This window comes from Haliotis cracherodii, unplaced genomic scaffold (assembly GCF_022045235.1).
Source record: "Haliotis cracherodii isolate W230 unplaced genomic scaffold, xgHalCrac1.p SCAF_5, whole genome shotgun sequence".
NCBI classification, from domain to species: domain Eukaryota; kingdom Metazoa; phylum Mollusca; class Gastropoda; order Lepetellida; family Haliotidae; genus Haliotis; species Haliotis cracherodii.
Genome location: NW_027266308.1, coordinates 8467235 through 8755592, shown reverse-complemented (window position 1 = coordinate 8755592; position 288358 = coordinate 8467235). Strand labels below are relative to the sequence as shown.

General features: G+C 42.0%; 6 protein-coding genes across 7 annotated transcripts in view; 3 read left to right on the top strand and 3 right to left on the bottom strand.

Moving 5' to 3' along the window:
- Positions 1-11449, bottom strand: part of LOC139443442 (cytochrome P450 4A4-like) — a 13605-nt gene extending 2156 nt beyond the window's left edge. The window contains exons 1-9 of the mRNA XM_071224430.1: positions 11285-11449; positions 8825-8969; positions 8234-8278; positions 7246-7373; positions 6329-6444; positions 5487-5597; positions 4443-4578; positions 1460-1650; positions 93-226 (exon numbers count right to left, since the gene is read on the bottom strand). Coding sequence (XP_071080531.1) covers positions 93-226; positions 1460-1650; positions 4443-4578; positions 5487-5597; positions 6329-6444; positions 7246-7373; positions 8234-8278; positions 8825-8969; positions 11285-11449 — 1171 coding nt within the window. The remainder of the gene's footprint in view (positions 1-92; positions 227-1459; positions 1651-4442; positions 4579-5486; positions 5598-6328; positions 6445-7245; positions 7374-8233; positions 8279-8824; positions 8970-11284) is intronic.
- Positions 11450-65433: 53984 nt separating this feature from the next.
- Positions 65434-243157, top strand: LOC139442386 (papilin-like). Its single transcript, XM_071223189.1, has 42 exons — positions 65434-65618; positions 94878-95023; positions 100974-101071; positions 103275-103335; positions 103789-103900; positions 105310-105446; positions 106686-106809; positions 107351-107431; positions 108190-108356; positions 108861-108999; positions 109809-109953; positions 110828-111041; positions 111866-112051; positions 146834-146954; positions 154745-154921; positions 188428-188556; positions 189631-189762; positions 196642-196782; positions 196892-197032; positions 197142-197282; positions 197538-197678; positions 200204-200335; positions 202338-202472; positions 202930-203052; positions 207267-207575; positions 217280-217456; positions 218615-218800; positions 219690-219802; positions 220928-220973; positions 222366-222527; positions 223881-224333; positions 224948-225238; positions 225974-226072; positions 227610-227777; positions 228757-229176; positions 231071-231268; positions 235388-235513; positions 236095-236224; positions 237287-237441; positions 238127-238399; positions 238759-239031; positions 240732-243157. The coding sequence occupies exons 2-42, from the start codon at positions 94949-94951 to the stop codon at positions 240860-240862; spliced, it is 6762 nt and encodes a 2253-aa protein (XP_071079290.1). The 5' UTR covers positions 65434-65618; positions 94878-94948; the 3' UTR covers positions 240863-243157.
- Positions 82653-83483, bottom strand: LOC139442387 (proline-rich protein HaeIII subfamily 1-like). The gene has a single exon (XM_071223190.1). It carries the CDS (start codon positions 83481-83483, stop codon positions 82653-82655), a length of 831 nt encoding a protein of 276 aa, XP_071079291.1.
- On the top strand, positions 192851-195801 carry LOC139442639 (low-density lipoprotein receptor-related protein 4-like). The gene is made up of 8 exons (XM_071223498.1): positions 192851-192933; positions 193102-193242; positions 193422-193562; positions 193815-193955; positions 194397-194537; positions 195082-195222; positions 195332-195472; positions 195582-195801. The coding sequence occupies exons 1-8, from the start codon at positions 192912-192914 to the stop codon at positions 195725-195727; spliced, it is 1014 nt and encodes a 337-aa protein (XP_071079599.1). The 5' UTR covers positions 192851-192911; the 3' UTR covers positions 195728-195801.
- Positions 243158-246676: 3519 nt separating the features above from the next.
- On the bottom strand, positions 246677-275540 carry LOC139442787 (transcriptional adapter 2-beta-like). Of its 2 annotated transcripts, XM_071223678.1 has the most exons (17): positions 275318-275540; positions 275121-275180; positions 271495-271595; positions 270817-270857; positions 267718-267768; positions 266401-266457; positions 264752-264855; positions 263856-263928; positions 263419-263581; positions 262208-262287; positions 261960-262031; positions 260418-260482; positions 257548-257597; positions 255350-255390; positions 254839-254924; positions 250495-250557; positions 246677-249898 (listed from the first exon to the last, which is right to left on the bottom strand). In XM_071223678.1, the coding sequence occupies exons 1-17, from the start codon at positions 275408-275410 to the stop codon at positions 249776-249778; spliced, it is 1323 nt and encodes a 440-aa protein (XP_071079779.1). In that variant the 5' UTR covers positions 275411-275540; the 3' UTR covers positions 246677-249775. The 2 variants fall into 2 exon arrangements, 1 of the variants encoding a protein (XP_071079779.1); XR_011651702.1 differs by lacking the exon at positions 246677-249898 and having other exon boundaries at positions 250548-250557; positions 260375-260482.
- LOC139442149 (uncharacterized) lies at positions 252456-253320 on the top strand. Its single transcript, XM_071222953.1, has 3 exons — positions 252456-252543; positions 252868-253094; positions 253267-253320. Exons 1-3 carry the CDS (start codon positions 252456-252458, stop codon positions 253318-253320), a joined length of 369 nt encoding a protein of 122 aa, XP_071079054.1.
- Positions 275541-288358: the final 12818 nt, after the last annotated feature.

Below are 288358 nucleotides of genomic sequence, written 5' to 3'. Positions count from 1 at the left end.
CTCACTCAATCACTTGAAGAAGATCTGCTTGCAACACCCCGACTCACGATAACTGCTGTATTTAATACTATGACTTCGGAAGGGTACATTACCTTTGGGTACAACTCGGCCATCTGGTAGAGTTATCTCCCTTTGTGTGTAGCGCGAGATGCTGGGCACAGGTGGCAGCAGACGCATACTCTCTCTCACACACATGGTGAGAAACTCCAGCTTGCTGACGTCATCCCTGGGGACACATGACACTTACAGAACACTGGGTGTATTTTCAAGCTTATTTTGTTGATACAGAGCATATTTTATTCGTGTTCATGTCAGACTATGTTTACGACACGAGTGTCTAAATTCCGGTATTTCCCGAGTGAGAGCGAGGGAAATACCATAAGAGAGTTAACTGACTTTAAAAGTCCAGTTTCCACCCTTGCCGCACTAGGCTGGAATTACTGGACTGGATCGTAGCGCCACCAGTGCCTATTACCAGTTATGTCCCATCTAAGCCTCTCCTATGGACCAATCAGATTCCACCGCTCGTATCCCTTGCGTTTGCTTTATCCAAAATGGTGGCGCCCATTCAGGACGATCTGATCCATAATCAAGATCTATACTGTGATAAAACGGGTCGCGAAATGCATCAAATCACGTGAACACCCTGATTAAAAACATGAAAGATTTGGAAAGTAGCTGCTCACAACAAGTTGGCGGTGCACAATTTACGAACCGGATTTCAATTTCGGTGCGCGATTTGGATTGGACTATGCCAAAACGTAACTCCATAATACCAGCCTAGTTCGGCAAGGGTGGAAACTGGACTTTTAAAGTCAGTTAACTATCTTCCCTCGGGAAGATTGGGAAATACCGGAATTTAGGCACGAGTATACTCTCAGGGCAAACGCTCTATACACAACACCACAGAGACGGCCACACTACAGAAAGATTCCCGTCATGTTCTCACTCGACTTGGACTTGCAACAAAATCCGCATTAGTGAACAACCGTTTGACTGTTAGGGGTTGGGGGGTTCTAAAAGAATCAAGGCCCGGTTTTACTTAGCCTGGTTCCCTTGGTATGCTGCACTGGCGCTCAGTGTATCGCCAGCGCAGCATATCCAGAGACCCAGGCTGGGTTTTTACTGAAAAACTTAATTCATATGCCTCGCATTTTAGGCAAAAAATAATGTGCTTTTCCATTGTAGGAAAATGTTTAAAACATAAATAATTGAACTCGAACTCGCTTAACAGTTCTAGGACGCTATTTCGGTGGTTATTGTTCCTCTATCATAAATCAATTACAGATTTCGTCACACCTGAATATAACACAATGTACCCGCCATGTTTATATCGGCGTCAATTATTCACCTCTCTCTTCAATAACGTTTTAAGAGAACCCTCAGTTTATTACGATCTCTTAAACGTATTGGGGATAACATATTCATTAATACGTGGACTCCTAGCATTGATACAAACCACGTGATGTCCTCCCTGTCCCCCATGACGTGATCAACCTCCGCCCTGCACGTGTCCTGATGTTGTGTGTGTTTGGCGAGGTGCCAGAGTGACCAGGTCAAAGCGCTGGACGTCGAGTCATGACCAGCGAACATGAAGGTGTCCACCTCGTCAAGGATCTCCTGCCGGCTGAGAGTCTGCCCGTCGCTGTCCTGAAAATAAAAGCGGTAAAACCCTTTGCATATTCATAAGAAACCGCATCTTCCAGAGGCAAAGGCGTTAACTGACCATAAAAGTCCACTTTCCACCCTTGCCGAAACTGGGCTGGAATTTCTTGGCTCGATCGTAGCGCCACGAGTAGCTATTAAGAGTTATGTCCCTTCCATGTCCTGTTGACCAATAAGATTCCATCTCTCATTTCGCTTGCATTTGCTTCAAACAAAATGGCGGCGATAATCAATATCTATTTTGAAATGAAACGTGTCCTATCTCGCGAAATTCATCACATCACTTGAGAACCTTGAGTAAAAAATGAAAAGATTTGCAAAATGGCTGTCGCCGCCCAGTTGGCGGTACACCATCTTCCCGAGGCAAGAGAGTTAACTGACTTTAAAAGTCTATATTCCACCCTTGCCGAACTAGGCTGGAATTACTGGGCTCGATCGTAGCGCCACCAGTGGCTATTACCAGTTATGTACCTTCTAAGCCTCTCCTATGGACCAATCAGATTCCACTTCAAGTGTCACGTGTGTTTGCTTCACACAAAATGGTGGCGCCCAGTCAGGTCGATCTGATCGATAATCAAGATCTATATTGTGATAAAATGGGTCTGACATCGCGAAATGCATCAAATCACATGAGCATCTTGATTAAAAACATGAAAAGATTTGGAAAATATCTGCTGACAACGAGTTGGCGGTGCACATGCTTTGCAAATCCTGCAATCGACAGCAATCTGCACGACAGTTTACGAACCGGATTTCGAATTCGGTGCGCGATTTTGATTGGACTATGCATAGATTCGTTAGCCCAGCCAAAATGTAACTCCATAATACCAGCCTAGTTCGGCAAGGGTGGAAACTGAACTTTTTAAGTCAGTTAACTCCCTTGCCTCGGGAAGATGGCGGTAAACATGCTTTACAAAATCTGCAGTCGACTGAAATCTTCACTTTGAAACCCTAGCTGTTTACGAACGGTAACCTAGTTCGTTACGCGTTTCTGATTGGACTACGCAGTTAAAATGTAAATTTTATTGTCAGTTAACGCCCTTGTCTTGGGAGGATGAAGACACCGCTGCCAACAGAAGACTCGATTTACGATTCCGACAATACCATTGGCAGGTGTTTATTAGCGTATCCTCACCGGTGGCACCCGTCACAACACATGCAAAGGCATGTCAATTGTTCACCTGAAAAAAAACATGTGGTTACGAATCAAAATAGGGAATTGCATCGGACATCATTCTTGCCACTGATGTGTCTGCCATAAAACGTTTTGAAAGCTTTAATTAGGCCTTGCATGTTGTAACCTTAGGAGCAAGAGGCATGTTACGTTCTTTGAAATCTTGGTGGAAAGTGCATGCTCGATGGTACCTCAAAAGTTGTGGCATGTAGAGACCAAGGGCTGGAGCTGCAGGAATATTGCTCGACATAAACGTTGTAAAGTTGAATGTTGGAAAGTAAGAGTCATTTCTCTTGTCATACAATCTTGTGGAGAGTGTTTTGTCACTCTGAATCTTCTTGTATAGATCTAAATACGAAATAGATGAGGCGGTCTCACTGGTCTCCTTTCTTTCTATTCCAGGTGGGTAAATCAGTGGAAGAGAATTGGCTATCTGATGGTTATTGAACGAAATCAGATCACCGATATACCTGAAGCTTAAGTTAAACTTCTTGGCCAAATTACTTTGTTTTAACTTTGCAAATCCGAGTTGAAATTTCGGTTCATATGCACCCAGCAATATATTTGATTTTCGTGCGTTTTTTTTAACGGAGCTTGGGAATTCAGTACAAAAGAGGAATGGACGTGTCTTCCGGTTTTAGAGTCAAGCTAAGAGTTGACAGTACTGATTTCTGGTTTTCACAGAATTCTTCCTCAGTTAAAATACTGGCCTTAAGTGTGGCATTATTTGATGCCACTTATACCCAGTTCTTTTATCAAGCAATAAATGTGGTAATGCTTACATATAATTGTTATGTTATTTGAGGCCTTGTCAGTGGGAGCAACTACAAACTTTTCATGTAGGTACTTGATATGTACAGTACATTAAATAATATTAATTTGCATGGCTTGTATACTCCCCGTGGAGCTGAGAATGAAACGTGCCGATTGATCCAATGACCAGGTCAATAACAATGTAGCGCTTTGAGCACGGCTCTGTGGTGTGGAAATATAGTGCAATGTTAATGTTATTATTTCTGTATTTATTTATTTATTTATTTATGTATCATTGTCTAATTGGCCGCCATTACCGCTGTCAGATGTTGCTTTGCGAACGGCCACGTGCCGTAATAGTAGTAGAGCGTCCGCCAGTAGAGCGGAAGGTCCGGGGTTCGATCCCCGGCAGCGACATACCAAAAGACGTTTAAAGATGGTACTTGTTGTTACCCTGTCTGGCGCTCGGCATTAAGGGGTTAAAACATGGACTGGTCGGCTCGGAGTCAGTATACTGTGTCTGAGTGGAGTATTCATGTTAAACTGCGGCATGGTATCTCAGTGGGCTGGTACTATAAATCGGCATCAGTCCGGACTAGTACAAGCAGCCACACACACACACACGTGCATGTACGTCGCTATGTAAGTGCAATAATCTTGATCGCGACGTTAAACCTCATTTCACCTCACCTCACCTCACCTCACCTCATGTTGTCTTGCAGTGGAAGTACAGTCAGTATATAGCCAGTTGCTGCTTCATGGGCTAACCTGGCAGAACTACTTACACAGGAACGGTCTAGATGTATCGATGTATCATTAATTCAAGAGAGATTATAGGCACTGAGGCAACCTTTGACGTCATCAGGATATCGAGGAAATCCATCGGCCTGCATCCGGGGTCTTCTGTCTCTAACAACTTCCGGCGATGTCTAACGATCCTCCGGGAATGCTCATGGATTGATTCACATGCGGCCTTGAACCTTTTGCTGGCGACAGACAGACATGGGTGTCGCATGTTATATGTCATAACCAATCATCGACAATTCCAATGCTCCGTTGGTTTTAGACTTAAAAATTTAGTCTGTATCTATTTACGAAAACAAGATTAATAAAAAAAGTTGATAGAAAACAAGTAATTATTGTAATGATAACGACATTACATTTTAAGTATTTAAAATGTCTCCTTTGAATACCTCTGTTTATACTCTCATTATACTGAATGTGAAAATGCCAACTGCTGGACACCAAGCGGAACAGCATTGTCAGTGCGTCGCACATTCGTGACCAACTCGTGTTATTCCGGGACAAGCCGAATAGCGACTCGTGCCCCTCTCATGGCTATTTTTGTGACCGGGTTCCGTCTTAGCGCGAACGGGCATACCTAAAACAATTTGTCAACTCGTTGCGTAATGGTTCACATATTATTTCCCCATGTGTTATATATAATTCAGATGCAATTTAAAGCACATTGGGACGTGCGGGATTATACAGTATGAATGAGCACATTTAACTGTGTCTTGGGTATATTTTTAGATGCAAGACACGTAAAATCAAAAATTATTTCTGAGGGATTCTTTGACGAAGAACTTGAAATCATACGCGCATTCTGATTGGTTTTTCGTATTTTCGCACATAACAATCATCGATAGGGGGGACGAGTCTTCTTTCAGGTTACGGAAAGGGGCGAGTGGTGACGAATGTGCGTCGCATTGGGAAAGGGGGGGTCACTCCAAATGCAATCTGGAGCTAATCTCCGTTGTTTTCGTACTTGCGAAAAATGGCATTTCAGTCGCGCTGCATGTTGTGGTTGTGAAAGAATTAATCACGATCCAATACCAAAGGTAAATAGAATTCTCAATTTTAACATTTGAGTATATTTTCGAAATTCTCTTACCCGTCTTGTGACAAGCTGTAGATGATGTCGTTGTGGTGTAATGGCGTCATGATCCGCTTGACAATGAGCTCTGATACGTCATATACGCCCTGAATGTAAGGGTGGCGCCCCCTGTCGGCCAGACAACACGCAACACAGTCATATTTATGGACTCCTTAATTTAATGGTTGGGTCAAAGAAAATTTCGACCAACCGATCTCTGTTGGCTAGTGTTATGTGTCGAAATGTCAGAAAGCGAATGGTGAACATTGCACAAAATAGTAAACGTACCACACTAGAAATTGATCAGTTAACAATACAGAGGCAGTGATTGATAGGTAAACCCGTTCTTTTCTTAACTTCTTTACATTTACTTCGAATCCTTGAAGACCCGGGTTAGAATTGGTCTTCAGCAACCCATGCATGTAAGATGCGACTGATGGAATCGGGTGGTCAGACTCGCTTGACTTGGTTGATGCATGTCATCGTATCCCAATTGCGCAGTTCGATGTCAATCACTGGATTGTCTGGTCAAGATTCGATCACTTATAGGTCTCCCCGTGAACATCCATGCTTGCTGTCAAAAGCGACTATGCTTGCATGAGGCGACTAACGGGATCGGGTGGTCAGGCTCGCTTGACTTGGTTGATGCATGTCATAGTATCCCAATTGCGTGGATCGTTGCTCATGATGTCAATCACTGGATGGTCTGGTCCTGACGCGATAATTTACAGACCGCCGGCATATAGCTGGACTATAGCTGGAATATTGCTGAATGCGGCTTAAAACAACAAGCAAACAAACAAACTTATTAGTCATGTTTCATAATTGTAAACGTGTTACATGTCTTTAAGTTGCTTTACCTGTCAAGCTGACAATTAGTTTCGTATCCAAACAGACATCTCATCATGGAGTCCATAGTAAGGAGGCTGGTGTGGTGGAACATCTCCTGGGGCCCCTCGCTGGCACGGAGCTTCCTCTGCAGCACATCCAACATGGTCGCGAACAGGAACATGTCTTATTGCTGGTTTTGTTTTGGCATTAAGTTCCGAAAAAAAAATTCCTTATAAGACACCTTAAGCTACACCACTGGATATGTAAAACTGGGGAAAGTTCAAATGTTGATCCCATTTAAAACGAAACTGGTTATTTGAAAAAAGAAATTTGTTTACAGACTGTCGTCGCTGTGGGGTACTGCTGTGTGGCGCCACGCGACTACTTATTTTTTATGTAAATTGTGTGAATATCGGGTTCTACCAGTAGGGCAGGACATACTTACTCTTTTCGCGAACACCTGGTGTTCTCACTGGTCCATGCATATAGTTTTTCTCTTTCTCTTTACGCCAAATGGAATATATTTCGGCAGACAAGCTGGACTGGTTATTTTTTTGCATTGACAATTTATATCATTAAAATTTGTAATTTCCCTCATATAAAACTTATGAACGAAGCATGAGCAATTTCTCAAATTGTGAATATGTAATACACATACATATCATTCGATATGTGGTATTGTCATTTTTTTTATTCCATATGAGTTAGCATAATTATTAATACTTGTCAACTCCGCTTATTTCGAATTCGAAGCCCACAATGCTCCAGTCATTGTCACGGTCTAACAGTAAAGATTATATACAAGTGTCTGACGTAAAATTCTATTATTAGATATGTTAAGTCATAATTTTCAATTCTAGGTATCTTCTTTGGGCTGACTTTGGACCGTAGGGCCGCTCTGGACACCTGTTTCGAACTCCTAACCTGTTTCTCCCGACATACTCACCACCAGGATGTTGGTGCAGTCACGGAATATGTCCGTGCTGTGTTTCAGCAGGTTCGTGTGGAAGGCTGGCGTGACAAGTGCACGGGTTCGAGCCCATTTCTCGCCTTTACTCAGCAGCAAACCATCGCCTGTAAGAGAAACGGGGCATCGTTCCACAAAGCGATCTTAGGGCTACGACTGTCATAAGCCAGTGTTAAAGTATGGGAGTTACTGTTAAGTTAGCGCTAAGATGGCTTTGTGGAACGGGGCCCAGGGCCCGAGAGAGGGTCCGAACGTCAATACCTCCGTCGCCTCTGTACCCATCTTTCTTGCAAGGTAAAATCTGAGACTTTCTTAGAGTATTATATTCGAGAATGTTATCCTGTCTCAGAGCTCCAGATAAGCTGCGTATCTGCGTAAAATACGCATCAGAAATACGCAGTAAAACAAAATCCAAGCGTATCAAATACGCAACGAACATTACAGATACGCTACAAAAATAAAACTTGTGCGTATCATCAAAATATTGTGAAGTAACTCTGCGTATCGATTAGCAAATCAACAACTTATTTTGAAATTATAAACCGGCATTCCGTCAACCTTGCCAAACTCCATGATGAGAGTTACATCATGATCATTTGCCATCACACTTTCTTGTGGAAGTATCGTGGTATTTTTGAGTCCTATAAAGCTCTCGAACCCACACAACACCAGTTTGCAGGGACTAGATGAATAGTGTTTTTAAATATTGAACTTAAATTCCCACATGTGTAAAAACTAGTGGGTAACAGAAATTTGAATACCCAGATAGAATTACTGATACCCAATGATTTTAAAATGCATGGGTAAAATACCCACAACACTAAAAGCTTATCTGGAGCTCTGGTGTCGACGTCACCTTGACTGATATCAGTGAAACCTGTCTCCCGACAAAGTGTCATTAATACTAGAACCTAACATTGCAATGTTTTCTTCTGGCTCTGCAACGACGTTCTACATTGCAACTTACCAATCCATGGCCTCATCAGTGCATAGGAAAACTCATCTTTCGGATCTGAAAGAACCAATTGTTATCGTCACAACTTCGAAACAAGTGAGTGAAAGAAATGGATTTTACGCCGCTTTTAGCAATATTCCAGCAATATTCGGGGGCACCAGAAATGGGCTTTGTGCCCATGTACGGAATCGGACCCACGTCTTCAGCATGCGAGAGAATGCTTTAACCACAAGGCTACCTATTTCGAAACCAACTTGTATCGGTGATACAAACTTTTTAAACATGTGAAATTACAACTATTCAGATGACATAATCAGGTAAAACAAACTCCATCGAATCACATTGATGTCTTAAGTCAAACATGTTTGTGTTTCTGTGTATGAAACGTACTCTACCTGCGGCAGTAGACACACTGTAGGTCCGAACTACTGGCCTGTCCCCGAGAGCAGTGTTCTGGCAGTTGACGGGTGCACTGACATAAGGAAGACTTTTACGACACTTGTATATGATCTCTACGTTCTGGCAGTGGACGGGTGGACGGGTGGACGGGTGCACGGACATGAGGAAGGCGTCCCCGACCCCCACCCACACGGAGCTACTGACCTGTCCCCGAGAGCAGCGTTCTGGCTGTGGACGGGTGCACGGACATGAGGAAGGCGTCCCCGACACCCACCCACACGGGGAAGGCTCCGTCGTACTGGTTCGCGTACCTTGAGATTCGCAACATCCCCTCGTAGTCCCCACGTAGCTAGAAACAAAGTGGTCTGTATATCAGGCGTTAAGTGATCAATGTTTACAACTCAAAACAAGTTAAATAACACTCACGATTGGAAGGCGGTTTTGAACTGCCAACCAGTCATGTCAGATTAACTATAGTCATATCAGGTGTTTTTTTTAACTTGTTTTGAAAAGTATAGGTATTCTATATAAGGACAATTTGATTCCTACAATGTATGATAGCTGCAGTACAAAACAAAAGTTTCCAAATATGAAAATCAGTACGAGTTTGCAATATCCTAATCATCTCCATCTTCCCGAGGCAAGGGAATTGGCTGACTGTAAAAGTCCAGTTTCTACCCTTGCCGAACTAGGCAGCAATTATGAGTTACATTTTGGCTGGAATAACGAGTCTATGCATAGTCCAATCAAAATCGCGGAACGAAATCGATATCCGGTTCGTAAACAACATGGATGTCAACGTACAGGTTTCGCTCGACTGCAGAATTTGCAAAAGACGTGTGCCGTCGACAGATATTTTCCAAAATGTTTCATGTTTTTAATCAAGGTGCTCACATAATTTGATCGCGAAGTAACCCCCCGTTTTAATACAATATATATTTTGATTATTGATCGGATCGTCTTCACTGTGCGCCGCCATTTTGTTTGAAGCAAATGCAAGTGATATGAGAGGTGGAATCTGATTGGTCAATAGGAGGGGCATGAAACGGGACATAACTCGCAATAGCAACTGGTGGCGCTACGATCGAGCCCAGAAATGTCAGCCTGGAAACCGCACTTTTAGAGTCAGTTAGCTCCCTTACCTCAGGAAGATTAATCATCTCTAAATTTCCTTCACTGTTGGTATTATAAAAACAATAAGTGAACCTGTGTTAGACACAATTCTACTTAAAACTATGTTTCATGTCGCTCATGTGCATCTATGCATGTGATGTTCCACGTATGTCACATATCGCATAAGCTCACAACAACGTCACATGTCAAAGTTAGCGATTGCAATCTGGAGTAGAGTTGGTCTTCGGCAACCCATTCTTGCCGTAAAAGGCGATTATGCTTGTCGTAGGAGGCGACTAACGGGATCGGGTGGTCAGGCTCGCTGACTTGGCTGATGCATCCAAATTGCGTGGATCGATGCTCATGATGTCAATCACTGGAATGCCTGGTCCAGACTAGATTATTTATACACAACCGTCAAATAGCTGGAATATTGTTGAGTGCGGCGTTAAGTTACAAACAAGCACAAGTGTAGGCCCAAGTATGTCACACATAGCATAAGCTCACAACAGCGATGCATGTCTAAATTAGAATATGGGATCGCGTTATGTTTGCATAATTCGCTGCAGTAGAGTTCAGGTATATGTGGTTGGTCCATAGATATATGCAAAGACATACGGGTACGCAAGCTGAAAATGCTACATTTGGTACTTACGCACAAGTGCTGGTCGTTATGCTGTTCAGTATGATGACATGCATCAACGAAGTCAACGAGCCTGACCACCCGATCCCGTTGGTCGCCTCTTACGACAATCACGGTTTGTTGACGATCAATTCTAACACGGTTCTTCACGGGTAGGTTTTCTGTATGATGCCTACGTATTCCTCAGTTAAGACCCCTTAGTGTCTGTATTGCACACGTACCCACCTGGTTACGAAATCCTAATGGTGCCACTCTCTTGCATATATATTTAATTTTCAATCAAAATTTCTCTTTATTTGAATTATTTGTTTATTTTCTCGAAATTTCGAGACTTTATCTCGCATTATTTCAGTCATATTTGCGTAAGTTCAATTTTTTTCTCGTTATTTCAGGTTTACTTACAAATATGGACATTTTGAGTTTTTCTCGTCACTTCGAAATTTCAAGAAAATAAATGAAATAAAGAGAAAATATTCGAAGCAACGAGAATTTTTTTAGAAATAACGGGAAAATAATCGAAACAACGAGAGAAAAAACTGAACTAACGAAAAAATCGAAGTAACGAAAATGTTTCGTAATTTCCAGAAAACAATCGAAGTAACGAGAGAGAAAAAAATGAAGGAACGAGAAAATAATCGAAATGACGAGAAAATATTTGGATTAAAAAGAAAAGCCTCGTTATTTGGGCAAAAATAACTGAAATAATGAGAAATTTCGATAAAAAATATGCTACCAAAGTGGCACCATTAGGCTTTCGTACCTTGGACCATCCGTCCACGTTAGAAAAAGCCCGCCGCTCCCGTTCAAACTGTGTGAGCGCCCTCTGATGGTAGATTGTCGTTATGACCCCTGATAAGACCATACCCACGTGTTATAGCAAGCTATACTGCACCAAAACATCTACTAACCTCTTCCAGATTGCCATGCCACCAATGAGGTTTGGGACCAGTGAAGTCTCCGAAGGCAATCTGTAAATATCGGCGTTGTCTATAAAGTGTGAGGAGCTTAGCGACAACAACAACGATGATGATTACAGGCGCAACCGTAGCAAGCAGTGTGAGAAGTACTGTCATTGCGAACTCGGTCTCGAGAAAGGTCAGGAACTATCTGCCAGTCACCGACAGGTGTACGACAAATTTTTCCAGCTACCCTTTATAGTGTTATCGCTGTATAATTGTTGGACGAGTCGAAAACAAAAGGCGTTCTGTGACGAAAGGGGTTTCAAATCAAGCGTTTATTCTGTGATGATCTGTGTTTGTATTGCGGTGATGCTGATCATTGAACTGTATTGTAGGACGCTGATCAAACCCGCTTTGATTGTTGACAGGTTATCTAACACCTCTTTGAAGCATTGTCTCACGTTGATCTCAAGTCGTCGAACCTGAATGGACGCACTTGTTTAGTACATAGATTGAAGTAAGACGTATATAGATTGTTTATGCGTCTTTGGTACAATTAATGTTAAATAACGTGTCCGTCTTATTCCAAATTATAAAACAAACTAATGTGTGCTGTAACTTGATTGGTTGAAAAACATGGTTATATGAGGTTCGGCAAGTGTGTCATACATGCACTATGACAAGGTGTGTCCATCTTGCAATAACCTGAATCCATTGCTCATTTGTTACTGGAATGTCAAGACCACGCCCCAGGCCGGGCTCGGTTAAAACAAGAATTGCAGTTAGATCCGCAAAGCGCTCGTTAAATCTCCAAAGTAAGTAAGTTAGTAAGTAGATCCGCAATCTGTCGTTGATGTCCTAAAGCCAAGAGATGCAACAGCGAAGGCCAAACTAACTCTATTTCTGAGAGATGGACAGCTGCTCGAACGTATATAAACAGAGAAGCCAAAGATAAAAATGAAATTATATCAATATACAAAAATAGAAATCATATCAATACATAAACAGAAATTCTGTGAATACCAAACTCGCAATAGATATGTGTACCCTACTCACACACAGGAGTCCCCAGGGGGGACAGGTCAGCCGAAATTGCTAAGGCAGAAGGCGACCTCTTCACACTTAATGCGACAACAACATCATATAGACCCTGAAAAAATATATATCGAATACAGCCAATCTAAGTCTATAATGTTTGGCAGGTCTAGATTACTGCAGTGTCAGGAAACGAAGAGAGTCTCTGTGCTCCTTTTTATCTCATTTTTTATTAAGATAATTCGACAACTTTTTTTCTGTAAAATTTGTTCATTTCAGTCTTAGTCACAGGAACTCGTTATTGGTCAGTAAAGAAAAATATATACCCCCATCTCTATTTATATATATGGGGTATATATTTTTATTTACTGACCAATAACGAGTTCCTGTGGTCTAAGTCTAAGGTCCGGCATATTGACAGTCTTCTAGTAAAATATCTCTACTATGTTTGCGTAGAGACAGATCGTTAACGATATGCACTATAAACGTTTATTTTATCAATGTACGTACAAAATATGTGTTTGTCTTCTTTTGTATTCTTTGTAATCGTGTGGCATTATTGTGGCATCATTGTGGTGTCATTGGGCGTATTTTAAAGTGCCAACTCTTAAAAGGAATGTCTTATCATGAGACAAGCGCTATATTGATGCTATGCTGAAAAGTTCATCTGAGTGTGGCAAGGCTCACGCGAGTGACGGATAGGGTACCCTATAGATACAAGGACAGACACATTGACCATATACCGTCCCTAATGAAACATAGCTGTGGCAGTGGGATAGCCTAGTGGTTAAAGAGTTCGCTCGTCACGCCGAAGACCCGGGTTCGATTTACCACATGGGTACAATATGTGGAGCCCATTTCTTGTGTCCCCCGTCCTGATATTGCTGGAATAATACTAAAACCGACGTAAAACAATACTCACTCAATATTACGCCATGGATAGTTAGTTAAGCGCTGAGAAAGATCAATCTGGCATTAACTCGTAATATCCCAACCTTATTCGTCTTGGTCACACACGTAATTGAGTTGGTGCTCCATGTATATATGTGGTTAAATAAGACATGAGGAAGCCACACAGATCATTATAAAACACCGGACGTTGGGTACATTTCCCAAAGCCTCACGCATCCAGGTGTATCCAGTTCCCTTCAAATGTCTCGTCTCTCATCATCCTTTTGTTTAAATAACAGCTCTTGATGTATTCTTCCATACAGCTATATAAATATATAAGGTACCATACGAAGCTTCAAATAAGGTTACCCGACGCTTTAACTATAGTTTAAAAACGAAAAAAGTGTATGTCAGTATTTAGAAAAGCCCGGGTCTTAGCCAGCGTTATAGTTTTACCAATTAAAGGTCTGATCAACGAGTTTGGTGTTTGGAAGAATTATTCAATATAGTGACGATCGACTTCCAGTAACTTTAGAAGAAAACACACACATCTTTTTTTCGATTTGAGCGAAGAAAACAGTCAAGTTTGTCCAAAGCAGCACAAAACAAATGAAGCGCCCGTTAAATCTTCGCTACAACGCACGGGCTGGCGTTCATAGACACTCAAATTCTGTCTGTTGCTTCGGTTGAGGGCTCGTTCAACTGGTTCTACCGCCAGAGACAGATAGATTATCTTTATTTACTCCAAGTGATGAAGATACATTTATATTATATATTAGGGTATTCTACAAATGTATATATGACAGAGGATATATTGAATATAAAGCGAGAAAACCCTTTCCATATCCAATAGAAATCTCTGCATATAGCAAAGTCGATCGATTCTCACTATATCATGAGTATGTGTTTATGAATCACTATCAAGTTGTCAAGATACCAGATGTTAGCGAAAAGGTGAGCGTATGTACAGGCAGTTTCACATCGTTATCATATTAGTCTACTGATGATGTTTGTTCCACATTTTAACAGTTTTACATTATCGGAGCATAATATTTATCCATAAGTTGTATTCAATGGTCATGGAACTTTCTGTTGGCAAGCCGCCAAGTAGAAAGGACGGAAAGGCATCCTTATCATCGTTCCAGAGGCTAGAAAAAGCTGCTACATCTAGTAAATCTCTAATCTACTCAACAAGAATATTTCTTTGTTGTTGAGTCATTTTAAAATACATAAAAACATTTTTGATAATATCATAAGAAAATGTCCTGCATAAACATTCATAGGATTGTATACTCGTAAGTGCTGAGACATAATACATATGCTAAACCATAAAAGAGTTCCGGTTTTTATATTGTTATCAAACGTAGCCTGTGTATAGTATGACTGTATATTATCGACGTATCGGTAAATCCCGCAATCCACATCCTCTGTTTACTTATGCAAAACTAATCACAATATTTCATCGCATGATCGAATACAGGACTTGTTGCGTTATGTCACGGCAAGTATACACGTTCACTTTTTTTAATGATAGTTTCTGGGATGGTTTTGAAGAGGGATTACCCCTACCTACATTTAAAATTGGTTAGAAAAGAATCCGCTTTTTTGGACGATGTCCCTTGACCCAACATACGTCGTATGAATACTGATTATGCATAATCCCAAACAGGAAGTGATGTAAACCACACAATCCACACGTACACACCACAAAATAGCGATACCGGGATAATATAGAGTTGCCCGCCCTTGAGTCGCTCATGACAGGTACTTGGCTGACCGAACTCTGTAAATTGATGTTTCATAATAGTTGAAGAAAGAACAAGAAACATTTTGCGTATGACATATTCAATATGTTAGTAAGCATTCGCCATTACGATCCATTAGAGTGAGGGAGTATGGTTTTACGCCGCTTTTAGCAATATTCCAGCAATATCACGGCGGGGTACACCAGAAATGGGCTTCACACATTGTACCCATGTCGGGAATCGAACCCGGGTCTTCGGCGTGACGAGCGAACGCTTTAACCACTAGGCTATCCGACCGCCCAAGTTAACTACCGCGATAATATAGCGTGCCATGCTACCTTAGGTGATCGTATAAGAGAGTATCGTTTTAGTACTATTAAGATTTTCTCTTGAAAGTAGCTCTGCATAAATTAGATATGAGGTAGTATAGGTGTTTATATCATTATTTAGTTCATACGTGTTTACTAGTGATAGCATGTGGTATAAAGGTGACATTTTACATTTGTCATTTGTTTGTTATGTATCGAATTGTTACTGAACAAGTCTGTGCTGTAATAGTCTTTTAAATTCAAAGTTAATGTCACCATTACATAGTCTTCCAAGGTAGTTTTCTTCAAATGTATCGACTTTCAGTATCCTTTTGTTTGAATAACAGCTCTTGATGTACTGTTTTCTTGCATACAGCTATCAAAATATATAAGGTACCAGATCTAATTCCATACGAAGCTCCAAGCAGGGTTACTCAACGTTTCAACTTAACTGACGGCGAAAATAAACGTTACCAACGATATTTCTAGGATAAAATATGATCAACACAATTTGAAGCAGCAATAACAATTGTATTGTAGAAATTCATCATTCAGAACAATTAAAAGTGAATTTACTAATTCAACAACAAAGTCTTTGACCTCCAACAGGGACATTTCTTGAAAAGGGGTCATTCGTCCAGTATTCGATCAACAACATTGGTTACAACTTTAAGGTGACGACGGTCCAGACCGTTCAATACGGGATATGACCTCCATGAGCGGCAATGCATCTTCGAATGCGGCGTCGAACTGAGTAGACAAACGTCCTCACATCGACTGCATGTATTCGATTCCATTTCTCACGGAGGGCAACGATCAACACTTGTCTCGTGAAGGGAGGATGTTGACGTTTCCGAAGACGACGCCCCAACTGGTCCCAGAGATGTTCTATGGGTGACAGATCTGGTGATCGAGCTGGCCACAGCAGGTCAGTCACGTTGTTGGCGTTGAGGAAGTCTCTAGTAATACTGGCTTTATGGGGTGTGGCGTTATCTTGTTGGAACACCGTCCGTTGTTGACGCTGGATGAAAGGAAGAACCACTGGCCGTAAGATATTGTCAATGTAGCGTTGTGCTGTCAGATTGCCTTTGATGATGACAAGTTCCGTCTTCTCGTCCCCGAAAATGCCGCCCCAGACCATCACACTTCCACCCCTTCCGTTCTACCTCCTGGACACAACAAGGAGCCGTACGTTCACCACGTCGTCGATAAACTCGCGTCTGCCCATCAGGTTTGAAGAGTTGGAACCTGCTCTCGTCACTAAACAGCACTCGCCGCCATTCCCTTTGTTGCACCGCCGAGTTTCCCTGCACCACGTCAATCTGGCACGTCGATGTTGACGGGTCAAGGTCATGCCCTTGAAAGGGCGATAAACCCTGAGACCATAATGTCGTAGTCATCGTCACTGTTTGTCTGCTGACCGGATGTCCTAAGCTGTTGGCAGCTGATGACGTCACAGTAAGAAATCTGTTCCTCAGATGAAGTACCCGTAAAAAGCGGTCATCCTGCGGGGTCGTGACCTTTGGTCTGTCACTCCCTGGTCTGTCTGCGGTTCTGCCAGTCTGTCGGAGACGTGCGACCAGTCTGGTAATGGTCATCTTGGAGCAGTTCATGTTAATGGCAACCGCTCTCTGTGTCGCTCCCATCTGCAGCATACCTATGGCTCTCTCCCTCTGCACAGCGGTCAGTCTTGGCATGTTCGTTGGTGTTAATCATCGCAACCAATGATAGGGAACAGATCCGTGGGTAATTCATACCCGGAAATTGCACGATAATTTGGGAAAGAATGTTTTAGAAAATTGCTGAAAAACACCAATATCTCCCAAAATCCGCAAAGCACGTGCAACGACAGCGAACATGAAGGCTGTATTCGTGAGATGTGTTCTTTACTGTTTTTGAACAGGTTGGCATCTTTGTTTCAAAGTGGCAAATCAGTTAATGTTGGTAACGTTTCTTTTGGCCCTCAGTTTAGTTTTAATACGTCATCGAAAAGAAAGTTGTTTATGTCTGTGTTTAGAAACATCCGACTCTTAGCCAGCATTGTAGTTTCACCACTTAAACATCCTGATCAGCGAGTTTGGTTTTTTGGATTAATTATTCAATATAAATTATCGATTTCCAGTATGGTTTTAAGAAAACACGTATTATTTAATTCCGATTTGAGCCAAAGAAAACAGTCAACTTTAAACAAAGCAACACAAAACCGGCGAAGCGCCCGTAAAATCCTTGCTAGAACGCACTGGCTGGCGCTCATGGACAAACTGACACTGTACGTGTGTTGCTACCGTTGAGGGCTTGTTCAACTGGTTCTACCACAGTATGGTCATGCCGCTGGTGGAACTGATATACCTGGCTGTGCCACAGAATAATGTTGCTGTCCTGTTCACTGTTTGAAGGACTGTAAAAGCTGTGTTGTGTAGTACGTTCACATTTTTGCTTTATTTTGTTCATGATTTATGATGGGCGGTGCGGTAGCCCAGTGGTTAAATCGTTCGCTCGTCACGCTGAATTTCTGGGTTCGCTTCCCCACATGGGTACAAAGTCTGAAGCCAATTTCTGGTGTTCCCCGCCGCGATATTGCTGGAATATTGCTAAAAGCGGCGCAAAACCATACTCACTAACTCGTGATTTATGAATGGTGGGAATGCTGACATTGTAATTGTGTGACATTTTTTCTCTCCCCAACCCCATCTCCCTGTAATAAATTACTAGTCCATAAATAATGTTCAAATGTAAGACTTTAATAATCATAAATAAAATAGAACTGTGACATTTGTTCATTGCAAATCACCATACACACGCACGCACGCACGCACGCACTGTGTTACGTTTTCATAACCCCCATCATCTTCCCGAGGCAAGAGAGTTAACTGACTTTAAAAGTCCAGTTTCCACCCTTGCCGAACTAGGCTGGAATTACTGGGCTCCATCCTAGCGCCACCAGTGGCTATTACGAATAATGTCCTTTCTATGCCTCTCCTATTGACCAATCAGATTCAACCTCTCGTATCACTAGCATTTGCTTCAAACAAAACGGTGGCGCCCAGTCAAGACATTCTGATCGATAATCAAGATCTATATTGTGATCAAACGAGTCTTACATCGCGAAGTGCATCAAATCACGTGAGCATCTTGATTAAAAGCATGAAAAGATATAGAAAATATTTTGTTGACAACGAGTTACAAGCTTTTCAAATCCTGCAGTCGACCGAACTATGCATGACAGTTTACGAACCGGATTTCGATTTCGGTGCGCGATTTTGATTGGACTATGCATAGACTCGTTAGTCCAGCCAAAATGTAACTCCATAATACCAGCCTAGTTCGGCAAGGTTGGAAACTGACTTTTACAGTCAGTTAACTCACTTGTATGTCTATGTCTATGTGTGTGTGTGTGTGTGTGTGTGTGTGTGTGTGTGTGTGTGTGTGTGTGTGTGTGTGTGTGTGTGTGTGTCTGTGTGTCTGTGTTCGTCCTGCTACGAATGGTCTTGTCCATGTTGTCTTACATATATATTTCAAATATCGAACCTCTATGTACACACAGAAGTGAGACATTAATAAACTCTTGTCTTGAATACTTTTTTATCAGAATTTGGCAAATGTAAAACAAACGTTGGTATTATTTAATATTAAACAATGCCTTTCAATAACAGGTGCATCTTGACATTTCAAAACACATTCATGAAAAAGGGGTTCTCTGATATCGTCATAACTTCGACTGCATCACAGCATTGAAAACAGGACCTATCTGCGTTACAACTGACAAATGATCTCTAATATTTTAATAAAAATGAGTACAGCGTTATCGTATGATAGAGAGACCGCTAGTCCCTCTTTTACTTTTTAAATGCTTGGGGCGGTCGGGTAGCCTAGAGGTTAAAGCGTTCGATCGTCACGCCGAAGACCCGGGTTCGATTCCCCACATGGTTACATGTGAAGCCCTTTTCTGGTGTGCCCCAGTGATATTGCGAAAAGCGGCGTAAAACCATACTCACTCACTCAGTTTTAAATGCTTTAACTAAAAGCGCAACAGTTAAATAACTCGTTAGGTAGTATAAATGTCAAAGTCGGAGATTTGAAATCATAATGCCCATATTAGGCGTGGACGTATCAATTTCCTATTACAGGCCATGTCATTATCTTCTGTGATGCGTCGCTAACAACACGGCGAGACAGTTTGAACCACTTTCACTGACACTGTAGCCGAACAATCCGTGTCGTTTTCAAATAACACCACAATTGCCCTTGTTTTTTCGTGTTTGTTGTTGACAGTTTACATCCAGAACATTTCATGTTCAAGGCTACCCGTCAACATCACGCGCACTAAAAGGTCGACCGAACGCGTTAAAGGCACACTGACAGACGCACGTAGCGACCACAAGTTGGTTAACGATCCACAATTCGTACATCCCTTTTACTGCGATAATGCTTTTGGGATAACTGTGTCATATTTGTCATGGGAAACCACGAGATTTTGCTGCAGGAATCAACGGATTCGAGAGATTTCACAGACTGAGGTGAAGTGGGGTTTAACGTCGCGTCCAAGATTATTGTTTGTGTGTGTGTGTGGCTGCTTGTACTAGTCCGGACTGATGTCGATTTATAGTGCTAGCTCACTGATATGCCATGCCGCAGTTTAACATGAATACCCCACTCAGACACAGTATACTGACTCCGAGCCGACCAGTCCTTGTTTTAGCCCCTTAATGTCGAGCGCCAGACAGGGTAACAACAAGTACCATCTTTTAACGTCTTTTGGTATGACGAGGCTGGGGATCGAATCCCGGGCCTTCCGCTCTCCGGGCGGACGCTCTACCATTAGACCACGGAGGCGGTCTCACAGATTGAAACCATGTTATGGTTCTCTACAGTTTTGCATAATGGCCATAGTTACGGAAGCCTTTTAGGGCCATTTGTTTATTTTTTTACTTGGAATTTCAAGATGTTATGTTGAAATTTCAAGATACATACTGAGTTGAAAATTCAAGTTAATGTTCTTGAAATTTCAAGATAATAAGTTAAATCTAAATTTAAGATTTAACTTGAAATTTCAACTTAGTATCTTGCAAGATAATTGTCTTGTAATTTCAACTTAATATGTATCTTGAAGTTTCAAGTTAGTATCTTGACATGTCACCTTATGTGTCCTGAAATTTCAACATAGCATCTTGAAATTTCAACTGAGTATCTTGAAATTTCAAGAGAGAATCTTGAAATTTCAACTTAGTATCTTGAAATTTCAAGTTAGTATTTTGAAATGTCAACTTATGTGTCCTGAAATTTCAACATAACATCTTGAACTTTCAAGTTAGTATCTTTAAATTTCAAGAAAAAAAATAAAAAATCAAATGGCCCTAAAAGGCTTCCGAAAATAGTTCCGTCAGTTTTACTTGTTAAAATGCACGTTCAGCATTGTCATTGAATTACTGGCTCAAAATCAACTGCAACAACACTAGCGTCACGTCATGACAATGATCTAATTATTAATAATCACCTGCATTGAATTCTATAAGTGCCATATTCCAAAGCGGTGCATCGACATATTCGTGGAGCCTTCAGTCACGTCCCTGAAGGAGCGGTCGGGTAGCCTAGTGGTTAAAGCGTTCGCTCGTCACGCCGAAGACCCGGGTTCGATTCCCGACATGGGTACAATGTGTGAAGCCCATTTGTGGTGTCCCCCCCCGTGATATTGCCGGAATATTGCTTAAAGCGGCGTAAAACCATACTCACTCACTCACTCACGTCCCTGAAAACAACTGAACTGTTTGTGTCAAATGTATTTCTTCATCAATTGCTGGAATAGAAACTGTTTTAATTTTTTAATACCCACTACTGGCTATAACACAGCGATTCTGAGCTCTTGCAGAGAAAACCCTTGTCTTTCACTAATGCTAAGCCGATGGGTTTTGAAGGTCTGCACAAAAGTTGAGTGTTCCCTAATGTTTGAAATTACACGATTGCCTTAAGGTATGGTGATAAAGCTAATATTTTGATCGTGGTTGCAGTAAATAAAAAACACGCACATTTTGTTTTTACACCTTTAATTTACTTATTATAATTTACTGGATAAAGCGCACATTATACACTGTTTTTTAAGCTTCCCTGAAACCAAATATAATCTTTGTCGGTTAACCATTGTAATATGACGTATGCAACCCCCCCCCCTCCCAATAGGACCCAGACCCACGTGCAAAACAACAATAGAACATTCACATAGTTTTGAAATTCTCACGTGATATTTCTTGAAGCGATAGGCTCTTTTTTTTACATAAAAAGACAGAGGGCAGACTGGTCTTTGTGATGTATAAGAGATGTTTCATCCAGATGCTCTATGAACTTTTACAAGTTTACACTGTAAAACATTTATCATTCTCCCTGCCACCCACCTGTATATCGTATTTCAAATGCCAGGGTCGATGGGGGCGTGAGTGAGGCAAATTCCACACCATGAATAAGTAGAGTCGTGAAATCATATCTGGGGTTGCGCAATAAAGAGATATCATTCTTCAAGCCTGTCCCACTGCAAGGTCAGACTGACCCACGATGTAGAATGCACAGCATTCCAGGATTCAGTAGAGCTGAGGACGTCTAACCCCGCTGCAGACAGATGCTACCGACACCTATCTCAAAATGCACGTGTGATGCACGCATGGCTAATTCTAATCGTAGCGATAAAGCACGTCGATTTTTTCCAGTATTATCTATTTATTCTCTCACCATATGTTGATTAGCGACGGCGGTTTATCCTAGGTAGAGATTTAGGCAACACTAACACAAATGTTATGAATTCCATAGCGCTGGAACATTTTGTGTATAAATTCAGTGCAGGGCCCTTGGTTTGTGCAATAACATAGACTAGATCACCTGGTGATTGCAGACCTTTAATTATTGTTTGTTTGTTTGTTGTTTAACGCCGCACTCAGCTATATTGCAGCTATATGACAGCGGTCTGTAAATAATCGATTCTGGACCAGACAATCAAGTGATTGACATCATGAGCATCGATCCACGCAATTGGGATCGATGACATGCATAAACGAAGTCAGCGAGCCGGACCACCCGATCCCGTTAGTCGCCTCTTGCAACAAGCACAGTCGCCTTTTACGGCAGGCATGGGTTGCTGAAGATCTTCACGGTTCCCTTTACTTATTGATGGTAGGGTATGTCGCACCTGGTGACAGAGAGCACCAAACACTATGTGGACACTGTCAGGTGTGTCTGTCAACACTGTGGACAGACATGGGCAATACAGTAGAGGGAACACCTTTACACACGTGTAGCACGTGCAGCAGGTGTATATGGGTAATTCAGTAGATAGAACACCTTCACGCACGTGTAGACGTGCAGGTGTGTCAGTTAATACAGTGGACAGATATAAGTAACGCAGGACATAGAACACCTTTACACACATGTAGCACGTGCAGCAGGTGTATATGAGTAACGCAGGGCATAGAACACCTTCACACACGTGTAGCACGTGCAGCAGGTGTGTCTGTTAACACTGGACAGACATGGGTGATGCAGGAGATAGAACACCTTCGCGCACGTGTAGACGTGCAGGTGAGTCAGTCACCACTATGGACAGACATGGGTGATGCAGGAGATAATTCACCTTTTCGCACGTGTAGCCGTGCAGGTTTGTCAGTCAACACTATGGACAGACATGGGTGATGCAGGAGATAGAACACCTTCACGCACGTGTAGCCGTGCAGGTGTGTCAGTCAACACTATGGACAGACATGGGTAATGCAGGAGATAGAACACCTTGACGCACGTGTAGACGTGCATGTGTGTCAGTCAACACTGTGGACAGACATGGGTAATGCAGTAGATAGAACACCTTCACGCACGTGTAGACGTGCAGGTGAGTCAGTCAACACAGTGGACAGACATGGGTAATGCAGGAGATAGAACACCTTCACGCACGTGTAGACGTGCAGGTGTGTCAGTCAACACAGTGGACAGACATGGGTAATGCAGGAGATAGAACACCTTCACGCACGTGTAGACGTGCAGGTGTGTCAGTCAACACAGTGGACAGACATGGGTAATGCAGGAGATGGAACACCTTCACGCACGTGTAGACGTGCAGGTGTGTCAGTCAACACAGTGGACAGACATGGGTAGTGCAGGAGATAGAACACCTTCACGCACGTGTAGACGTGCAGGTGTGTCAGTCAACACAGTGGACAGACATGGGTAATGCAGTAGATAGAACACCTTCACGCACGTGTGTCAGTCAACACTATGGACAGACATGGGTAATGCAGTAGATAGAACACCTTCGCGCACGTGTAGACGTGCATGTGTGTCAGTATACACTATCAACAGACATGGGTGATGCAGGAGATAGAACACCTTCACGCACGTGTAGACGTGCAGGTGAGTCAGTCAACACTATGGACAGACATGGGTGATGCAGGAGATAGAACACCTTCACGCACGTGTAGACGTGCAGGTGAGTCAGTCAACACTATGGACAGACATGGGTGATGCAGGAGATAATTCACCTTTTCGCACGTGTAGCACGTGCAAGTGTAGCAGTCAACACTATCAACAGACACGGGTAATGCAGGAGATATAACACCTTCACACACGCAGATGGCCCGCATGTGATCAGCAATTGCAAGAAAAGCACCGAGTAACCTTTTATGCACCAGTTAGACTTCTCATAGGGTGGGAAATTTGTCCACTGGTACAGTCCAACATATCACCATTAGCTTATCATTACCCACACATAAGAACGGATGTGCACAATTCAACGCCCCCTTAAAGTTTGCCTGACCCATGAAATCACCACGACTCTAAATGTTGCAGCAGTTAGAAGTCAAATCTGCAACATCATTTCATTGAATTTCAGTCAGAGATGTGGGAAGGAACTGTCCATATTGTTCTAATGAGCGATTTCCTCGAAATCAAAGTCAGGGTTGCCTCGTAAATTCATCACCACGACAATGACCTATCGACGGGACAATTCATCCTCCCACAATGCACTTGCCCTGTCCGGGGTCGCGGGAATGGTCAGCGCACGGGGACTCGTGTCGGAAATAATGGCTGGAATATCTCATAAGATATTTAATAATTCTGGCGATGTCTGTTATATATGCAGACAATGACTTTATTTTTTCCCTTATCATTACCATCACATAAAAAGGGGCGGTCGGGTAGCCTAGTGGTTAAAGCGTTCGCTCGTCACGCCGAAGACCCGGGTTCGAATCCCGACATAAGTACAAAGTGTGAAGCCCATTTCTGGTGTCCCCCGCCGTGATATTGCTGGAATATTGCTAAAAGCGGCGTTAAACCCAGCTCGCTCACTCACTCATTCGTATTGTAAATATTCATGTCCAGTGATTGCGGAGAGCACATCATACACACAAAAAACGACGGGGCTAATTACATTTCTTTCCGTGCTATTTTTACTCCTAAATTTTGATTTACTCGGAACATTCAAGACATTATTACTCCGAAATTCGCAGTAGAGACGATACTGCCAGTCACGAGGTAATAAAACGGTTTACGGGATTGTTAATAGTCTTAGGGCGTTACCCATAATATCCATCACCGGCGTTAGTGATCAATCGCCAGTCCTCGTGAATACTGACACCACAAGCGAATAAAAAACTTAGTGAGTGAGTGAGTATGGTTTTATGCCGCTTTCAGCAATATTCCCTCAATATCACGGCGGGGAACACCAGAAATTGGCATTACGCATTGTACACAAGTCTGGAATTTAACCGGGGTCTTCGGCTTGACGAGCGAACGCTTTAACCACTAGGCTACCCGACCGCTCCTGAAAATATACATAAAAAGTCGCAAGCATATCCAGAAAGTCATCGGCATCTTCCCGAGGCAAGGGAGTTAACTGACTTTGAAAGTCCAGTTTCCATTGAACTTTTAAAGTCAGTTAATTCCCTTGCCTCAGGAAGATGGCCATCGGAGTCCTATGTGATCAGAGGTCTCCGATTTACAGATGTTTTAATCCCTGCTTTGAGAGTGTGATAAATAACATTTGATGAGTCGGATGCAAAGGTCTTATTGGATGTAGTGGTTTTATGGAAATGAGCTTGGCAGTATGCGAATAATTCATGGACAAGTACTTAATCCAAAGACGTTACGATTCACTGGTTTAACTTGCATGAAACTTACAGCCCATTAAACAAGGGTATCAGAAACCATTCAACGATACCAGTATAGCTCGGGGCATGTTAGGTAAAGTTGTTGTGTCATGTTGTGTCATATGTTACTCACTCACTCACTCGGAGCGGTGGCTTCGCAGCGATATTGAAAGAATATTGATAAAACCATAAAGTCATACTCGTTGACAAATCAGCGTCTATGAGGACAGTGAGATAAGGTCCTGTGTTTTGGTTTGGTTTGTTGTTTTACGCCACAATTCCAGCCATATGACGGCGGTCTGTAAATAATCGAGTCTGGACCAGACAATCCAGTGATTGATATCATGAGCATCGATCCACGCAATTGGGATCGATGACATGCTTCAACCAAGTCAGTGAGCCTTACCACCCGATCCCGTTAGTCGCCTCTCACGACAAGCATAGTCGCCTTTTTACGGCAAGCATGGGTTGCTGAAGACCTATTCTACCCCGGATCATCACGAGTCCTCTGTGGCCCCTTTAAGAGGTTATATTGAGGTTGTGTGACAGTAAAACTGAAATTTTCGACGTAACACTGCAATGAATCTAAACTGCTAAATTGTACAACTACTTGAAGTTGCTTGATCACACGTGATGCTGTAAGATTCATCCGGTGTAAGAGCCACAGCGCCAGTCAGCATGGAGATTAGTAAGCCATGGCATCCTTCAGCAGATCTCAACTAAAGATGGCAATTATGAAATCCTCCTACGCATCGAACTCCACACGTGGCGTTCGGATAAAACCTGATAAAACTATTATTTGATACATTATACATATATACTGTATTCCCCACGACAACACATAACCTTTATGTAGAGGAAATGCCGCCTTGATGAGGAGGCGTTAATGAGGCACCGAGTTGTGTTTTGCTCTGACATTTCTCAAGGACAGGCGCTGATGAACCGTCGCTTACGGCTGAAGGTCCCGTCTCCAGGCTCACTAGAAGAAGTTGCTGGGGAACTACTAGCTCAGGGGAGGCAGACGACAGGGAAGCAGGTGAGAGTTTGAATCTGTCTTAGACCTGTAAGATAAGGATGTTACCTTATAGTGTAAGGAACTACGTTTGTCATATGGGGGTCGAGGAAATTACGAATTTGTTTTTGTTTTGAAGAAGCCACATCCGACTTTTAAACCAAATAAAGGATGAATGTTCGTATGGTGACAGTGGTGTAAGATTATGTACTGGGTATTCTGTTCCCATTACAGGTGTTGAGCGGGAGTAATGTGGTATGAGTGGTCTCTTGTTAAACCCCTGATTATCTTGAGAGCTCGCACGTCATGCCTCAGTTGCCAGATAGGACGATCATATAGGTATTTTATAGACATCTCATTGACATTCTGTAACAAATGAACCATAACACTGCCTTCAGAAAGTGCCGTCTGTGTGACTTATTGACACCCTAGGCCATATTCCCTCAATCACGTTTGGTGGTATGATTGCTGTGCCTAAGATCTACTTGTAGCAGCAGTCGTAATAATCCTTGGAGGTGTATATTGTAGTACGCTACGTTGTAAAATTTTAACTTTGATGTTGCTGTTACTGTAATGTTTACTTTAATTATTATTTAGTTGTCGTTGTAGTTGTTAGTTTAGTTATTATTTAGCTGTCGTTGTAGTTGTAAGTTTAGTTATCATTTAGTTGTCGTTGTTACCTTAGTTATTATTTAGTTGTCGTTGTTGTAGTTGTTACTTTAGTTATCGTTGTTGTAGTAGTTACTTTAGTTATTATTTAGTTGTCTTTGTAGTTGTTACTGAAGTTAGTATCAAGTTATCGTTGTTGTAGTATTTTTTTTAGTTATTATTTAGTTGTCGTTGTAGTTGTTACTGAAGTTAGTATTTAGTTGTCGTTGCTGTAGTTGTTCCTTTAGTTATTTAGCTGTCGTTGTTGTAGTTGTTCCTTTAGTTATTTAGCTGTCGTTGTTGTAGTTGTTCCTTTAGTTATTTAGCTGTCGTTGTTCCTTAAGTTATTTAGTTGTCGTTGCTGTAGTTGTTCCTTTAGTTATTTAGCTGTCGTTGTTCCTTAAGTTATTTAGTTGTCGTTGCTGTAGTTGTTCCTTTAGTTATTTAGTTGTTGCTGTAGTTGTTCCTTTAGTTATTTAGTGGTCGTTGTTGTAGTTGTTCCTTTGGTTATTTAGCTGTCGTTGCTGTAGTTGTTCCTTTAGTTATTTAGCTGTCGTTGCTGTAGTTGTTCCTTTAGTTATTTAGTTGTCGTTGCTGTAGTTGTTCCTTTAATTACTTAGTTGTCGTTGCTGTAGTTGTTCCTTTAGTTATTTAGTGGTCGTTGTTGTAGTCGTTCCTTTAGTTATTTAGCTGTCGTTGCTGTAGTTGTTCCTTTAGTTATTTAGCTGTCGTTGCTGTAGTTGTTCCTTTAGTTATTTAGCTGTCGTTGCTGTAGTTGTTCCTTTAGTTATTTAGCTGTCGTTGCTGTTGTTGTTCCTTTAGTTATTTAGTGGTCGTAGTTGTAGTTGTTCCTTTAGTTATTTAGCTGTCGTTGCTGTAGTTGTTCCTTTAGTTATTTAGCTGTCGTTGCTGTAGTTGTTCCTTTAGTTATTTAGTTGTCGTTGCTGTAGTTGTTCCTTTAGTTATTTAGATGTTGCTGTAGTTGTTACTTTAGTTATTTAGTTGTCGTTGCTGTAGTTGTTCCTTTAATTATTTAGTTGTCGTTGCTGTAGTTGTTCCTTTAGTTATTTAGTTGTCGTCGCTGTAGTTGTTCCTTTAAACAGCTAAAACGCTATTGTCAGAGCCTGTAATACTCGCACAACAGATGAGTTTATTGCTGAGGTTTTGACCTATAATGTGGAATTGACAAGAGATGGTGATATTGTGATCGCCGTGACATTTATGGCTTGTAATACGACTGTCATGAAGATTTTTAAAAATACACCCCCTGAAAACTATTTCAGAGTGTCGATGTACTGACAACGGTGCCCCCACACCTGCTTGGGGAGGAGGGGCAAGGGTGGGGGGGGGGGGGGGGGGGGGGGGGTACATGAGGGATATCGATGTGATCAGATAAGATAGTGTCGCGAACCAGCCTTATCACAACACGCACACAAGGCTGATAAACAGCAGGTAGATATGCTCCTCACATTACAAGTCTAGCATTATGATTACATGTTAAATTATTCGCGATCAGAAGCTACAAATTCGCACCAAGATATAATTTGATTGCTGATCTTGTCAAGATTAAGCAAAGCTGTAATATGCACTTAGTGAAACCATTTCTGTCAAATTATCGAACTAACAATAATTTGTGGCAACTATATGCTAGTTCAAATTACTTGAAGTTACAAGATATGCAATATCAACTTATAGGCGACTATATTCTGTGATGACCTGAGCCCTCCCACAACCGTGTATAACTTGCATCATTCTTGGTCGGGCTCACCGCAAAATCCCTGGTGCAGCGAATTTTGAGATATTTCATGATAAACTAACATGCGTCGAACCAAGAAGCAGATGGCGGTGTTGATCCACCAGAGGCACGCTGAATATGCACTGAGTGTTGTTGCCCTATAGGGATCCGTGTTGACAGTAAACTAGACTTTGGTGTCATTTTCATCGTTCTCAGGAAATAATTTCACGAGCCAATGTCTTGGAATACCATTCGAAATTAAATCGGTCATGATATGATATTGATATATCACCACGTTACAGTTTGACCTGCCATGACGTGTAATATTTCCATGCAGTAACGTTTATGTTATGGAGGGGCTGTGAGTGAGTTTGGTTTAGCGCTGTTTTTAATAATATTCCTGTTATACCACGGCGTGTCAGCTTATTGTGGGAGGAAAGTTCGAAGTGGTGCAGGACTTAGACGTTAACCTCTTTTTGGTGAAACCCACGAGCACGAATATGGTGCTGACAAACCTAGAAACGTAATCGGGGCGAATTGGGATTCGAACCCACAATCATAGGTTTCTGTTGCGCGACTCTGCACAGCTTATTGTGGGAGGAAAGCCCGAAGTGATGTAGGTCCTAGACGTTATCACGTTTTTGGTGAAACCCACGAGCACGAACAGGTGCTGATAAACCTAGAAACATCGGGAATCGGGATTCGAACCCACAATCATAGGTTTTTGGCGTAGCCAAGGGACGCAACTCTGCACAACGAATTGCGGCGCCTTTGACGACTGGGCCACCCGTGCCTCCTAGAGGGAAGAGAGTGAGTGAGAATGTTTTTCACGCCGCTTTTGGCAATATTCCTGCAATATCACGGCGGAGAACACCAGAACCCGGGTCTCAGGCATGACGAGCGAACACTTTATCCAATAGACTACCCCACAGCTCCGAATAAACGAGAGGAGCTCCAATGGCGACGTGTTAAAGTAATGTTTAAGACTGTATAGAAGAGATTTTGAGAAACAGCTTTGATATAAATTCCAAAATCACCATTGTTCTGAACACAGCCTAATCTGACTATAATGAATTTGGAAATCGAAAATAAAACGTCCAATTTCATCTTCGATTGGCAGTTTGTAAGCAACAATATTTTTTTGAAACGAATACCGGATTTCGGAAAAAGTGAAATTATTACCACAATTTTTTTAGAATTGTAAAAATTAATTTCGTAAATTTTGCAACAGATCAAATTGTCCTTACATCACAATGATAATGCTTTTGAATAATGTATTAAATGAAACAATGAAAACGTGGGCTCTGAGTCATAATGCGGAAATATAAACTCTAATTAACTGTACTTTCTGTTTAGGCGCAGTAGGAATATGAAATATGAATCAGCGCGCGTTTGTTACGTTGAAGACGCCACTTGAAATCCGAGATATTGAGGAGGCGGTAGAAGGCCGCACGCGGTGGTTTCAACTGGCAATTACTGCCAAGTGGTGTACGTTGCACGCACGTCTACATTTCAATCTCTAATTAAACAATCGAACTTTTCTTTATTAACAAACAGGTGTTTAGATCAAACACCGCAGGTCGGTTTTGCAATAAACTTGCGTTGTTTACTCTATCGCTATGACGGTGCAGCTTGCCCGCCTAACACTCTTGCCAGCTCATCACGTGACTGTGACACGTTTTTTTTTTCCAACGGTCGCGAGCAATGCTGCTCTAACTGAAGCACCACCCAGATGTTCGTTTAGCCCAATTAGGAAGTGCAATTTCAGCACATTATATTGTTATGTATGTTACATACGTATGGAAAAGTAACCATGACATTCATTTCGGAGAAGACAAATTGAGGATATGTATGTCAAATATTTTTTGGTCACATCAGTATTATGCTGTGAAAGTTCATGTGTCTCATTTTCAAATAGTAATAAGAAAAGAAAAGAAAGGATGCAACTTTGATACATTTTTTTCAATCTTTTATCAACAAGTTATTACAGGGAAAATGTATAGTTTATTACTTGCTGTTGAACACCTTATACGCAGGCAAAAATGTAGGTGATGGAAGATGGATAAACGGTTTTATTCAATTAATATATTAGGAGATACGTGTTTATACATTTTATGCATACTCACACGAGACGCCCTGCTAGAACCGTGTGACACCAGGAAACGCAAACCTCACTGGATACAAGTATGGTAAAAATAAGGTATACTCCATCTTCCCGAGGCAAGGGATTTACTGAGTCCAGTTTCCACCCTTGCCGAACGAGGTTGGAATTATGGAGTTATATTTTGGCTGGACTAACGAGTCTATGCATAGCCCAATCCAAATCGCGTAACGATATCGACATCCGGTTAGTAAACTGCCGTGTAGATTTCGGTCGATTGCAGAATTTGCAAAGCATGTGCACCGCCAACTGTATCAATATTGCATAATGACATACTGGAACTCTATGTTCTAAACGTCGTCCAATATATGACGTCATCAAGTTGCGAGCGCATATTCGAATCTCGAGAAATGACGTCATGATAGAACAATGTTTTATCGTGAAATAAACCGATTGTTCTATTGTTCTTTGCGATTTATCGCGTATCTATCTCATATTACTTATTTCATACACTTTAATTCCCTTTTACTAACATATAATGTCCTGACTGTGATTTCCAGTTTTGTAGAAAATTTACCCATGTCAACATCGAACCCTTTGAGTATTCTCCAATAAGTACTCGTATATCATGTGAACAGTTTAATGAGTTGATGGAGGTGGTAGACCATTGAAAGCGTTCACACCCTCCCTTCCAACAAGGCTGGCGTGTTTCTTTATCTAGGTTAAGTGTTTTCCGAATTATGTCAAGCATGTTTATTTTGAAATGGCTATTCAACATATTATATATCGGAAAATCGGCCCGTAGTCAGAGAAATAAACACACAGGTTGAACACTGTGTACATAGCATTATCTGAAGGAGGACGTGAGCAGAGACCTTTGGAAGCTGTTTTTTTGTGTAAAGGATTATGGAAGAGACACAGTAAACACCGAGATGTCATTATATGGGAGCGCGGTGACAGGCTGTATGCGCTGAATGGAGAAACGCGTTGGTTTAGGTCTGCAGGAGGAAACGTAGATGCTTTTATAGACAATAGAGTCAATTGAGGATGATCAATTATTTATTTATAATTTATTATGAAGTTCTAATCATGGCTCTTCATACAATGCAACTTCGAGGTCCAGTGACACTCCGTCAGTGCAGCAGTTGTCGGCTACAGAGTGTTGATGCGATGGGACATCGTACATATATGTTATTCCTTGATCGGAACATCAGTGGGAACGATTCCGTCAATATAAGGATAACATCTGCTTGTATAAGGATAACACCTGTCAATATAAGGATAACATCCGTCAGTACAAGGATAACATCCGTCAGTACAAGGATAGCATCTGTCAGTTTAATGCTACCATCTGTCAGTATAAGGCTAACATCTGCTAGTATAAGGCTAACATCTGTCAGTATAAGGATAACATCTGTCAGTTTAAGGCTACCATCTGTCAGTATAAGACTAACATCTGTCAGTATAAGGCTTACATCTGTCAGTATAAGGCTAACATCTGTCAGTATAAGGCTACCATCTGCTAGTATAAGGCTAACATCTGTCAGTACAAGGCTACCATCCGTCAGTATAAGGCTACCATCTGTCAGTATAAGGCTACCATCTGCTAGTAAAAGGCTAACATCTGTCAGTATAAGGCTAACATCTGTCAGTATAAGGCTAACATCTGTCAGTATAAGGCTACCATCTGTCAGTAAAAGGCAAGCATCTACTAGTATTAGGCTACCATCTGACAGTATAAGGCTACCATCTGTCAGTATAAGGCTACCATCTGTCAGTATAAGGCTACCATCTGCTAGTATAAGGCTACCATCTGTCAGTATAAGGCTACCATCTGCTAGTATAAGGCTAACATCTGTCAGTATAAGGCTACATCTGTCAGTATTAGGCTAACATCTGTCAGTATAAGGATAACATCTGCCAGTATATGGATAACATCTGCTAGTATAAGGCTAACATCTGTCAGTACAAGGCTAACATCTGACAGTTTAAGGCTAACATCTGTCAGTACAAGGCTACCATCCGTCAGTATAAGGCTACCATCTGTCAGTATAAGGCTACCATCTGCTAGTAAAAGGCTAACATCTGTCAGTATAAGGCTAACATCTGTCAGTATAAGGCTAACATCTGTCAGTATAAGGCTACCATCTGTCAGTAAAAGGCAAGCATCTACTAGTATAAGGCTATCATCTGACAGTATAAGGCTACCATCTGTCAGTATAAGGCTACCATCAGTCAGTATAAGGCTACCATCTGCTAGTATAAGGCTACCATCTGTCAGTATAAGGCTACCATCTGCTAGTATAAGGCTAACATCTGTCAGTATAAGGCTACATCTGTCAGTATTAGGCTAACATCTGTCAGTATAAGGATAACATCTGTCAGTATATGGATAACATCTGCTAGTATAAGGCTAACATCTGTCAGTATAAGGCTACCATCTGTCAGTATAAGGCTACCATCTGTCAGTATAAGGCTACCATCTGTCAGTAAAAGGCAAGCATCTGCTAGTATAAGGCTACCATCTGACAGTATAAGGCTACCATCTGTCAGTATAAGGCTACCATCAGTCAGTATAAGACTACCATCTGCTAGTATAAGGCTACCATCTGCTAGTATAAGGCTAACATCTGTCAGTATAAGGCTACCATCTGTCAGTATAAGGCTACCATCTGCTTGTTATGAGGCTACCATCTGTCAGTATAAGGCTACCATCTGCTAGTATAAGGCTAACATCTGTCAGTATAAGGCTACCATCTGTCAGTATAAGGATAACATCTGTCAGTATAAGGATAACATCTGTCAGTATATGGATAACATCTGCTAGTATAAGGCTAACATCTGCTAGTATAAGGCTAACATCTGTCAGTATAAGGATAACATCTGTCAGTATAAGGCTACCATCTGTCAGTATAAGGCTACCATCTGTCAGTATATGGATAACATCTGCTAGTATAAGGCTAACATCTGTCAGTATAAGGCTACCATCTGTCAGTATAAGGCTAACATCTGTCAGTATAAGGCTACCATCTGTCAGTATAAGGCTACCATCTGTCAGTATAAGGCTACCATCTGTCAATATAAGAATAACATCTGTCAATATAAGAATAACATCTGTCAGTATAAGGCTACCATCTGCCAGTATAAGGATAACATCTGCTAGTATAAGGATAGAGAACCATAAATAAGGGGCTTACGACTGGATCGTCAGAGGGGGAGGATGGGGTGTTGATATTTTCAAATTATAAAAATACTTTCTCCCGGAAGAATTATTTTGAGGAATTCTGGGTTTCCTGGGGAATAATGTTCTGTGAAAAGATCTTGTCCGACTCCCCCTTTTACAGAAATGTTGGATGTTTTGAAGCAATCACCAAAAACATCCATCTCCAGAACCCATCCAGTACTGAAAATGGTGGTGGTCTTAATAGTTCCGAGTGACCGGCATTAACTATACTGAACTTGAATGTAACGTGTATCTAGCCGGCGGAACACTGCCGATAGGTGTGTTTCATTCACACACCGCCCTTACCCCACAATCGATAAATTTATGAAAGAGGAAAGCATTTATTAATATCTGCTTAGAAAATACTCTGTTCATAATAATACCTGTGTTTGTAATTCCGTGGTAGCATTTTACCTGACTACATGTTTAGAGAAGGCCTGTGTTTGTATATAGAACTCCTCAGATAAAGCCGGTTAGCCATTCGGACCTAATAGGCAAACTGTGTGGGGTGGTCAGCCGAACACCTGGCATTATCGCTAGTTTATAGTGTTTCAGAAACACATGCTGAAGACATGGTCGGAATCGTACAATGGGCTCTGCTTTGGCGGAAATTTCTTATGATTATGGAAAAGCTTTGTCGCTTTTATGTGTATAGAAGTGACACTGTGGTGGTCACTGACTGGGTACAAGTCCGTTCTATAGCCGCGCCTTCGTGTCAGCTGCATCGTGTAAGATACATGGAGATATTCATAACACAAACAGGTTCTCTCTTTGTTTGGACAAAACGACCTTGGGGGTAACATGGACATAGCAAAACGGTAAAAATGTGCTGAGAAATGGTTTATAATTACTGGTTGGGCGGGGTTGGATGTCATTATCGACCATTGTAAGTAGGATTCGTATTGATGGCATCTGAAAGAAGGTGGCAATTGATTGCATCCACATATCTGGTGATGTTTGTGAACCTATTGTGAAGATACGAGGGGCGTTCAATAAGTTTTGCAACTTCAATATAGCCCCCAGTGACTATTTCCTGTTCTGGCAAATGAAATCTGCCCTACGTGGAAGACGCTTCCAGGATGACGAGGACATAAAGGCTGCCACAGAGGCGTGGTTAGAGGGACAATCTGCGGATTTCTATAAAAGTGTTATTAAAAGCTTGAAGGACATCTAGAATAAGTGTATTGAGGTGAATGGAGATTATACTGAAAAATAAAAGTGCAAAAGATATTCTGCGAATTGGTCTTATATTGAAGTTGCAAAACTTATTGAACGCCTCTCGTACATGAATACACAATGTCTTTTAGAAAGTGGTAACATGTAATAAATGATATATTTGGGATAACACGACTCCAATTGTTAGCACAAATTCTAAGTTCTATTTGGGTTGAATCCCATCCCGGATTCGAACCCACTCTCTCAGAGTGAAGCGCCTGAGCGCCATCACAAGTTAGGGACCTAACCCAGTTAACCACCGAGGCTTCCACAAAATGGACATGTGACAACTGGTTGTCTAGGTCACGTACTTTGTGTACCCCTCTGATAAGTGTAAATTGGTACGGCTCTCATGGCCGAAAGCTATGAAAACTTAAAGCCTTTTAGAAAGTAGTCAAATGTAACAAATGTTATGTTTGGGATAACACAGATATTATCCCTAAGCCTTATCTCAAATACAACATTTGTAACATTCATACACTTTACTTAATACGCGTATATTTGGTAAGTCACATGTAGGTAATGCTATCCTTGTATTGTGTTGTTTATTTATTTGTTTGTTTGTTTAATGCCCCACTCAGCAATATTCCAGCTGTAAATAATCGAGGCTGGACCAGACTTTCCAGTTATTGAGCATCGTTCTACGTAATTGGGATACGATGACATGCATAAACCAAGTCAGCAAGCCTGACCATCTGATCCCGTTAGTCGCTTCTTACGACAATCACTGGTTGCTGCAAATCTAACGGGATCTTGTAGCTTTGTTATATAAGTAAACACATTAGGCAAAATATTCAATGTATATATCTATTACCTCACGACAATGAGTTAATGATTTGGGATGTGTGTGTCAATTATCTAAATATACTCTTAGGTCTTAATGTAGATGTCGGCATACATATTGATTCGGAATATATTGTTGCTTCATTGCATCGCTTTTTGGAAGGGGTTTGGTAAATGTAACCTTGTGTCTTTTTAGATCATGTCGGAGGTTCATTCAAGTGTCCGATTATTGTGTTTCCCTGGATGTGGTTTGATATAGCCCTACTTGTAAAAATAAAACGGCAATGGCAGAGAATAACCAGTCTCGATTATCCGCCGAAACAGATTTCATTTGACGTAAAAGGCAAAATATTATGACTGGATTACTGAAAATCCTGGTGATCACGAAAAGGGTAAGCATGTCCTGTCTACCGGTAGCACCCGCCACTCAAACAATTTGCATAAAAAAGTATGTTTTTTGCCTGACACTATATTTTTGTCGTACGACGGCAGAATGTAAACAAACCAGACACGTGATGGATAACTAGTACAGGCTCTACACTGTCCACCTTACGGGCGGTCGGGTAGCTTAGTGGTTAAATCGTTCGCTCGTCACGCCGAAAACCCGGGTTCGAATCCCGACATGGGTACAATGTGTGAAGCCCATTTCTGGTGTCCCCCGCCGTGATATTGCTTGAATATTACTAAAAGCGACGTAAAACCATACTCACTCACTCACTATCCGTCTTATCGGATTGGACAGTGAGTGAGTATGGTTTTACATCGCTTCTAGAAACACTCCAGGCATTTCACGGCAGTGTACTAGAGAGAAATTGGTTCACACATTGTGCCCAATAAGGGGAATCGAACACAGGTTTACAATGTGAAGCCAACGCTTTACCGCTGTGCCACTCTACCACCACTAATTATGTATGCTCTCTGTTAACTTCAGTTTACCTATGTTAGATATATACTAGTAGTTCTCTTCAGTTATAGATCGTTTCAAATGTCACTCGTAGATAATGAAGTTGAAAGTATATATATTAGACGGAAACGTTTAAATATTTATCTTTTAAGGCTTAAATGTCAACTTGTCACGAGTGATGACACTCATTTTCCTATGTGTCCAATCAAGGAGTATATAACCAAAATCTTGTGGACTGACTGGGTCACTATACGAGGTGAAATGGGGTTGAACGTCGCGTTCAGGATTATTGCCCTTTCATAGCGCGCGCGTGCGTGCGTGCGTGCGTGTGTGTGTGTGTGTGAGAGAGAGAGAGAGAGAGAGAGAGAGAGAGAGAGAGAGAGAGAGAGAGAGAGAGAGTAGGGGGCTGCTTGTACTAGTCCGGACTAAAGCTGGTTTATAATGCTAGCCCACTGAGATACCATGCTGCAGTTTAAAATGAATACTCCACTCAGACACAGTATACTGACTCCGAGCCGACCAGTCCTTGTTTTAGCCCCTTAAGCCGAGCGCCAGGCATGGTAACATCTTTTAACGTCTTTTGGTATGACGCAGCCGGGGATCGAACCATCTATCTCCGCGCAGACGGTCTATCCCCTGGACCACGTCCCGTGTACGAGGGGGTATCAGAAGGTTTTGAACCTAGCATATCATGGTTGTTATGCTTATGTGTGACTTATAATTATTGACCTTTTTTTGTTGACTCATCTTTCACAATGTGGCGTTCTTCAGTGAAGTGACTTGTTGATATATACCCCACTCTTAAGCATTAACAAACCGAGAGTGCCGGAGTCATCATTGATTTTATAATGTTGATGATGAACGCTAAATACTGAATGTTGATACATGGTAGCACGATGTTAACTGAGTGGTTAACCAATCATATGCCACAATTACAAACTTTGGGAGAAGGAACATGAGCTTGGGCGAGAGAATTTGGGAGATGACCCCGCTATGGTCAAGCCACCACCATCTTCCCGAGGCAAGTGCGTTAATTGACTATAAAAGTCCAGTTTCCACCTTTGCCGTTGTAGGCTGGAATTCCGGAGTTTCATTTTGGCTGGAATAACGAGTCTATGCATAGTCCAATCAAAATCGCGTAACGAACTAAACATTCGGTTCCTAAACAATATGGATTTCAACAGGCAGATTTGGGTTGACTGCAGGATTTGTGTATCGTTAACTGGGTATCGACGGACATATTCCTATTATTTTCATGTTTTCAATCAAAGTGCTCAAGTGATCTGATGCACTTCGCGAGGTAAGACCAGTTTTGTTGTTTATCACAATATAGATCTTGATTATCGATCAGATCGTCTTGACGGGGAGCCGCCATTTTGTTTAAAGCAATTGTAAGTGATGTGAGAGGTGGACTCTGATTGGTCAGTAGGAGGGACAAAGAAGGGACATAACTCGTAATAGTCACTGGTGGTGCTACGGTCGAGACACGTTAATACAGCCAACTTCGGCAAGGATGGAAATAGGACTTTTATAGTCAGTTAACGCCCTTGCCTCGGGAAGATGAGCCACCACCAGCACCACAAAATAAACCAGTGATGCCACCCACAACCTCGCACTGAATAGTCACACCGCAGGAGTTAGAGACGACGTCACGCCTCTCGTATGGGCCAATGGAAACAATTCTTCGTGAATATCTACATATGCCAAAGGTTTGACCCGATCGGTACCTAGAATGCTACTGGATGAAATGAAGACTGGTCGGGTCACGACTTCTATTGCCCTGTTAACCAGATATAATCACAACCTAGAAGCTTTATATATTAGACTGTGACTGGCTCTCCATCGCTATGATCCCGAGAGCAACAAGAATCCACTGTGAAATTAAGCAACCAGATCCACTAAGAAAGCGTCTTCCCGAGGCAAAGGAGTTAACTGACTATAAAAGTCCAGTTTCCACCCTTCCAAACTAGGCCGGAATTCCGGAGTTACAGTTTGGCTGGACTAACGAGTGTATGCATCTGGAAACTGGACTTTTATTGTCAGTTAACGCCCTCCTGAAGATGCTAAGACAGTTATGGTCACCTTCTTTAGGGGCATCAAAGGCATAATAAACATCAATGATATACCACGGTGACAACTATATAATGGTGGATATTATGCCAACTTACTGAAATGTTTGCGAGAATCTATTAAGGTGAGTGGGTGGGTGAGTTTAGATTTATAGTCAAATCACCAATATTTAAGCAATATCGTGACTAAATCGAGTTGTTCGAATCTATTAAGGAGACGTGTCGCAGCAAACTTGGACGCAGTGTTTTCTCCGGTCGGGACAATGCTCCAGTTCACACCGTGATGTTACAGCGGTTGCTGTACCGGAATGTGGACACGAGCCTCTTCCACATCCATCTTATTCAGCCGATCTGGCCCCAAGTGACTACCACCTGTTTTCAAATTTAGAAGGCAAAACCACTTGCGTGGTCAGAGATTTAATTCGGACCAAGATTTGCTTCCTGCTGTGGAGGACTGGTCAACAGACCAGGATTTGACCCACAAAACAATCATAATTGACCTGGAGAAGAGATAGAACAAGGACTGCCACTATATTGACAATATTTCAGTTCTATTGATGCTAGACCAGAGGCATCGTTAGAAATTGGCACTAGTCCTGGAGTCCTTGCCAAACTGCCCAATAGTTAAGGTCTCATACGGACAAGTAGAAATTTGCCATTATTAAGGGTTTTGCTATATGTTATCATTATAAGAAGTAGTGGACTAAAACTGTTAGTTTCTAACACTGAGAGACCATATGCCGACGGCTAGACTCAATATCTCCCCGTACATTTTTTTTAGAAGGAATTGTAATGAGAATATAGCCATAAGAGGTCACAACCGGGGTCACAATTTCATTAAGGGAAATGTCTAGTATTTATATGTGTACATACAGTAGGAATATGCATTGTGGAACCATCTCCGGAATGCCCATCAGTAATGGGTGTCACTGGGACGGACGTTTCCTGAATACAACATAGCGGAGATGAATGATGACCGTCAACGTGGCAGGGCCGGGGGGGGTGGGGGGTGGGGGGGGGGGGGCACTGTCGGGGATGTACAGACACGTGGCCGCCGTCACTGTACACGCTGCCTGGGTGCGTGGGTCTCTTGACTAGTGCCGATTGAATTAACAGGTTATATTGACAAAACATAATTCACCAGACACGCGTTTGTCACTTACGGGCATTTAAGCAGAATGTGACAATTATACCACAAGCATATGTATCAAATGATGAACGTGGAAGAAAAGTTACAGGTATACTATATTATTAAGCCTTTGCAGAAGCTGTACGGTATGTAGCTGCTTGGTATTGTGAATGACAGGGATTATTGTTCGGTGGGAGCTGCGTTCATTAACGTGTTATAAATGCCAGGACAATTGTTTCTCAACCGCTTTGTTTGATTCAAATAAACTGGAGGAAATATGTTAACCCCAATAGGTGCCCCCCGTGCTTGCCGTATGTCCCGTGTAAACCCCTGTATATGCCCCTATGCATGCCCTATGTCCCGTGTATGCCCCCATGCCCCGTGTATGCTCCTATATATGTCCCTGTGCATGCCCTATATATGCCCCTATGTCCCGTGTATGGCCCTATATATGCCCCCTATGCATGCCCTATATATGCCCCTATGTCCCGTGTATGGCCCTATATATGCCCCCTGTGCATGCCCTATATATGCCCCTATGTCCCGTGTATGCTCCTATATATGCCCCCTGTGCATGCCCTATATATGCCCCTATGTCCAGTGTATGGCCCTATATATGCCCCATGTGCATGCCCTATATATGCCCCTATGTCCCGTGTATGGCCCTATATATGCCCCCTATGCATGCCCTATACATGCCCCTATGTCCAGTGTATGGCCCTATATATGCCCCCTGTGCATGCCCTATATATGCCCCTATGTCCCATGTATGGCCCTATATATGCCCCTATGTCCCTTTTATGCTCCTATATATGCCCCAGTGCATGCCCCATATATGCCCCTATGTCCCGTGTATTCTCCTATATATGCCCCTATGTCCCTTTTATGCTCCTATATATCCCCCGTGCATGTCCCCATGTCACCTGTATGCCCCCCGTGCATGTCCCCATGTCACGTGTATGCCCCCTGCGCATGCCCCCATGTCCCGTGTATGGCCTATATATGCCCCCCGTGCCCCGCCAGCAGTGCCCCCCTGCGCAGCTGACGAGTTGTATATTGTAAACGTATATCAACGCTTTATACATAGCCAGTTACAGATCCACGAAATTTACACCAAAAGACATCATGATGTCATACCTACTTATGAAAAAACAACACATGTGTATTCAAGTCAACTAGTATAAAATATTACTAAAAAAAATGGCAGATTAACTAGAGTCATATGAAAAATAATCGTGTGTTCTTTAACTTCTTTAGAGTTGTATATAATATATAGAAGGCAAAGTTGAGCTACATCACTCTCCTGTATCGGGTACACGTGTATGGAATCCCGTTCTCGCCATCAGATTCCAACAGGCGTAAAATGATACACATACTATCCACATAGACAGATGCCTCGCCCAGTCAAACAGCCACTGATCACTGACAGTCCTCACTGCTTACTTTGATGTGGGACGCGGTAATCTTCCCAACCAGTCACCGAGGCTTACATTACATCGGATACCCGGTTCAGCATTGCCTGGTAAATCCCAGCTTTGTCTGCGGTGCCCAGCGGTCAGACCGCCCTATCTGGAGTCTATCTGCGTGGGGGCAGCCATGATGATCAGATGGTGACATTCAATGTAACAGTTATAATACTGACTACACCAGTGTCTGGTTACTAATAGCATAGGGAGTAACCGTTCTTAGGGAAAAGAGGATTTGAGTTCATGCCATTACTGAATCACGTTTCCATTAATGGCTATATAATTTGGTTAAAAGTACTTGCCGTTGACATCGGAAACCAATACCCGCAAAGATGCTGGATTTGTAGATATATATAATTATAATTATTCTCATGACCTGATTTGCTTTTTGATTTCCAAACTAAAATGATAAATAATATTTAGTATATGTAAAATCTGAATATCGTTAATGTGAATGATGTAAACTTTATGCAGCTAAAACAGAAGTTCCAGCCATATCATGACGTTTAGCCTTATGAAGGAGGGAAGTCGAAAGTGACGTAGGCTGACGATGTTTGCAAATTGTGACACTCATGAGCACGTGTATGGTGCTGACAAACCAAGGATCTTGTAATCAGCCAGTGATAAGTGCATCTTGGCGCAACAAAGGGACGCAACTCTGCGCGTTGAAATCCGCCGCTTGGACACCTGGGATACCTATGCCTACGTATTGTACAGGGGACTTGACTAAGACCTTGGCTCACAGCAAATCTTCTTTAAGTCATTGAAAACTAACTTTGTTTGCTAACCCAATATTTATTGTATCTAGATCCAAATGATAATTACACCTTGCTATAGATTTAGACTGAAACCTGCACACCGTATTGGAAAACCCCTATTTAATTCCCAGTGAGTGTTGGGTATGGATGCATCCTCACATGTTGTGGAATGTGAATCAAGGTGATAGTAAAAAGAATCTTCTAAGTCACCTGCCTCTTCGCAAGGCAACCTGAATCTTCCCGAGGCAAGGGCGTAAACTGACTATAAAAGTCCAGTTTCGACCCTTGTCGAACTACGATAGAATTTCAAGGCTCGATCGTAGCGCCACCAGTGACTTTTACGAGTTACGTCCCTTCTATGCCCTATTGACCTATCAGGCTCCACCTCTCGTATCACTTGATTTGCTTCAAACAAAATGGCGGCGCTCCGTCAAGACGATCTGATCGGTAATCAAGATCTATATTGTAACAAAACGGGTCTTACCACCCGAAGTGCATCAAATCACTTTAGCACCTTGATTTAAAACATGATAAGATTTGTAAAATCTCTGTCGACGCCAAGCTGGTGGTACACATGCTTTGCAAATGCTGCAGTCGAAATCTTCACTTTGAAATCTATGTTGTTTACGAACCGGATATCTAGTGCTAACACGATTTTGATCAGACTATGCATAGACTCCTAATTCCAGCCAAAATGTAACACCATAATTCCAGCTTAGTTCGGCAAGGGTGGAAACTGGACTTTTATAGTCAGCTAACTCCCTTGCATCGGGAAGATAGCCTATTCGGCGATGCCTCTTTAAATCCCCCAACAGCTGAGAGTCACTCATTGAAAAAACCGAAGGTCTCAAATTCCCGAAACCTACTACGAATATATGTTCATTGACGCGGTAGGTATTGAAAGCCATCACTTCACTTGCGTGATATCCTACAACGTTCTGCCTCGTTAGCGGTAATTCCCACCACGAGAAGATAAAATCTATTGATCAAAGCTACTCGGAAGTAAACATCCTAGCGAAAGGTGTGCACTCGGTAAGGTGCGTGCTTTTGTTAACAAACTTACAAGGCAATAGCTATTACAACGTATCTTTTTTTAAGTTTGTGAGACTAATATTTCCCTGTGTGGTCGTCCACCACCTACTGAATGACGAACGCCGTGTCAGATGTATTTTTAAACTAGCCTATCGTGTCTCGTCATCAAACCTATCTAATACAATATGGCCTTGTCAATATGAACCCACAGGTGCAAAACAAGACACTGTCAAAACTGTCTAAATACTGATTAATCTTTAAGCCTCACTTCATCGAGGACCCTCTACAAGTGTGATGTTTTCCACGCCGATGACTTATTAATTACGGGCTGAGTTTCGTGTATAGCTTTACCAACCCGGATTATATTGGTTTGGGGCTATTGTCAAAAGATACAATACGTTTTTCGTACCTATTCAAACTGACCAACATATATATAGCGATCTCTCTGTGAAACGATGTCGTTGGCTTGATCATTCATATCCACCTTAGTGCACTGTCAGAGTACCGTAATGAAAAATATGTCTGTGTATAGTTGTAATATTTATAAAATGATGGGCAAAAGAAAATATAAACTTGAAAATTGGATTGACCGAAAAATTACAAACGTTATTTACACGTTACTGGGCTGAAAACAGTCGCCGAAACACGTCCAAGATTATTGCACTTATATAGCGAGGTGCATGTACGTGTGTGTGTTTGTGTGGCTGCTTGTACTAGTCCGGACTGATGCCGATTTATAGTGCTAGCACACTGAGATACCATGCCGCAGTTTAACATGAATACCCCACTCAGACACAGTATACTCACTCCGAGCCGACCAGTCCTTGTTTTAGCCCCTTAATGCCGAGCGCCAGACAGGGTAACAACAAGTACCATCTTTTAACGTCTTTTGGTATGACGCGGCTGGGGATCGAACCCGGGCCTTCAGCACTCCGGGCGGACGCTCTACCATTAGGCCACGGAGGCGGTCCGAAACACTACAAACTTATGGTTCGAAACATGTGTAACTGACAACAGAGAGAGAGAGAGAGAGAGAGAGTGAGAGAGAGAGAGAGAGAGAGAGGGGCGTAGGAATGAGGCAAATTGGTGCCAGCCACATCCCAATTGAAAAAGACTTTATACGTGCAACCACCGTCAAGCTTTTTTAACGTTCAAGACATACTTATGGTGGCCGAGAGGGGACATATTATCGATTTCAATTACGATTCAATGAATAAAAGTGACAGATAGAGATAGCAAGGATATCGTTTTCTCGTCTCTGATATCGCTTTCTCGTCTCGTGTCATCGCCTTCTCGCTGCCGTAATTTAAACCGAAGCGATGTCCCCACTCGGCCACCATACATAATGACAGCACACAGGACAGGCAAGATTGATAGAACACGCGCGACGACGTCACAGTATGATCAGTACATGCGCCCTTTGCATTTGTGCAACGGTGACGGGGACGTCTGAAACATTAGGATTTCTACGACGTCTCCGTGTCGCGGGTATTCAAACCTACAACCCCTTCCGTTGAATGGCCTTGACCCGTGAAAATCAACGTCAAAGACGTCACTGGACAAGGACAGTGCAAAGCTGGCAGAGAGTGCTTTTAAATGCTGAAAGCAGATTCTGGGTATATTTTTATTTTCTGGATATTTTTATATTCTGGATACTTTTTATTTTCTGGATACATGCAAACGTCACCGTTCTTTCATGGACAACTCGCAAACCAGACCCCAAGGAAATATAGTGGGATCGTCAGGGTCGTCAGATCTGGAGGCTGCCTCATCCACAACAGAACCGTCAGCAGATGGAAGCCACACTGAGGGACGAGTGGCTGACGACATCGATGACGTCACGACGAGTGTTGGCGTGGATTGGTGCTCGTTGTGGCCATATATTTGCTATTGAGATTCGCTGGCATTTGTTTAACAACTCAAACTGATCATGACAATACCTGCTTCACTTCACTTCTTACAGTATACTGTTAACTTGGGAACCCCTATGTTCCTTCTGACGTCATATACGTCATATGACGTCTGCTTATACTAGTCCGTACGAATACCGAACAGAGATACAAAGTCACAGTTTAACATGAATACCCCACTCAGACACAATATACTGACTCCGAGCCGACCAGTCCTTGTTTTAGACCCTTAATGCCGAGCGCCAGACAGGGTAACAACAAGCCCCATCTTTTTACGCCTTTTGGTATGATCGAACCCCGGACCTTCCGCTCTCCGACGCTCTACCACCAGACCAGGGAGGCTGTCTAGAGATATTGACTTGACGACTTTTACAATTCTTCTGCAGTAAAACCTCGCAATAAAAAACATTTCTATATATTTACCCGGGCCTAGCATCTACACTGTTTTATACAATCAGTTATTTCACATAAGCTGCAATAATATTCAAGTTGAACAACGAATGGATCTGTTTTGAATGGTCGTCAACTTTTCATGCAAATTCTATACTGCAGTGACAAAAGCTAACAGATCCACAACTGAGCATCATCTGTCTCTGCCGGATGCAGGTTGATAGAGACATCCCCACGCCCCCCCCCCCCCCCAGTCCAGTAAATGATTGAGATTGGATTCAAGTCCTCCTTCTATGAAACTAAGTTCATCTTCTCACGCAGACAATAAAACTATTTTGAATTTTACACGTCGACATATTTGCCAACGCCGAGGCTGCCACACAGTGTAATGTTGAAGTCTAACAAGGTCCACTTTGTTCTCTGGGGTCGGGACGCTGTCTTCTTATAGAAACCCCCAGGGGTCAGGTTTTGGGCGGGGGCTGATTGCACGAGGCACAGACAACCACGTTTGTCAGTTGTTTGCAAATTCCATCATTAGGTAGTACTGGTAGGGACTCCGTGGGAAGACAAGCGATATTTACATAGTTAAAGCCAGGTTGTTGTTTTATTTCCGATGGATAAACTATTGTCTTTAATTTGTAAATTATAACATTAATCGCCTATTGTCCACCCATTCAAATTCTTAAACAATCCAGCCATCAGTGAACTGTTTGATTGACATTTGAAATTGACGGATGAAAAGGGGGACAAAAACAAAATATAAATAACAACTTCTTTCTTATACTGCTATCGCAACGTTTTGGAATAGATCCTCAAACAATTGTCAAGCAGGATTGAAGAATAAAAAATGGTACAGAATTATATATGGTAAGAGTGAAGGATTAACGTTTTGAATCACATTTTGCTGAATGGTTGATAAAGTCATACTCCTGTTCACTTTGAACGTGTGTATGTCTGTGTGTGTGGGGGGGGGGGGGGGGGGGGGGGGGGGTTGGGGTGGTGCGTGCGTGTGTGTTTGGTTGTGTGTGTGTTTGCGTTGTGTGTGTATATCTCTCTGTTTCGTTGTGTGTGTGTGTTTTGGGGTTGTGTGCGTATGTGTATGTGTGTGTCTCCGTTTGGGTTGTGTGTGTGTGTTTTGGTTGTGTATGTGTGTGTGTGTGTCTCTCTCTCTCTCTCTCTCTCTCTCTCTCTCTCTCTCTCGCTCTCTCTCTCTCTGTTTGGGTTGTGTGTGTGTTCTTGGGGTGTGTATGTGCGTGTGTGGTGTGCGTACGTGTGTGTGTGTGTGTTTTTTTTTTTCCCTCTCTGTGTGTGCATATGTGTGTATGTGTATGTGTGTCGTACACAATGTCAGCCCGACATGGCGTATTCCGATAGACATGCACATGTTGTGAATGAAAACCATGCTGGCAGCAGCGACCGGACACATAGCTTATCACCATCAATTTGTATTTATAATCCAGGAAAAGAACAAGTTCAAGCATTTTCCTCTTTAACGTAAGCTGACTGAACTTCTTACAACGTTTACACAACCAGTGCTAGATTCTTATCCATACCGGATAGACGCGGGCGGTGTTTTACACCCTGCTTACACCCTGCTTTCTCCTCCTGCAGCTATTGTCGAAGCTCCTCCCCCCCCCCCCACCCCCACCCCCCTGCGTCCCACCCCCTCCAAGAACATCCATATGATGACTCAGCAACACTATGTGTCAGACTTGGTACCGATGTTTCTGTGTTCAGCTTATAAGCCACAAATAAAGAAACCTAAGATTATTTTGGTTTTAACTTTGTCTGGCTTTATGGATCGCCATACAATAGGAATCGAATATTATATTACCCTATTAACCACTGTTAATACCCTCCTCTAGGTCACAGGGAGCTCGGGTGGCCCAGTGCGATTCGCTGTGCGGAGTTGCGTCCCTTAGGCACGCCAGAAACCTATGATTGTGGGTTCGAATCCCGGTTCGCCCCGATTATGTTTCTAGGTTTGTCAGCACCATACCCGTGTTCGTGGGTTCACCGAAGTGGTAAACGTCTGAGACCTGCATCACTTCGGGATTTCCTTCCACATTAAGCTGACACGCCGTGATATAACTGGAATACAGTTAAAAGCGGCGTTAAACCCAACTCACTCACTCACTCACTCTCTAGGTCACAGATTGTCGTAATGTAGTTATCATAATAAAAACGCCAACGCCTGAGAACAACCAGTCTCGATTTTTCGCCGAAGCAGATTCCATTATGCGTAAAAGGCAAAAACGGCGGTGACAATTATATGATTTCTTCACTGAAAATCAGTGATGACACAAGCTGTTCGCGAAACACAACAATATAGTACATAGTATATAAATATTAAAACTTTCACTAAAAGTGGAAAACCTAAATATCAACAAGCCACAGGTAAAGAACAGTATACGATCAACATGCATGTTCATAGACCCGAAGTGAGTGAGTTGGGTTTAACGCTGCTTTTAACTGTATTCCAGTTATATCACGGCGTGTCAGCTTAATGTGGGAGGAAAGCCCGAAGTTATGCAGGTCTTAGACGTTTACCACTTCGGTGTAACCCACGAGCACGGGTATGGTGCTGACAAACCTAGAAACATAATCGGGGCGAACCGTCATAGACCCGTAAAGGTCCGGGGTAGAATAGGTCTTCAGCAACCCATGCTTACTGTAAAAGGCGACTATGCTTGTCGTAAGAGTCAACTAACGGGATCGGGTGGTCAGGCTCGCTGACTTAGTTGATATAGGTCATTGTATTCCAATTGCGGGGATCGATGCTCATGATGTCACTCACTTGACTGTCTGGTCATGACGCGATTATTTACAGACCGCCGTCATATAGCTGGACTATTGCTGAGTGCGGCGTTAAACAACAAACAAACAAACAATAATAATGTTGATATGATATAAGGAAAGAATATTTTTTTTTTACATTTTATGTTATCAGAACGGGATTTGCATCATCCTCTAGAGATGTAGACTGGCATTCAGAAATATTTAAATATATCTTATTTAAAAAAATAATTAAAAATAAAATCCAACAGGAGCCCCAAACAATCATTAATTCTAGACTTGCCAAATCATTCTAGACTTGAGTTGGACTCCTTTTTAAAGTTTTTGTCTTGGGTCTAGGAGACATTCTACGAGATATGTAGCACAGACGATGGTGCATTAACCTGATTGGTCACATGACCTGGGAAACATCTGCCAGAGTGCCACCCCAGATATGCAGATATAAGGGGAATCACTCCTTGAACTTTACTAATTCTTTGTTGGGTTTTATGGCAACATTCCTCGTTGTTTTCTCTTGATTGCAGAGATTGTGCTTCCTGGCCCCGTGTGTCATGGGGGGAGTGGTGTAAGTGTTTACGAACGGCTCTTGTTTCCCAGGGAAACTCATTCATCGAGTGCAGTGCAGTGTGAAGCCGATCTCCATGATATGGCGCTGCACGGAATAAAGTTGTCACGAAAATAAATAGTGTTGCAATAATGACGAGTTGAAACCGTCATGTTCATATTTGTTGGATTTTATCGAGTTTATTAAAGCAGACTGCTTAGGTGTTGCACATGGCTCCTTGGTTATGATGATGGTATGTCGACGAGGGTCAATGATTTAACGCATATTTGAAGATGCGTTTGGTGTTCGTTGCTAGTGTTCGCCTTGATAGTCTTTAGATCTAAATGTTTGGTGGGGCATTCATTGTGATGCAGTCAGGCTGCTTACTGTAGCCCAATGGCGTAACCCAGGTGTTGACTCGTGGAGATCCGGGTTATACTTGGTCTCAGCAACCAATGCTTGTAACGGGATCGGGTGGTCAGGCTCGCTGACTTGGTTGATGCATGTCATCGTATCCCAATTGCGTGGTTCGATGGTAGGTACAAGCCTAGATGTACACACACTCCCTTGTTTGACAGACACCGTATGGTAGGTACAAGCATAGATGTACCAGACTCCCTTGTTTGACAGACACGGTCTGGTAGGTACAAGCCTAGATGTACCAGACTCCCTTGTTTGACAGACACCGTGTGGTAGGTACAAGCCTAGATGTACCAGACTCCCTTGTTTGACAGACACCGTACGGTAGGTACAAGCCTAGATGTACCAGACTCCCTTGTTTGACAGACACGGTCTGGTAGGTACAAGCCTAGATATACACACACCTTTGTTTGACAGACACGGTCTGGTAGGTACAAGCCTAGATGTACACACGCTCCCTTGTTTGACAGACCCCTTATAGTTGGTACAAGCCTAGATGTACACACTCCCTTGTTTGACAGACACGGTCTGGTAGGTACAAGCCTAGATGTACCAGACTCCCTTGTTTGACAGACACCGTGTGGTAGGTACAAGCCTAGATGTACCAGACTCCCTTGTTTGACAGACACCGTACGGTAGGTACAAGCCTAGATATACACACACCTTTGTTTGACAGACACCGTCTGGTAGGTACAAGCCTAGATGTACACACACTCCCTTGTTTGACAGACACGGTCCTGGTAGGTACAAGCCTAGATGTACACACACTCCCTTGTTTGACAGACACGGTCTGGTAGGTACAAGCCTAGATGTACCAGACTCCCTTGTTTGACAGACACGGTCTGGTAGGTACAAGCCTAGATATACACACACCTTTGTTTGACAGACACGGTCTGGTAGGTACAAGCCTAGATGTACACACGCTCCCTTGTTTGACAGACCCCTTATAGTTGGTACAAGCCTAGATGTACACACTCCCTTGTTTGACAGACACGGTCTGGTAGGTACAAGCCTAGATGTACCAGACTCCCTTGTTTGACAGACACCGTGTGGTAGGTACAAGCCTAGATGTACCAGACTCCCTTGTTTGACAGACACCGTACGGTAGGTACAAGCCTAGATATACACACACCTTTGTTTGACAGACACCGTCTGGTAGGTACAAGCCTAGATGTACACACACTCCCTTGTTTGACAGACACGGTCTGGTAGGTACAAGCCTAGATGTACACACACTCCCTTGTTTGACAGACACGGTCTGGTAGGTACAAGCCTAGGTGTACCAGACTCCCTTGTTTGACAGACACCGTCTGGTAGGTACAAGCCTAGATGTACACACTCCCTTGTTTGACAGACACCGTCTGGTAGGTACAAGCCTGGATATACACACTCCCTTGTTTGACAGACACCGTCTGATAGGTACAAGCCTAGATGTACACACGCTCCCTTGTTTGACAGACACGGTCTGGTAGGTACAAGCCTGGATATACACACTCCCTTGTTTGACAGACAGTCTGGTAGGTACAAGCCTAGGTGTACACACGCTCCCTTGTTTGACAGACACGGTCTGGTAGGTACAAGCCTAGGTGTACCAGACTCCCTTGTTTGACAGACACCGTCTGGTAGGTACAAGCATAGATGTACACACTCCCTTGTTTGACAGACACCGTCTGGTAGGTACAAGCCTGGATATACACACTCCCTTGTTTGACAGACACCGTCTGATAGGTACAAGCCTAGATGTACACACACTCCCTTGTTTGACAGACACGGTCTGGTGGGTACAAGCCTAGATATACACACACCTTTGTTTGACAGACACGGTCTGGTAGGTACAAGCCTAGATGTACACACGCTCCCTTGTTTGACAGACCCCGTATAGTTGGTACAAGCCTAGATGTACCAGACTCCCTTGTTTGACAGACACGGTCTGGTAGGTACAAGCCTAGATATACACACACCTTTGTTTGACAGACACGGTCTGGTAGGTACAAGCCTAGATGTACACACTCCCTTGTTTGACAGACAGTCTGGTAGGTACAAGCCTAGATGTACACACACTCCCTTGTTTGACAGACACGGTCTGGTAGGTACAAGCCTAGATGTACACACACTCCCTTGTTTGACAGACACGGTCTGGTAGGTACAAGCCTAGGTGTACCAGACTCCCTTGTTTGACAGACACCGTCTGGTAGGTACAAGCCTAGATGTACACACTCCCTTGTTTGACAGACACCGTCTGGTAGGTACAAGCCTGGATATACACACTCCCTTGTTTGACAGACACCGTCTGATAGGTACAAGCCTAGATGTACACACACTCCCTTGTTTGACAGACACGGTCTGGTAGGTACAAGCCTGGATATACACACTCCCTTGTTTGACAGACAGTCTGGTAGGTACAAGCCTAGGTGTACCAGACTCCCTTGTTTGACAGACACCGTCTGGTAGGTACAAGCCTAGATGTACACACACTCCCTTGTTTGACAGACACGGTCTGGTAGGTACAAGCCTAGGTTTACCAGACTCCCTTGTTTGACAGACCCCGTATAGTTGGTACAAGCCTAGATGTACACACTCCCTTGTTTGACAGACACCGTCTGGTAGGTACAAGCCTAGATGTACACACACTCCCTTTTTTGACAGACACGGTCTGGTAGGTACAAGCCTAGATGTACCAGACTCCCTTGTTTGACAGACACCGTCTGGTAGGTACAAGCCTAGATATACACACACCTTTGTTTGACAGACAGTCTGGTAGGTACAAGCCTGGATATACACATACACCCTTGTTTGACAGACCCCGTATGGTAGGTACAAGCTTAGGTGTACACATCCAGGCGAATTCCACAATGTCATCCTGTGCCTATACAACGTCCTCATCTTCATGCTCACAGTGATTAGGTTGACAATCTCAATAGAACACACGCTCACTCAACTGTTGTCCTCCTTCACTTTACAAGCAGAAGGACAAAAATAAGAAATGCTCCGTATATATGTGACCATCGTTTTACGCCCATTTTAATCATTCAAAATCTAGTATCTCCAGATTAGAAACACACATACGTGGCATATTTGGAATTATCTCATATATTTCATCACTTAGAGTAAGTAGATGGAGTGTTGGAGTCAAGTATGTCAGTCAAAACATGTTTGTAGTATGTATATATCATAGCGGTAGGTAGGTTGATGTAAATTGATTCAACAGAAGGCCAGGTCTGAAAGATTACACGTTCAACTTTGTCCGCCCGCCTGTATTAAGTCACTAGACGTATGGGAGGCCACATCTACTGGCACGTTATTTTCATCTCTCACATTGAGCATACACCTCATCAGATCCGAACCAACATTATCAATTTCTTAGAAACATTCACTAATTGGTTGTAAAAGGTAGCCACTATTGGTATTTCAACACTTCTATACATGGCTTGTTGGGGTGGAGATTGGACCATATCAAATATGATTCAAGCTCCTGTAAATGTATGAACAACGATTCTAAAATATAGCATACAAATGTTATAATGTCATCTTGATGAACTAGGATTTGTCACAAAGGCCAGTCCGTTATTCATGATTTGTTCATGATTGTGTATTTGGTTGAATCAAGGTGTTGGTAACCGGATTTGGGACATGGAGACAAACTGCTGCGCATCCGTTTAAGCAAGATTTGGTTTGTGATTTTATATATTGTGTGACAGCTCTGGGTGTGATCTTTATAGATCCTTGAAGTTATGTCTCGATGCAGAAATGTTATTCAAGTGTCTGTTAGCAAAACATTAAACTATACACATGTATTTTTTCGTTTTCTTCCTCTGGGTCTACGTGCACAAAGGCAACCGTAAAGCTAACCCATACACAGGCCAACACTATTCAAAGCGTTAATTGTTAAAGTGAGCGATGAACTGTGACTAACAAGATATAAACTGTTATAACATAGGCCAGATATGCCTTTTTTGAAAGCATCTTAAAATCATAATTAATATGTTCTGTAGGTCTAATGAGGATATCACGTGTTGCAGTCATAGTGTTGGTTAATCTCTCCATAATGACCGTGTCCATCAGAGCTAAGTGTTGTCAAGCCTGTAGAACAAGACGAGTGGTCAAGCACCTGTCCATCATCAGGGTCTTCGGGTGTCGTGACCCTCATCTTACCATTATCACATGGACAATACAGACGGGTTGCATTTCAGCATCGTGACAGGAGTGAAATATCACCCTTGAACTACCGTGTGGTAAACGTTTGGTCACTTAAATGCCTGACCAGTGGTCAGTTCGACCTAGCCATTAGGACACTGCGGCGGGAGAAGGTACGTGCTGTACAATATTGGTTACATCTTGTAGTGTGACTAACTCTTCAACAATCTCTTAATTGATAAACCAAATGAAAAAGTGTTGCCAGCCATCTCGCTCCGATAAAGGGCACTTGAAACAGGGCTAACGTGAAAACTATGATGCAGAATAACTGTTTGTTTAGGTCCAGACTGAATTTGGGATCAATTTCAATTAATATCTAACCACTTTTTAAGCATTGTTATTTGTTATCTTCAAATATAAAATGCGCTATATTTCATTATACATCGTGCCCCGGAGGTCCCTCGCTTGTTTTCGATCCAATTTGGACTGCAATTGTTTAATCCGACCAAGGTTGCAAATTCTTAAACATATTTGAAACCTGCATGAAAAAAGAATCTTTTTATTAAAGATTCGGGAGTTAAACCGTTTCATTAGCACGGGACCTAAATGGGTGATCAATCTTCGCCTATTTTAAAAAGATATTTTTATTTGTGCTCCCCCCCCCCCCCCTAAATTAAATTAAAAATAATTAAATGATAATAACATAAAAAATAATTACAAAAAAAATAAAATTAAAAAAATATATAAAAATAAAATAAATGAATGAATGAATGAATGAATGAATGAATGAATGAATGAATAAATAAATAAATAAATAAATAAATAAATAAATAAATAAATCTACAAACGATACGAAATTTAAATCGTTTTGTTACTTTAGCCAGGTGTGCTACAGTGTCTGTACATGTTACTAACTATTACCTCTACCACGTGCAAGAGATGCACCCGTGTTTATGAATCATCGCGTATCTGGCTGCCTGGACTGAAACCGATTCTGTAGGGCAAGGGACGGAACAATGAGGGATGACATCACATGTCGAATTTGTTGAGTCAGCAGGATTGAATGTCCAAGTTCGTGACACAACATATATTATACTCTGTGTTCTGTTTAGCTATCAATGTTTTAATAGGGTTTCAATGACACAGGCATATATGTTTTCAGACAAATGTTCTTTCATTTTTACTTTGAAATAAACAGCCTGGCAAACAAAAATCTACCTGAAAACTAAATTTGACCAAAACTTTACAAACCTTATCAAAACATTACTTGGTTGATAACAGTTGACGAAAAACTGCAAACGTAAGGTCCCAAAAACAACTATGATACCCGTATCAAATACATCGACGTCGAATAAACAAGGGTGTGTACTTTTTCTTGCCGACAGTTTAGTTTCCAGATTATCACTCTCAACGGATACAAGTTTAAACTATTCATGAGTATTTGGTGATTTGATCTAATTTCTCTTCCACAGTGAGAGCGTGAGTGAGTATGGTTTTACGCCGCTTTTAGCAATACACCAGCAATATCACGGCGGGGGACACCAGAAAATGAGCTTTACATATTGTACCCATGTCGGGAATCGAACCCGGGTTTTCGGCGTGGCGAGCGAACGCTATAACCACTACGCTACCCGACCGCCCCTCTCTTCCACAGCATAAAGTTGTTTATCAGTCATTTTGACATCATATATGCCAACACTGTAGCTGTTTGAAGTTGTAGATTGATGTATGTACCAAACACACTGATCTGATAATACTTTAACATGAAGTGGGGCGGTCGGGTAGCCTAGTGGTTAAAGCGTTCGCTCGTCACGCCGAAGACCCGGGTTCTATTCCCGACATGGGTACAATGTGTGAAGCCCATTTTCTGGTGTCCCCGTCGTAATATTGCTGGAATAATGCTAAAAGCGGCGTAAAACCATACTCACTCACTCACTAATGGAAGTGTAACTGTAGTGGCGTTTGAGTTGAATTATCTACAGTCTCCATCGAGCGCGAGATTAAAAAACCAGGACACTCCTTCGGTTCCCAGTATCTTGTGTCCCTGCACGTGACCAGGTGTCTTCAAGTGTGAGACAAGGAGATTACCTCAGCCTCTAGATAATTCGCCGGATTATCAGACGTGTTAAAGCACCAAGATATCTTGTTTCAAGCAGCGTTTAAGACATATCTGTGTTTAGGTTGGACGTATTTCACTCTACAAACGACCGTGTGGTGTGATATCCTGAAAAGGCGTGTGTGATCTCCCTACAGACATGTGAGTGAAGGGTGTGCGCATGCTCAGAAGGATGCCACGCCTGTCATAAATTACAAACTTGAAAAAAAAAACTGAAATAATTGTTTAAAAAAGCACTTACTTTTTTTAGGCAAATTATGGGAGTTTCGGATGCTTTAGGCAGAGCAGGACATGCTTACCCTTTTCGCGAACACCTGGTGTCATCACTGATTTTCAAAGATCCATTCGTATAGTTTTCATTACCATCTTTCCTTTTTCGCCAATTGAAATCTACGTAGTAGGGCCACGGTGAAAGTTTGTTTTGTCTAAGTATCTCCTACTTACGACTTAGTATCTCCTACGTAGGACTTAATATCTCCTACGTACGACTTCCTATCTCCTACATAGGAGATACTAAGTCCTACGTAAGAGATAGTAAGTCCTACGTAGGAGATAATAAGTCATACGTAGGAGATATTAAGTCATGACTGATTGTTCTAAGACGTTGACGTTTATATTTTTGTAGAATTTATACTATATTACTCAAAAGAAGTTAAGGAACACCAGGTTCGTCCGATTTGTCAGAACCATACCCATGCTCGTGGGTTTCACCGAAGTGGTAAACGTAGGAGATATTAAGTCCTACGTAGGAGATAGTGACTCTAGGCCATACTAAGTCCTACGTAGGAGATACTAAGTCCTACGTAGAAGATGGTTAGTCCTACGTAGGAGATACTTAGACAACAAATAATTTCACCGTGGCCCTACTACGCTTCCGTAGAATCTGTTTCGGCGGATAATCATGACTGATTGTTCTAAGACGTTGACGTTTATATTTTTGTAGAATTTATACTATATTACTCAAAAGAAGTTAAGGAACACCAGGTTCGTCCGATTTGTCAGAACCATACCCATGCTCGTGGGTTTCACCGAAGTGGTAAACGTCTGAGACCTACATCACTTCGGGCTCTCCTTTAAGCTGACACGTCGTGATATTACTGCAATACTGTTCAAAGTGATGACCTGATGGAAGCCTGGCATATATGCTTCGGAGCTTGAGCCATGAGTGTGGCGAATTCCGCGACACATGAGTGGGTATCTATGTATGCCACTGTCTTGCTCTAATGATGCACTTGACCAACTTCTGCTCGTCGTTAACGTGTGTCACGGCGGTGGCATATGCGACATTTGCTGCATAGATGGCAGGAACGTCTAACCTTTGATAAATACTTACACATCTACATACATAGGTGTTTATCGGGCAATCTGATGCGCCTGGTGGGACAACTCGGGACAAGGTTAACGATTGATTGCCCACAACTAGATGACGTTGCATGTTCAGCTGTGATATTTCGTGGACATTCCTACATTGTGTTAACGTTACCATGACTCTGAGAGACAAGCTGAAACGCACTTAATCACTTAAGTGAGTATAGGACTCTTGTAGAACATGCCTGGCCTCTGGATATGAAGTCCACCTTTGCAAAACAGTTTTTTAAATATTTATCATGATTTTGTTCATGAACAGAATTATATATGAATTATATATGATTAATATTTTAGTTGCCATGGAAAGTGGTCGAGGCGTGTGCATCAAAAGCAGAGACTCTGGTGTCCCCCGCCGTGATATTGTTGGAATATTGTTAAAAGCGGCGTAAAAACCATAATCACTCGCTCTCTCTCCTCACACGAAGGGAGACTTAAGTTAACAGTCCATCATCTTTTTTACTGTTATATGGACACATGGCCACTTTAGCCTAAACAAACACACTGATCTAATAATACTTAAACATGAAGTGGGGCGGTCGGGTAGCCTAGTGGTTAAAGCGTTCGCTCGTCACCCCGAAGACCCGGGTTCGATTCCCGACATGGGTACAATGTGTGAAGCCCATTTCTGGTGTCCCCCGCTGGGATATTGCTGGAATATTGCTAAAAGCGGCGTAAAACCATACTCACTCACTCACTCACTCACTAAACATGAAGTAAATATAGATTCCAGACTTTCCACTACGTGACACGGGACACAAAATATTCCGATTATTCTAAAAATCATTGTCTTATTTCATATTTTTATTACAAACAGGGATTGCTTCTTGTCTATGATAATTATCTAAACTACCCAGTCAGCCTTCAGTGATTGGATATATACGATCTTATTCTAAGTGTTTTATTTGCCTGACGTCAGAGAACCACCAAAGCCATTTTGTTTTATCTTAACTTAAAATAAATGTCGTAAACTATGCTATACACGTGAATGGCAGAACGTCTTGTCACACGCATTGATATTAATCATTTTAAGTCCCGCGTACGCCAATGTTGCAAGTCTGGTTCGCCAGCTCAAGCATGTTGCCATAGTTTAAACATGTTGTACGCCAACTATGCCTTCAACAGACAACAAACACGTCCTTGTGTCCCATGCCTTGTACTTCCCCAACCACTGTTGGTTGAGATCCGATTGTCAACATGCTTTCTGCTCCTCAAACAAACACACTGGGAATTATCCGCGAGGAGATTGACAGAGGCAGCAAGAACCTTCAAGACGAGGAACAGTGGTAGTAGTTATCGCTAGGCGGATGACTCCACGTCTTCGTCTTGTTATTGTGGTGGATGTGATCACTGGTTTTCTGTGGTCCTTTTGTATAATTTTCACAACTATTTTGCCCTTGGACTCTGTTTCGGTGGATAATCAAGACTGGTTATTCTCTGTCATTGACTTTTTGTATTTATAACAGTTGCCAAATTCTGATGTTTGTCCATCGTTTTCTGCTCTTTTGAACGGATGGAATGCAATGAGCATAATCTTGTAATAAATATACTTTTTAAGTTGAGAGGCATTTGAATGAAGACAGAGCCTCGTCTGTTTGTCGATCCTCTTTCACATAATATATTGCAGTTTAAGCCATCTGTCAAATGTGTGTATGCTTTGTAAGACGTGAACGTATTTCCGGCGAATCGTCACTTTTAAAATTACCTGTAATTAGCTAACAAGGGAAGAAGGAGGACAGGTGTTCTGGTGGCTGGACAGGTAGATGAATGCCGTAGACGATAATTAATTTACAAGTATAACAACGCCATGAAGATCCACTGTCTGCCGCCTTTCTCGGTTTAATCTATACACGTCTGGCAGCGTAAATACATTAAGCTGCTACTGACGAGGTCCTACTTCAGGTTTAACCAGGCGTGTGATGGATGTAGGCGAGGTTGCTGCAGGTCCTGTTGCCGCGGCGTCACCTGCTCCACTGTCATTAACTGCAGCTCTTAATCCACATGTCAGCCATAGATGTACTCCAACGCAATTATCACATAAGCTAACAGAAACAAAGTCGTCATAAAAAGGTAAGGTGAGGTGAAATGGGGTTTAAGGTCGCGTCCAAAATTATTGCACTTATATAGCGACGTGCATGTACGTGTGTGTGTTGCTGCTTGTACTAGTCCGGACTGATGCCGATTTATAGTGCTAGCTCACTGAGATACCACGCCGCAGTTTAACATGAATACCCCACTCAGACACAGTATACTGACTCCGAGCCGACCAGTCCTTGTTTTAGCCCCTTAATGCCGAGCGCCAGACAGCGTAACAACAAGTACCATCTTTTGACGTCTATTGGTATGACGAGGCCGGGGGTCGAACCCCGGACCTTCCGCTCTCCGGGCGGACGCTCTACCACTAGACCACGGATGCGGTCCCATAGAAAGTAAAACGTGTCAAAGTCACAATCATAACCTGGGAAGGCAGAGACGGTACAATCACTTTTAAAAGCTGTCTTTAGCATATCTATATGACATAAGCTGTATAACTTCGGGGAATATGTAAACATTGTTAATACGCTACGTGCACATTTAGGAATTATGCAAAGTCCTTAAGAAAAACGATATTTACTCATTATCCCTGAGCTTATTTATTTATAGTAGCCCTGTCGTCTAAGGTTCTGCAATTTGCTGGGCAAAGTTGCGTCCCTTTTGCGTTTCAGGATCCGATGATCGTTAGTTGGAATGTCATAGTCTCCCTGATAGTGAATACTGCTTTGTTCTCGTGGGTTTTACCACAGAGGTAAACGACTAGAACGTTCAGGCTGTAGTTGAATCGTAGTTGAAATCGGCGTTAAACCTAACTCACCCTCATCGCCAATACAAGGTGGGCTGAGAAGGCACTAGTGAGAGTGTCATAATTACAGTAAGCAGATTTGGCTTGTAACAACGTGTTAGCAATAGCCTGCGGGGAGAACTATCTTGTTACCACACCAATGTCTTGTCTCCAAAGTGCTTGTTGTGATATACCACGAACAGTGATCAGAGTGTTCAGACAGAGACACAGACAGACAGACACACACACAGACACACACACACACACACACACACACACACACACACGTGCATGCACGTCGCTATATAAGTGCAATAATCTTGGACGCGACGTTCAACCCAATTTCACCTCACCTCACCATTCACATGTTTTGTTCATAGCTATGTTGCCTCTTACGCCCAGTGGAATCTGTTTCGGCGGATTTGACGGGTTTTTTAATTTATATCACACACACACAGAGAGAGTTTAGTTGTGTTTCACTCAAACACAAAATATGAGACAGGAAAAAACCTAACATATTATATCTAAGACGGCTTTTGAGAGAGGTTATAAATATGTTTACATATATGTACCCGTTATGTAATATATTAAAATATTAATATCTATAATGGCTTTCATCAAGGGTTTAAACTTTGGGCTTTCCTTCAACATTAAACTAGCATGGCGTACCTCAACCATTGACAATCCTTAAGTAATTTCAGCACTCTTTTCAATTGTAATTAATTACGAACATAAGACCGGTCAAATGAACACCTACGAAACCTGCTTCAGGTCCAGATGTAATCCTCCTGGACGTGGTCATAATTGTTCCTCGTGGGGAGACTTCCCATGACGGCAAGACCGCCTCCGTGGTCTAGTGGTAGAGCATCCGCCCGGAGAGCGGAAGGTCCAGGGTTCGATCCCCGGCCGCGTCATACCAAAAGACGTTAAAAGTTGGTACTTGTTGTTACCCTGTCTGGCGCTCGGCATTAAGGGGCTTAAACAAGGACTGGTCGGCTCGGAGTCAGTATACCATGTCACCTCACCTCAGCATACCATGATGGGGGGCACGGGTGGCCCAGTCGTCTAAGGCGCTGCGATTCGCTGTGCAGAGTTGCGTCCGCTGGACACGCCAGAAACCTATGTTTGTGGGTTCGAATCCCGGTTCACCCCGATTATGTGTTAAACGTCTGAGACCTGCATCACTTCGGGCTTTACTCCCACATTAAGCTTACACGCCGTGATATAACTGGAATACTGTTAAAAGCGGCGTTAAACCCAACTCACTCACCCACCATGGCGGCAAGGGTGCCAGCATCTGAAGCCATCCCAGCGACTGCTTCTTAGACCCGCAGGTTGCTGTAATGCATGCAGATCCAATATTGACGTTATAACAAAATTACTCATCTAGATCCTCTAGGAAACTATTATTTGACCTTGTTAATGTTCCAAAAGGAAACGCAATCTAACAATTCGACAACGATGATGTGTATGCGATAACGCGGTGATTTGGTATCCATACAAAGAAGAACATTTGATTGACATTTCCCGGACTGTCCCCTTCCTAAATCCCCCGACTGATATGAGGGTAGCGGCAGGTGATTATCTCTCCCCTCTGACCCACAAGGTGAGCTGGTGTTATCACTGCACGTATCACACATCCACATGTCGGCTACATTTAGTCTCCTCCGATGGCCTACAGTGTCACAAGTCTCATATTGCATGAGATGCGTGTTGGGACATTTCCGGTTGCGTTTGCAGTCAGTGATCAGAGATTATCAGATACGGGAAGGGAAGAGTGCACAACGGCTCCCTGTCCTCAGAGTCTCAGACTGTTTCGGGTGGGTCCGCCTCCGAGTTGAAGTGCTTCTGTCAAAAGTTGACGCGTGACTGGCCTATATGTAGGTACATCTGCCCTAAAGGTGACATTGTCCTACAATTACATTGTCCTTGTCCTACACATCTAGATGTGTCTGGCCTTAGTTTGACGTTGTCCTAGCCTAGAGTTGATACATGGTTTCTCACTTGAGGGAGATCTGTGATACAGCTGCTGTGTCAATCTGTTTGATGTCTGTTCCGTGCTGTGAGATGTGTTCTGACCTTGAGTTAGATGTATGGGTCGTTACTTGAAGTAGATCTGTGATACAGCTGCTGTGTCAATCTGTTTGATGTCTCGCTCCCTCCCTGTGAAATGTGTCCTGACCTTGAGTTAGATGTATGGGTCTTTACTTGAAGTAGATCTGTGATACAGTTGATGTGTCAATCTGTTTGATGTCTCGCTCCCGCCCTGTGAAATGTGTTCTGACCTTGAGTTAGATGTATGGGTCTTTACTTGAAGTAGATCTGTGATACAGTTGCTATGTCAATCTGTTTGATGTCTCGCTCCCGCCCTGTGAAATGTGTTCTGACCTAGAGTTAGATGTATGGGTCTTTACTTGAAGTAGATCTGTGATACAGTTGCTGTGTCAATCTGTTTGATGTCTGTTTCGTGCTGTGAGATGTGTTCTGACCTAGAGTTAGATGTTTGGGTCTTTACTTGAAGTAGATCTGTGATACAGTTGCTGTGTCAATCTGTTTGATGTCTCGCTCCCACCCTGTGAGATGTGTTCTGACCTTGAGTTAGATGTATGGGTCGTTACTTGAAGTAGATCTGTGATACAGTTGCTGTGTCAATCTGTTTGATGTCTGTTTCGTGCTGTGAGATGTGTCCTGACCTAGAGTTAGATGTATGGGTCGTTACTTGAAGTAGATCTGTGATACAGTTGCTGTGTCAATCTGTTTGATGTCTGTTTCGTGCTGTGAGATGTGTCCTGACCTAGAGTTAGATGTATGGGTCGTTACTTGAAGTAGATCTGTGATACAGTTGCTGTGTCAATCTGTTTGATGTCTCGCTCCCACCCTGTGAGATGTGTTCTGACCTTGAGTTAGATGTATGGGTCGTTACTTGAAGTAGATCTGTGATACAGCTGCTGTGTCCATCTGTTTGATGTCTGTTTCGTGCTGTGAGATGTTTTCTGACCTAGAGTTAGATGTTTGGGTCGTAAATTGAAGTAGATCTGTGATACAGTTGCTGTGTCAATCTGTTTGATGTCTGTTCCGTGCTGTGAGATGTGTCCTGACCTAGAGTTAGATGTATTGGTCTTTACTTGAAGTAGATCTGTGATACAGCTGCTGTGTCCATCTGTTTGATGTCTCGCTCCCACTCTGTGAGATGTGTTCTGACCTTGAGTTAGATGTATGTGTCGTTACTTGAAGTAGATCTGTGATACAGTTGCTGTGTCAATCTGTTTGATGTGTCTGTTACGTGCTGTGAGATGTGTTCTGACCTAGAGTTAGATGTTTGGGTCGTTACTTGAAGTAGATCTGTGATACAGTTGCTGTGTCAATCTGTTTGATGTGTCTGTTTCGTGTTGTGAGATGTGTTCTGACCTAGAGTTAGATGTATGGGCCGTAACTTGAAATAGATCTGTGATACAGTTGCTGAGGCTAACAGCTTGGTTGTGTCTGTCCCGTCATGTGAGATGTGTTCTGACCTATAGTAAAACGTATCTGTCCTGAAGTGGAGCCTGTGTCACGTAGTTGCTGTGGCCAACAGCTGGGATGTGTGTGTCCCGTCGTGTTAGATGTGTTCTGACCCATAGTAAAACATATTTGTGACGTGGAGCCTGTGCCACGTAGTTGCTGTGGCCAACAGCTGGGGTGTGTCTGTCCCGTCGTGTTAGATGTGTTCTGACCTATAGTAAAACGTATCTGTCCTGAAGTGGAGCCTGTGTCACGTAGTTGCTGTGGCCAACAGCTGGGATGTGTGTGTCCCGTCGTGTTAGATGTGTTCTGACCCATAGTAAAACATATCTGTGACGTGGAGCCTGTGCCACGTAGTTGCTGTGGCCAACAGCTGGGGTGTGTCTGTCCCGTCGTGTTAGATGTGTTCTGACCTATAGTAAAACACATCTGTCCCGAAGTGAAGCCTGTGTCACGTAGTTGCTGTGGCCAACAGCTGGGGTGTGTCTGTCCCGTCGTGTTAGATGTGTTCTGACCTATAGTAAAACATATCTGTCCTGAAGTGAAGCCTGTGTCACGTAGTTGCTGTGGCCAACAGCTGGGATGTGTCTGTCCCGTCGTGTTAGATGTGATCTGACCAATAGTAAAACGTATCTGTCCCGAAGTGGAGCCTGTGTCACGTAGTTGCTGTGGCCAACAGCTGGGATGTGTCTGTCCCGTCATGTGAGATGTGTTCTGACCTATAGTAAAACATATCTGTCCCGAAGTGGAGCCTGTGTCACGTAGTTGCTGTGGCCAACAGCTGGGATGTATCTGTCCCGTCGTGTTAGATGTGTTCTGACCTATAATAAAACATATCTGTCCTGAAGTGAAGCCTGTGTCACGTAGTTGCTGTGGCCAACAGCTGGGATGTATCTGTCCCGTCGTGTTAGATGTGTTCTGACCTATAGTAAAACATATCTGTGACGTGGAGCCTGTGTCACGTAGTTGCTGTGGCCAACAGCTGGGATGTGACTGCCCTGTCTCATGAGATATGTATGGCCAGCGGAGATGTGGGTCGTCATGAAGCCGGATGTTTCTGCAGAAATGCTGCAAATATCGGAATCGTCTCTTTCCCTTCACCAAAACTAAATAATTCGTAGAACAAGTTGAATTTGTAATAACTTCGACGAATAAACTCTTTAAATGAATGAAGAATATCGACAAGATTGTCGTGGGGCCAAACGAGGCTACCATTCCTCACATTAATACAGCGTGTAGCTCATCACTGATACCCTCAGCCATGATAGTGATGGCCGTGACCCAATTCCACACTCACTCACACACAAAACATTTAACTTAAAAACATAGACATATGACGATATCACTCTGTTCGACCTTAAATCGATAAGAATGATATACGCTAAGACAGGCCTTACATGTCATAGTATACATACACCGTGAATATAAATCAGCGGGGCGCACCCCAGCTTAAGAACTACTAAACTATAAAACCCCAATTAATCTAAATCTGAATCAGTTTAACTTTCAATCAATACTGACGTTTCCGTCTGATAAGTGACGGTTGTATGTGTCACTCAAATAACTCCTGTGCCCGCTATTAATAGCGCCAGTAAAACCCAGCCATATATGTGAAATTTTCTTTAGGCCCTAATAATTACGTATGTCTAATATCGTCCTAATCTCGCTAGACGAGAGGGCGATAGGTAGGATACGAGAGAGACGTTTTGTGATGATGCATGCCCCAGTATTTTCAGTGGTCTCGATACAGATACCTGTTTGATCGACCTCCCCTTGTCAGACGAGGGGTGATACGCAGGATTAAGCCGTCATACAGCAAGCCCAAATGTCACACAGCCACACGACTCCCATTTCAAGTTAAATAGGGAATGAACGCTTAGGTTTAAGAATCATTCGTGCTACGATTTCTAACTTATTTGTCACGGCTGGTAGATTTAGGCAAGCTGTCTCCCCTCGCGACAGTAAGTGGACTGTTCCAGGTATACAAGCCCATAAACCATTCTTCCGGCTCGGACTGTCTGGATGGTGCAGTGAGTGGAGTGGAGGGGAGCAAGGAAAACTTCTTAGTCCCGTTTTATTTTACTTCTGTGCAAATAAGTTGACTTGAGTAGGTGGATGTACCGTTTACCTACAGGGACTTATACATTGGATAATATCAAGCACAGTAGAACGCCAGACAGGTAGGAAGGCTTTTGTTTTATCTTGATTAAATCAAAATGAAACAGATTAAGAAACGACTTAATCCCCAAAAGGATCCATTTAATCCGTTGATCATGTAAGTGTTACATGATGACTGATTAACAGCCTAAGGGGATTCACGCTGTGTCAGCGTTGTAGACGCTTGCATTGAAAGGGGATAACAGCCTATATTTTATAGCCAAGTCAGACCGGCTGTTTATGGTCAGCTTTGTCATCGCAGCATATCTTTGTGTCGTCAATTACTGAATATGAGTATGGGCTAATAAATGGGTCGACAGCATATTTTGTGTTAATTGACAAAGTGTGTCAGTTCAATATAGATGATATAAGTTTTCACTTGTGGGTGATTTATGACACAGTGTATCTTCGAAGTGTAGCCGGTGTCTCGTCATTTACCCAATAAAGACGTAATATATCTACGAATTACAAACGAAATAAAGAGCTTAATTTGACTGACACGTTATATCGAAATACAAGCTCGTGCTCAAGAAGCACTGTTATACACCTAGCAACTGAACATTTGATGCTCTGTGCATTGTTGATTCAAACCAACACATTGAAGGATGGGAACTGAAAAGCTCGCAAGGGACAACTACCATTGAAGATGTTCATGTGAAGAAGAACATTCTTCTGTTCAAGGTTGAATGTTCTCTTCGCGGCAGTGGGCTACGTTTGTTTAATCTATTCAGCTTTCTCCTTTTGTGTCGGGCCTGAAGCTTGAAATAACTCCTGATAACTTTTTTCTACCCTAACTGGGCCGACTTGAGAGGTTTTCACTGCCTTGAAGTGAATGACATAATGTGTGTCGTATTGACAGACCGCATGTGTGATATGATGTTCTCGGCAGAGTCAATACCCAATGTGAAGACAGCACACCCCGAGTCACGGGGCGCTCGTCAAGCATGCACTGCACAAGCAAAACCTCTGTTGTTTAATTTAAACTATAAATATTGTATTCGTTTTGACTTTTGAATCCAACGAACACGTCTGTTTTCTGGTTCCCGCGTAGTGTAGACGCTATCAAACACCGAGACGAGGAGCGCTTCCTTTCTAGAGGTTTTGAGCGTCGGGAAATTCACTGCATGGATGGTTTAAAATGTTAATGAGATCCGGTCTAGTGGGTTTGAATAATTACCACAATATTTATCGAAAGTTCAAGATCACAAGTTCAACCAAAAGCGTTTAACTAAAAAAATAATTATTAAGTCATGAGTGCCACGTTAGTGTGAAATATGGTCACCGTGACATGATTTCCACAAAGGCATTGAACTATATATTATTTTACAAATTTGTTTAACTCTATATTTTTTCACGCGGTGGTGTGCTTGTAGTTAACACAAGTAGAGCCCATTAATATGTGTGCGTTTGATTCGTAGGGCATTGGCTCCCAACCTTGACATTGAAGCATGAATGAAGTCTTCAAAACCCAATTGATGTTATTGAAATCCACCAGTATGAATCAAGAGGATGACTAAAGTGCACGTAGCTGTGACGATGTCTCCAACCACGGTGTCTATATCATGCCCTGACGTAAGGTCTCAACCCTCCGTCAATCCCCCGTCAATGAACGGTGGAATCCACACTGTGTGTTGGTGTTGAATGCCATTGACCTGTCAGGGTCGACACTTACCTGTCTTGGAGAGGTACGTCTTTGACTGGCTTTGTCAGTGGGGAGAGGGCGTTTTGTGCTAATGTCTGTGTATAGAAACATGGAGATATTATACAGCTGTCGAATAGGGTTGTGGGTAACATGTCAATCTGTGTTGTGTAGCGTCTGTATATGCCTCTGGATCTGATCTGGGGGTTTGCTCGTGAAACTCTTTGATCGTATGTTTATATAATCTTTTTCTACGTTTTATATGTTCATGAATATTTCTCTACTTAAAATAATTTTGATCACGTGATGCAGGTAGTAGCGATTCGATCATACATCCAGTATTAGAATAGATACATATAACTATATAACTATATGAATATTCTTTCGGAAAAAAACACTCTGACAGATTAAAATAGAATATCCCATTATGGTATAGTTACATGCATACATTTTAGGTATCAACGTGCTATGTCCTGTTAATGACTATCCTATTTAGCGTTTACTGAAGTTCTAGTGTTAGAACATGCCCACAACACAATGCGAACACACATGCTCTACAACACAATACCAACACACATGCCCTACAACACAATACCAACACACATGTTCCACGACTCAATGCCAACACATATGCTCTACAACACAATGCCAACACATATGCTCTACAACACAATGCCAACACACATGCTCTACAACACAATGCCAACACACATGCTCTACAACACAATGCCAACACATATGCCCTACAACACAATGCCAACACACATGCTCTACAACACAATGCCAACACATATGCTCTACAACACAATGCCAACACACATGCTCTACAACACAATGCCAACACACATGCTCTACAACACAATGCCAAACCACATGCTCTACAAAACAATGCCAACACACATGCTCTACAACACAATGCCAACACACATGCTCTACAACACAATGCCAACACACATGCTCTACAACACAATGCCAACACACATGCTCTATAACACAATGCCAACACACATGCTCTACAACACAATGCCAACACACATGCTTTACAACACAATGCCAACACACATGCTCTACAACACAATGCCAACACACATGCTCTGCAACACAATGCCAACACATATGCCCTACAACACAATGCCAACACACATGCTCTACAACACAATACCAAACCACATGCTCTACAACACAATGCCAACACACATGCCCTACAACACAATGCCAACACACATGCCCTACAACACAATGCCAACACACATGCTCCACAACACAATGCCAACACACATGCTCTACAACACAATGCCAACACACATGTTCCACAACACAATGCCAACACACATGCTCTACAACACAATGCCAACACACATGCTCTACAACACAATGCCAACACACATGCTCTACAACACAATGCCAACACACATGCCCTACAACACAATGCCAACACACATGCTCTACAACACAATGCCAACACACATGCTCCACAACACAATGCCAACACATATGCCCTACAACACAATGCCAACACACATGCCCTACAACACAATGCCAACACACATGCTCTACAACAACACAATGCCAACACACATGCTCTACAACAACACAATGCCAACACACATGCTCTACAACAACACAATGCCAACACACATGCTCTACAACAACACAATGCCAACACACATGCCCTACAACACAATGCCAACACACATGCTCTACAACACAATGCCAACACACATGCTCTACAACACAATGCCAACACACATGCTCTACAACACAATGCCAACACACATGCTCTACAACACAATGCCAACACACATGCCCTACAACACAATGCCAACACACATGCTCTACAACACAATGCCAACACACATGCTCCACAACACAATGCCAACACACATGCCCTACAACACAATGCCAACACACACGTTCCACAACACAATGCCAAACCACATGCTCTACAACACAATGCCAGCACACATGCTCTACAACACAATACCAAACCACATGCTCCACAACACAATGCCAACACACATGCCCTACAACACAATGCCAACACACACGTTCCACAACACAATGCCAAACCACATGCCCTACAACACAATGCCAACACACATGCTCTACAACACAATGCCAACACACATGCTCCACAACACAATGCCAACACACATGCCCTACAACACAATGCCAACACACACGTTCCACAACACAATGCCAAACCACATGCCCTACAACACAATGCCAACACACATGCTCTACAACACAATGCCAACACACATGCTCTACAACACAATGCCAACACACATGCCCTACAACACAATGCCAACACACACGTTCCACAACACAATGCCAACACACATGCCCTACAACACAATGCCAACACACACGTTCCACAACACAATGCCAAACCACATGCCCTACAACACAATGCCAACACACATGCTCTACAACACAATGCCAACACACATGCTCTACAACACAATACCAACACACATGCTCTACAACACAATGCCAACACATATGCTCTACAACACAATACCAAACCACATGCTCTACAACACAATGCCAACACACATGCTCTACAACACAATGCCAAACCACATGCTCTACAACACAATGCCAAACCATATGCTCTACAACACAATGCCAACACACACGTTCCACAACACAATGCCAACACACATGCTCTACAACACAATACCAAACCACATGCTCTGCAACACAATGCCAACACACACGTTCCACAACACAATGCCAACACATATGCCTTACAACACAATGCCAACACATATGCCCTACAACACAATGCCAACACATATGCCCTACAACACAATGCCAACACATATGCCCTACAACACAATGCCAAACCACATGTTCTACAACACAATGCCAAACCACATGCTCTGCAACACAATGCCAACACACATGCCCTACAACACAATGCCAACACACATGCTCTACAACACAATGCCAACACACATGCTCTACAACACAATGCCAACACACATGCCCTACAACACAATGCCAACACACACGTTCCACAACACAATGCCAAACCACATGCTCCACAACACAATGCCAACACACATGCTCTACAACACAATGCCAACACACATGCTCTACAACACAATGCCAACACACATGCCCTACAACACAATGCCAACACACATGCCCTACAACACAATGCCAACACACACGTTCCACAACACAATGCCAAACCACATGCCCTACAACACAATGCCAACACACATGCTCTACAACACAATGCCAACACACATGCTCTACAACACAATACCAACACACATGCTCTACAACACAATGCCAACACATATGCTCTACAACACAATACCAAACCACATGCTCTACAACACAATGCCAACACACATGCTCTACAACACAATGCCAAACCACATGCTCTACAACACAATGCCAAACCATATGCTCTACAACACAATGCCAACACACACGTTCCACAACACAATGCCAACACACATGCTCTACAACACAATACCAAACCACATGCTCTGCAACACAATGCCAACACACACGTTCCACAACACAATGCCAACACATATGCCTTACAACACAATGCCAACACATATGCCCTACAACACAATGCCAACACATATGCCCTACAACACAATGCCAACACATATGCCCTACAACACAATGCCAAACCACATGTTCTACAACACAATGCCAAACCACATGCTCTGCAACACAATGCCAACACACATGCCCTACAACACAATGCCAACACACATGCTCTACAACACAATGCCAACACACATGCTCTACAACACAATGCCAACACACATGCCCTACAACACAATGCCAACACACACGTTCCACAACACAATGCCAAACCACATGCTCCACAACACAATGCCAACACACATGCTCTACAACACAATGCCAACACACATGCTCTACAACACAATGCCAACACACATGCCCTACAACACAATGCCAACACACATGCTCTACAACACAATGCCAACACATATGCTCTACAACACAATGCCAACACACATGCTCTACGACACAATGCCAACACATATGCTCTACAACACAATGCCAAACCACATGCTCTACAACACAATGCCAACACACATGCTCTACAACACAATGCAAACAAGCAAGCTTTACAAACACAATGCCAAACCACATGCCAACACACGCCCTACTACACACCCAACACAGATGCCCCACGGCCAACACACGCCCTACTACACACCCAACACAGATGCCCCACGGCCAACACACGCCCTACTACACACCCAACACAGATGCCCCACGGCCAACACACGCCCTACTACACACCCAACACAGATGCCCCACGGCCAACACACGCCCTACTACACACCCAACAAAGATGCCCCACGGCCAACACACGCCCAACTACACACCCAACACAGATGCCCCACGGCCAACACACGCCCTACTACACACCCAACACAGATGCCCCACGGCCAACACACGCCCTACTACACACCCAACACAGATGCCCCACGGCCAACACACGCCCTACTACACACCCAACACAGATGCCCCACGGCCAACACACGCCCTACTACACACCCAACACAGATGCCCCATGGCCAACACACGCCCTACTACACACCCAACACAGATGCCCCACGGCCAACACACGCCCTACTACACACCCAACACAGATGCCCCACGGCCAACACACGCCCTGCTACACACCCAACACAGATGCCCCACGGCCAACACACGCCCTACTACACACCCAACACAGATGCCCCACGGCCAACACACGCCCTACTACACACCCAACACAGATGCCCCACGGCCAACACACGCCCTACTACACACCCAACACAGATGCCCCACTGCCAACACACGCCCAACTACACACCCAACACAGATGCCCCACGACCAACACACGCCCTACTACACACCCTTCTTGTCAGAGAGGAACCTGGTGTGCAAGCCAAGGTTGATCCTCGATGTCAATATTGGCCTCAAGATAAGCTCAGACACTCAACGGTCCCCACGCCATGACAGACAACGCACAATATGTACGTATGTGTCTGTGTATTTAGGCGTCGCACATGCACCTCGTCTGTGTGAAGGGTACCTGTGAAAAAAATGACTTCCACAGAGCGATCTGTGCTGCTACCAATTGTCGAAAAGCCTAAATTTTAATATTGCCTTACGACTACCGTAGTGCTACAACTTTCACAACTCGTATGCTTTAACGTACATGTGATTAGCCTTACGACCACCGTAGCGCTACGACTTTCACAACTCGTATGCTTTAACGTACTTATTATCAGCCTTACGACCACCATATCGTTACGACTTTCACAACTCGTATCCTTTAACGTACTTATTATCAGCCTTAAGGCCACCGTAGCGCTACAATTTTCACAACTCGTACGCTTTAACGTACTTATTATCAGCCTTACGATCACCGTAGCGCTACGACTTTCACAACTTGTATCCTTTAACGTACTTATTATTAGCCTTACGACCACCGTAGCGCTACAACTTTCACAACTCGTACGCTTTAACGTACTTATTATCAGCCTCATGGCCACCGTAGCGCTACAACTTTCACAACTCGTATGTTTTAACGTACATATTACTAGCCTTACGATCACCGTAGCGTTACGACTTTCAGAACTTGTATCCTTTAACGTACTTATTATTACTCTTACGACCACCGTAGCGCTACAACTTTCACCACTTGTATCCTTTAACGTACTTATCATATGCCTTACGGCCACCGTAGCGCTACGACTTTCTCAACTCGTATGCTTTAACGTACTTATTATCAGCCTTACGACCACCATATCGTTACGACTTTCACAACTCGTATGCTTTAACGTACTTATTATCAACCTTACGATCACCGTAGCGCTACGACTTTCACAACTTGTATCCTTTAACGTACTTATTATTAGCCTTACGACCACCGTAGCGCTAAAACTTTCACAACTTGTATCCTTTAACGTACTTATTATCAGCCTTACGACCACCGTAGCGCTACGACTTTCACAACTCGTATGCTTTAACGTACTTATTATCAGCCTTACGACCACCGTAGCGCTACGACTTTCACAACTCGTATGCTTTAACGTACTTATTATTAGCCTTACGACCACCGTAGCGCTACAACTTTCACAACTCGTACGCTTTAACGTACTTATTATCAGCCTCATGGCCACCGTAGCGCTACAACTTTCACAACTCGTATGTTTTAACGTACATATTACTAGCCTTACGATCACCGTAGCGTTACGACTTTCAGAACTTGTATCCTTTAACGTACTTATTATTACTCTTACGACCACCGTAGCGCTACAACTTTCACAACTTGTATCCTTTAACGTACTTATTATCTGCCTTACGACCACCATAGGGCCATGTTCCCTTTGTGAAACTGCCCTAGCCTTGAACGTGTTACTGACTGACGAGTGTACCAAACCAAGTGACTCGATATAGTTCACCTTCACCAAACACACACGGGTTAATGCTGGCTATTTCGTATATTTATCCCGGAATATCTGCTGACGCTGCACAATGGTACACTATGGTGCAATGCTGCATATCACTGTATTTCATGACCAAACTATCAAGGTCATTGTCGCGATATCATAGTGGGAACATAGGTATTCCCTGTTTAATATCATAACAATGTTTGAAAACATATAGGTCAAACACGTCAAACATGCAGTTGATAAATGTACTTTTCTAAACCTTAATCATGAAAATGCTTTCCGTTGATCTGCTCTGTTCATACAAGGGGCCTCGAGGTGTGTGAATTAGGACACCTCTGTATTCCCTATTGTGACATACTGAAGAGAATTCGCAATGCTCGTTACAGGTAAATCTACTTAAGCTTCTCTATCAGACAGACGCTGAACCTGTTAAACACAAAGTATCCCTATATTTGTGTGTGTTGTGAAACACGTCTTTGTTAGAAAGTCGGTAAATATATGCTACGTTTGTGAAAGTCTGAAATACATTAGGGCAACCTAAGTTTGTCGATCCTTTATGGTTCTTGTTCGAGCATCGTTTGTATTCATTGGGGTCATAAGAAAGGTTTTCAAATCTAGCCAACTATTCATGTGAGAGTTTTACATACAAATCTGAACATTATACTGATTATAGAAAAGACCTTTTAACACTTTTAAAAAACTGTTTAACGCTAGCGTTGACTCTACACTAAACCTCTATACTCCAGTGTGGACACTAAACCTCTATACTCCAGTGTGGACACTAAACCTCTATACTCCAGTGTGGACACTAAACCTCTCTACTCCAGTGTGGACACTAAAGCTCTCTACTCCAGTGTGGACACTAAACCTCTATACTCCAGTGTGGACACTACACTAAACCTCTATACTCCACTGTGGACACTACACTAAACCTTTATACTCTAGTGTGGACACTAAACCTCTATACTCCAGTGTGGACACTAAACCTCTCTACTCCAGTGTGGACACTAAACCTCTATACTCCAGTGTGGACACTAAAGCTCTCTACTCCAGTGTGGACACTAAACCTCTATACTCCAGTGTGGACACTACACTAAACCTCTATACTCCACTGTGGACACTACACTAAACCTTTATACTCTAGTGTGGACACTAAACCTGTATACTCCAGTGTTGACACTAAATCTCTCTACTCCAGTGTGGACACTAAACCTCTATACTCCAGTGTGGACACTATACTAAACCTCTATACTCCAGTGTGGACACTACACTAAACCTCTATACTCTAGGTTGGACACTTAACCTGTATACGCCAGTGTGGACACTTAACCTCTCTACTCCAGTGTGGACACTTAACCTCTCTACTCCAGTGTGGACACTAAACCTCTATACTCCAGTGTGGACACTACATTTAACCTTTATATTCTATACGTAAAAACGACTTCATAGCAGTAGAATGCTGAATATTCAGTTCATCAAATGTGACGTCTACTTTCTATGTCGGATGTTTCTTGTGTGTAAACATGTATATACATTTCATAAATATTCCCAGCTTGTCTTCATGTAGCCTTTGCCTTAGACATGTTACATACATAACTGCCGACTGACATTCCATTCACTCCACAGAGTAGAACACTTCAGGCAAAATACTTACCCTTATGCAAAGGTGTGGTGCTTCCAGTAGGACATGCTAACCTTTTTCGCGAACACCTGGTGTTATCATTGATTGTCAGTGATCCATTCATGTAATTTTCACCGCTATTTGACTTTTTTACGTCCATAAGAATCTGTTTGGGCGGATAATCGAGACTGGTTATTCTCTGGCGTTGACGTTTTATAATTATATACCTCCCACTGCAGATGCAGTGGTTATGCATGTGTATATGGTAGAGGTTGGAATCAGGGTACCTACAGTACATCTGTGGTTACAAAAATCGTAGTGCTATGATGCACTGGGACTGCATTATTATGAAAAATGGCCCTCATTTAACAGAAGGGGCGGTCGGGTAGCCTAGTGGGTAAAGCGTTCGCTCGTCAAGCCGAAGACCCGGGTTCGAATCCCGACATGGGTACAATGTGTGAAGCCCATTTCTGGTGTGCCCGCCGTGATATTGCTGGAATATTGCTAAAAGCGGCTTAAAACCAATCTCACTCACTCATTTAACAGAACATGTTTTAGCCTATCTGTAAGAGACGACTTACGAGATCAAGTGGTCAGACACGCCTACTTGCATGTCATCGTATCCCAATTGCTTAGATCGATGTTCATGATGTCAATCACTGGATTGTCTGGTCCAGACCCTGAGTATTTACAGACAGCCGTCATATAGCTGAGAATATTGCTGAGTGCGGCGTTAAACAACAAATAAACAAACAACGCTGTTATTCAACGACGTCTTGGCGGGGTGTACACAGAGCAGGTGGCGGTAGAGGAAGCAGCGCTAAGACCGCTGTGAGGAACGGGGCCATGGGAAAGCTTCGATGCCTCATCTTTACCGGACAATATGAGATCCAATGTCTTGACATGTGACAGATGGTGTTTTATTTTATTTTGAACCCTCTACTTCATCTCCCCCGCCAACAGCAGCATGTGTAACAAGAGACGATGTTGCGCATTGTGTCGGACTGTCAGCGGGGGCAATTATAAAGCACCGTAGTCCTGAGACCCCGCTGGTGCTTGGACTATGCCTGGCGTTGAAGTGCCGTCGTACCCCCTGAAGGGGTCACCGTCCACTGGTCGCGCGGACAGCATAATAATACTGGCATTAATGTACAGCATGCTGATGGCAGTGGCGAATTGTAAAGGCGTTGTCAGACTGTCAAACACCGCGCATACCCACGTCGGTAAAATCATACCCTGGTCCGCCAAATCACATATTCACGTTTTGATATAGCTGTATACTCCCCAGGGAGCTGATCAAGAAAATCGAGTGCACACTGATTCACTTACCGGGATAATAATAATGTAGCAGCATTAGCATTCACTTGGTGAATGGAATCATTAGTATTATTATTATAATTATCCGTGAAGACCCGGGGTAGATTAGGTCTTCAGCAACCCATGCATGCCGTAAAAGGCGACTATGCTTGTCGTAAGAGGCGACTAACGGGATCGGGTGGTCAGGCTCGCTGACTTGGTTGATGCATGTCATCGTATCCCAATGGCGTGGATCGATGCCCATGATATCAATCACTGGATTGTGTGGTCCAGACTCGATTATCTACATACCACCGTCATACAGCTGGAATATCGTTGAATGCGGCTGTAAACAACAAACAAATAAACAAATATCATTATTATTATTGATAAAGTAGCATTGCATCTGCGCGCCACCTATTTTATGTATCTTTAGGTCTAGAAATATTTAAGCAGCGACACAAAGCCCTGTGCCTAGCATCACGTTATTACCCCAGGAACTGCATACTGGAAGCTTCTGTGGTGTCAGCATAACTTTGCCGTGTATCATCAGTCAATCTTTACCAATACAGGTGACATGTTCGGCCCATAGATATACTGAACCCACGATATTATACAAATATTCCCTCAAAACATTCATGAACGTTAACTTTAATTGTTTGATAGGCACTACTTAGAAGTTGACGGATGACAAAGTAGAGACAATTTATGGATAACAACTTCTTTAATACTGTATAGGCGACGTTTCGGTATAGATCCTTATACCGGTGTCAAGCAAGTCTAAAAAACGACTTATTTTGTTTGGGTTTTAACGTGCGCTTTCCGACATATGCGTATTTCGCGCACGGGCCCACCAGGCCATTTAGTGATGTGGTCGAGAAGGGTATGTCCGTAAGGTACGAGGGCAACTCGTAGGGCAACCTGGGGTCGCTCAATTAATTTGGGCGGAAATTTTGAATTTTGAATTTTGAAATATGCCATGCTGATAAGGTGGGGAAAATAAAGAAGGTTGTTGTTTTTATAGATTTATGATTTATGTTTTGTTGGTAGCTTGTTTAATGTGTTTTTTTGTTTGTTTGTTATTTTTTTAAAAGCGGCCGAGTAGGCCTGTTTTGATTAAATAAATGCCTAGTGCTTTATAGGTTTGTAAGTTATTTAAGGGGTTTCGTAGAGTTGTTGGTGTCATTTAGTTGTTGTAGGTTAGTGTGGAATTTAGTGTTCTGTGTTGTGCTGAATAATGAACATGGTACAGAATATATATATAGTAGGTGGGGGATTAACAGTAACAACAATTGCATACAAGAGAGAGATTAACATGAGTAGGTTAGGTAATGTCAATAGAAGGATAATACTGTAAAAACATTATGGAAAATAATAAAGATGGGCAAAGTGAATAAAGAAGTTGTTATCTATAAATTGTCTATACTTTGTTATCCCCAACTTGTTTTATTCAATATATATTAGATATATATGCCTGTCACAAGTATGCCGTTTAATGCTGGGATCTCCAGGAGGTGCATTGGTGGCCTCAGCTATTACGAGGTGATTGTGTCTCTTTGAATGCACTGTGTTACGTAGAGGGTAGGTAGAGTGAGTAACATTTAAACATATCTCAGTGAACCGCAGTGAACCGCAGTGAACTGAAGTGAACTGTGTAAATGTATGGAGTGCACCGCCCACTGCCAACATAATTGCATGATAGATAATGGTACTATCTGTCATTGGTGTAGCTCACAAATGTAACGTGAACGCATCGGCACATTTTCACAACTGAAACTGAACGTCTTGTCAAACATTTTAAGTTTCAATCAAGGAACAAGTTTTATATATAGACCTACATTACACGAATACGGCTGTTCTAAGTATGCAATTAAGTTTTTATTTACTGGGTGCGTCACATTGAATTGGACCAATATGTAATTTCCATTTCCGCCTGTATTTTCACACGTGAACTACGACAGGGCTGCCGTCTATATCATTTATCATTAGTAGTTTCCTAATATTTATTTTTAAAAAGGTCAACAGTCGACCCACTTCAAACAACTGCCTAGAAAATTATATTTGAACAATTGTCTCATACAAGAACCGTGACTAACACTGGCAATAACTCCATTTGCCTAATGAGTTTGGCAACAAGGTTATTTCACAAGGGTATAATGCCCCTATTTAGGAACTGCATGTTTATTATATAAATAACCTTATCGTCTCATATGTATTAGGAAAGCGGATAACTCCTTTTACAAGGCACTTGACTTTTAACTTTACACCAATCTTGTAGCCTCTAGCAGTATGCCTGCTATTATTCTGGCTGTGCAAGATGCTTATCTGATTTAAGCCTTCGCCATGAAAATCACGCCGATATGGACGATAAAGCTGGTGCACGCAACATTGCACCTGCGTGACCTCTGCCCTACCTCTTTACAGGGGTCAAATGTCACCCGGTGCTCTGTGGGATGAATGGCATTTCTCATGACTTTTAGCCACTTATCATTTCAAAATGTCTTACAATGGTTAAAGAGTTCAAAATATGTTTCGCAAATATTGAAAGAATTTGTTAATCATTTTTTTTGAGTGTCGTCTTTACACGACCCTTTACGTTCCAAGTAAGATGATATGCTTTAAACAGTTGTATAAACAGATCTTGTGTTTTACAGTCAGGTTTCATTGACATTATGTGGATTTACTTCATGTAGAATAATTCGCAATAATCCGAGGGTCGTTTGTTTGTTTGTTTGATGTTTAAGACCGCACTCGGCAATATTCCAGCTATATGACGGTGGTCTGTAAATAATCGAGTCTGGACCAGAAAAAAACAGTGACTGACATCATGAGCATCGATCCAAGCAATTGGGATACGATGACATGCATCAACCAAGACAGCGTTTCCGACCACCTAATCCCGTTAGGCGCCTCTTATGACAAGCATAGACGCCTTTTACGGCGACCATGGGTTGCTGAAGACCTATTCTACCCCGGATCTTCGGTGCCGAGGGTGTATCTATGAGGTGTGCTGTAATATGTGCTGATGTGGACCAGCACCCATGACATCAATTCCTGGTTTGCCTGGTCCAGATTCGAACATTTCTACATAGAGATAGGTGCCTCGGACATTGCGACACAAAGCTGTCAATATGAGAGTGTCGAGATTCATGCTGGCAATGCTTGAGTGAAATCTTCAAGTCAATAAAATATTCTCAGGATCAAGTGAGTTATCCATTTCAAGTAGACTTGAAAACTGGGATCTTTAAAACTACAAGGACAAACAAACGAATGTGACTGAAAAAAACATTAGCAAACATTTATTAAAGAATAATACAGATTTCAGTTGATTACCGGTGTGTGGTTTCTGGTAACACAGTCGACTTAGGAGAGATGCGCACCCAACCCAGTGCAGTCAGATTCGTTGTCCCTGAATATCCCCTGCAGCGACGAAGACATTAAATACAATGAGAGCCGATCCTTCATTGCTGCAACAAAGACACGTATTATTAATCTCCCTGTGTCGTCAATGAAACTTACTTGTAAGATTCCGAAGGTCGACACGCTTCGGGTTCTATCAATGGAAGCCGAGGAGTGCTGAGATGGAGGTATGGTGAGTGTCGGCATGTCAGACGTAACCGGTAAAGATTACCGGTGCATGCATGTTGTCTGCAAGTCACCCTCGATAACGCAGCGTATTATATGGCTATACTGTTATGCTAAATACCCTGGATACCCCGCAAAGCTTCGTGCCGGAAGTGACGTCACCTTCTCCATCATTCGTCACCACTCGTCAGAATGCGCGTATGACTTCAAGTTCTTCGTCAAAGAATCCCCCAGAAATAACTTTTGATTGTACTTATGTCTTGCATATAAAAATATACCCAAGACACATTTAAATATGTTCAATCATACTGTATTATTCCGCACGCCCCGATGTGCTTTAAATTGCATCTGAAATATATATATATATATATATATATATATATATATATATATATATATGAATGATATATAGGGGAAATATATGTGAACCATTACGCAACGAGTTGACAATTGTTTTAGGTATGCCCGTTTGCGCTAAGACGAAACCCGGTCGCAAAAATGGCCATGAGAGGGGCACGAGTCGCTATTCGGCTTGTCCCGGAATAACACGAGTTGGTCACGAATGCATCACCATCTCTCGTGTCAACTTTCGCAAAGAATTTCTCTCGCTCATGAGTGTAATCTGATTGGACGGCTATTTTAGCGGCGTGTCATTTGATTACAGTTCATAATAAGGCTATGGCAGCGAATGGGTACATCGTGTTTTTTGTAGAGCGGATATATAATACAGTTGGTAACCGAACGTTATTTTATAATGCATTCGGCATCATTAAGGCTGATTGGTGGCAGCATGTCTTCTATACACTCCGTTTGAGTCGACTGAGTGGGTGGGTGGGTGAGTGGGTGGGTGGGTGAGTGGCAGGACTCTATCGCGGGGTTTATCGTGTTTGTTTTGTTTATCTAACGGCGAGCCCGTTACATGTGGGTGGACAGTTGATATTAGACTAACATTTAGTCTCTGAAATCTTATATTACACAATATCCTTCTTGACTCTAAAAATTAAAAAAATCCCTATGAATAGAGCCAGCTTGAGCTAGCTAGACTTGCTTTTGTATGCATTTCTAGATTATTATTTTTTCATAAAATAAATATATTCCACGGTCATGGTGCAGGACTAAGTTGATATGGACTCAGATCCTAACCGTTTGCTGTTTTCGTGAAAGCACAGCACACAGACAGGTGACCTTGCCTAACCACCTGATCAAAACTTGCTCACGAGTTCTTGGAACTGGTTGCCGTGTTAAAGCAACGGTACAATATCGGCGATTAAGTTCGAAATAGTTCGCGGACGAACGTGGCGCCTAGCGTGGCAAGTCCACAGGGCAACCGGAGTACATGAAGGCGAAGTGTTTGCCGCCCTTGCCCGCGGATAGCGTTGGTATTCTTTGTATCCATGAATATTCTGTGTCTTTATATGAGACAAGGTGTAGCTGCGTCATCAAATATTCCCAAAGTGAAATATAGGTTAATGTCACGTTATTTAATTACGGTGGGGTGGGGTTGAGGTTGGGGGAGGGTGTTTTGGTGAGGTGATGGTGGATTGGGGTCCTAGAGGACGGAGAGGTGGTAGACCTGCATATTCTTTAAAACGTTTTCTCAAGAATAAGATGTTGGTGACTGTTGAATCATCACTGCCTGAGACCCGTGAAGATCCGGGGTAGAATAGGTCTTCAGCAACCCATGCTTGCTGTAAAGGGCGACTATGCTTGTCGTAAGAGGCGACTAACGGGATCGGGTGGTCAGGCTCGCTGACTTGGTTGATGCATGTCATCGGTCCTAATTACGTGGATCGATGCTCATGATGTCAATCACTGGATTGTCGGGTCCTGATTTGCATACCGCCGTCTGGAATATTGCTGAGTGCGGCGTTAAGCAACAAACTAACCAACCAACCAACCATCACTGCCTGGACATGAATGTAAAGACATCCAAGGTATTGCACTCATGTGGTCCTGGTTGATGCCTACACCTTTCCCACCTCTGCCCTCGTGACATGTCTGCCAACATTCCACACAATGTTACACATTTTGTTCAGTCTACTTTGCTGTCTGTGCCGGTGAGTCCAGTTGTTGACTCGGACATTGTTACCACATTCCCGTCATTCAGAGTCGGCGTATCGGGTTGACAACAGGAGCCCAGGAGTTTGCCCCGATCCTATCGGCTAAAGAGAGTGTTTAACCCGCTAACCCTTATCTAAACACTCCATGGCAGCAACGACTGTTCCACACACGCCACATCACGTCCACGACGACCCGGACTGTGGTGCACCGCTATCTTCGACGACTCAGGGTAAATCCCCGGTGAATGAAGCAAGGGATAGCTCCCATTGATGGGGACATTGACTGTGTCCGGTGTCAGTCCCGCCATTGTGCAATGACGACCTACTGGCACATTGCTTTGTCACATCATTGGTAATGATGGAGAGGTGACTTCAACTCGTGCAAGATGACAGCATGAAGGTCAATGGAAGTCCCGTGGTAGGGTGAAGAACGATGAGGGTCTTGGATCCCGTGGATGGGTGAAGGTGGAGGTCCCGTGGATGGGTTTATATGGAGGTCCTGTGGGTGGGTGGAGGTCCCGTAGAAGGGTGAAGGTGGTCCTGTGGATGGGTGAAGATTGGGGGTCCCGTGGATGGGTGATGGTGGAGGTCCTGTGGATGGGTGAAGGTTGGGGGTCCCGTGGATGGGTGAAGATTGGGGTCCCGTGGATGGGTGAAGGTGGAGGTCCTGTGGATGGGTGAAGATTGGGGGTCCCGTGGATGGTTGAAGGTGGAGGTCCTGTGGATGGGTGAAGGTTGGGGGTCCCGTGGATGGGTGAAGATTGGGGGTCCCGTGGATGGGTGAAGATTGGGGTCCCGTGGATGGGTGAAGGTGGAGGTCCTGTGGATGGGTGAAGATTGGGGGTCCCGTGGATGGGTGAAGATTGGGGGTCCCGTGGATGGGTGAAGATTGGGGGTCCCGTGGATGGGTGAAGATTGGGGGTCCCGTGGATGGGTGAAGATTGGGGTCCCGTGGATGGGTGATGGTTGAGGTCCCGTGGATGGGTGAAGGTGATGGAGGTCCCGTGGATGGGTGAAGGTGGAGGTCCTGTGGATGGGTGAAGATTGAGGGTCCCGTGGATGGGTGAAGATTGGGGTCCTGTGGATGGGTGAAGGTGGAGGTCCTGTGGATCGGTGAAGATTGGGGGTCCCGTGGATGGGTGAAGGTGGAGGTCCTGTGGATGGGTGAAGATTGGGGGTCCTGTGGATGGGTGAAGATTGGGGTCCCGTGGATGGGTGAAGGTGGAGGTCATGTGGATGGGTGAAGATTGGGGGTCCCGTGGATGGGTGAAGATTGGGGTCCTGTGGATGGGTGAAGGTGGAGGTCCTGTGGATGGGTTTATATGGAGGTCCTGTGGATGGGTTTATATGGAGGTCCTGTGGATGGGTGAAGATTGGGGTCCCGTGGATGGGTGACGGTGGAGGTCCTGTGGATGGGTGAAGATGGAGGTCCCGTGGATGGGTTTATATGGAGGTCCTGTGGATGGGTGAAGATTGGGGTCCCGTGGATGGGTGAAGGTGGAGGTCCTGTGGATGGGTGAAGATGGAGGTCCGGTGGATGGGTGAAGATTGAGGTCCTGTGGATGGGTGAAGGTGGAAGTACCGTGGATGGGTGAAGGTGATGGAGGTCCCGTGGATGGGTGAAGATGATGGAGGTCCCATGGATGGGTGAAGGTGATGGAGGTCCCATGGATGGGTGAAGGTGATGGAGGTCCCGTGGATGGGTGAAGGTGATGGAGGTCCCGTGGATGGATGAAGGTGATGGAGGTCCTGTGGATCATATTGGAGGAATTATAATGTTTTGTTTGTTAGTTTGTTGTTTAACGCCGCACTCGGCAATATCCCACTATATGACGGCGGTCTGTAAATAATCGAGTTTGGACCAGACAATCCAGTGATTGACATCTTGAGCATCGATCCACGCAATTGGGATAAGATGACATGAATCAAACCAAGTCAGCGAGGCTGACCACATGGTACCGTTAGTCGCCTCTTACGACAAGCATAAATATAAATCGTCAACGACAGACTAATACCAATCTGCATTATCGAAAAAACCCGATTCCATTAGGCAACGGCAAACAAGCGGTGAAAAATATATGAAACCACGCAATGATACATTTGCTGAGTTCAGTAAAACTAACGTATTTACTTTCTGGCAAAGTCGTTGAGTTGATGTTCACACCGGGGACACCACGATGACAGTAATCTCATGACGCTTATCACAATATGTAAAGTACTTCGCCTACTGACAGACAGGTTTCAAAACACGGCAAAGCTGAATGGTATAATGTTTCATATCAAACCCCGTACATGCATAGTTAATAAGGCAAGACTTTTAAGAGCCTTGGTCGGAGAGAGTGTAGCTATTGTTGGTGAATGTGTGCCGGGTTAGTATTACGCTTGTCGAGCCATCATTGTGCCTGCTTAATGTTTGCCGTGGTGAAAAGTATTACAGACAACCCAGTGATATTCAAAATACAGTTCCTTTTCATAAAGTGGGCACCCCTTTAACAGTCAGCCATGTACCTCTCAAGTCTACATTTGGGACACACGTTGAGCAAACTCTCTGTAATAAGTGGAGTTTTGTTTGCGTCAATGCTTGTGCAATCTGCCGGTGGACCTTCGTGTATTTGTCCATGGACCAGCAGTTTTGTCAGAAGCCCTTGTGGGTCTAGATTTGAGCGTGATTTATTACCATCTGTATGTCTCGTACTTGTAACTGTGAGGGTAGTTTATAGTGCAGGGCGAAACGTTTCAACAGAGGACATTGCAGATATTTCACTTTCGCCTTTCTTACCAATTATCTAACTATTATATAACATGAATTATTCCTCATAATGTGCTCGCCGCGAATAGCTGTAAGATTGCTGATGCGACGTTAAGCAATAATCTCACTCACTCACTCAATATGTGAATCTTGTTCACCCATTCAAAAGAATGAACGACAGCAAGATTGTTTTAAAAAGTAACTGAATCAATCAGGATGAATTATCACATTATTGGCTGAATTGTTTGATAGGCATTACTTAGAAGTTGACGGATGACAAAGTAGACACAATTTTATGGATAACAACTTCTTTAATACTGTAAAGGCAACGGTATAAAGATCTATACCGAAACAGTATTAAAGAAGTTGTCATCCACAGATTGTGCCTACTTAGTCTATGGTTGGTCTACAGATTCTAGTCTAGGGCTTTGAGTTTGAATCTAACCCAACTGGGCAGCTGGGACTGCTGCGCGTGCGTGCGCGCGTGCGTGCGTGCGTGCGTGCGTGTGTGTGTGTGTGTACACTCGCGTGTATGTCTGTCTGTGTGCAAATACAGATAAGAGAATAATTCATTCTATTGGACATAAAGTTATCGTAACACAAAAAACATTATCATGTACGCCAGTGAGCACCTGCTTCAACGGAAGGCTTAATATATCTGACAAATCCACGGCTACCCTTCAACCCAATGTGTTAAACTGTCTAACCACGCCGGGCAGACTGCCGCACCTGTTAACATCCTCGGTCGTCGACTTCTGTCAGCTCGCATGTATACAGTGCTATGTCAGGTACGATTACAGGGCAGAGGTTCCCAGTGTTTAATCGTGTCTGTACTGCACTCCGGGCACGGTGTAGATATTGAGGGTGGTCACGACACAGGGGGTGTTGGAGCGTCTACCACTGTTGTATGAACTTCAGCCTGTGTGTATAATTCCATTCAAATGTGTGACAGCCTCCGTGGTCTAGTGGTAGAGCGTCCGCCCGGAGAGCGGAGGGTTAGGAGTTCGATCCCCAGCCGCGTCATACCAAAACACGTTTAAAGATGGTACTTGTTGTTACCCTGTCTGGCGCTCGGCATTAAGGGTCTAAAACAAGGACTGGTCGGCTCGGAGTCAGTATACTGTGTCTGAGTGGGGTATTCATGTTAAACTGCGGCATGGTATCTCAGTCAGCTAGCACTATAAATCGGCATCGGTCAGGACTAGTACAAGCAGCGACACACACACACGCACGCTCGCACGCACGCACGCACGCACGCACACACACACACATGCACGTCGCTATATAAGTGCAATAATCTTGGACGCGACGTTAAACCCAATTTCACCTCACCTCACCATTCACATGTTTTGTTCATAGCTATGTTGCCCAATGGAATCTGTTTCGACGGATTTGACGGGTTTTTTTAAATTTATATCTTAACAAGGCACGTTATCCCGCCCCTTATCTGAGTGACAAAATGTATTTCTTGTGGATACTTTTGTCTTTTGGGTAAAGCGGCGAAATAAAAACTTTGTCCTTACAAATGTGTGACAAAGGCGGGTGTTACAGTGCTAACCACCATTCCGGTATACTATGACAGTATACTGAATCCGAGCCGACCAGTACTTGTTTCAGCCCCTAAACGCCGAGTGCCAGGCAGGGTAACAACAAGTACCATCTTTTAACGTAATTTGTTATGACGCGGCCGGGGATGGAACCCCCGGCCTTCTGTTCAACGGACAGACGCTTTATCCACTAAACCGAGTAGACACGTGGATCGGGTATAGATAATCAAGCAAGTAGACACGTGGATCGGGTATAGATAATCAAGCAAGTAGACACGTGGATCGGGTATAGATAATCAAGCGAGTAGACACGTGGATCGGATAAAGATAATTAAGCGAGTAGACACGTGGATGGGGTATAAATAATCAAGCGAGTAGACACGTGGATCGGGTATAGATAATCAAGCGAGTAGACACGTGGATCGGGTATACAATCTAGTGACTAGACACGTGGATCGGGTAGAGATAATCTATAGTGACAAGACACGTCGATCGGATACAAATAATCTAATGACTAGACGCATGGATCGGGTACAGACAATCTAGTGAGTAGACACGTTGATCGGGTACAGATAATCTAGTGAGTAGACACGTGGATCGGGTACAGACAATCTAGTGACAAGACACGTGGATCAGGTACAGATAATCTAGTGACAAGACACATGGATCAGGTATAGATAATCTAGTGAGAAGACACGTGGATCAGTTACAGATAATCTAGTGACTAGACACATGGATCAGGTACAGATAATCTAGTGAGAAGACACGTGGATCAGGTACAGATAATCTAGTGACAAGACACGTGGATCAGGTACAGATAATCTAGTGACTAGACACATGGATCAGGTATAGATAATCTAGTGAGAAGACACGTGGATCAGGTACAGATAATCTAGTGAGAAGACACGTGGATCAGGTACAGATAATCTAGTGACTAGACACATGGATCGGGTATAGATAATCTAGTGAGAAGACACGTGGATCAGTTACAGATAATCTAGTGACTAGACACATGGATCAGGTACAGATAATCTAGTGAGAAGACACGTGGATCAGGTACAGATACTCTAGTGAGAAGACACGTGGATCAGGTACAGATAATCTAGTGACTAGACACATGGATCAGGTATAGATAATCTAGTGAGAAGACACGTGGATCAGGTACAGATAATCTAGTGAGAAGACACGTGGATCAGGTACAGATAATCTAGTGACTAGACACATGGATCGGGTATAGATAATCTAGTGAGTAGACACGTGGATCAGGTACAGATAATCTAGTGACTAGACACATGGATCAGGTATAGATAATCTAGTGAGAAGACACGTGGATCAGGTACAGATAATCTAGTGACTAGACACGTGGATCGGGTACAGATAATCTAGTGACTAGACACATGGATCAGGTACAGATAATCTAGTGAGAAGACACGTGGATCAGGTACAGATAATCTGGTGAGTAGACACGTGGATCGGGTACAGACAATCTAGTGACTAGACACGTGGATCAGGTACAGATAATCTAGTGACAAGACACGTGGATCAGGTACAGATAATCTAGTGACTAGACACGTGGATCAGGTACAGATAATCTAGTGACTAGACACGTGGATCAGGTACAGATAATCTGGTGAGAAGACACGTGGATCGGGTACAGATAATCTAGTGACTCGACACGTGGATCGGGTACAGATAATCTAGTGACAAGACACATGGATCAGGTATAGATAATCTAGTGAGAAGACACGTGGATCAGGTACAGATAATCTAGTGACTAGACACGTGGATCAGGTACAGATAATCTAGTGAGAAGACACGTGGATCAGGTACAGATAATCTAGTGACTAAACACGTGGATCAGGTACAGATAATCTAGTGAGAAGACACGTGGATCAGGTACAGATAATCTAGTGACTAGACACGTGGATCAGGTACAGATAATCTAGTGAGAAGACACGTGGATCAGGTACAGATAATCTAGTGACTAGACACGTGGATCAGGTACAGATAATCTAGTGACTAGACACGTGGATCGGGTACAGATAATCTAGTGACTAGACACATGGATCGGGTACAGATAATCTAGTGACTAGACACGTGGATCAGGTACAGATAATCTAGTGAGAAGACACGTGGATCGGGTACAGATAATCTAGTGAGTAGACACGTGGATCGGGTACAGATAATCTAGTGAGAAGACACGTGGATCAGGTACAGATAATCAAGCGAGTAGACACGTGGATCAGGTACAGATAATCAAGCGCGTCGACACGTGGATCAGGTACAGATAATCTAGTGACAAGACAGTGGATCAGGTACAGATAATCTAGTGACAAGACACGTGGATCAGGAACAGATAATCTAGTGACAAGACAGTGGATCAGGTACAGGTAATCTAGTGACAAGACACGTGGATCAGGTACAGATAATCTAGTGACTAGACACGTGGATCGGGTACATATAATCTAGTGACAAGACACGTGGATCAGGTACAGATAATCTAGTGACAAGACACGTGGATCAGGTACAGATAATCTAGTGACTAGACACGTGGATCAGGTACAGATAATCTAGTGAGAAGACACGTGGATCAGGTACAGATAATCAAGCGAGTAGACACGTGGATCTGGTACAGATAATCAAGCGCGTCGACACGTGGATCAGGTACAGATAATCTAGTGACAAGACACGTGGATCAGGTACAGATACTCTAGTGACTAGACACGTGGATCAGGTACAGATAATCTAGTGACAAGACACGTGGATCAGGTACAGATAATCTAGTGACTAGACACATGGATCAGGTACAGATAATCTAGTGAGAAGACACGTGGATCAGGTACAGATAATCTAGTGACTAGACACATGGATCAGGTACAGATAATCTAGTGACAAGACACATGGATCAGGTACAGATAATCTAGTGACAAGACACGTGGATCAGGTACAGATAATCTAGTGACAAGACACGTGGATCAGGTACAGATAATCTAGTGAGAAGACACGTGGATCAGGTACAGATAATCTAGTGACAAGTGACGAGGTGTGGAAGTAGTGGACGAGACGAGAAACAAGCAGGCAACAAGTAGGTGCACTCAGATGCTCTAAGTTCATCTGCTGCTCCTTGACGTATCCGGACCCACGGGTCAAGTACCACCGACACGTACTTGTAACTTCATCAAGACCATCACACATAACTTGTCTCTGAAGTCTTTTACAGACTGTTCCCCGGAAGTATCAACGGCCTTGGTGACTGAACTCCTTACACCGTGACCCTGTCACAGAGTCGGAGACAGGCTCTACTGCCAGGCGTCATTCAGTAACACTGCCGCCGCCGACATAGGAGGCGTATCGAAAATGTCACCTTGCAATGGCTCGGGTCCACCCTTTCGATTATAGTTGACAGCACTGCGATGGGAAGCACAGTCTCTACGCTAGAAGAAGATACACATCCACTCTGTCAATCCCCGAATATCCAGTGTAATACACTCACCGACAAACGAAATGCGAATGCCATATATGTTGGTTAATATATGAAGAATTACTCAAGTTCAAGAGATATTAGATTTGTTGGATGCATAGACCATACTGTTATATTATGTGAACCAACGCTCATGAACGTATCTCATGTGACGTCATAGATCAATGGCTCGAGATGCATCATTTGTCTCGTGCAGGATTAGTTTGGAAATCACGTGCAGCATATCGTGATAAGAATAAAGACAGTCTGTGGTAATTTGATTGATTGTCAGTTTTGTCATTAATTGGTACACATTGGAAACATCTCGCTTTACGTACATACTTCTCTATATGTTTCTCTGGTTCGCGTTTCTTTTAGAGGTGAGCATATTTCTCCATTCTGATGTGACAGAAACCATGGACCCATTCGCCACCATAACGTCGTTTGAAAGTGACGTCACCAACTCCTACTATAGTTAGTTCAGAAATTCTCTCGAAAGCTTGAAACCACAAACCATGAATCCAAATGCCTCTTCTGAACGGGCGGTCGAAGTACATTAGTGGGTGAGTGAGTGAGTGAGTTTGATTTTACGCCGCTTTTAGCAATATTCCAGCAATATCACGGCTGGGGATACCAGACATGGGCTTCACACATTGTACCCATGTCGGGAATCGAACCCGGGTCTTCGACGTGACAAAAGAGTCTATAAAATCTTTTATTACACAATACATTTCTCTCCTCTAGGGGGCACGGGTGGCCCAATCGTCTAAAGCGCCGCGATTCGCTGTAAAGAGTTGCGTCCCTTGGACACGCCAGAAACCTATGATTGTGGGTTCGAATCCTGGTTCGCCCCAATTATGTTTCTAGGTTTGTCAGCACCATACCTGTGCTCGTGGGTTTCACCAAAGTGGTAAACGTCTGAGACCTGCATCACTTCGGGCTTTCCTCCCACATTAAGCTGACACGCCGCGATATGACTGGAATACTGTTTAACAGGCGTTAAACCAAACTTACTTACTCTCTCCTCTAAAATTAAAACAGTTCATTTTCCTGATTCTGATTTCATGGAAATTTATGTGGAAAAGAGGTGGCTAGACTTGCTTTTATTTATATCCGGGTTGGTTTGAGTTTCATAAAATACAGTAAACTACGCCTATAACGAACCCAAAAGGATCACTAATTCTTATTCGTTATAACCGTAGTTCGTTAAAAGCATATGTACAGTATATATACAGTAAATGGCCGAGACCAAAAAATAAATTCGTCATATCCGTTTTAAAACGTGTTCGTTACAAACGTAGTTTACTGTAAGTATATTCTACAGTCATTGTGCATTCAAAGTCACGGCCTCGTCCGTGCGAAACCTCGATGAATTTAATCGAAAAGGGAAGATTGTTATCAATGAAATCTGAGAAGCAAAAAATTCTTTTCCCGAGTACTGGGAGGGAAGTCCTTTTGCTGCAAGACGCTTGTATTTCAGACGGCATGAGAAGGTAGAGTCGACTACTAGTGATATTTGCTGCTTGTCTCAATCATGGAACAGTGTAATTTGATTGGCTATTTATATCGTCATGTCATTCGAACTTAACTCAAAACAAAGGTACGGTTTATTTATATGTCAGGGTATTTATACGAACAGAAATAAGATTTAAAACCCCGGATAACCGAAGATGATATTTCCGATACTATAATTATATATTTTAGGAAGGAATGCGCGCCACACAGCTTATAAGACCAAAAGTTTTTTTGAGTACAGTAGATCTATTCATAGTCTACTCCGATGGGGAGATCACATCTCAGTTTTATTCAGTGTATGTTCTATTATATACATAGTTGTTTGTTTAGCAAGACCTCGCTGCACAGTCGCTATTGCCGAGCGTGAGTCACAGCACACCCCTTCATTTTTCAGCAGTAATAGTACGACATTGAAGAATGGGATGCATAGATATTTTGTCTGCATAGGATCACCCTGCTTCGACAGGTGTACAAACGTATACCAACATCGTGTTTCCAAAAAAGACTGGCAATAGAATCTATCATCTATCATCATATTTACTGACTGACTGACTGACTGAGTGAGTTTGGTTTTACGCCGCTTTTAGCAATATTCCAGCAATATCACGGCGGGGGACTCCAGAAATGGGCTTCACACATTGTACCCACGTCGGGAATCGAACCCGGGTCTTTGGCGTGACGAGCTAACGCTTTAACCACTAGGCTACCCGACCGCCCCCCATTTACACTTAAATCAAAACAATTTACACGTAAAGTGGAAACTCGTGTTGCAGCACGAGACAGACACGCTTATATATCATCACGTGTGTGTGGGGTGGGGTGGGGTGGTGGGAGGAGGACATGTTGTAGATGCGAGTGACAGCGCGAGACAGACAGTGTCATGCATCAGTACTTGTAGGTGTAGAGGACATGTTACAGATGTGAGTGACAGCACGAGACAGACAGTGTCATGCATCAGTTCTCGGGTCTAGATGACATGTTGCCGATGCGAGTTGCAGCGCGAGACAGACAGTGTCATGCATCAGTTCTTGTAGGCCTAGAGGACATGTTACAGATGCGAGTGACAGCGCGAGACAGACAGTGTCATGCATCAGTACTTGTAGGCCTAGAGGACATGTTACAGATGCGAGTGACAGCGCGAGACAGACAGTGTCATGCATCAGTACTTGTAGGTGTAGAGGACATGTTACAGATGTGAGTGACAGCACGAGACAGACAGTGTCATGCATCAGTTCTCGGGTCTAGATGACATGTTGCCGATGCGAGTTGCAGCGCGAGACAGACAGTGTCATGCATCAGTTCTTGTAGGCCTAGAGGACATGTTACAGATGCGAGTGACAGCGCGAGACAGACAGTGTCATGCATCAGTACTTGTAGGCCTAGAGGACATGATACAGATGCGAGTGACAGCGCGAGACAGACAGTGTCATGAATCAGTACTTGTAGGTGTAGAGGACATGTTACAGATGTGAGTGACAGCGCGAGACAGACAGTGTCATGCATCAGTGCTTGTAGGCCTAGAGGACATGTTACAGATGCGAGTGACAGCGCGAGACAGACAGTGTCATGCATCAGTACTTGGTTCTAGATGACATGTTATAGATGTGAGTGACAGCGCGAGACAGACAGTGTCATGCATCAGTTCTTGGGTCTAGAGGACATGTTACAGATGTGAGTGACAGCGCGAGACAGACAGTGTCATGCATCAGTACTTGTAGGTGTAGAGGACATGTTACAGATGTGAGTGACAGCACGAGACAGACAGTGTCATGCATCAGTTCTCGGGTCTAGATGACATGTTGCCGATGCGAGTTGCAGCGCGAGACAGACAGTGTCATGCATCAGTTCTTGTAGGCCTAGAGGACATGTTGCCGATGCGAGTGACAGCGCGAGACAGACAGTGTCATGAATCAGTACTTGTAGGTGTAGAGGACATGTTACAGGTGTGAGTGGCAGCGCGAGACAGTGTCATGTATCAGGACTAGTAGGTCTAGGGGACGTTGCAGATGAGCGTGACAGCGCCAGACAGACAGTGTGGATCATCAGTAAGAGTGACAGCGCACGCACGCATATGACTATACCTGTAAATGTCAGTTATATATAAGTAATGCAACTCCTGTCCTATGGAGGTTGCCTGGGGGTAGGGGTGGTGTAGGAAAAGTACACTCGGTGTAAGTTCACCAGCAATCATCAAACACAGGAAGTGGGTGAGGTTTGGTGTAACGCCGCTTGGAATAGTATTTAAATAGTTAAATCACGGCGTGCTAGCTTAGTGTGGAGGGAAAGCCCGAAGCAATGCAGGTCTCAGACATTTACCACTTTGGTGAAACCCACGAACACGGGTATGGTACTTACAAACCTAGATATATAAGCAATGCAAGAGATTTGGAACCACGATCAATGGATTGTGGCAGGCCCAAAGGATGAAACTAAGACTAACATCTAGTCTCTGAAATGAACACATCGTACAGAAAAAAACAGTTGTGGAATTATCTTAATAAAAATATAATAAAAAAGTCCAGAAACTCTCTTCATTTGCAGTAATCTAGACTTGCCAAACATTATAGACTTGCATAGGCTTTATTTGCTATATTTGTGTCAGGGTCTGTAAGACAGACTAGATGAAACTCTGCGCAGCGAATTGCGGCGCCTTAGACGTTAAGGCCCCAACAAAAAGCGGTTGATAACTTTGCTACCACAATGATAGCACATACCCCGACATCTTCCCGGGTCAAGGGAGTTAATTGACTACAAACGTCCAGTTTCCCATCCTTGCCGAACTACGCTGAAATTTCGTGGCTCGATCGTAGCGCCACCAGTAGCTATTACGAGTTATGTCTCTTCAATGTCCCTGTTATTGACCAATCAGATTCCACCTCTCATATCACTTGCATTTGCTTGAAACAAAATGACCGCGCCCAGTCAAGACGATCTGATCGATAATCAACATCTATATTGTAATAAAACGGGTCTTACCTCGCGTAGTTATAAAACAAATTGGGCACCTTGATAAAAAAAAACATGACAAAATTTGGAAAATATCTGTTGACAGTACACATGCTTTGCAAATCCTGCAGTCGACTGAAATCTGCACGTTGAAATCCATGTTGTTTACGAACCGGATGTCTAGTTCGTTGCGCGATTTTGATTGGACTATGCATAGACTCGTTAGTCCAGCCAAAATGTAACTCCGGAATTCCAGCCTAGTTCGGAAAAGGTGGAAACTGGACTTTTACAGTCAGTTAACTCCCTTGCCTCGGGAATATGACTGATACATGCATTTTTAAAAAAATATTATTTTTTTTGTATGATACAAATGATGGAATCTTCAATGACCTCCTTGTGTTTATTTCAGCCATTGGCGGAGTGACGAGGTGACAGCAGACGACACCAATGAGACTGGCGGTGTGAGGACCTAACCTCGAAATGACGTCAACCGGAAGTGTTCGGTCCATCCCTATGCTCGTGTTGGTTGTGCTGTGCTGGGTGTCACACGTCACGGTAAGGCCTGGAACAGCAGACTAGGACCACTCCAGACGGATATAAGCTGAATATGCATAGGTCCGTTATAATGACCCATAGCCTACGATACGTCGGGGACGTTGCCACATTGTCGATCGTGTTTCACGTCAGTTAAAATGTGCAAAGACCACGTAGCTCTGATTATTACACAGACATTTTGATAAAAACAAACAACTACAATTGAAAGGAGCATCAGTGAGATGGGAGAAAATCTAGACTTGCTTCATTTAGGGAAAAAGCATAACAGTAGGGGTTAGACAGAAGGGAACATAATATGGTTCAGGGACTGTGAGACGATTTAGTACGTGTTCTCTAGCAAACTAGTGATTGTCTTGTACCTCAAAGGAAGAGAATAGAGAGGGGTTTTTTCCAAACACACGGCAGGCGGTTTGTTTGTTTCATGTCAAGGTTCTCCGGGAACCTATCTTACATCATTGAAACTGCAAATATACTTAGTACATTGTCAGACCAAGTCTTGTCAAGCACGTAATGTCATTCACCTACTTATGTTATCTGATAAAGGAAAAATATTGTACGTCAAGTACGGGGGTACCAGCGCGAGGACAATCGTCGGTGTCACTGACTTTGAATTGTCACACCCCGGCTGCGTGGGGAACCCGTCTGTGTGCAGATGTGTCACACTCCGCGGCCGTGCACAGTGAACGCGCACGTGACAGGGTATCTATCTCACCTGTATACATATCTGTCATTCATATGGCCGCTGTGGCCGCCACGTGGGAAAAGCTTACTTGTTTGTTTGTTTTTTGTTTAACGCTGCACTCAGGATTATTCCAGCTATATGACAGCGGTCTGTAAAAAAACGAGTCTGGACCAGACAATCCAGTGATTGATGTCACGTGCATCGATCCACGCAATTGGGATACGATGACATCCATCAACCAAGTCAGCGAGCTTGAGCATCCGATCCCCTTAGTCGCCTCTTAAGACAAGCATAGTCGCCTCTTACGACAAGCATATGGGTCGCTGAAAGTCTATTCTACCCCGGATCTTCACGGGTACTTGATATATGACCAAAATATCAACACGGTGACGCACCGATGAATGGGAGATGGCGTATCGGCTCTCCTTGTCTGACAACTAGCTACAGGAAATTACTTAGTGATATCAAAGTGTGTAGTGAAGTGGTATCCCACTCACAAAGCAACAGATACCATGATATAACGTGACCGGAGATACAGATGACCATATCTAAAATCAAATTGTTTCCGGACCCGGTGACCAGATGAAACAAGCAAACATCCTGTGACTGGAGGATATAAACTGATGATGCATTGTCATCCATGATTAAGCAAATATTATTATGAACGACGTTGGATTATTTTTTTGTATATTATCAGAAATAGGGATACCTGTCATTCTTCGAAACATTGCTCTGTTCACTAAGCAGAAAATGGCTACCCGGAAGATGTCAGGGTAACTGTTTTCTAATACTCCCAAGGGAGCTGAGAATGAAAACAAGTTGACCGGGGTAATAATATAGCGTCTTTAGGATGTGGATTCGGTGTATTATAAAGATGCACATTATTACTATTATTATCTTTAAGTATCTATATTCCCCAGCACCCGTCTAACATTTCTAAGCACCCCTTTAACATTTCTCAGGACCCTTTGCTTAAACCACATTGACTATTTCTATCCCTCAATATCAAGCCCACCCGTAAAACGTCCTTCCCATCCCAAGATAATCCACCCTTCGCACCACCACCCACTGCTAACGGGATCGGGTGGTCAGGCTCCCGATTGCGTGGGTCGATGCTCATGATATCAATCACTGGATTGTCTCGTTCAGACTTGATTATATACAGACCGCCGTCATATAGCTGGAATATTGCTGAGTGCGGCGTTAAACAACAAACAAACAAACCACCCATTGTAACCATCCCACCCCAAAATCAGTTTAAGTCAGAGAGTTTGCTGGGCCATCACGTAAACGACTGAATGATTTACGGTTTATTGCGACGACGTCTGAATGCACAGGGCTTGGGTCTGCCAGGGATTGCTGCAAAGTAGCAGGGAGGTACGGCTCTAATAGCGACTGATGTATTCGTACGTCCCACATCGCCCTGTGCGTTACCCGCGACACAAAGTGTGAGGAGGTATCTGTATTATCCTCTCCAGTTCTGACCCGTAGATAAAAGAACCAGTCTCGATAATGTGGGCGATCTTTGACAAACCAGTTAAGAGAAGCACCATGAATCACCGATGATTACATTGCTACGGTCTCGCGAACTCAAGCACTATGTTTAATCCCTATAGTCTCACGCACCAATAACGCTGAAAGCTCTCTTTCCTCAAATTGTAAAAGGTATCTCTTATAGGAGAATGCGTCCACGCTGTGGAGGTTGTATCTGAGTACATTCTCTCCTGGGCTACCTGGCAGAATTAAACAAGAAGTTAATAAACTTGTTCAACGACCCGTTTCGTCCCCGCGCTCAGATTCTGCTATTATGTCGTAATTTACATAATGGTGCACATTGAATGACTAGAAATATAAACACAGTACACCAAGGTTGTTGTGTACATACGATGTAAATACCGAGTGATGTTTGTTTGTTTGTTGTTTAACGCCGCATTCAGCAACATCCAGCTACAGCTGTAAATAATCGACTCTGGACAAGACAACCCAGTGATTGATATCATGAGCATCGATCTACCCAAATGGGATACGATGACATGCATCAAGCAGGTCAGCGAGCCTGACCACCCGATCCCTTTAGTCGCCTCTTACGATAAGCATGGGTAACTGAAGACCTATTTTCTACCCGGATCTTTACAGATCCCTTTTAAATAAAGGCTAGATTTTTCACAGATTCATGTCTGAAACTCCCATCTCACTGGGGCTCCTTTTCAGTTTATATGTAGTTTCATGTTTCTATCATAATTATATATTTGACATTAAGCGTTAGTCTACAGTAGAGATCTACTGTAGGATTGCGTTCAACGATATCACGTCACATGACCATCCTACGGATATATAAATCACCACGTCTCGCATCGCCACGTCCTAAATCTCTTTTATACAACAGTTCTTAATGAGGGAAAAACATCACATTAATGGGAATTTGCATGTTACAGCCCTCGGGCAGAATGTCGGCAGCTACTTGAAGTGACAGATAAAACAGCCTCGGACCGCAACATGATAGTGTTACCAATTAGGTATTGTACCCTATAGTAGATGTTGCTTACAGCGCCTTGTGTCAAGTAGTGAAAGAACATTTAACCCATAGCACTGTAAACAGCGACATCATCGCCTCCTCTTCAACATCATCCAGACGCCTTTGTGTCTATACCACCTACGTGACACCTGCTAGTAATTGGTCAAGGAATGAAAAAACACTACTTGGTTACTGGGTTAACGAGGCTAATTCCGCACACTGCATGGTAGATGGTAATTTGAGAGATATTGTATGGTTGATTTTGGTCAGTGAAAGACTTATCTATTTACCAGGTTAAACGGCCGCTGGTTTAGTCTCTCAGACTATGTTGCCCTTTAGTGAGTGAATGAGTGACTATGGTTTTACGCCGCTTTTAGCAATATTCCAGCAATATCATGGCGATGGACACCAGAAATGGGTTTCACACATTGTACCCATGTCGGGAATCGAACCCGGGTCTTCGGCGTGACGAGCGAACGCTTTAACCACTGGGCCACCCGACCGCCCCTGTTGCCCTTTTAGTACCACCATCACAACATCATTTCTATTACGACCATACAACAGTACTCGTGAATGTTTTGTTTGTTTGTTGTTTAACGCCACAGTCAGTAATATTCTAGATATATGACGGCGGTCTGTAAATAATCGAGTTTTTGACCAGAAATTCCAGTGATTGATATCATGAGCATCGATCTTCGTAACTGGGATACGGTGAGATGCATCAACCAAGTCAGCGAGCCTGACAACACGATTCTGTTAATCGCCTCTTACGAAAAACATGGGTTGCTGAAGACCAATTCTAACCCAGATCTTCATGCGGCACAAGCATGGGTTGCTGAAGATCAATTTTAACCCAGATCTTCATGCGGCACAAGCATGGGTTGCTGAAGACCAATTCTAACCCGGATCTTCATGCGGCACAAGCATGGGTTGCTGAAGACCAATTCTAACCCGGATCTTAATGGGGACACAAGCATGGGTTGCTGAAGACCAATTCTATCCCGGATCTTCATTGGGCACAAGCATGGGTTGCTGAAGACCAATTCTAACCCAGTTCTTTATGCGGCACAAGCATGGGTTGCTGAAGACCAATTCTAACCCGGATCTTCATGGGGCACAAGCATGGGTTGCTGAAGACCAATTCTAACCCAGATCTTCATTGGGCACAAGCATGGGTTGCTGAAGACCAATTCTAAGCCGGATCTTCATGGGGTATGTCTCATATGAGGTCCACAATGAAGGAGACTATTAATATCACAATCTCGTCTCACAATGGTGGAGTGTCACTGGTCATTCTAAACACAGTGTTATCTCACAGCAGGAAACGATGAGTTAAGTAGTGTGTCTTATTAAAACCAAGTGACACACGTATACACACGACGTCCCTGGGGTGCGTGAAACAGACTCTGTTGGGATATAAAGCAGGCGATTGTCACTAAGCTCGATTTTTATCCTTGCTTGTGCACGAATGTGTTAATTTACTTTCGCGATAATCTGTGAATTTGCTTTCATGAACATGCTTATCGAACGCGCGTCACTTTTGACAGTATGGGGGAAAATAGCTTGGGTAGACCATAAACCTTTCAATATTGCATTAAAATGACACTAAAGGGACGATTGCATGTTGGTTGGTTTGTTGTTTTACGCCGCACTCAGCAAAATTCGAGCTATATGACGGTGTTCTGTAAATAATCGAGTCTAGACCAGACAATCCAGTGATTGATATCATGAGCATCGATCCACGCAATTTGGATAGAAGACATGCAACAACCAAGTCAGCGAGCCTGACAACCCGATCCCGTTAGTCGACTTTTACGACAAGCAAAGTCACCTTTTACGGCAAGCATGGGTTGCTGAAGACCTATTCAACCCCGGATCTTCAGGGTCCGATTGCATGTAAGCATACTCCGAAGCATCTTAATATGTAATGTCTAGTTCGTGGCTATAGATCTATACGCTACACCCAGAACATGTACATGTATGGGTTGTCGCCTTACTCCATGGACAATGTTGAATAGCATGGGTTAAGCCTTCACGTGTTAAGAAACGCTTTGCTTCTTGAAAACCGCAGTTGCCAATTTATCTGAGCGTGTTATATGGATTAGTTGAAATTCAACGACTTGAATCACTTGAACAACTGGGAAGACATATCGAATGCTTTACCTTGAGTATGTCCAAGGCCATTGAAAGAAAGAAATCACCTGAAAAACGCATGCGTCGGAAGAAATAAGCACGCAAGTCAGTTTCACAGAGTATTACAACACAAAGCACACTTCCACCCACAGTGAGACCGATCCCATGGTGCCATCTTGTACATTTATTATTGGTTGGTTGTTTGGTTTGTTGTTTAACGCCGCACTCAGCAATATTCCAGCTAATTGACGGCGGTCTGTAAATAATCGACCAGACAGTCCAGAGATTGACATCATTAGCATCGATCCACGCAATTGGGATCGCCAGAAACCTGTGATCAGTTCATCCCGTTTCTGTTTCTAGGTTTGTCAACACAAAAGCGGCGTTAAACTCAACTCACTTACTCACTCTAAAGGTTTCACCTGTATCACATGTACCTTGATCACGTGAAGCCTACCATGGCCACAGGCGACGCTGTCAATGTATCCCACAAACCATTGCTATTTCCGGTTCATCTGGTATTACATAAGATAGGGAAATATCAATGACATGTAAACTTCTGGAAAAAATATTTTTTGTGTGTTTATTAAAAAGTTTATGCGTGTGTATTATGCTTGCAGGGTGACGGCATGTGGGACCAGTGGAGTGACTTCTCCCCCTGCTCCAGGACTTGTGGAGGAGGCGTGCAGGCGCGCACCCGGGGCTGCATACACAAGGGGTACGTGTCCGTTACATATATTAGGACATTATGTCCTTCTTTGTAAGTATTGTTAGTTTTTTTTCTTTTGGTGCATTCCATCTATATTCAGTTCCTGAAAAGTGTCCGCTTTTCAACCCAAGGGGGGCGGTGGGTTCGCCTTGCGGTTAAAGCGTTCGCTCGTCACGGCGAAGACCCGGGTTCGATTCAATTCAATTTGAATGTGTGAGACCCGTGAAGATCCGGTATAGAATAGGTCTTCAGCAACCCATGCTTGCTGTAGAACGCGACTGTGTCTGTCGTAAGAGGAGACTAACGAGATCTGGTGGTCAGGCTCGCTGACTTGGTTGATGCATGTCATCGTTTCCCAATGTCGTGAATCGATGCTCATGATTTCAATCACCGGATTGTCTAGTCCAGACTCGATTATTTACAGACCGCCGTCATATAGCTCGAATATTTCTGGTAGCGGTGTTAAACAACAAACAAACAACAACGAAAGTGTGAAGTCCATTTCTGGTGACATTGCTAGAATATTGCTAAAAGCTGCGTATAGCCTTTGACCATACTCACTCACTCAACCCAAAGAAACCCGGCACTTTGAACTAAACACTCCATTAAAAAGTAGCCTCCATTCTATACAATCTTACTATGAAATATTAACATATATGAAGTACTCTTACTATATTGATTATTAAAACTACTCGTGATGGGGGGGGGGGGGGGGGGGGCGGTCGGGTAACCCTATTGGTTAAAGCGTTCGATCGTCACGCCGAAGACCCGGGTTCGATTCCCGACATGGGTACAATGTGTGAAGCCCATTTCTGGTGTCCCCCGCCGTGATATTGCTGGAATATTGCTAAAAGCGGCGTAAAACCATACTCACTCACTCACTACTCGTGATGGGCATGTATGTCTAAGAGATTTTACGACAGCTTCAGAAGTTTATACTCTATTCATGTAGCGGCACACAGGTACGGGAAGCGTTTGAGGGCCATTTGTTTTTTAGTTATTTCTTGAAATTTCAAGATACTAACTTGAGCAACCTTGGAATGAGTAACTATCTTGAAATTTCAACTTATTATCTTGAAATTAACACTTAAGTGTCTCGAAATTTCAACAAAGCATCTTGAAATTTCAACTTAGTATCTTAAAATTGCCAGATACTTAGTTGAAACTTCAAGTTGAAATCTTAAGATTTTAACTTGAAATTTCAACTTAGTTTCTGTAAATTTCTTTTTTCCTGTTATCCACTCTACAGAGCCATAACATTTGTCATAACTATAACACCATGAACAGGAAACTTGTAATTTCAATTTGGAAATTTGTACTGACACTGGCCTATGATTTGGAGCTATGCCTCTGAGCAGGTCTAGATAAATCCCCGTATATTCTTCCCCACTAAATATTTTCTAATCAAAATTACATGATTCACAGATACTAACATTTCATTCGACTTGTGGGTACTGTAATGCATTTGTCCTATCCTATGTCCCATGTGGAATTCTTATCATATCCAAACATTAGGGGTGTCACGATAAATCGAAATATTGATACATTGATATTGGTAAGCACTTAAAGTGAATAAATCGATTGTTAAATCAGTTACCGATCAATAGTATCGATTTCAATTAGGAATATCGATAGTTTTGATTGTATTTACCATATCAGTAAAATACATGCAATAATGCTGTTCAAATTTTTTTCTGTTGATCATGAGTAGTAATTTACTCATGGTAATGTGGAAGTTTCTTTTTTTTAATTATTAGGGTAAAGAAAAAACAAATCAGTCATATCTCAAACTTTGCTTTTTATTTGTTGTTATGGTTATCACATTCAAAGGAAACTTCAGTTCCAAGGTTTAATTCAAATCTAAAATCGATCTACAATGATACACTAAAAACTGTCGATATTTATCGCAATAGTTGTTTGCAATACCAATAGTTACCGCAATAGTTTCTTTGAATATCAGTAATTATCGCAATAGTGATTTCCAGACCAATAGTCAACCCTACCGAATATCCAATTGAGATGTGGCGAAACTTAGAGGACATGAAGTGTCAGTTTAGACCTCTAAACTGGAAGGTAACAAAATCTCATTGTGGTGAGAAACGGGAAGACCGGAGTATGTTTTAAGGTCTGTTTGTGATGTTGTCATATTGATGTGCTTATTTCAACTGCCTTTGTGAAGTTCATGAAGCTGACAAAGACTTCTGTATTTCAGCTCCGGCAAGGGTATGGGATGTGTTGGTCCAGACCATGAATACTCGTCCTGTGACACAGATGTAAGTGACAGATTTACATCACTGCCTCCGACAGTTGACTTCCATGATTTATTGTGTTTCATTTTTCATTATATTAAAATAATAAAATAATTTGATGTCCTATTCTTCACAGAGCACTTATATATACCGGTATGAAAAGCAGTTTTTAATTATTGTGTTGCTTTCGACATTACATCGTGTAATTGAAGCAGTTATAAAATATCGCCTCTTGTCCATAAGAAATTATAATTTGATGAATTTTTCTCACTGGGGAAGTGAATATGTGAAGCAGTTGTAAAATATACCACTGCAAACCCTCTTTAACCTGTTAATGACTACAACCTTATTTTATTTTCATTTAAAATAGTTCTCTTTGTTTCATCGTCTAGTGTTTTATACATAGGAGCAGTAAAATCAACCTATATTGAACCTTGTCAGTGTTTGCAAATTTAAAGTGTATATGTCTTTCCTCAGCCTTGTCCCCGGGATTCTGAAGACTTTCGTAGCATGCAGTGTGCCAAGTTTAACCATCTCCCGATGATCCTGAATGGCCAGGCTAAGACATATGACTGGGTGCCACACTTTGGTAAGAATTCGAAGAACAGGAGCTTTGATATATGTGCCATGTGCAACACTATGATTATAATTAATAAAACTGAGATCTTAAAAAAATGCAGTTTAAATTATATAATATATATCTATGTGATTCTTTAATTTCAAAATCTTGTGTTAACAGACACACATCTGCTGTTTCTGTCTTTATCATGACACCAATAGAAGAAAGAGACTGGTCATATTTTTTTAAAATTTTGTGAGTGTGTGTGTGGTAGCTGGGGGGGGGGGGGGGGGGGGGGGGAGCAAGTGGAATTGGTCTTGAAACATATTTAGCTGACCCCCATCCCCACCACTTTCCCCAATGTATGCAAAAAAAAATATCATGACCAGCCCCTACCAACCCTCCCTATAAAAAATTACCGATCCCATTTACAGGGTTGTTTTTCAGCCTTGGGACCAACAATGTTCACAGGTCCTTACAGTGTTGTCACTACCCTAGTGTACAGTACATTCACCCTGTGCACTCAAAAGAACCCACTCGTCCGATGGTAGATGACTAGATGGTGGAAATACGAATACGTACATCCACCCGAAACACAAGTGTCATAACTTGTGGTGTCACCCTGGGCAAGTGACTTAGTTCAAGTGTGCCTGTGTTCACCCAGCTGGGAATGGGTACCCGATATGTGAGGTGGATGTAAAAACCTTCTAGCCGCCTAGGCAGCTTTGGTTGTATACTTCCCAGGAAGTTGAGAATGATAACTGGAATGCGAATGGATCCACTTGTTGGGGAAGAAATGACACCGCATTTGAGCAGATACTAGTACCTCGATACCTTCAGTATATAAATGTATGATATACCGTATTTGACGTAATAAGCGCCCAAGGCGCTCTCAAAATTAGAAATAGGGAGCTCTTATTAGAATATTATTTTGGTGAAAAAACAGAGTTGAAAGATAAATTTCGTGGTTTATGTTGACAGCCTGAAATGTTTATATACGACAGATATATTTTTCCAGAATTTAATTGCCCATAATTGAGGGTGCTTATTACACACGAGTGCGTATTTTACACGAATAAATAAGTCTTGTGTACATTGATCAAACGGAAGGGGTGCTAATTGGGATTGTTCACTAGCCAGTATATTAGCAAATATGGCCATGGGCGCTTATTAGAGCGGGGCGCTTATTACGTCGAATACGGTAATGATAATAATAAAAAAATAATTAATGTTCAAATTTCTAAAAAAAAATGAAAAAATAGAACTGAGTCATTTCATCATTTCATTGGTAGAATGTTACCTACCAATCAATGATTAGGATTACTCATCACAACATCTTGTATGTAGGTCGGTCTTTCAATACTTGAGTTTAATACATTGCACATACTGGTGTGATGGTATCTGAATAGATTTGCCGTTATTGAGTTTATTCCCTTCAGACGAGAAGAATCGATGTGCTCTGAAGTGTCATGCATTGGGCACAGCGGTGGTGCGGGAACTGGAGGAGATGGTGACGGACGGAACCCAGTGTGACAGCCCGGAACATTTCGGCATCTGCGTCGGGGGAGTGTGCCAGGTGAGCTGGCGGGGAGGGAGATCTTCCATTATCACCCCATCTTGTATCAGTCATTGAGTGAGTGAGTATGGTTTTACGCCACTTTTCGCAATATTCCAGCAATATGATGGTGGGAGACATCAGAAATGGACTTCACACATTGTACCCATGTTGAAAATAAAACCTGGGCCTTTGGCACGTTAACGCTGTAACTACGCCAGTCAGTGAGGTGAGGTGAGGTGAGGTGAGGTGAGGTGAGGTGAGGTGAAATTGGGATTAACGTTGCACTTATATAGCGACGTGCATGTACATGTGTGTGTTTGTGTGGCTGCTTGGACTAGTCCAGACTGATGCCAATTTATAGTACTAGCCCACTGAGATACCATGCCGCAGTTTAACATGAATACCCCACTCAGACACAGTATACTGACTCCGAGACGACCAGTCCTTGCTTTAGCCCCTTGATGCCGAGCCCCACACAGTAACAACAAGTACCATCTTTTGACGTCTTTTGGTATGACGCGGCCGGGGATAGAACCCTGGGCCTTCCGCTCTCTGGGCGGACGCTCTACCACTAGACCACGGAGGCGGTCTCGCCAGTGAGTGAGCACTGGGATATAATGCTATAGTGAAATATGGTATGGAGCTGGTATTTCAACAAAAAGGTGATATGCCGGTACTCTTTGCATGAAAATGAATTATTTTTTCTCAGTAAACAGTTTTTTTGAAACACAAGAGCAACAAACCATTTGCTCTGTGCCCTGATCCTATGACTGACAGATCATCAATCTATGATTGATTCATCTCCATTGACGGATCCTGGCTGAGGCATTTTGAACCAAAGCGCTACAAACCCTTTTGCTCTGTGCCTTAATCCTGTTACTGATAGATCTTCTATACTGCCCCTCTAATAAGCGCCCACTGCGATATTTGCTTATATATTGGCTAGTGAACAATCCCAATTAGCACCCCTTCCGATTGATCAATGTACACAAGACTTCTTTATTCGCGTATAATACGTACTCGTGTGTTATATGCACCCTTAATTATGGACAATTAAATTATGGAAATATTTTCGATATAAACATTTCAGGCTGTCAGCATAAACCACAAAATTTATGTTTCAAATTTTTGTTTTTCATCAAAATAATATTCTAATAAGAGCCCACTATTTCTAATTTTGAGAGCGCCCTTGGCACTTAATACGTCAAATACGGTATATGACTAGGGTTATACTGACCTGTGCTACGTGTGTGGCAGACTGTTGGGTGTGACCGTGTGATTGGCTCGGTGATGGAGGAGGACCGGTGCCGTGTGTGCGGAGGGGACGGCAGTGCCTGTCTCACAGAGAAGGGGGCCTTCACGCAGGATAATCTAAATGTAGGTAAGATCAACCAGCAACACATTGCACCATTCCTCTTTTCGCTGTATTAATTTTATAAAGAATATAAAAGAACTTCATGTCCTGCCATTTAAATTAACTTAAATGGTCCCAGTAGAAACTTCTCTTCAATAAAATGCAGGTCTGCAGAAACATTCATTCTGTTCAAGTGGGGAAACTATCTTTAATTACCTGAAAAACAGTTTCAAATATCTTTTTTTTTCTCTCATGATTTGTCATAATTCGTTCTGTTTTGAAGTTTTTAAGATACATTTTCAACAGGTTTAATTGTGGTATTTTAAATAATTTATTTATATTGAGACTGACAGTTCTTTTCAGCGGATTCATAAATAAAATTTTATAAAAAGTCTAGCTTCAGCATAAGTTAGTCGAAACCCCAAAGCAGCAATCTTGTTTACTACTTTGAAATCCACTGAAATTGCTTTTGTGCTGAAAGATATCAAATCATTTTAGATAAAACTTGTTACTTTTCGTTTGAAAAATGATACATTCTTTCAAGCAACTACATGCATGTATATTTCAGGCTACCACGAGGTTCTCACTATACCAGAGGGTTCCACAAGCATCACCATCAAAGAGATGAAGCCAAGTCACTCCTATCTAGGTAGCTACATGTCACGGGACCGTCAAGATCCGGGGTAGAATAGGCCTTTGGCAACCCATGCTTGCCCTAAAAGGCATCTATGCTTGTCGTAAGAGGCGACTAACATGATCGGGTGGTCAGGCTCGCTGACTTGGTTGATGCATGTCATCATCCCAATTGTTGTCAATCAATAGATTGTCTGGTCCAGACTCAGTTATTTACAGACGACCGTCATATTGCTGGAATATTGCTGAGTGTGACGTTAAACAAACAAACAAACAAACAAACAAACAAAAAACATGTCACAGAACATCACAGATTAAGTGAAACATTGGTTCATATACAATGTTCAGTACAAGGTTACTAGGTGATACCTTTAGCAGAGAGTGTTGTGTTGGAGAGTGTCACAATCAGGGGGTTGATCCCCCACAAGATTATATTACTTGGTATTTGTCAGACTCTGCAGAAACTGCAGTAGTAGTTTCAGATATTAGCACAACTTGGGCCACCGAAGGCTTATTTGCTTCCAAGGAGAATCTGTACTTGTCTGCAGAGTTGTCTCCCTTGATGTGTTTTCACTATGTGACTTCTTATCTTCCTAGCTGTGCACCTGGTTTCAACATATGTATTTCTCCTTTAAATGTTATTAATATTTAGCTAATCTGTAATAGTCTACTAAATGTGTCTCTTTACCTGACTGTAGAACTGAAACTGCTAAATTCAAAAGTATCATTCTCAAAATAAAGATAAAGTTTGTAATAGTAATGCACTTGCTCCAGGTTTGAAGAATGCGAGAGGAATGTATTACATCAATGGTGGCCGAGACCGGACGTCCCAGAAAGCTATTGCAGGGACAATCTTCCAGTACTACAGCGCTGAGAATAAGGATGACAAAGTCGAGTCTATCCTTTCTAGAGGGCCTACAAATGAAACTCTTATTGTCATGGTAAGTTGTATGCTAGTCTATTGCATCACATTTCTAAACTAGCTGAAGTATTGTAATGTGTGCTGGGGTTGGGACGGGTAACTCGGGTACCCCGGTCGGGTGGGTACTGAGTAGGACCCGGGTACCCACAGGACTACATGGACCAGTGGCTAGTCACGGGATATAGTGTTTCATGACAATAATTATCAAGAACTCTATGGTAGCATTTCTTTCTGACTATGCACCCATTCCTTTTCATATGGCTAAATATAAACATATGACTTAATTCAACTTCTGTGTTTGAAGGACCAGATTGTTTAATATGTGTATCAAAATATGTTTTGCCAGGGCTATGCTAAAAATGTTCCCAATTTTGAGACATCTCCTGAGACCTACAGTGAGTACCCTGGTAGGGTCGGGTAATAAGGGGGTAGGTACCCGAGTAGGGTCGGGTAATAGGGGGGTGGGTACTCGGGTAGTAAATTTAGACTAGTGTATGCTATGTCTGGCTGTCTTCTTCTCCAGCTTGTAGCAAGAGATGGAAACCCGGGCGTAAGGTTTGAATACTCCAGTCCGCAGTCTCTGGTAGACAAGGCCAACCCAACAGACAGGTTCACGTGGGTGTACGGGCAGTGGACAGGGTGCTCCGCAGAGTGTGGCACAGGTAGGTTGGGGCTGTCCCCCTTCATACAGACCCGGGGGCATGGGTGGACCAGTCGTCTAAGGCGCCGCGATATGCTGTGCAGAGTTGCATCCTTTGGGCACGCCAGAAACCTATGATAGTGGGTTCGAATCACCGTTCGCCTCGATTATGTTCGTGGGTTTCAATGAAGTGTCAAACATCTGAGACCTGCATCACTTCAGGCTTTCCTCCCACATAAAGCTGACACGCCGCGATATAACTGTAATACTGGTAAAAGCGGCGTTAAACCCAACTCACTCACTCATACAGACCCTGTAACAAATATATGTGATAAAGCCCATAATGTTTGGCAAGCCTAGATTACTGCAGTATAATGAAGGAAGTTTCTAGGCTCCTTTTTATAATATTTTATAACTATAATTTAACAGCTGTTTTTTTCTGATAAATATGTTTATTTCAGAGACTAGATGTTAGTCTTCCTTTCTTAGGGATTTAGGGACTGGTTATTTTTTGTAAGGGGTGTGGGAGCTTGTGAGATTAATGGGGAGCTCATGAAAAATGACAAAGCCAAAAAGAGGCAAAATTTATTTATGACATCAAATATAAAGAATGGTCAATTATTATAGGGCAAACAAACAAACAAACAAACAAACAAGCAAACAAAACAGCTCAAATTTGCCGAGCACAACATTGCAGGCTCACTGAAACTCTCAGCACGGTATTAGAGAAATTTGGAAACATTACATATTTGGGAAAGACCTTTGTAGGATCTTTGAAAGTACATGTATCTTTGTCTTTGTCTTTGATGAAGATTGGGATGCCTGTTCCAGGATATCAACTCCGAGCTGTTTCGTGCATGGATCGGCAGTCCGGGGGGACTGTCAACATGAGGTCATGTGATCTACTGGAGCGACCTCGCGCTAACCAAACCTGCAACATGGGGTCGTGTGCAGAAGACAGGACGAACGGATACAGGTGATTGCTGAAACTTCAATATAATATCAGTTTTATTAAGTAGTATGTAGGTATTGCATATGACTACACTCTGGTAGTCACATTTGGTAGTCACATTTAAGGTAACTGATTTACCTTAACGCAGACAGCCACATGCACGGTGATGGCTAACTAGTTATGACAATTATTTTAAAAGACTGCAAATGTTTTGCTAATGTTTTGCTAACTGTACAGTTGTGTGACGGTACAGCTGTGTGACTGTACAGTTGTGTGACTGTACAGCTGTGTGACTGTACAGCTGTGTGACTGATGCAGCTGTGTGTGACTGTACAGCTGTGTGACTGTTGCAGCTGTGTGACTACAGCTGTGTGACTGATGCAGCTGTGTGTGACTGTACAGCTGTGTGACTGTTGCAGCTGTGTGACTGTACAGCTGTGTGACTGTACAGCTGTGTGACTGTACAGCTGTGTGACTGTTGCAGCTGCGTGACTGTACACCTGTGTGACTGTACACCTGCGTGACTGTACAGCTGTGTGACTGTACAGCTGTGTGACTGATGCAGCTGTGTGTGACTGTACAGCTGTGTGACTGTTGCAGCTGTGTGACTGTTGCAGCTGTGTGACTGATGCAGCTGTGTGTGACTGTACAGCTGTGTGACTGTACAGCTGTGTGACTGTTGCAGCTGTGTGACTGTACAGCTGTGTGACTGTACAGCTGTGTGACTGTTGCAGCTGCGTGACTGTACACCTGTGTGACTGTACAGCTGTGTGACTGTTGCAGCTGTGTGACTGTTGCAGCTGTGTGACTGTACAGCTGTGTGACTGTACAGCTGTGTGACTGTTGCAGCTGCATGGCTGTACACCTGTGTGACTGTATACCTGTGTGACTGTTGCAGCTGGGTTTTGGGCCACTGGGACGAGTGCTCCGTCAGCTGTGGGGTGGGGGAGCAGACCCAGCTCGCCTACTGTCAGGAGAAGGGCACCATGGGACAAACTATCTTCGTGTCCGATGACATCTGTCTGAGATACCTCGGAGACAAGCCGGAATACAAACGTGTGTGTGAAGGAGAGAGCGGATGTCCACGATGGGCCACTGGTGCATGGAATGAGGTGAGATCATCACTAGGTTATATGCTACTCAACATGTGCTAAGGACCAAAATAGTCAACAGTCAAGTGTGTGGTCCTTAGCAAATGTTGAGTAGTGTATTTTGTTTGCTTGTTATTTAACACCACACTAATCAATACTCCAGGAATTTCATTAAAATCAGACCGCTAAACAAATATCTGAGGACATTCCATTAGGGGTCACTTCAGACTGACCTTTCACGACCTTTGACTGACCAATGGATTCACTGACAAGAAGTCAACATTAGCCAATGAGAAGGCAGCTTTCTCATGCTTTACGGCACTAGTTTCAAACTGGCGACTACACTTTGAAATATATTTTCACAAATTCTTGATTAAAAATTGAAAAACTGAACAAAGGAACATTTTGGAATGGCTAATTGATGGCCTAGATGGTATGGATTCAGTCCTAAAGACCGTAACTGTCATTTGCAATACCCCTTCAAGGCTGCATGATTAGAAAACAAATTCGGACTGTCACTTTCCTAATCTGGTAAGCAACGCTCTGATTGGTCGGATCAAAGGTCGTTTTCATGGCGGTTCTGATACCTAAGATCTGCTTTTAATGAGATTGATACTCCCGTTTTATAATACTCTTTGATAATATAGTTTTAACCAGACAAATCAGTGATTGATATTTTGAGTGTCACAGGTTATCAGTGTACGATGACCTAGAATCAACCTAGTAACGGAGCCTGATGCATTTAGTCCCCACTTAGAGTAAGCATATGCCGTGTTCATATCCTATTCTAATGTCTATTTATAACCATATATATATGTTATCAATATTTCTCTTTTTTGTTCCAGTGTGGTGTGACCTGTGGCTATGGATACCAGACACGGCGTGTGTATTGTCAGAGAGACTCTGATGGGGAGGACCCCACCACGGTGCCCAACTCAGAGTGCAACCTCGCCGACAAGCCAAAGGACAGGAAACGGTGTTTGCTGAGTTCATGTCACGGTGGCAGAGATGGTACACTGAAGGAACTGGAGGTGAGTCAGACATAGTGCCAGTCAGACCTTTGTGGTCAACAGGCTTAGGGTTTGTGAGGGGACACCGTGCCAGTCAGACCTTTGTGGTCATCAGGCTTATGGTTTGTGAGGGGACACACAGTGCCAGTCAGACCTTTGTGGTCATCAGGCTTAGGGTTTGTGAGGGGACACACAGTGCCAGTCAGACCTTTGTGGTCATCAGGCTTATGGTTTATGAGGGGACACACAGTGCCAGTCAGACCTTTGTGGTCATCAGGCTTATGGTTTGTGAGGGGACACCATGCCAGTCAGACCTTTGTGGTCATCAGGCTTAGGGTTCATGAGGGGACACACAGTGCCAGCCAGACCTTTGTGGTCATCAGGCTTAGGGTTTGTGAGGGGACACCATGCCAGTCAGACCTTTGTGGTCATCAGGCTTAGGGTTCATGAGGGGACACACAGTGCCAGCCAGACCTTTGTGGTCATCAGGCTTAGGGTTTGTGAGGGGGCACACAGTGCCAGTCAGACCTTTGTGGTCATCAGGCTTATTGTTTGTGATGGGACACACAATGCCAGTCAGACCTTTGTGGTCATCAGGCTTACAGTTTGTGAGAGGACACACAGTGCCAGTCAGACCTTTGTGGTCATCAGGCTTATGGTTTGTGAGGGGACACACAGTGCCAGTCAGACCTTTGTGGTCATCAGGCTTATGGTTTGTGAGGGGACACACAGTGCCAGTCAGACCTTTGTGGTCATCAGGCTTACAGTTTGTGAGGGGACACACAGTGCCAGTCAGAGTTTTGTGGTCATCAGGCTTATTGTTTGTGAGGGGTCACACAGTGCCAGTCAGACCTTTGTGGTCATCAGGCTTATGGTTTGTGAGGGGACACACAATGCCAGTCAGACCTTTGTGGTCATCAGGCTTATTGTTTGTGATGGGACACACAGTGCCAGTCAGACCTTTGTGGTCATCAGGCTTAGGGTTTGTGAGGGGACACACAGTGCCAGTCAGACCTTTGTGGTCATCAGGCTTAGGGTTTGTGATGGGACACACAGTGCCAGTCAGAGTTTTGTGGTCATCAGGCTTATGGTTTGTGAGGGGACACACAGTGCCAGTTAGACCTTTGTGGTCATCAGGCTTAGGGTTTGTGATGGGACACACAGTGCCAGTTAGACCTTTGTGGTCATCAGGCTTAGGGTTTGTGAGGGGACACACAGTGCCAGTCAGAGTTTTGTGGTCATCAGACTTATTGTTTGTGAGGGGACACACAGTGCCAGTCAGACCTTTGTGGTCATCAGGCTTAGGGTTTGTGAGGGGACACACAGTGCCAGTTAGACCTTTGTGGTCATCAGGCTTAGGGTTTGTGAGGGGACACACAGTGCCAGTCAGACCTTTGTGGTCATCAGGCTTATGGTTTGTGATGGGACACACAGTGCCAGTCAGACCTTTGTGGTCATCAGGCTTATGGTTTGTGAGGGGACACACAGTGCCAGTCAGACCTGAATTTATACATATCTTACTTTAAAAAAAAGGTGTTAAACTATCTTAATAACAATAAAATATAAAGGAGCCCAGATATTTTTTTCATTTTCAGAGACTGCTGTAATCTAGAGTTGCAAACATTATAGACTTGCATGGGCTGTATTCGATATATTTCTATCAGGGCCTGTATCAGATCCCACATGACATCTCTGTTACAGATAGACACTGATAGAAGCAGCTGTAAAATATCTACTATCCGTCAGTTGTGATGACACATGAATAATCATTGTGTGTCTGTGCCTGCCTGCAGGAGGGGGGTAATATAGTGCTGTATGACATAGAGGGGTGTACTATAGTGCTGTATGACATAGAGGGGTGTACTATAATGCTGTATGACAAAGAGGAGTGTACTATAGTGCTGTAAGACATGGAGGGGTGTACTATAGTGCTGTATGACATAGAGGGGTGTACGAAAGTGCTGTATGACATAGAGGGGTGTACAATAGTGCTGCATAACATGGAGGAGGGTGTACTATAGTGCTGTATGACATAGAGGGGTGTACTATAGTGCTGTATGACATGGAGGAGGGTGTACTATAGTGCTGTATAACATGGAGGAGGGTGTACTATAGTGCTGTATGACATGGAGGAGGGTGTACTATAGTGCTGTATAACATGGAGGAGGGTGTACTATAGTGCTGTATAACATGGAGGAGAGTGTACTAAAGTGCTGTATAACATGGAGGGGTGTACTATAGTGCTGTATAACATGGAGCAGGGATGTACTATAGTGCTGTATAACATGGAGGAGAGTGTACTATAGTTCTGTATAACATGGAGGAGGGTGTACTATAGTGCTGTATAACATGGAGGAGGGTGTACTATAGTGCTGTATAACATGGAGGGATGTACTATAGTGCTGTATAACATGGAGGAGGGTGTACTATAGTGCTGTATAACATGGAGGAGGGTGTACTATAGTGCTTTATAACATGGAGGAGGGTGTACTATAGTGTTGTATGACATAGAGGGATGTACTATAGTGCTGTATAACATAGAGGAGGGTGTACTATAGTGCTGTATAACATGGAGGGATGTACTATAGTGCTGTATAACATGGAGGGATGTAATATAGTGCTGTATAACATGGAGGAGGGTGTACTATAGTGTTGTATGACATAGAGGGATGTACTATAGTGATGTATAACATGGAGGAGGGTGTACTATAGTGCTGTATAACATGGAGGAGAGTGTACTATAGTGCTGTATAACATGGAGGGATGTACTATAGTGCTGTATGACATGGAGGAGGGTGTACTATAGTGCCATATGACATAGAGGGATGTACTATAGTGCTGTATGACATGGAGGAGGGTGTACTATAGTGCTGTATGACATAGAGGGATGTACTATAGTGCTGTATAACATGGAGGAGGGTGTACTATAGTGCTGTATAACATGGAGGGATGTACTATAGTGCTGTATAAAATGGAGGAGGGTGTACTATAGTGCTGTATAACATGGAGGGATGTACTATAGTGCTGTATGACATAGAGGGGTGTACTATAGTGCTGTATAACATGGAGGGGTGTACTATAGTGCTGTATGACATAGAGGGGTGTACTATAGTGCTGTATAACATGGAGGGTGTACTATAGTTCTGTATGACATAGAGGGATGTACTATAGTGCTGTATGACATAGAGGGATGTACTATAGTGCTGTATAACATGGAGGGATGTACTATAGTGCTGTATAACATGGAGGGGTGTACTATAGTGCCATATGACATAGAGGGATGTACTATAGTGCTGTATAACATGGAGGGGTGTACTATAGTGCTGTATGACATAGAGGGGTGTACGAAAGTGATGTATGACATAGAGGGGTGTACAATAGTGCTGTATGACATAGAGGGATGTACTATAGTGCTGTATAACATGGAGGAGGGTGTACTATAGTGCCATATGACATGGAGGGGTGTACTATAGTTCTGTATGACATAGAGGGATGTACTATAGTGCTGTATGACATGGAGGAGGGTGTACTATAGTACTGTATCACATGGAGGAGGGTGCACTATAGTGCTGTATCACATGGAGGGATGTACTAAAGTGCTGTGGTTATAACATGGCACACCAATATAGACCAGATAGAAGCACTGCATACACGTGGCAGTCATTAAGTCTGGAATCAACCTCACAGGAGGAAGTAATTCCACCATCTAATTATGACATCTTACAACATACCCACTTTTTTATAAACTAGATTTGTTTTTATTCAAAATGAATTAACACATGACAACATGACTTCTGCTTGGGACCTTTTTCCAAAGATGTATCAGCTCAATGATGACAAAGACCAATGTTCCCAGCATGTACTAAATCTACCAAGTCTGAATCTGGTTGTGGCCCAGGATACTTTGTCTCCTTCTCGACATTACCTGTACTTTATTAGCCATGTGATGTTTGCCTTCCTCCCTTATTGCAGTGTCTGCTCCAACACAGGGGCATAATGCAGCTTTTAGTGAACAGGGAGAACTAAATGTGTGTTGGTAGATTACAAGTCCCTTCTCAACTGTAGTAAGACATTGGGAGTATTTGCTAGGAGGAGGTACCGCCATTGTCTGGGCGTGGGAAATTAGTGTGTTCGATCAGATTGTTGATGGTTGTTTTTATTGGAGGGAATAATGTAGGAAGGAGTTCCTCTGACTAACTCCTGCTTCAAATGTTGCCTTGGTTAGGACAACCTAACCCCAACCCTTACCCAGCATAAATAATCTTTTTATGCTTTTTGACAGGATTATAATTTTTATCCCCTTTGTATATAATGCAAGGGGATATAGTCATCATCTGGTCTGTCTGTCCATCCATCCGTATTTCTCATTTCCGGACCATAATTTGAAAACTGATTCAGATTTTTCATCCAAACTAGGTACATGTATTAGGCTAAAAAAAAGATAGTCTTGGTTCTCAGACAACGCCCGCATTATCATAAAGTTCACTGCACATTTTGTTTATATTTCCATTTTTATAAAAAAAAAATTAAAAAATCGTTAAATATTTCAAATCCAACCGTAGTCAAATAATGTATCCCAGTATTTTACTCATCAAGGAATACATTTATGTAGGGAGGCCCTTTCCCAGGTTCATTGTACACAACTGTTTATTGATTACACAACTGTTTATTGATTACACAACTGTTTATTGATTACACAACTGTTTATTGATTACACAACTGTGTATTGGTTACATACTAGTTTGAACAACAACAACATAAAAAGACACCGCCAGCCCACACTATATTTTCAAAAACCTTGCCTGAGAACCAATTCTTTTATTTCACAAGCCTTGACTTGTTTTAGATTTCAAGGCAAGGGTTACAGGCGGAAGTTTTACTGTAATGTAGGCCCACAATAACAATAAAGAAAGGAATAAACTTCAGTTTCAATTTGAGATTTTCAGGAGCCCCATTTTGATTCAGTGTTCTCCCGAGTTATGTGATACTGGACTCTTGGTTAATCTTTGGGGTGATGCTAACACAGCAGTATAGAGACACTCACTGAAGCCAGTGGCTGTCGCAATGATGGAAGCAGGACGCCCATTGTGGAAGCCTTGACCCTCGCCATCTATGTTCCAGTTATAGGCTGCCATTAGTGCCCTGTTAGGCATCCTAATAGATGTTTTGAAGTTTACCATGACCTTTACTGATGATATTAAGGCATATTTAATAAATAATCCTTAGAAATTGTTTGAAAGGTTAGTTGACCAATTTGTCTCAGCATCATTATCCAAATAAATATTGGTTCAATAATAACACATTGCAAAGTTCATGTCTGTACGTTTATCTTTACTTGTCATATAGTCCAGCTATCTGATTGACCAGTCACTGTCTTGTAAAAACCCATACAAGTAGGTCTGCCTGTATGGATATCATGATGTCATAGTGTTTTATATGACATATATGATCAGTTTGTCACATCAAAATTTACCCTGTTCACATTTTGTGTTGCCATATTCAACCCACTGGTGGTCGTAAGGCAGATCTCATATTGTTACACAAACATATTTCATTAAAATAAGTTGGGGGCACGGGTGGCCCAGTCGTCTAAGGTGCAGAGTTGCATCCCTTGGGCACGCCAGAAACCTATGATTGTGGGTTCGAATCCCGGTTAGCCCCGATTATGTTTCTAGGTTTGTCAGCACCATACCCGTGCTCGTGGGTTTCACCAAAGTGGTAAACGTCTGAGACCTGCATCACTTCGGGCTTTCCTCCCACATTAAGCTGACATGCCATGATATAACTGGAATACCTTTAAAAGCAGCGTTAAACCCAACTCACTCACTCACTCACTCACTCACTCACTCACTCACTCACTCACTCACTCACTCACTCACTCACTCACATTTTATGAATCATCTTTTAAAATATTTTATTTGCAAAAACTGTAAGTGACATGATTAAATAAATACTCCATAAATGAAAAATCATAAGCATCTGTAGATTCCGGAAGTAGAATCAATGACCCACGAAGATTCAAGTGATTTCTCCCACTTAAACCATGTTATGGTTGATATACAATTTCTTTATATTTGCATAATGACCTATGATCAAGTCTGTTTTAATTGTTTAATGCAAGTAAAGAATGACCAGTACATTCCTGCAACAACAATAGCGGGACATAATCACAATGGTTTAAACTCTCTTCACGCCTATATTAGACCAACACAAGGATGTGCCCAACACGGGGCTGGCAGGGAACATCTATTTCTGGGCATCTGGTTCAGAAACATTTGTTTGTCTTGCTGTGCATTTAGTGAAATAATCATTTTACTTTTGAATGTTTAAATCGTTCAACTCCAGATCGAGTTGCCTGGCTTGGTCGTTATACCCACTGACCTTTTTTCTTTCTCACACATAAAACGCTGGTTATGCACAACACATATTTAGAGTTGGTAATTTGCAGAGTGTTGAGCCATGTTGGTAACCGAGGAGATGGTATTCACAGGCCTTGGGAGAAGCTGCTTGCTGCTTCACTTGCAACATTAAAGGTGTACTGTTACTGTTTTAATCAAACTAAGTCAAGCTTGAAGCTGTTATTTGGGCAGATTAAAGAGATTACCTTCCTGGCGAAAGAGATACAAACTTGAAAATTGGATTTGACCCAAAATTTACAAACTTTACGAGGCTGAAACCAGTCACTGAAACACTGCAAACTTAAGGTCCAAGACTATGATACCCATATTAATACATCACCATTGAATAACATGCTTTGTCACCCATATATGTGGACTATAATTTGCTAAACTCTTTGTTACCGGGGGGCACGGGTGGCCCAGTCGTCTAAGGCGCCGCGATTCGCTGCGCAGGGTTGCGTCCCTAGGGCACGCCAGAAACCTATAATTGTGGGTTCGAATCCTGGTTCGCCCCGATTGTTTCTAGGTTTGTCAGCACCATACCCGTGCTCGTGGGTTTCACCAAAGTGGTAAACATCTGAGACCTGCATCACTTCGTGCTTTCCTCTCACATTAAGCTGACACACGGCGATATAACTGTAATACTGTTAAAAGCCGCGTTATACCCAACTCACTCACTCACTCACTCTTTGTTACCGTATTCAACGTAATAAGCGCCCTGCTCTAATAAGCACCCACTGCGATATTTGCGAATATATTGGCTAGTGAACAATCCTAATTAGCACCCCTTCCGATTGATCAATGTTCACAAGACTTATTAATTTGTGTATGATACACACTCGATTGTTATATGCAACCTTAATTATAGGCAATTACTTTCTGGAAAAATATATCTGTCGTACATGAACACGAAATTTATCTCTCAACTCTCAACTTCTATTTAAATGTACACTTTACACATGTATTGCGTATCATGGGAAGCTAACATATCCCTTTCTAAAGGGGAGTAGTATATGTCTCTGTTTCTAAATGTGATAAGGTATCCAGTCTCTATCAATTCCAGATCAGACTGTGCACAGTGCATTAATTTGTTGGTACATAGATAGCAGCTTCTGTTGATTTTAACTGCAGCATGTACAATCTGCTATAACCATCATCCTTTACAGTGCTCTGTAGATCGATGCTCATGATATCAATCACTGGACTGTCTTGTACATACTCAATTATTTACAGATTGACGACATATAGCTGTAATATTGCTGAGTGCAGCATTAAACAACAAACAAACAACCAAATAAACAAGCAAACATAACTGGAAGTTCACTTGACAACTAGAAGTATAACATGGCAACTAAAAGTATTACTTGACAACTAAAAGTATTACTTGACAACTAGAAGTTTACTTGACAACTAAAAGTATTACTTGACACCTAGATGCATTACTTGACAACTAGAAGTATAACATGGCAACTAATTATAAAAGTATTACTTAGCAACTAGAAGTATTACTTGACAACTAGAAGTATAACATGGCAACTAAAAGTATTACTTGGCAACTAGAAGTATTACTTGACAACTAGATGCATTACTTGACAACTAGAAGTATAACATGGCAACTAATTATAAAAGTATTACTTAGCAACTAGAAGTATTACTTGACAACTAGAAGTATTACTTGACACCTAGATGCATTACTTGACAACTAGAAGTATAACATGGCAACTAATTATAAAAGTATTACTTAGCAACTAGAAGTATTACTTGACAACTAGAAGTATTACTTGACACCTAGATGCATTACTTGACAACTAGAAGTATAACATGGCAACTAAAAGTATTACTTGACAACTAGAAGTATTACTTGGCAACTAAAAGCCTTACTTGGCAACTAGAAGTATTACTTGGCAACTAGAAGTATTACTTGACAACTAGAAGTATTACTTGGCAACTAGAAGTATTACTTGGCAACTAGAAGTATTACTTGACAACTAGAAGCCTTACTTGACAACTAAAAGCCTTACTTGGCAACTAGAAGTATTACTTGACAACTAGAAGTATTACTTGACAACTAGAAGCCTTACTTGACAACTAAAAGCCTTACTTGACAACTAAAGCCTTACTTGGCAACTAGAAGTATTACTTGACAACTAGAAGTATTACTTGACAACTAGAAGCCTTACTTGACAACTAAAAGCCTTACTTGGCAACTAGAAGTATTACTTGACAACTAGAAGTATTACTTGACAACTAGAAGTATTACTTGGCAACTAGAAGTATTACTTGACAACTAGAAGTATTACTTGACAACTAGAAGTATTACTTGACAACTAGAAGTATTACTTGACAACTAGAAGTTTACTTGACAACTAGAGGTATTACTTGATGACTATGCAGTTAGTGTTATGACTTTAATGTCCTCTACAGAGGGCTAACAAATTCCCTTCTTTGACCATTGTAAAATGTTTCCAAGTTGGTCACAGAGGACATGACAATGAGGATGCATGGTGAATGTTGCATAAACAAAAGGAAAGAACCAGAAAAGGAGTTGCTTTTTCATCCTACAAGAATTGTAACTGTAACTTGAAAGCATTGCTGTGCTGAGAGACGAGATAGTGTCAGTTTTATTTTTGAAAGATGATATAGCATTTAGCAAGGAAGCAAACTCATGCATACTCATTTATCTTAAAATAACTTCCCCGCTAAAGCTTTAAATTAGCTTTCCTATATTTGTCTCTTGCTTACACCAACATTCAGGTGTAGGCTTAGCCCCAGTGTTACATGTAAACATGGGTATGATCACAGATGTCTGCCTAACTCTGGTACACAAACAGGTGTAGCCCCAGCGTTACATGTAAACATGGGTATGATCACAGATGTCTGCCTAACTCTGGTACACAAACAGGTGTAGCCCCAGCGTTACGTGTAAACATGGGTATGTTCACAGATGTCTGCCTACCTCTAGTACACAAACAGGTGTAGCCCCAGCGTTACATGTGAACATGGGTATGATCACAGATGTCTGCCTAACTCTAGTACACAAACAGGTGTAGCCCCAGTGTGTTATGTAAACATGGGTATGATCACAGATGTCTGCCTACCTCTGGTACACAAACAGGTGTAGCCCCAGTGTTACACGTAAACATGGGTATGATCACAGATGTCTGCCTAACTCTAGTACACAAACAGGTGTAGCCCCAGCGTTACATGTAAACATGGGTATGTTCACAGATGTCTGCCTAACTCTGGTACACAAACAGGTGTAGCCCCAGTGTTACATGTAAACATGGGTATGATCACAGATGTCCGCCTACCTCTAGTACACAAACAGGTGTAGCCCCAGCGTTACATGTGAACATGGGTATGTTCACATATGTCTGCCTACCTCTAAATTAGAAATGGGGGCTCTTATTAATAAAAAGAGATTTGGTATAAAAAAAAAAATCTTAAATTTCGTAGTTTATGCTGACAGCCAGAAATGATACAAAACAAAAGTACCGTATGTGCGTATCATACAAGACATATATATTTTCCAGAAATTAATTTCTCATAATTAAGGGGGCATATAACACACGAGTGCGTATTATACACGAATAAATAAGTCTTGTGAACATTGATCAATCGGAAGGGGTGCTAACTGGGATTGTTCACTAGCCAATATATTAGCAAACATTGCCGTGGGCCCTTATTAGAGCGGGGCGCTTATTACGTTGAATACGGTACGTGAACTTATAGTGTGTTTGTCCATTGTCCATCCATTGATGACCCATCGGTCTTCAATAGTCCCAAAACACAGGAAGTCGAAACTGTAGTATGATGTGAAGCAACACACTTGGAATCATATTCATTCATGACAGTAAAAATAGAAAATTGTTTTCTTCTCTCGACCACATGGCCCAGAGAACTGAACTTACAAGGATGCCAAGACTTGGGTTTGTTCATATCCTCTTTTGAAAAGTTGACATCTAATTTATTATTTTTAAGAATCCTTTCTTTCTTAGAAACCAGGGAGCTGAAACTATGACAGGATGTTACCCTGTGCACCACTTCATGAAGTTATGTTTAGACGATAATGGCAGGTTTCAATTACATCTTCACCATCTTCTTCACCGAGCTTTGCTCAGACTGATGTTGCTGTACCAAATAAACTCATGAATGTTTGTTATCATAGATTTGTTGTTTAAATTTAAGGAATATTACATTTAAGCCATACTGATAAGAAACTTTGTCAGTACAAATTTGTAATTTTGTGAGAAAAAAAATCACTAAACATGTTGATTTACCGTTTAATTTGTATTTTTTGTTCTGCTTGGCATTGTTTTACATGCAGGGATTAATGTTACCTAGTGTATTTTCTCGTAAACTAATCCAGAAAAGCTCATTTAGGCATGTATAATGCGCACCCCCTTCTACACGGAGAAAAGTGTTCACTATACTCAAGAAAATACGGATTGGATTTGACCACTGTTGTCTATCCCTGTGAAACTTGCAGATTGATATCCTGAAATTAACTGAACACTTAATTTGAACAATAACACATAAGCTCCTATCAACCCTAATTTCTTTATTTTTTACCTTTAGTTAGGTATTGTACAAAATCTGAAAAAAAGAAAGATTTAAAACCTGATGAAGGAGTTGGCATATACATGTACTCCGAAACGTTGTGTTCCTCATAATAAAGATGCTGACCTCCATAAATTCTCTTCCTTAATATATAAAACATTCTAATGACATCAGTTTAGGGTGTGATGTACACGATGCTATATTGTAGGGGGACACGGGTGGCCCAGTCGTCAAAGGTGCCGCGATTCGCTGTGCAGAGTTGTGTCCCTTGGGCACACCAGAAATCTATGATTGTGGGTTAGAATCCCTGTTCACCCCGATTATGTTTCTAGGTTTGTCAGAGCCATACCCGTGTTCGTGGTTTTCACCGAAGTGGTAAACGTCTGAGACCTTTGGGCTTTCCTCCCACATTAAGCTGACATGCCGCGATATAACTGGAATATTGTTAAAAGCGGCATTAAACCCAACTCACTCACTCACTATATTGTAGTTTGTATTTCTTGAAAAATACACATCAACAGTGGTTTTATGCCGCTGTTAGCAATATTCCAGGTATATCATGGTGGGGGACACCAGAAATAGGCTTTGCACATAGCACCCATGTGGGGAATCGAACCCAGGTCTTCAGTGTGAAGAGCAACCACTTTGACCACTTAAAGTACCCACCGCCCCACATCGATAGTGTAATGTATAGGTTAAAACATATATACACGGATCAAAGATAAGATCAAATGCTAATCGTGTGCTCAACATCTAAAGGCCTATGGACATCAAGTCTCACTCAAGTAGTCAGTTAGGCTAGTCATCAAGTATGGTAAGAAAACTAGCCATTGATACAAAGCTGAGTGTCTTTGTGATAACCTTTCCGCGACTTGTTCCCACCTACACCCAACAGGTTTGATTAGGAATTCATACCGCCACGAACATGCTCGGGGTTGACGATAAGTAGGCAGGCAAATATAGTCCTCTAGTTGTTACCATGCATGACCCGGGATAACTGGCCAGTTTGTTTGTCCAACCTATTAGCAGGTCAACACTTTTATAAGGGATTATCATTATAGAAGGGCAGCTGACTGCAGGCTTACATTACAGGGCGTTGGCTTGGTTTGACCGCTTTCTGGGTTTAACTCCACTTTAGAAACACATGCATGTCCAACAGTGGGAGACTTTTCTAATCAAGGTGGTATATACGGTTACTTCCATGTTTGTCCCTTTATTGAACAAGTGAAAACATTATTTTATGAAATGCAAATTGTTGATGACAGATGTGACATGCTTCCATTCTGTTTGCATGTAAATTAAAAGCTTATACAATGTTCCCATAAGTCATTCAAATGAAGTTGACTCGTGTTGAAGATATACTACTCGGGAACTCTTCAAGTTTTCCTACCACATCTGAATTACTACAAATACCAGTACATGGACTTGTCTTTCAGTAGCCTTGGAGCAAGGCTGAGTGCATTGCCTGTGGTTAGCTCCAGTCTGGCGTATCAGGACTCTGTGGAGTAGGTGCTGTGATGCACAACTGTATTGATGTATGGCCAGGGACTAGATCAACACAAACAACATGCTATTACTTGGTCATCAACCCCGTGTAGCAGGACTGATTATCGGTCTAGTGTTAGCAGCTGAAACCACAACACTGAGCTCATAAATCAGTTTCCCCCATGGGCATTCCTGGTTTAATAGGTCCCCATCTACCTATGCTGGTCGTCAGGTGGCCAGTGGATCAGGTGGTCAGACTTGATGACTTGGTTGATGGTGTGTCATTGTTCCCAACAACGTGAATCGTTGCTCACAATATCAATCACTTGTTTGTCGCGTTCAGATTGGATTATGTAGCGGCTGTGCATACTGGTGGAATATTGCTTAATTTGCAGTGTTAAAAAAATAACAAACAATCATAAATAATTTTTCATGAGAAACGTGGGGCTGCCTCCCAGTAGGACATACTACCAGGAAAGGTGAAGCACCAAGGTGAAACATCAAGCTGAAGCACCAAGGTGAAGCATCAAGCTGAAGCACCAAGGTGAAGCATCAAGCTGAAGCACCAAGAGAAGCATCGAGGTGGAGCATGAAGCACCAAGGTGTAGCATCTAGGTGAAGCATCAAGCTGAAGCATCAAGGTAAAGCACCAAGGTGAAGCATCAGGGTAAAGCACCAAGGTGAAGCATCAGGGTAAAGCACCAAGGTGAAGCATCAAGGTGAAGCATCAGGGTAAAGCACCAAGGTGAAGCATCAGGGTGAAGCATAAGAGGTGAAGCATAAGAGGTGAAGCACCAAGGTAGAGCATCAAGGTGAAGCATCAAGGTGAAGCACCAATGTGAAGCATAAGAGGTGAAGCATCAAGGTGAAGCATCAAGCTGAAGCACCAAGGTGAAGCATTAAGGTGAAGCATCAGGGTGAAACACCAAGGTGAAGCACCAAGGTGAAGCATGAAGCACCAAGGTGAAGCATCAAGGTGAAGCATGAAGCACCAAGGTGAAGCATGAAGCACCAAGGTGAAGCATCAAAGTGAAACATGAAGGTGAAGCATCAGGGTGAAGCACCAAGGTGAAGCATGAAGGTGAAGCATGAAGCACAAATGGGATGCAACAAGGTGAAGCATCAGGGTGAAGCACCAAGGTGAAGCATGAAGCACCAATGGGATGCACCAAAGTGAAGCATCAAGGTGAAGCATCAAGGTGAAGAACCAAGGTGAAGCATAAAGGTGAAGCATGAAGCACAAATGGGATGCACCAAGGTGAAGCATCAGGGTGAAGCACCAAGGTGAAGCATGAAGCACAAATGGGATGCACCAAGGTGAAGCATCAGGGTGAAGCATCAAGGTGAAGCATGCAGCACCAAAGTGAAGCACAAAGGTGAAGCATCAAGGTGGAGCACCAAGGTGAAGCTCAAAGGTCGTACATCAAGTCGTACTTTACGTTGCCTTTTTAACAAGATGACAGTTTTATATCAGGGTTATCTTTATCAATTGTACAGTTTAAATACAAGAACACCTAGGTATCCAGTTCAAACAGAAGTTTAATTCACTAACATTAAACAGTTTTCATTTGATAATTTGTCCTTTAAATTGATAAGTCATGTTCCACTTAAACATGAGAAAGTTTACTGCCAACAGAATGTCTCTGTTATGATGTGCATACTCTCTCAAGTAGGTTTATTCATGTTGCAGAGTTTATTCTGAGAGCATCAGGGTAGAGGGATATTATGGTCGATACAGAACACAAAACTCTTAATGTATTTGTTTACAACATACATACAATTACTGCTGCAGTAAGTGATTTTAGATTGTCGTTGATTCATGAACATGTCACTGCCAGACCTAAAACCTGGAAAACAAGAAACCCAGATAATTTGCAAAGGATTTATCTTCAGGGACTATATAGTCTTAGCATGAATTCTTATCTGTACAAATGGCGGGGGCATGGGTGGCCCAGACATCTAAGGCGCCGCGATTTGTTGTGCAGAATTGCGTCCCTTGGCACTCCAGAAACTTATGATTGTGGGTTCGAATCCCGGTTGGCCCCAATTATGTTTCTAGGTTGGTCAGCACCATACCCATAATCGTGGGTTACACTGAAGTGGTAAATGTCTGAGACCTGCATCACTTGGGGCTTTCCTCCCACGTTAAGTTCACACGCCGCGATATAACTAGAACACTGTTAAAAACAGCGTTTAACCCAACTCATTCAATGTACAAATAGAGGTATCAATTTGTACTAATTAGACTGACAATCTAGTGATAGTGTTTGTATGTGTCCATTTTGTGAATATGACCTGAAAGATTATATGGTCATGCTGAGAATTATGCTGAATTATATAAGGTGCAGGGTGATTCAGAATATTCTAGTATGTTATAGCTAATGTAAAAGTTTAAAAAGAAACTTTCCTGTCACTAGACCAACTTATTTGAATTGTCTCAATAGCCCCTTACGCCTGTGTGGTACTGTGTACAGGAGGCATCAGTTGTTAAAACAACCCACATTTCCCGTTAATTAACTTTGATTGCCAGCTTTATCTTTATTTATGAAGGTGGGTGATTGTGTAATCAGCCAAGTGCCATTCCAATTACACAACATTGAATCATATCATGTTTAAATCACCCCAACCCTCTGTAATTTCCTGCGTCTCAACAGTGTAGTTTCCCCTGTTTAATATTTCATCACGAACCCCCTCGGAAGACTTCATTTACTGCTAGTTTAGTCTATGCTGGCAGGGCGTTTTTACATCACCATCAACCAGTGTTGGGAAAGCCTGCAGGTTAACGGCCATTTGGGGAATACACATAAAACATCAGGCTCTCTTCTTGCTGACTGGCAGAATCTCTACAGGTAGGGTACTGAACACTGGTACTACTTTGTTAATAGGATGTGCGTAGGATGTGCACTGCTATAACATTTATCTTTCTTGGACAAACAAAAATGTTCTTTAGTATACATAGGTACAACGATCCTAAAGCTTTTGAGTTAAATCTCTAGCCTGCAGTTCTTGACACAGGGAGACCACCTGAATGGTAACACCCAACGAGGCTGCAGCACTTGACACAGGGAGACCACCTGAATGGTAGCACCCAACGAGACTGCAGCACTTGACACAGGGAGACCACCTGAATGGTAACACCCAACGAGGCTGCAGTGCTTGACACAGGGAGACCACTTAAATGGTAGCACCCAACGAGGCTGCAGCACTTGACACAGGGAGACCACCTGAATGGTAACACCCAACGAGGCTGCAGTGCTTGACACAGGGAGACCACCTGAATGGTAGCACCCAACGAGGCTGCAGCACTTGACACAGGGAGACCACCTGAATGGTAGCACCCAACGAGACTGCAGTGCTTGACACAGGGAGACCACCTGAATGGTAGCACCCAACGAGACTGCAGTGCTTGACACAGGGAGACCACCTGAATGGTAGCACCCAACGAGACTGCAGTGCTTGACACAGGGAGACCACCTGAATGGTAGCACCCAACGAGACTGCAGTGCTTGACACAGGGAGACCACCTGAATGGTAGCACCCAACGAGGCTGCAGTGCTTGACATGGGGAGACCACCTGAATGGTAGCACCCAACGAGACTGCAGTGCTTGACACAGGGAGACCACCTGAATGGTAGCACCCAACGAGGCTGCAGTGCTTGACACGGGGAGACCACCTGAATGGTAGCACCCAACGAGACTGCAGTGCTTGACACAGGGAGACCACCTGAATGGTAGCACCCAACGAGGCTGCAGTGCTTGACACGGAGAGACCACCTGAATGGTAGCACCCAACTAGACTGCAGGACTTGACATAAGGAGACCACCTGAATGGTAGCACCCAACGAGGCTGCAGCACTTGACATAAGGAGACCACCTGAATGGTAGCACCCAACGAGGCTGCAGCACTTGACACAGGGAGACCATCTGAATGGTAGCACCCAACTAGGCTGCAGTGCTTGACTCAGGGTGACCACCTGAATGGTAGCACCCAACTAGACTGCAGCACTTGAGATGGGGAGACCACCTGAATGGTAGCACCCAACTAGACTGCAGCACTTGAGATGGGGAGACCACGTGAATGGTAGCACCCAACTAGACTGCAGCACTTGAGATGGGGAGACCACCTGAATGGTAGCACCCAACGAGGCTGCAGCACTTGACACGGAGAGACCATCTGAATGGTAGCACCCAACTAGACTGCAGCACTTGAGATGGGGAGACCACCTGAATGGTAGCACCCAACTAGACTGCAGCACTTGAGATGGGGAGACCACCTGAATGGTAGCACCCAACTAGACTGCAGCACTTGACATGGGGAGACCATCTGAATGGTAGCACCCAACTAGACTGCAGCACTTGAGATTGGGAGACCACCTGAATGGTAGCACCCAACGAGGCTGCAGCACTTGACACAGGGAGACCATCTGAATGGTAGCACCCAACTAGGCTGCAGTGCTTGACTCAGGGTGACCACCTGAATGGTAGCACCCAACTAGACTGCAGCACTTGAGATTGGGAGACCAGTTGAATGGTAGCACCCCACTAGACTGCAGCACTTGACACGGAGAGACCACCTGAATGGTAGCACCCAACTAGACTGCAGCACTTGACACAGGGAGACCACCTAAATGGTAGCACCCAACTAGGCTGCAGCCTGAATGAGTACAGTGATGAAACATAAACATATCTGACAGCTATGAGGTGACTTGACCAACCCCATTTCCTTGGAACTGGATGATTTCTACTAAGGTTCCTTCTATCAATACAGAAAGCATCTGGCATCCGGCTAATGTACAATTAAGTGTTCTGTGATAGTTGATGCTGAATTGTAGTATAAACGTGAAGGTTTGTAACTGGGACTGGACTGTCTACATGTCTAGCTTGATAATTCATAAAAGTTTCTTTACTTTAGGTCCCAGGGGGACAGATTGTGCGTGACTGAAACCAAGATGAAAGGTAGCTTACATGATCATGAAAGATGTGACGACATACTTCCAACAGAAAGTTAGCGGTAGTGTTATGTTTGTTGGTCTGCATGTTTCATGACAGTGTCATTAGTGCAGCCTGTGGATATAGTAGCTTCCTTGCTGTGGGACTTCGGACCTGCATCAATTTCTGCCATGATGTTAACAATGTTAGGAAAGTAAGACAATGTACAACTTTATGGATAACAACTTCTGGTTTATTGAATACAGCAACGTTTCGATGTCGACCTTACACTGTTATCAAGCTGGAGTGACAACAACCAATTGATGCCAGGTATATGTACTCGATATGTTGTGATAAGCAGCAGATTAGCATTGACAACAATGGTAAGAGATAACAAGTAGCATACAGATAATTGGATGAAGCCAAATGTACAGTAAGAATAACAAATGGCACACGGGTTATGAAGCACACAGGTAATGAAGCACACGGGTAATGAAGCACACAGGTAATGAAGCACATGGGTAATGAAGCACACAGGTAATAAAGCACATAGGTAATGAAGCACACAGGTAATGAAGCACATGGGCAATGAAGCACACAGGTAATAAAGCACATGGGTAATGAAGCACACGGGTAATGAAGCACACGGGTAATGAAGCACACAGGTAATGAAGCACACAGGTAATGAAGCACACAGGTAATGAAGCACACAGGTAATGAAGCACACAGGTAATAAAGCACATAGGTAATGAAGCACACAGGTAATGAAGCACACAGGTAATGAAGCACACAGGTAATGAAGCACACGGGTAATGAAGCACATAGGTAATGAAGTACACAGGTAATGAAGCACACAGGTAATGAAGCTCATAGGTAATGAAGCACACAGGTAATGAAGCACACGGGTAATGAAGCACACAGGTAATGAAGCACACAGGTAATGAAGCACATAGGTAATAAAGCACATAGGTAATGAAGCACACAGGTAATAAAGCACACAGGTAATGAAGCACACGGGTAATGAAGCACACAGGTAATGAAGCACACAGGTAATGAAGCACACAGGTAATAAAGCACATAGGTAATGAAGCACACAGGTAATGAAGCACACAGGTAATGAAGCACACAGGTAATGAAGCACACAGGTAATGAAGCACACGGGTAATGAAGCACACAGGTTATGAAGCACACGGGTAATGAAGCACATGGGTAATGAAGCACACAGGCAATGAAGCACACAGATAATGAAGCACATGGGTAATGAAGCACACAGGTAATGAAGCACACGGGTAATGAAGCACACGGGTAATGAAGCACATGGGTAATGAAGCACATGGGCAATGAAGCACATGGGTAATGAAGCACATGGGTAATGAAGCACACATGTAATGAAGCACACAGGTAATGAAGCACACAGGTAATGAAGCACACGGGTAATGAAGCACAAGGGTAATGAAACACACGGGTAATGAAGCACACAGGTAATGAAGCACATGGGCAATGAAGCACATGGGTAATGAAGCACATGGGTAATGAAGCACATGGGTAATGAAGCACACGGGTAATGAAGCACACGGGTAATGAAGCACATGGGTAATGAAGCACACGGGTAATGAAGCACACGGGTAATGAAGCACACAGGTAATGAAGCACACAGGTAATGAAGCACATGGGTAATGAAGCACACAGATAATGAAGCACATGGGTAATGAAGCACATGGGCAATGAAGCACATGGGTAATGAAGCACATGGGTAATGAAGCACATGGGTAATGAAGCACACAGGTAATGAAGCACACGGGTAATGAAGCACACAGGTAATGAAGCACACAGGTAATGAAGCACACGGGTAATGAAGCACACAGGTAATGAAGCACACGGGTAATGAAGCTCACAGGTAATGAAGCACACAGGTAATGAAGCACACAGGTAATGAAGCACATGGGTAATGAAGCACATGGGCAATGAAGCACATGGGCAATGAAGCACATGGGTAATGAAGCACACGGGTAATGAAGCACACATGTAATGAAGCACATGGGTAATGAAGCACACAGGTAATGAAGCACATGGGTAATGAAGCACACAGGTAATGAAGCACATGGGCAATGAAGCACACAGGTAATGAAGCACATGGGCAATGATGCACACAGGCAATGAAGCACATGGGTAATGAAGCACACGGGTAATGAAGCACACGGGTAATGAAGCACACAGGTAATGAAGCACACAGGTAAGGAAGCACATGGGTAATGAAGCACATGGGTAATGAAGCACACGGGTAATGAAGCACATGGGTAATGAAGCACACAGGTAATGAAGCACACAGGCAATGAAGCACATGGGTAATGAAGCACACGGGTAATGAAGCACATGGGTAATGAAGCACACAGGTAATGAAGCACATGGGTAATGAAGCACACAGGCAATGAAGCACATGGGTAATGAAGCACACAGGCAATGAAGCACATGGGTAATGAAGCACACAGGTAATAAAGCACATAGGTAATGAAGCACACGGGTAATGAAGCACACAGGTAATAAAGCACACAGGCAATGAAGCACACAGATAATGAAGCACATGGGTAATGAAGCACACATGTAATGAAGCACACAGGTAATGAAGCACACAGGTAATGAAGCACACATGTAATGAAGCACACAGGTAATGAAGGACACAGGTAATGAAGCACACAGGTAATGAAGCACACAGGCAATGAAGCACAGGGGTAATGAAGCACACGGGTAATGAAGCACATGGGTAATGAAGCACACAGGTAATGAAGCACACAGGTAATGAAGCACATGGGTAATGAAGCACACAGGCAATGAAGCACACAGGTAATGAAGCACATGGGCAATGAAGCACATGGGTAATGAAGCACATGGGTAATGAAGCACATGGGCAATGAAGCACACGGGTAATGAAGCACACAGGCAATTAAGCACACAGGTAATGAAGCACACAGGTAATGAAGCACATGGGTAATGAAGCACATGGGTAATGAAGCACATGGGCAATGAAGCACATGGGTAATGAAGCACACAGGTAATGAAGCACATGGGTAATGAAGCACATGGGCAATGAAGCACATGGGTAATGAAGCACATGGGTAATGAAGCACATGGGTAATGAAGCACACATATAATGAAGCACATGGGTAATGAAGCACACGGGTAATGAAGCACACAGGCAATGAAGCACACATGTAATGAAGCACACATGTAATGAAGCACATGGGTAATGAAGCACACGGGTAATGAAGCACACAGGTAATGAAGCACACAGGTAATGAAGCACATGGGTAATGAAGCACACAGGTAATGAAGCACACAGGTAATGAAGCACACAGGTAATGAAGCACATGGGCAATGAAGCACACAGGTAATGAAGCACATGGGCAATGAAGCACATGGGTAATGAAGCACATGGGTAATGAAGCACACGGGTAATGAAGCACACAGGTAATGAAGCACATGGGCAATGAAGCACATGGGCAATGAAGCACATGGGTAATGAAGCACACATGTAATGAAGCACATGGGTAATGAAGCACACGGGTAATGAAGCACACAGGCAATGAAGCACACATGTAATGAAGCACACATGTAATGAAGCACATGGGTAATGAAGCACACGGGTAATGAAGCACACAGGTAATGAAGCACACATGTAATGAAGCACATGGGTAATGAAGCACACAGGTAATGAAGCACACAGGTAATGAATCACATGGGCAATGAAGCACATGGGTAATGAAGCACACAGGTAATGAAGCACACAGGTAATGAAGCACACAGGTAATGAAGCACATGGGCAATGAAGCACATGGGTAATGAAGCACATGGGTAATGAAGCACATGGGCAATGAAGCACACGGGTAATGAAGCACACAGGCAATGAAGCACACAGGTAATGAAGCACATGGGTAATGAAGCACATGGGTAATGAAGCACATGGGCAATGAAGCACATGGGTAATGAAGCACACATGTAATGAAGCACATGGGTAATGAAGCACACGGGTAATGAAGCACACAGGCAATGAAGCACACATGTAATGAAGCACACATGTAATGAAGCACATGGGTAATGAAGCACACGGGTAATGAAGCACACAGGTAATGAAGCACACAGGTAATGAAGCACATGGGTAATGAAGCACACAGGTAATGAAGCACACAGGCAATGAAGCACATGGGTAATGAAGCACATGGGTAATGAAGCACACAGGTTATGAAGCACATGGGTAATGAAGCACATGGGTAATGAAGCACATGGGCAATGAAGCACACAGGTAATGAAGCACATGGGTAATGAAGCACATGGGTAATGAAGCACACGGGTAATGAAGCACACAGGCAATGAAGCACATGGGTAATGAAGCACATGGGTAATGAAGCACACGGGTAATGAAGCACACGGGTAATGAAGCACACAGGTAATGAAGCACATGGGCAATGAAGCACACAGGCAATGAAGCACATGGGTAATGAAGCACACGGGTAATGAAGCACATGGGCAATGAAGCACATGGGTAATGAAGCACATGGGCAATGAAGCACATGGATAATGAAGCACACAGGTAATGAAGCACATGGGTAATGAAGCACACGGGTAATGAAGCACACAGGCAATGAAGCACACAGGTAATGAAGCACACATGTAATGAAGCATATGGGTAATGAAGCACACAGGTAATGAAGCACACAGGCAATGAAGCACATGGGTAATGAAGCACACAGGTAATGAAGCACACAGGCAATGAAGCACACGGGTAATGAAGCACACAGGTAATGAAGCACACAGGTAATGAAGCACATGGGTAATGAAGCACATGGGCAATGAAGCACATGGGTAATGAAGCACACATGTAATGAAGCACATGGGTAATGAAGCACACGGGTAATGAAGCACACAGGCAATGAAGCACACAGATAATGAAGCACATGGGTAGTGAAGCACATGGGCAATGAAGCACATGGGTAATGAAGCACACAGGCAATGAAGCACACAGATAATGAAGCACATGGGTAATGAAGCACATGGGCAATGAAGCACATGGGTAATGAAGCACACATGTAATGAAGCACACAGGTAATGAAGCACACGGGTAATGAAGCACACAGGCAATGAAGCACACAGGTAATGAAGCACACAGGTAATGAAGCACACAGGTAATGAAGCACATGGGTAATGAAGCACACGGGTAATGAAGCACATGGGTAATGAAGCACATGGGTAATGAAGCACATGGGTAATGAAGCACATGGGTAATGAAGCACATGGGTAATGAAGCACACGGGTAATGAAGCACACAGGTAATGAAGCACACAGGTAATGAAGCACACAGGTAATGAAGCACATGGGTAATGAAGCACACGGGTAATGAAGCACATAGGTAATGAAGCACACAGATAATGAAGCACATGGGTAATGAAGCACACATGTAATGAAGCACACAGGTAATGAAGCACACAGGTAATGAAGCACATGGGTAATGAAGCACACGGGTAATGAAGCACATGGGTAATGAAGCACACGGGTAATGAAGCACACAGGCAATGAAGCACATGGGTAATGAAGCACACAGGTAATGAAGCACACAGGTGATGAAGCACACAGGTAATGATGCACACAGGTAATGAAGCACATGGGTAATAAAGGCTGATGTGGAGTAAGGATACGGATTAAAAGGATTAAACAGCTGATGTTACCAGAAACCTAGACTTGTTGGTCAAAAGGGAAGTGAAACTTCTATTTCACATTGTATATATGGGTATTTTGGAAGTCAAACAGAATAATCGATGGCTTTGTATTATAGAAAGCCAACTGTTAAAATAAAGCAGCAAGATCCTGTCACATCATATGGTGCTTTGTTCCTAGGGCAAACATTTGTACATGATCAGTATGACTGCAGTGATTCTTTTTTCTTTTCTTTTTTTTTGACGCTCCCCATCACGCCCTCATCCCTTGTCGACCGCCTCCCTGGTCTAATGGTAGAGCGTCCGCCCGGAGAGCGGAAGGTTGGGGGTTCGATCCCCGACCGCATCATACCTAAAGACGTTAAAAGATGGTACTTGTTGTTACCCTGTCTGGCACTCGGCATTAAGGGGCTAAAACAAGGACTTGTCGGCTCGGAGTCAGTATACTGTCTCTGAGTGGGGTATTCATGTTAAACTGTGGCATGGTATCTAAGTGTGCTAGCACTATAAATCGGCATGAGTCAGGACTAGTACAAGCAGCCACACACACACACATATACGTGCATGCACGTCGCTATATAAGTGCAATAATCTTGGACAGGACGTTTAACCCAATTTCACCTCACCTCACCTCATCCCTTGTGATGCACTGCATGTAGTGAATCTGTTTTCATTCTGAAGTTGTTTGACAAGCCATCATCTGTCAGTCACAGAGAAGCATTTCCACACTCCAACAGAAAGGTGGACTAGGTTGGGAGTACGTGTAGACCAGTCAAAATAACCCATACCAGTTTCAGCAGATGTCAGTGTGGAGTGATGCTGGTCCGATGTGTTTATCATAAGGATCCCTGGCACACACAAATGTTAGGGTCATTCCAGCCACAGAAATACACATATAAAGACATTAAGCCAGAATGGCCATTGATTTAGTTAGTAGTCAGACAGTTGTTTGTGATTTCAATCTCTATGATTAATTTCTGGTCAGGCGTTAGTGTCCATTGAACTATATTCAAAAGAAGTTAGAGACCCCCTTTTTTTTTTCATATGACTATAGTTCATCTTACATGCCATGACCACAGTTAATCCGCCATGCCATGACAGATAAATTACAGTAAAACAATCAAGTCTTTAACCGCATTTCGTCATGCCAGATTAACTGTAGTCATGAAAAGATCAAGTGGTCTTTAACTTCTTTTGAGTATATATCTGATCTTTTGGGCTTAAGCAATTACTGTTAAGTTCCTCAAATGACTAGGACCGCCTCCGTGGTCCTGTGGTAGAGCGTCCGCCCGGAGAGCGGAAGGTCCAGGGTTCGATCCCGGGCCGCGTCATACAAAAAGACGTTAAAAGATTGTACTTGTTGTTACCCTGTCTGGCGCTCGGCATTAAAGGGCTAAAACAAGGACTGGTCGGCTCGGAGTCAGTATACTGTGTCTGAGTGGGGTATTCATGTTAAACTGCGGCATGGTATCTCAGTGAGCTAGCACTATAAATCGGCATCAGTCCGGACTAGTACAAGCAGCCACACACACACATACACGTGCATGCACGTCGCTATATAAGTGCAATAATCTTGGACGCGACGTTAAACCCAATTTCACCTCACCTCCGTGGTCTAGTGGTAGAGCGTCCGCCCGGAGAGCGGAAGGTCCGGGGTTTGATCCCCGACCGCGTCATACCAAAAGACGTTAAAAGATGGTACTTGTTGTTACCCTGTCTGGCGCTCAGCATTAAGGGGCTAAGGGGCTTTTGCCATGCCAGATTAACTGTAGTCATGAAAAGATCGAGTGGTCTTTAACTCCTGTTGAGTATATATCTGATCTTTTGGGCTTAAGCAATTACTGTTACGTTCCTCAAATGACTAGGACCGCCTCCGTGGTCTAGTGGTAGAGCGTCCGCCCGGAGAGCGGAAGGTCCGGGGTTTGATCCCCGACCGCGTCATACCAAAAGACGTTAAAAGATGGTACTTGTTGTTACCCTGACTGGCGCTCGGCATTAAGGGGCTAAAACAAGGACTGGTCTGCTCGGAGTCAGTATACTGTGTCTGAGTGGGGTATTCATGTTAAACTGCGTCATGGTATCTCAGTGAGCTAGCACTATAAATCGGCATCAGTCCGGACTAGTACAAGCAGCCACACAAACACACACACGTACATGCACGTCACTATATAAGTGCAATAATCTTGGACGCAACATTAAACCCCATTTCACCTCACCTCACCTCACCTCAAATGACTAGTGTTTGATTTAACAGAGATGATGTTATGTGAGCTATTTCATCTTCCACAACACGTACACACCAATCTTCAGTGATCCATTCATATAATTTTCACCCCTATTTTGCCATGTACACCCAATGGAATCTGTTTTGACGGAATTTTATATTTTCAAATTTGTTGTTGGCTGGAGTAAGCTCTCCTGTGATGCCAACTGCACCAGGACAGGTGCTTGTAATGCCAATCAAACACATATCTATGTGTATGTGCCTGTTGGAATATCTTTTATTGAATGACACATTAGGATTCCTGCTTCTGCGCTTTTGGGGCACTGGTGGTCCAGTCATCTAAGGCACCCCTTTCGCTGTGGAACATAGAAACATAATGCCAGAAACATATTATTGTGGGTTCAAATTGCAGTTCCCCCTTGATTGTTTCTAGGTACCATACCTGTGCTTGTGGGTTTCACCAAAATGGTAAATGTCTAAGACCTGCATCACTTTGGGCTTTACGACCACATTAAGCTGAGAAGCCGTGATATAACTGGAAATCTGTTAAAGCAATGAAAAATCCAACTCACTCACTCACTTTGGAATATATTCTGTTACGGAAACCTTACTTTAACTAAATAACATAAATTCCAATTGGCTAAACATTTGATACATACTTCCTCAGACTAATGTAGGTGCCATGTTATCAGGAAGGATCTGTCCAAAGAAAGGCAGTCTTGAACGATGTAAAGTAAATGCATTTTGATTTGTTGAGGATCAGAAACCTGCTCTGTGAGACTATGACAGAGTTTGTCTGTGGACACAGACTGGTATTTGTGAGGAGGCTTATTTCGGGGATGGTCTGTGGGAGCGTTGTTTTAAAGGGAAATGCACACTGCTCGCGCTTGCTGATAACTCTGATATGATCATCTGTGTGTGTACATTTCATAATTGTTACCCCCAGGGCTGGCTTGCAGCTGTAAGTATAGGGATGGGCTAACAGAGTTAAGATTTACAGTATTTACTCAAATAAGCGCTGGTGTGTAATAGGCACCGGACTCCATTAACTCTGATATGATCATCTGTGTGTGTACATTTCATAATTGTTACTCCCAGGGTTGGCTGGTGGCGGAAAGTATAGGGATGGGCTAACAGAGTTAAGATTTACATTATTTACTCAAATAAGCGCTGGGTCTGTGATAGGCACCGGACTCCATTAACTCCGATATGATCATCTGTGTGTGTACATTTCATAATTGTTACTCCCAGGGTTGGCTGGTGGCGGAAAGTATAGGGATGGGCTAACAGAGTTAAGATTTACATTATTTACTCAAATAAGCGCTGGGTCTGTGATAGGCACCGGACTCCATTAACTCCAATATGATCATCTGTGTGTGTACATTTCATAATTGTTACTCCCAGGGTTGGCTGGTGGCGGAAAGTATAGGGATGGGCTAACAGAGTTAAGATTTACAGTATTTACTCAAATAAGCGCTGGTCTGTAATAGGCACTGGACTCCAATAACCGTTGGTTACGAAGCAGCATACGGCACAATAAGCAATAAGTCTCTAGGGAGCGCAGGGTCTGTGATAGGCACTGGACTCCAATAACCGTTAGTTACGAAGCAGCATACAGCACAATAAGCAGTAAGTCTCTAGGGAGCGCAGGGTCTGTGATAGGCACTGGACTCCAATAACCGTTGGTTACGAAGCAGCATACGGCACAATAAGCAGTAGGTCTCTAGGGAGCGCAGGGTCTGTGATAGGCACTGGACTCCAATAACCGTTGGTTACGAAGCAGCATACGGCACAATAAGCAGTAGGTCTCTAGGGAGTGCAGGGTCTGTGATAGGCACTGGACTCCAATAACCGTTGGTTACGAAGCAGCATACAGCACAATAAGCAGTAAGTCTCTAGGGAGCGCAGGGTCTGTGATAGGCACTGGACTCCAATAACCGTTGGTTACGAAGCAGCATACAGCACAATAAGCAGTAGGTCTCTAGGGAGCGCAGGGTCTGTGATAGGCACTGGACTCCAATAACCGTTGGTTATGAAGCAGCATACAGCACAATAAGCAGTAGGTCTCTAGGGAGCGCAGGGTCTGTGATAGGCACTGGACTCCAATAACCGTTGGTTACGAAGCAGCATACAGCACAATAAGCAGTAAGTCTCTAGGGAGCGCAGGGTCTGTGATAGGCACTGGACTCCAATAACCGTTAGTTACGAAGCAGCATACGGCACAATAAGCAGTAGGTCTCTAGGGAGCGCAGGGTCTGTGATAGGCACTGGACTCCATTAACCGTTAGTTACGAAGCAGCATACGGCACAATAAGCAGTAGGTCTCTAGGGAGCGCAGGGTCTGTGATAGGCACTGGACTCCAATAACCGTTAGTTACAAAGCAGCATACGGCACAATAAGCAGTAGGTCTCTAGGGAGCGCAGGGTCTGTGATAGGCACTGGACTCCAATAACCGTTGGTTACGAAGCAGCATACAGCACAATAAGCAGTAGGTCTCTAGGGAGCGCAGGGTCTGTGATAGGCACTGGACTCCAATAACCGTTGGTTACGAAGCAGCATACGGCACAATAAGCAGTAAGTCTCTAGGGAGCGCAGGGTCTGTGATAGGCACTGGACTCCAATAACCGTTGGTTACGAAGCAGCATACGGCACAATAAGCAGTAGGTCTCTAGGGAGCGCTGGGTCTGTGATAGGCACTGGACTCCAATAACCGTTGGTTACGAAGCAGCATACAGCACAATAAGCAGTAGGTCTCTAGGGAGCGCTGGGTATGTTACATTTATGTTACTACTATCTCGAAATTCATTCTGTACCAAGACCATACAATTCTATTGTATGTCCATTTATTAGTTACTGTAGCTTATACTGATGGAAACTAGTTAGGGAACAATGAAAAATATAGGGACATAAGCTTTATTGTCAGTACATCTGAATAGCGGACATACAAATTCACTGCATCTCAGAATCAAATTATGTGATGTGTGTTTTTGCGCATTGTTTTCCAACATATATTTGGGAGACAAGGCTGGGAACCCATGATAGCTTATCATTTTACTGTGTCTAAAACTAAGTGTTCCCATAATCTTAAGTACCGGTGTAAGCTGCCAAAATCTACCCCCTTTCAGAGTATACCCGGGTAGATTCTGGGAACTCCCAGAGTATACCCCGGGGTAGATAATACTAAATTGTTATAGTATCCAAAAATTCAAAATGTTGTTTTATACATGCAAAGAAGAAATAAATATTGTTTAAACTAAAATAACAGGATATAAATGTTTTAAAACTAATTGTGTACTGAATAGGTATTTATGTAAACTTGATCAGATGACAATGTTGTTACAGCAATTGACCAGAAGAGATCAAGACTGAGTTAGATGCATCCCCAAAAAGAAAACTTCAAGTACATTCATGAAATAAAAATGTTTAAATCAAACAGGGCTGCAGTAGATTCTTGGAGCTCCTAGATTATAGTTGTAACCCTGGGTAGATTCTGGGAAGTCCCAGATTATAGTTGTAACCCTGGGTAGATTCTGGGAAGTCCCAGATTATAGTTGTAACCCTGGGTAGATTCTGGAAAGTCCCAGATTATAGTTGTAACCCTGGGTAGATTCTGGGAAGTCCCAGATTATAGTTGTAACCCTGGGTAGATTCTGGGAAGTCCCAGATTATAGTTGTAACCCTGGGTAGATTCTGGGAAGTCCCAGATTATAGTTGTAACCCTGGGTAGATTCTGGAAAGTCCCAGATTATAGTTGTAACCCTGGGTAGATTCTGGGAAGTCCCAGATTATAGTTGTAACCCTGGGTAGATTCTGGGAAGTCCCAGATTATAGTTGTAACCCTGGGTAGATTCTGGGAGCTCCCAGGTTATACCTCAGGGTAGATTCTGGGAGGAGCTCCCAGATTACACCCCTGGGGGTTGATTCTGGAAGGCCCCAGAATCTACCCAGGTATACTTTGAATGGGGGGTATACTTTCAGACTTTACACCGGATCTCTAATTACTGCCAAGTTTGGAAGGTTTTTCAAAGAATAAGCTCCAGCATGCTTATTGGAGGAAGTATGGTACCGGTAGGTTTAATGTGATGAATCATTTTTTGTCCCCAGAGCAATAATGTTTTTGAATCCTTTGGATTTAAGACAGGTATAACAAATAGCCTGATATTTTGGTTTATCTTTGAACAACAGCCATTTCAATCTAACCTTTTTTAGTAGTGGTAATATTGTGATATGTCTAATTCCTCTGATAACAGGAATCAAAGCACTTGCTGTCCTACTGGTTATTCAGTGATAGGTCTAGTAACACATATGGGGTACCATAAGTATTTGACAGAATGTTTGCTAACATATTAACCTCTTTTTAACATTTTGTATTTTATTTATATTTTTTATTTCAATGAGCGAGTGAGTTGGATTTTATGCCAATTTTAGCAATATTCCAGCTATATCGTGGTGTGGGACACCAGAAATGGTTTCACACATAGCAATCATTTGGGGAATCGAGCCCTGGCCTTAGGTGCGACGAGGTAACGCTGTAACCACTAAGCTATCCAACCGCTCCTTATGTTTTAGAGTTATACAGAGATAGTTTTAATCTTTGACAAAAAATAGGCTATCATGTGCGAAGCCGCTTAATCAAAGTGGCAGGAGTTGTGTGAGAATTATCATTACCAGTAATTAATGTGTCAGCTAGACGTATTCATCATAGAATATAGAAGCTTAAGATACTATCATTAGTTTCTCATAAAGATTAATCAGTTCCATGTTTTGGGATCATATACATCCAGTAGAGCCTTCATGTCAGGCTACTATACCAGGTGATGGTGGCAGTGGGTGTGTCAGCCAATCAGATGCCAGCAGTGATACTGCCAGCTCTCCCACAGTGGTGCTGTGGGGAATGTGACTCAGCACAACTTGTTGACAATCTACATGCAGTGTTTGTCTAGGAGATGCAGATACCCCAAAAGCAGGGTGTCTTTAATAGGTTTCAGATATTTGATAGTTTTAGGAGAAAATCTTTCATGTGACATAATCTCATATATGTTTATTCAGTCTCTGCCAAGAACTTTTGTGTCTTCTAGCCCAACCTTCACTCTCAGCATCATTTTAAGGACATTTTAGGACTTCAGCAACCAATGTTTGCCGTAAAAGGTGACTATGCTTGCCGTAAGAGGCGACTAATGGGATCGGGGGGTCAGGCTCACGGACTTGGGTGATGCATGTCATTGATCCCAGTTGTGTGGATCGATGCTCATATTAATCACTGGATTGTCTAGTACGGACTCCATTGTTTACAGACTGCGGTCAAATAGGTGGAATATTGCTGAGTGTGGCGTTAAACAACAAACCATCTAACCAACACTAGTTTTCATCATTAGTTTTATTCAGTACTTAAAAGGCCACAGGCCTATAGTACAATGCGTATTTACATGTAGGTGACGTGGTTGTTAACTAACAATTCTGTTTCTATGTGACATTGCGTGATAAACATATGTTGACAGGTTATATAACATAGTATCATTAGATGAAGTTAAAAGATCTACAAACTTATGGACATTCGGGTGTACAGAGTAGAAAGTTGGCTAATATTTATCACGTAAATGTTTGTAAGCTTGACATACCAGAAGAAAGTGAAACTCATCTTCAGTTGAATTTGTGTTACACAATGTGCATATTCTGTCTCTTCTATCAGTGTGATTATATCTACCAGTCTCTATATACAGGTTGTGAGAGGAACATCTAAATCGTGCTAGTGCAATTCTAAATTTTTTAAACACAACTTTACAGAGGTACGCCTCAATTTCAATATTACTTTTCATGATTCTATAATATAAACATTTATTTGATTTGGACATTAATTCTAACCATTTCTGCAAATACATATCTTTTAGTCTCTGGGTGAAGGACATTAAAAAGAGCGGGTCTGATTCTACACACTGATTATACCACACATAATTAAAACCCGTAATAAATAATAATTCTTTTACGTTTGTTACCCAATTTCGTTTTCCAGTACTATCGTAGAGTTTTAACATATCAAAGACATACCTAAAACACAAGTTTTCATTAATTTATAGATAAAAAATGATACATTGAAATGGAATACGTACTTCAGACATTGTGAAATGTGACAGATTTAATAAATGATATTACAGGTAGATTTAGGTCCATAAAAATATATACTATTTTGACGTGACGTGAGATAAACACATATTGATGATTTGATATTTGCCGAGCGCGCTCCCCCGCCTCGGCCTCAGTTAAACGGCTCATCGTCTATAACGCCCACCAATTATTTGGACCCCATTGGTAGCATTGTAGCGAGGGACCACTGTATATATATATATATATATATATATATATATCTGTCTATCTATCTATATATATATATATATATTTTGATGTATCAGTGTCGGCTTTTCTCCAACATTAACCTGACATGCTATGACATAACTGAAATACAAGTAAGGAATTGCGACAGTTGATAAAAGAACAAATCCTTATGCAGGTTCCATGACAACTGCAGCCAGAGTTATTTTCTTAGATTAAACAGATGCTCCTACACTAAATGGACTATTATGTTTTCTCGTGTTTCATAGTTACCCATACATTTCCACTGGCCTTGAAACCTTGATAATGCTGTTTAAGACACTCCTTACTTCACATCGTGATGGAGACAATCCTTGTTTCAGACTACGGAATTAGTTTTGTCCGTGCACGTAACGGTATGCATCATCACTGAAGGACAGGGGCTGTATTGTTAAACCAGGGTTTGTTTTCGGCATTATGGCATCCTCACAAATCAAAATGCCATCTGAAAATTCAAGATACATTTACATGGAATATGTAGACAATGTTAGTTCTTGATGAAACTGTCAATATAGTAATCTACATTATGCAGTGACGGAGAAGGTGGGCTTACGCTAAGCCATCCTGTCAGTGTAAGTGGGTGAGCTGTCCAGGCCATCAATCACCTGCCCGGGACCCTCCCCCTCAAGTGTTGCCCTGACCCCCCTACAGCAGGAGCTGACCCCAACACAGCTTTAGGAAACAACAATGGGCTGTTTCATACATGATTCCAATTCATGTTTGATCAATTATAATATCAGTTTTAACTAAGACACAGTTAAGTCAAACAATGAACCCTTTTCCTTTGTAATTTGTACTTTAAAATTATGGTAATACAGCTTGGGAAAATAATGACCTCTGTCAGAGTCTGGGTTAGAATTGGCCCCCAGGTAGCCATGCTGGTCGTAAGAGGTGATTTCATAGATTGGGTGGTCAGACTTGGTGGCTTGAGTGATGGCGTGTCGTAGTACCCCGAAGGCGTGGATTATTCCTCACAATATCAGTCATTGGACTGTCTGGTCCAAAGCCGCCATCATGTAGTTAGAATATTGCTGAGTGTGGCGTTAAACAACATACACACACACACATACGAAAAGTAGTGAAAATGGGAAAATTTTCAGTTTACTACATTTGAAAACTGCTTTGTGTTCCAGCTTCTCAGAACAAGAGAAGTGTTTTAATTAACACAAAGTTTCACTTGCCAATATTGCATATGTAGAGGATATATTTATATATATATATGTTATATTTGTGTTCATGTACTATGTTTAGACACTTGAGTCGTAAACATAGTATGACATGAACACGAATATAATGTTCTATTTATAACCGAAGAAGATGTCTACATACAGATACAAATTTTAGTGTTTACCTATCAGGACAGCAGGTTGCAACAGCAGCGGAACCACACTTTGTCAAATGACATCGTTTCTAGTGTGACGTCATTCCGACCTCATGTCACGATAAGATTCGAAGGATGTCAACAATACCGTCCGGATGCGGAAACAATACACTGTTGTCTTGGGAAGTGATATGACCCTGGGGCACATATGATTTTTATGAACCCCGATATGTTTGTAATGTGATATTCGTAGATAATATAAATATTTCAAGTTCATAAAAATCGTATGTTCACTACTGCAAAATCACTTCACACACACAAGTGTATTGTTGATGGTCGAGTGATGTCACACTAGAAACAATGTCATAGCTGAAGACTGTTGATGTCATTCGACAATTGTGGTTTTCTGAGCTGGCGGTCACGATAAGTGCATTTTTCTGAAAGGGGTCTCAAAAGAATTAGTAAATAATGGGTACCAGGTAATAAGGAAATTATTACACACCCATGTGTGTCATACTGATTTTACAAAACTCATGTTAGAATATGTGTATTACCTTCACTCTCAATCAGGGAGAATTCTTGTTCTGTAAATTCAGTATGACACACATGCTCATATAATGGTCTCTATAACTCATCACCTATACTTTTCCTCACAGTTAAAACTCTATCCACATTGTTGTCTAAAACTGTTTGAAGTCATATGAAGAAAGCTCCCTACTCTACACAGCATGACATGAGGCTTTATCTGATACGAAAGGGTGTCACAAAGCTTTGTGTTTCTGTGCACACTGACAAAAGCATCCTAAAGAATGTCAGCCACGCTGTCCGTCCCACACCTGTTGTGCTGTTGTGATCCTCTTCTGCCGAGCCACAGACAGGGCTGTGCAGCATCCCAATAAACCACTTCATTCACTGGTGGCAGCGGTTCAATTGTTCCAGGTCAGAGGTCACACATTGAAATCATTGAACTTGACCTGCAGTCATAATAATGAGGTTTCCAGTGATCCTGTTACAGGTGTAATTGCTGATTCTGTGACTTCCTTGGAAGGAGAATGAGATGACACACTGACTTCTACTTGTTGGTCGGAAGAGAAGTGTCAAGCCATTAAATACCATTTAGATAGTAACTGTGGGAAACTAGACACCGTTAGGTAGGGTGGTGATAACTGCAATAATTATACGCTGCAAGGAATGAGAGATACCCCATAGAAACAGACTCAATTTACTTGGAGGAGACCAGTTAAAACCAAACTAAGCATGACATTCCTTGACAGATGTAATCATGATCTAACACATTCCCGACATGAAGAGTCGGTTTTAATTGGGCTAAAACAACACAAAAACAATCTTATATATAATTAAGGCAAACAGAAAACATCTCTTTATTTTGTGTGGAATGTGCTAAACTCTGGCGGCAAATCTTTTAAAGGTGTTGGTTTGGTTGTACAGAGGGGTTTTTGATTGGCGCATACTTGGTCATACTGATCGAAAAACAAATTTGCAATCATCATTTATCTGTGATAATCTTCTCTTTTTCTCATACTTCCTAACTTGACAGACATTCTCGACTCATAATGATGGACATTATGGGTAGGACTTTTTCTAATTTGTGTGCAAGAGCCTTGTAGCGTTCAGAATGAAACGGGTAATTGGTTGGCAACAATTTTATGCATGTAGTTCAAATTCTTTTCAGTTCTCCACATACATTGATTTTAACAGACATTATTGTATTTCACAAAATATTTTATTTGTTGGGTGAAGTTGACGTTGCTTCCTTGCCTGCCTGCAATATGTTTTCTATTATTCTTTTGCAGGGGAGACCAATCTCACCACTGCCTGTGCAGTGTTCTGCCACACGGTATGGGTGTTGTCCTGATGGTGTGACTGCTGCACAGGGGCCCAAGTACCGCAACTGTCCTGTTGCCAGGAAAACGGGTACGTAGATCCTTGTTCTGTTACCAGGAAGACTGGTAGATCCTTGCCCTGTTGCCAGGACAACAGGTACATAGATCCTAGGGCTGTTGCCAGGACAACAGGTACGTAGATCCTTGGGCTGTTGCCAGGACAACAGGTACATAGATCCTTGGGCTGTTGCCAGGACAACAGGTACGTAGATCCTTGGGGTGTTGCCAGGACAGCAGGTACATAGATCCTTGCCCTGTTGCCAGGACAACAGGTACGTTGATCCTTGCCCTGTTGCCAGGACAACAGGTACGTAGATCCTTGGGCTGTTGCCAGGACAACAGGTACGTAGATCCTTGGGGTGTTGCCAGGACAACAGGTACGTAGATCCTTGGGCTGTTGCCAGGACAAGGTATGTTGATCCTTGGGCTGTTGCCAGGACAACAGGTATGTAGATTTCTGCCCTGTTGCCAGGACAACAGGTACATTGATCCTTGGGCTGTTGCCATGACAACAGGTAAATAGATCCTTGGGCTGTTGCCAGGATAACAGGTATGTAGATCCTTGTCCTGTTGCCATGACAACAGGTACATATATTCTTGGGCTGTTGCCAGGACAACAGGTATGTAGATCCTTGTCCTGTTGCCATGACAACAGGTACATAGATCCTTGGGCTGTTGCCATGACAACAAGTATGTAGATCCTTGTCCTGCTGCCATGACAACAGGTACATAGATCCTTGGGCTGTTGCCAGGACAACAGGTATGTAGATCCTAACACAAATTAGTAAGAAAAATATTTTCTTCCTTTAACCAGTTGCAAGCATCATTCTTTAGTCCTTAATGTCTCTGACTAAGTCCATGTTGCAAATTTAGTCATAGTAATAATATTTTATGTTTCATTAATAAAGCAATGAAACATGTATATTTTCATCCTTCTCAACCAGCACGTACTTAGTTAATTACTTGAATCCCAGCATGCATGAAATGAGGGGGACTCATGCAATCTGCTACAGTCTCCATTCAGCCAAGGAATCTCAGTGCCCGAAATACGGCCCTGTCATGCATGCTGGCAGAGGAATTACATGTCAACCCGACCCTACCAGTAAACAAAGAATACAGGGGCCTCTAGTGTAAATTGCAATCTTCTATGATTGACTTCACTTTCTTTAAGATGGTTGTGTTTGCCCTTGCCTGTACAATCTAATTGTGGAGGAGGGATGCTGGCACTAGTGTATATGGTGCTGGGTGTACATGATGTATATATCTCACCATGTGGGGGGATCAGTTGCAGCCAGACTGGACTTCATTTCCTCAGCCTAAGTGATGTATTCCTGCAGATGGATAGTGGACTTCATTGATGTCAGATTTCATGTTCACACGAAATTTGATAAACATGTAAGGGGATAAGTAGACGTATTGACATTATTACATGAACTGTCTTCCGAATGCAGTTTCTGAAACCCTTGTGCTGCCTGACACTTGTGTGATCTTAAAGAAAAATTTAATTTCATGTGGGAAATGTAAACAAACTGACATGAATTATTGCGGAACATTCTATAGCTGGAGGCAGATACAGCTCTGATATCAAGGGGGGCATGGGTGGCCCAGTAATCTCAGCGTCTGCGATAATGTTTCTAGGTTTGTCAGCACCATACCCGTTCTTGTGGGTATCACTTAAATGGTAAACGTTTGAGACCTGCATCACTTCGGGCTTTCCTCCCACATTAATTGACATGCCGTGATATAACTGGAATACTGTTAAAAGCAGCGTTAAACCGAACTCACTAACTCACTCACTCTGATATCAAGAGGTATAAGATGCTTCATCTGCTATGCACTTGAAATTGAATGTTTAGAAGAATTCTTAACATGAGTGATAAAATACATGTTTTAAATAAAATACTGTATTCTCTCTATCCCTCTTGAATGTTATTTGTAGTATTTTATTTCATCACTAAGAAACATAAGTATATTTTTCATGCCAACAAAAAAATCCTTATAATCATGATATCCTTAGAACTAATAGAAATTTGGCAGTAATTCCTATACATGCAATCATTTGGAATGTTATTAATTTGACACATTTGACAATCTTGTTTAGAATCTTATTATCTCTCCCATGAGCTTGTTCATAATGTTAAACAAATTATGTGTAGCAATTAAGTTGGGAACCAGGTATTGGCCGTGTGTATCACAGACATAATGTACAAGGCTTGTTGGGACATTGACTTCTCTATTCTCTCACAAGTCAGGTATTGGCCATGTGTATCACAGACATTATGTACAAGGCTTGTTGGGACATTGACTTCTCTCTTCTCTCACAAGTCAGATATTGGCCATGTGTATCACAGACATTATGTACAAGGCTTGTTGGGACATTGACTTCACGCCCCTCTCACAAGTCAGGTATTGGCCATGTGTATCACAGACATTATGTACAAGGCTTGTTGGGACATTGACTTCTCTCTTCTCTCACAAGTCAGATATTGGCCATGTGTATCACAGACATTATGTACAAGGCTTGTTGGGACATTGACTTCACTCTTCTCTCACAAGTCAGGTATTGGCTGTGTGTATCACAGATATAATGTACAAAGCTTGTTGGGTCATTGACTTCACTCTTCTCTCACAAGTCAGGTATTGGCCGTGTGTATCACAGATATAATGTACAAAGCTTGTTGGGACATTGACTTCACGCCTCTCTCACAAGTCAGGTATTGGCCGTGTGTATCACAGACATAATGTACAAAGCTTGTTGGGACATTGACTTCACGCCCCTCTCACAAGTCAGGTATTGGCCATGTGTATGACAGACATTATGTACAAGGCTTGTTGGGACATTGACTTCACGCCCCTCTCACAAGTCAGGTATTGGCCATGTGTATCACAGACATAATGTACAAAGCTTGTTGGGACATTGAATTCACTCCTCTCTCACAAGTCAGGTATTGGCCGTGTGTATCACAGATATAATGTACAAGGCTTGTTTGGACATTGACTTCTCTCTTCTCTCACAAGTCAGGTATTGGCTGTGTGTATGACAGACATAATGTACAAGGCTTGTTGGGACATTGAATTCACTCCTCTCTCACAAGTCAGGTATTGGCCTTGTGTTTCACAGACATAATGTACAAAGCTTGTTGGGACATTGACTTCACGCCTCTCTCACAAGTCAGGTATTGGCCGTGTGTATGACAGACATAATGTACAAGGCTTGTTGGGACATTGAATTCACTCCTCTCTCACAAGTCAGGTATTGGCCGTGTGTTTCACAGACATAATGTACAAGGCTTGTTGGGACATTGACTTCACGCCCCTCTTACAAGTCAGGTATTGGCCATGTGTATCACAGACATAATATACAAGGCTTGTTGGGACATTGACTTCACCCCCCTCTTACAAGTCAGGTATTGGCCGTGTGTATCACTGACATAATATACAAGGCTTGTTGGGACATTGACTTCACGCCCCTCTTACAAGTCAGGTATTGGCCATGTGTATCACAGACATAATATACAAGGCTTGTTGGGACATTGACTTCACCCCCCTCTTACAAGTCAGGTATTGGCCGTGTGTATCACTGACATTATGTACAAGGCTTGTTGGGACATTGACTTCACTCACCTCTCACAAGTCAGGTATTGGCCGTGTGTATCACAGACATAATGCACAAGGCTTGTTGGGACATTGACTTCACTCCTCTCTCACAAGTCAGGTATTGGCCGTGTGTATCACAGACATAATGTACAAGGCTTGTTGAGACATTGACTTCACTCCCCTCTCACAAGTCAGGTATTGGCCATGTGTATCACAGACATAATGTACAAGGCTTGTTGAGACATTGACTTCACGCCTCTCTCACAAGTCAGGTATTGGCCATGTGTATCACAGACATAATGTACAAGGCTTGTTGGGACATTGACTTCACGCCCTTCTCACAAGTCAGGTATTCACTTGTTGAGCCTCTGCTGTTACGTGACACCCTGGGACATTCATGTTTTTCTTGGGCGGTTGGGTAGCCTTGTGGTTAAAGCGTTCATTTGTCACGCTGAAGACCCGGGTTCGATTCCCAACATGGGTACATTGTGTGAAGCACATTTCTGGTGATATTGCTGGAATATTGCTGAAAGTATCGTAAAACCATACTCATACACTCTCATGTTTTTCTGAGTCTGAGGCAGTTAAACCTCATTCTTAAACCAAGTTTTCTATAGACAAATTAAGGTCCCAGAAAGTGACAATAAAAAAGAATTTTTAGTCATTGCAATGGATGGTTGAATTCATGTTGCTTCCTTTAACCGGGGCGGTCAGGTAGCCTGGTGGTTAAAGCGTTCGCTAGCCACGCTGAAGACCTGGGGTCGATTTCCGACATGGGTACAATGTGTGAAGCCCAATTCTGGTGTACCCCGCCGTGATATTGCTGGAATATTGCTAAAAACGGTGTAAAATCAAACTCACTCACTCACTCATTTTAACCCTTGGTTGTGTATGGTGTCGAACACAACATGATACTTCGTATCAGTAATGTCAAGCAATGACGTTTCAGTGTTAAAACATGTTCTGTCTTTGCTACTGGATAAAGTTGTTTTCTGAGAATTTTGCTGTTGGTTTTCATGGAAAATGTTTCAAGGGCAACAATGTCATGCTACAGATCTGTGTCACAGGCTCAGATCAAATATCAAAACAAATTGAAAACTATTTTAGAATCATTCCCCAAAGAATTTCATTTAAATGTTTTTGGTTGAAATTAAGTAACAAATATTTCTTTCTAGAGGGTAGCATCTTCCGCATAGAATATGACGTACATGGCATGGAAATCCCTTTCATGAGACAAGGTCTTAACAGTGTTATGTGGTAAACTGTAAGCAAACATATTCAGGGTCACATTTCAGGTCAGAAATGTTATTTGCAAAAAGGCTGATCACCCATTGTTTGTGTAACAATGGAGAAGAAACAAGGCTCTCTATCACTATGGAGGTGAGAAACTATATGACCCCAAAGACAAGTTTTAAATCAATGACCCCATCCCCCATCACATCTCCCAGTCAGTGTGGGTGTTGGGGGAGAGATAGAGCTGCTGCCCAATCACTGTGTGTCCCTTGTCACATACCAAGCTCTACCTGCTTACTTTGATACCACCGGCTCACTCTCATTCCTTCCCCTTAAAATAGCACAACAAGTTTATAGGTTTGTTATTAGCCTGGGAGTTGACAAACACTTGTCAAAATGCAATTCCTCAAAGTGAGAACTGAAATAGATTTGATAAAAAGACAAGAGCACAGATAATCAGATTTCTTGAATGGAGGGAGCTGGTCATATCTTTAACCTACAATGAAACTGAGACGACTAGGCTGAACTTGGATTGTCATTAATCAGCAGACATCACAGCATCTCCGTGATTTACCCTCAGCTGATGGATCCATGAATGACGTTAAGAGAAATTAGATTAAGTTGATTAAAGCATGTCTCATCGATGTCTCTTGTCTCGTGAAATGCGTGTTCTCGAGTGATGAATAATGTCTCGTGAAAATACATCATGTTGTATTATTTGTCACTAAAACTATGAAATTGAAATCTGTTGACCAGTTTAGAAAACACAAATATGGAATTGTTTGTAAATTATGACGAACAAATACAAACATATTCCTATCCAAAATAAATTATGAGGCATATCGTGAGTGTTGTTATTGATCTGGCTTTAATCTTGTTATTCTGACATTCCTGTTTCCCACACATGCAGTTTGACAAAGTACAAAGCACTAAGGTAGGGTAACCTAACACAATGATTGTGTAGGAAATGAGATGTAACACGTCTGTTTCATGTGTGGAGAGTTTTCTGCAAGGTTTGTCAATCGTTTAGCCAGATGACATGGGCGGTATAAATCATCTGCTGAGCCTGCAACAGCACACAAGTGTACATTCAGCACTCGCTCCACTGCAGCGGGCTGTGGTTGGATGGCAAGCAGAGATATCACTGAAAACTTCTCAAAACTAAATTGCTAAACGAAACAAAATATAAATTGGATTTGAGCCAAAAACTACAAACATTATCAAAATGTTACAAGGCTGAAACAAATTGAACATAAATGTCCAAAACACAACTAAACACTTGTTTCAAATACATCACCATCAAGTGACCATTTTTGGTTTGTTTCATTTTTAGTCACCATCCATCATAGGTGTTTACTTTCTTTTGTCGGGCGTTTAAAATAAAATGGACCATTGAGTAAAGTTAAGTCATACACAAGGAAGAAACAATTCTATTGATAACAACTTCTTTAATACTGTAAATAGTGACGTTTCGTTATAGATCCTTATACTATTGTCAAGCAAGACAACAGTATAAGGATCTATACGGAAACGTCGCTTTTAACAGTATTAAAGAAGTTGTTATCCATAAAATTATGTCTACCTTGTCATCCGTCAACTTCTTAGTAATGCCTATCAAACAATTTAAGTCACAGGCGTTCTGTATGAATGTACACCAAGCCCCTTGAATGAATAAAAGATGAAAATAACGCAAAACAATAGAAAGTAAAATCAATACTCTTGACAATAACTCATCCTTTAAACTGTTGTAATAATCTCAACAATTTGAAGAATTTAATGACAATCAGGGTTTTTATACAACAACGACTTTTGGGGCTAATGAATATTAATTGATAGTGAAGGGGGATTTACTGGGGATTTTATATCAAAATAATGGCATTCTTTGTGTAATTAACATCTATTTGAGTGTAATGGAAGCAGGAAGGCATGAAATAAAGTGAACTTTGAGTTCATTAGTACTTAAGGATGTGTGGGACTTTGACTTGAGATAACCCGTGATTTATCCGACAATACAAATACAAAGGATTGTGAGTTTCATTACGAGTGGACTCCCTGATCAGTGGTCAGTCAGGAGATGACCAGGATCAACAGGGTGGTCAAACTTCACCAGGAATAAATCTGCAATTGTCAAATGACAAGCAAGCCAGTTGAGGGACATTTCTTTTGTAATGCAATAAAAGGGCGTGGGACAACTGTCTGGTCTGACAATGGACTAAGTAGCAGAGGTGATTTTCAAGAGAGGGGCTAGTTACAATAACTGGCCAGAATCTGCTAAATTAGAGTGGGAGCTGTAGTGGTGACTTTCACTGGTCAGTCGGTCATATCAAATAGCCTTCAAGCTAGCATTGCCCCCTTAGCAAAGCCCCTTCAGCCAGGCGTATGAGAAGGGCTTGATAATCGTGGAGAACCTACCTACCTATCCCAGGCTGACTGTGTTGACTGGGGCCGTCTGCCTGCTTGTGTGCCTGCTCACCGACACCAACAGACACTAGCAGCCAGCACACTCTCAACAAGTGGCTCTACTCTTGCTGGGATACCCTTGTCTCTAGGGAACTTCTAGGCATTCTTTTTCATCCTCCGTTTTACCTGTGTCCTGCATACATGGCAATCTGGTCCAAGCTTAATTGTTTTACTAGGATAATTTGAACAAGCTTCATGTGGATGTTATTAGGATGACTGGAGTACCTTCTTAAAGACACAAGCTTTTCTTCACTTGGCGTAAGGTGCAATAATCGAGGATGGCAGACGCTTTGATGCCAATGGTAGTGTCACTCGCATCGTGTCGCCTGGCAGCAGACGCGGGACCATGTGACGCATTTGCCGTCAAGTGGTTCTATGATGTCCGACTGGTCAGTTGTCGTCGATTCTGGTACGGTGGATGCGAAGGAAACGATAATCGCTTTGACACCAGGATTCAGTGTGCTAAAAGTTGTGAAATGGTGAGAGAAAAAGTTGAATTTGATGATAAAAAATATAATTCTGAAATTACAGATCGATGTAAACTGGAACGATCCCGAGGACCGTGTGCAAATTACACATTAAAGTGGTACTATGATGACCAGGCTAGCATGTGTAATATGTTTTGGTACGGAGGATGTGGAGGAAATGATAACCGATTCGAAAAGGAGGATGAATGTGAATCGACATGTGTAACCAACGATGGCACAGGTAAGTCACACACTTGCATTTCTTTCATCCCTTATTTACAATGTTTCAAGTTGTTATCTACTGATGTATTACACGATTAATATACATTTTATTCTGTTATCTATCAATTTCCCTGAGTCTATATACACAGCTTGAGCTAGCCTGTCAAATGTTTATCTTATTCATATCAAAGACCCACATAGGGAGGTTGGATTTCAGTGGTGAACTGGTTAGAATAGCCATGAGACACCTCCTAATAACAGAATGACTTCAGGATTAAGAGTGTGACGTGCATTTACAGAGAAAACACAACAGCATGCAAGAAAAGCTTAAAAAGTTCAACCTTTTTCTGTTACATCAGCACAATTCAAGCCATATACTAAAATATTAATGCTTACAAATTTTTAAGTACAGATCTGTGTTTGAAAGTGACTTTTTTCAAAATGAGTTTTTTCTTGTGATGCGAGGACATAAACTTACTGACATTTAACACACAGTGTTACAAAGCAGGTCTGTCATCTGTTTGGATCAGCGTGGAGCAGTTTTTCGGCAAGACTCCCGTGGAGAAAAAATGCCTTGCATGTTTTATCCATCACTATTTCTTTTAAACTCAAAACCAAAGACATTCCTCATTCTGTGGGAAAGTTAGGACACTGTTTGAACTTAAAAATGTTAAAATTTAAGGAATGGTTGCCTATGCAGTGATGATTATTGCTATTGTGAAATAAAAAAGAACAGGAAACAATATCCAAACAAGGATTTTATCCTGAATGTGTGTGTTCCTTTTTGTGTTTGAATCTTTTTTTAATTGGCTCAAGATGAACTAAGCCACTAATTTATTAATACAGGATATACGCGAACACCTGGTATCATGACTATTTGATAGTGATTCATAAACACATGCTTTCGATATATAGCTGGAATTGTACAATGGGCTCTGCTTTTAGCAGAGATTTATTACGAATGTGGAAAGGGTCTTGTCGCTTTTATTTGTATCTTTTTATTAAAATATATCAATGCTACTGTTGGGCTTTAAAGAGTATATGTGTGTTGGCAACATTTATGGTTTTTCCAGCGGTTAATGTCTGTATATGGCTAATTTACTTTATGACGAAAACGAGCAAGTGCTAGACCTTGAGCTAGTGATCTTTTCCCCCTCGCCTAGTGTGGGATGAATAAAAGCTGACTCAGCTCTATACAAGTGTCGCTTTAGATAGTTCAGATTACTTTGATGTCTACGTCAAACATTAAGTTGGTCGCATTTCAATACATTTTTTCCTTCACAAATACGCCATGGGTTCGAGTATGTAATGATGTATGTTAGTAAGATCTATAGAGACATAGAGAGCCAGGACCCTAACGGGGGGAGTGGGGGGATCAGGTTTTTGTATTTGTCATTGCATGAAGTAGCCCTCCTCTGCGGAACCTACCCCATACCTGACCGGCCGGTCTGTCGCTGTGTGCTGGTGTTGACTTTGTTATTTGTAGATGTGAGTAGATGTGAACAAACAGTGGCAGCACTACAATCCAATGAATCATATGTTTGACAGACAGCAATGTGAGTCATTGGTCCAGGTAGACAAGTCATTGACACCTGTGTTGTCTAATTGCGCTGTAAGGGAATTGAGACTTGCTGAGCCATATAAGGGAATGCCACTGGCCATTGTATGGCAGTGTTCTACAAGTGCCTGTCTGTTGACCAACTATCATAGAACAGTAACTCAGGGGCATGTCTGCTGCTTGTAGACTAAAGTGAAGGAATTATAGTCTCATGTGTGTAACTATAACAAGTTTGTGTCATTGACCAGACAATATATATATCCTAATTCCTTCACGTGAGTCATTAACAGACTAATTATAGTATTGTGTCATTAACCAGACTAATTATATTATTGTGTCAATGTCCAGACAATATACATGTGTATGATTATTTCATTGGCCATACAATATATAGGATTGTGTCTTTGATCGGACTATATATAGGATTGTGTCTTTGATCGGACTATATATAGGATTGTGTCTTTGATCGGACTATATATAGGATTGTGTCTTTGATCGGACTATATATAGGATTGTGTCTTTGATCGGACTATATATAGGATTGTGTCTTCGACTGGACTAATTATATATGTATATATATAGAATTGTGTCTTCGACCGGACTATATATAGGATTGTGTCTTCGACCGGACTAATTATATATGTATATATATAGGATTGTGTCTTTGATCGGACTATATATAGGATTGTGTCTTTGATCAGACTATATATAGGATTGTGTCTTCGACCGGACTAATTATATATGTATATAAATAGGATTGTGTCTTCGACCGGACTATATATAGGATTGTGTCTTCGACCGGACTAATTATATATGTATATATGTAGGATTGTGTCTTCGACCGGACTATATATAGGATTGTGTCTTCGACCGGACTAATTATATATGTATATATGTAGGATTGTGTCTTTGACGAGACTAATTATGTATGTATATATGTAGGATTGTGTCTTCGACCGGACTAATTATATATGTATATATGTAGGATTGTGTCTTTGATCGGACTAATTATATATGTATATATGCAGGATTGTGTCTTTGACCAGACTAATTATATATGTATATATGTAGGATTGTGTCTTTGACCAGACTAATTATATATGTACATATGAAGGATTGTGTCTTTGACCAGACTAATTACATATGTACATATGTAGGATTGTGTCTTTGACCAGACTAATTACATATGTACATATGTAGGATTGTGTCTTTGACCAGACTAATTATATATGTACATATGTAGGATTGTGTCTTTGACCAGACTAATTACATATGTATATATGTAGGATTGTGTCTTTGACCAGACTAATTACATATGTACATATGTAGGATTCACAGTGTCTTTGACCAGACTAATTACATATGTATATATGTAGGATTGTGTCTTTGACCAGACTAATTACATATGTACATATGTAGGATTGTGTCTTTGACCAGACTAATTATATATGTATATATGTAGGATTGTGTCTTTGACCAGACTAATTATATATGTACATATGTAGGATTGTGTCTTTGACCAGACTAATTACATATGTACATATGTAGGATTGTGTCTTTGACCAGACTAATTACATATGTACATATGTAGGATTGTGTCTTTGACCAGACTAATTACATATGTACATATGTAGGATTCACAGTGTCTTTGACCAGACTATTTATATATGTACATATGTAGGATTGTGTCTTTGACCAGACTAATTACATATGTACATATGTAGGATTGTGTCTTTGACCAGACTAATTACATATGTACATATGTAGGATTGTGTCTTTGACCAGACTAATTACATATGTACATATGTAGGATTGTGTCTTTGACCAGACTAATTATATATGTACATATGTAGGATTGTGTCTTTGACCAGACTAATTACATATGTACATATGTAGGATTGTGTCTTTGACCAGACTAATTACATATGTACATATGTAGGATTGTGTCTTTGACCAGACTAATTACATATGTACATATGTAGGATTCACAGTGTCTTTGACCAGACTAATTATATATGTACATATGTAGGATTGTGTCTTTGACCAGACTAATTACATATGTACATATGTAGGATTGTGTCTTTGACCAGACTAATTACATATGTACATATGTAGGATTGTGTCTTTGACCAGACTAATTACATATGTACATATGTAGGATTGTGTCTTTGACCAGACTAATTACATATGTACATATGTAGGATTGTGTCTTTGACCGGACTTATTATATATGTACATATGTAGGATTGTGTCTTTGACCGGACAAACAAACACTCAGAAATGGGGACCAATCTTTGGTCCAGTCTTTATACATTTGTCTTCTCTGCCCAACTTTAGTTATGTTATTTGTCTTCAGTCATTTAGGACAGAAGTTGTATATCTAAATGTGATTTGCCTCCCAAGATCTGGTTGTGTCGACCCACCCCTGTACTCCAGCCTTCCTTGTAATCAGCTGCCCTAAGCTCATCATTACTTATGGTGTCCGATAATCTGGGATAAGACCTCTAATCCTCACTGATGCAGATTACTGATCCCCACCAGGACATGGGCACAGGTTGAGCGAGCGCTTTCTATCGAGATTTTGAGGCAACATTCAAGGCTTCAATGCTTTCAAATTTTTTTATCGTAGACATCTGGGGGACAATTCCTAATTTGAAGCATCTGGGACAAAAATGATGTATAATGCAATTCCCTATTTCGACTTGTACTGATGTTCCTGTGTGTTTTAAGGTTAACAATTGACATGCCTTTGCATGTGTTTGTGATGGATGTCACCAGTGGGGCAGGATACGCTTACCCTTTCATGAACAACTGGCATCATTACTACTAGATAGTTATTCATGCTTATGATGAAGTCAGAATTGTACAATGGACTCTGCTTTTAGCATAGATCTCTTATGGTTATGGAAATTATTTTTGTTGCTCATATTTAGTTCAGTGTTTGTACCCGTTTATCAAACAGTGTGCATATGATATGACATGCAACCACCTGGTCTTGTGTAGAAGGTTGTTGCTTACCAGAGGAAATGCCCCTCGAGGTTAACAGTGCTGAGCCGGCCTGCTCTCGTCTTCGAATGGTCCCAGTTTGACTGCAGAGAACATGGAATGAGATGTGTCTCTCTGATGCTAGTGTGAGGTGTCCACTGGTTTCAGAACACCATTGATTAATGTCATGGAATTACATCTGATAGTACTGTGCATTGACGTTTGGATTAGAGGAATATCAGAAACCAATATGAGTACTATATCCCAATCTTCCGCAACCCATGCTTGCTGTAAAAGGCAACTAGGCTTGTCGTAAGAGGCGACTAATGGGATCGGGTGGTCAGGCTCGCTGACTTGGTTGATGCATGTCATCGTATCCCAATTGAGTGGATCGAAGCTCATGGTGTCAATCACTGGATTGTCTGGAGCAGACTTGATTATTTACAGATCGACGTCATATAGCTGGAATATTGCTGAGTGCGACGTTAAACAAAAAACAAACAAACAAACTATGTCCAAAATGCCTCATATAAACGTGTGATATATGGGTGCACGGCATACATATAATGTGTGATAAATGGCCATACAGCATACACATAAACATATGATACGTGGTCTCCATCATGTATATAATGACATGGTGGCATATGGTCCCGTGCACAGCCCACAGGTCACAAATCAGGTGACTTAAGCAATGTCAGTCTCGGAGAGTATTTGGATGGGTGACCGTGTTGAGCAGCTTGTCTCCTGAGTGAGTGATTTGGGTTTAATGCCACTTTTAACATTATTCCAGTTATATCACGGCGTGTCAGCTTTATATGTGGGAGGAAAGCCCAAAGTGATGCAGGTCTCAGACGTTTACCACTTCGGTGAAACCCACAAGTATGGTGCTGACAAACCTAGAAACATAATTGGGGTGAACCGGGATTCGAACCCACAATCATAGGTTTCTGGCATGCCCAAGGGACGCAACTCTGCACAGCGAATCGCGACGCGTTAGACAACTGGGCCACCCTTGCCCCCTGACCCCTGAGAGTTTGTTTGACTTCAGCCCTGCCCCACACTGTAGCACAGGTGGTGTTTCCTTCGACAAGTGACATTGTTTTGAAATGTGACTCTGTTCACCCAGCAGTGAATGGGTACCCAGTAGGATGAGATTGCTAGGTAATTGTTAACCTTCTAGCGCCCCATGCAGCTTGGGTTGTATACTCCTCAGGGAGCTGAGAATGGAATTTGAGTGCACACTGATCCACAGATTGGGGTAATAATTGTGTAGCACTAAGAGCCACACGTGAATGAAATAACGCGCATTATAAATGCACATATTATTTTTTAAACAAGTCCGTACAGCATACATATAAAGCATACTGTAACCATAGTGATGGTCAAAACATGTTTATTTACTTATTTAAAGGCTGTCCAATCAAAATATTTTGTCATTTTTATGTGGGACAAGAGACGGCTACAGTGCGTGTCCAACAACCCCTAGTGTGTTGAAATACCACATGTCACTGTCCGAACTGGAACAATAAAAACACTAACTGAAACAATAAAAACACTAATTCCCTTTCCCTGATTAAATCTGTGAAGGTTGAACTCAGTGAGGTGTTGAGAGGCGATATGAGGCATGTCTGGTACAACCATATTCCATGGCCTGCACATACACAAACTATAAGCCATGTACGTAGACTGCTGCCTGTCCTGTATCTCCACAACTAGACTGCCGCTTAGTCTCTGAACATATTTAATCTTAATAGAAATCTTAACTTGAAAAGGAGCCACAGTGAGATGGGAGATTCAGAAACTGATCCTGCGGAAAATCTAGACTTGCTTCATTTACATCTACAGCATTATTGAAGGACTGGCTTGAAGAGAAAATAATATGGCAGGGGACTCTAAGACAGACTGCTCCACTACCTGATTGTAATGGTGGCACTCGATCCTTCACACAGATCCTATAATGAGTGCACTGCAGGCATTTCATAAAAAGTCCCTGTTTATGTTTCACCATTCCCGGTGGTTCCTATTTACCCACTCAGCATACCTGTATGATGCATGTGTGTATGATGCAGAGGCAGGACTTCAACATACGTTTTCACGGTGTTGCAACAGAGGAGGCAAACGGTCCAGATATCGCGTCACCTGACAGTCACGGTTCTTCATCTAACTGAATATAAAGATAATATTTTGTTTTGTCAGCCGTTGTTTACCAAGTGAGCTTCATGTATTCTGAATCTTCTAAGTTCCATGTAACCTTGCTTACCATTTTTGAGAATGTGATCATTACTTTGTTTCTTGAAGACCTGCCAACGTCTTGTGTTCTTAATGAGCATTATGTGCATGCTTGCAAACAACATCAACTACCAACTGTACCAGGTAGTGGAATAATCACAACTAAAGGAGGTCATAGGTATCTCTGAAGACAATAGTGGTATAAAGGGGGTATAAAAGTTAGTATATTTTTACTGACTGACATTCTCATCATGAGTTTGAAACGAAAACGCCATGCTTACGATGCTGCATTCAAACTGCGAGTCTTCGCTCTAGATGATATATTTTCTCATGGGTTCATAATTCTATATACACCGATTCATAAAATGGCAACATATAACGATTATTATGAGATTAAAAAAAAGACAAGAGAAACAGCTTACCACATTATGAAAGTGGATGACTGGTTTGTTAAATCATTATTAGAAATAATATGACTTTTTCAATATAATTACAACGTTTTTCATCTTATATTATTGAATATCTGCGAGTACCGACACATGTCTTGCAGTCCGACTTAGCAGTGTTTTTTGCCTTTCACTTCCTGGTTCGGCTTATCTGCGAGTCATATCATTTTCTTTCGTATTTCAATGGTCAAGTTAATACCTCGGCTTATCTACGGGGTCGGCTTATCTGCGATCATATATGGTAACATTTTGTCCCAGAACTAAAGTTATCGTATTTAAAAATATATGTCTACAAAATAAAATATAGAATCCAAAGACAGCCCAGAGCAGTGTTTAGTTTCAGAGCTGAGGCAATCTCAACTTGCCAAATCATATTTGACTTTAGTTGGATTCATTTCTTGACTTATTCACACGAGTCTGGGAGATAGACTGATATCTCATTTTTGGTTCTTTTTTCATATTCTTAGATTCACAATGTGTAAGTTTAAGGGCCTGACAGATTGCGTATATTATCATAGTGCTCACTTAAGCTTATAATAAACAAAACACACTATGATATTATTGTTACCGTATCTGACGTAATAAACGCCCCGCTCTAATAAGCACCCACAGCGATATTTGCTAATATATTGGCTAGTGAACAATCCCAATTATCACCCTTCCGATTGATCAATGTACACAAGACTTATTTTTTTCGTGTATAATATGCACTTATGTGTTAAATGCACCCTCAATTATGGGCAATTAAATTCGGGAAAAATATATCTGTTGTGTGTAATACGCACAGACTTTTCTTTTGTATCATTTCATGCTGTAAGCATAAACCATGAAATTTACAATCTTTCAACTCTTTCACCAAAATTATATTCTAATAAGAGCCCCCTATTTCTAATTTTGAGAGTGCCCTGTGCACTTCTTACATCGAATATGGAAAATATTTTTTGAAAGTTGTATCTAATTTTCACAACTATAATGACTGTTCAGAATGAGTCAAGACCCTGCCAAAATGTCAGTGTTGTGAACAAAAGTCTGTTGTATTCCAACCAGGATCTGACAAACTCCATTATCTAAACTTGTCTATACAATGATAATTGACATCACATGCCTTCATTGTTTGTGCTATCTGTAACTCTTTCTTAGGAATTATTTACCTCATCAGAACACACTCAAACAGGATGTATGTTGCCCATAAAAAGTGTGTAATCACAGGGGTCAACCAATCAGTACGTAGCGAGCATCCATGTGGTTGGAGACGAGTACATCTTTTTTAAAGTTTAGGAGCTCAATCATTTTTTTCAATATAATCAGGTGCTCAGGTATTTTATTTTGGATTTTAATTGTGGACAATTATTATACTCTGCAATAAAATGGTCCTACAATGCAAGTCATATTTATTATCTTTCAGAGAACCAGGGGCTTTATTGTTGTTTTAGACACAAAATCTCCCAAAACAAAGACAGTTCAGGTCTATTTTGTAAAATTATGAACTATAAATTTAAATGTAATTAATGGACTGATCACTTATTAGAAGGAGGGGGGGGTCATGACTAAATGTAAATATGTAGTGGGTGGGGGTAGGGAGGGGATGAAGAAATGTTACATGTAGTGGGTGGGAGGGGGAGGGGATGAAGAAATGTTACATGTAGTGGGTGGGGAGGGGGAGGGGATGAAGAAATGTTACATGTAGTGGGTGGGAGGGGGAGGGGATGAAGAAATGTTACATGTAGTGGGTGGGGAGGGGGAGGGGATGAAGAAATGTTACATGTAGTGGGTGGGGGGGTGGGGGGGTGTGAAGAAATGTTACATGTAGTGGGTGGGGGGGTGGGGGGGTGTGAAGAAATGTTACATGTAGTGGGGTGGGGGGTGGGGGGGGATGAAGAAATGTTACATGTAGTGGGTGGGAGGGGGAGGGGATGAAGAAATGTTACATGTAGTGGATGGGAGGGGGAGGGGATGAAGAAATGTTACATGTAGTGGGTGGGAGGGGGAGGGGATGAAGAAATGTTACATGTAGTGGGTGGGAGGGGGAGGGGATGAAGAAATGTTACATGTAGTGGATGGGAGGGGGAGGGGATGAAGAAATGTTACATGTAGTGGGTGGGAGGGGGAGGGGATGAAGAAATGTTACATGTAGTGGATGGGAGGGGGAGGGGATGAAGAAATGTTACATGTAGTGGGTGGGAGGGGGGGGATGAAGAAATGTTACATGTAGTGGGTGGGAGGGGGAGGGGATGAAGAAATGTTACATGTAGTGGATGGGAGGGGGAGGGGATGAAGAAATGTTACATGTAGTGGGTGGGAGGGGGAGGGGATGAAGAAATGTTACATGTAGTGGGTGGGAGGGGGGGGATGAAGAAATGTTACATGTAGTGGGTGGGGGTGGGGAGGGGATGAAGAAATGTTACATGTAGTGGGTGGGAGATGGGGGTGGGGATGAAGAAATGTTACATGTAGTGGGTGGGGGTGGGGGATGGGGGTGGGGGATGAAGAAATGTTACATAAAATGGGGTCTGTCAGCAAAAATGATACAATGATTCAATTGGTCTTAACCACCAGCCTATCCCCCCCTCCCCCTATAATAAATGACCAGTTCCTACCCCTTGTAGGTGTCTTGCCTTGTAAGATGTAAGAGACTATTGAGAATGCATCCAAAAGCCATATGTTAACCCACACATGAAGCCTGAACATACATAAGTACTGACATGCCCCTTCCGTGGCCTATTTGAAACGTGTCTACCCCCCACCCCCCATTCCACCCACACTGACCACATCCCTGTGATGTCCACAGCCTCAATACAGCGTTCATTAACCCAAAGCTCGTCACGTTTACTAAACCAAGATTTATAGTGGAGGCGATAAGGCAGGTCTGGGGAGGTACTTGAACTTAAGACTACAACACAGGTGAACTGAATACCTACCTGAGTCACATGCCTAATAAGCATGCGGGGACCAACACAGGCAATTGTTGGGAGGCCTACCCTTTAACACAGATTGGGAGAGCGGGACCTCACAGCATTGGGTGCATGGAACACCTCAATAAACATTAGTGTATACTGCATGTCACAGTGAATGTGGGCTAGACACCCAGCTGTGTGGCATACAGATCTACAAGCCTATAATTAGGCTGTGGGTCACCTGTAATTAGGTTGCCTGTAACTGCTCAGACACACTCAATGAATACAGAAATCCCACAAAGAACTTTCATGTGGAGTTCATGAATTCCCAATTCTGTCTGACCCATACGTTTTCTCTATCCAGGTGTTATCTCATCTAGGTTCAAACCAACTGTATAAGTACTTTCCCTTCTTTTTCTCTTATCAAGTTTGTGATCAAGTTGCTCACAGTTACTTAATAAATCATTCTTCTGGCTCCTTATGTAGTTTAGGCCGCCTTCTGTCAGTGGCATCCTTCACAGCAGCTTGCTTGCTATCAGCAGACTCCCATGCCACCTGTAGCCTGCTGCTTAGAAGTGGAGGAAATCACCTCTCTTGTGTGTTAAGTGAGCTGAGTCAAGTTTATGTCATTTCCAACAAGGATGGCACTGTGTATCACAAAAAATCTTTTGGCCTGCAGTTAACTCAGCTCTCAGTATTTTGTTTTTGCCAAATAGATTGCAGGATTGTTACGACATTTGATGATTAGCATTATGTCATTTAGACATTAGCACATGAACCGTATTTTGACATAATAAGTGCCCTGCTCTAATAAGCGCCCACGGCGATATTTGCTAATATATTGGCTAGTGAACAATCCTAATTAACACCCCTTCCGATTGATCAATGTACACAAGACTTATTTATTCGCGTATAATACACACTCGTGTGTTATATGCACCCTTAATTATGGGCAATTAAATTCTGGAAAAATATATCTGTTGTACATGAACATTTCAGGCTGTCAGCATAAACCAAAAAATTTATCTTTTAACTCGTCTGTTTTCACTAAAATAATATTCCAATAAAAGCCCCCTATTTCTTATTTTGAGAATGTCCTGGGCACATATTATGTTGAATACGGTATTCCATATGTGTGAGTCAAACTACAAATCAGAGTTTCAATCAAGATGATTATTAATATCAGATTGTAGTTCTTGCTTAACGAGAACTAAGATCTGATCTGACAACTTTTTGTTGTCTTTTTCTGAATTTCATGACATAAAACAGAAAATATTTTGGTCTCATGGTTGTACCACTCATAAAACTATCATGTTTTTCATGTGACCTGATGTACAATCCATCAAAGTCACTACAAACACTAAATATTCACTATATTGTGGTGTTAATCAAGCTGTAGCTTACTTATGACTTGCCCTGAAGTCACCAGTAAATAACAAACCTGTCACCTCTGTCCATCAGTAGTCCATCACTGGTCTTGTCTGTAGCTGACTTGGTCTGTCTGTAGCTGACTTGGCCTGTCTGTAGCTGACTTGGTCTGTCTATAGCTGACTTGGTCTGTCTGTAGCTTACTTAATTAGTCTGTCTATAGCTGACTTGGCCTGTCTATAGCTGACTTGGCCTGTCTATAGCTGACTTGGTCTGTCTGTAGCTGACTTGGCCTGTCTGTAGCTGACTTGGTCTGTCTGTAGCTGACTTGGCCTGTCTATAGCTGACTTGGCCTGTCTGTAGCTGACTTGGCCTGTCTGTAGCTGACTTGGTCTGTCTGTAGCTGACTTGGTCTGTCTATAGCTGACTTGGTCTGTCTGTAGCTGACTTGGTCTGTCTGTAGCTGACTTGGCCTGTCTGTAGCTGACTTGGTCTGTCTGTAGCTGACGTGGCCTGTCTGTAGCTGACTTGGCCTGTCTGTAGCTGACTTGGCCTGTCTGTAGCTGACTTGGCCTGTCTGTAGCTGACTTGGCCTGTCTGTAGCTGACTTGGCCTGTCTGTAGCTGACTTGGCCTGTCTGTAGCTGACTTGGCCTGTCTGTAGCTGACTTGGCCTGTCTGTAGCTGACTTGGCCTGTCTGTAGCTGACTTGGCCTGTCTGTAGCTGACTTGGCCTGTCTGTAGCTTACTTGACACATCTGTAGGTCCATCTCTCCTTGGCTCATATAGCTCACCCTCTCTTTCTATGACTTATCCAGGGCTATATGTACAGGACAGACTCGGGGTGATGATGATCTGTAGATGTCAGATCCAGGGCTATATGTACAGGACAGACTCGGGGCGATGATGATCTGTAGATGTCAGATCCAGGGCTATATGTACAGGACAGACTCGGGGTGATGATGATCTGTAGATGTCAGATCCAGGGCTATATGTACAGGACAGACTCGGGGCGATGATGATCTGTAGATGTCAGATCCAGGGCTATATGTACAGGACAGACTCGGGGTGATGATGATCTGTAGATGTTAGATCCAGGGCTATATGTACAGGACAGACTCGGGGCGATGATGATCTGTAGATGTTAGATCCAGGGCTATATGTACAGGACAGACTCGGGGCGATGATGATCTGTAGATGTTAGATCCAGGCCTATATGTACAGGACAGACTCGGGGCGATGATGATCTGTAGATGTTAGATCCAGGGCTATATGTACAGGACAGACTCGGGGCGATGATGATCTGTAGATGTCAGATCCAGGGCTATATGTACAGGACAGACTCGGGGTGATGATGATCTGTAGATCCAGATCCAGGGCTATATGTACAGGACAGACTCGGGGCGATGATGATCTGTAGATGTTAGATCCAGGGCTATATGTACAGGACAGACTCGGGGCGATGATGATCTGTAGATGTTAGATCCAGGCCTATATGTACAGGACAGACTCGGGGCGATGATGATCTGTAGATGTTAGATCCAGGGCTATATTTACAGGACTGGTGAACTGATCACAGCAGCTAAACAGTTTAAGTAATACAAGCTGATCTGTAGAAACACCTTCAGAATACAATAAACACAGCAAATTTACAGACACAGGTAATTTTAGTGTCTGTTACACAGTGCGGGGACATGCCTGGGATTAATGGCCTAGAGATGTGCCTCCCGCTCATTCAACAATGATATTGGATAGGTGTGTGTGTGGATGGTATTCCCACACAGCAGTGTCCCCAGCGATGGATGTGACACTGCTCCGCCCAGTACTGTGTCCCACAACGTCCAGGGCATGTCTCCACTGTGTCGGCAGACCTTACACCCCCACAGATGGGGAGGACACAAAGCTAAGCTTGTCTTTTATCTTCAACCATGGCATAGGAACAAAATCCCAGCTGGAGGTATCTGAGTCAGCATTAATTTCAGAAAGAATTGGGTCTTGTTACAAAACAAAAATAGGCGAATTTTAAGAATAGATTTGTAGATGACTTTTTGATTTGGTTTTTATTTGGTTATTTTGAATATTCATGTCACAAGTGTTATTTTTAGTTTATGTGAAGCAGAGTGTTCCTTTTGAATACTTTTCAAGGGCAAATGCTGTGTACTTTTACAATTTCCATGTACATTGTTGTCTGCTGGTATAAATACATAAACAGTCAAAAACAGGTTTTCTGGAAGCCTGGCTGGTTGCATGAATGAAAGAGTGAATTGGGTTTAACACTGCTTTAAACTGTATTCCAGTAATATCACAGCGTGTCAGCTTAATGTGTCAGGAACGCCCAAAGTGATGCAGGTCTCAGAATGACTCAGAATGAATGTTGGTATATGTCTCTCAGATGATGAAACCCACGAGCATGTGTTTGGTGCTGACAAACCTAGAAAGATAATAGGGTCTAACTGAGATTCGAACCCACGATCATAGGTTTCTGGCGTGCCCAAGGGACGCAACTCTGAACTGCGTACTGTGGCTCCTTAGATGACTTGGCCAACCATGACGTCTGGATAAATCTTAGAGTCAATGAGAAGCGCCTTATGCCACTTTTAACAATATTCTAGCCATAATACATAAAACAAACCCAATCTCAAGCTGTTAATCACTAGGTTCACTGCCCCTCACGCTGTTAGAGTGAGTGAGATTTTACGCCGCTTTTAGCAATATTCCAGCAATATCACGGCAGGGAACACCAGAAATGGGCTTCACACATTGTACCCATGTCAGGAATCGAACCCGGGTCTTCGGCGCGACGAGCGAACGCTTTGACCACTATAGGCTACCCGACTGTTAGAACATAGGCAGACTCATAATATGTAGCATGTGCACTTTAAGGTATTTCCAACTTCAGCCTGTAAAAACTGATGACATATCAGACCACCACATATCAATGCCACAAGTACCAAAGAGTCCATATTCTTTCTCTCTCTTTGAAATGGAGATCATCCATCAGTGTTTTCAAATTAGGGGTTTCTAACTCGATTTGAAACCTGTTATCAAAATGGAAGCTTCACACATTCAGGTATGGAATCTACGTTTAAAAACAGTATGGGTTTATCTTCTTATGCTACAAAACTATGAAAACATGAATCTCATTAAGGAAATCCATCCTGAGAATTCCGATTAATATATCATGTAATATTTCACCTCACTGGATGCTGTGCACTGGTTTGAGTTTATATAACCCACCACAAACAAACCCGTTCCAGACAATGAGGTGGGAATGCCATCAGCACAAGCATCTTGGTGAGAACAGAATTCATTAAGAAGTCATAGATTTGTCTGTCAGAATGTTGTTGTTTTCACTGACCACAGAAGCAGAGGATACGCTCTTTGGGGTATTCCCGATGCAGGCTGGTGAGATGTCAGGTGTCTGTATCAGAAAACACTGGTTTCTGTCCATCACCCTCTTTGTACAAATACTGTATTGTTGTCATCTCACCCTCAGACAAGACGACAATCAGTAAACAAACTCATACAACTTGTTATGTTGATGTAAGGAAGTATTCACACTAGGGCTGGGACAGGTAACTCGGGTACTCGGGTACACGGGTACTCGGGTCGGATGGTTCCTGAGTAGGACCCGGATACCCACAGGACTACCCGGGCCCGTGGTTAGTCAAGTGATATATTGTTTAATGGCAAAAATTATAAAAATCACTATAAGTGACTAATGTTCGCATTTCTTTCTGGCTATGCACGCATTCATTCTGACTTTATATGATTTGAATAGAGATAAAACTCCAGTCAACTTCAGTGTATGCATGACCAGATCGTTTTATACGAGTATCTAAATACTTTGGCCACCGCTATGGTCCAACTATTCCCAATCGGACATTTGTACCTATTTCTTGAGACCAACAGCGGGTACCCAGGTAGGGTAATAGTGGGGTGGGTACATGGGTAGTAAATTTGGACCCGTCCCAGCCCTAATTCACACACATATCTGGAGCAACACTTCTTCCATGGGTGATACACTGAAAATGAATATATTAATGGTACTTTGGCTTTGTTTGTGGAACTCTCTGGTTCACCGCAAATATGTTTCTAACTTTGTCAGCAGCATACCTGCCCTGTTGGTTTCACCAACGTGGTAAACATCCGATACCTGCACGACGTTGGGCATTCCTCCCACATTAAGCGCCACAATTCGCTGTTCAGAGATGCATCCTTTAACAGGCCAGAAAACTATGATCGTGGTTTCGAATCCAATTCGCCCTTATTATGCTTCTAGGTTTGTGAGCACCATACCCGTGCTTGTGGGTTTCACCAAAGTGGTAAACATCTGAGACCTGCATCATTTCGGGCGTTCCTGACACATTAAGCTGACATGCTGTGATATAACTGGAATAGTGTTAAAAGCAGAGCTAAACCCACACACTATCTCACTCACTTGATTCAAAACATATTTTTATTCAGTGAACCTTGATTGGGAAACAAGCCAAGGAAGCTTATGTTAATACCTCTCCAGTACAAGTTGTATTCATGGAGGCATTGTACAAAATAATACATGATGATGAATACTTTTAACAAACGCAAGGGGTCATGGACAACAGTTTGGTGTAATGAGTAGTGGTATATTTGTACATCTCACTATTCTGGTATATCTGTGTGTTAATGTGGGATGATTACATTCCCACTTGGTTGAAGTTCAAAGACGAGACGGTTGATGAAGGCCGTTTCCATGAACATTTAGAGTATATAGACTATATACCATGGACACAGATGCTCCATCCTTGCATCTGAGCATCACAAGGGCAGGCAGTTAACACTGCCACTACAAGCAGCTTGCTTCAACAGGTTCTTGATCATGTAGCAGGGCTTCATTCCTTTGCTTAGAGTGTTTTTCATTTATGGCAGGTCTTAGACATGATGTGAGGGGAACAGTCTTTTAAGCAGAAACAAGATTTGTTATAACACATTGCTGCAGGAATGTATAATGCTGCTCTTCACAGTATTCTTCTGAATACAATGTTCTTTTCGAGAATATTTCAAGTTAATATTAGATTATATTCGCATCACATTCTTTAAAATATAGTTATGATGCTTCAGGAATCTTTTATCTTCAAAATTCAGTTGGTGTCATTGATAATGTGTACAATAGTCGTTGGAATTCAATCCGACAGCTTTGAATACAGGCAAGGAATTCCCCAGGGTTCCACTGTACAGGGATAAATTGACAAGCATGATTCAGGATAGGGGCCAAAGGAATTCCCCAGGGTTCCACAGTACAGGGATAAATTGACAAGCATGATTCAGGATAGGGGCCAAAGGAATTCCCCAGGGTTCCACAGTACATGGAGAAATTGACAAGCATGATTCAGGATAGGGGCCAAAGGAATTCCCCAGGGTTCCACAGTACAGGGAGAAATTGACAAGCATGATTCAGGATAGGGGCCAAAGGAATTCCCCAGGTTTCCACTGTGCAGGGATAAATTGACAAGCATGATTCAGGATAGGGGCCAAAGGAATTCCCCAGGGTTCCACAGTACAGGGATAAATTGACAAGCATGATTCAGGGTAGGGGCCAAAGGAATTCCCCAGGGTTCCACAGTACAGGGATAAATTGACAAGCATGATTCAGGATAGGGGCCGAAGGAATTCCCCAGGGTTCCACAGTACAGGGATAAATTGACAAGCATGATTCAGGGTAGGGGCCAAAGGAATTCCCCAGGGTTCCACAGTACAGGGAGAAATTGACAAGCATGATTCAGGATAGGGGCCGAAGGAATTCCCCAGGGTTCCACAGTACAGGGATAAATTAACAAGCATGATTCAGGGTAGGGGCCCAAGGAAATTACCCAGGGTTCCACAGTAGTGGAGACTTGTATTCCCGCTATCCACCGGGAAGTCACATAGGCTAGTACAGAGGGTAGTGGAGACTGGCATTCCCGCTATATCCACCGGGAAGTCACATAGGCTAGTACAGATGGTAGTGGAGACTGGCATTCCCGCTATCCACCGGGAAGTCACATAGGCTAGTACAGATGGTAGTGGAGACTGGCATTCCCGCTATCCACCGGGAAGTCACATAGGCTAGTACAGAGGGTAGTGGAGACTGGCATTCCCGCTATCCACCGGGAAGTCACATAGGCTAGTACAGAGGGTAGTGGAGACTGGCATTCCCGCTATCCACCGGGAAGTCACATAGGCTAGTACAGAGGGTAGTGGAGACTGGCATTCCCGCTATCCACCGGGAAGTCACATAGGCGAGTACAGAGGGTAGTGGAGACTGGCATTCCCGCTATCCACCGGGAAGTCACATAGGCTAGTACAGAGGGTAGTGGAGACTTGTATTCCCGCTATCCACCGGGAAGCCACATAGGCTAGTACAGAGGGTAGTGGAGACTTGTATTCCCGCTATCCACCGGGAAGTCACATAGGCTAGTACAGAGGGTAGTGGAGACTTGTATTCCCGCTATCCACCGGGAAGTCACATAGGCTAGTACAGAGGGTAGTGGAGACTGGCATTCCCGCTATCCACCGGGAAGTCACATAGGCTAGTACAGAGGGTAGTGGAGACTGGCATTCCTGCTATCCACCGGGAAGTCACATAGGCTAGTACAGAGGGTAGTGGAGACTGGCATTCCCGCTATCCACCGGGAAGTCACATAGGCTAGTACAGAGGGTAGTGGAGACTGGCATTCCCGCTATCCACCGGGAAGTCACATAGGCTAGTACAGAGGGTAGTGGAGACTGGCATTCCCGCTATCCACCGGGAAGTCACATAGGCTAGTACAGATGGTAGTGGAGACTGGCATTCCCGCTATCCACCGGGAAGTCACATAGGCTAGTACAGAGGGTAGTGGAGACTTGTATTCCCGCTATCCACCGGGAAGTCACATAGGCTAGTACAGAGGGTAGTGGAGACTTGTATTCCCGCTATCCACCGGGAAGTCACATAGGCTAGTACAGAGGGTAGTGGAGACTGGCATTCCCGCTATCCACCGGAAAGTCACATAGGCTAGTACAGAGGGTAGTGGAGACTTGTATTCCCGCTATCCACCGGGAAGTCACATAGGCTAGTACAGAGGGTAGTGGAGACTGGCATTCCTGCTATCCACCGGGAAGTCACATAGGCTAGTACAGAGGGTAGTGGAGACTGGCATTCCCGCTATCCACCGGGAAGTCACATAGGCTAGTACAGAGGGTAGTGGAGACTTGTATTCCCGCTATCCACCGGGAAGTCACATAGGCTAGTACAGAGGGTAGTGGAGACTGGCATTCCCGCTATCCACCGGGAAGTCACATAGGCTAGTACAGAGGGTAGTGGAGACTGGCATTCCCGCTATCCACCGGGAAGTCACATAGGCTAGTACAGAGGGTAGTGGAGACTTGTATTCCTGCTATCCACCGGGAAGTCACATAGGCTAGTACAGAGGGTAGTGGAGACTTGTATTCCCGCTATCCACCGGGAAGTCACATAGGCTAGTACAGAGGGTAGTGGAGACTTGTATTCCCGCTATCCACCGGGAAGTCACATAGGCTAGTACAGAGGGTAGTGGAGACTGGCATTCCCGCTATCCACCGGGAAGTCACATAGGCTAGTACAGATGGTAGTGGAGACTGGCATTCCCGCTATCCACCGGGAAGTCACATAGGCTAGTATAGAGGGTAGTGGAGACTTGTATTCCTGCTATCCACTGGGAAGTCACATAGGCTAGTACAGAGGGTAGTGGAGACTGGCATTCCCGCTATCCACCGGGAAGTCACATAGGCTAGTACAGATGGTAGTGGAGACTGGCATTCCTGCTATCCACCGGGAAGTCACATAGGCTAGTACAGAGGGTAGTGGAGACTGGCATTCCCGCTATCCACCGGGAAGTCACATAGGCTAGTATAGAGGGTTGTGAATGAAGAAGAATGAATAACCCCTTTCATGCTCAGGATTAGATTCCAGATTAGATTTCATGTTAATTATGTGGCCATGATCCAGGGTTAGGCTTTTTTATTTTAGGGAGGCTGTCACCACAAGCTAATACATAGCGGAGTGGTAAGCCTAACCAGGGCCAAATCCTCCCGATATTGTAGGAGACGGAGGAGAACCCTAGGCAGCCGTGAGGAGAAACAGGTTTCCGTGAAGTATCATGTACAAATGTCAGTACATCATGAATACAGCCTGTTTGTCTCCGTGACAAGAATCATAAGAGGCTCAAGGTAGAAATTAGATGCTGTATGATATGCTGCTTCTGTTTGGCAGGTACCTGAATGAACAGACACCAACATATACTACTCACAAGAAGTTAAGGTTCACCTGATTCTTCCATATTACATAGTTATTGTCATGCCATGGGAGGCTTAACTATAGTAATATGAAAGAATCAGGTGTCCTTAAGTTCTTTTGAGTGGTGTGTGTGTGTGATAAGGTCAAAATGTCATGTAGTGCTGAAATTCAAGAAGTTTAAAGTACAGGGTGGAAGTTTTTGTTTGCGAGGAAATTATGTACTGTAACTGTAGGGCTGGAACGAGTCTAAATTTAATGCCCATACCCCCCTCCTCTATTACCCCAACCCTACTCTACCTGGTCTTTCCCCCCCCCCCCCCCCCCCCCCCTCTATTACCCAATCCTATCTCGGTACCCACTCTAGGTCTCCGGAAATGTCTCAAAATGTACATTTTTAGAATAGCCCTGGCAAAACGTATTTAAATGCACGTATTAAACAATCCGGTCATGCATTCACTGAAGTTGAATTAAGTATCTTTATTCAACCATATGAAAAATCAGAAGGAAAGGGTGCACAGTCTGAAAGAAATGCGAACCTTAGTGACTTGTAGTGCAACCATAGAGTTATTGATAATTTTTGTCATTAAACAGTATATCACGTGACTAACCACGGGCCGGGTCGGGGTAGTCCTGTGGGTACCCGGGTCCTACTCAGTACCCACCCGACCCGGGTACCCGAGTTACCCGTCCCAGCCCTACGTAACTGTAACTGTTCATCCGTGGGCTTGATGCTGGAACCTAGGAAAGTTTAGGAGACACATACGAGAAACATTTTGAAGACGTTTATTGACTCAGAATGAATGTTGTTGTAGGTGTTTTTTCTTGGTGCACTAGGGACTTGCTAGTCTCCCCTACACACCTCAGAGCATGTATTAAATAGAACATGGGGGTGCCATTCCACTCGCATCTCCATTTCAGCTCTTGAGACTTGAGGGTTCCCTAATACTCCAGGTTTCCTTTACAGAATTATTTTTCAGATTTACAAAAATTATGGCTGATGCAATTCTCTATTTTGACTTGTACCATACGTTCCCACATTTTTTAAGGTGAGCAATTGACATTCCTTTGCATGTGTTTGTGATGAGTGCCACCGATGGGACAGGATAGGCTCACCATTTCACGAACACCTGGTATCATCACTATTTGATAGTGATTCATAAACACATGATCATGATAGTCAGAATTGTACAATCAACTCTGCATTTAGCAGAAATTTCTTGTGACTATAGAAGGGGTTTTGTCGCTTTTATATTATTTGACAGTATTTCAGGGACTATTTGTTAGTCAAAGTTGGGACCAGAGAAACAAGAATCTGTGTTTGACTAAAAGGTAGTCTATACTATGAAAATTAATTGTTTAATAGACATTACTTAGAAGTTGGCAGATAGCAAATTAGACACAATTTATTGATAACAACTTCTTTAATACTGTAAAAAGTGACATTTCGGTATAGATCCTTATACCGTTGTCAAGCAAGACTTGCTTTCGGTATAGATCCTTATATCGTTGTCAAGCAAGACTTGCTTTTGGTATAGATCCTTATTCCGTTGTCAAGCAACACTTGTTTTGCGGTATAGATCCTTATACCGTCGTCAAGCAAGACTTGCTTTCGGTATATATCCTTATACCCATTGTCAAGCAAGACTTGCTTGACAACCGTATAAGGACCTATACAGAAATGTCGATTTTTACAGTATTAAAGAAGTTGTTATCCATAAATTGTGTCTACTATGTATGAAAATATTACATTAAATGCTTTGAAAAATTGCATTGTCAGTAGATATTTGAAAATACAGTAGATAATAACTCCTCCCCACAGCATGTGTGGCATGTTTTCTTTCACCTGCTCACATTGCTATAAACATCACAGGCGGGACAGGAGCATGGCCCATCCTGTGACAAGCCTGACCGGCCAAGCTCTACCACTCACACTACAACACAAATATTTGGCAATTAAATCTCCAGGCAAGTGTCAAATCTGACAACAAATAAGAAAACTAAATCATTGAAGATTGTCAAGTGAAAGATCAAAGGCGAGTCTGGTATGACAGTCGTAGGGAAGAGTGATTGCTGTGGACGGACAGGTGATATAGATGTCGGGCTGCACCAGGCACTCCGAGAGGTCAATACCAGTGGACTATTACTTACATACAATCAGCAGAATGTACAATATTCTAATCACAAGTGGCCACAATAAATTTATTTTTAGATTTTCATAAAAATATTTAAAAAATGTGAGGTTAGAGTCCCATCATTTTTTATATGCTTTAAAACTTGGCTACAGCAAACTTCTAAGGGAGTAACAATAATTTATATTTGTAAATCGTTACTCATGAAAGTAGAGAATATGTCCATTTTCTTAGATTGAAATGAGAACTGAAAATATGTTTATGGCAGATCACCCCAATCTACCATTGCTTACAGTCTTTGGTGCCTTGAAACTAACCTAATAGTTGTCACAAAATGGATACATTCCATGACTTGTAATACTTTTTTATCTGTGTTTATTATATACGTGTACTACTGTATCGGAAAAAATTTAGAAATGTGTCCTGGGAAGGTATCACCTTGAAGTGAACTCCTTGGTGTTAACGGATTGTGCTTTCTTCACCCTGTGTGTGATGGATGGGCTCATTAGCGAGTAACGTCAGAATGCTGCCGATAGCAGCCAATTACCTTATTCTTCAGACCGCCTCCGTGGTCTAATGGTAGAGCGTCCGCCCGGAGAGCGGAAGGTGCAGGGTTCTATCCCCAGCCGTGTCATACCAAAAGATGTTAAAAGATGGTACTTGTTGTTACCCTGTCTGGCGCTCGGCATTAAGGGGCTAAAACAAGGACTGGTCGGCTCGGAGTCAGTATACTGTGTCTGAGTGGGGTGGTCATGTTAAACTGCGGCATGGTATCTCAGTGTGCTAGCACTATAAATCAGAATCAGTCCGGACTAGTACAAGCAGCCACACACACACACACACACATGTGCATGCACGTCGCTATATAAGTGCAATAATCTTGGACGCGATGTTAAACCCCATTTCACCTCACCTCACCATATTAAAAGGCGACTATGTTTGTCATAAGAGGCGGCTAACAGGATCAGGTGGTCAGGCTCGCCCACTGGGTTAATGCATGTCATCGATCCCAATTACTTGGATCGATGCTCATGATATCATAATCACTGGATTGTCTGGTCCAGACTCGATTATTTACAGACCGCCGTCATATAACTGGAATATTGCTGAGTGCAGCGTTAAACAACCAACCAACCGACCAACCAATCATATAATAGAAGCGACAACCATGGCCTACTGTTATGAATGTTCATTCTTTTGTATTTCTTTTGTAATTATAAATTATATTTGGATAACTTGTTGTTGAAACTTTTCTACTTTTTTATATGATCTATACACTTTTCATGTTATGTACAAGACCACAAATGAAAGGTAGGCAGAATTTTTCAGAAAGCGTCCATTAGTTTATTCACATGACTGAATGGAAAAACGTGTTTTCACTTTTTCGATCAGCGTAATTAATATGTTCAACACATGTTCCGACACATGTTCAGTGCAGATTTGACAGATGGTTGAGACTGGTTATTTTCTGGCATTCAGATGTTTCACATTTACAGTTGCTGTGAAGTCTTATACCCATTAGCCAGCATCTATTTGAACCATGGTTTATTTTGTCAAAAGACGCAATATTTGCTAACTCATGCATGGGCAAAGACACATTAAAGTGGCCTGATAGAGGTCATGAATATACATTCTCCATTGTCTCGTATAACTTCATGTGTTACAGCAGAATGAAAAGCTAGACAAGTATGACAATTAAGATGGTGGCATATGGACAGCTTATTGTTGGATATTCGATGTAGGTAACCCCTTTTGATGAAAGGTTAACTGAACAACCCAATGATCGGTAAAGAAATGACAAAAGGCATCTATAAAAGCCACTGTTTTTATGACAGGACATGAACGCAGTTCAATATATCACACCTTCTTCACTCAATTTAATGTAATAAATATCCTTCAAGATATCCTGTCTGTAGTTCCATTAGCAAGTGATGCATGTTAGATGTGGCATCTTGCAATAAACCTGAATGAGCATGGATTCATTTATATGCTTGCCTTGTTGTGATACTGCCATCAAAGTGTCACTGTCTGGTACGTTTCAATGGAGGTGAAATGGGCACTTGTATATTTCAATGTGACTGTTACGACCGAACAAACGTGTCCCACCAGAGTGGATGATATTACTTGTGAGAGGAAACCCATGCCATGAGATAGTTACTTGGCCATGAGATTGACTACATTAACCTCCAGGAGGATTTTCTGTTTAATATATTTCCCTCCTTCACAAAACTGAGCAAGGGTCTCTTCTTCGTGTTGTTGACACAAAGGCAGCACTGTTCATCCCTTCTCCTGTGACCCTATACCCCTCGTATGTTCCTAACAATACTGGCACCATGCCGACTCCATTTCGGGGCCAAGTTTTGTCAGCTGACAGTTGGTTTACCTGGGCGCATCATTGAGGGCTGTCAACTGAGTGTTATAATAGGCCCCAGCAGGCCTCATCGCTGTGGTAAAGGTGGGCCTGGGGCATCTGATGATTGGCCTGCAAGTGGCAGGGTCTTCACAGGGCTGGAACACAGCTACAATGTGGGGACATTGCCCCATGAAAAGGGTGACTGGCAGAACCTGTGTGGCATATCATAATAGAAATCGGAATGATGTTACAGTCATCTCTTTGAAGAAAATGCTCCGATTCCAGTCGTAAGATGGCTATCATTTATTTAGTCTCATTGCCGCAGATCTTGAAAGTTGTATTCATAAATGATAAGATGACCTCATCGTCATGTGTCGTGATGGGCTTGTCAAATAGGATAAATCCTTGAAGAATACAATAAAGATGTCAAAGATAACTTTAATTTTAGTTCAAGTCAGATGCACTGAGTGAGTGAGTGAGTGAGTGAGATGATTTTAACACCGCTTTTAACAGTATTCCAGTTATATCGCAGCGTGTCAGCTTAATGTGGGAGGAAAGCCTGAAGTGATGCAGGTCTCAGACGTTTACCACTTCGGTGAAACCCTCGAGCACGGGTATGGTGCTTACACACCTAGAAACATAATCGGGGCGAACCGGGATTCGAACCCACAATCATAGGTTTCTGGCATGCCTAAGGTATGCAACTCTGCACAGTGAATCGCAGCATCTTAGATGACTGGGCCACCGTGCCCCGTAGATGCACCGAGTGAAGAGGTTTGAAATAAGCATATTTTGAATAATAACACTCATGCCTTGCACAACTTTGTGTACATTTTGTTAACCAAAAAAATAACATATCTTATATGGGAAAGTGTTGAATGTTGACATAACTTGAAAATTTCATTTATAGCAGAGTCAGCTAGTCCTTAATGGCCTGTGTAGCCTGATGCAGACTGTTTGTTTTAAACTTTAACGAATGATTAGATGAGGAGAGTTTGCTTCAAACTGGCTTGAACATTCACAGGCACAATTAAGCACAAGCTCAATGTGCACAGTAAAAATGATGCAACAACTAAGATTTGGGCCTATCTATATGATATGGATGTTCTATTACAATAGTGAGTAAGTGAGTGAGTTGGGTTTAACGCCGCTTTTAACAGTATTCCGGTTATATCGCGGCGTGTCAGACGTTTACCACTTTGGTGAAACCCACAAGCATGGGTATGGTGCTGACAAACATAGAAACATAATCAGGGCGAACTGGAATTTCGAACCCTCAATCACTGGTTTCTGGCGTTTCCAAGGGACGCAACTCTGCACAACAAATCATGGCACCTTAGACAACTGGGCCACCCGTGCCCTCTCTTTTACAATATGATGTGGATGTTCTATTACTATGTGATACGGATCCTGGGAATGAGGTTGGAGGACTGAAACAGTCTCGTGGAGCATGCAATGTCTTTTGGCTCTCAGGCCAAAGAAGACATCGCATGCTTAACTTGTGAGCCTCCATTGATTTGACCTTTCCAAATGATATAAATAAATGATGTTTTTCTGACATGGACTTAGACAGAAAGGGTTAATTCCATTCACTGGCCCTTGCACGATGAACCATCTACCAAAATAGAGAATGAGTAATTAGTGGTATCAAATATTGACGATAATTATACCTGTGGTAGACAGTTGTCATGTCATCATGCATTGTGTGGAATCCTTTACACTGTAGGATATGAAAACACAGTTTATGCATTTGACAACAACATTTGGGTTGTTAAATTCCTACTTCTCTATAATACCCAGGGGTAACCAATTTGGAAAATATAGGATTTTTGGTTTTAAATAAGTTGCAATAAGTGAGTATGGCTTTATGCTACTTTTGGCCATATTTCAGCAATGTCGTAGCAAGGGACACCAAAAATGGGCTTCACACATTGTACCCATGTGGGGATTTGAACCAGGGTCTTTGATGTGAAGAGCTAAAGCTTTAACTACTAGCTACCCCACTGTCCCACAATGAGTAGATAAACCAGCAGTAGACATTCGCTCTAGTATTCTTGTCCTTGCAAAACTGACCAATAGTTATGATATGACAAGCAGAAATTTGCCATTTTTAAGGGTTTTTGCCATAAAAACTAAAATTGTTAGTTTCTACCAATTCAAACTGGTGGTCATTTTCACGAGGAAGCAACTACCGTAATCGACGTAATAAGCACCCTGCTCTAAGAAGCGCCAACAGCGATATTTGCTAATGTATTGGCCAGCAAACAATCCCAATTAGCACCTCTTCCAATTGATCAATTTACACAAGACATATTTATTTGTGTATAATACGCCCTCGTGTGTTATATGCAACCCATACCATGGGCAATTAAATTCTGGAAATATATATCTGCTGTGTCTAATATGCACAGACTTTTCTTTTGTATCATTTCATGCTGTCAGCATAAACCACAAAATTTACGATCTTGATAATTTTATTCTAATAAGAGCCCTCTATTTCTAAATTTGAGAGTGCCCTAGGCGCTTATTATGTCGAATACAGTATTTAGACCTGGAGCAAACAAATGGCCTACTATGGAGCGTAAGGACTTTATACATACAGAGACCATATATCGGTTTACGGTCTCTGATTCATATGATAATAAAGTGAAGTTCAAACACATGCATGAGAAAACATTCACCAAATTCAATACACTTAGAAGATGAAATATGAGTAAATCAAACCTTTTGGTAAGAAATGAAGTGTTGCATGTTAACAGAAGCATGGCGAGCTTTATTGTCATCAATGATAATTAGTGTGTTTGAGTGAATGTGCAACTAATTACTGTTAAGAGGAATAAATGGAGCAGCTGCCAAGTCCTGCTGATGGGCAGCTTTTTAACAGGCAAGATGCTGAAGTATGATGCAATGTTGTTAGGTACGGGAGATGGTATCAGGGCAGTCTGTGGCCAAGTAATCAGCCTTTGAAGGGAGATCCCCTAACATTGGAACAGGAATTCAACACTGAGATAATGGAGACGAAAAGATGTCAAAATCAACAACTTGAAGGATTTGCAACTTGTCAGTTTCCTTGTCAACAAAACAGCTTTGCTAAATCCATGCTAGACGGCTTTACCTGTGATGGCACGACATATTGCGTGCAGTAGGCTGCGGTCAAGCTTTGCGAATGTCACAGCGCATTAGATGAAGGGAATTTTAAACTACATTTAGTTGATCATTTCATGTGTCATTAGCAGGGTCAATTGCTAATGATGTTTACAGTGTTACAAATATGGCACCGCGTCCAATGTTTGCCACCATCAGCAACTTGTGGTAAAGCCATCAGTATTGCTTTTTCTAAACTTGGGAGTCATGACCTCTTTACCCAAATACAGTTGAGTTTCTATTATTCTATATCAATTTACTCTGTTAAATAACCCATGCAATAAGTGTCAGTTCTGAAATTACTAAAATTATTGTAAATACTCAGGCTTAATTTAGATTTCTTTACCGAATTAACTACATCAGTCATGACTTGTATAAAAAAAAATTGCCAGTATTTCATGAATTTATTGCGTCAAACATTGCAGGAACATAATTGCAATACACTCATGTTCTCATCTCCGTGTGCGTTCCCTATATTTAATGTGTTCTCTAATCTAGTTGCAGAATGTAGCAATGAATTCGAAAGGCTAAAGCCATGTTTTATAATGAAGTATACATGAAGCATGATGTCTAGCAAAATATACAGTCGGTGTTGAAATCTCAAAGAAGCATGACTTAATTACGTGTCCAATTTTCAAGAATCATGAAAAAGACATGTTTGGTGCAAAATGGCAATGCGTTAGATGTACATAAAATTTGTTGCATTGAAATTGGTTGCAGATTGCTGAATAAGCTTTCAAAGGAGTAACAGGAATTTGTGAACCCCATGACCCCAGTTTGAGGTCACAGGTGTCAAACAGGCAGTTAGCTGAGGTAGACTCGTAAAGATTTCATTCAGCACCTTCCCTTGTAATTTGGCTGGGAAACTAATTCATTGTTAAGAGCTCAGCATTTATTTAGCACCACATAGTGGTGTGAAAATCTGGATCTGGTTCCCCGATAGACAGCAGTTGTTTGCTGAAAGTGAAAAACGCTATGATAAAATCAGTACTACAACTACAAGTAGCTATCAGCAGGCTCGGATTCCTTTACAGAATGCTATTATTTGCTTGATGTGACAAACAAAAGAGTGAAGCAGGAATAGAGGTGCTTGTACAAAAAAACACCCTAAGCTTTCAGACTAGAAATAGGGCTAATTCAATGAAGGAGAAAATTGGTCATTACTGGGCAGAAACATTGCTGTGAGTGGGCAGAGAAAGGTCAGCGTATGTCCAGTCAAGGTTGACCTCAAGCGCTCACCTCAGCCAGGTGTGGCAGTCTCACCTGCCCGATTGTCTGCAGGACAGACGGTCATCCATTTCAACAGTATCACATCAATTTCTCTACCCTCCCCATGTGGAGAGGGGCAACTACAGTCTGCTTGAGACATAACACCATAAAATAGGATCTCAGTGGGCTAGTTCTGGACCACTGGCTTTTTACTAAGCTCTGATATTTTACATAATTGCCCAACTTTAACGCCATGCATGCACAAGAAGCTTCCATCTTTTCATCATTTGAACGATGAGTCATGAGCTGTGAAAGGAGGAGTAATGGAAACTTATGGATTAATTTCATTGTTTAAGATTAAGATAATTGGTGAAACATGACTGTGATTGTGCTGAGACACTGGGATTGTGTGTAAAAACATGCATGTATGTGAATAATGTCGACTCTGCACTGCATGTGACCCTCACATTTCAGCTGATGCAATTACCGTATTTGACACAATAAGCGCCCTGCTCTAATAAGCGATATTTGCTAAAATATGGGCCAGTGAACAGTCCCAATTAGCACCCCTTCCGAATGATCAAAGTACACTTATTTATTTGTGTATTATACGCACTCATGTGTTATATGCACCCTTAATTATGGGCAATTAAATTCTGGAAAATATATCTGTCGTGTATAATACGCACAGACTTCTTTTGTATCATTTCAGGCTGTCAGCATAAACCACGAAATTTACGATCTTTCAACTCTGTTTTTTTTACCAAAATAATATTGTAATAAGAGCCCTCTTATTCTAATTTTGAGAGCGCCCTGGACGCTTATTACGTAGAATACGGTATCCCAGTGCTGATGGTTCACACAGTTTAACTGGCACTATTGACAGTGTTTTATACATTTTTTCACCATGCGTGCATGAAACTTGTATGCTAAAGAGCTTGTTTCAGCATTTAGAGTGATAAACTAGGGTATTATTTCTGCGTTGTTTCTCACAGTGTCTTGACCTAGTTCAATATATAATATTTCATGCACTCAACTAGATGTTTTCGGCATCTTGTGATGCCTGCTACCTCACATCTGGTATTTCAGTCTTCACATTAAATCTTCCAAAAGCATCCCTCCAATTTGGATGAAAAATGTATATTGTTGATTGAAAAAAAATGAAGACAATGACATGTACAAATTGTTTTTCTACAATTATGTCTCTCGCATCTGGTATTTCGGTCTTAACATTAAATCTCTCCAATTTGGATGAAAAATGTATATTGTTGATTTAAAAAAATGAAGACAGTGCAAGTAAAGTGACATGTACAAATTGTTTCTTTACAAGCATGTCATGATTGTAAGAAAACATATCTGACATTGCCAGAGTGCCTGACATTGGAGGACACAGACAGCCTGAGACAAGGTCTGTGTATGTGGATGTGGGAGATACATGTAATTTGTTGAAGGAACCACAATGGATGGAGGGGGGGGGGGGGGGGGGGGGGGGGGGGGAGGTAATCCTTTTTCTGTCCTCTCTGAAATTTCACCGGCCAAGGGTCATTTAATTTAGAAAGTAGAGCTACTTAAGCAAAATAATGTATTCATTTTTTATATCAAAATTAAAAAAAATATTGCTTATATTATATAATCTGGCTCTAGATTTCAACATAAAACAATAAATAAAAAGACAAGAACTGTAGTTTAATGTGTAAAATAACCCTTTCTTGCCACATAACAAATACAGTTGTGTGGAAAGGGGTACATCTTAAACACATGACAATGACTTTTTATTTTGTTCAATAAAACAGAAACATCACTGCTGACACTTACACCAGAAATAGCATGTCAACAAGTCTGTCCTGAAGTCCTGTTATTACAGGGGCGGTCGGGTAGCCTAGTGGTTAAAGCGTTCGCTCGTCAAGACCAGGGTTCGATTCCTGACATGGGTACAATGTGTGAAGCCCATTTCTGGTGTCCCCCGCCGTCAGCAATCAGGGAACGAATAAATGTATCATTAACATCAACATCATTTGAGTCATTACCGTATGTAATAACTCAAATGATAATTACGGTTATTAATTATTAAACAAACCTTAGCGGTCAGGGAATGAATAAATGTATCATTAACATCAACATCATTTGAGTTATTGCCGTAAGTAGGATATGTTTAACTGATTCACCGGAGGTAACGTATATACACCGTTTTATATGTGAAAAACACACACGGTAGTAGAGATCCCTTCAAAATACCTAGCGTAGCGAGAAATAACACTGTAAATAATCATGTCCTGTAATTGGGAAATGCATATCATTCACAAGAAACTATGGGGCTAATTATTTTTCTTTCCGTGTCATGTTGATTCCTAAATTTGACTCCACTGAGCATTCAAAACATTTCACAATATTACAACTTTGTAGTTTGTCTTAGAGATGATACTGTCAATCACAAGATAATATAATGGTTTGAGGAATGAACTGAGGGCGATATTCATAATATCCCTCACTGGTGTCAGTCGTCAGTCACAAGTCTTCATGGAATATAAGGATAAACATCCATAGAATATACAGTTTGCAAGTCATTGGATTTATTGCTGATTTATTTTGGTGAGGCAAATGTGTGATCTCATGAGTCAGTGATCATGGACATACATATTTTTTATACCTGTAAAGATCCGGGGTAGAATAGGTCTTCAGCAACCCATGCTTGCCGTAAAAGGCGACTATGTGTGTCGTAATTGGCGACTAACGGGATCGGGAGGTCAGGCTCGCTGACTTGGTTGATGCATGTCATCGATACCAATTGCTTGGATCGATGCTCATGATATTAATCACTGGATTGTCTGGTCCAGACTCGATTATTTACAGACCACCGTCATATAGCTGGAATATTGCTGAGTGAGGCGTAAAACAACAAACAAACCAACCAACATATTTTTTAACCCCTAAATATCTTGAAAGGTACTTGAATTGGAAGGCATATAACTCCGAGTGATGTTTCTGTCTCAAAGAGATCTGTATTAGAACAAACCCAAGTGGCATGGATAGTTGCTTGTAATATCAATCACTGGATTGTCTGGTTCCCTGTACATACATTACATTAATTACTATTCATGACATTTTCAAATTCCCCCAAATGAATTTCCTTTAAACTGAAGAAACTTTGTATTTTTCGTTTTTTTAAAGTTCACCATTGCATGTTTAGGTTTTATGCTCAGACTGATAGTAATACTGACAATTCATTGGTAACATTGAAAATTAACAAAACCATTTTGTAAAAGTGAAAACTCCTCTTAGAATGCTCATTTCACATAACAGATTGTACCTGCAGTAAGTTTTGTTTATGTCTCAAAATAAACAGGGAGGTATAGGTTCTCCCACCCCCCCCCCCCCCCCCCCCCGGCATGCACCTATCAAATATCTCATGTTTGTTTACCACCAGGGTCAAAGGTTGTCAGACATGTATTTTCCTTTCCCAGAGGGGAATGTTTATCATGTGTGCCTTTCGTATATAGTGCTACATTTGTAATACTCAGACATACAAACAGAATACCTTGTCTTTAATTAACTCAAATGAAGAATAATACAACATGATTCCATGACTGACTCATTTATAAACTGGCAGCAATGGTTTCGTTATAAACAGCCAAGTCTGATTAACTTGTCTTATGAATGACTGCTAACTGAGACGAGCAGTATAGCTGCAATGATCTGCAAGTGTAGCAAGATTTTACAGCTACTGCCAAGCTCTATGATAAAGTATATAATTACTAAGATTTCCATTATCCACCACAGGGACAATTACAGCTGTTTGACAATGCATTCTGTTTTCATTTCATTTTAATTAAGAAGACGTTATTTATTCATACCGGCACCCAAGAAAGACCTCATTATCGAGGGTTTATGGAGTATTCAAGGAGAATGTTCTGATCTAGCTGCAACTGGTCCTACCTGGTTTGTTTTGTTGTAGGATTAAATAAAAGCGATAAGAAACTTTCCACATTCATAAGAAATCTTTGCTAGAAGCAGAGTCGATTGTATGATTCATACTGAATCATGAACATGTGTTTATGAATAGCTACCAAATTGTGATGATACCAGGTGTTTGTGACAAGATGAGCATATCCTGCCTTGTTGGTCACAAACTCATGCAAAGGCAAGTCAACACTGATGCGTCAAATTTGGAAATGTCCTCCACATGTCTGTCATACTTTCTTGAAAGCTTTGCTGAGGACTTGAATATTGTAACCTTGATCAAGCTTATTAAAGACATTTGGAGCTGAAATGTAGAATGTCCTTGTTTCAGTATCAAATAATTTGCATACAACAAGATAAATAAACAAGAAGTTCTTTAAATTAGACAGAATGAACATTTTTAAAATTGAGGAGAGCAGGTATTTAAATGAATTTTTGTGAACATTCTGATTGAATGAACCAATATGCAATGCAATATACTGGCTCATACACATATAATTTGTTTGTTTGTTTGTTGCTTAATCAAACAATATTCCACCTATATGATGCCAGTCTGTAAATAATCAAGTCTGGACCAGAAAATCCAGTGATTGACATCATGACCACTGATCTACACAATTGGGTTAAAATGACATGCATCAACCAAGTCTATGAGTCGGACCACCCGATCCCGTTAGTTGCCTCTTACGAGAAGAAAGGGTTGCTGAAGATGAATTCTAACCTTGATCGTCACATATAGACTGGAACATAAACATATACCGTATTTAACGTAATAAGCTCCCAGGGTGCTCTCAAAATTAGAAATATTAGGGCTCTTATTAGAATATTATTTTGGTGAAAAAAAACCCAGAGTTGAAAGATAAATTTTGTTGTTTATGCTGACAGCCTGACATGTTTATATACGACAGATATATTTTTCCAGAATTTAATTGCCCATATTTAAGGTGCATATGACCAATTCCATAACTTCTTGCTTCAGGCGGCGCTCCGTGCAGCCCGGGCAGTTCCCGGTGTCGGAACATCGAGAAGTGTATCCCCGACGCTCGGCTATGTGATGGCTTCAATGACTGTGGGGACAATTCTGATGAAGAGCACTGTCAGACAATAGGTAGGTGGTGAAACATGGTACGAGGATTGATTGATAACTTGTAAGCCTCGCATGAAAGGAACATCCTCCCGAGGCAAGGGCATAAACTGACTCTAAACGTCCAGTTTCCACCCTTGCTGAACTAGGCTGGAATTCCGGAGTTACATTTTGGCTGGACTAACGAGTCTATGCACAGTCCAATCAAAATCGCATAACGATTTCAACAGGCAGATTTCAATCGACTGCAGGATTTGCAAAACATGTGTACCGCCAACTGGGTTCCGACAGATATTTTGTGTTTTATTATGTCATTAATCATGTGTTCAAGTGATCTGATTCACTTTTATTACAATATAGAGCTTGATTATCGATCAGATCATCTTGACTTGGCGCCACCATTTTAATTTAAGCGAATGCATGTGATATGAGAGATGGAATCTGATTGGTTGTAATAGCCACTAGTGGTGCTATGATGGTGCCTGGAAATTCCAGCCTAGTTCGGCAAAAACCTTCCTGGATAGAGCTAGATTATCATGAGACATGATGTGCCTGGTTGTAGCTTCAGTTCGCAGGGAGTCACCGTGATGTGCTTGCACACATGTCTAGCTGTGGATCTTATTGAAACTTTTGCAATTTTCCGAATTAATGATTAAATAGTCACATAAACCCAGTGGGGATTCCGGGTTAGACTAGGTCCCCAGTAACCTATGCTTGTCTCCCCGTGGGATTCCGGGTTAGAATAGGTCCCCAGTATCCCAGTACTGGTTGTAAGAGCTGACTGAATGGATCGGGAGGTTTGCGTGTCATCATTACCCAACTCCATGGATCCTTGCTCACAATATCAATCACTGGATTTTCTGGTCTCGAATATTAACAGCCACTGTCATGAAGCTGGAATATTGCTGAGTGCGTTTTAGCAGGGTGTGGAGTCATCCCACAGATGACATCCTTAACCTCTTTGGTCATGTGGACAAGGCGTCCGACCTCGGATCAGAAGGTCCGTGGTTCGAATACCATCACAGGACTCGGAAATTTTATGGTCGCTACACACACATACACGCGCTCAGTCACATGACGTCTTGTTTTCCATGGTAGACGCCAACAAGCAGTGTGGGACAGGCCAATCTATGTGTAGTAGTATCAGGAAGTGTGTGGCGGACTCTCAGCGGTGTGATGGACACGATGATTGCGGAGACAACTCGGATGAAGACGGCTGTCAAAGCACAGGTAGAAACACAGCCTGCATGCTCAGCTGACATCTCTCATCCATGTCATCATGCACTCATCACTTGATACAGCCACACAGCTTAAAACATAGCTTCAAGCTCAGCCTGTTTTCGGTATACATTAACAGGCAAGGGACCAGTCATTTATTAAAGAAAGGGGTGGGTCGGAGGTTTTAATCCAGTAATGTACTGAAAATAATTACCCTTCTGTAAAGTTTGTCATTTTTTTGGATGACTTTCCCCATGTGCTTGTAATTCTTTTTATGGCCCTCCCTGAAAAGAAAAAAATGTAAAGGCGATATATTTTACTGTAAAATGTCCATTTTTTTCATGACCCACCCCAAATATAGGTATTATTTTTTATGACCCTCCCTGATTCCTTCTGACCCATCTTTCTGTGAGATAAATGACAGGTCCTAACACAATTGAAATAAATTACAAAAAAACCTAACTGATGTGTTTTGTTTCCATAGGGACAAGTCAGGTGTGGAAAGATAACTACATTTTGTTTTTTCTGATGCCATGCAGGATCCAGCTTTGCTTAAACTTCTCTACATGGGGAGATTATCAGCAGTGTTACTGCCCAGCATGTGGCTGTAAATAGCTGCGAAATAAGTAAAATATTATATCAGAGACCATAAAATCTTAGTCAATCCCTTGGATTTCTATCATTTTAAACTTGGCTTCAAGTGATGAGTGAATGCTACATCTAACACATATAATCAAATGGTGACAGCATGATAACTATCTCGCATGAAGTCATTAATCAATAATTCTTTAGCTGACTGAGCTAATAATTTGTCAGAGGATAACCAGCAATGATCCTCCAACAGATACTAAACACTGACAATGCCACCATTTGAGCCAGAGTGATACAATCACTTTCCCAAGAAACAATAGAAATAGACAACAGCACTCAGTATGCATGTCCAAAAAGATCAATTACAAAGTTCAACTACATGTATGCTTTGCAGAATAAACATGCATCTTTCACGGATAATGTTTATGAAATATCATGTTTGGAAATCTATTCCACTACTTGTATGTCAAATGGCTGTATTTATCACTGTACTAACACACATGAAGTGTGAAGCAATCTGAATCATCAAAACTAACACTGAAGGAGTCATTGTCGGCTCGAGTACTACAGATACCTTATTCGAAGTAATTAGCGCCCCGCTCCAATAAGCGCCCACGGCGATATTTGCTAATATATTGGCTAGTGAACAATCCCAATTAGCACCCTTCCGATTGGTCAATGTCCAAAAGACTTATTTTTTCGTGTATAATACACACTTGTGCGTTATATGCACCCTTGATTATGGCAGATTAAATTCTGGAAAAATATAACTGTTGTGTATAATACGCACACACTTTTCTTTTGTATCATTTCAGGATGTCAGCATAAACCATGAAATTTACAATCTTTCACCAAAATCATATTCTAATAAGAGCCCCCTATTTCTAATTTTAAGAGCACCTTGTGCGCTTATTGTGTCGAATACAGTAAGTATCCCATGTACTTTTTGATATACAGAAATGTACAATGATTAACCATATCAGAATACAGATCGGCACTTGATACCAAAACGGAGGATGAGTCCATATTCCTCAAACCAAAAATGGTTCATTTTGTTTTGTTTGCCGTGCTGATTGTGGACCATGTTGTGTTTTACGGTCTTATACCGTACAGCACTGTGTATATTGTGCATCCTGGAAGGGATCTCATACAACAGTATGACAATTCTGGTTCAGAACATGAAGAAACTCTCCCATTTTCGGAGACATGTAGGTGAATGCATACTGTACGTCATACTGGATTTTACCGCGGTTTGGCATTCAAGAAGCCTGTTTAGCAGACTGCCAAATGGCCTCACCCCAGGGTACCATTCTGTATTCTGATTTTGGACAGGGTACATTTCTGTGTACCGAAAAGTACCTGGGGTACATATCTGTAGCACCCGTGCCAACAACCACTTCTTCAACAGAACTACTCGTCACGATATGGCTGTAATATTGCCCATGTGACGTTAAATTTTAACTCACTCACTCAACAGAACTAACCCAAGGTTCATACAGACATATAAAGGCCTTGAATTTTGAGGTCCCTCTTGAAAAGCCTTGATTTTTAGATTCAGCCTTAAAAAGCTTTGACAAACACCAAAATAGCTTGAAAAGCTTTGAATTGGTAGAAAATGATGTCTGCTTGTTTATAGAAGCATTACAATTCATGACAGATTAATTTAATTTATTTGTTGGTTGTGAAAATAAACCATGGAAAATTTGTGATATTCATACTTTTTAGGTCTTAAACTAATACATAGTATGCTGGATTAAAAACATATTGACACACTTATGGTAATTACCCTCCTAAAAAGCCTTTAAAATGACAGTCAATCTCATTAAAATCAGATCTTAGTTCTCGCTACCGCTAAACAAAGATCTGGGGACATCCCATTACGGGTCAAGTCAGAACGTCCTTTCATTCATCCAATCAGAGCGTCGATTACCAGATTATGAAAGTGACAGTCGGAATGTGATTTCTAATCATGCAACCAAGAAATATTTAACACGGGGTATTCTGAACAACAGTTACAGGTTTTATGATTATATCCATTACAATCTAGGCCCTCTATAAACCATTCAAGAATGTTCTTCTTATCAGTTTAAAATTTTTTAATTGAGAATACGTCAAAATAAGTTTCGAAGCATAGTCGCCAATTTGAAACTAGTGTCGTAAAGCTCGAAAAAGCTGCCTTCTGATTGGCTAATGTCGATTTCTTGTCAGTCATTTCATTGGTCAGTCAAAATTTGCGAAAGGTCGTTCTGACGTGACCCGTTATGGGATGTCCTCAGATCTTTGTTTAGCGGTAGCGAAAACTAATATCTGATTTTAATAAGATTGAATGACAGTTGAAAGCATTGAAAAGGCCCCGAATGTCAGTATTCCATGTCTGAATGAACCTTGTAACCGTTGTGTTGTCCATGTGGTAACTGTGCATGTACCTGCTCCCCCTGCAGGTGGGAGGGATGAGTGTAGCCCTGGTGCCTCCATGTGTCGGCGCATCAGGAAGTGTGTGTCCGACTCACAGAGGTGTAACGGTCATGACGACTGTGGGGATGACTCCGATGAGGAAGACTGTGTAGCCAATGGTACTGGTCGTCAGTTTTGGTGAATGTTTCTTGTTTTAGTAGTAGTTGTAGTATTTCGTCCAATACCAGCTTTTAATAATGAATCTAATTGACCTAAATGCTTTTGTTAAAGAATTGATTAATTTAATGAGTAGCAGTGGCCTGAATGACAATGCATGTACAGCAATAGTGCATACCTGGTTGCCAGGTGGGTCTGTCATTCAGTGTGGGACGGGATCTTCCTCCTGTCGCCGGGTCAGGAAATGTGTGGCAGATTTACGTCGCTGTGATGGATACGATGACTGTGGCGATAATTCTGATGAAGAGAACTGTCAGACTTATCAAGAAGGTTATTCCAGATTCTTATAAATTCTCCTAGCTGTAAGACTGAAAATTTGAATCATATTAATTGAAAATCTAATATCAATGAGGAACACTGAAAGTGGCACTTTTACATGTAATTATTTCAATCTTGAGAAGTTAAAGAAAATTATGTTCATCACAAAATTACAATTACTTATTCACCAGAAACCGTCAGAAATCCATGTGGCCGTGGAAGATCCATGTGTCGTAGTGTCAGGAAATGTGTGGCCGACTCACAGCGTTGTGACGGATATGACAATTGCGGGGATAACTCAGATGAAGAGAACTGTCAAACGAAAACTGAAGGTTGTTTTGTTTTATCCATCAACCTGATGTCATTTTCAAACAAGCTCAGCCTCTTAACTATAAACTAAGCAAACAAGTATAGTTCTGAAGTTAAGTCCGATGGATCTTAGATGCTTTAAAGGCCATAATTTCTTGTAAATGGTTTATCGATCTGCAACCCCTAAAACAAGATGTTTATGCCTATTTGATGCAAACATAGACCAACACGAAAATAAATCGTACACAAATGATGACACCCAATAATATTCTCAGACCGCAACAGCAGCCCATGTGGCCGTGGCCGATCCATGTGTCGTAGTGTCAGGAAATGTGTGGCCGACTCACAGCGTTGTGACGGAAGAGACGACTGTGGTGACAACTCAGATGAAGAGAATTGTCAGACAGAAATAGAAGGTTAATATAGAATTATCTGTAGTTGGTAGAATACGATAGAAAAATGAAAATATGTAGGCGTGGCTATAATTTATGGAGTAGGTAAAGTTGACATTTTTGATGATGGATTATTTTTCCTTCTGCGTTTTGTGTTTCAATGAACCAAAACCTGCAGGTGTTGAAAGAACAAAGTATAATTCATAGTCATATGAACACATCAGACATCTTTCATGATGATTTCAACAGGTCTCCCTGATGTATCCCATCATGCAACTTTAGTGTTGAATGCAAATATGTAGGAGTGGCTTCAATGTATGGAATAGGAAAGTTGACTCTTCAATAATGGCTGGATTTTTTCTTCTTTAACACTGCTTCTCTCTTATGATGACAATTAACTTATTCCAAAACTAACTATTCTTTGAAAGTTACCTTTTAAGTGTATCATTGCACAACTTTTAACAGACACCAACAAAAACCCATGTGGCCGTGGCCGATCCATGTGTCGTAGTGTCAGGAAATGTGTGGCCGACTCACAGCGATGTGACGGAAGAGATGACTGTGGTGACAACTCAGATGAAGAGAATTGTCAGACAGAAATAGAAGGTTAATATGGAAGCAATCAAAAGAAATGTGCAAATATGTAGGACCCGTGAAGATCTTGCTTAGAATTGGTCTTCAGCAACCCATGCTTGTTTGTGAGAGACGACTGTGGTATAGGGTGGTCAGGCTCACTGACTTGGTTTCATATATGTCATCGTATCCCAATTGTGTAGATCGATGTTCATAATGTCTATCACTGAATTGTCTGGTCCAGACTATTACCTTCAGGTCACTGTACCTGGGAAATTGCTGAGCATGGCTTTAAGCAACAAACAAACAAACAATCAAACAAACAACAACAAAAAATGTGTAAGAGCGGAAGGATTATAATATCTCCAATATAATCTCTACTGTAATACTGGGTATATGTTAAAATAATAAGATAAAAGATTTGATTTATGAGTTGGCTCAGCCATGGAAATAGATGGACCTGACATTGGTCAAAAGTAATTTATTAAAGTAATTCATTTGTAGTTGATTAGAGTATCAGAATGCTATAACCTGAATGATGTATTTCTTTAAAGTGTCATTCCACAACTTTTAACAGACACCAACAAAAACCCATGTGGCCGTGGCCGATCCATGTGTCGTAGTGTCAGGAAATGTGTGGCCGACTCACAGAGATGTGACGGAAGAGACGACTGTGGTGACAACTCAGATGAAGATAATTGTCAGACAGAAATAGAAGGTTAATATAGAATCATCTGTAGTTGGTAGAATTCCATAGAAAAATGTAAATATGTAGGCGTGGACAGTGAGTTTGTCATCTATAATGTATCTGGATAACTTTTTGACAGACACCAACAAAAACCCATGTGGCCGTGGGCGATCCATGTGTCGTAGTGTCAGGAAATGTGTGGCCGACTCACAGCGATGTGACGGAAGAGACGACTGTGGTGACAACTCAGATGAAGAGAATTGTCAGACAGAAATAGAAGGTTAATATAGAATCATCTGTAGTTGGTAGAATTCCATAGAAAAATGTAAATATGTAGGTGTGGACAGTAAGATTATCATCTATAATGTATCTGGATAACTTTTTGACAGACACCAACAAAAACCCATGTGGCCGTGGCCGATCCATGTGTCGTAGTGTCAGGAAATGTGTGGCCGACTCACAGCGATGTGACGGAAGAGATGACTGTGGTGACAACTCAGATGAAGATAATTGTCAGACAGAAATAAAAGGTTAATATAGAATCATCTGTAGTTGGTAGAATTCCATAGAAAAATGTAAATATGTAGGCGTGGACAGTGAGTTTGTCATCTATAATGTATCTGGATAACTTTTTGACAGACACCAACAAAAACCCATGTGGCCGTGGCCGATCCATGTGTCGTAGTGTCAGGAAATGTGTGGCCGACTCACAGCGATGTGACGGAAGAGATGACTGTGGTGACAACTCAGATGAAGATAATTGTCAGACAGAAATAAAAGGTTAATATAGAATCATCTGTAGTTGGTAGAATTCCATAGAAAAATGTAAATATGTAGGCGTGGACAGTGAGTTTGTCATCTATAATGTATCTGGATAACTTTTTGACAGACACCAACAAAAACCCATGTGGCCGTGGCCGATCCATATGTCGTAGTGTCAGGAAATGTGTGGCCGACTCACAGCGTTGTGACGGAAGAGACGACTGTGGTGACAACTCAGATGAAGAGAATTGTCAGACAGAAATAGAAGGTTAATATAGAATCATCTGTAGTTGGTAGAATTCTATAGAAAAATGAAAATGTGTTGGAGTGGCGATAATTCATGGAATTGGTCAAGTTGACTTTTTCAATGATGGCTGGATTATTGTCTTTTACCACTGCTTCTCTATTATGATGACAGGGCTGGCAGGGTAGCCCAGTGGTTAAAGCTTTTGCTCATCACGCCGATGACCCAGGTTTGATTCCCCACTATGGTACCAGTACAGTGTGTAAAGCCCATTACTGGTGTCCCCATCGAGATATTGTTGGAATATTTTTGAAACGTACTCGCTCAATCTTATGAGGACAATTAACTTACTCCAATCCTTAACTACTCATTGGACAAAACAATTTGAACAGCTTGATGTTGAAGGTTACACTTATAATGTATCATTTCACAATTTTTAACAGACGCCAACAAAAACCCATGTGGCCGTGGCAGGTCAATGTGTCGTAGTGTCAGGAAATGTGTGGCCGACTCACAGCGATGTGACGGAAGAGACGACTGTGGTGACAACTCAGATGAAGAGAATTGTCAGACAGAAATAGAAGGTTAATATAGAATCATCTGTAGTTGGTAGAATTCAATTGAAAAATGTAAATATGTAGGCATGGACAGTGAGTTTGTCATCTATAATGTATCTGGATAACTTTTTGACAGACACCAACAAAAACCCATGTGGCCGTGGCCGATCCATGTGTCGTAGTGTCAGGAAATGTGTGGCCGACTCACAGCGTTGTGACGGAAGAGACGACTGTGGTGACAACTCAGATGAAGATAATTGTCAGACAGAAATAGAAGGTTAATATAGAATCATCTGTAGTTGGTAGAATTCCATAGAAAAATGTAAATATGTAGGTGTGGACAGTAAGTTTGTCATCTATAATGTATCTGGATAACTTTTTGACAGACACCAACAAAAACCCATGTGGCCGTGGCCGATCCATGTGTCGTAGTGTCAGGAAATGTGTGGCCGACTCACAGCGATGTGACGGAAGAGACGACTGTGGTGACAACTCAGATGAAGAGAATTGTCAGACAGAAATAGAAGGTTAATATAGAATTGTCTGTAGTTGGTAGAATTCCATAGAAAAATGTAAATATGTAGGCGTGGAAAATGATTTTGTCATCTATAATGTCTGAAGAAAGGATTCTACAATTGTTGGAATCTTTTGTTTTTCACTCCTTCTTTCCTGTATTGAAACAAAACTTATTCCACTCAGCATCTCGCCTTTGAATGAAAGGATAGAAACAGTCTGATACTGATAGTTACCCCTTAAATGTATCATTGGATAACTTTTGACAGACACCAACAAAAACCCATGTGGCCGTGGCCGATCCATGTGTCGTAGTGTCAGGAAATGTGTGGCCGACTCCCAGCGTTGTGACGGAAGAGACGACTGTGGTGACAACTCAGATGAAGAGAACTGTGGAACAGACACTGAAGGTCAGTGCCAATAAGTTGAATTTTTTCTGTATTGAATTTTTTAATGTATGGAAAGTTGCAATAGAAACTGAACCAGACTTGTCCCAATTTAACATATCTAACTGATGATAGCACATGATGGCAGTAAAGGGCTGTGGCGAATTTTCAGGAGAACAGAAAACAGAAAAATTATGTTTTTAAATATTAAAGGCTGAAAAAAACCATTCAGTTAAGGTTAGTTATAGTATCCCATATAGCCAAGTAACTGGAACATGGTGTCGTACCAATAGTATCCCATATTGCCTAGCAACTGGAACATGGTGTCATATCAATAGTATCCAATATAGCCAAGTAACTGGGACATGGTGTCATACAAATAGTATCCCATATTGCCTAGCAACTGGAACATGGTGTCATACCAATAGTATCCCATGTAGGCAAGTAACTGGAACATGTTGTCGTACCAATAGTATCCCATATTGCCTTGCAACTGTAACATGGTGTCGTACCAATAGTATCCCATATTACCAATTAACTGGAACATGTTGTCATACCATTAGTATCCCATATTACCAAGTAACTGGAACATTGTGTCGTACCAATAGTATCCCATATAGCCAAGTAACTGGAACATGGTGTCATACCAATAGTATCCCATTTTGCCTAGCAACTGGAACATGGTGTCATACCAATAGTATCCCATGTTGCCTAGCAACTGGAACATGGTGTCATACCAATAGTATCCAATATTGCCTAGCAACTGGAACATGGTGTCATACCAATAGTATCCCATATTGCCTAGCCACTGGAACATGGTGTCATACCAATAGTATCCCATACTGCCTAGCAACTGGAACATGGTGTCATACCAATAGTATCCCATATTGCCTAGCAACTGGAACATGGTGTCATACCAATAGTATCCCATACTGCCTAGCAACTGGAACATGGTGTCATACCAATAGTATCCCATACTGCCTAGCAACTGGAACATGGTGTCATACCAATAGTATCCCATACTGCCTAGCAACTGGAACATGGTGTCATACCAATAGTATCCCATACTGCCTAGCAACTGGAACATGGTGTCATACCAATAGTATCCCATACTGCCTAGCAACTGGAACATGGTGTCATACCAATAGTATCCCATATAGTACACATTTCAAGTAGACCAGCTGCTGACATCTAGTTATGTAGCAGTATGAAATAGCCCAATGTCCCATTCAAGTGTTGAGTAGTATATAAGATATGGAAAACTTTTAAGGCTTTGGTCATTTTGTAGAAGTCACAAGGTTTGGCAGCAATCCTGGGCCCCATTCCATGAAGTGATCGTAGCGCTATGTCTATCATAAGCCTATGTTAAAGTATGGGAGTTATGATCATCTTAGCCCTATGATGGCTTTGTGGAATGGGACCCTGGATTGAAGGAATTTATATTTCACAATAACATGTATAAGTAATTTTAAGGTATAGTCCTATTAAAACATGGTATTCTCTAGTTTTGAGGTTTTATAGTTTATGAAACTGGAACTGAAGTCATCAGATGAGTGAGATTGGGACATTTGTGGATTGAGTTTTCCCTGCAGTAAACATTTAATTTCTAAGATCATGCTGCCATTACTGTATTCGACGTAATAAGCGCCCCGGTCTTATAAGCGCCCACGGTGATATTTGCTAATATATTGCCAACTGAACAATCCTAATTAGCACCCCTTCCAATTGATCAATGTACACAAGACTTATTTATTCGTGTATAATATGCATGCATGTGTTATATGCACCCTTAATTATGGGCAATTAAATAGTGGAAAAATATATCTGTTGTATATAAACAGTTCAGACCGTCAGCATAAACCACGAAATTTATGTTTCAACTCTGTTTTTTCCACCAAAATAATATTCTAATAAGAGACCCCTATTTCAAATTTTGAGAGTGCCCTAGGCGTTTATTACGTCGAATACGGTATATAAAATACATCCACAATTTTTATAAAGCTGGCTGTACATTTCACTTTTTGAATTGGAATCTTACTGTAGAAATTGGAATGAGGGGAACAACCCCCACCCACCCTTAGCCCCTGAATCCTCGATACCATCTAACTTTTCACTGTGAGTCTCATTGCTCACTTCTGAATCCCAAATATTTTGTATTTACTTAGCACAAATCTCAAAACCAATGAGAAAAGGGTTCAATTGGAAGTTAAAAGTACTGAAAAAAACTATAAAAAAATAAAATATATAAAAGAAATATTTGTGCACACCATTTTTTTTTCAAAGGTTGAATCTTTTTTTGCATCCAGCATAGCACACTGCTGAGTCCCGAATACTCTCTAAACAGACCCCCGAATCCCATGTACAAAAGGGGGTTAGCAGCCTCTGGGATGGTGGGCACATTGAGAGCACATTTCTTCAGATTGTCAGGAAATCAACCTGTATAAAACCATGCTTCTTGCTTTATTTCTGTCTCGCAATTGTAACTAAAATTCATGAATTTAAATTGTGCATGAATCTGCTATTAATCTTTAATCAAATAATTTCCTCAGAAACCAACAACAGTCCATGTGGGCGTGGCAGGTCCATGTGTCGCAGTGTCAGGAAATGTGTGTCTGACTCGAGGCGCTGTGATGGATATGACGACTGTGGTGACAACTCAGATGAAGAGAACTGTGAGAAAGGTGTGGATAAACACAAGAATTGCCCTGACCTACCATCATCACTGTGCTCAAATACAGTTCATCTGTTACAAACAACAAACAACTAGGTCCTCATCTCAGGAAAATATTTAATTGTTTTATTTTAGCAAATTCCTGTTTATGTTTTCTTCATTATTGACTTGCAATCAAGAGCTTCTACCAAGGTGCGTGACATGCGCTTCTTTGACTGCAATAACAATTTGCTAATTGCACAAATCAGTCCAAATGCCTGCATCTGCCAATCCCTTAATTGGGCTCTTTTTCTTTGTATATTGTATATGGGGCAAATTGTTTTTTCCATTGTGCCGGGGTCACTATGAGCTCAACAGTTCACTGTAAACAGTCTATCTGTTGTCTACCTCACAGTCTGGTAGGGATAGTCTTGTGTCTACCTCACAGTCTGGTAGTGATAGCCTCCTGTCTACCTCACAGTCTGGTAGTGATAGTCTGTTGTCTACCTCACAGTCTGGTAGCGATAGTCTTCTATCTACCTCACAGTCTGGTAGCGATAGTCTTCTATCTACCTCACAGTCTGGTAGTGATAGTCTGTTGTCTACCTCACAGTCTGGTAGTGATAGTCTGTTGTCTACCTCACAGTCTGGTAGTGATAGTCTGTTGTCTACCTCACAGTCTGGTAGTGATAGTCTGTTGTCTACCTCACAGTCTGGTAGTGATAGTCTTCTGTCTACCTCACAGTCTTGTAGTGATAGTCTTCTGTCTACCTCACAGTCTGGTAGCGATAGTCTGTTGTCTACCTCACAGTCTGGTAGTGATAGCCTCCTGTCTACCTCACAGTCTGGTAGTGATAGTCTGTTGTCTACCTCACAGTCTGGTAGCAATAGTCTTCTGTCTACCTCACAGTCTTGTAGTGATAGTCTTCTGTCTACCTCACAGTCTGGTAGTGATAGTCTTCTGTCTACTTCACAGTCTGGTAGTGATAGTCTGTTGTCTACCTCACAGTCTGGTAGTGATAGTCTGTTGTCTACTTCACAGTCTGGTAGTGATAGTCTGTTGTCTACCTCACAGTCTGGTAGTGATAGTCTGTTGTCTACCTCACAGTCTGGTAGTGATAGTCTTCTGTCTACTTCACAGTCTGGTAGCGATAGTCTTCTGTCTACTTCACAGTCTGGTAGTGATAGTCTGTTGTCTACCTCACAGTCTGGTAGTGATAGTCTGTTGTCTACTTCACAGTCTGGTAGTGATAGTCTGTTGTCTACCTCACAGTCTGGTAGTGATAGTCTGTTGTCTACCTCACAGTCTGGTAGTGATAGTCTGTTGTCTACCTCACAGTCTGGTAGTGATAGTCTTCTGTCTACTTCACAGTCTGGTAGTGATAGTCTTCTATCTACCTCACAGTCTGGTAGTGATAGTCTGTTGTCTACCTCACAGTCTGGTAGTGATAGTCTTCTGTCTACCTCACAGTATGGTAGTGATAGTCTTCTGTCTACCTCACAGTCTGGTAGTGATAGTCTGTTGTCTACCTCACAGTCTGGTAGTGATAGTCTGTTGTCTACCTCACAGTCTGGTAGTGATAGTCTGTTGTCTACCTCACAGTCTGGTAGTGATAGTCTTCTGTCTACTTCACAGTCTGGTAGCGATAGTCTTCTGTCTACTTCACAGTCTGGTAGTGATAGTCTGTTGTCTACCTCACAGTCTGGTAGTGATAGTCTTCTGTCTACCTCACAGTATGGTAGTGATAGTCTTCTGTCTACCTCACAGTCTGGTAGTGATAGTCTGTTGTCTACCTCACAGTCTGGTAGTGATAGTCTATTGTCTACCTCACAGTCTGGTAGTGATAGTCTTCTGTCTACTTCACAGTCTGGTAGTGATAGTCTTCTGTCTACCTCACAGTCTGGTAGCGATAGTCTTCTGTCTACCTCACAGTCTGGTAGTGATAGTCTTCTGTGAATCTGTAAGTATGTGTGAGATTATAAACTTGTATGACGTGGAGAGTGTGTATTCATCACTGTTTTCCTTCCTCTAGAATCTCACACCAATCCGTGTGGCAGTGGGTCGTCCATGTGTCGCGGAGTGAAGAAATGCGTGGCAGATTCACAGCGCTGTGATGGATACGATGACTGTGGGGACAACTCAGATGAAGAAAACTGTGTTGATTCAAGTAATTACTTGCTTTCATTTCAGTACTTTTAAATAAAAGCCACAAAACCATTTCCATTTATAAGAATCTCTGCTGAAAGTAGATTCCATTGTACAATTCCGACTATATCATAAATGTGTGTTTATGAATCACTGTTAAATAATAATGATACTACTTGTTCACAAAACGTTGAGCGTATACTGCCCCACTGGTTACACCCATCACAAACACATGCAAGGGCAAGTAAATTATTCACCTTGAAAAACAGGAACACATGGTAAAAGTCAAAATATAAGAAACCTTATTTTTTTATATTACAATATGGGTGTTCTTTAACTTCTTTTGAGTAGTATATCTAGCTTGTTATTGACTGATAAATGACAATGTTGACAGTTCTGCCATTCTGAAGTAAATGGTGCAAGAACTGTCATCTGTTTGTGTGTCTTGGCTTATGGATGTGTGGGGTGCGTTGTTTCAGTCAACACTTGCCAGGACGGCAGTTCCATGTGCCGCAGCATCAAGAAATGTGTGGCCGATGTCAGGAGGTGTGATGGATACGACGACTGTGGGGATAACTCAGACGAAGAAAATTGTGATGATGGTGAATACAAATACTTGTCATTTATTTTATATTAAATTACGAATAATTGATGTATGTAGAATAGGATCACGCAAGTGATTTAGGTTTCATGATGCTTTTAACATGGCTTCAGTTATATCAATGCATATGTGCTTGAACTCAAGTCGTCCATAAATGTTCACTTTTATAGCGAGGGGCGGTCGGGTAGCCTAGTGGTATAAGTGTTCACTCGTCACGCCGAAGACCCGGGTTCGATTCCCGACATGGGTACAATGTGTGAAGCCCATTTCTGGTGTCCCCCGCCGTGATATTGCTGGAATATTGCTAAAAGCAACGTAAAACCATACTCACTCACTCACTCATTATTTAGCGATGTACATAGCGTATGTGTGCATGACTGCTTGTGCTGAGAGATACATTGCACAAAGTATACTGACTCCAAGCGAACCAGTCTTTGTTTTAGCCCCTTAATGCCAAATGCTAGGCAGGGTAGGGCTGGGACAAGTTTAAATTTACTTTCCGGGTACCTACCCCCCTATTACCAGACCCTACCCGAGTACCCACTGTACGTCTCAAGAGATACAAAAGGTCTGATTTGGAATTTTTTTACCTCAGCACTTGCAAAACGTATTTAGATACATGTATTAAACAATCTGGTCATTCATACACTGAAGTTGACTTCAGTTATATCTTTATTCAACCGTATGAAAAGTTAGAAGGAATGGGTGCCTAGTCAGAAAGAAATGCGACTTGTAGTGTAACCATTGAGTTCTAGATCATTTTTGTCATTAAACAATATATCACGTGACTAACCACAGGTCCGGGTATTCCTATGGGTACCCTGTCCTACTCAGTACCCACCCGACCAGGGTACCCGAGTTACCCGTCCCAACCCTAAGGCAGGGTACCGTCTTAAAATGGTATGATGATCAAACCCCTGATCTCAACTCTCCAGGCATACCGGTATGCTCTATCCACTGGACCACGAGGCAGTCTCACGCCATGCCCATGTTAAAGTGCAGCTTGGTGTCTCGGTGGGCTAGTGTAAGCAAGGATTACATCCTACCTAAATATTATGTTTAGGATGTTTTACTCTAGAGTATAGTATCCTGCCCTAGTGTGGAAAATCTGGGATAGGTTATGTCCAAAACTTAGGGGTAATTCATCCCAGTGAAACATACCACATACCCAGTGGAAATTGGAAAATGTATCCTGGGATAATTTACACTAACTTGAATCAGCGTGTATTATCCCATGACAGACTTCCTTTGCATAAGCATTGCATGCTGTCATGACATTCATGCTGTCAGCTGGTCACATGACTTCATGACTAGGATAAATTAAATTAGCAAGAGGTTATAATATTCTAGTGTTATTTATGTTGATACTTGCATTTTCATCATGTGTGTGGGATGAGAAATAAGGGGGGGGGATTATATGTTGATAGGATTTATGGGTTCAAATTGTGTGGGAGAATCTAGGGTTGGGACGAGTCCAAATTTACTACAAGGGTACCAACCCCCCTATTACCCGATCCTACCCAGGTACCCGCTGTAGGTCTCAAGAGGTAGGTACAAGCTGTCAGATTGGGAAAAGTTGGGTCCGGGTAGTCCTGTGGGTACCCGGGTCCTACTCAGTACCCACCCGACCTGAGTACCCGAGTTACCCGTCCCAGCCCTAGGATAATCATCCTGATACTAGAGAATTTCATCCTCGGGATAACAAAATAGGGTAGGATAATATTCACTCTTGCACTAGCACTATACAACCAGCATTAGTGTGTTGGTCACTCCCACAAGCATGGCATGGTGGTCGTCTCACCTGCCAACCGTCATAACGATGCTGCGGGGCAAACTGGGATTCAAACCTGAAACTGTGTACAGTTCAGAGCATGGCTCTTTGATCTCATGTTTGTTAAAACCGTTTTCGATGTAAAAAGTGACCAGGGTGCACTAAAAATTAGAAATAGGGAGCTCTTATTAGAATATTATTTTGGTGAAAAAAACAGTTGAAAAATCGTAAATTTTGTGGTTTATGCTGACAACCTGAAATGTTTATATACGACAGAAATAATTTTCCAGAATTTAATTGCCTATAATTAAGGGTATGTATAACACATGCATATTATACACGAATGAATAAGTCTTGTGTACATTGATCAATCAGAAGGGGTGCTAATTGGGATTAGGAAATATCGCCATGGGCGCTTATAAGAATGGGGCGCTTATTACGTTAATTGAATTCATGTTATGAAAGATGACAGAACCCTAAAAGTGCACTACAAGTCCATCAAGTATTCTTGCTTGCTTTGTCTCAGTGAAATGTACACTGACATAGGTGGTGGTGTGAGAGGTCTAGCCTTTCACATACTTTCCTCTAATCTTCCCTGAGGGCCTCTTTGGCTGGTGTTTGTCTATGGGATTACATAATGATGAAGATCAGAGGTAGTTCTTGTGATAAGTCTAATCTCTTTAGATGGCTATTAGCCCCTACACTTACACTGTGGTTGAGGGTGTATGAGTACTGAAGGAGTTTCACTGGAGCTGTTGATACAGTGGGGCTGTTGTGGACATGAATGGAGGGCTAGGGTCTGGGTAATCCTGTTGTTATGCTGTAATGAGGGCTTGAACTCTGGATCTGTAGGTATTAAAGTAAACACAGGGCATTTAGATTATCTGGGTGTGCCATTCTCTGGTCTTGACACAGGCTAAGCAGTGGAGGTACAGGGGAAGGAGGGGCTCCGGAGATTGTCCATTGGTAATCTGCTCTTCCAAATTCAACTTAGCGCAGTTAATTCTAGTGGTAGCCTATCACTACATTGAAAACACCAAATGTTTATCTCCTAATTATTTGCTTAACTTAAACTGCAGGTACCGTATTCGACGTAATAAGCACCCAGGGAACTCTCAAAATTAGAAATAGGGGGTTCTTATTGTTGAAAGATAAATTTTGTGGTTTATGCTGACAGCCTGAAATGTTTATATACGAGAGATACATGTTACCAGAAATTAATTGCCCATAATTAAGGGTGCATATAACACACGAATGCGTATTATACGAGAATAAATAAGTGTTGTGTACATTGATCAATTGGAAGGTGTGCTAATAGGTATTGTTCACTAGCCAATATATTAGCAAATATCCCCGTGGGCGCTTATAAGAGAGGGCGCTTATTACGTCGAATACGGTACCTGTAGTATAAGTTAAGCAAATAATTAGGAGATAAATATTTGGTGTTTTTCAATGTAGTGATAGGCTACCACTAGAATTAACTGCACTAAGTTGAATTTGGAAGAGCGTCAACCTAGCTCTACATTTAACAATGTATGTTTATCCCTATTCTACCATGACTAAATAAACAGCTAACTTTTTGTGTCAGGAAATATTGAGTGAAGTGGCATGGGCTGAAAGCAATGCTTTCAGTGGCTTGATCTGAATTACGGAATCACCGACAAAACAAAAGATGGCGCTGTATTTGCTCGAACAGTTTTTTATAAATATGTCAGACATTGAAAGCATGTAGCATGGCAACTTCATAAGCTAATATATGAGGTGGGTAACCCTAATGAAGACTAAGCAAGTCTTGCAAGGTTTCGTTCTACATCGCATGTAACAATTATGATGTTATGTCGCTCTTTGTGACGAAAAATATATGACGTCACTGTTGTATATGTTTTTCTTCACAAGATGTATTGCTTGACATCCTTTAAATATTACAGTAACTGTAATTCTGCCTTTAGTAACCTATCATGATTATCTTAAAATCAGGGATGTCAACCGCTGCAAAACATTTCATTCACGTATAGGCTAAAAGACAACTTGACTCCACACCCCACGTTATAGTGCAAGTATTTGTGATAGAAAACTTATGATCCGACGATATCGTGAATGAATAATAGTAAAGCGGTTTATGATGCTGAAAGCTCTGATTGAAAACAGGACAATCTGCGACGGTTTTCATTAGTCAAGAGTCTCATCTTACCTAAAACATTTAATTCTCCACCATAGCTCAGGCTTGACACGAATGATACCTTGTTGTACCGATATGGTCGCAAAACCAGGGGTGCCTAATTAATTTCTAGGTGTTTATATACAGTAAATTTAATATCTTGAATGGTATGGAAGTTTATGCATATCATGTAAACACTTCCAAGTATCCTTCCAAGTATATACGGGTTGAATGACATTAATTCTGTAGCAGCTGTGACTAAGGTATTGTTTTATGATGTCTGCAGATAACCAAATAGTGTCTATCGACTGTGGTACCAGCACCCACGGCTGCTGCCCAGATGGGCAGACATCTGCCACTGGACCCAACCAAGAAGGCTGTCCCAATGGGGGCAACCCTGGAGGGAGGGAGTGTCGGCGTTCCCGCTACGGCTGCTGCCCAGACAGGGTCACACCTGCCTCTGGCCCACACAACTATGGCTGTGAGGGTGATGGGTGTGAGAGGTCGGCCTACGGCTGCTGTCCAGATAGCAAGACCAAGGCAACAGGCCCAAACCACCAGGGCTGCTCATCAGGTCATGGGTCTTTTGATCCAGGTAAGCTTAATGAAAATGTGGTATTCTTTGAAATCCAAAGAGAAAATATGAAATAAATCCTACTGTGACTTGTGTGCATCTACACATATGTTGAATGTATATTAAAAGCACTCAGCAACATCACTTCTTCTCCAGAACTGGTTGATGCACTTACCGGAGACTATAAATATATCTTCTTGACTAATAGAGTCATCATCCCGAGGCAAGAGAGTTAACTGACTATAAAAGTCCAGTTTCCACCCTTGCAGAACTAGGCTGCTATTATGGAGTTACATTTTGGCTGGACTAACGAGTCTATGCATAGTCCAAAAAAAATTGCTCAACAAAATCGAAATCCGGTTAGTAAACTGTTTCGAAGTTTTTTCATGTTTTTAATCAAGGTGCTCACGTGATTTGATGCACTTCGCGATGTAAGACCCGTTTTATCACAATATAGGTCTTGGTTATCGATCAGATCGTCTTGACAGGGCGCCGCCATTTTGTTTGAAACAAATGCAAGTGAGATGAGAGTTGGAATCTGATTGGTCCATAGGAGAGGCTTAGAAGGGACATAACTTGTAATAAGCAATTGTGGCACTACGATCGAGCCCAGGAATTCCAGCCAAGTTCGGCAAGGTGGAAATTGGACTTGTAAAGCCAATTAACTCCCTTGCCTCGGGAAGATGACTAGAGTTGATATTTTCCACACCATTAGCGACCAAGTTAAAATGTCCAACATCATTGTGTGTTGAGGTCTACAGGGCAAAATAGGTTCCAAGTCCAGTATCCCTTCCTTGCGATGACAGCTGACTAATGAACCCAGTCCAGCTTCCCTGTCAGACTGTTGTCATGTGGAGTGATGTCAAACATGATCCTCTCTTCGTGATGTCATTGACATCTTCAAACATCTGGGCCCATTTGCACAAAGCAATCTTAGCGCTAAGACGATCGTAAGCCTATATTAATATGTGGGAGTTACGATCATCTTAGCCCTATGATCGCGTTGTGCAAGTGGGCCCAGGTTAATGACCTTGGGCTTGTTTCTTTTATTTAGGAATTACTAATAAAAAAGACCAGTACCGGCTGTGTGGTGATTCCAGTGAGAACCGATGTTACAACGCTAGTTACTGCATTGAAATTGCATTTGAAACTATTCCTTTGCTCTTGGTAGCTGTACACACTATATTGCTTATATTGATTCTGATAAAGCGTCTTTTCATTCAGATCGATAGGAGCCTGATGCCACTATTTTCTGAAACATGGCGTACAGTGAAATATTGTTAGCATACATATATGCCTGACGTCCAGTGTATTCAGTGTCTGTCCATACCTACTGGAAACACTATCTCTAGTCGTGCTAGGAAGTATTCCCACAATTTACCCACAAATGACTGGCCCCCACACTACCCACTCCTGGTTTGCATTCTCACAGGGGGAGGTAACTCCTCAATGTTTTCCTTGACCAGATACCAGATGTTGGAGACCTAAGGCTTCCTGATAGGCAAAATAACATAAATACGCAAGTGCTATGGTATTTAAGTTGAAGGTTCTCTGGACCTGAAACATGAATCATGGCAACATTCACTTCATGTCGTTTGTAAGACGATATGCTCTGTTGGAAGGCAGTTTTGGTGATAATATTTCTGAAGCAGATGTGGAAGTGGATGTTATTGACACTAATCTGTTTCTTGATTTCATCTTCATTGATAATGCCCACTGAACATTGTCTGGATAACACACATGAGATACTGCACATGTTGTGCATGATAATAAATGTAGAGTGTCTAATATTCTTGTCAAGGACATAGTCATAACTTGGCGACATAAAGAAACTGCAAGTGTTTTGATGGAGTGCCAAAATGATGTGTTTTCCCTGGAATTGTGTCTTGTCAGCATGTTCCACTGCAGCCAGCCAGCAGACCGAGAACCGAGGAGGTGTGTGTGCAGTCTCTGGTGTCATGTTTCAAATAGTCATGATAAACTCTTAATAACTACTGTAAATCATGAAATTGATGCTAGGATGAAATTAATGCAAAAAATGCTCACATTAATAAAGCGACACATTTGTTTCTGGACATATTGGAGTAGACTGTCATGTCAGGTTCACTGCAAATGGCCGGTAAAGCAAAAGCAGTTGTGGTGAATATATAACAATCACATTTACGTTCAAGGGATTGCGCTAACCGGTGTAACAACACTAATGGAACCTGTACAATGTTTATCAGTGAGCCCATCTGTCTCATTTTAATAGACCGCCTCTGGTGGTCTCCGGTAAAGCGTCCGCCCAGAGAGCAGAAGGACCGGGGTTAGATCCCCAGCCGCGTCATACCAAAAGATGTTAAAAGAATGTACTTGTTGTTACCCTGTCTGGCGCTTGGCATTAAGGGGCTAAAACAAGGACTGGTCGGCTCGGAGTCAGTATACTGTGTCAGAATGGGGTGGTCATGTTAAACTGCAGCATGGTATCTCAGTGAGCTAGCACTATAAATCAGCATCAGTCCGAACTAGTACAAGCAGGCACACACACACACACGTGCATGCACATCGCTATATAAGTGCAATAATCTTGGACGTGACGTTATATACGTGTCATATGGTCAAGCAGCTGAGGTTGTTTGTGAAGATGGCAAATGATATTATTCAATAGGACTGCTATCATCCCATACTATATCCAGTGAACAGTCTTGGTGTAGACTGACATCTAGTCTCTGAAATGAACATATCATACAGAAAAAAAATAGTTGTTAAAGTATCTTAATAAAAATCTGATAAAAAGGAGCCCAGAGACTCTCTTCATTTCCTGATACTGCAGAAATCTAGACTTGCCAAACATTATAGACTTGCATGGGCTGTATTTGATATATTTGTATCAGGGTCTGTAAGACAGACTAAGTCTTGGTGTAAGGGTTTGTTGATGAGTTTTTATAAGGCAGGGCTACTTGCGTTAATGTAATGATACTTTTAGGCCAGGCAATGATGATATATGACAATTTGGTGACTCATTGATTTCATAAATTTACCATAACTCAAATGTTAAGGTCACTTGTTGATGATTTCATGCACGAAGTGTTGCCAGTATCGTATGGGGACTTTAAATTTGTAGCATATTTAAGGATTGGATGCCATTGAAGGTCAAGGTCGCATCAGAAATTATTTTATTAAACGGGAAACGCTTATACCTTTGTGGATGGTGTAAGGTAGCTCAAGGTTAGAATTAGCATAGAAATTAATATTAAATTAAAGTAAATTAATTAAGAATCTGTATAGCGGATATTGGTGAGGTCAACTGTCAACTGATTTGGCCAACTCAAAATTGTTCACGGTACATAATTCTGGTGGGAATGTAATGCAAACGCTTTTCCAGTTATTTGAGATAATAAAACCTGATTTTCAACAATATACAATTAAAAAAACACAGCACAGGTTTCTTAGATTGACATATAGTTTATGTATCTTTGTACCATGGGTGGCACCATTGGTTGTATCTTACTAGTCCACAGCTCATTTCGGACTACTGGTTACGTAAAGCAACAAGATTTTGGGATAAAAATAATCTGTCTAGATTGTTAGTAGTTTTGGACTAATGATTGTGTCTATTCTTGCATGTACAGGCATATTTAGTTTCCATGGCTCTCATTATGTACAGTATATTTAGAAGAGCCTTGAACATTTCTGTAAAATTGTATAAGAAATTTTGAAAAAATAAATTGTTAATCTCGGTCGAAATAATCTATAATCTGCATGTAGTATTTATCAATGTTGATATAAAATATGTGTTTATGTGCTTCTGCGATGCTGACAGATTAATAACCTGTTTTCTGAAAAAAAATTAACAAATGAACTCAAATGCTTTCCTCATGTGGCAAACAAATCTGTTAAAATACAAATCTAAATCTTTCTTCACTTATCATTTTAATCACTGTACTTGAAAGAAATTGTAGAAAAAAAATAACTTAACATCTCTCAAAACACTGATAAATAGTTGTTTTTATGGTTAATGTGAATAACAGCAACTCTCCAGAGATTGTTAATGTGGGTTGTGTCTGCTGAGCTATCTACAGGTAGGTGGCAGCACCAGCCCTCCGAGTCCCGACAGGTGGTGTTGTAATGCTCTGTTCCCAGGGGTGTAGCAGTTAAAACAGTGAGCACATTGCCCACGGGATTGGCCCAGGACTGCCAGGGACGGTGAAGGGGGATCAGCCCAGGACTGCCAGGGATGGCAAAGGGGGGTCAGCCCAGGACTGCCAGGGACGGCAAAGGGGGGTCAGCCCAGGACTGCCTGGGACGGTGGAGGGGGAACAGCCCAGGACTGCCAGGGACGGCAAAGGGGGGGGGGGGGGGCAGCCCAGGACTGCCAGGGACGGTGGAAGGGGATCAGCCAAGGACTGCCAGGGACGGCAAAAGGGGGATCAGCCCAGGACTGCCAGGGACGGTGGAGGGGGATCAGCCCAGGACTGCCAGGGACGGTGGAGGGGGAACAGCCCAGGACTGCCAGGGACGGTGAAGGGGGGTCAGCCCAGGACTGCCAGGGACGGCAAAAGGGGGGTCCAGAATACAAGCACAGGAGCATGGGAAGGGGTGTGGGTTTGGTCTAAAGCCACTTTTTAACAGTTATCCAATTTTATGAGGACGGGACTGATTAATGTAGGAGGAAAGCCCGAAGTGATGCAGGTCTCAGACGTTTACCACTTTGGTGAAACCCATGAGCATGAGTATGGTGCTGACAAACCTAGAAACATTATCGGGGCGAGCTTGGATTTGAACCCACATTCATAGGTTTTTGGTGTGCCAAAGAGATGCAGCTCTACACAGTGAATTGTGGCACCGTGGATGCTTTGGCCACTCATGCCCCCTGAGCGGGAAGGGAGCCATAAGTATATATTGTTTCTATTCATGTTTATTAATTATCTATTATCATATTATGTCCGTTACATAGATCTGGGTGCAGTTGTACAAAAGCAGTCTTAGTGCTTAGGTGATCGTAGCTGCCATACCCTAACATAGACTTACGACAAGGTTGTTGTGTACAATGACACCAAGGACCATTGCAGTTACTGGGGATATGCAAATTTAGATTTCAGATGTTTGTTAAAAAAAGTTAATGTTATTTCCTGGTCCATATTAGATCTACCAGAGATAGTATACTAAGCTGCAGGGCAAAAGAATCTACCGTATATCGCAGTCTATAAAGTGACCACTCATATAAGGCTTCAAAACTTAGGCTTATTTATATACCTCGTCCATTAAGTGAATCGGAATGAAGCACATCACCAGCACATGCACAATCCCTACATTTGCAATAAAAACGTGTTTGTCTTTCACAGAAAATATTTACATCGTTTCCCTTCAGTGAATTCAGGTTAACAAACATGACAACAATTAAACTTGGTCAACGCAAATTTGAAATTTGAGATAAAAAATCACAAGACATGTTGATTTACCCAATAAATTATATTTCCTGTTCTGCTAGGCATTGTTTTATATGCATAGATTAAGATTACTGTATGTATTGTCTCATAAACTAAGCCAGAAGCCGCCATCAGCTGTGCACACGTTTTCTTGAGAAATTGTTTACCAAGAAATGACAAATATTATCAAAAAGTTACAAGTCCAAAACACTGCAAACTTAAGGTCCAAAATGCAGCTATGATACCCGCATCAAATACATCACCATCAAATAACCATGTCTTGTTTATTTCATTTTTAGCCACCATCACACATAGGTGTATACTTTCTTTTGCCCAACATTTTAGTACATGCAACAGACATTTCAGACAGGCCGTTACAGCATGTTCAAGCACAGCTATCTCATTGATAATGATAAATACAAACTGTTGATGAAATTCACTCATGTTTCGGAGATAAAATGCGCGTGTAGCAGGAAAATATAATCACTGATATCTCTACACTACCTTGATGTCAGATTAACACAGCAATGGTGAGGAAAAACAAGTTTAAAACTAATAAGAGCATGTGATACCTCGAGTCAAATTTTCAGGAGATGATAAACAAAATTAGTTGTTTGGAAAACTTCAGAAAGCATTATCGCAAATGAAGTGCTCAAAATAACAAACACATTTGGCAGTGCCTGTCTGAAATGTAAATGTATATTGGGGGAATGCAGGGGGGTAATTCTCCCCCTTGTCGAAGGGCAATGAGGGTGGCCAGTGGTGATTACATACACAGGGGGTAAGACAGATAGACAGGGGGCCGATACCACAAATATCTCGGGGTCACACAGACACGTAGAGAAAGGTTAGACACAAACAAAATATGAGTTTAACTGTTTGAGAGGTGATTCACCTTACTTCTGTTGCTACTGACATTCAGTACACACCTGACACCCTTTAGATGCCTCCGGTTACGTCATCCATTGTTTTAAGAGGTGTCGGATATTCGTATGACCTCTAATGATCATTATTGCTGTCTTTGACTAGGGAATTTTTGAATTTACAAATTATCTGATATATTATTATCAAATAATCTGACCTGTTTACTGTTGTAAGAGGTTATAACTGATATTCATATGACCTCTAATGATCATTGTTGCTGTCTTTGACTAGGGTATTTTGGAATTTACAAATTATCTGATATATTAATTTCAAATCTAACTTAAGGTTTCAAGGAATGATGATATGGCAAAAGATTCTGAGTATGCCGCCATGGAAACCTCAGATTACACATGCTTCTTGGCAGAATGAAGTCCTGATGACTTTTTACAATTTTTATAATTTTAGTCTGTACCTTTGATGTAGGTCTTTTAAAATTTTATAACCCAATAGCTGCTAAATAGGTCTTTACAAACATTATGCTAACTATATTTCTTGTCACAGAACATGAGATTTTTTTAGGACTAGTCCAGAGGACTTGTGTCAACCTTATTTCACTAGTCTTTAGAGTTTGTTGCTAGGCCTGCTTTGAACAAGACAAAAATGTTTCCTATTTCTTTCATTTTCTATCAGTTTTATTTACTTCCAATTTGTAGAACACTTGAAGCCTAGAGAACTGGAATTATAGCCCTCAACTGCTACTAGTCAACGAGGACGTCCTTCATTGGATGTTAACTACTCCTCTGCACAATTTCGTAGTCTCAAATTTCAAAGGCTGTAACACTATATCGTCTCTAGGAATTCTTTACAAAGTCATACTTTTGTTTTTTTTCTTGTTGGTTTGTTGTTTAACATCGCACTCCGCAATATTCCAGCTATATTGCTGCTTTTTTTAAATATTTTTTTTCCCCCATGTTTCATGTAAAATGATCAGAAACTGAAATGTGCAAACTCATTTGAGTGATATCTTAAGAAATTTTATCGTCTTCTACATGTTTTAGAGAAACACGCTCGGTGTAATGTGAAACCAGTGTTGCATTGACTAGGCGCTGGTCGAGTCTATTTCTGTATGGGAGCTATAGGGGGACTACCAACTCAAATATTTGTTTTTACTCGACATTTGACATATTTTTTCAATTCATTCTAACATATTTGATCTCTTTTTGTTGGCATCTAAGCTAGATAAACACTCCTCCTCGGTCATGCTTGTAATTGTAAACCCTTGAGGTGAGCGCCTTGGGAGCAAGACCTTGGTTTTACCCGCGACTCTCTACTTGTGGAATGAAAGAAACATTTCCACAGTATAGTGGATGATAAGGAAGGATTTTAATGTAGCTTCTTTCATTGTTTTACAGCCATTGTTGAAGATGCTCATTTCTTGGTTCATTATGACAAGATTCAGAACTTGATATTTGCGTTTGTGTTGGTTTAGCTGTCAAGTGGTATATGAGTGAATTCCGTAATGAACTACTGCTAGAGATGGTTGTGAGTCGGGGATAATCCCAATGGTGGTGACTAAAATCTGCCATATTTTCTCTTCTTCATGCCACTGGAGATTTTCACTTCGGAACCACGATGTCCTCCCATTTAGGGAAACCTCAAAATCGATCAACATATTTAGTAACAGTTCTTTATTATGCCAGTATGTGAGCTGTCCACATGTGTGCAACAGAGTGAATAGTGGTAAACTACGGTGTTGTGGGTCTATTCTGGCCTCAGTGTTCCTTTTTATTTTTACCCCCAATGAAGTGTCATAGCGACTGATTTACGACACCCATTGTCTGAAGAACATTTAATTGCAAAGGCTCATTACCCTGGAGCCATGACATCTATATGCCTTGAAACATTCAATTGCTGTTATTTATAAGATGCTAATCCTAATTGTTAATCTCCATTTTTGTGTTCATCGACCGTCTGCCATCCTGAACGAGATGTGGAAGTATGTCACTGATGAATTACTGTTTACATTTATATTTATTACTTACTAAATGTCAGGTGACCTTGGCTATATAAGCCTTGGTCCAGAGAGATTGAAAAAAAGAAAGGTCTTACCCTTAGCCTAGCTAGGGTTAGGCTGGGTGCTCCGGGGCACCTAGACAACAACCACTACCACTATGTGCTGACCTGGCACATAGTGTCTTTTGTATGTAAATATCTACATGTATAAAGTCAAACTGTATATACCGCAAGCCATCATCTCCAAGTTGTCACTTCCTACTGAGAACCATACGTCGGCCCCTTGCATATACGAGAATACAAATTATTCACTAATCAACGTCAGACGACACGCGTTGTTAGAAGGACAGACGTGTTTTTAACCAGCACTAAGTCATTGACCTGACCATGACCTTGAAAATGTTCATGTGTCTTCGAGCGTCAGCACACATTCTGATGGACTGGATTAAGGCAAAATAAATCTAAGATCATAACAAATTAATTTTTAAATATTCATCCCGGCCCTCCCCATAACAAAACACAGTGCCGCACATTACTATAGATTGTGCCCATATCGACAGCCAAAGAAAATTGCTATTTGTATTCCTCTTACTTTATGTAATGGAGAAATCCTGATAATCTGTCGACACCGGTAGAATCAAAAGGTTCAAGTGATTACTCCGACTTAACCATGTTATGGTTAATGTATTTTTTCTCTATGATTTTGCATAATGACCTATAGCTGCAACAGTTTTACTTTTTAAAATGGACGTTCCGAATGGCGTCTGAATTCCTGGCTCAGAATCAACTGCAACAACAAGAGCATGATGTCATTGTAGCAGGGCGTGGAGTCATCCCACAGATGACATCCTTACCTTGTCAGATTGCTGACGGGGTTAACCTCTTTGGTCATGTGGACAAGGCGTCCGACCTCTGATGAGAAGGTCTGTGGTTCGAATCCCATCACGGGACTCGGAAATTTTATGGCCGCAACATTGGCGCCTAACGTGGGGCTGAGCACGTTCATATTAAATTTGAACAAAATAAGCCTCAGCACCCTACTATCCGGCCCGGGACGTGCCTTCTGTTGACAAGGGAGTATGTAGCAGGGGGGTATGTAGCAGGGCGTGGAGTCATCCCATGACATCCAGATGACATCCGTCAGCTTGCTGACGGGGTTAACCTCTTTGGTCATGTGGACAAGGCGTCCGACCTCTGATCAGGTCTGTGGTTCGAATCCCATCACGGGACTCGGAAATTTTATGGCCGCAACATCATTCTCACAGTATATTTTATTCCAGAAAACATTGAGGCTCTATGTGAGTAACATCAGTTAATGTACCTGTATGCTTCGGGCAGCTTGGTAAAGAAATAATGTATAGTGTCCTAAAGCCTGTGGATGTTTAGATACTTACTCTGGTAGAGTGTAGACATAGGCTGATACGAGCACTTTGTCTGCAGCGTCATGTGGCCTGCCTCAAGAGAAGGGCGACTGCTCCGACTACTCCGCACAGTGGCACTTCAGCATGGAGATGGGGACCTGCTCCCAGTTCTGGTACGGGGGATGCGGAGGCAACGCCAACCGCTTCAACAACCAGAGTGACTGTGAAAAATCCTGTGTTCATGTTAAAGGCCCAGGTGAGACATTTACCGAGACAACCGTGTAGATCCTGGTTAGAATTGGTCTTCTGCAACCTTGCATGTTGTATGAGTGAGTGGGTATGGTTTTACGTCGCTTTTAGCAATATTTCAGCAATGTCACGTAGGGGGACACCAGAAATGAGCTTCACACATTGTACCCATGTGGGAAGTCAAACCAAGTTCTTTGGAGTGACGAGCGAACGCTTAAACCACAAGGCTACCCCACCTCTCTCTTGTTGTAAGAGGATACTAGCATGATCGGGTGATCAGGTTTGCTGATTTGGTTGATGCACTTCATTGTATCCCAATTGGGTAGATTGATGCTCATGATGTCAATCACTGGATTGACTGATCCAGACACAATTATTTACATACCATCATCATAGATGGAATATTGAATAGTGCACTGTTAACAGAGCTCCAGATAAGCTGTGTATCTGCTTAAAATATGCATCAGAAATGCAGAAATACGCAGTAAAATAAAATCCAAGTGTATCAAATACGCAACGGACATTACAGATAAGCTACAAAAATAAAACTTGTGCGTATCATCAAAATATTGTGAAGTAACCCTGCGCATTCGATTAGCAAATTAGCAACTTATTTTGAATTTATAAACGGGCATTCCGTCAACCTTGCCAAACTCCACGATGACAGTTACATCATGATCATTTGCCATCACACTTTCTTGTAGAAGTATCGTGGTATTTTGGAGTCCTATAAAGCTCTCGAACCTACATGACACCAGTTTGCAGAGACTAGATGAATAGTGTTTTTAAATATGTAACTTAAATACTCACATGTGTAAAAACTAGTGGGTAACAGAAATTTGAATACCCAGATAGAATTACTGATACCCAATGATTTTAAAATGCATGGGTAAAATACCCACAACACCAAAAGCTTATCTGGAGCTCTGGTTAAACAACAACAAACAAATAAAAACAACATGTGCATGCACTCTCTCTGTGCACAGACTGCCTGCAGATTTTCGCCCAGGAACAAAGATTACAATCTGACTTTAGTTTACTGTCTACACTAAAATGAACCATATCTCTTTTGCACTTCCATTTACAACTTATATCAGTGACAGAAAACTGAATTCATGATCTGGACTAGTACCTGACAGTGTAACATATGTGCCCATGTTTGTAGGTGCATGTCGGTTGCCCAAAGCTAAGGGACCTTGCAAGGCTAGCAAGCCGAGGTACTACTTCCACCACCAGAGTGGGGAGTGCAAGAAGTTCACTTATGGTGGTTGTCGTGGAAATGCCAACCGGTACCACTCGAAGGCCGACTGTGAAAGGAAATGTTCAGACTCCACCTACATTGATTCAGAAGGTGACGATTTTTTCATTGACCTTAAAGAATTTTCTTTAATTTCTTTTTACTAATTCATTGAGATCTACCAAGGAGGATGCTATGTTTGATGGAATTTTGAGAAACATTAGGCCAGGCGTTTTATATTTTTCGTATTACAGACCCGCCTACTGTAATTTTTGCGAAAATGTGAAAATAAAATAAATCAGATTCCCATTTTTTTCCCCGCTGATAGCCGCGTAGTCAGTTATTTTATTTGTTATCATCACCTTTTAACAAAAAACATATGAATTTACTGTTGTAAACTAGTAAAGAGATACATAATCGATCTTTGTTGATCTCGAAGCCGGACATGAATAGCCTCCCTTGATAAATGCCCTTTTTGTAAGTGGTAGAATTTTTATTGTTACAAGGGGCTTTGTCGTCACAAATGGCAGTCTTTGAGCACAGAATATGTTCATAAAGTATGCCAGAGGCATTCTGCATTAAAAAAAAAATGCATCTGGCTTTTTTTTCCCCCCTCCAACCCTGGACTTTTGGCTGAAAAAGCTGTAATCATAAAAATAGATAAAAAGCCTGGCCTTAGGATAGTCTGACATGACTTCAGCAAAATAGTAAATTCCTAAAGAAGCCCCTTTATTATGTGTTGGGTTGATACTACTCAGTGATCTGTAGTATTTTAGATTTTTTAGGCGGTTGTGTTTGCAGTATTGCGGCATCATGACACACTGTAGAACCACTTTCTGCATTCTCAATTTGTCAGAGTTCAAGCCTGTTTTCATTTTTAATTTGTGACTTTGCTGTCAACCTTTCAATAGAAATCTTACCAGTACCAACAGAGCACTGCATATATCAACACAATGTTAAGGATGAAAAGTGTGAAACAAAATGGCGTTCTTATGTTTGTAAGACGATGATGGCCCAACGAGGTCCCTGTGCCGGTCGTCTCGCTACGGGTGCTGTCCAGACGGCCGAACTCCCGCCACTGGAGCCAACAATGCAGGCTGTCCAGCTCCATGTCAGGTACCTGCAACACACTCACATCATAACCATCAACCACAAACCTCAGGGATCAGGAAAATGTTTGGGGATATTTTTATGAATTTGTGTGCTTAGTCTTTACTACCAAAAAATATCCTCAAAATATTCATGACATCTACCTTTTTTGTATATTTATTTTAAGCATGTATGTATACAGCACTGGAAAATCTTTTTCAGATATTGGAATTGTCTTTTTAAGTATATTTTATAGGGGAAAACATCTGTGTATTGTTAGCAGACATGGTATGCCATTGTGGATGCATTGTTGCATGTGATGCCCCATCATCTGTGTTGAGACCACCTCAGTGATCCATAGTCTATGCCTGGATGGTAGAAGGTCAGGGGTTTGATCTCTAGCTGCGTCATACCAAAAGACGTAAAATGATGGGACTTATTGTCACCCTGCCTGGGGCTCGGCCTTAAGTGGATAACACAGGGAATTGTCAGCTTGTGGCACTGTGTTAGTGTGGTTTTACTTGTTTAACTGTGGCATGGTATATCAGTGGGCTAGCACTAGGGCTGGGACGGGTAACTCGGGTACTCGGGTCGGGTGGGTAGTGAGTAGGACCTGGGTACCCACAGGACTACCCTGACCCGTGGTTAGTCACGTGATATATCGTTCAATGACAAAAAGTATCTAAAACTATGTATAAACTATAAGTCTCTAATGTTAGCAGTTCTTCCTGACGACTACACCCATTCCTTCTGACTTTTATAATTTTGAATGAAAATAAAACTTCATTCAACTTCAGTGTATACACCAGGTCGTTTCATACATGTATCTAAACACATTTTACCAGAGCTACAGTCAAACTTAGGACAATAGGACAGTTTTCACCTACCTCTTGAGACCTACAGCGAGTACCCGGGTAGGGTCGGGAAATAGGGGGTGGGTACCCGTGTAGTAAATTTGGACTCGTCCCAGCCCTAGCTAGCACTATCAAACTAGCATTAGTCTGGACTAGTACAAGCAGCCACACACACACACACACACACTTGCATGCACATCGCTATTTAAGTGCATTAAACCCAATTTTACTTCACCTCACCAACCTCTGTGTTGAGGCTCTTGAGAACTTTCTGTATACTTTTATTCTTGTATTTCAGTCATCGCAGTATGGGTGTTGCGACGATGGAGTCACTAATGCTCAAGGTATGCATTATCAATCATTACAAGAGTCTGTTAATAATGTTCAAATGCGCCAGAATAGAAAATGTACTTCTATACATAAAATAAGATATACCGTATTCGACGTAATAAGCGCCCAGGGCACTCTCAAAATAAGGAATAGGTGGCTCTTATTAGAATATTATTTTGGTGAAAAAAAACAGAGTTGAAAGATAAATTTCGTGGTTTATGGTGACAGCCTGAAATGTTTATGTACGACAGATATATTTTTCCAGGATTAAATTGCCCATAATTAAGGATGCATATAACACACGCGTGTGTATTATACGCGAATAAATAAGTCTTGTGTACATTGATCAGTTGGAAGGGGTGCTAATTGGGATTGTTCACTTGCCAATATATTCACAAATATCGCCCTGGGCGCTTATTGGAGCGGGGCGCTTATTACGTCGAATACGGTACAAGTTTAATCTATACTAAAAAAAGTAACTATGCTTCAAATAAAGTGGTATAAATGTTATGTTTTTGACAATAATAATGTAATATTTGGTAATTTTTCTGATCAGTGTTTTATCATAAGAAATTCATCAACAAAACCCATACCTGGTAACAGGAGACACAGTATTGAGGGGTGGTGTAAGAACTCAATTAACAATGTCAATATCGGATGTGACCACCATTTGCGTCTGTACAGGCAAGGCAGTGCAGACACCAGATGATTGAAACATAAGTGTTTTAGTAAACACCTGATAGCTAAACAATCATTGTGTGCTGTTCACATTAAAGAAACGTGTGTGAGCATCATACTCCCAACAAACACGCAAAGATCCATATTGTGCACTGTGCATGAACATGTATGTGCAAATTGGGAATCACGACCTACGAGTCAAGGAGATGTCTTTATAAATACATATTGAAAGATGCATTATTTAAATTTAAATAAATATATTTTCATTGAACTTATATGAAACACAGTTACTCTCTTTCTGTAAATATGCCATGCCTTATGTACGGAAGCCTTTTAGGGCCATTTGTTTATAAAACAAATTCGATACTATCTTGAAATTTCAAGATACTAAGTTGAAATTTCAAGAAACTAAGTTGAAATTTCAAGATACTAAGTTGAAATTTCAAGACAGTATCTTGAAATTTCAAGATACAGAAGTTGATACTATCTTAAAATTTCAACTTAGTATCTTCAAATTTCAACTTAATATCTTGAAATTTCAACTTCTGTATCTTGAAATTTCAACTTCTGTATCTTGAAATTTCAAGATAGTATCTAGAAATTTCAACTTCTGTATCTTGAAATTTCAAGATAGTATCGAAAAAAAAAAAAAAAAAAAATGGCCCTAAAAGGCTTCCGTACTTATGACTTGAACTATGTGTAAGAGTGTTGACATTGTGTCTGTGCAGGACCCCAAATGTATGGCTGTGAAGTAGGGTCGGGTAGAGAGCCCTGCGAGAACACACAATATGGCTGCTGCTCTGATGGCGTTACTGCGGCAACAGGATACAACCAGGAGGGCTGTGACGAGGATGTCATCATTGGGGTGGAAACTACCAAAGTCTCTGCAGGTTCGTGTTACCATTTCTTTCACTTGTTCATGAACAGGTAGACTGCCTCTGTGGTCTAAGGGTAGAGCGTCCGCCCAGAGGGCGGCAGGTCCAGGGTTCGATCCCCAGCCGCATCATACCAAAAGACATTAAAAGATGGTACTTGTTGTTACCCTGTCTGGCGCTCGGCATTAAGGGGCTAAAACAAGGACTGGTCGGCTCGGAGTCAGTATACTGTGTTTGAGTGGGGTATTCATGTTAAACTGCGGCATGGTATCTCAGTGTGCTAGCACTATAAATCGGCATCAGTCCGGACTAGTACAAGCAGCCACACACACACATACATGTGCATGCACATCGCTATATAAGTGCAATAATCTTGGATGCGACGTTAAACCCCATTTCACCTCACCTCACCTCACCTCACCTCACCTCACCTCATGAACAGGTAATAAAAGTGAAAGATTACTTCGAAAAAATGTGTAACAGGCGAAGTTGAGCAGCGTTGTTCACAGAGAGTAGTTGGACGGGTGACTGTGTTCGACAGCAAAACTCCCGAGACTTTCTAGGGCTTCAGTCCTGCCTCCCACTGAAGCACATGGCGTGTGGTGTCTCCTTAGGCAAGTGACTTTGTTCAAAATACGCCTCTGTACACCCAGCAGTGCATGGATACCTAGGAAGATGAGATGGTTAGGGTCGGATAACCATCTAGCGCCTTACGGGCAGCTTGTATACTCCCTGGGGAGCTGAGAAAGAAAATCAAGTACAGTAAACCACGTTTATAACGAACGCGCTTATAACGAAATGATGGATTTAATTAACTGTTTTTTGGTCCTGTCCATTTGCTGTATATATGCTGTAACTGTGCTTAAAACGAACTACGTTTATAACGAACGAAATGTAGTGGTCCCTTGGGGGGGTACGGGTGGCCCAGTCGTCTAAGGCGCCGCGATTCGCTGTACAGAGTTGCGTCACTTGGGCACGCCAGAAACCTATGATTGTGGGTTCGAATCCCGGTTCGCCCCGATTATGTTTCTAGGTTTGTCAGTACCATACCGATGCTCGTGGGTTTCACCGAAGTGGTAAACGTCTGAGACCTGCATCACTTCTGGCTTTCCCCCCACATTAAGCTGACACGCCGCGATATAACTGTAATACTTTTAAAAGCGTCGTTAAACCCAACTCACTCATTCACTCACTAGTGGTCCCTTGGAGTTCGTTATAACCGTAGTTACTGTAATCACTGATCCATTGACCAGAGTAATAATGTTGTAAGCGCTTTGAGTATGCTTCAATGGACGGCCTATTGTGCATTAGAAAAATCCATTTATTATTTTTGTGATTTTACACAATGATGCCTCTCTGATTTCTCAGGTAACCTTGACCCTTGTTCACAAGACAAAGACTCAAATCGGTGCAAGGACTTTGTGGTCAAGTGGTACTGGGACAGAGAGAGTAAGCGCTGTGATAGATTCTGGTTTGGCGGCTGTGACGGCAACATGAACCGGTTTGACAGCGAGGAAGAGTGTCTTGGACGCTGCAAGAACTCGGCTGGCAAAACCAGCTCAGTTGATGTGAACAAGTGTCAGCAGCCCAGAGCCAAGGGGTCGTGTCTCGCGGAGCTCACACGCTGGTACTTCGACACGTACAGTCAGCGCTGCATGGCCTTCCTCTACGGGGGTTGCCAGGGTAATGACAACAACTTTTTGTCGGAGAGGGAATGCCAAAGACAGTGTGGGGGCAGAGTTGCTACTCCTGCACCAACATTTGCACCTCCGACAACAACGACCACGGAGAGCCCAGGAGTGAAGCCAGAAAAGAGCTCAAGTGAGTGGTGCATAGATTGGTGTGACTGGTTTGAAAACACTTGGACCATGTATGACATAGCGATGTTGACCAACTGATTATTTTGATGTTTGATTGATTGTCAGACCTAACGGAGAATGAAAATCTGATGTTTCTAAAGTGGTCAGCTCCTTCACCCATCAATTTGAATGTTATGCAAAGGCACCCTTTATTTTTTGGCTATACTGATTATTGGCCAAAAATTCAAAAATTGGTAGGTTAAAATAATTTTAAAAAATTTGGTTTCCTCAAAATGAGGAATTGATTATAGTAATTTAAATTATAGTATTTAGACAGTAATTGAGTGTTTTTAAACATTTTAATTATTTCTGGTCTATGGAATGAAAAATCCCATTGCATTTCATATATATATTTTTTTTCACTTTTAAATTTTTGGAGTTGGTGGATTATTAAACTAAGTTTGAAAAAATGTCTGGCCTACTTTTCTTAAAACCTCAGAGACGGTTATGTTTTGGTGGAAAGCATAAACGGGTACGGAGGTGCACCAAGATTTGACTGAAGATGAACTAAGTACAGACAATCTTTGCTGCAGACTGAACATGAACTTCATGTATATATTGCTGCTTTTGTGACAGTGCTGATGACTGGTCAGGACTATGTGAAAGTTGGTCGCCACATCCGTGTCAAGTGTGATGCCACAACAATGAGCTCCGGGTCCTCGCGTATCATCGAGTGGTTCAAGGATGGCAACCGTATCAACACCGACACCAGTTCCTCGCGTATGGGCATCACAATGTCCTTGAATGGCTACCTGATGGTCAGCGAGATGACCATTAAGAATGCAGACAAGTCTGACTCAGGGATGTACTACTGTCGTAGTCTGCCAGATGGCGACGTCAAAAGCATGGCAGTCAAAGTTGTAGATGGTTGGTATTCCCTGCTCTATTAGATCTAGATTGTATGTTTTATTGTCTGCGAATATTTCTGTAAACTTTGCTTGTTGGATCTATAAACCTAATTCAATATTAGACATGATCACCACACCAGTACTATGCTCGAATTTTATGGCGCGATGGTAACGCCACCAGTGGCTGTTATGACTTATGTCTCTTCTGCAGTTGCATTCGTGATCAACTCGTGATATTCTGGGACAAGCCGAATAGCGACTCGTGCCCCTCTCATGGCCATTTTTACGACCGGGTTCCGTCTTAGCGCACTAGGGCACTAGGGCTGGGACGAGTCCAAATTTACTACCCGGGTCCCCAACACCCTATTACCCGGCCCTACCCGGGTACCCATTGTAGGTCTCATAGTCAGAAAGAAATGCAAACATTAGTGACTTGTAGTGTAACCATAGAGTTCTAGATATTTTTTGTCATACAATGTATCACGTGACTAACCACGGGTGCGGGTAGTCCTGCGGGTACCTGGGTCCTACTCAGTACCCACCCGACCCGGGTACTCAAGTTACCCGTCCCAGCCGTAGTCAGCACCATATTCTGTCACATGCGTGTCACAAACATAGTGCACAGGTATGACCTTCCTCACTATGGGTTAACTGTCACATGATATTACTGAAATAGCATTCAAAGCGTTGTTAGACCCAACTAGCTTTCTTAACTGGCTATCACATGTGGACAACTTAAGCAATCTATTTCCAGCCTCGTTTGGTGTGACAGCATCTCCAAGGACGACTACAACCACTCCCTACCCTGAAGAATACTTCACCACTCGAGCCCCCAGGCCGTCACAACCAAGAGGTAGGACAATGCATTTATCTTCCGGAACTGTCTTCTACAGGCAATGACACTTGGGTGAGATCAAGCAATATGTCATGAGAGATATCACTACAGTGAAACTGCATCACAATGATTTGCAGACCATTGTGGCATCTTCAGTTACCATGACGTTACAATCAAATGACATCACTAATCTTTCTGACACTGAAGCTGATTAGTTGTACTTTTTACGCTCAAGATGCCGGTTACTACTGTTCACACATTGAAAAACTTGGAAGAATGATTTGGATGATAAATGGAGAATCTCATCTGTGTGTCTTGCTTATAGCAACACAGGTCAAAAGCTGGAAACTCAGATTCTTGTATGTACCCCTGTTGTACCCATTGTACCCTGTTTTCCCTTGTTTGTACCCTTGTTGTGCCCTATCGTACCCATTACAGGTTATACCCTGTTGTACCATTGTACCCTGTTCTCTTGTTGTACCATTGTGCCCTTGATCCGTTGTACCATCATGCCCTATCGACCCATTGTACAATTGTGCTCTATTGACCTGTTGTACTATCGTGCCTTATCAACCTAATGTACCAACGTTCCCTATCAACTCGTTGTCCCAACGTGCCCTATCGACCCATTGTACCATCGTGTCCTATCGACCAATTGTACCATCATGCCCTATCGACCCCGTGTACAATTGTGCCCTATCGACCCATTGTACCATCATGCCCTAATGACCCATTGTACCATCATCACCTATCGACCCATTGTACCATCATGCCCTAATGACCCATTGTACCATCATGCCCTAATGACCCATTGTACCATCATGCCCTATCGACCCATTGTACCATCATGCCCTAATGACCCATTGTACCATCATGCCCTAATGACCCATTGTACCATTGTGCCCTATCAACTCCTTGAACCATCATGCCCTAATGACCCGTTGTACCATCATGCCCTATCGACCCGTTGTACCATCATGCCCTAATGACCTGTTGTACCATCGTGCCCTATCGACCCATTGTACCATCATGCCCTAATGACCTGTTGTACCATTGTGCCCTATCGACCCGTTGTACCATCATGCCCTATCGACCTGTTGTACAATTGTGCCCTAATGACCCATTGTACCATTGTGCCCTATCGACCTGTTGTACAATTGTGCCCTATCGACCCATTGTACCATCATGCCCTAATGACCCATTGTACCATCATGCCCTATCGACCCGTTGTACAATTGTGCCCTATCGACCCATTGTACCATCATGCCCTAATGACCCATTGTACCATCATGCCCTATCGACCCCTTGTACCATCATGCCCTATCGACCCATTGTACCATCATGCCCTAATGACCCATTGTACCATCATGCCCTATCGACCCATTGTACCATCATGCCCTAATGACCCATTGTACCATCATGCCCTAATGACCCATTGTACCATCATGCCCTAATGACCCCTTGTACCATCATGCCCTAATGACCTTTTGTACCATCGTGCCCTATCGACCCGTTGTTCCCCTGCTGTGTTCTGATGCTGCTTTCTCTGTGCTAGATGTGTGTATCCAGGAGGCCAAGGCCGGCCAGTGCTATGCCAGCATACCCAAGTGGTACTACGACTACAGCAGTGGTGTGTGTCGGGAGTTTTCATACGGCGGCTGTAACGGCAATGAAAATAACTTCAACACCAAGGAGGAATGTGACACGTTTTGCAGACCACAAGGTAAACTATGCACCTTTCTAGACAGCATTGTCCGTGCTCAGCAACCAACCAAAATAGCGTATTCGACGTAATAAGCGCCCAGGGCGATATTTGCTAAAATAATGGCTCGTGAACAATCCCAATTAGGCCCCTTTCCGATTGATCAATGTACACAATACTTATTAATTCGAGTATAATACGAACTGTGTTATATGCACCCTTAATTATGGGCAATTAAATTCTCGAAAAATATAGCCCTCGTATATATACATTTCAGGCTGTCAGCATAAACCACAAAATATATCTTTCAACTCTGTTTTTTTCGACAAAATAATATTCTAATAAGAGCCCCCTATTTCTAATTTTGAGAGCGCCCTGGGCACTTATTACGCCAAATATGGTAGGCCACAGCAACGTCTGCTAAAGTCTTGTCTAAATGTTCAGTGAACATCCTCATTAAATGTCTGATGTCAGTGATGTTACTGAAATATTGTAGAGGCCATTCTGGATACAGGACCTTGACTTATAGATTGGAGGGGGCACGGGTGGCCCAGTCGTCTAAGGCGCCGCGATTCGCTGTGCAGAGTTGCATCCCTTGGGCACACCAGAAACCTATGATTGTGGGTTTGAATCCCAGTTCGCCACGATTATGTTTCTAGGTTTGTCAGCACCATACCCATGCTTGTGGGTTTCACCGAAGTGGTAAACGTCTGAGACCTGCATCACTTCTGGCTTTCCTCCCACATTAAGCTGACACGCCGTGATATAACTTGAATACTGTTAAAAGCGGCGTTAAACCCAACTCACTCACTCACTACAGATTGGACAATATTGGCATAATGTGTTGTTATTCAGTGACATAAACTAAAATTACATTTTTTATTTCAATTTTTATCTATTGATAGCAGCGAATAGCTGGAATATTGCTGATGCGGCTTAAAGCAACATTTACTCACTCACTCACTTATCTATTGAACCTTATGTCCTATTTGCTTTTCAGAAATCTGTATACTGCCCTATGAAACAGGACCATGCAGAGCACTGATTGTGAGATGGGCCTACGACAGTACCTCTAACGAGTGCCAGGAATTCAACTATGGTGGCTGTTCGGGCAACCCCAATAACTTTGAATCTAAAGAGAGCTGTGAGCGTAGATGCAGGTCCCGCAGTCCGGACCGCAGCAGGGGTGGCGACGTCTGCAGCCTCCCCCGTGCAGGAGGCACCTGCGACGGCTACGACATCCTGTGGTACTATGACACCAGCAGATCAAGGTGTAACAGGTTCATCTACACCGGCTGTGCTGGCAATGGCAACAGGTTTGGGTCTGAGGCGGAATGCCAGGCCACCTGTGAGGGAAAACCCGGAACACTAGCCCCTGTTGTACGCACAACCACTACAACTCCTGCACCCAGAGTCAAAGGTAAGGTAACCCTTCTGTAGATCTTTACTGCATATGGTGTTGGGCAATTTGGTTAGAGCATTTTTAAATTTGATATGATTTTTTATATTTTGCAATATTTTCACCTACAGTCAAGTCTCGTTAATCCGACACTCGTTAATCCGACATTCGGCTTTATCCGACACAAATGATGGGAACCGATTGATTCAGTGCTATTTAGTCCTGTTAATCCGACATTCTCGCACTCCGACTCCGACACACCTAATTTGCAACGAATTACCGAAATCTCACATTAATCAGTCTCGTTAATCCGACACAGTGGTCGGCGTACTCCGTGGTCATCTGCCCGCGAGTACACAACCCCGTGTTTTGATACGCACTGGCTGCAGAGATTAACTTAACAATTAACAGGAAAAGCTATTCAAACCTGTATGTACAAAGCTATACAAATGTAGTTTACAAATTGAAGCCAGATTAATGTGCATGAAGCCAGTTTAAAATACGAACAGGTATATAAAACATGGTCGACTCACCATGGTCGACTGGTATGTAAACAAGAAAGCATTACAAGGTACACACGGTTATTATCTATCGTGAAGACGTCCGATTTTCGATCACAAATCAATTAATTTCGTTAATCCGACATACTCGTTAATCCGACACAATCATGTGCAACCAACGATGTTGGATTAACGAGACTTGACTGTATTTTGTACAACAGTTTGACAGCCAGTGAGACAGGTTAGGAAGGGGGAAACCGTGTCCCAGTCACTTTAGAAGGAAGCATGGTATATGATGCCTTGCTCACAGTGAAAAAATAGCAGGTGCCCCTTTCAGTTTTCTCAAATGAGGGGAGGCACGGGGGGCCCAGTCGTCTAAGGCACCGCGATTTGCTGTGCAGAGTTGTGTCCCTTGGGCACGCCAGAAACCTATGATTGTGGGTTCGAATCCTGGTTCATCCCAATTATGTTTCTAGGTTTGTCAGGACCATAAATGTCTGAGACCTGCATCACTTCGGGCTTTCCACCCACATCACTTCGGTGAAACCAACGAGCACGGGGATGGTGCTGACAAACCTAGAAACATAACCGGGGCGAACGTGATTCGAACCCACAATCATAGGTTTCTGGCGTGCCAAGGGACTTAGACGACTGGGTCACCCGTGCCCACCCTGCCTCTCAGGTCATGGCTGCATAGGGATGTGTACATGTCACCCTTCCTGATATCTCAACTTGACCAAAATAATGAATAGGTATGGAAGTAGTATGGAATCGTTCTCAGCAGATTTGAGTACTTGAGGTTTCATTCACATGGTCTCACAGTATTCTTGCCTTTAGATATTTAGGCGCTACATTCAGTAGCTGAACCAATCTCATTAAAATCAGACCTTAGTTCTCGCTACCGCTAAACAAAGATCTAAAGACATCCCATTAAGGGTCACATCAGAACGACCTTTCATCCGATCAATCTGTGCGTGGCTTACCAGATTATGAAAGAGACAGTCGGAATGTGATTTCTAATCATGCAATCTCGAAAACTTTAACATGGGGTATTCCGAATGATAGTTACGGGTTTAACGACTTTAATCCTTATAATCTAGACCATCGATTAGCCATTTCAGAATGTTTTTTCGTTCAGGTTTCAAATTTGTAATCGAGAATTTGTCAAAATGTTTCGAAGCGTAGTCGCCAATTTGAAATTTTTGCCGTAAAGTACGAGAAAGCTGCCTTCTGATTGGTCATTCCATTGGTCGGTCAAAATTTGCGCAAGGTTGGTCTGACATGGCCCGTAATGGGATGTCCTCAGATCTTTGTTTAGCCATTGCGAGAACTAGATCTGATTTTAATGAGATTGTAGCTTAACATTATAAAAGATATGAAATGCTGTATTAATATCCCTGTCATTGTTTCTTTAGCGTCAGCTCTGTGTGACCAACGACCAGATAGCGCTCGCTGTGACAATAGTAACAATCCCTCAGATTATGAAATCAAGTGGTACTATGATTCTGAGAGAGGTGTATGCACTCGCTTTTATTATGGTGGGTGTGGCGGAAATGAAAACCGCTTTGAAAATCGTCCAGACTGCCAGTCTCGGTGTGTCTATGGAAGGCAAGGTATATGCTGCATGGTTAGACACCTATATCCTGACTTACTCTGTGTCCTCACGTATATAGTCGGACCTCAACCCTGTGCCTTACTAGACTAGTCCCCCTTACAGTGTCTTACAGTGTCTTCCTTCACTTGTCACATGACTCCATCGGTAGGAGAATATTTGTTAGCAGATAGCAGATAGCAGTAGCCTAGTTTGTCCTGCGTCTCGTCTCCTCACAGATTTATTGAGAAGTTTTTATTTTGGAATTTGGATTTTGATGCATGGTTGTTTCTTGCTGAAAGTTCACACTACAAGAGTATAGAATTGATTAATGGTAACCATGGTAACATCAACAAATGTCACTAAAGATGTTGGATGAAGTTTCAAAGTATCTATTGTCCATAACAGAGGGTCCTGATGGGGGAGGTCAGTAGTCAGTTAACTTTGGGGCCTTTAGCCATTTTTGTAGTGTCGTAGTTATATACTACTCAAAGGAAGTTAAGGATTATTTCATAATGGTAAAGTTAATCTGTCATGACATGAGAGATTAACTATTGTAATATGAAAGAATCAGGTGATCCTTAACTTCTTTTGAGTAGTATATACAACCTTTACAAGATGGTTAGCACGAATACACTATACATTAAAGTTAATACTGAGCTGGATTTTTTATGGCTTTTATGTTAATCTTTTACGACAAAAATGTGTTTACGATAGTTTTGTTTTTTTACACTAAACATCTTTACACTACCCCATCTGGACCCTGATAGGAATTCTTTCATATTACATCCCTCCATCTTTATGTGATGTCTTCACGTAAACATTCTCATATACAGCCCCAGTGTGTTCTAGTCCGGAATTATGTACATTTCTCTGTCTTTTGCTCTACTTGAGTCTACTATTTAAAGGATTTTGTACAGTGCATGTTATCACACATGTAGGATATATATTGGAGATAATGCCAGGTAAGCTGTATGCTGCCTGGCTACAGAACAGGTTGATGAAGCTGTGGCATCCATGTTCTGTGCATCCACTACATCTACCCACTGTCAGCATGAGGGGGTGTACTGATAACAGCATGAATAGTAGAAGTCTGCTTTAAGTACAGAATCATCGTTTAACACTCTCCAATCTCATTAAAATCAGATCTCAGTTCTCGCTTCCACTAACCACTAAGATCTGAGGACATCCCATTACGGGTCACGTCAAAACTACCTTTCGCGAAATTTGACCGACCACTGAAACGAATAACAAGAAGTCGATATCAGCCAATGAGAAAGCAGCTTTTTCGAGCTTTATGGCACTTGTTTCAACCTGGCGACTTTTATTTCAGACTACGCTTGAAAAATATGTTGACACAATTCTCGATTAATATTTTGAAAAATGAACAAACGAAAATTCCGTAATGTCTAATCATGCTAATTTATGGTTGTGAGTGTATGGTAGTGCTTCCCACATACTGTGCAATGCCTCCTCCGTTCAAATGTTTATCCCACGGAAGCGAGAGCGATTGATGGAAAACAGTTGTACAGGCCGTAACTGTCGTTCGGGATAGCCCGTGTTAACGTTTTCGAGGTTGCATGATTAGAAAATGTGACTGTCACTTTCATGATCTGGTAAGCGACGCTTTGATTGGTCAGATGAAAGGTCGTTCTGACGTGACCCGTAATGGTATGTTCTCAGATCTTTGTTTAGCGATAGCGAGACCTAAGATCTGATTTTAACGAGATTGAACACTCTCACACTGATCACAGAACAGCCACCTGGGAAGCCTTTATTCTAATCTTTATGTCCTTTGTGACTAACCAAGTTTTTTCAAAAGGCAGATATAGAACTACTCAAAAGAAATGAAAGAAATGATACTGAAATGACAAAATAATTACTGGTATCAGTACTGTTTATGTTTTGTGTTTTTACACTGTTGCTTTCACTTAAAGTCAGCATACTTAATATCCATAATATATTCTTATATCAAAATATATGGATCAGTTTTAAAGACTGGTCAATTGAACATAGATATGTTATATATTCTCATAGCAACATATATGGATCAATGTTAAACGTTGGTCAATTGAACATAGATATGTTATATATTCTCATAGCAAAATATATGGATCACTTTTAAACGTTGGTCAACTGAACATAGATGTGTTATATATTCTCATAGCAAAATATATTGCTCAGTTTTAAACACTGGTCAATTAAACATAGATATGTTTTTTATTCTCATAGCAAAATATATGGATCAGTTTAAACACTGGTCAATTGAACATAGATATGTTTTTATGGATATATGTATATATGGATATGAGCCAAGACATAACATTATCCTCTGACACAGCAGACCGAAACTCAATGAAAATTATTCTGCTAGATGATACTGACATGACAAAATAATTACAGGTATCAGTACTGTTTATGTTTTGTGTTTTTACACTGTTGCTTTCACTTTAAGTCAGCATACATAATATCCATAATATATTCTTATATCAAAATATATGGATCAGTTTTAAACGCTGGTCAATTGAACATAGATATGTTATATATTCTCATAGCAACATATATGGATCAGTTTTAAACGCTGGTCAATTGAACATAGATATGTTATATATTCTCATAGCAACATATATGGATCAGTTTTAAACGCTGGTCAATTGAACATAGATATGTTATATATTCTCATAGCAACATATATGGATCAATGTTAAATGTTGGTCGATTTAACATAGATATGTTATATATTCTCATAGCAAAATATATTGCTCAGTTTTAAACACTGGTCAATTGAACATAGATATGTTTTTTATTCTCATAGCAAAATATATTGATCAGTTTTAAACGCTGGTCAATTGAACATAGATATGTTATATATTCTCATAGCAAAATATATGGATCAATTTTAAACACTGGTCAATTGAACATAGATATGTTTTTTATTCTCATAGCAAAATATATTGATCAGTTTTAAACGCTTGTCAACTGAACATAGATATGTTATATATTCTCATAGCAACATATATGGATCAATGTTAAAGTTGGTCGATTTAACATAGATATGTTATATATTCTCATAGCAAAATATATTGCTCAGTTTTAAACACTGGTCAATTGAACATAGATATGTTTTTTATTCTGGCAGCAAAATATATTGATCAATGTTAAACGTTGGTCAATTGAACATAGATATGTTACATATTCTCATTGCAAAATATATGGATCAGTTTTAAACGCTGGTCAATTGAACATAGATATGTTATATATTCTCATAGCAAAATATATTGCTCAGTTTTAAACACTGGTCAATTGAACATAGATATGTTTTTTATTCTCTTAGCAAAATATATTGATCAGTTTTAAACGCTTGTCAACTGAACATAGATATGTTATATATTCTCATAGCAACATATATGGATCAATTTTAAACGCTGGTCAATTGAACATAGATGATATATGGATCTCATAGCAACATATATGGATCAGTTTTAAACACTGGTCAATTGAACATAGATATGCAGAGTATGACTACCGTCAGTTGATTGAGAAGGGAGCTTAGTACTTGTCCTATTTCAATGTTCAAGATGGACATACAAATATAACAATCAGTTTAACCAGTTAGGTTTCTTGTATGAGGTGATTTTATTGGTTTGAGGGGCGGTCAGGTAGCCTAGTGGTTAAAGCGTTCGCTCATCATAACAGAGACCCGGGTTCGATTCCCGATATGGGTACAATGTGTGAAGCCCATTTCTGTTGTCTCCCTCCGTGATATTGCTGAAATATTGCTAAAAGCGGCGTAAAACCATACCCACTCACTCATACAACATGCAAGGTTGCAGAAGACCAATTCTAACCTGGATCTACACGGTTAGATCACTCTCTCTCTTATGTGATCACACTCGATGACTTGGTTGATTGCATATTACACCACATTGTCATGGAACATAACTGGATTGTGTCTACTTTTCTGGCCATTGTGAGAAAGTGGAAATAGTGCTGCGTGCAGTGTTCAAACAATACTCATTCACCATCACTAAGATATGAAATCTGTGTAAAACTGTACATTACCTGTGCACTAGCCATGTAGCTGGTGTGTAAGTGTCGGGGCTGTTGATGTCTCACCAGCGTTATGTGGGCTTCCTTGCAGTGAAGACCACACCATATCCTGCGCTGTTAACAACTGCCGCGCCTCTCAACTGCCGACACTCAGCGTATGGTTGTTGTAAAGATGGCTACACCACAGCAGAAGACGAGTACCACAGCAACTGTGATGGTCAGTGTTTCTAGCATCCATCTTAAATCTGGACAAAAGTTCATATACGGTACAACTTCCATGCACATGGTCATCATAGAACAGTAGATCATATATACTACTCAAAAGAAGTTAAGGACCACCCATGATGGATAACTATAATGATATAAAAGTATTTGTCATCCTTAACTTCTTTCAAGTGGTATACTTTCAGAGTTGGAATGTAGCATACTGTAATCGACGTAATAAGCGCCCATGGCGATAATTGCTAACATATTAGCTAGTGAACAATCCCAATTAGCACCCTTTCCCATTGATCAATGTACACAAGCCTTATTTATTTGCGTATAATATGAACTCTTGTGTTATATGCAACGTTAATTATGGGCTATTAGATTCTGAAATATATATCTCTTGTACATAAACATTTCAGGCTGTCAGCATAAACCACGAAATTTATCTTTCAACTCTTTTTTTTCCACCCAAATAATATTCTAATAAGAGCCCCCTATTTGTAATTTTGAGAGCGCCCTGGGCGCTTATTACGTCGAATAAGGTAACGTAATTGTGTTTCTATTTAGTAATTCTGACACTTATTTCAGATGGTCCAAATGTTATTGAGCGACGTAAGGGCGAGGACTATGAGATTCTTGTACGCCCTGATAAGGATGTCCTCATAAACTGTCGGATACATCGCACGGATCGAGACCTAGTCACGTGGTACAGAGACAGGTATGATGCCAATGTAGCAGGGCGTGGAGTCATCCCACAGGTGACATCCTTACCTTGTCAGCTTGCTGACGGGGTTAACCTCTTTGGTCATGTGGACAAGGCGTCCGACCTCTGATCATAAGGTCTGTGGTTCCAATCCCATCACGGGACTCGGAAATGTTATGGCCGCAAAATTGGCGCCCAACATGGGGCTGAGCATGTTCATATTAAATTTGAGCAAAATAAGTTCAAAATAAGTACCCTACTATGCGACCCCGGACGTGCCTTCTGTTAACGGGGGAGTATGTAGCAGGGTGTGGAGTCATCCCACAGATGACATCCTTACCTTGTCAGCTTGCTGACAGGGTTAACCTCTTTGGTCATGTGGACAAGGCGTCCGACCTCTGATCATAAGGTCCGTGGTTCGAATCCCATCACGGGACTCGGAAATGTTATGGCCGCAACACTGGCGCCCAACATGGGGCTGAGCATGTTCATATTAAATTTGAGCAAAATAAGTTCAAAATAAGTACCCTACTATGCGACCCCGGACGTGCCTTCTGTTAACGGGGGAGTATGTAGCAGGGCGTGGAGTCATCCCACAGATGACATCCTTACTTTGTCAGCTTGCTGACGGGGTTAAGCTCTTTGGTCATGTGGACAAGGCGTCCGACCTCTGATCAGACGGTCCGTGGTTCGAATCCCATCAGGGGACTCAAACATTTAATGGCCGCTACACCAAGCATATCCTAATGGAGTCACTGCAGATTGTTTCTCTTATCACGGATGACATCCTTACCTTGTCAGCTTGCTGACGGGGTTAAGCTCTTTGGTCATGTGGACAAGGCGTCCGACCTCTGATCAGAAGGTCCGTGGTTCGAATCCCATCAGGGGACTCAAACATTTAATGGCCACTACACCAAGTATATCCTAATGGAGTCACTGCAGATTGTTTCTCTTATTTCAAGGACGAAAGCAAATACCAGGTGCCCCATCAGCATCAAGAATGGTCTGTTTAAATCCGTACAGATTATGCTAAAATATTGTTCTGAAATGAAACTGATTATGCTTTCTGTCTGGTAGGTTTGTGGTTCAGACTGGCTACAGGTTCACCCTCTTCAACAATGGCTCCCTGTGGATCAAGAACATCAAAGAAGATGACACTGGAATATACAGCTGCCAGGTTGCCCGAGGGAATGACGTACCACAGATTGAAAGATATAATGTTCAAGTCCGAGGTGAGGTCCTTGGTTCAGTATTGAACTGAGCAGTGGAATTAAGAAGCAACTAAATCTTTCATTTCCTTTCACTCACTTCTATCTCCTTGCATCTTCTTCTATCCTACTAGGGGGCACGGGTGGCCCAGTCGTCTGAGGTGCTGCAATTCGCTGTGCGGAGTTGTGTCCCTTGGTCATGCCAGAAACCTATGATCGTGGGTTCGAATTCCGATTCGCTCAGATTATGTTTCTAGGTTTGTCAGCACCATACCCGTGCTCGCGGGTTTCACCGAAGTGGTAAACATCTGAGACCTGCATCACTTCTGGCTTTCCTCCCACATTAAGCTGACACTTCGCGATATAACTGGAATACTGCGTTAAACCCAACTCAATTACTCACTCTATTGTACAAGTAGGACTATCTGCCCTTAATGCCCACTTTTCTATATTGCAGTGGCTACATCAGGGTTACCATTGGTCTTCAGCAACCCATGCTTGTCATAAGAGGCGACTGGTGGGAAAGGGTATTCAGACTTGCTGACTCTTTTTAATTCATGTCATCATATCCCAGTTGCGTAGATTGATGCTCATGACGTTAACCACTGATTTGTCTGGTCCAGACTTGATTATTTACAGACTGGCATCATATTGCTGGAATATTGCTGATTGAATTGTTAAACAACAAACAAATAAAACTACATTGCAGTGCCTCTGCGAATCCTGCCATCTCCAAAGGTGATCAAGATAAGGCCCGGAGACAATGCCTTCCTGCACTGCCAGGTGTATGGCCAACCAACACCAACCATCACATGGTTGAAGAATGGCCGCCCTGTGATGAGCACGGGCCACTTCAGGGCCTTTGAAAATGGCACCCTGATAATCATGCAGACCCAGGACTATGACGCTGGGCAGTATGAGTGCCAGGCAGAGAACGGGGTGTCCACCATGGCCAAGAAACAAGTACAACTCATGATTAGAGGTATGCATTCAACATCTAATGAGCTTTCGGTCAATTGATTATGTCAGATAACCTCACATGTCATGACTAACGTTTTGTTCAGCTTCAGTTTTTGAAAATCTCTACAACAGTTACAATATTTCCAAAGCCATAAGTATTTGAGACGTTTTCACACTAGGATGTTTTTGAGAATGTTGAAAGACTTATCACTCCTAACATTTTAAGAAATGTTTTGCATCTTTCCTCTGAACTTACATTTAACATTAGCAGAGTGTAGTTGAGTTGCTGCATGACACTAGCAGGTCAAGAGCATGCATGAAGGAAGCTTTGTCATTATTTCATTCTTGTCTGGGATTTTTGACTGTGTTTTCATTACCTAGAACGTGTTAGAGCCAAACTGGATCCATACAAAGGAAAGGTGATGGAGGGAGGAACTGTCCGTTTACGATGTACAGGAAGTGGCTATCCCAGACCCACAATTCACTGGGAGAGGGATGGAAAGGAACTCACTAGCGACAATAAAATCTCAATAAGTGGTCGAGAGTTGGTAATACGTAGTGCTACTATTGACGATTCTGGAATATATACGTGTGTGGTGAAAAACTCGCGAGAGGAGGCGAGTGCGGTCACCATAGTGCAAGTAGTGATGCAGCGTAAGTACCAAGCAGCACAAGGAGGTTTGTTTTGCAGGAATCTCATCAGGATGACAAGTAATGTCATTCGTTTCAATGCATGTTGGAATAACTGCCAGTAGAATGAATCTTAACATGCCAATTCTTTCCTCAATTAGCGAGAGTCGGTGCCTCGACAATGCTTTTCACAGAAAGTGTGCATGTGACAATGCTTTTACTGAACAATGACATGCAGGTTGAAGTTCCTCTCCTATCTAAATCCTTACAAACTACAAATTAGTTTCTACAGTTTGATCAAGCTATTTAATAGGCATGCCAAATTTGACCCTATCACCACTGATAACTGTTCAAAACCTTTTACCTACTACCTACTGCATGAGAACCTGTTTGTCTTTTTTAATACTATGTTATGACTATAAGTCACCAGTCAATGCTAATGAGTGCAAGGAAGATGTTCTGATGGACCATTATCTGCCTGTGAGAGTGGAAAGTGGCTCACTGCCCCCTCTGACTCCTAGTGAGCATCCTCCCTCAACCCCCACATTCATCAACCCCCACATTCCTCACCCCCACATTCCTCATACCCTACATTCATCAACCCCCACATTCCTCAACCCCCACATTCCTCAACCCCCACATTTCTCACCCCTCACATACATCAACCCCCACATTCCTCAACCCCCACATTCCTCACCCACTACATTCATCAACCCCCGCATTCCTCAACCCCTACATTCATCAACCCCTACATTCATCACCCCTCACATACATCAACCCCCACATTCATCAACCCCCGCATTCTTCAATATCCACATTCACCAACCCCCACACTCACAAACCCCCACATTCATCAACCCCCACACTCACCAACCCCAACATTCATCAACACTTACATTCATCACCCCCCACATTCATTAACCCCTACATTCATCAACCCCCACATTGATCAACCCCCACATTGATCAACCCCCACAGTCATCAGCCCCCACATTCATCAACCCCCACATTCACCAACCCCCACATTCCTCAACCCCCACATTCATCAACCTACACATTCATCAACCCCCACATTCATCAGCCTCCACATTCATCAGCCCCACATTCATCAACCCCCACATTCACCAACCCCCACATTCATCAACCCCCAAATTCACCAACCCCACATTCATCAGCCCCGACATTCATCAACTCCACATTCATCACCCCCCACATTCACCAACACCTACATTCATCATCCCCCACATTCATCAACCCCCACATTCATCAACCCCCACATTGATCAACCCCCACATTGATCAACCCCCACATTCATCAGCCCCGACATTCATCAACTCCACATTCATAACCCCCCACATTCACCAACCCCCACATTCATCAACCCCCACATTCATCAACCCCCAAATTCACCAACCCCCACATTCATCAGCCCCGACATTCATCAACTCCACATTCATCACCCCTCACATTCACCATCCCCCACATTCACCAACCCCCACATTCATCAACCCCGACATTCATCACCCTCAACCACAACATTCATCCCCCTCAACCCCCATATTCATCAACCCTTGTCCCAGGTAATCATGGGATATTTTGTCCTAGGTTGACATGATGACAACAACAAATCTTCCAGCCTAGTTTCTTAGTCATAAGATGATATCAAGCCATCACTGCCTTCTTTCATGAACACGTAGTAAAGATATGAGTTGTCTCTGTTTCAGAAAATACAGGAGTTTGTGAAGATAAACTTCCGATGATGAAGTGCAAGATGATCCGGACAGCCAGATTGTGTGGACACAGAAGATTCTCTAAAATGTGTTGTGCATCATGCAAACATCAGCGTTTCCGCTGAGTTTGCTCGATGACCATAGAGTTAGATGATGCTCTTCAATGGAACATACAAGAGGTTAAGCTGCTACCACAAGATACAAGATAGCCAACTACAAACGTGGTGCCGAGATATGCACAGCACCAGAACTACCCCTGATGTGTATGAGTGATCAAGTGGTGGTTTGGTCATACAGCATAGCAAATGTCTTGACACCTTAAGTGTAATATGTCAAGTCTTTTAAAGAGAGAACATAATAAATTGCGACTATTGGCTTGTACAGAATCTGAGTGTTTATAATGGACTGAATATAGAATGTGTACCTCTCAACTCTAGTTACTAGAAGTGTTGACAAATGTGCATACTACACAAGTTAAAGAACTATAGTTAATCTGTCATTTCTGAACTCGTTTTTTCTCACTTTACCAGTTCAGCAGTGACAGCGTGAATGTGTGGGATGTAACGGATAGACTGAAAATATCCATCCTCTCAGTAAATGAAGTGATGTTTTAGATTTGATGGTATGACAGAGTACAGTATTGTAGTCTCTTCTCTTGGACTGGCCTCCTCTCAGGAACTCTTCATGTCTCTTTACAAAACACCTCATCAGCCTAGCTGCTTGTGCTCCTCCATTGTTTAACATGATACACATGTGATGACATACCCCATGCTGTTTTCTGATTAATTCATTGTTGTAAGTCCTCTGCCTATGATTGTGGGTTCGAATCCCGGTTCGCCCCGATTATGTTTCTAGGTTTGTCAGCACCATACCCGTGCTAGTAGGTTTCACCGAAGTGGTAAACATCTGAGACCTGCATCACTTCGGGCTTTCCTCTCACATTAAGCTGACATGCCGGGATATAACTGGAATACGTTTAACCGAAAGCGGCGTTAAACCCAACTCACACACTATTAGTCCACTGATATGTTCATTGTTATTTGTTTCCCCACACAACAGGACTTGTGAATAGAGAGTACCTGCACAGTCCCATTCACAGACAAACCCAGACATTCTGGTGCTAGAACCCATTTCTAACAGGTGAACATTTGACATGAACAACTGCCATCTGTACATCAACTTACATGACTGCATTTACCCAATCCATACAAGACTACTGTTTACCGACCATCCAGATCAATAAGCATCTATACTACTCAAAAAAGTTAAGGACAACCTGATTCTTTCCAATTACCATGGGCGCTGGGGTAGCCTAGTGGTTGAAGCGTTGCTGAAGACCCGGGTTTGATTCCCCACATGGGTACAATGTGTGAAGCCCATTTCTTGTGTCCCCCGCCGTGATGTTGCTGGAATATGCTAAAAGCGGCGTAAAACCTTAATCAATCTTGTGTCCCCTGCTGTGATAATGCTGGAATTTTGCTTAAAGCAGCGTAAAACCTTACTGACTCACTTGCTCATATTTACTGTATTTAATCAGTCATGCTATATCTATGCTATATCTGCCATGACAGATTAACTACACTCACAGGAAAGATTCGAGTGGTCCTAATTTATTTTAGTAGTATATAAACCATTTAACATATAATGTGCCATGTACCAGAGAAGATTGTTTAATGTTGCTCACCCAAAACAACCTGGATTCGGATGAAGTGGATACTTGCCTGCTTGTCCAAGGTGATGACAATACAGGGAACTGTCATTGTATAGCCTTCTACCTCTAGCATCATTTCTACCAATCAGGAGTGCTGAAGTGTACATAGTAATTTACTGCAAACGTTGTACCATGGAATTCAACATGATCATGTTTCCAAAAAGCCCATTAAATAGATCTCTTGCTTTTTTAGATCACCAAAGGTACCGTACTTGTATATGTGCTAATCAACCAAGGCTACCACTATTAGCCTCAATAATTGGACCTGACCTCCTTAAGGCTAAAAAAAATAATAATCTTTGTTCTCAGGCATGCCTGCATCATCATAAAGTTTGCCTCACATTTCGTTTTTATTTCCATTTTAGAAAAAAAAATAATCCTTAAATATTCCAAGTCCAATGGTTATCAAATACTGTATTCCAGTATTTTACTCATCAAGGAATACATTTATGTAAGGAGGCGCTTTCCCAGGTTGATTGTACACAACTGCTTATTTGATCACGCAACTGTGTATTTGATTACATACTATTTTGAACAACCAACAACAAATTTAAAAATCACCGCCCACCCGCACTATATTTTCAAAAGCCACTGCCTGAGAACCAATTCTGTTTTTTTTTAAGCCTAAGGGAGCAGCCATTTCACTTTCAGGCAGGGGCAAAGACACAGGAGTTTGGTTTGAGTGTGTGAGTGAGTATGGTTTTACACCGCTTTTAGCAATATTCCAGCAATATCATGGCAGGGGACAACAGAAATAGGCTTCACACATTGTACCCATGTCGGGAATCAAACCCGGGTCTTCGGCGTTACGAGCGAACGCTTTAACCACTAGGCTACCCGACCGCCCAGAGTTTGGTTTGAGATAATCATTTATATTTGAATGTTCAGAGCTCCATTATTTCATGTAACATAAACAGGTGTTCAATTTATTTTTTGGTAAAATAAATAAAAATAACAAACTTTATACTTTGTATACTTTAATATAGTCTTCTGAGGGTTAGAGGAAAAGGGCACACAATTTTTTCCCAACAATGTGAGGCATATGTAAAATTCCCCAAAAATATAATTCTTGCTCCTTAACTCCTTGTTGGCAACTAGGGCATACCTAGTAGATGAAAGCTATATCTGAAGGATGAGACACCTGCATCGGAGATGTGAAATGCATGTGTACTGTAAAAGTGTGTGTGTCAGTTCTGATGGGTGGGGGGGTAGCCTAGTGGTTAAAGCGTTTGCTCGTCAGGCCGAAGACCCGGGTTTGATTCCCAACATGGGTACAATGTGTGAGGCCCATTTCTGGTGTCCCCTGCCTTGATATTGCTGGAATATTGCTAAAAACGGCGTAAAACCATACTCACTCTGATGGACGGAGTCTCAACCTTCACACGTCCATCTGTTGAATGCATCATGATAGTCAACACTATCCTGAATAAGCATGCTATCCTCTCAATAAATTACATATATATAACACCAAAGATGTTCAGACTGCACCTGTAGTTAGACAGCCATGATCTATACAATGTCTGTGGCATCATTACATCTGTTGCTCTGAAGACTCTTACTGTTTATCCAAGACATAAAAGTTTAGACATATTAAAAAATAACATTATTCTCATATAAATATTGTGATCGTCAGCCCCACCAAATAATGTTGTTCACAATTAGCTGGCAATATGTTTTCTATCCAGTTTAGATTGAAAGTTACATCTAATCATTGATCCCATTTGTGTTCATTTGGGGAGAAAAGACCCAGAATTCTCACATTTTGTAAATTTTTCAAGTTTCTGCTTTGCAAACTGTTCCACTAAACACTGGCCAAAAGATTTTGAGCAAAAGTTTAGTGCTTATGAATACTAACTGACAAATTCCCTATTCAATTACCGAATGGTTAGTCGAATATGTCTGAACGCCAGTCTGGCTTTTTGCATGCATGAGTCGATGACTGCCAACAGTTGTGCACTTACATCTACAGTATACTGAGTGCGGACGTAGATATGTTTATTTTGAAACAAGCTGTATTTATACTGTTTTTACTCACTTTATATATAGATGTTGGTCTCTTAGGTTTGTTGTCGCTGCAAGTAAATATCTTCCATTTCTTATTTGTTGTCCTGTCTTATATTCCACACATTGCCCATTGGATGTAGACTCTGTATACTCCAACCAACTTGCCCAGTTGAAAGTGGTGAGTGAGTGGGTGAAGAGTTGGGTTTAACGCCGCTTTTAACAGTATTCCAGTCATATCATGGCGTGTCAGCTTAATGTGAGAGGAAAGCCCGAAGTGATGCAGGCCTCAGATGTTTACCACTTGGGTGAAACCCACGAGCACGGGTATGGTGCTGACGAACCTAGAAACATAATCGAGGAGAACCGGGATTGGAACCCACAATCATAGGTTTCTGGAATGCCCAAGAAATCGAAGAGGCATGCGAGGTGAGTCAGTATTGGTAATACCACTGCTCATGTCAAACCTGAAAGAACAGTATAATCTGACTGTACGCCTACATTTGGCGTTGTCATTTTCACTAACCGGACTAAGAACAAGATGGTGAAGAGGTCCAAGGCATATATCATAATATACTCTTTAAAAAAGTAGGGGATACAGGGATATAACTTTAGTAAGAGTTGTATGATAATAATGAACGAATTGGGAACACACTACAACTGGAGGTGAAGCATGACTGTAGATTGTATGACCGCCAATGATCTTGAATTAGTGAGTGAGTTGGGTTTAACGCCGCTTTTAACAGTATTCCAGTTATATCGCGGCGTGTCAGCTTAATATGGGAGGTAAGCCAGCAATGACCTTGAAGGATGAGGGGGCTAATATGGGCAATTTCAAAGTTGACGTTTTTGGATCAGTAGTACGTAATACCTCCACGATTTGTCAAACATTCATTCACTCAACAAGGCATACTGCATATGAGTCTCCCAGTGGAGATTTACGGGAGTCTGTCCCACTCCTCTTGCAGCACCTGGCCAAGTTCAGCCATCGTGGTCGGCGACCTATGACGTCGCGCACATCATGTTCCCGACGTGTTCAATGGGGTAACGGTCTGGGCTCATTGCTGGCCATTCTATGGATGTTGGGCTGCTGGATGTGAGCATTGACGATTCATGCATGAGCACAGGCGTTGTGGTCCTGAAAGACAAACAATCCCTTGCAAACGGGACAACAAAGGGTGTCAGAATGTTATCCCGATTGTACTGTCCAGTGATCCTTCCTTGCACAATATGGAGTGGGGTTCGGTGTCACACCACAGAAAAACCGATCCATTGCCACAACCGTTATGTCTCAGGTTGACATTGGCTTGACGATCGTTTCAACATCACCAGACACAACGATGCCTATCAAGGAAGTGCAAAGTGAATCAGGACTAATCGGAAAACATGACCTGACCTGCAACAATTACCCCAGGTTAAACGTTACGTACACCATTGACGTCTGTTGGCAATTACCCCTTGGTAAAGGGCAGCACACTAGTGCAAACGATAGGATGTATTTTGGTGTTAGGTATTAACATTTATATTTCATGACCCTTTACTCTTTTGGAAGAGTATACAATGGATTGGTTGGTTGGTTGTTTTACGCCGCACTCAGCAATATTCCAGCTATATGACGGTGATCTGTAAATAATAGAGTCTGGACCAGACAATCCAGTGATTGATATCTCGAGCATCGATCCACGCAATTGGGATATGACGACATGCATCAACCAAGTAAGAAAGCCTGACCACCCAATCCCGTTAGTCGCCTCTTACGACAAGCATAGTCGCCTTTTAGGGCAAGCATGGGTTGCTGAAGACCTATTCTAACCCGGATCTTAGTATAGAATAATGATTCACTTGATAACTGACAATGCACTGTACCCCGCGTTGTTGCATTGGGAGTTGTCTTTGAAGGATTTTGTGGTCCAAAATGACCCAAACAAGTTTAAAAGGCTTAAATCAGGACTATGTAGAGTACAAGGAATTTGTGTTTTATTATGCTGCAGAAATGTTACACATCATCGTGTTGTTGAGGCCATTTAACACTTGTCGTGATGCTGAGATGTGGTTGTCATAAAGAGGTCCAGCAACATGGTCCAAGATGTCTCGCTGGTACCAATCGCGGGTTTGGTCAACCGGCACCGGCACCGTCGCAAAGTGAACTTATCCAAAAGAAAGTGCTGTATACACTGAAACAATCCTTACAGTTGTGACTGACTTGATAAATGACATAAACAAGGAGTAAGATTAAAGATTTTATTCCCCTCATCGCACTTGTATACAGTGGGTGTAGAGCAGGAGGGTAATACCAGATGACATACATTGTACGTCATTCTGAATGTATATATGGTATGTACGTACACACAGACAGACTGACACAGTGGATAGTGGGGTGGTGCTATCACACTCTGATACATCTCATACAACATTCATTCAGCGGACACCCGCTACACATACAGCTGGGTTGGTCACACACAAGTCAATCTTTGCGTCTTCTGCTAAGTGTCGTCACACCAATGCCAAGGTTACCCACACTGGTGTGTCATTCAGAGCAGGGATTCATGTCACACCATGACGTCAGATAGAAGCAGGGGGACATTTTTGATGCACAATGATATTTTGATTAAAAATCTTGAATCGGAATAAAATCTAATCTAAATGATAGGTACTAACCCAAACACTTAATCTAAAATTTCCTTGAATTGATTCTTTAAAACTGAGTTTCTCAGATTCATGAACAAATAAAGAGGAATATAATTCCTATATATACACCTCATAATCAAAGAACATCTTTAAGATTAGTACATACTACTAAACAGTCAGTGACAGATATTTCAAAAATTGTAGTCTAGTTAGAAATTGAAATTGGCACCTACTCAAATAGAATTGATTTCCCAGCTGCTGTTTTTACAGTTGGTGCTTGCCCTACTCCTTGATACTAATCACAGCGGTCACAAGAGCATTTAACAATGAAGGCAAGGGGAGGATGAATTAACACCAGTTCTCTGACACCACAGTTGTGAAAATGGCATGGTCTTACTCCAGTAGCAACAAGACAGGAGGGCTGGGCAGCGGTGTAGTGAAGACTGGGGCCAGGCGCCGAGCGGCTCCTGGAGCCTGGCAACGGAGAGATTCATTATCCTCTACACTAACATGGACTAGAGAAGCAGTGGCTACAGCAACACATTGTACATGACACACAGCACAATACCCAGGAACATATAGACAGCATTGAGCTCCACACAGACTCCTAGTCACACATCCAGCTGAACGTACGTACGGACAACTGTTGTCTCTCTCCAATTCTCACATTAACATTATGCATCTCATAAATAGAAGAGAGTAGGACAAAGTAAACAAATACTACAACACATTAACTTCTAGGGTTTCCAATAATGTTTTACTGAAGACTTTCATTAGACTAAGACTAAGCAGACAATATTTTGCCTACGAGTTAAACCATGTGCTTTCATCCAGGAAGTGCAACACTTAATATAGTTATCTTGCTGTGACAAGTGCATTGAGCTAAAAACTAACAAAGTTAGTTCTAACCAAACTGTTAATCTGCTTCAATGCGAGATCCTACTCAGCATGAAATAATACAAGAAAACAGAAAACAAGAAGTCCTTTCTGTCCCGACTGTCCAATCTTCAGATTGCACTCAATCCATTACTAGAACACCATCCTTAAGCCTCATAACAACGGCAGTCTCACAGACCTCTCACCTCCTCCATACTGCACAGTTCAGCTGGTTATCTGGTCTGTCTATTTGCATTTGGTTAACATCAAGTCAATATTGGTTTAAGTTATCACTCCGGAGCCAATCCGTGTCCCTGAAGTTACCATTCAAAGTGGGTGGGTGAATTTGGTTTAATGCTGCTTTTAACAGTATTCCAGTTATATCACGGCATGTCAACTTAATGTGGGAGTAAAGCCTGAAGTGATGCAGGTCTCAGACGTTTACCATTTCGGTGAAACCCACAAGCACGGGCATGGTGATGACCAACCAAGAACCATAATTGGGGCGAACCGGGATTCGAACCCACAATCATAGGTTTCTGGCGTGCCCAAGGAACGCAACTCTGCACAGCAAGTACCCAATCAGGTTGGGGCTATAGGAAGGAAACAGGACTCAGGCCTATTTGAGTAATAAAAACTGGATCACTTACACAATAATCAGAATTACTGGCAGCACCATTTCACGTTTGGCCTTAAAATTAGGTACATAATGTGACCCAAATCAGACAAAGACATAAAATAATTTTACAACTGAACTTGATAAACTAAAATGGGTCAACCAGATGTAAAATCACCCGCAACAAACTTGACTTTTTTATCAGCCAAGTCGTCCATCTATTCTGATTTATGATATGAAATTATTATTCCATGATCAAAGTCTCGATGTGAAGTTGGTTTGGATCACGGACGACCAGTCTTTAGGATACATAGCTGAGAGTAGTCTCACACTGATCCAATAATGGATGGACAAGATGTGAATGACAATCGGATATTTTGTACATAGCAACCAGTTCTGTAACAAACCAAGAAAAAATGTAATGTAAAAATGTTGTAAATGTGAAAGATGTGTGAACGAAAAAGAAATACGCCGACAAGGACCTTTATGGCAAGTGAGCTAATTATTAAAATGGTTTCAATGATCATTACAAATGATGAGCAATGCATATTGCTTATGACAAAACCTAAAGGTACACTTTCGTGTGCATGAGGGCAACTTGGCCCGTCATGAGGTGATATTCCTGAGCTGCTGTGATAGGACTACTGTCAATATTCCACCATGGATCCAACAGATATGTGGTACACATTCCTGCACTGCGGATGAATCATTGTCGTGAGAGATCACCTTGCTTGCAAATGCTGATAATGGCACGTGCACGACAATCCCCGTTGCTTTCTCACTCTCTCATTTATGTACAGCTACACATGATAATCTGAGAAGTTAACACACAAATGGCTGAAACTTGCCAAACCAAACACAAGATTTGCACAAGGAATAAATTACAATCAGACCTTTTATACATGGAACAGGTTTTGCGCTAGTAGATACAGATTGTACAAGAACTTTAACTTAACAGACATGTGTTGGAGAAGACACACCATTGTGGCTACATAGGAAGCATCAATTTGGCATTGCACACCATCAGGAAATAAATACGACACTCCAAGTGCCTCTCCCTGTCTTATTGGCCCCCAGAACCATCCCACACGTGTGGTGACCCAGCTCCAAGTTTTCTTGACTCCTTTGTTGCTTGCTGTCCCCATGATGCGTCTCTGAATCTCTTCCCTTACTGAATTTCTTGCCACAGGCAGGCTACGGGCAACCTCACGTGACACCTATCCAGCCATTGTCTGAGAGAAAACTCATGATTTTACGGCGATGAGTTTTATCCATGCCACTTGGATATCGGATTTTTACTGGAAATCCCTGTCGCCTCTGGAGGTAGTCCTGACACAAAACAAAAAACAAAAAATCTTTACAGCAACTATACATAGTTATATGTCAGTTAAATCCTTTTCAGGGGCGGTCGGGTAGCCTAGTGGTTAAAGCGTTCGCTCGTCATGCCGAAGACCCGGGTTCGAATCCCGACATTGGTACAATGTGTGAAGCCCATTTCTGGTGTCCCCCGCCATGGTATTGCTGGAATATTGCTAAAAGCGGCGTAAAACCATACTCACTACTAAATCCTTTTCAAATAGTTTACATACAGAAACAAGTAATGAGTGGAGGTTATGATCTGATATGAATTATTCAATCAGCTTTATCGGACATAATCAATCTACACCAGTCTGCGACTTTAGCCACTTGTCTGAAGTCTGAGTCTTGTATAATTAATCTGTTTGGTCTAGTATCCTCAGCTAATAATAGTTCTCATAATAACAAAAAATTCTACTGAAAATGATGCTAATAGCCCAGTTTGGGTTAGTAGTGACAAAAGTATTTAGCACAGACGGCTACGCAATAATCACTTGGAATGGGCAAGAAAGGAAAAATAAATGACAATACAAGTTGGAGGTAAAATCATTCTGAATCCATTATCTTACTTTGATGATGCAGGTTTTTATAGTTGAATAGTTGGCAGGTGTCATCCCAATGGAGTTGCATAGCTGAAATTGAACAGCAAATGTATAATAAATCTCTTGCATATATCACAAATATCCAGATATACCATGTTCGTAGTAGCTCATCTCATTACCCAATATTCATACAGTATCTATATCCATCACCAGATGAGTGTGTATAGGCCCAACTACAGTAGGATGAGTGTGTCTATTGGCCCAAATACAGTAGGATGAGTGTGTCTATTGGCCCAAATACAGTAGGATGAGTGTGTCTATTGGCCCAAATACAGTAGGATGAGTGTGTCTATTGGCCCAAATACAGTAGGATGAGTGTGTCTATTGGCCCAAATACAGTAGGATGAGTGTGTCTAGGCCCAACTACAGCTGCATGAGAGTGTCTATTGTCCAAACTACTGTAGGGTGAGTGGGTCTATCAGCCCAACTACAGCTGCATGAGAGTGTCTATTGGCCCAAATACAGTAGGATGAGAGTGTCTTTCGGCCCAACTGCAGTAGGATGAGAGTGTCTATCGGCCCAACTACTGTAGGATGAGTGAGTCTATCGGCCCAACTGCAGTAGGATGAGTGGGTCTATTGGCAAAACTACAGTAGGATGAGTGTGTATCAGCCCAACTGCAGTAGCATGGGAGTGTCTACTGGCTCAACTGCAGTAGCATAAGAGTGTCTATTGGCCCAACTACTTTAGGATGAGTGTATCTTTTGGCCCAACTGCAGTAGGATAAATGTGTTTTTACAGGGGGAAGATATGTGTAAAGCACACTCAGGTGGTAATCCCAAGAGGGTTTGAACATAAAATTGTATGTTTTTTTTAATCAATTTGCTTTGTCCTGATGCCTACATGGAACGTGAACAGTTTGAAATCAGTGACACACGGTTCAAAAAGTAAAAGTAGTGGAAACCCAAATGCTTCGCATGCTGAGGTTAATACTGGTATGTCAAGTCGGTCACCTCTTGTCAACAAGAAACAATACTGCAATGATATCACCACCGCATGCAAGGAACTTCACTTCTTACAATAAATACTTCTTGCGTTAACACGTAAACAACCTTTTTCAACACTGAGAATGACCTTGACCCATGGCATAAATAATGTCAAAGATATCCCTGGGCCTTGGAGGACAAACACTGGGCCATGGAGGACATATGCTGAGCCATGGAGGAGATACGCTGGGCCATGGAGGACATACGCTGTGCCATGGAGGACATAAACTGGGCCATGGAGGACATACGCTGGACCATGGAGGACATACACTGGGCCATGGAGGAGATACGCTGGGCCATGGAGGACATACGCTGTGCCATTGAGGAAATACGCTGGCCAATGGAGGACATACACTGAGCCATGGAGGACATACGCTGAGCCATGGAGGAGATATGCTGGGCCATGGAGGACATATGCTGTGCCATGGAGGACATACACTGGGCCATGGAGGACATACACTGGACCATGGAGGACATACACTGGACCATGGAGGACATACACTGGGCCATGGAGGACATACACAGGGCCATGGAGGACATACACTGACCCATGCAGGACAATCACTGGACCATGGAGGACAATCACTGGACCATGGAGGACATACGCTGACCCATGCAGGACATACACTGGACCATGCAGGACAATCACTGGACCATGCAGGACAATCACTGGACCATGGACGACATACACTGGGCCATGGAGGACATACGCTGACCCATGCAGGACAATCACTGGACCATGGAGGACAATCACTGGACCATGGAGGACATACGCTGACCCATGCAGGACATACACAGGGCCATGCAGGACAATCACTGGACCATGCAGGACAATCACTGGACCATGGAGGACATACACTGGGCCATGGAGGACATACGCTGACCCATGCAGGACATACACTGGACCATGGAGGACATACACTGGGCCATGGAGGACATACGATGGGCTATGGAGGACATACGCTGAGCCATGGAGGACATACGCTGAGCCATGGAGGAGATACGCTGGGCCATGGAGGACATATGCTGGGCCATGGAGGACATACACTGGGCCATGGAGGACATACGCTGGACCATGGAGGACATACACTGGACCATGCAGGACATACACTGGGCCATGGAGGACATACACTGACCCATGCAGGACATACACTGGGCCATGGAGGACATACACTGACCCATGCAGGACATACACTGGACCATGGAGGACATAAACTGGGCCATGGAGGACATACGCTGACCCATGCAGGACATACGCTGGGCTATGGAGGACATACACTGGGCCATGGAGGACATACACTGGGCCATGGAGGAGATACGCTGGGCCATGGAGGACATACGCTGTGCCATTGAGGAAATACGCTGGCCAATGGAGGACATACACTGAGCCATGGAGGACATACGCTGAGCCATGGAGGAGATATGCTGGGCCATGGAGGACATATGCTGTGCCATGGAGGACATACACTGGGCCATGGAGGACATACACTGGACCATGGAGGACATACACTGGACCATGGAGGACATACACTGGGCCATGGAGGACATACACAGGGCCATGGAGGACATACACTGACCCATGCAGGACAATCACTGGACCATGGAGGACAATCACTGGACCATGGAGGACATACGCTGACCCATGCAGGACATACACTGGACCATGCAGGACAATCACTGGACCATGCAGGACAATCACTGGACCATGGAGGACATACACTGGGCCATGGAGGACATACGCTGACCCATGCAGGACAATCACTGGACCATGGAGGACAATCACTGGACCATGGAGGACATACGCTGACCCATGCAGGACATACACAGGGCCATGCAGGACAATCACTGGACCATGCAGGACAATCACTGGACCATGGAGGACATACACTGGGCCATGGAGGACATACGCTGACCCATGCAGGACATACACTGGACCATGGAGGACATACACTGGGCCATGGAGGACATACGATGGGCTATGGAGGACATACGCTGAGCCATGGAGGACATACGCTGAGCCATGGAGGAGATACGCTGGGCCATGGAGGACATATGCTGGGCCATGGAGGACATACACTGGGCCATGGAGGACATACGCTGGACCATGGAGGACATACACTGGACCATGCAGGACATACACTGGGCCATGGAGGACATACACTGACCCATGCAGGACATACACTGGGCCATGGAGGACATACACTGACCCATGCAGGACATACACTGGACCATGGAGGACATAAACTGGGCCATGGAGGACATACTCTGACCCATGCAGGACATACGCTGGGCTATGGAGGACATACACTGGGCCATGGAGGACATACGCTGGCCAATGGAGGAGATACACTGGACCATGCAGGACATACGCTGGGCTATGGAGGACATACGCTGGGCTATGGAGGACATACACTGGGCCATGCAGGACATACACTGGACCATGGAGGACATACACTGGACTATGGAGGACATACGCTGACCCATGCAGGACATACGCTGGGCTATGGAGGACATACACTGGGCCATGGAGGACATACGATGGGCTATGGAGGACATACGCTGAGCCATGGAGGACATACGCTGAGCCATGGAGGAGATACGCTGGGCCATGGAGGACATACACTGGGCCATGGAGGACATACACTGGACCATGGAGGACATACACTGGACCATGGAGGACATACACTGGGCCATGGAGGACATACGCTGACCCATGCAGGACATACGCTGGGCTATGGAGGACATACACTGGGCCATGGAGGACATACGCTGGCCAATGGAGGAGATACACTGGACCATGCAGGACATACGCTGGGCTATGGAGGACATACACTGGGCCATGCAGGACATACACTGGGCCATGGAGGACATACGCTGGCCAATGGAGGAGATACACTGGACCATGCAGGACATACGCTGGGCTATGGAGGACATACACTGGGCCATGCAGGACATACACTGGGCCATGGAGGACATACGCTGGCCAATGGAGGAGATACACTGGACCATGCAGGACATACGCTGGGCTATGGAGGACATACACTGGGCCATGCAGGACATACACTGGACCATGGAGGACATACACTGGGCCATGGAGGACATATGCTGACCCATGCAGGACATACGCTGGGCTATGGAGGACATACACTGGGCCATGTAGGACATACACTGGGCCATGCAGGATATACAATTAACGTATATATGAAACACCTCAACATATCATGGCTTAAAAAAATTCTCTTTGGCATCATTCCATCAAAACCTTAAAACCAGCCCTGTCCCCATGTGACAGCCTTATTGCTCTTCAAGGATTGATTGTTCATACTTTTCTCTCTCTCTCGGACAACATCTCGTAGCCCGGCTGTGAGGCCATCTCCTTACACTCCTCCTCTGTATCTTCATCTTTTACTTCTGTAACAACACAATCATCTCAACTTCACGGGATTTTGACAAGACTGCAGGGTCTCTGTTGAGATCATTATCAATGACGTATTTTACACACATACAATAGTTTTCATTTATAAAATGTTTTCTTGTTGTTTAAAGATACATTCAGTAATATTCCACCTATATAAGGCGGTCTGATGATATTTGAATCTGGACCAGACAACCCAGTGATTGACATCATGAGCATCGATCTATGTAATTGAGATACAATGACATGCATCAAACCAAGTCAGCAAGCCTGACCCCCCAATCATTTACACACAGAATGACTCAACATGTTCAGAAAGAGAAAAACAACAACAACGTTTTAATTGCTTGGTGCTTTTGTCATCAATAAATACTACCAGAGCACCTTAAATATTCAATTCAAATGATTCAGTTTTACTCACCGTCGTCGTCGATGAGTATATCTAATTTTTCTACTTTTCCTCTGCAAAAGAATCACAATAAAATCTTATACAACCAGTATGCTGATGATGTGATGCTATAAAATTAGTAATCTAGTTTCATAATTTCATTTGGATAATACATCAATGGAAACAATTGTTACTAGAAAGTAAAGTGCCTTTCAGCGTTACATGATGAGTGAGTATATGTTAGGAATTCTTAGGTATTCCCTTTAATAGGACATACTTACAAAAAGACCAATAGCCAAACCATTTAACATACTTCGCAGAGAGGTAATACAGAAAAGCCTACACATTTAGCTGGGACATCCTCAACAGACATCCTCAAAGCTGTCACGCGTTGCCATGTGAGTGAGTGAGTTGGGTTTAACGCCGCTTTTAACAGTATTCCAGTTATATCTCTGTTGCCATGTGACCTGCACATGTGCGCCACCAGGTTTATCATTCTGAATTAAATCATGTATCATCCCGGTGATGACCTGGGCGACAATACAGGTATTGTCTAAGTATAAAACATAAAAAGGACTGACCTATGCAATTCCTCATTTACATTTATTGGGACTTTGTTTTGCCTGGAAGGCATGTTCTGAAATGGGAGCCAGCCACCCGTAAAAGTTATTGCAGAAGATGTTTACAAGCAGAAACACTCAACAAATGTTTCCACGCTTTTTCTTCAGACCCTGGCATGTGATGGACAGAAGGTGCCATTCATGACCACAATCCTGTCTGCCTACAATCTTAAAAGGGAGTATGCGACAAGAGAGGAATGGCACCATCTTGCACAACACTTCCAGGCTCCCTCTGATCTGGAGGATGATGACCTGATAACTCCTTGGCAAGAGTCTGCAGTAGGGGCAGTTGCTGATGGGAGCCGGGAAGGCACGCTCAGACAGCTGCCAAGATCAAGCTGTCCATGTCAGTGAGGAAACACAGTAGCCATTGAAGTGGAGCATCAAGGACCTGCCACTGCCTCGTGTGTTTCTGTCACTACAAGCCCTGGACGGTCAAGAAGATACAGATGGCTGGCCAATGGTGAGAGACGGCCAAGATGACCCTACCAGCCTGGTCGTCACACAAACTAGTCACGATGCTACCGCCTAGGTGACCCTACCAGCCTGGTCGTCACACAAACTAGTCACAATGCTACCGCCAAGGTGACCCTACCAGCTTGGTCGTCACACAAACTAGTCACGATGCTACCGCCAAGGTGACCCTACCAGCTTGGTCGTCACACAAACTAGTCACAATGCTACCGCCAAGGTGACCCTACCAGCCTGGTCGTCACACAAACTAGTCACGATGCTACCGCCAAGGTGACCCTACCAGCCGGGTCGTCACACAAAGTAGTCACGATGCTACCGCCGAGGTGACCCTACCAGCCTGGTCGTCACACAAACTAGTCACGATGCTACCGCCAAGGTGACCCTACCAGCCTGGTTGTCACACAAACTAGTCACAATGCTACCGCCAAGGTGACCCTACCAGCCGGGTCGTCACACAAAGTAGTCACGATGCTACCGCCGAGGTGACCCTACCAGCCTGGTCGTCACACAAACTAGTCACGATGCTCCCGCCAAGGTGACCCTACCAGCCGGGTCGTCACACAAAGTAGTCACAATGCTACCGCCAAGGTGACCCTACCAGCCGGGTCGTCACACAAACTAGTCACGACGCTACCGCCAAGGTGACCCTACCAGCTTGGTCGTCACACAAACTAGTCACAATGCTACCGCCAAGGTGACCCTACCAGCCTGGTCGTCACAAACTAGTCACAATGCTACCGCCAAGGTGACCCTACCAGCCGGGTCATCACACAAACTAGTCACGACGCTACCGCCAAGGTGACCCTACCAGCCGGGTCGTCACACAAACTAGTCACGACGCTACCGCCAAGGTGACCAAGACCAACAAGAGAAGTCCAGGGTGCTAAAGCCAGACAAGGCTACAACCCTAAATCCGATGACATTGAAAACAATAATTCACCACTGGCAAGTCCAAGTGAATTTTTGACCAGCAACATCGCAGGGTCTGGGGTCCCTTCCCACAAGACTGGATCACTCACACATTTCCTGCCAGCATTGAGGATGGCACTTCCAGCCCCTCTGAGGAGGTTTGTAATAGTATTAAGTAACACAAATTGCTTTACACAGAACTGTCAAAGTAGAAGGTGGATGACTTACTCTGCTTTTTTTGAGACCGTTGAGTTTCGTTTTGTCGGAGTTGAGCTGCCCTGTACACACAAAGGAGGTTTGAGAGGAGGAAATAATGTAGCAGGATTGAGATGAAACAGAAAGACACATGGAGTGGAATTATGTCCCATACTAAACTTCACACAACAAAGGTAACTGAGGTTGACAAGACCAGCTCCACACAACACCAAATGTGGACCTATCTTAGCCTCAACTGCCTCACATACCATCAAACCTTGCTCCATAATCATGATAACACATGTGCACCTGGTTTACGCCACAACTGCTTCATGTGAAATTACATGTGGCTTTACCTTACTCCACAACTGCTTCATGTGAAATTACATGTGGCTCTACCTTACAACTGCTTCACATAACATTACATGTGACTTTACCTTACAACTGCTTCACATAACTTTACATGTGGCTTTACCTTACTCCACAACTTCTTCACATAACATTACATGTGGCTTTACCTTACTCCACAACTGCTTCACATAACATTACATGTGGCTTTACCTTACAACTGCTTCACATAACATTACACGTGGCTTTACAACTCCCCCCCCCCCCCCTCCCCTTCGCTTCCATGATTACACTCTTGTGTTTAAGCAAGATAGCGCTGTAAACGTCCATGATAACAGAAGCTGGTCTGCCCAAAGCAAGAGACATCCATTCCTGTAGGTGCCCTATGAAACAGACTTCTACAGGTCTACATGATAATCATAAGTGTTGTAAGAATATGACAGATGTGTAAATGAAAGTATGAAATAAAAAGAAAACTTGTAAAGTCCCTCTAAAGACTGAAACATCAAAGGAAAATATGATCATTGCCCATCATGGCCTCAATCCTTCTTTTACTCCACAGAAAACTTACAAATGTTCATGGGAAGTTCTCATTCAACAACAAATAATATGCTTAAGCAGAATGAGAAATGAACACTCTCACACAATAGATAACATTCAGTTTTTGAAGATGACAATGTTTTTTTATTACTAAAATGTCAATGCAACCTACTATTAGCATGATTAGAATTTTTTTTCTCTCAAAATTTTAGAATATGTAATTAGAAGCCTTTTTCGTTCATTCAGTTCAATGTTTCATCAATGTGAAATTAAGGATGACATACATGAGAATATAGACAGAAGATTATGATGCAATGCCTAAAAGGGAAGGAAAATCCAGTGATCAAAGTCAAGCATAGACTTCAGGAATGTGAAGAAAACAGTAAGGCACTTTGATACATCACGCTACACATACCACTGAATTCTTAAGTTACACTGTAAAACACATTTAACATGATTAACCAAGTCACATTTTAAGCTCTATAAGGTGAGGTGAAATGTGGTTTAACGTTGCGGCCAAGATTATTGCACTTATATAGCGATGTGCATGCACGTGTGTGTGTGTGTGGCTGCTTGTACTAGTCCGGACTGATGCCGATATATAGTGCTAGCTCACTGAGATACCATGCCGAAGTCTAACATGAATACCCCACTCAGACACAGTATACTGACTCCGAGCCGACCAGTCCTTGTTTACGCCCCTTAATGCCGAGCGCCAGACAGGGTAACAACAAGTACCATCTTTTAACGTCTTTTGGTATGACGTGGCCGGGGATTGAACTCCAAACCTTCCATTCTCCGCGCGGACACTCTACCACTAGACCACGGAGGCGGTCGTTTAGCTCTATAAAATATGTACATATTAATCTTATTTCTGCCACTGATCAGCAATCATCACAATGACTACTTTGAGAGGCATTTAGAAGTTTGAGTACTAAGTAAGGATAAGAAAAATAGATGAACAAGTTCTTTATTACAATTAGGAGCGACGTTTCAGTGTAGGTTATAACACTGTTATTATGAGCGACGTTTCAGTGTAGGTTATAACACTGTTATTATGAGCGACGTTTCAGTGTAGGTTATAACACTGTTATTATGAGCGACGTTTCAGTGTAGGTTATAACACTGTTATTATGAGCTACGTTTCAGTGTAGGTTATAACACTGTTATTATGAGCGACGTTTCGGTCTAGGTTATAACACTGTTATTATGAGGAACTTTTTGGTGTACGTTGTAACACTGTTATCATGAGCGACCTTTCAGTGTATGGTACAACACCGTTATCATGAGAGATGTTTCAGTGTAGGGTATAACACCATTATCATGAGCGACGTTTTGGTGTAGGTTCTAACACCGTTATCACGATAACGGTGTTAGAACCTACACCGAAACATCACTCCTAATTGTAATAAAGAAGTTGTTCATCCATATACCTTATCCTAACTTAATCCTCACCATGATTGGGAAAGTTTGAACTGATGTAAATGACTTCATAGCTGCCAAAACAGGACCGACATAACACTATTACCATGATAAAACAACCAGGGGTACAAGACGGCTCCTCCGCTGCGTCTTGCATCAACCTGGATATAGTCACAAAACTGTTTGACTCACGTTATGAAAATAGACTGGAGCATACATAGATAATATCACACAAATTCACGTTATTTACCATTCTTATGAAACAAGAGGACTTTTATGGTATCACGGGAAACTGATGTCGGATACTATAGAACATGTAGACATGAGTTTCGTAAAAATGTGAAATAGTTCCAGTCGATATGGTACACGAAAAGAATACTTGGCCTAAATGCACATTCAGTAAGCATGGTAAGTAATGTGTTTTGCCAGTCCTGGGCTTATGGAGGCTTAACATGGAGTAAGAGTAAAGATGGTGTACTAAGGCTAAGCTTGCATCAAACAAAAGATTGGATTGAGGCTTGATGGACGATCAAATTTAACAAACACTTACTCTTCTTTGGTCTTAGCAAGCGGGCACTCAACAGGAAACTCACCATCTTTTTACGATTTTCTTTTTTCTTTTCCCTTCTGTACTTCTCATCTTCAAAATCTTCTATTTCTACAAAGATGAAACAGGATTGGATGTCATACTTGACAGATTGACCATCTTCAAACTGGTCACATGTTTATGTCAAAGTAAACAAGTCCCAAGTTAGGGATAATGATTATCAACTGATATACTTGGCAGATTCACCATCTTCAAAATGGTCACATGTTTATGTCAAAGTAAACAAGTCCCAAGTTAGGGATAATGATTATCAACTGATATACTTGGCAGATTCACCATCTTCAAAATGGTCACATCCCAATCTCATTAAAATCAGATCTTAGTTCTCGCTATCGCTAAACAAAGATCTGAGGACAATCCATTACGAGTCATGTCAGAACGACCTTTCATCCGATCAATCAAACGTCCCTTACCAGATCATGAAAGTGACAGTCGGAATGTGTTTTCTAATCATGTAACCTCGAAAACATTAACACGGGGTAGTCCTGACATTTTCTGTCAATTTTTTTGTCTATCTCTCGCTTCCGTGGGATAAACATTTGAACAGAAGCACTGCCATACAATCGCAACCATATATTAGACATTCCGGATTGTTTGTTTGTTCAGTTTTCAAAATTTTAATAGAGAACTGTGTCAACATATTTTTCAAGCATAGTCTGAAATGGAAGTCACCAGGTTGAAACGAGTGCCGTAAAGCTCAAGAAAGCTGCTTTCTAATTGGCTGATGTCAACTCCCTGTTAGTCGTTTCAGTGGTCGGTCAAAGTTCGCGAAAGATCGTTCTGATGTGACCCGTAATGTGATGTCCTCAGATCTTTGTTTAGCGGCAGCGAGAACTTAGATCTGATCTTAATGAGATTGGGTCACATCCTTAGGTCGAAGTAATCAAGCCCCTCAGAGTGAGCAAGTGAGAATGGGTGTACACCACTTTTGTTTGTTCGTTTGTTGTTTAACACCGCACTCAGCAATATTCCAGCTATATGACGGCGGTCTGTAAACAATCGAGTCTGGACCAGACAATCCAGTGACTAATACCATGAGCATCGATCCACGCAATTGGGATCGATGACATGCATCATGTTACCATGGTTACAGTAGCTAAAAGTTACTGTTGTAATATCATGCAAACTTATGAGAGAGTGTGGTTTTATGCCGCTTTTAGCAATATTCCAGCAATATCACGGCAGGGGACACCAGAAATGGGCTTCACACAATGTACCTATCTCGGGAATCGAACCCGGGTCTTCGGCATGACGAGTGAACGCTTTAACCACTAGGCTACCCGACCGCCCCTTGCAAACTAACTTATAAACAAAATAATCATAAACTAACTCAATTACCTCCCTTGACTCGTACAGGGTTGTAACAAGAAAGTAAGAAGAACATTTCCCTAAATCACCTTCGTAACAAAGAGCCAGCAATAATTAAAAGCTAGCAATATCAGAGACAAAATAGCTTGCTGGAACCAAGCAAGAAGGATTAACAATGAAAATGTTATCCCAAGTATGCTTCAACAATGCAAAAACTCACCACTGATAACAGTTAAACCATGCCGCCTGTACCTTGACAGTTCTTTTATTCGAGATTTCAATTCTTTTTCTTCTGCAAAAAAAGCCAAAGAACTTGTTATCTGATGTTGACAAACTTTAATTCCATCATGCATATTTGGCATGTAAACAAATAAATCTCTACTTTCACCAGATACAGTCATACACCGTATCAGAATAAATGGCTCCCTCTATCAGGGCGTTGCTTGAACTACTGTCTGTTCCACTTACTTTGTAAATCGTCAAAGAAATGCTCATGTTCTGCTGCCGCATGAAACTGGGAAAATGATTTCATTTTTTCCTGGAATTCCCTGGAAACCAAGAGACAAAAATGTACATCCTTCTTTCACTGTCACTATCCATTGTAACAAGTAACAAAAATCTTTTAACTTTGAAATACCACCACCGCAACAAAGAAGTCTATTAACATGATCAAATTCCAAATTCAAAAATGAGTTTGATCAAGTATGGGACAAAACAATAGTATGCTCAACTGGTTAAAGTAAATAGCTGTCAGTATTACCTGATCTACAGACACACCAACTTGCCAAACCTTACCCAATATTATTGATTTTGTTCAAAGAATTTCATTAATGTACACTGGTGCCACAAATCAACACTGGCAAGTTGTTTACATTGTCATCCACCTTATCAGCCTTAGAAATTCAGTTTTTCAAGACTTGTCCAAGGGACTTGTGTGAACCTTATTTCACAGGTTTGTAGCTAGTCCTAGTAGCTAGTACTGTGAGAACTTTTTCTATCAGTCTTATTCAATTTGTAGCAAAATTGAAGCACTGAGAACTTGTTAAGAATTAAGATCCATGAAGATCCAGGGTAGAATAGGTCTTCAGCAACCCATGCTTGCTGTAAAAGGCGACAAACGGGATCGTGTGGTCAGGCTTGCTGACTTGGTTGATGCATATCATCGATCTCAATTGCATGGATCGATGCTCATGTTGTCAATCACTAGATATAGCTGGAATATTGCTGAGTGCGACGTTAAACAACAAACAAAACTACAGTCAATAAGCATCAACTAGCATCAATGGATTTTACGTGTCTTCAGCAGTTATTAACGCCACACTCAGCAATATTCCAGCTATGTAATGGCGGTCTGTAAATAATCGAGTCAGGACCAGACAATCCAAAGACTGGTATCAGAAGCACCGATCCACGCAATAGGGATATGACGACATGCATCAACCAAGTCAGAAAGCCTGACCACCCGATCCCGTTAGTCGCCTCTTAAGACAAGCATAGTCGCCTCTTACGGCAAGCATGGGTTGCTGAAGACCAATTCTACCCCAGATCTTCACTGGTCTGGCATGACATACCAAGACTGCCACATTCATTGATGTATCACATACTATCATCACTACACATCAATGGCAACACGTAACGGATGGGACTATTTCAGGCACTGCAATGGGGAAAGTAATTACCTGACATCTTTTGACATCTTTTTCTTCTGTTGCTGTGATTTGGACTGTTTGGAACCGGTGGATGCTGCTGATGTTATTAAACCATAATCTCTTGCCAATTTTTTTCTTCGCTCCCTTTCACGTATTCTTAACCTATACTTGTCAACTTGGCATAACTTAATTTCTGTCAATAAAAAACAAGAATTGTTTAAATATCAAAAACATCTTCATTATCAGTAATGATGAATTTTAGATTGAGTTACAAAGAACTATAGCTGAGGCAGCTTTAATCAATTTTCATTCACTCAAAACATCACATTCACTCAGAACAAAAATATTAATTAATTTGCTCAACACTTTCAATGTTAACAGAAAACACCAACTTTAAAAAACACAGACACACTAAATCTTGTAGTGTTGTCTGATATGGTTTCAAACGACTGTGAAAGATAGCATACCTATATCTAGGTCATCATCATCATGATTGATGCTTAGACCGCTGACTAGAGTTTCAGCATCGTTATCGAACTCCTGGAACATAACAAAAAATAACATGGGAACATTTCTTTAGATCCTCTTCATTTGAGTTGAAAACATTTTCAATTCTTCAAAGTATCTAATGTCCATCAGTGGTTAATTTGCACTTATATTATCCGAGTTTCACATGACGCAGAAATGTGCATCCAGTATGCACTATAGTATAGAATGGATGCAGAATAAAAATATATTGCATCCCAAGGAATGCAAAGTAACATATTTGTACCAAATTCATAACAAGAAATTTAAGGTCCTGTAATTAAAATAGTTATGAAATCTTACAGTAAAGTACACTACACCATTTCACTACTTCACTAATATTTCCTGTAATGACTCTTGAAATTAATGATTAGGGGTTTCCTTCAATCCCTCGTTTTGTAGGTCAAGGTAAAACCCTGCATAACATGATAACTTAATGATTATGACAGACATGCAGGGATGAGAATAGATATTTTCCTTTTCGGATGAAATTTCTTTGCAATGGAGCGTGGTTCATAATTTGAGGGTGTTTATGGGGGAAGCCATCAAATTTTGTGATCACTAAAATCATGGACATTTGCGTATCCGCGGAAGATTCTGACCCCTGGACATGCAATGTTAAGTGAGTGAGTGAGTGAGTGAGTATGGTTTTACGCTGCTTTTAGCAATATTCCAGCAATATCACGGCGGGGGACACCAGAAATGGGCTTCACACATTGTACCCATGTCAGGAATCGAACCCGGGTCTTCGGCATGACGAGCTAAAGCTTTAACCACTAGGCTACCCAACCGCCCCTGCAATGTTAAGCATCACTATAACAGAGAAGAGAACACTTACCCTCTCGAAGTCGTCTCTGAAAGGCATATAGCCCAACTCCTGCTGTTCCTGGATGGACAAGTCAAGAGGCGGCACTGGCACCGTGATACTGGGGGACAGTGGACCTGAAACACATCATTATCATGATTATAGCTTCAACACACCAAACAGGAAGAGCATTAGCATCACAGGTACCGTATTCGACGTAATTAGCGCTCCGCTCTAATATGCACCCACGGCGATAATTGCTAATATATTGGCTAGTGAACAGTCCTAATTAGCACCCCTTCCGATTTATCAATGTATACAAGACTTATTTATTCGCGTGTAATACGCATTCGTGTGTTATATGCACCCTTAATTATGGGCAATTAAATTCTGGAAAAATATATCTGTCGTAGATATCATTTCAGGCTGTCAGCATAAACAACGAAATTTATCTTTCAACTCAATTTTTCAATTTTTCCAGCAAAATAATATTCTAATAAGAGCCCTCTATTTCTAATTTTGAGAGTGCTCTAGGCGCTTATTACTTCGTATACAGTATGTGCAGGAGACTTACTCAAACTGGCCAACATATTCTTAGATCAAGTATACAGTGATCCCTCGCTACAACGCTACCTTTGGGGTCCAAATAAATGAGCGTTATAGACGATCAGCGGTATAACCAGAGTGGAGTCGTAGGGAGTAGATGGCTAACACATCACTAGACATGATGAATTTACTAGACATGTAAATTGTATTTCCTGTTCTCCAAGGCATTGTTTTATTAGCAGAGATTAAGATTAAAACTTTCTCGTAAACTAAGCATTCAGCTGTACATGCGTTTTCTCCCAATGTACCGGGGATTCAGTTAAAAACTACCCAATGATACAACGTACGTTTGCTGTCTAACTTGTTTTCCACAATCACATTTACAACTTATTCTGAGTTATAAGTTAACTTCCGGTTCGCAAATACGTTTCGCTTGTAGTCATGTGATTGATTAATAGCCTTTCTAATGACCAATGAAATGCCCTCATAAAGATTTGTGTCATTCTGAGAATGTTCATAACATAACCGGTAATAACCAGTAAACTAAGGCTTGGACTATTTGTTGTTGAACAAAACATCCGCGAGAGGCTAATCAATACAGAATATTTATGGTTAGATTTATGGCAATACTGCCCCCAGACCTGGCAGGTAGCCAGGTGATTTTTTACTGCAGGAACCTACACTGATGGCTGCACAGAAGCAGCCTAACAATGCATTATACAGCATTTTTATTAAGTCTTAAATGCTTCATGTGTTTTTTGTGTTTACAAGCATCACATTTACTACATGCCCCCCAATATTCATGAAAAGGCCAACAATTTTCAAGGTCTATGGGCCCTAGGGCCCACCTTTTGAAAATCCAAGGTTTATCACTGTAAGCAGTGGGCTGGATGACGTCACTCATGGACTTAGTGTTATGTATCAATAAGCCACTGCGATCATGAGAATTCACAAGATATGCATCGTCCAATACTACGTTCATGAGAATAGACAAAGTATGCATTGTTCAAGGCTAACGTGGTGCAATTTTAAGGTATGTCAAAAACATGTTACTTCACTCGTGCCTGTCACATGCCATATATCTCACAATGTCAATATCAAGATGAGAAGCATGGATACGTAAAAGCATGACTCACCACCATCAGGACAGGTGTGGTCCGACACTCGAAACCCATATTCTGTCGGGAATGTGGCTGGAACAGAATGACAGAGATAAGGATTCCATCAACAGAGCATAATAAGCTTGACTGCCTAAACAGAAGACTTGAGTTACAATATAAACATGATATGGTTATTATTAGGGTCAGTAGTGGTCATATGAGTCTACAATCTCTTGATCATGTTAATACCTGAAACATTTATAGTCTGGAAGGTAATTTAAGGTACCGGCGTTTACTACAATATCTGAAAAACTATCGGACCCACTCCAGTCAAAGTTGGTATGAGATTATTTAACAGTCATACATAACTGGATATTACATTTAAAGACAATCGGTGCATGAATAATAAATAAGTCTATTTAGATATCACTATATTTCATCAACAACCAGACCTGTTCGTCACTGGTGGAACGAGCATTCATTGAAACAGCCATCTGCATAATGCTACCCCCGCGTCACAGGGACATATGACACAGTTGAACCAATCAACTCAACTCGAAAGGGTGCACGGGAATCACGCACTTTGAGACGCCCAACGCTAACCCCGTATTTGTGCGTGCGTGATTCCCGTGCACCCTTTCGAGTTGAGTTGATTGGTCAAACAGGTCTGGTTGTTGATGAAATATAGTGATAGCTTAATGGACAGATTATTTATTCATGCACCGATTGTCTTTAAATGTAATATCCAGTTATGTATTACTGTTTAATAATCTCATACCAACTTTGACTGGAGTAGGTCCGATAGTTTTTCAGATATTGTAGTAAACGCCGGTACCTTAAATTACCTTCCAGACCATACTTCTCGTACTTTTATATAGGCTCTGGTAGGCAGCACGAAGTGTTCTACTTTGGGTCAAAGTAATCACCAATGACTGACTTGACTGATGGCATCTACTAATCTACTTCAGTAGAGCTAAGCTTCCACTCTGATCGATGATAACTTTGCAGTTAACAAGGGCAAAAGTGAGGGTGGCTCGCTAATACCCCCAACCCGCCTAGTGTGTCAAGCAGTCCATCACGCTCAACTTGCACTGTGTGAGATGCGTGATGGAAGTCACTCTGTTTCATTAGAAAATGGATAGGGTTAGGGTTTGAAAAATTCATAAAAAAATGGAAAATTAATAAAAACAATTTTTTTCTTTTGACTGCACCCCTCCATATGACATGGATTATATGTACTAAGTTTAAGATGATCCAACTGAATAGATTAAGAGAAATCGCGTGGACAAAGTTTTCAAATGGACCTTTTTAGGCCGGGGGTATAAAAATTAAGTGAAGAAGAATATTATCTACCTTTTCCTATGTTTCCCTGAACAAAGAAGTTGATATAATGGTCCTGGCATTCTGAAAAACAAAGAGGTTCATTGTGATGAATTGTTACAGAAGTATGTTTGTTTCCCTCCAACACAAAGTGTTATCAATAGTTATGACAACAAACATAATGAACAATAGATAAAAGTCTGAACATGCTGAACAGTGAATGTTTTTCTTACTAAATTAATAGAACATGTAGGTGATTTGTTGTTTAACACTGCACTCAGCAATATTCCAGCTTTGTGATGGCGGCCTGTAAATAATCAAGTCTGGACTAGACAGTCTAGTGGATGATATTGCGATGGGGTACGATGACATGCAATGAACAACGTAATCAAGACTCCAAGTCTGACTCCCAATTGATTAGTTGTCTCTTACGACCAGCATAGATTGCTAGGGACCTATTCTAACCCAGAATTCCCAACTGGGTAGAACATGTAGAACACTGACTCAAAAGAAAAGACATTTACAAAAATGGCTGCTATACAAATCTAGCCAAAACCACAGAGCTGTAACTCAAGAACATTTTACTTTTTGACATAACTGGAAAATGTATAAGACATGATACAGTTCAATAATTGATGCATAAGGATTAGGGGTATCCCAGAAATCTTTCATGTTTTATATCGGGATTATTACCTCGAAACTAGAAACACTGACAGTCTGCTTAGCCACTGGTTAGAACCCCAAGGCTAGTAAGGTGGTGAGGTGAGGTGAAATTGGGTTTAATGTCGCGTCCAAGATTATTGCACTTATATAGTGACGTGCATGCACGTGTGTGTGTGTGTGTGTGTGTGTGTGTGTGTGTGTGTGTGTGTGTGTGTGGCTGCTTGTACTAGTCCGGACTGATGCCGATTTATAGTGCTAGCTTTATGCTGAACGCTAGACAGGGTAACAACAATTACCATCTTTTAACGTCTTTAGGTATGACGCGGCCGGGGATCGAACCCCGGACCTTCCGCTCTACCACAAGACCACGGAGGTGGTTCCAAGGCTTGTAAACTTTTGTTAGGTCTTGATGAAAATGATGTGACGAGCCATGTTGGAGCAAGTAGTCTCAAAAGTGTTTGGCACAGACTACATTGATGGGTGAAGGGCTCACTGCACAGCTTGCTCAATTAATGAATCAGTTATGCTTGAAACCATCATCAGGACTTTTACTCCTGTATCACAACAGCCTCTAAAGCATTTCTCATAAAGCCTGGCCCAAGTAAACTGACAAAGCAACATCATCAGTTATTACAATAATGTAACTCTGAAACTTGAATTCCAAAATGGGAAGTTTTACTGACGTTTCCAACAGACTTGGGGCAATCTCTGATCAGGTCTGGATAATTTATGGTGGCCACACAAACATGAAGCACACTTGAAAAAGGTAAAAGAGAAAAAATATAAAGAAATAGAAAATGATAAATTGGAATTAGAAACACGAGTAAGCAAGGACTTTCAAAACGTCAGTGAAACATTGTTAACCAAACTGTCAGAACGGAAATCTGAGCTCAAAACAATTAATGAAGAAGAAATGAAAGGAATTCAAATATGTAATAGAATACAGTGGTATAACGAAGGAGAGAAACCAACTAATTACTTTTGCCACTTAGAAAACAGGAACTATACGAATAAACTTATCAATACTATCATTACTGGTAAAGGTGAGGAAATAACAGATGGTTCTCTAATAATAACCCAACAGAAAAACTTTTACGAAAAATTATACAAGTCGACAGACGATATTGACGCTGAAGGTTTAGATTGTTTAAAGGACATAACCACTCCAACTTTAAAAAACAATCTTTCAGAAGGACTAGATGAAGAAATAAAAATTTAACGAGATAGCTGCTGCTATTAAGTCAATGAAAAATAATAAGAGCCCGGGACTTGATGGTTTGGTTTTCCTATCGAATTTTTCAAATATTTTTGGAAAGATATCAACATTTGGATTTATCGCTATATCAAGGACACTTTCAAAAACAACTCTTTGAGTTTAACAATGAATAGAGGAGTTATAACATGCATTCCAAAACCAAATAAAGTTAGACGTTTCTTAAATAATTGGAGGCCCATTTCTCTTTTAAATGCTTTATATGATACGATGACTATGTACCCTCTGTAATGAATAAAAACAATTTATAAACAAACAAACCATGAAGCAATGTATAGTGGAGGGGACATATTCTTACCAAGCCTCCCTGCAGTGAGTGAGTTGTGTTTAACAGTATTCCAGTTATATCACAGCGTGTCAGCTTAATGTGGGAGGAAAGCCCGAAGTGATGCAGGTTAAAGACGTTTACCACTTCGGTGAAACCCACGAGCACGGGGATGGTGCAGACAAACCTAGAAACATAATTGGGGCAAACCGGGATTCGAACCCACAATCATAGGTTTCAGGCGTGCCCAAGGGACGCAACTCTGCACAGCTAATCGCGGCGCCTTAGACGACTGGGCCACCCGTGCCCCCCCTCCCTGCAGTGTACAAGTGGAATATTCAAACATCATAGATAAGGAACGTTGGGTACAACGCACAAAATGATCACTAAGCCAGGTAGGCCCAGGTCTTCTATGGTATTTGAACCCTTAACTTTTAGCATTAAGATTATACCAAGGATCCCTTGACTTTCATGCTTAGTTTTCAAAGCAGTTACACATACATATACTAAGGCAATCTTGACATTGAACATGAGTCAATGATGGTGTCTCCTCCTTGTATTAAGAGCGAGTGAGTGAGTTGGGTTTAACGCCACTTTTAACAGTGTTCCAGTTATATCACTGCGTGTCATGTGGGAGGAAAGCCTAAAGTGATGCAGGTCTCAGACTTTAACCCTTTCGGTGAAACCCACGAGCACGGGTATGGTGCGGACAAACCTAGAAACATAATCGGGGCGAACCGATATTCGGGCCCACAATCATAGGTTTCTGGCGTTTCCAAGGGACGCAACTCTGCACAGCAAATCGCTGTGCCTTAGACGACTGGGCCACCCGTGCCCCCTCATTGTTCAAAGAGACCAAGTGGGGAGCAATTTCTGACATGACTAAATACATAAAACAATAGCAATTTCAAATATTTTATCCATAACATACCTGGTGCTTTCTGGCTTTCGACATGGTTAGCAATATCTTCCCTGCAATACAAAACACAGAATATGGGTTTACGTGCTACAAATGTACAAATTCACTACGCTCTATAAGTATATGTTGTGTTTGGTTTGCCATGAACAAACATCAAAATTAAGAATCATTTATGTTGTTCACACATTATACATGAGGTATGTTTAAGATGAGGCCAATAATAAGTGAATTTCAGGCATTTGGTTTCAAAAATATGTAATGGTATGGTTCATGAAGAAATGACTTTTGACGCATGTTAAACAGATACCAGTCACACTGACAATAATCATGATAATCACTGACAATAATCATCATAGCAGCAACACCTGACACTTAGCCAGTGTAATTATCAGCCTTCAAAATCCACACTAGTCTGCTAGCCCAAGATGACTGAATTGTTACAAGTAAAAATCCATTGATGGTAGTCCTCATTGACCAGCAGCATTTGAGGGATATAATTCTGAACCAATTCTAAGTGACTCAATCTTGCTACAAATTGGAACTGAGTATAACTGACTGAAAATATAAACAGTCAAATTTTCTTCTTGCTCCAGCAGGACTAGCTACAAACTCTTGAGGACTTGTGAATAAGGTCGACACTAGTCCTATGGACTTGTCCTAAACGAATACTAATTTCAAAGCTTGAATTACCAGTTGCCAAATCCATATTGTTCTACAGCATCCAGTAACATATTTTCTTCTGCCAGAGACCAGGGGTCTGGATTGTCAAACACAGAGGGAGGGCTGTCACTCTGAAAGATGAACCAGAAAAAGTCATGCAATTGAAAAATCAGTGCTTTGAACAGAGATCATCATAATGTTGAATGGGGTAGGTCAGTGATAGATAATTACTAGGGCTGCTACGAATATATATGCGAGTGAATCGTAACAGCCCTAATAATTATCCCATGCATGAAACTGCACAACAAGCTGGTAAGTACCAAGGTCTCTTTACAGCTTTAGAAATTGGCACTAGTCCTGTAGTCCTTGCCAATATGCCCAATAGTTAAGGTATCATTAGGACTAGTAGAAATTTGCCATTTTTAAGGGTTTTGCTATATGTAATCATTACAATGACTAGTGGACTAAAAATATTAGTTTCTACCCCTGCTTTACAGTTGAATCTGATAGTCTTATTTTGTGCACAGAATAGAAATACCTGACTGACCTATAATAACAGTCAGGTTGTTTTTTCTTTACACATGAGCATCAAGTTTAAGCTTCTGCAAACAAGTGTATTGAGATTATGGAAAAAGCAATAATGCATACAATTAATTAAGGAATGGATGTTGTTTTACTTTCAGCAAAATCCATCTGGAATATTCTGGACCAGCACATCTAAGTATTCGTGCCATTCATTCTAATTAAAATCGCATGATTTTCTGATTTCATACCCGTCTCCCTTAACATCTAACAATAGGTTGTGAACTTACTGATCAGCTAATTAGCATGGAGCTTCTTAAATCTCAGGACACATGGTACAAGGTACATGCAGAGCCACATATATGATTTCTGTAGTGCAATATTTCAGCAGTAGCGCAATATTACATCGGCTTGTAATTAACCGAGATCAGACAATCCAGTGAACAATATGAGTGAGAGAGTGAGTATGGTTATACGCCGCTTTTAGCAATATTCCAGCAATGTCACTGCGGAGGTAACCAGAAATGAGCTTCACACATTCTACCCATGTAGGGAATCAAACCTGGGTCTTCGGCGTGACGAGCTAACGCTTTAACCACTAGGCTACCCCACAGTCCCTTGAACAATATGAGCAACGTTGAGGTATGATGACACACAATCAGCCAAGTCACAGACCCTGACCACCCATGCTGGGTAACTATTCTAAACCATGTAAACCAGAATCCGGACGAAATTAGTATGGGGGGAATTTTATTCATAAGGCTCAGGCCATATACATTTTTATAATGCATCCACGATACACATGCCTTTGCGACGCTATAAATGACAAGGGGTGGGGTTGCACTACTGAATGGTCTAAAATACTGGCTGTTTTAGACCATGTCATTTCTGAGTCCCATGGCATCTATACTAAAATAGGTGTACCATCGTAGGAACAAATGTGTCTTGTGCAGGTTTCTTTTGGTTAAACAGATTCATTATGTTTTGGCTGTCAAAGGGGTGCAGAATCCTGATAAGGATGCTGCCTTCAATTAACTGAATTGACTAACAGGGTCATCAAATGTAGGTCTCGTATGTTTCAATAGGCTGGTCACCATAAAAATAAGAAAAAATAGGGGGTTGGGGAATGGGAGGGTTTCTTTGAGCATGTTTTTCATGTTAGGTTCATAACAAGAATCCCTTACCTCCTTTCATTCTCAATTATGACTACTTACACTGCAGTGTTCAAAATAAAGGGGTCCTGTGGTCCTTGTGGTTTGCCCTTATAGCATTTGAATCTAGGGACCACAAACATCTTTAACTTTTAGCATTAGGGCAATGACAACGACTCCTTGAATTCCATTTGCTTCATTCTGAATGCTCTCATGCATTATCAGTCCTTATTTATGATGGTTCAATCAGCTTAAACCACAATTGAAGTTAAATCTAAAATGATTGTGTGGATGAACTCAAATGTACAGACCAAAGTATAGCATATTAAGGATGATCAATAACATTTGAAATGGGGGCTTGGGTGTTTGTACATATATGGTAGTTCTGTGTACATGCACGGTAGTCAGAACAAGGTAAGAAGTGGCACTAAACATGCTCAATAGCCACAAGTTCATGAAGAACTTCAGATTTGTGTCCCTGCTGTTTTTCTATCCTTATTTCTTTATCAACAGTTTACCACTGAATGATAGGTGAGGTGAGGTGAAATGGGGTTCAACGTCGCATCCAAGATTATTGCACTTATATAGCGACGTGCATGTATGTGTGTGTGTTTGTGTGGCTGCTTGTACTAGTGCGGACTGATGCCGATTTATAGTGCTAGCTCACTGAATTACCATGCCCCAGTTTAACATAAATATCCCACTCAGACACAGTATACTGACTCCGAGCCGACCAGTCCTTGTTTTAGCCCCTTAATGCCAAGCGCCAGACAGGGTAACAACAAGTACCATCTTTTAATGTCTTTTGGTATGACACGGCCGGGGATCGAACCCCGGACTTTCCGCTCTCCTGGTGGACGCTCTACCACTAGACCATGGAGGCGGTCGACTGAATGATAGAGTGAATGTTGTTTGAAGTTGGTCAGTATTATTTCAGTTATCAGGTTATATCATGCAAACCAGCAGTTGGCAAGCAACTATCACCTCTGTTGACACACTATACAACTAGCTTGGAGAACTCAGAACTCAGATATTCCAATATTCCAGCCATATTGCGGTAGCCTGTAAATAACTGGGCCCCGTTGCACATAATGATCTTAGCACCAAGATGATTGTACATCAAATACTTTAACAGACTTATGATTATTGTAAAACAGGCTCCAGGTGTAAGTACTCGTAGCATTCTTATGCTATTATAACAATCAGCGCTACTTGTCTTAATCTCACCTTATAAATGTCCATATAAATGAACACTAGAGTATACTAAAAAGGATCCCGGTCCAGGACCCCTACCAAACACAAGTTAGGCTATTAGTAGGCTGAAATTGATTTTCCTCTCCCCTCTGATTACTGAGTAAGGCAACAGTTTATGTTAAATTACAACTATCCCCTAATTTGAGAAAGCATCTTCTTTTCGAGGGATAAATTAATCTAAATTTCTCAAATCTCATCACATATTATCAATAATAATCAAATTTATTAACTTTAGCTAGAAGACAAATGAGCTTGTCTGCAGGTAAGGTTTCATCAAAAATAGATCTAGAAGGATAATAATCAGGATAATAAATACTATCCTGCTGCACATGATGTTATATCACCATCATTGATTTCAGATAAATGTATAATATATTAATAAGAAAAGGTCAAGAACGCTTTGTTCTGTTTTTAAGAATAACAGAAGAGCGCAAGGCTTTTCATGTTACCCTCAGAGTAATAACAAAAATTCTTTCAAAAACTGTTCAGTATCTTATGAATACTTGGACACAGGGATAAGTGGGGTCTTCAATTTGTTTATTTCAAGCTTCTTAGTAGATCAGTCACTGTTGTAAGATTTTTACTAAGTAAAACTTATTTGTTCTCTCACTTCCGGGTATTACATCGACCGAACTTCAATGTAACGGACAATTTGATTGGCTTATGCATGCATGGGCGGGTTAATCCCAGCTGGGGAAGTCCGTGCCTGTAGCTTCTGCATTTACTCACCCCCACTCGATAACGGTGGTCCTTTCGGTGAGATCCTACTTCTGCTCCGTAAGAAAAACACTGCAAAATAAAGAAAAATGTGCAATCTTAAACTTTTGTTCAAATCAATCATAAGACTATGCATTATACAGTTTGATTTCAAGGGAAAACGAGATGACCTATTTCGAGCGAAAGCTTTCTTGTGACGTCACACTTGCCTGTAAACAAAGGTCAAAGTCTGGGCATTCAGCACATCGAATTCTGAAGCCAGAAATATCACACTGGCAATTGCTACAGCTGTGTTTTTCCATTCCCTACACACAAGGACACATCCGGTGGATGTAATAAAAGGCCAGTTTGGTGGTTTGGAGGCGGTTTGGCCATTCAATCCACCAAATCTTCCCCACTCGCCATCTTTTGTTCATCTGCGATCGTGAAACCGTGACGTCACATTCTCCCATAACCCATTTGAATATCCGGTGTCCGAAAATAACTGTACGGTACTTGCACACACCTGTTCGCCTGGGCTGTTGTTGCATGTTTGAGTGTGTCTAGCCACTTTGGAAACATATACTATACCACTGCAAACTGATATTAAACAAGGTTGATACACATAGAGCTGTCTCTATAGATTTATATAGATGCTATTTGTGTGTGTTTTTTTTTTTAGATTTACAAGGGATATTTTTTTCTTTTGCTAGAATAGTCCCATAGATTTCGAAATTATTTGCGCGAACATAAAATTCTCTCATCAGGAAACATTTTAGTTTTCTAAACTTCACTCATAACGTTGACTGCCATTTCTAGAATCAGGGACATTCTCGGCAGTTTTAATACGCGAAGGGAACTTAATGAAGCGAACATAAAATATTACCTTACGTCGGTCTGTTGTCATTCACCGGCGAACTTACCAGGCGTGGAGGAAAAGCCTCAGCGATATTTTTTATATACTAAAATAATAACTGACTATGTTAAATATGGTTCTGTAAATTCTGTCAATATTCAATGAGACTTATAGAATTGCCCATGCGAACAGAACCATGCATGGTAATATTCAATGCAGTGATCAAAGTTTAAAACATGGGTCGAGTTTCGAATATTTAAATTTATATAACAGATAAACATGCACCTGCACATCTTTTCAACGTGTGTGAAAATGAACACAAACATCATGTTAACAAATCCCATGCCATCTATATGAGAGCATCTATGTAATATGACCTCACACCTGCAATATCACTTTTATTGAGAAAATTCGAATAAATGTCGATATTTATTATATGACCTTGAGGAGGCTCAACATACTCGTATTGTCTTATCGTTTATCGACACCTGTAAGAATCGACAAATGTAAGAAAGCACACACCGTGCGTTATTTAATGTCAGTATGTCCGGTAGAGCCATACGGGTATGGACCCGTGAAGATCCGGGGTAGAACAGGTCTTTAGCAACCCATGCTTGCCGTAAAAGGCGACGATGCTTGTCGTTAGAGACGACTAACGGGATCGGGTGATCAGGTTCGCTGACTTGGTTGATGCATGTCATCGATCTCAATTGCGTGGATCGATGCTCATGATGTCAATCACTGGATTGTCCGGTCCAGACTCGATTATCTACAGACTGCCTGTTATATAGCTGGAATACTGCTGAGTGCGGCGTTAAACAACAAACTAACCATACGGGTATGATATTATCCAGAAATTCTTGGGAAACATATATTTCTTAACATAATTTAATGAACCATCCAAAAACTTTATTCTCCTTAAAATTGTTCATATGGCAATTCGTAGTTACACCCGCTCTACCTCGACTCCACTTTCAAAGTTTTCTTCCAAATTGGTGGACACGGGTGGTCCAGTCGTCTAAGGCGCCGCGATTCGCTATGCAGAGTTGCGTCCCTTGGGCACGCCAGAAACCTATGATTGTGGGTTCGAATCCCGGTTAGCCCCGATTATGTTTGTAGGTTTGTCAGCACCACACCCGTGCTCGTGGGTTTCACCGAAGTGGTAAACGTCTTTAACTGCATCACTTCGGGCTTTCCTCCCACATTAAGCTGACACGCCGTGATATAAGTGGAATAATGTTAAAAAAGCGGCGTTAAACCCAACTCACGCACTCACTCTTCCAAATTAATCTGGCTGATGAATGAATACAGAACTGTGGATGTACAGTTCAGGTTATTACGGATCGAGAACCACGTTGTTTGTTTGTTGTTTAACGCCGCACTCAGCAATATTCCAGCTATACGACGGCGGTCTGGATATAAACGAGAAAATCCTGTAATTTGATATCATGAGCATCGACCCACACAGTAAGGATACGATAACATGCATCAACCTACTCAGCGAGCCAGACTACCCGATCCCGTTAGTCGCCTCTTACGACAAACATGGCTGCTGAAGTACAATTCTACCCCGGATCTTCGTTTGTTTGTTTGTAGTTGTTTAACGCCACACTCAGCAATATATTCCAGCTATGCCGACAGACTGTGAATAATCAAGTCTGGACCAGACTATCCAGTGATTGACATCATGAGCATCGATCCACGCAGTTGGGATGCGATGACATGCATCAACCAAGTCAGCGAGCCTGACCACCCGATCCCGTCAGTCGCCTCTTAAGACAAGCATAGTGTCCTTTTACGGCAAGCATGGGTTGCCGTTAACCTTTTCTACCCCGGATCGTCACGGGTCACCCGGATATTCACGAGTTGGAGACCGATTTGTATTGAAAAAAAAATACAACTATATTTTCCACTGTAAATGAATCGTTGTGTATAAAAAAACACTGTACCCTTATCAACAAATTCTGCGGACACTGTGCAGAGTTGCGTCTCTTGTGCACGCCAGAAACCTATGATTGTGAGTTCGAATCCCGGTTCGCCCCAATTATGTTTCTAGGTTTGTCAGCACCATACCCGTGCTCGTGGGTTTCACCGAAGTGGTAAACGTCTAAGACCTGCATCACTTCGGTCTTTCCTCCCACATTAAGCTGACACGCCGCGATATAACAGGAATAATGTTAAAAGCGGCGTTAAACCAAACTCACTCGCTCACTCCTCAACGTTGGTTCGAATCCCCGCTTCGTTCCGATCCATGGTGCGTCGGCACCATATCCGTGCTGGCGTGTTTCGTCATATTTGTTCACTACTGCCAACTACGTCATTATGTGTTAGTGTTGTTTAAGACATATCTGTTCATTTCAGTTACGCCGAAGACCCGGTTTGTCAGAACTATACCCGTTCTCGTTGGTTTCAACAAAGTGCTAAACGTCTGAGACCTTCATCACTTCGGGCTTTCCCTCCACATTAAGCTGACACGCCGTGATATAACTGATATACTGTTCAAAGCGGCGTTAAGCCAAACTCACCCAATGGATGGTGTCATTGGCTTATTTCGGCAAAATCAGGGAAAATCAAAGCACGAGAGAAAACATTGAATATTAATAACCATTTATATAGGCCAACCTTATGGGATTTGCTATCACACACGAAAGGTTCTAGACATATGGGAGCGATTGGGTATCCTAGTGGTTAAAGCGTTCGCTCGTCACGCCGAAGACACGGGTTCGATTCCCGACATGGGTATGATGTGTGAAGCCAATTTCTGGTGTCCCCCGCCGTGATATTGTTGGAATATTGCTAAAAGAGGCATAAAACCATACGAAAAATAGCACAGAAAACTCAATTTAAACAATCCATGGAAATGTGCATGCTCTCAATTCAGAATCACACCAAATATGTTAAATTATTCTACTTTAAATATAGATTCATTAATAGAGTTAAATATACCAAAATAGGAACTTTGGAACATCAGTAAAAGGATGGAGACGTTTGCTCTTTGTGTTGATCTATGTCTGAAAGTTTACTTAATGTGTGGTTGGAATGTTAAGTTGTAAATGATTTTTGGATAAAAAATTGAGACTTTCATTATCTTCCACTTTACCAGTAAACATGATTTGACGAAAATGGAAAGATTGTTCTGCCTTAATCCAAGCAGTTTGCTTTCAAATCATATAATTCTTCTAACTAAAAAATATGTACATGCACGCATCATAAAAAAAACAATATCTTGTCAATCGATGCATTCGTGGGTTAACATATATAATATATAACGTTGAAATATATACAGCTGTAATGAATTATCGACTGACTAAATCTGAGAGAAAAATGGAAATTCTTGAACAATTAGTTACTCTCTGAAGCTAAGATTTCGACGCAATAATACAATTGTATGATAAATTGGAATTCGATAAGTCCTATCCATGGTCTTCTATATATTTTACGTGCGCTTCTCCTCACTGTCTAGCCATTAAGTTTATGAAGCACCCTGTAAATGGCTGACATCCATGTCTACTCGAAATAAAAATAAACAGTTTAAAAACAAACAAACCTCGGTGTTCGATAACAGGCGGCATATCCAATGAATATACTTTTAACAGTTGAAAGGGGGGTGGTGGTGGAGAGTAATGAACACTGTAGTTTCCGCATGTCACCTTTTTTGTTTTCTTTTTTTTTTATCAATGGTATTGTAGACTTTTTAAGTTCTGATGGACAAAGAGGAATTACCATGGACCAGTTAGAGTTGTTTATATTGCTGTTTGCTGACGACATTGTCATGTTTGATTTCACTCCAGTTGGCCTTCAAAAGCGTTGAGATATTCATTGTAACAAATGGAAATTAAAGGTTAATATTGATAAAAGTAAAATCATTGTTTTTAGAAATGGTGGACCATTGCGGTGTTATGAAAAAAATCGCTTTAACACAAATTATCTTGAAATAGTATCCAGCTGTAAATATCTGGGTGTTCATATTTCCTCATCTGCCTCATGGTACTTAACCCCAAATTCATAAGCGCAACAAGCTTGGAAAGTTATCCAAATATTGCAATGTAAATCTTTTATGTTTCAAAAACTTCCTATAAGTACACAGCTTCATGTCTTTGATATTAAAATCATGCCAATCCTATTATATGGATCTGAGGTGGGGGGTTTCCACCTATCCCCAGATGTTGATATAATTCATGACAGGTTTTGTAAATTAGTATTGGGTCTTAAACGTCAAACCCCGAATAAAGCTGCGAGAGGGGAGACTGGGCGATGTTCTGTGAAGGTTTTTCAATGTAAGAAAAATATTCACTTATTGGTTGCAATTGTTAAAATAGAATATGGTTAGGAAGATTATATTTTTTGTATTCACAATATGACCTATCTCAAAGCTTTAGCTAAATTTAGATGCTCTAGTCATACTTCAATGATAGAAATAGGTCGACAGTACAATATTAACAGATATTTAAGATTTTGTCCATTTTGCAATAGTAGAATCAGAATACCATTTCTGCCTCCAATGTCCATTCTATGCAGATTTAAGAGACAGCATTTTACCAAAGTATAATTGCGTTCATCCAAACCAGCAAAAACTTAAAATGCTATTCTCAAGCTCGAATCCGCCTTTACATAACAGTCTAGGGAAATATATTTTCTTAGCAATTAAGAAACGCAAGAGGTATTTTAAAGATGTCATTGTCATAAGGTAAACATTTTGGCGCTCTGTCAAATACAACTGTGAGTGTGTATATACTTGTATAATGGGCCGGTGGCCTCATTACGAAATAAACAACATCGACTAATGCAGCGTGAATGTCTGTGCCCATCATCCCCAGGGGAGACCGACCTTCCTCATCCGTCCGTCGTCCGGGAGTACCCGGGAGTGACAAATACATACTGCAATCAGACACGCACGCACACGCTCGCGCGTACGCACACACACACACACACACACACACACACACACGCACACACACACACACACACGCACGCACGCACGCGCACACACACACACATTTTGTGTGTAGGGTGTGGGAGTGTGTCCGTCCGTGTATGTAGGGGTGGGCAAGTGTGTATGTTCTGTGTAGGATAGGGGAAGTGTATGTGTTGGGTGGGCAAGTGTGTGTGTAGGGGTTGTGTGTAGGGGTTGGGAAGTGTGTATGTGTGTGTTGTGTGTAGGAGTTGGCAAGTGTGCTTGTTGTGTGTAGGAGTGGGCAAGTGTGTTTGTGTTGGGTGTTGGGGTGGGCATGTGTGTGTGTGTATGTGTTGTGTGTAGGGGTTGGGAAGTGTGTATGTGTGTGTTGTGTGTAGGAGTTGGCAAGTGTGTTTGTGTTGGGTGTTGGGGTGGGCATGTGTGTGTGTATGTGTTGTGTGTAGGGGTTGGGAAGTGTGTATGTGTGTGTTGTGTGTAGGAGTTGGCAAGTGTGCTTGTTGTGTGTAGGAGTGGGCAAGTGTGTTTGTGTTGGGTGTTGGGTGGGCAAGTGTGTATGTTGTGTGTAGGGGTGGGGAAGTGTGTATGAGTGTGTTGTGTGTAGGAGTCGGCAAGTGTGTGTGTTGTGTGTAGGGATGGGGAAGTGTGTGTGTGTGTGTTGTGTGTAGGGTGGGAAAGTATGTGTGCTATGTCTTTGGGTGAGGAAGCGTTTGTGTTGTGTGTTGGATGGGCAAGTGTGTATGTTCTGTTTAGGGGATGAGGAAGTGTGTATGTTGTGTGTGGGGATGGGGAAGAGTGTATGTTGTGTGGGGGGATGGGGAAGTGTGTATGTTGTGTGTAGGGATGGGGAAGTGTGTGTGTTGTGTGTGGGGATGGAGAAGTGTGTGTTGTATGTAGGGATGAGGAAGTGTGTATGTTGTGTGTGGGGATGAGGAAGTGTGTTTGTTGTGTGTAGGGATGAGGAAGTGTGTATGTTGTGTGTAGGGATGAGGAAGAGTGTATGTTGTGTGTGGGGATGGCGAAGTGTGTATGTTGTGTGTAGGGATGAGGAAGTGTGTATGTTGTGTGTAGGGATGGAGAAGTGTGTATGTTGTGTGTAGGGATGAGGAAGTGTGTATGTTGTGTGTGGGGATGAGGAAGTGTGTATGTTGTGTGTAGGGATGGGGAAGTGTGTATGTTGTGTGTAGGGATGGGGAAGTGTGTATGTTGTGTGTAGGGATGAGGAAGTGTGTATGTTGTGTGTAGGGATGAGGAAGTGTGTATGTTGTGTGTGGGGATGAGGAAGTGTGTATGTTGTGTGTGGGGATGAGGAAGTGTGTATGTTGTGTGTGGGGATGGGGAAGTGTGTATGTTGTGTGTAGGGATGGGGAAGTGTGTATGTTGTGTGTAGGGATGAGGAAGTGTGTTTGTTGTGTGTGGGGATGGCGAAGAGTGTATGTTGTGTGTAGGGATGGGGAAGTGTGTATGTTGTGTGTAGGGATGAGGAAGTGTGTATGTTGTGTGTGGGGATGGGGAAGTGTGTATGTTGTGTGTAGGGATGGGGAAATGTGTATGTTGTGTGTAGGGATGGGGAAGTGTGTATGTTGTGTGTAGGGATGAGGAAGTGTGTTTGTTGTGTGTGGGGATGGCGAAGAGTGTATGTTGTGTGTGGGGATGGGGAAGTGTGTATGTTGTGTGTGGGGATGGGGAAGTGTGTATGTTGTGTGTAGGGGTGAGGAAGTGTGTATGTTGTGTGTGGGGATGGGGAAGTGTGTATGTTGTGTGTAGGGATTGGCAAGTGTGAATGTTGTGTATTGAGATCGACAAGTGTGTATGTTGTGTGTAGGGGTGGGCAAGTGTGCGTGCGTGCGTGTGTGCGCGAGTGCGCGCGTGTGTGTGTGTGTGTGTGCGCGTGCGTGCGTGCGTGCGTGTGTGATATCCTTTTTCCCTAAATCACTTCACAACATTTACCTTGTCACTATAATGTCATTTGTCAAACAGGTAACGATTCGACTGAATTGAAAGTTTAGCACGAAACACAAGACTAAAAAAAAAATACACATGGAAATAAAAAATAACTGTTTGGCTGGATTTAATAATCGCCACAAAGCATTACGTAGATGTAAATACGAAATACCAAAACAACTGGAAAAGTACTAGTCTGGATTTGCTAGTTTTATCTCAGTGCTCAATACAAAATGTACTTTACAGGGGGTAATTTGTAGGCACTTTCAACATTCAAAAATAAAACTGACAAATTGACATGGCAGAAACAGGCTATAGGCATTATTCAAATTAGCCTGGGAAAAAGTAATCAAAACAACAATAAAAAAATAACAGCTATGTTTATGTACATAATAATAATGACATGTAAGTTGTTGTTTGAGAAGGGAATATGTTACTTTTACGTTCTGATATTATGACGATGATTCACTATCCCACAATGCCACTCACAAATCCCTAACCACTGACAAATCATATGCACGTGGGTTTCAAGCACCTGTTTTCACCTGTCGTCAAGGTGTCATAGGTCATGGACATTCACCTTGATCTACTAACACCTGGTTATGCTCAGTTTCACAATAGTCTGTTTTGTTCATATTTTTACACACTTTTACGTGTAAAAAGACATAAAAACCTTTGATACGCTGTAATTGTGCCAAGGCCCAATTAGTACTAATTGAGTTGTTTGAATATTTATATATTTTGTATATTAACTGCTTTTATTTAAAATCTGAGATCGAAAATACAGGTTTTTTTCATTTCGGTGAGTACTTTTTAAAAAAAACAAAAAACAATTTTGTTGGATGGAAATTAGATATATATCTGTAATAAAGACTTCGCCAAGACGTCATGTATTCTTTGAGAGTAAATACCAGTGCGGGTTATGAGAAAAATAGTCATAACGTAATTTTGATGGACTTGGGTTCAGCAGTATGATCTTCAGTTAGTATGTATTTCATAACACATGGCCGTGCTGGGAGCCTTCATCTGTGATGTGGTTGCGGCCATTATGTGGGGAATATACACAACATTGTGAAGGTTATAGTTTGCGTCTTTCCCGGGCAGCTCACAAAACTATGTCAGTTATTAGATTGCAGCTGGGTTATATCTGTGCACAGAATGTGTTCTCACACACGCAGAGGTAATACTCTACAGTTGCAGCAGTAACGGTCTTTCATTACCGTCAGATGTAGAGTTAACGTGAGGTGAAATGGGATTTAACGTCACGTTCAAGATTATTGAACTTATATTGCACGTGCATTCACGCGCGTGCATGCGCGCGAGTGTGTTTGGACTAATGTCGGTTTTATAGTGCTAGCCCACTAAGATACCACATGTCTTAGTTTAACATGGGTACCCCACTCATTCACATTAAACCGACTGTTGCTATCCACAACGTGTGCTACACAGTGTGTCAGGGTTCATCGTTACATCAGGTAGTGTTGTGTGTTTACCCAGGCCATACCCGCCTGGTCGTAACTATAGGGGGCCAATAGAGTACATTGTTATTGACCTTTCCACACGCGCTGACCTTTCCACGGCGCATGTGTGAAGGAAGCTGTGTTTCAAGTGCTACTACCCACTGAAATAACCATGCTATTATCAACAAGGGGCGGTCGGGTAGCCTAGTGGTTAAAGCGTTCGCTCGTCCCGCCGAAGACCCGGGTTCGATTCCCGACATGGGTACATTGTGTGAAGCCCATTTCTGGTGTCCCCCGCCGTGATATTGCTGGAATATTGCTAAAAGCGGCGTAAAACCGCACTCACTCGCTCACTATCAACAAGGACTGTATTTTAATGTATTTTGGTATGAAGCGACCGGGGATCGAACCACCGACCTTCCGCTCCCTGGGCAGACCCTCTGTCCACTAGACCACGGATGCGTCTTCAGATGTAGAGGTGTTGGTTTCCTACTTGTATGTTTGGGCTGTTTATTATCAAGGCCGTAGTAAAACTTTTCTGATAGGTGGCGGGGGCAAATAAGATAATCCATTTCTTATTCAAGTTAACTTTCACAAGGAAAGATGTTTTCTATAAAAAATCCAGGGGGGCAATCCCCCTGCCCCCAGGCTGGCTACGATACTGATTATATGCATGTAAGATCTCCGCCTATAACAGGGGGCACGGGTGGCCCAGTCGTCTAAGGCGCCGCGATTCGCTGTGCAGAGTTGCGTCCCTGTGGGTCGAGTGATCACAGCCTCAGTGACCAAGTTGATTGTGTCTCGTCATACTCTCGTCAAACCCCCGTTTTGGCCCTGAAACCTGAAAAGGCTTGACCCATGGGCGAGAATATTTTCTTTTGCTCAAAACTTTTTTCTTGGGCAAATACATAAAGGTTTGTCTACAAGCATCATGACACATGACTCTACCCATTTTAACGTAATTCAACTGATTTGTGGCGTTATTAAAATATGTTCCTTTATTCAAAACTCATGCATTTTTTTCTTTGAAAAAAATACATAAAGGTTTGTCTACAAGCATCGTGACACATGGTTGAAGTCATTCTAAGTGAATTCAACTATTTTGTGGCGTTATTGAAATATTTCGCCCATTTTTTCGTCAGTCCCTTTAAAGCATTAATTAATTGTGTGCAAAGTATATTGTATCATGTGAGGTATACTTTATATTATATAATTACATTACTGTTTAAAAAGGGCTTTTGGTTGGATGTTTCCTTTATAGAAGTTTTACAAATTTCACCTTTTTTACATATTGTAACGATATTTAATGAACCCGGCGTCACCTCTCAAAACATATTCATAGTTTATCCTACGAATTCATGCGAGTGTACTCCAATTCATTAGGTTTATTTCCCATAACATTAAAGTTTAGTCAGTTTCTTTTTCATTTCCCATTTTAAGACTCTTTGTCACATATCTATTTGTTACATTGTTTATGATGACTTAAAAAGACGAGGCCACAGAGCGGAAAAACCCAACCTGTCGCATTACTTACTTACATTAGGAATTTAACGCCGCATCTTTGGTCTGGTGTATTGCAGTAAAATGTTAATTAAGGGCCTGCGCTTTTAAGTGGATTTTGCGTTCCATTAATCACACTGGGCAATAAAGTGATACTACGTATGCAATATATAGGTACACGTGCGTGTATTTCAATGTCGAACTGACCAATAGGAATTATGTTTAAAGGCTATTGAGGAAAACTTGAGTGAATATTGTGACACGAAAGCAACTTTTGAATGCATTGCCACTTTTGGTATGAAAAACGGGAACAGTTCAGAAAAAAACACCCTTCTTATGATAATTCCCATATTCTCATAAGTAAGTTGTATCTGATTACAGTGTCGGCCTTATTTACAGGTGAGTCTACGATACCTGCTCTCGTTTAATTACAGTGGATACAGGGGCGGTCGGGTAGCCTAGTGGTTAAAGCGTTCGCTCGTCACGCCGAAGACCTGGGTTCGAATCCCGACATGGGTACAATGTGTGAAGCCCATTTCTGGTGTCCCCCACCGTGATATTGCTGCCATATTGCTAAAAGCGGAGTAAAACCATACTCACTCACTCACAATGGATACATGTATTGCATATTTTCGTTAATATGTGGATATATTTAGCACAAAGACACAAAAAGTTTATGAAAGATGAATTGGGGCCTTGATATATTCAACGAGAACAAATCTTGTATTTTCTCCGCGATCCTGATGTGTATTATCGTTGAATGGGTCATTAAATAAAAGTATTTTTGGAGGCGATATCAAAGGCGCCGCTCAATATACACAGTGTCGTCCGTACCCCACCCTGTCAGTAAGCGTTATGTAATCGGCACACAAATATCTTTGATGTGGTGTCAGCGTGGAAGGAGTTTTAATTACGTCCGCCACTGGCCACAGAAATCCTCAAAGTATAGCAACAATCAACAAGGCCAATGCTGTACTGATAACCTAGTGACGCACGTAACAACGGCTGTCAATTTGTCCTCAACAGCTAACATACCACCATCCCTGTCACAACTAGCGTATAAACGGCTTTTTTTAAAGTATTTATTGTAGAAAGTTCGTTAACAGACTAACGTATGTCGTATACAGTCCTCTTATTTGATAAAAAAAAGCCCAGTAAGTACGTCAACTGGAAAATCAACTGAATGTTACATTTCTCATATTAGGGCCCTGTTTGTGAAAATATGAACTAGACATAAGATTTAAAGACTAATAAAACCAGTTTTAAGACTGCTTAGACCATAAAACCGAATAAAATATGCCTTGGCATCATCTCTTGTGTATTAGATGATGGTAACGACCTGAAATGGATTTTAATACTAATTATTGAACTAAACAACTTGCCTGTGCACAAGCGGTGTGTGTGCGTGGGGTACACATATCTACTGCGAGTTTTAGTATTCATAAACTTTCTCTTTTCGTGTTGTTTTGTTTTTAATTTTCGTAAATGATATGATTTCATTTTTATCTTTGGCTGCTCTGTTTATATATGTTCGAGTAGGTGTCTGTCCCTCATAAACTGATATATTCGGCCTCGCTATTGCATCTCTTGACCACAGGAGATCTACAACAGATAGCGGATCAAACTGCAATTCTTGTTTTAACCAAGCCCGGGCTTGACAATCCAGTAACTGGATTTAGGTTGATTGCAAGACAGGCATGCCTCTTCATAACGCTTGTTGTGAATTCCTCGAAGTTTTGTTTGTTTATTAGTTGTTTAACGTTTCACGCCGCACTCAGCAACATTCCAGCTATATGACGGCGGTCTGTAAAAAAACGAGTCTGGACCAGACAATCCAGTGATTAACATCATGAGCATCGATCCACGCAATTGGGATACGATGACTTGCCTTAACCACGTCAGCGAGCCTGACACCCGATCCTGTTAGTCGGCTCTTACGACAAGCTTTGTCGCCTTTCACGGCAAGGATAGGTTGTTGAAGACCTGTTCTACCCTGGATCTTCACGGGTCCATTGACGCAGGGATTTGTGTAAAGTCATTCCGACAGCTTACAATGCCAACCCAACAATGACACTCAATGTCTCCTCAAAGCTGTTGTTGTTGTTGTTGTTGCTTTAAGTGTTTAAGAGGTCGCCTTCTGTCTGAGCAATTTCGGCTGACCTGCCCCTCTTTGGGACTCAGGTGTGTGAGTAGGGTACACATATCTATTTGCGTGTTTGGTATTCACAGACTTTCTGTTTTTGTATTGATATGATTTCTATTTTCATATAGATATAATTTTCATTTTTATCTTTGGCTGCTCTGTTTATAAACGTTCGAGTAGCTGTCCATCTCTCAGAAATAGAGTTAGTTTGGCCTTCGATATTGCATCACTTTGCTTTTGGTGTTGTGTTGTTGGAAGACAAGTTATACATGTACATCCCATATGGTGACTGTTTTTCACTATTCGGAATCTAAATTCATTCATAATTTGTTTGATAGGCATTGCTTAGCAGTTGACAGATGATTTAATGGTTGAGGTTTTGTGCTCTTTGATCAACACCAGAATCAAAGAGCACAAATCCTCCACCATTAAATCAGACAGTAAATCAGCCATCTC

Coding starts and splice junctions, on each gene's coding strand:
- LOC139442386 (XM_071223189.1), top strand. CDS start 94,949: ATGACGTCAACCGGAAGTGTTCGGTCCATCCCTATGCTCGTGTTGGTT. Junction 189,763..196,641: donor AGACGGCTGTCAAAGCACAG/GTAGAAACACAG, acceptor AATTTTTAACAG/ACGCCAACAAAAACCCATGT. Junction 224,334..224,947: donor GAAGCCAGAAAAGAGCTCAA/GTGAGTGGTGCA, acceptor CTTTTGTGACAG/TGCTGATGACTGGTCAGGAC.
- LOC139442387 (XM_071223190.1), bottom strand. CDS start 83,483: ATGACCTCCACCTTCACCCATCCACGGGACCCCAATCTTCACCCATCC.
- LOC139442149 (XM_071222953.1), top strand. CDS start 252,456: ATGGGCTATGGAGGACATACGCTGAGCCATGGAGGACATACGCTGAGC. Junction 252,544..252,867: donor CCATGGAGGACATATGCTGG/GCCATGGAGGAC, acceptor TGTGCCATTGAG/GAAATACGCTGGCCAATGGA. Junction 253,095..253,266: donor GAGGACATACACTGACCCAT/GCAGGACAATCA, acceptor TGACCCATGCAG/GACAATCACTGGACCATGGA.
- LOC139442787 (XM_071223678.1), bottom strand. CDS start 275,410: ATGGAAAAACACAGCTGTAGCAATTGCCAGTGTGATATTTCTGGCTTC. Junction 275,181..275,317: donor ACTTTGACCTTTGTTTACAG/GCAAGTGTGACG, acceptor TTTATTTTGCAG/TGTTTTTCTTACGGAGCAGA. Junction 255,391..257,547: donor ACGGTCTCAAAAAAAGCAGA/GTAAGTCATCCA, acceptor ATTCTTTTGCAG/AGGAAAAGTAGAAAAATTAG.
- LOC139442639 (XM_071223498.1), top strand. CDS start 192,912: ATGGTACTGGTCGTCAGTTTTG. Junction 193,956..194,396: donor TTGTCAGACAGAAATAGAAG/GTTAATATAGAA, acceptor AACTTTTAACAG/ACACCAACAAAAACCCATGT. Junction 194,538..195,081: donor TTGTCAGACAGAAATAGAAG/GTTAATATGGAA, acceptor AACTTTTAACAG/ACACCAACAAAAACCCATGT.